General features: G+C 44.8%; 1 long non-coding RNA gene across 1 annotated transcript; it reads left to right on the forward strand.

The window, feature by feature from the left end:
* Window positions 1-64,318: 64,318 nt before the first annotated feature.
* On the forward strand, window positions 64,319-218,700 carry LOC138581945 (uncharacterized). The gene is made up of 3 exons (XR_011304895.1): window positions 64,319-64,509; window positions 117,060-117,105; window positions 218,027-218,700. It is a non-coding gene; the product is annotated as an uncharacterized lncRNA (long non-coding RNA).
* Window positions 218,701-288,358: the final 69,658 nt, after the last annotated feature.

Below are 288,358 nucleotides of genomic sequence, written 5' to 3' on the forward strand. Positions count from 1 at the left end.
CGCCAGCGGCGCCAGGCTCATGCTCGTAAAGGGACCCAGTCCCGGCACTGGAAGCGCCGGGCTCATATAAAAGGGATTGGTGCTTGGGTGGACTTACCTGCTGCAGACCATGCTGCCTTCCTACCTGCAGGATGAACTCTTCATCCAATCCTGCTGGGACTACTTTAACTGCTGGCTGGGTTAGCGATAACTCCATGATATCTGCTTACCTGTGCCACGGTCTCCGCGAGCTCCGTTCTGCGCCATTTGTCCGCACCTGTAAAATACAAGAAGGACATTATTAGAGCTCAGGACTCCATTTCTACTCACGTGCCTCAAGTGGTCCTCCGGCACGATCCTTCGGCATCAGTCTTCATCGCCGGTTGCACCGCGACCTGAAAGAAAAGGGGAAAAAGACATTTAAAAGTGCACTTAACTTCAGATGAACCTTTTGCTTGCCTGCAAAAAAGTCCGGACTTTTCCACTTACCGGATCAACATACCGGACCTGCAAAGAGGCAAGATTCTGAAAGGACAATAAAAGACTCAAATAAGGCACTTACCGTTCGTGCAGCTAACGACGGTCTTGCCTTCTGGACTCTACCTCCGCAATAAAAGGCTGAACTATCGTCCAGTGAAGTAACTGGCTACAGCGCCCCTGCACAGACGCAGGATGGCGAGCGCCGCATTTACTTACCTAAGGTGAGCACGTGCGGCCTAGGGGAGTCGTAGGAGTGTCAGGAAGGGGAAAGGGCCGAAACCCTGTCAGGCAGACGTTAACCCCTGTTTCTTCTCTGCCCGCAGACATCTCACTCTCCAGATTAAGATCACAGTAAGGAGGGGGCCCTTCCAGGGTGGTGCCAAAGACCTGCGAGTGACTCTGGAAGGTTCGGAGAACGCCCAGACCAGACCCGCGCCTCCGAGGGATTCAGGTGAGCGTTACAACCGCCCATCGTACGTCGGGGGCGATCGACCGCAGCTGCCTCCGCATCCCCGGACACCGGCACCGCGACGAGCAGAACCAATCTGCAGAGGTGAGTGCCCATCCCCCCTGAGGTGCTCTGTGGCACCTCGCCTCGACTGGGGCCCACTTCTCCCCGGAACGTGCCCCGCCCGGGGCCCGGATTTGAACAGCCAAGCGGGGGGTGCCATACACCGACTGCGACGCTGGCCCCCGCTCTTCACAGCACTAACCCGATTGGGCGATAAAGTCACCAAAGTGCCGCTTACGCCCCAGCCTCCACTGCTCCTAGCCGGACCTACCCACACAATCCCTCGGGACTCTACCACCCGAGGCCTCTCATCACACGGCAAAGGACTCGACAGTGCAGTGAGGCTAAGCAGAGGGTTGGGCCCCCATTCCTGGGGCGTGTGCCCTCCTCTGGCAAGGCCTCAGCCCACTGCCTGATCAGGACACGGACAAGTGGCCCAGTAACAGAGAGCAGCGGAATACATAGAGGTGTTCACCCCCCCACCTCGTCTGCATCCAAGCCCTCTCCTTGGGGCCTTGCCTCACAGACTCTCCCCGTAGCCCCATTACAGGCCGGCATCGATACTCAGGCCCCCCTGGCACGACATTGGACCTACCGAAGGGAATTGACCGGAACGGAAAGTAGAGCCCCTGGAGACAGGGCATGTGCCTCCTCCCACTGAAGAACTCCCGCCCAGAGGGTCATCGCCTCGATGCCTCCCAACACTACGTGCCTACGTGCCTCTCAACACACCAGGACCGAGGGTAGGGCCCCCGATCCCGGGGCGTGTGCCTCCTCGCATGCAAGTGCCCCATGAACATTCCAAGTAAGCTTGCCAAATACGCCTACACCCTGCTGCCGCAGGCTCCCGACCCAAGGCCAATAATGTCACTAGAAGCCTCCGAAACGGGTGCAGCTGCTACCAAGGGAGACATTGCCGCCCTCCTAAGTGAAATTCGGAACATGGGTGCCAACCGTGGCGGTAAAATGTATAAGATGACACAGAGAGTAGACAACATTGAGGAGAGACTGGAGGAAGTCGAGAACAACCAGGCCTCAATCGACACCCTAGAAGCCCAAATGGAGCTTAGAATACGAAGTATAGAGAAGAAGGAGGACGAGATTCGCCTTAAGATGATTTGGAAAACAGAGAGAGAAGGAATAACCTGCGGTTTTTTGGAATTCCTGAGAGAGAAGGGGAGACAGAGGAAGACCTTAAACAAACGATACACGATATCGTCAAAATCCTGACGGCGGACGAGGACATTGATGAACTCAAGACCGAGAGAATTCATAGAGCTGGCGGCCCCCCAGGTGGCCCGAGATCAGTCCTTGCCAGATTCCACAGATATCAGGACAGAACAAGGATACTTGCTAAAGCCAGGTCCGGAAGCACCCTTACCCTTGGAGGGGCCCAGATTGCCATTTTCCAGGATCTTTCATCGCTGACACTGGCCCTAAGCCGCCTCTGTGGTCCCCTCACAAGATGGCTAAAAGATCAAGGCACAAGATACAGATGGGGATACCCCTTCTCCCTCGCGTTTGAACATGGGAGCAGGAAGTTTTTACTCCGCTCTGAAGAAGAAATCCGAGAATGCATCGCCGACCTCCTCGGATCAACCTCGGGGGAGGGAACTCAGGATACCCCTGCACAAGAAAGACCAGGATGGGAACTTCGGGGCCCGAGAAGGAAACGGGTAAAGGGATCCAGAAAGTACAGGTGACCCAACGACACACCAGACAATAACAAATGACAACGCGTGCCCAAGCTCTATATCCCGGCGGTCTTTGCTTCCGGGGTCTCTGCAGTGGACCTAACTACATCCCGGATCACAGCACTCCTGTATCACTGATTCCATTAGATGCCACGTGAACTGCTTGAACCGCAAACGCGAACTGCCGAAGAATGAAGACTCTGGAAACCGCATGTATCATAATATATACTAGCACACAGTTAAAGTTTCTGTTGTTTGTAATACTCTCGTTTGTTACAGAATTTTATAAGGGGGGGGGGGGGGCTCAAAAATGATATGTTGATGTTATTAGTTGACGGGGCCATGTGGTTACGACCCTTGCTGGTGGTCCGACAGTAGACCGGTTGTTCACATCCAGTCCAACTAGGACGCCATCACAAACAGACACAGACCCTCATCGAAGAACCAAAGAGCACTGTGAGAGAACAGAGGCCAAAGGGTTTGATGTTCACTACCCTACCGGGGCGGGTGGGGGGAGGGAGACAGGGAATGGCACATCCTCAGGTAAAGCCTCTGTCAAATGGAGGCAGCTACTCCATTATCTCCAGCATGGCAATTTCCTGCAATGGGCAGCGTGATGTTGCGACCGATCTCCACAAACATATTAATGTCCCACAGACATAACGAATCAAGCGACAGGCAGGGCACACTTAAAATTGGCACGCTAAATGTTAAGGGACTTAACTCCCCCACCAAGAGATCGCTGGTAAAGAGAGAGTTCAAGAGGGCCAAACTAGATATACTCTTTTTACAAGAAACCCGATACAGCAAGGGAAAAGAGAGTAAGGTCTTATATGCTAAGTTAGGCTCTGAATATTGGGGCTCTGGCCCGCTGAAGAAAGTGGGAGTCGGCATATTAGTCAACAAAATGATTCAATTTGAACTCTTGAAGTCATGGATGGACGTCAGTGGCAGAGCACTAGTCCTAGTGGGCAGGATACAAGGCACCGTCATTACCCTGGCGTCAATATAGGCCCCCAATACAGGACAAACCAGATTCCTGCAGAGGATAATCCCGAAAGTCATGAGCGAAGCAGAAGGCGAGTTAATACTCAGGGGTGATCTGAACACGTGGATGGATCCGGAACAGGATAGACAATCAGGTCGCATCTCTACGCCCCCGCAAGCGGGCGACGGACACCCACCGGCCGCAGATATGATGGATGCCTACAGTCTCACCGATGCATGGAGACATACCAATCTCAACCGTACTGGCTTTACTTTCTTCTCAGCACCGCATACGACCTTTTCCAGAATAGACGATATATACCTAACTGCGGACCTCATCACGGCAATGGCTGATGCCATTATAATCCCTGTCTCATGGTCAGACCACGATATGGTCATGGTTACCCTTGATCAAATGACCCTTCCTTGAAGATGCTCCAAATGGCGGTGCAACAAGACTCTCTTTAAGGACCCAATTTTCCAGGAACAACTAGAGCAGGATATCACCCAATACTTTGAGATTAACAACACGGGCAAAACTTCCATGAACACAATTTGGGAAGCTGGCAAGGCGACCTGGAGAGGGCTACTTATTAAAGAGGGAGCAGCGAAAAAAAGAGAAAGACAACTGATAGAAAATAGGCTCCGAAACGAAATTACTCAGCTTGACCTCATGGCACAGTCAGCTGACCAAGATAGACTACAAAAGATTAAGGAGGCCAATGACAAGAGAGAGGAACTACGACAACTGGAGGCGGGCAGCATTCCGCGCAAGCTTCAATGCCTGAAGCAGAAACACTATGAACATGGGGACAAAGCAGGTGCCTTGCTAGCCGCAAGACTTCGCGGTCAACGCCAAGAGAGGTGGGTGCCCATGATCCAAACAGAAGGGAATTCCTGTGAACCATTTCCCCCCAGTGTCCCGGAAGCCTTTGCCGACTTCTATGAGGAGTTATACACGTCACGCGCTGCTTCGCACCCAGAAGCGATAATTGAGTAAATGGACAAAATACCCTTGCCTACCCTCTGTCCGATATAGCCCATACCTTGGAAGCCCCCATCACAGGAGAAGAAATTGAAGAAGCAATCAAAAGACTTCCAACAGGGAAAACCCCCGGGAACGACGGGTACACGGCGGGGTTCTATAAGACTTTCAAAGATGCTCTCCTCCCATTCATGGTTGACCTATTTAACAACATCCTTCAATCCAGTATGGCACCCCAATCCTTCTCTGAAGCACTGATAACAGTCATCTCCAAGGAGGGTAAGGACCCAAAGCTGTGTGCCTCCTACCGTCCGATATCCCTTCTAAATATCGATGCCAAAATGTATACGAGAATCCTTACTGCAAGGCTGGAGCCACACATGCCATCAATAATCCACAATGACCAGGTGGGTTTCATCCTAGGCAGACAAGGTGCGGACTCCACCCGGAAAACCCTGCACTTAATCCATGAGGCCCAAACATCATTGAGCAAACCAGCGTTACTCTCAATTGATGCCGAGAAGGCGTTCGACAGAGTCGAATGGCATTTCCTGGAGGCCACACTAAAGAAGATAGGCCTAGGCCCCACGCTCCTGTCGAGGGATCAAAACTATCTATACACCCCCAAGAGCATCGGTCGCGATGAACGCCCAATTCTCCCGTTGGTTCCCCCTCAGCAGGGGTACGAGACAGGGTTGCCCCCTCTTGGCAATACTTTTTGCGCTGTCCCTGGAGCCCCTCGCCATAATACTGCAAGCAGATCCTGCAGTGGAAGGGATTCGGGTGAATGGCAAAGAATATAAGCTGGCCTTGTATGCGGACGACATTTTGCTCCATGTGTCAAACCCAACGTCTTCCATTCCACGAGCGATCCATCTGATAGAGGAATACGGCACACTCTCAGGATTCAAGATCAACAAATCCAAATCCATTCTTTTTCCACTGCATGATCCATCTCCAGAACACCAAATCGCTCTCGAGCAACTGATCATCGGAGGCCCAATAATGAGATACTTGGGGATTAACTTAACGCGACACCTCGACAACCTTTACGAAGCCAATTTCCCTCCACTTCTCGAAGCCCTCAAGGCTGATCTCAAGGAATGGAAACTGCTGACAATCTCCTGGATGGGACACCTAAACGCAATCAAAATAGTGGCCCTCCCACGGTTCCTTTATCCCTTTCAAGTCTTGCCCATCACAATCCCAGAGCATTTCTTTAGACAAGTGAGAAAGGCCATACTAGAATTTCTGTGGAATGGGAAGAAATCAAGAATCCCCTACGATGTTTTAATATTACCAAAGGATCTAGGAGGAGTGGACTTACCAGACATAGAACGCTATTATCAAGCCACACAGCTCAGAATTTTAATCCCACACCTGCGAGATAGGAAGGACCTCCAATGGGTCCAACTGGACAACAACATTTTAGCCAACGTAACTCTGGCAGAATGGCTCTGGGTCCCCAGACCGAAATGTACGAGAAGACTGAGCAACCACCCGATACTGGGCACAATGTGGAACATATGGAATAAGGGGAAAGCGATGTTGGGAGTCACCACGTGGCCTTCGCCCCTAAGCCATCTCTGGTCCCCCGGGATCAGAGAAGAAATCCCGGAACACGCTAGATACCAATCATGGTTCGATGCTGGCCTAGAGAGAGTCGGTCAGCTGTGTAGAAAAGGGAAATTCATCTCAATAATGGAACTAGAGGAAGCCCTCCAAATTCACCCAATAGCAGTCTTCCTGTACCTGCGATTGAAAGGCGTTTTATCCAGAAGGCAATGGAAGGCCACCACACAGAGAGAATTAACGCCCTTTGAGACGATCCTAGACACGACTGCCACCTCCAAAGGCCTCATAGTACGAATGTACAAGGCTCTAATTACTAAAGATGACGCGCCAAACAGCCGTCTCAAGGCAAGATGGGAAAGAGACTTCGGCAGAGAGTTCGACCAGCAGGCCTGGAACAATATTTGTGAAACGCCATCCAAAATATCAATTGCAGCCCAGTATAAAGTACATGCTATAAAATTGCTCCACAGATGGCAGTACGATCCATACAGGCTGTCCAAAATGTTCCAGACCTCCAGCCCAGGATGCTGGCGACAATGTGGTATGAATGCCCACTACTGGCACATCTGGCAAGAAGTCCTGGGATGGATCAAACAGCTGGACGGCATAGAGAGGGAACTGTCACCCCTCCTGATTCTTTTTGGCCTCGAGGAAGAAGATGACAAACTGATCAGGGTAAAAGGTCTAATATCTCCCCTGTTACTCGTGGCGAGAGCAGCCCTAGTGATAAAATGGAAATTCTCACACCTACCTGATAAAAAAGACTGGATACAGATCACCACAAACATTTACACAATGGAAAAAATAATGACAATACTACATGACAAAGCCGCACGACAAGAGGAAGCCTGGTGCGACTTCACTGCACAATATATCTCACGCTCAACCACGGATGACTCAACACAGCAAAGAAACTAGCACCCAACCCACGCCAACAATGGCGGAATGCCGAACGACCCATGGCCAACAACCCATGCCTGTCACAGACCATACTGGAGATCGATGACCTAGAGATGATTGAAGATGAAGGTCACGCAGCCTACCACGAATCAAAGTAGCAATGCCTCGAAAGAAGGAGACTCGAGAACCGGGAGGGAGGGTGGGTGGAGGGGGGCGGGGCTCTTATTTTCTTCTTATTGGAACAATGAACGTTAATGTTGTTAAATATTGTTATGGTGGACTGGAACAATTTCGTGAAATAGCTCCTAAAGCATAATATGTATCCACTTGTATGTTCACATCCAATGCCAAAATTAATAAAATTCAAATTGAAAAAAAACAAAACATGACAATCACGTTCAAGGAGAAGGGCATAGTATGTTCCACTCCAGGAATGCACTAATGAAATGTATGTGAAATGATTAGAGCATACTGAGGACACATAGCCATGAGGGCCAGACCATTAGAGCCAGAGATTTTCGCATATGGTATCCGTATGCTTATGGCAGGATTGCCAGGCCTTGCAGAAAAAATCATGAGAACCCCTGATGAGTTCTTATTCAGACCAAGAATAGTGATGCAGGAGGAGAAGGGACAAGTATTTCCCTTGATGATACACATGGCTGCAGTGAAAGGGAGAGTGGCCTTGATTGATGGTTATGACGACGAGGGCCGACAATGGTGCGCAGTAATCACCATTGAAGAAGGATACTGATTGACTGATGTCACCAATGACGATCTGTTTGAAGAGCAAACAAATATAGGAGAAACAATGGTGGAAGTGAGTCTCACCTTTTGGGTAAGAAGATTAAAAAAGAAGTACCTCAGAGAATGATGTTGGCACTAAGTCCTGAATATTTTGATAACGACATAGCCAAGGTGCTTGTCTCAGTATGGACTAAAGGCTCCTATGACGTAGGCCTCTTGAAGGGGGTTGGAGAAGTGAAGATTAAACTGAAACCAGGAGCAATTCTACCAAAAGCCGGACAATATTCCATGTCCAGAGAGGCAGATGAAGGGATTTTTAAGACAATTTCTGCTATGATAGAGCAAGGCATCTTAGTGACGTCAGAGTCGTCATGTAATACATCAGTTTACCCTGTGAAAAAAAATAAAGGGGGTCATGGAAGCTAATTCAAGATCTGAGGCCAATAAACGACATTGTTGAGGCAGAGTTCCCTCTAGTCCCAAACCCGTCTACAATTCTATGTAACATACCCGTTGAGGCAAAATATTTCATGGTGATTGACTTGAAAAATGCATTTTTCTCAATCCCGTTGCACCGTGACTCACAAGATCTGACGTTATTCACGTTCAGACAAATGCGTCTGAAAACCACGAGGCTGCCACAGGGGTACTGTGAGTCTCCTTCTATTTTCAACCGAGTCCTGCAGATGGACTTGAGCAATATTACACTAGAATGTGTCGTCCTGCAATATGTGGATGAGATCTTAATTTGTAGCACCACAGAAGAGCAATGCAGGCACGATTCTGTTCAGCTATTGACTATACTAGCTGAGAAAGGATATAAGGTTGACAAAGAAAAGTTACAATATTGTCAACAAGAAGTGCTGTACATAGGCCAGCTGATCTCACATGAGGGAAAGAAAGTGACCCCAGAAAGGGCTTAAGCCATATTTAACGCGGTTAAGCCACACACGATAAAGCAGATGCAGAGCTTTTTAGGCCTATGCAACTATGTCAGGGCATGGGTTTTCGACTACAGCTCTTACACCAGACCTTTACTTCAGCCTCTAAAGAAGGCCCAAGTGAAGAAAGAAAATATCAAATGGTCTGAGGCCATGGAGAAAGGATTTTCTGAACTCAAAAGAGCCATTTGCACAGCATCAGTTGTAGGGATCCCCAATTATGCAGAGGAATTTTACCTGTTCTCACACACAAATGGCAGCGTTATGACGGAAGTACTCACACAGAGAACCACTTTGGGGTACAATCCCCTGCTGTACTATAGTGGGAACTTGGACCCAGTTATGAGGGGTAATTTCCCGTGCGAACAAAGTTTAGCTGCCACGCGTTCGCCATACAGAAAGCTACAACCATTGTAATGGGATGCTCAATGACGTTGTACGTCGAGCACTCGCTAATTGCCATTCTAGAGAAACCAAAGGGCACATTGACATCTCAGAGAGCTTCTGCTTATGAAGTGATCATATCGAATCCATCAATTAAAATAGTCTGATATAAAATAGTGAACACAGCTATGTTCATAGCAGAGCCAGTCACTGAAGGAGAACCCATACATGAGTGTGCAAATTACGAAGAATTCTATTATGATATCCCCAGGGTGAAAGAAAAGGCCGTGGCAGAAGGAGAGATCGTCTTTATTGATGGGTCTTCGAGGATCGACCAAAATGATGGGCAAAGATACACAGGCATTGCTGTAATGCTGAAACACACAACGAATGGAGAGTTTAGAGTGCTTCTTAGTGCACGAATACCATCTCATTATTCAGCACAGGCTGCAGAATTATTGGCGTTAATACTCACCATTGAGAATCACGCAGACCAGGAAGTAACGGTGTACAGTGACTCTGCCTATGTGACGTCAACAGGGCACGCAGGCTTAGCGTGCTGGAAAAGGAGGGGCTATCTTCGAGCAGATGACACACCAGTGCAGCACGTAGCCTTATTGGACAGGCTGATCAAGGCACTACTGCTCCCAGTGGGCATAGTGGTTGTGAAATGCGCCACCCACACAAAGGGGACAGATTTTATCTCACACGGGAATCAAGCAGCAGACACGGAAGCCAAGCGTATGGCATCCAAAAGTGAAACAATCATGGAAGTGGAAGTTATCCATGCCAACGAGCGAATGATGGTTACATGAACTACACCTGAAAGTTACAGTAATTTGGGGCAAACACAGCTAATGGAACTCCAAGGGGAGGCACCACAGGAAGAGAAGAACCTGTGGAAACGTCAAGGGTGTTCTTTAAACCCCTCTGACAGCTTGTGGCAACAAGACAGCACTGGTAAACCATTAATGCCTGTAGCCCTATTAAAAATAGCACTGGGCAGTTACATTACCTGGCGCACATGACAAAAGAGAACCTAGCAGCAACACTCGCAGAAGAGTGGTACATACCGAATTTAGCGGAGCACGTTGCATTCTTTATGGTAAACTGTATAATTTGTCAACAATTCACAGGGGGCACACATTAAAAGTAATGAGAGGAATCATCCCAAGGCCAAATGGGCCTTTTCAACACTTGTTTTACTCGATTAGGTCGACATGATTCAAGTATGTAACGGGTACAGATACTTAATTGTTGTGGTGCATCCATTCTCTAGATGGATTGAGGCAGGTCCATGTACACACACAGACTCTACCTGTGCAGCCAAATATTTAGTGAGAGAAGTGTTCCCCAGGTGGGGGGTGTGCAAGGTCATGAGGTCAGATAACGGCCCTCATTTTGTCAATGCAGTGTTCGAGCAGATTAGCTTGCTGCTTGGTGTAAAGCACAAGTTCTTGTCGGCGTATCATCCACAAGGTAATGGAATCTGTGAGAAGCTCAATGGCTTGTTAAAGGAAAGGATAGCCAGATTGAGGCTTACTCTAAAGAAGGAATGGTTGCATTGCCTTCCACTGACACTGTATGCACTTCGGAAACAACACGGGTCCGACCATCATCTTACGCCACACGAGATAGTCACAGGAAGAAGAATGAGAACTCCTCTGACACCCTGTGATAGAGCTAGATGTGATGCCCAGTCAACAGGAGAGGTTTTAAGGTCTGAACTGCATGACATCTTGCCTTACTTTAATTTCAGACCAGCTGCAGCGATGACAAAAAGGGTGCAGCGCAGCACAGAACACAGAAGGAGACACTACAACAGGCCAAGTTCAAGGTCTAAGGGTTCCACCCATCTTCCCAGGAGATGCCGTCCTTGTGAAGAATCATACAGGGAAAAGTGGTACGAGCCAAGGTTCAACAGTCCTTTTACAGTAGAAGACTGCCCTCCGCCTGCAGTGAAACTACAAGGCAGGAGAGCTTGGATTTTACCTAAGTCACTAACTTTCTACAAGATCCTGAAAACGAAAAGACAATAAGACAACTCCTCACTGTCATTGCTGAACAATTTATCCTACTCCCAGAGTACAGTGAGAAAGAATCAAATGTTCCCAACACAGGCGGAAATAGATGAGCTCATCAACACACTGTTCTTTCGCATAATCGAAGACTGTCCAACTCTTACAACAGATACACTCACATTCCTCAGAGACTCACCAAATACAGAACTTTTAAGCCATCTTTTAAATAAAATCATAATTTTAGTTGCACTCCATGTGACCGGACCGTGCAGACATTGTTCACATTTAGGAGAAAACATATAATCCTGAACCTCAGCAGGACAGGACGGATGTCCCTGTCACCAGAAGACACCAGGTTGGCCCATAATGTTCTCTTTCGCCTAGTCACTGACTTTCCAGAGCTACTGGGGAGACCAATCGATGTTGACGTCCTCACTTTCATCAGAGACCCAGCTAATATTGCGCAGATGGGAATGCTCTTACACGGAATCGTACTCCAAGTGGAACTTTCTAACCATCAGAGGAGCTATCTGAGGAGATTCTAAGAGCCTTCCGCCGAGGGACAGATTAAGGAAAGCGGTGCCAAGAAGTCCATGTGTCATATTTGTTGTTATTGTTGTCCCTAATCCTTCATACTGATCAACGTACACTATGTCCTCAGGACTGAAGCAAATCCGAGGAGTGGATTGGGAGCTCACATATTTTGAACATGCACAGTAAAGGGACTCACTAAAATGTTATTTTATTTCAGATTTTTCCCATAGTCTAGCAAAGGAACTGTATCCTGACAAAAGAGACAATTTGTAACTCGCGAGAGGGGGGAAACAATAAACACTGACATTTGTTGAATGATCAAGATGGGGGTCCAGAGCAGCAATCTGGTCCTCCCACAAGAAGAGAGGCAACCCCGCTTCTCTGGAAGAAAATGCTGTCACCTGACCTACAGGGGCATAATGTACCTATGCATCATATTCATTATTGTTTTACTGTCATTAACGATCAGAACTGCATTCTTTATTGGTGCACAAAGCGTCCCAGCATGCATAAAACCCACAAAATCACCCAGACCTTATATAGTCATTCTAGTCCCTAGAAGATCTGACAGTGGAGTACTTGAAATGGATTCAATTAGCAACGATACACACACACTACATCACTGACAACTACACGCACACAAACACTGAATTCACACGAAACAGGCCTAGTGTCAATGACTGCAGAACCACAAACCAAAGCAGCAGAGAAGAAGAGACTACCTGCCATAAGAAACTCCACAGCAGATGTTGTGAGAAAACAAGAATTAAAGCAAAAACCAACAGAAGCAGTTATATCAGAAACCCTTAAGAAAACAAGAGCCAACACTGAGAAACTTTCTACACAGACACAACTGATAGTAGACTCATTAGTTCCGCACATAGCCCGAGCAAGGGAACTACAAGAGGAACTGACGAACAAAATCGCAGAGACTGTATTATCAAGCATATACATTCCAACGCAAGGAACAAGTACCAGATCTACAATACAACCATACACCAGACCAGTGTCAGGCTGGTTGGCATGGGCATTTGTAACCAGCAGGAGAAAGATGTATGAGGAGGGGGAAGAGCTACCAGGTTCTTGTCCACTCAAATGGCGCAGATGAGGAGGCCTGCACCATGGAGCAGGATACTTGAAAATCCTCCAGCCAGAAAAAGCCATAACGATGCATTCAGGGATGTAGTCATAGCCAACTACAGGAACACATTAAGAATCAAGAGAAGTATGCATGGGGATGACAATGAATTCAACGAGTACCCGGACATCACAGCACATCTGGGAAACAACATTTGGTACCAGCACATGAAAGAATTTGGCAGACCAAGTTCAGAAGGCGAATGCTTTGTTTGCGCACTCCTACCGTACAGCATGGGGAAGTCCAAGATCTTCGTAGCTGTAGAAATCGATGTCCAGACAGCACACTGTATGTCGCACGTAGCAATGTGCAAGACCAGAGGCCAGTTCATGGGTAGTGATGCCTCTCTGAAATGGGCCACTGAAGCAACTGATCCAAATGAAGACGATTATGTCCAAGACATAAAGACAAGAAACAATGGAAAGACGAAACACATTGTGATCAGATATGAGAAGCCTGGAGTTAAAGGAGCAGAGATCAGAAGAGAAGCAAACCAGAAGCTGATTGTCCAAGGAAAAACTCCAGAAGAGGTTCGGAGATGGAACAATCGAGGTCAAATGCAAATTTGGAGAACAGTGCTTTCACCAGATGGATGGGAGAAAGGAGTAGTGATATGCCGAGCATGGATCGTCTTCGGTCACTATTAGCCAACCATCAACATAGTGCGAAACGGATACAAGCCATTATGGGCAAAACTTGCAAAACTACTCACATGGGTTGAAGACAGAGGAGGACCCTTGCAGACAGTGCCACTAGAAAGCCCAAAGTTCTGTTTCAGAAATAACAGCACAAGGAAGATGGGAGAGAACCAGAACTGTGGGTGAGTTTTCGACGCTTTAGGAACGGTACATGGAACCACAGTGAGTATAGATCATTATTGGGTGTGTGGATCCAACGCATACATCAGACTGCCAAGAGACTGGGGAGGCATATGCACGATAGTGAACATCCAAGTTGCAGCATTGGTGATCCCGAAAAGTGACCTGAATATTGACAGTTTCCCAAAAGCAGATGCTCACCTGAGGAAGAAGAGATCTGTGGAACTGATAACTCGGATGAAGAGAGAGAATTACTTCTCTGCTAAAACAGAAGAAGCTTTTCATGCAATCCCATATGAACACAGGCTGTTCAGCCTCACCTCATCAGTGTTCGCAACAATCTTCATGCCAAGATTCCAAGTTATAGCAAATACTAAATGGTTACAGATAACCAGATGGGAGTTACTGCAGACCATCAACACGACAATAAAAGGATTCAATGCAATAAAGGAAGAGTTAAGAGACATCCGACTGATGACTCTCCAGAACAAATATGTGATTGACATGATCACAGCCATGGATGGAGGAGTTTGTGCCAAAATAGGAGAATCATGTTGCACATTTATACTTTCTCACGACGAGGACAATGGAACCTTGATAGAAGCCATATGTATGCTGACAAAGCTACAGAACCTGATGATAGACAAGACTGACAAAGTTGATGATGACAGTTGGTTTGGATCACTATTCTCTTGGGTCCCACAATGGATGGCAGACATATTCAAGTTCCTAGGAGCCCTGTTAGTGATGATACTGCTAGGATTTTGTGTTATCAAGATAATAATCTCGCAATGGCAGAAAACTGCGAAGAAAGCCATAGGGATGAAGATCATGATTGAGGTCAAGCCAGAATGGAAGCCCAAAGACTTGACTGATGAAGAAATAAGAGAATTTATGAAGGCCAGCAGGCATGTGCCAGAAGGTACAAAGTTTCTCTATCCCAGGAAGCACAGAAACTATGTGGGAAGATGGGTTTACTGTAGCCCAAATGGACAATGCCAACTAATGACATGGAATAAAGACGAACATGTAAGGACAGCAGGAAGCCTGAAAGGAGTAATACAAATATGGACTCCAAAGAGACACTTCTTCAAACCATCATGTATAGATCCAGAAGATGAAGAAGGGATGAACCCAGGCGATGGAGCGAAGATAAACATAGAAGAACCAAGTGAATTGCATCCAAAGAAGGAGGTGAAAGTGGTTGATGAATCGCCCAGAGGGGGGAGTGTAGAGGAGGTCCCAAATAAAGCCTGCACTCCCATCGCCCATTTTGAAGTACCAGGAACAGTCACACCAAAATATGTGACGTATGATGAGGAAATAAACCAGCAGAGAGTCGCAGTAGGGCTCTGTTGGGTGTCTTGACCCACGTGCAAGTAATCATGCTGCAACATTTGGTGCTGTGGGCTTAGAAAATTCAAGATGGCGGAAAACCCACATGTGCGCCGAAATCCAGGAAAGCTGCGCAGTTTGTGCGCCCACCAAAATGGTTGCCTCACTTGCCACCCACCAGTGCGAGAATGAAAGGCCGGGTTGCCATGAGGGAAATGGGTTGCCAAAGGAAAAACAGTAGCGCCGGTTAGCTTCAAAGCGCTTTAAAACCACCATTGGACTACCCGCACAGTAGTCTGAAACCATTGGGAATGGCAATGCTGATTGCCAAATGCAACTTAGAATTGTGGGGAATTCATTTGTTAAATCCCAAAAATGGGTGCAGTACCAGTACTCACCACTATCCAAAAGCCGGCGTTTTAAAACCACCCTGTGTTTCTCTGAAGGCAGGCTCAAAATGCCTATTTTCAAACATTACAATATGTGCAAAATATTCACTGAACACCAGCAGACATTTGGCAGAATGGAGTTTTGTGTGCCTACAAAATCTGGGAAATGAAGAGCCCAGAACAATGCTTATAACAAAACTGGCTGAGCTATGGAGTCAGCAGTTTAAGTTGCACTGGATTTAAAGACACTAAAATCGAAAATGTTTAGATTAAATGAGTGACCTATGTTTGGTGTCACATGCCTTTGTAACTGTTGAAATGTCATAGTACCATCTATCTGATAATTGAATTACCTGTGCTCTGCAGGAGAGTGAACAATGCAACTCCCTTCACCCAGGCAGAGGGTTTATTGAGAGGATCATAAATGGCTTCCTCTTGAACAATGAGCCTTTCAGGACCCAAGCAAATCTTATATTGCAGGGGTCGTAAAAGTGGCTTACTCTTGGCAGAAACTGGGAGGGGGAGAAACTGGAGACAGAAGCTGGCTTGGCAGAACTGGATAAACCAGTATTTCTACCTTGTGCTGAGAGGGAACCACACCCCTTTGGAGCCAGAACATAACTTTAAAAAGATGGATCATTCATAGAGCGGACATGTGAAAATTTTATAAATGATACCATAATTCTTGTGATTTTTCTGCCCACAGTTTAAGAGGTTTTTAGAACCGGTGGTATGTTCAGGGCGGTGTCAGCGGAAAAGTGGATATTACTCTAAATGTATGCATGTTAAAAATCTGAAACTTCATCAGTTAATGTCCATACTCCCTGCGCACATGTATGTAAAGTTGGGTCAATGTCAGAAATTGAAAAATCAGTTAAAAAGTCAATTATGTGCCATTTCTGAATGCAAGCTCTTAGAAACAACAGATTTGGACAGAGACATGGCTAAATTCAGCCACACCATGTATATGTAATTTCAAGCAACTGTGTAACTGTGAAATATGTCTTTTGTTATCAAATATAGAATGTGTGCAATCTGACAGAGGAGTGTCCTATCTGCAAGCCATAAAATGACATCACTCTGACACAATTTAGCTTCGCCAATCAAGTGAGGAATGGAAATTTGACCAATGACAAGTGAGAGGGGCAAGTTTAGTTATGACCAACATACCCACCCACTCTCAAAACACATAAAAGCAGACAGACAGGACAGATAGGGACCTTCAATTCCATTTGCTGCAACGCGCTCTGCCGGACCATACAACATCCAGAGATCCAGACTTCAAATTCATCAACCTCCAGAAAGCCAAACTAGAGACTTCAATCTATCCAGAACTAAGAGACCAGACCAGAGAGCGAGCAGTTCCAGAGACCAGACGCTGTGCCCAGAGAGAGACCAGAGCCCAGTCTAAAACCCTGACCAGATCCGTGATGAGGCCCATTTAATTCAAGAATATAGTGTGAGTACCCAGCAGAACTGTGTAGAACCAATCTCTTAGTTTAAATTCATCTAATTCAATATATTTAACCTAAGTAGAACTGCCTGATAGCTCCAAATCTGTCACCTGTCATTCTAGCTGCAAAATCTGTCACTTGTCATTTTGAGCTTTTAAAATTTCAAATCTGAAAAACGACCTTCACAAAATCGCTCATATCTCCGCGACTGTTTGTCTTAGAGACTTGCAGTAACTTTCATTTGGAAGCTGAGATCCTAGGCTTTCCTAGGACCCCAAAACGATAGAGATAGTCCTTGTGGTTCCTCTGTAATAGCGCTCGGCGCATCCGCGAATTTTGCCGCGATTTGCAAATTTTTCACGTGTAAAAAGACAGCAGTTTTGCTTTTCCTTGCCAAAAACTTCGTTTACCTGCTAGTTACTACTAAAGCATTGTTAAGGTGATCCTGAATTCATAGAGAGTAGCTATCACTCACCCTGAACCTCTGAAAGGGAATTAAAAGCATTTTAGCATATTTTTCAATTCATTGCCAGCACATATAAAGCATTTTGCCTGTGTTTTCAAAACTCCTATCTGTTTTCTGTAGTGTAAGCTTGCTGGGGTGAACTGAATTACAGTTGATTGCATTTCTGAGAACTGTGTGCTTCCTTCCATTTCCTTGCATTGCATCAAGGGGGGGAGGGGATTGCCAGAGAAAAGTGATTACATTGTTTTGTTGAAATCATAGTGAGTATTTTCTATACTGCATTTCATTCATTCAACATTCCATCCATTTGAACTCTATAAAGCATTCTCTATCACATTATTCTTCTTTTGTTCCTATTTACCAGTGTGCTATCTCATCCATTTCATGTCAACTCATTAGTGATTATAAAGAAGTGTGCTAGTGCCAGATTCTCCGCTGTTAATCATTATCATATCAGATTAAGTGTGATATTCAATTATTAATTTATTATAAAGTGTGATATATATATATTTTAAATTATCAAATAAACCTTTTAACTTGCAAAACAGAACTACTTCTTGGCTCAGTGGGGTCAGGAGGGTTCCAAGAGAGGGGTGTTATATAGGGGTAGTCATCCAGAACGCATGAACTGGACATAAAGATATATCAATAAGGGTTTTCATTCAGTATTATAGACTAGGCGTTGACTTAGCTGTAGTGTTGAATTGAATCCTCTTACAAAGTTGGGGCTCGTCCGGGATCCTGGGTTAGAATACCACTTGTGCAGATTAATACAGTGTGCCAGCTGACCAGATACACATATCCGGTCTGATCACCACGCTGTGTTACGCTGTAAAGCATTCCTCAAAAGGGACACTCCAAGAAAAGTTCTGTTCTGCAAAAATAAAATACTAACTTCTGTAAGTCAGGACAGAGACCAATCTCTAGAATGACGACCTTGGTAGATATGAAAATAGCCAGAGAGCACCTCTTGCATAAGCTATTTGTGAGAGGTGAATGGGCCGAACAGGGCCAGGATGCCTGGTTACAGGCCATCACGCGACAGGTCACTGAAACAGGGTCAGACTTATGGAGAGATCAGGGTCCATTACATGTGGCCCTGAGTGAACTATATATGGCTCCTAAGGCCAAAGATGAACACGACAAGATTGTTAGGATAGCGCCATACCTGTACCTATATATGGGAGACATGCAGGATAGATGTGCTGAAAGCCAAAATCTGGCAAATAGGCAACAGATGGCGTTAGAGAAGGTCCAATCTGACCTGGTCTCTTCTGAGCAGAGGCTGCAGAGGAGCCAGGAGTCAGAAGATGATAGTAGGCAGCACATCATTAAAATAAAGAAGGATATGGATGTGCTGCAACAGGAAAAGGTAGAACAGGATACCAGATTTCTGGCCTTGCAGAAGGAATACCAAGAAGGTTTGGACTCCCTACTGCAAAACCAGAAAAAGCTGGAGCAACAACTGGACTTCAACAGGGTATGTGCTGAGCAGGTAGTCACCCTGCAAGGCCACCTAGATAGAGTGAAGGCAGAGAGCAACAAACTAATTCTGAAAGACCTGGATACCCAGGCAGAGTTTGATCAGGAGCGCCAGAATGCTGGTGCCTTCCAAAGGCAAAGGGACGACCTGGCAGCACAGATGCAGGCTCTCAGTCAGGAAAGAGACACCATAGGCCAGGAAGTCTGCCATTTAAAAAGGAAAATGGAAGAAAATCACCTGGCCCTCCAGGGGCTGGGTGACCTCCAAAAAGAAAACCAGAACTTGTTAGAGCACACCAGGAGGGTGGAAGAGGCTCTGGCAAGAAAGGAGCAGGCCAATAGGGACACAGCTCAGGAGGTAAACCTCCTGCAGCAAAGACTGGCCCAGTTCTCCAGGACCAACCAGGAAGCACAGAGGGAAAATGAGGCCCTCTGTCAACACAATGATAGGCTCCAACAACAGGTAGCGATGCAGGAGAGACTGATAGAGTCTAGTAAGGCCTTAACTGAGGAACTGAAGGCACAAATGCAGGCTCTTGCATTGCAACAGGGAGCAGGGGCGGATAGAGATGAGGTTCGCTGGGAAATGGAAACTCCGGAGCATAACCTCAGGAGCCCTAGTACCAGAGGCCCTCATACTTCCCCAGTCCCTGGACTCTACCACCCCCATGTCCCCTGGCGCACATGAGCACAGGGCCACAGGGATGGCAGATTACTATCCAGCTAAGAGTATGGGGCTCATAGGCCAGTACCACTCAGGAATGGAGGGGTGGGCATCCGGGTATGGGCACCCAAGTACAGTACAGTTCAGTGGGGAACCCCAGGAGAGTAGGCCCATTAAGGGCATCCTGAAAACCTCTGCCCAGTTAGGTCAGTGGAGGGGGTACCCATCAAATCCTGGCAGCAAGGAGGAATCTGAAGACTCCTCTGAACTGCGCAGGACACAGGAGACCAGGTCCCCACATTCTGCCAGCCATTCCCAGGCTCGCAGAATCCGGGAAAACCTGGAAGAACAGACGGGAACCTCTGGGAGCAGTGCCTCTGAGTCCGAGGACGAATGGACAAGGGTTACCCGAACCAAAAAGGCCAATAAGGCAAAAAGGGCCTTGCTGAAGGACCCCTTAAAGCAGATTAAGGCGATCAGGAGCGTCATCACGCCTTACCATAAGAACGCTAAGTATTCTGTTTGGGAGCACTTAGAGTTGTTTGAACAAATGATGGAGAATTTCCATTTGAAGGACAGCCAAAGCTGTATTCAATATGTAAAGTGGACCTTCTCCCCGGAATACTCCAGTTTCTTTGCGGGGCTGGAGGACCAAAATCATTTAAGATGGTCCACCTATAAGGCGGCCATCTTGAAACATTTTTCTGTTCACAGAAATCCTCAAGAGGCTCGCAAGGCGGCCTACAATTTGCAATGTGGGGAGGATCAGGCCCCACAAGAATTTGTGCAGGAGTTAAAGCGTGCTTTTGCGCAAACCACCAGAAGGGTGCGCACAGATAGTAGAGAGTTCATTAATACGTTTTTCCATGCCTTGCCCAAATATATCATGACCCAGCTCGTGAGGGATTTTCACGAGAAAAGATCTTTAGACTGGGTCATTGAACAGGCTACCCGGATCTATGAGGTGCAGAAACCGGTAGATAGCAAAAGTAATGCCCAGAAAAACCCCAAAGCCAACAGCACCCCTGCTGCTGCCAAGGTGGCAGAGGTAAAGGTTACCCCCGTTTTGGATTTGGAGATGGGGGGGCCTAAAAACCTACCTGCACCTAATAATGCTAGGCCCAGAAGGTCCTCGGGTCAGTCACAGACAGGGAGCCAAGGAGGCAGCCCCGCAAATGGGGTCCCTCGCTCTCCTGATTATGTAAGTCCCCGTTACAAGGGAAATCGACCCATCCTGGGTTATGTGTGGACTCCTCCAGCCCAAGGGGGGGGATCCAGCCAAGCACCTAACCCAGGGAACTTCCCTCCAAACTTCCCACAGGAGGGCAGAAATTCTCTAAACCCTGGGCAGAACTTTTTCCCCAGATATCCACCCGACTTTCAGCCCCAAAACCATCCATCCTTCTTTCCCCAATTCCCTGAGCCCAGACCACTGAATCCGGGAGAGGGGAGGCCAAGGGTGGAGGGGTACCCAAATCTTCCCAACCCGGGGTATTACCAAAGGAGGGACAGCTACCCTTCCCGGGATCAGCCCAGGGGAGAAAACAGGGCCCCGTATCAGCCTGAGCGGGTTTCCCAGTTAGAGCGCCAGGTTCAAAACATGGCGCGGGATATGGGTCACATACTGAGGGCTCAGCAGAACCCTCAGATGGGCGTGCCAGCACAGAACGCACCCAACTCTGGACCTGGTGCTCCAGAACAATGACGGGGGCAGCACCCCGATAACTCACCGGTTCCCAGGGAGGAGGCACAAAGGGAAGGGGGGTGTAAAGCCTTGGAGGAAGCTTCCTTCCTCAATTGTAAACAGCCCCTGGAAACCCAGGAACCGGAAACAAAATCTCTTGCCCCTGAAAGTCTGCCTCCTAAGGAGCAGAGGGGGGGTAGGAGAAACAAAAGACCCAAACAGACTCAGTTTGAGGAGGAGGTACAGATCTTCCAATTTGAGGGAGAGGGATCCTCAGAGGATCCTGGGAAAAGGATCTTCTCCTTCAGAGAGGGGGGAACTCCTCCCAAAGAAAAATGGGTCCCTAGGAATGCAAATCCAGACTGGGGAGATGTGGAGACTGAGCTACCGCCGCCCACCATCTCATCCCAGAACCAACAGCAAGAAAATCCGCGGGTTCAAACCCATACTGGGGACTGCCTCCAAAAAGGGGGGGGCGGCCCAGAACTGGAACCAGGGGAACCCACAATGGCTCTGATCTCCAGTTGCCAAATTTTTCTTTCAGATTCCCAAGACTCTCCACAGAATTCTGCCCAAATCTCTTCGCTAGCAATGTCCAAAACCAGAAAGTTAGCCCACCAGTTGTCCAAAAATGTACATTACCTGTGCCCCCTTGAGGAGAAGGAGGGAAGATATTATGCCCCGGTACAAGTACAGGGGCAGGGTACAATCTCGGCACTGGTGGACACTGGATCTCAAGCTACCCTTCTGTCCAGAAGGGCCTTTGACGAACTGAATGCAGGAAGGGGAGAGAATTACCAAATTCCTCTCACCTCTCTTCCGGGACAACTACAGAACTTTGACGGGAAGGAAATTCCCGTTGAGGGGACTGCAGACTTGGACATTAAAATTGGGCGACATAAGTTGAAACACCCGGTCATAGTTGTGACTCCAGAGGGCACCCCTTGTTTACTGGGGAATGACCTCCTGAGAAGGTTGTCACCCCTAATAGATTGCGTAAACAAGGTCCTCTGGACCCAGACTAGCCGACCAATAAAATTAAAGCAGAGTGTCAACCATGTTAGTTTAAACGGCACCTGCCACATGGTTGAACAAAAATCTGACCAAGTAGAATTCCACTTCCAGAATAACCAAATTCCAGACGTGACAGTAATAGCAGTAGGACAACAGACTGGTGATGGGGGGTCCTCTCTATTTCTGAAAATCAACCTTCCTTCCAGTTTAAGGTGGTATTCCACACTGGAAGGAAACACCCTGAAATTCTTTACTAATCCACAATCAGAAACTCCCACTCCTATAGTCCAGAAAGATGTGAAATCAGCTCAGAGCCTGGCTGATATTCAGCAAATTGGAGAGCAGTTGTTCATCCCTGTTCAGTTAAATGAGGGGAAGGACTCTGTTCTCGCTCGAGTGTGTGTGAGCAACGGTAAGAGCTTCATCAGCGAAGCCATGTTCCGCCAACTCCCAAAAGATCCAGCCATTCCCACATTCAAACTGATAGACAAATGGGAAATGGACCTGGAAGCACCTAATTCCAAACATCTCCTGCCAAGCAGGTGTATGCTCAAAATCTCCATTGCCAACAAGAGCATAGTCCATAATTGTTGGGTCGTGCGAGACGTCACTGCCGCCTTTTACTTAGGCAGTGACATTCTCAATCGCTTTGCCATTAGTTTGGACCTAATAAACTTCAAAGCTTGGTCCCGATTAGCGGATAATCCCATGGGCTTTGATGATCCAGAAAAAGCATTTAGGTCAGCTCAATTGCTACCTTATGCCGTTGAAATTCAGGTTAAAGAGGAAGTCACCATCCCAGAAAGGACCCGACAATTCTCCCTGGAAGCGAAAGTTAAAAGGGGACAAGAGTTGAAAAACCCTGATGCTTACATACATCTAAATGCTTCTCTCCAACAGCAAGGGTTGGGGGTAAACCCAACACCATTAGTCAACATAGAACATGACACCATTCCAATAGAGGTGGATAACAGCGACTTAAAGAGTATTACTCTAGCCGCAGGCACCATTATTGGAATGGCGGTTGATGACCGACATTTCTCCATTGATCTTAGAAATGAACTGTTAGGACCAATCCCCAAGGACTGTTTTGACAGTGACAGTGAGGACAATACAACACCAGACAGGATTTTTACCCGGCATGGGGGGAACTTCCTGGTGTACACTTCCTGCCCTTATGGTAAGGAAGATGTGACTTGTGAATTCAGGAGGGATGAGGTGATTTTCCAGGTTCATGAAGGCTGCCTTGCCCACCTGAAGCCTCCGGTCCAAATCAGCACTCTGACCAGGGACTTCTCCACCCAGCTGGAGGAGGCCGCGGAGATAGCCAAACCAGAAGTCTTTCCAGGCTTCAGGCAGATGGTGGAAGAGAGAGTCAACCTAGCTGATGCCTGTGTGACTCTGGAACAAAAGCAAAAGTTGAAACAAGTTTTCTTGGATTTCCAAGATCTCTTTGCGGTAGACTCATATGACTGTGGTCGCACTGACATCCACACAACAACAATCCCCACGGACCCTGGCATGACTCCTGTGTTTGTGAAGCAATATCGCTTGCCTCTCGCATCAATGGAGTCCCTTACTGAAATAATTAAGAACCTTGAGTCCCGGGGAATAATCCGTCCCATCCACAGCACCTTCAATAATCCGGTGCTGGGAATATTGAAGCCAAACGGCCAGTGGAGACTCTGCGCCGACCTTAGGGAGCACAACAAACGGGTCCATACTTCCCGATGGCCTCTGCCCTACATTGACCAAGGGCTGGCCCAGATTCAGGGGTCACAGGTATTCACTGCAATAGACCTGACCAATGGATACTGGACCATGCCTGTCAGCAGGGAGGACCAATACAAACTGGCTTTTACCTTTGGGGGCCAGCAGTACACATGGACCCGGACTCCCTTCGGATACCTCAACTCCGGCAATGAATTCAACATTTTCCTACATAAGGCCATGCCCGACCTGGGTGCGAGGGGTAACCTGGCTTATGTAGATGATGTCCTCATCAAAAGTTCATCTGTGGAGGAACACATAGCGGAGATCCGTTATGTTCTGACACAGTTGAGGGCCGCCGGAGCAAAACTTTCCTTTCAGAAAGCACAGTGGTGTAGAACCCGTGTTAATTTCTTGGGGCATGAGATTACTCCTCAGGGCCTCTGTCCCCAGGAAAAGAAAGTGGAAGCACTTCAGAAACTGAAAGACCCCACAACTCTGCGGGAACTAAGGAGCCTCCTTGGACTGACTAATTACAGCAGAAAGTTCATTGAGGGCTACGCAGAGATCACCAGACCCCTGATTCATCTCCTAAAGGGGGGGGTCAAGTGGGAATGGGGTCCAGAACAATCCGAGGCAGTAAGACAACTCAAGAGAAGCCTCTCACAAGTGCCTTGCCTAGCTTACCCTGTCAGAAACAAGGAGTTCTTCCTGGAGACAGGGTTCTCTAATACGTGCTTGACGGCCGTATTATACCAAAAGCATGACAAGGTCAATAAAGTAATCTCCTATGCGAGCAAAACTTTATCCTCTGTGGAGGAAAAATTCAACGATTGTGAGAAGGCACTCCTGGCAACGGTGTGGGCATTGAAGAATTACCGCCCGTTTATCCAGGGGGAACACATCATAGTGGAGACTCCACACCAGCCTCTGTAATATCTCCAAAGTGACAGAATCCGGGCCGGAAATGTGAGTAATTCCCGAATTACTTCCTGGATTCTGTCAATGCAAGGCTTTCCTGTGGAGGTCCGATATGGCCAAAACAAGAAGAGTCCCCTCGCGCAAGGTCTGGCTGACTTGCATGATTGTGCCAGAGAAAACTGTCTCGAGGACGAAAGTCTAAAAATAAAGGACAACATGGAGGCATACCTTAATTCCCCCCACAAAGTCTTTGAAGAGGACAAGTGTGAGGGAATGCCCACTGTCTATGTGGATGGATGCTCTTACCATGTTGACAACGACGGGGAGAAAGAACTGGTGGCCGGCGTAGGGAATGCATGGGTGAATGAGTCCCCAGAACCCTCCGCTGGATACAAAATTGGACCCCGAAGTAGTCAGGTGGCAGAATTGATGGCTGTGCATCAGGCCATCCTCACTGCTGTCCAGCATCAACTCCACGAACTGGTCATAATCACAGATTCGGATTATGTACGGAACGGGTTCGTGGAGCACCTGGTTAATTGGAAAACCAGAGGCATGTTATGTGCTAACAACAAACCCTTGAAACATGGGAAGTTGATCCAAAACATTGATGATCTGGTCACGTCGAATGAGATGACCATCTATTGGAAAAAGATCAAGGGTCATTCCAAAGTAGAGGGACCAGACAAAACTGGAAATGACTTAGCTGATCAGCTGGCCAAAACCGGGGCCATCCAAGGGGATCTAATCGAGATTGAGTCCCTGTTGGGGGAAATCCAGGTCACAGCTATCACTAGGTCCCAGACAAATATGCTCACAACGGCCTTTCAATTGCACAATGGAGTAAGGAGACCCCTGATGCTGATTTGATTACTGCTCAGAAGGGGGATCCAATTATTGGTAAATTTTACCAGCACCTTGAGGACCCTGAGAACTTTCCCCTGACGGATACCGATTACATTGGGAAAGAGGACCTAAGAGTGTTGATGAAATGTCCAAAAATGTTCCGAATCCAAGACGGTTTGTTGGTAAGGAAATCCAAAGCTGGCCACGATCAGTGGGTGGTTCCTACCTCATTCTGAAGCCTGATGTTAAGTCACGCCCATGATGCGGCCACCGCCGGTCATAGGGGGTTTCACACAACATTGGAAATCTTAAGAGAGGTTGCATACTGGCCACACATGGGGCAGGACCTCGACCAATACTTGAAGGGGTGTCTTGTGTGTGCACAATTTCAGCCATCATCCCTTACGCACCGGGCGCCTTTACAAAAGAGGGGAATGACACTGCCATGGTCAGATTTACAAATCGACTTTGTAGGCCCTGTGATTCGCTCGGCTAGGGGGAATAAGTACATGTTGACTGTGACATGCTTGTTTACCAAGTGGGTGGAATGTCTCCCAGCCCCAAACTGCAAGGCAGAAACGGCAGCTGCCTTGATGATTAACCACATCTTTTCCCGTTTTGGTCTACCTCAAAGGATTGAGTCAGACAGAGGTAGCCACTTCACCAGTGAAGTAATGACAAAGATGTGGGAGATACTGGGGGTCAAGAGAAAGCTGCATATTGCTTATAGACCAGCTTCTTCTGGGGCAGTAGAGAGATATAACTGGACAATTGTGAGCATATTAAAGAAGTTTGTGGCAGATTCGGGGCCAAGTTGGGATATCCGATTACCTCTGGTCCTAATGGCTATCAGATCTACCCCTTCATCTGCAACCAAAATGTCACCATTTGAGTTGATGACTGGGCGCAAGATGGTGCTTCCTCAGCATTTGCTCTACAGGACCCAAGAGCAGACACTGATAAATGCCTCCACTACTCATGAGTATGTGGAGAATTTAAAGAAACACCTCCAACATGCTTTTGCTTATGCTCAGCGGAATCTAGAAAGATCAGTTGATAGCATGAAGACCCACTATGACCTGAAAACTTCCAGGAAGGAATATCAGGTGGGGGACCGGGTCTATCTATACAACTTCCAAAGGAACCAGGCCAAGCAGCGCAAATTTTTGCCTACATGGAAGGGACCATTCGAGATCATAGACAAAATCTCCCCTGTGGCCTACAAAATCCACATCCCCAAAGGTCCTTTGGCAGAGGGAGAAGACAAGTGGGTCCACATAAACCAGTTGAAATGTTGCCATCCCAGGCACACTCTGCAACAACTGGAGGAATCCTCTGGAATCCTAGCGGGTACTGTCTCAGACTAATTCAGTTCCAATCATAAAACATACCACATCTAGTCTCTAAAATATTGTGATTTGCATGAAACTGTCTCTTAGTTATACTGTTTTTTTTTTCAAAATAAGAATGTAATGTTTCGTTATGATGAAATGCATATGCTGCCCCACTATCTCAACAGTGGTGGAAAAACGTCTATGAGTAGGTATTGCCGCGCTTCCTTTGTCGTCCTAGGAGAAAGAAAACCTGGAGACGGGCCAAGGAGGGCGATCCGGAGACCAGGAACGAAGATCCAATGGGCCCAGTGGACCGCCCAATACTCCCATCAGGACTGGCGAGGAGAACCCATCGATCCGACCGGATGGAGGAAAAGATGCTGAACTGTGCCATCTACCGGAAGAATATTATGCGGACAGACCGGTGCGTGGGTCAAAACCCTTGTGCACCCGACTCCCCATCGACTCAAATTCAAAGTGCAGTCGCGTGGGGGGGCTTGTTGGGTGTCTTGACCCACGTGCAAGTAATCATGCTGCAACATTTGGTGCTGTGGGCTTAGAAAATTCAAGATGGCGGAAAACCCACATGTGCGCCGAAATCCAGGAAAGCTGCGCAGTTTTTGCGCCCACCAAAATGGTTGCCTCACTTGCCACCCACCAGTGCGAGAATGAAAGGCCGGGTTGCCATGAGGGAAATGGGTTGCCAAAGGAAAAACAGTAGCGCCGGTTAGCTTCAAAGCGCTTTAAAACCACCATTGGACTACCCGCACAGTAGTCTGAAACCATTGGGAATGGCAATGCTGATTGCCAAATGCAACTTAGAATTGTGGGGAATTCATTTGTTAAATCCCAAAAATGGGTGCAGTACCAGTACTCACCACTATCCAAAAGCCGGCGTTTTAAAACCACCCTGTGTTTCTCTGAAGGCAGGCTCAAAATGCCTATTTTCAAACATTACAATATGTGCAAAATATTCACTGAACACCAGCAGACATTTGGCAGAATGGAGTTTTGTGTGCCTACAAAATCTGGGAAATGAAGAGCCCAGAACAATGCTTATAACAAAACTGGCTGAGCTATGGAGTCAGCAGTTTAAGTTGCACTGGATTTAAAGACACTAAAATCGAAAATGTTTAGATTAAATGAGTGACCTATGTTTGGTGTCACATGCCTTTGTAACTGTTGAAATGTCATAGTTTTGCACTTAGAATCAGCATTCTAGCTGCATGTGTAAAATTGCAAGTTAATTTAAAAAGCAACAAAAAACATGACAGTTAGCTGAAAGTCTGGCTTAAGGAACTTGATTTTGCTTGACAACTACCCCCATCAGGAGTGAAACTTGAGTCACAGCTGTGTTCCCAGGACTATCTGCCTTTTTGCTGGCCACACTAAGAATATACCATCTATCTGATAATTGAATTACCTGTGCTCTGCAGGAGAGTGAACAATGCAACTCCCTTCACCCAGGCAGAGGGTTTATTGAGAGGATCATAAATGGCTTCCTCTTGAACAATGAGCCTTTCAGGACCCAAGCAAATCTTATATTGCAGGGGTCGTAAAAGTGGCTTACTCTTGGCAGAAACTGGGAGGGGGAGAAACTGGAGACAGAAGCTGGCTTGGCAGAACTGGATAAACCAGTATTTCTACCTTGTGCTGAGATGGAACCACACCCCTTTGGAGCCAGAACATAACTTTAAAAAGATGGATCATTCATAGAGCGGACATGTGAAAATTTTATAAATGATACCATAATTCTTGTGATTTTTCTGCCCACAGTTTAAGAGGTTTTTAGAACCGGTGGTATGTTCAGGGCGGTGTCAGCGGAAAAGTGGATATTACTCTAAATGTATGCATGTTAAAAATCTGAAACTTCATCAGTTAATGTCCATACTCCCTGCGCACATGTATGTAAAGTTGGGTCAATGTCAGAAATTGAAAAATCAGTTAAAAAGTCAATTATGTGCCATTTCTGAATGCAAGCTCTTAGAAACAACAGATTTGGACAGAGACATGGCTAAATTCAGCCACACCATGTATATGTAATTTCAAGCAACTGTGTAACTGTGAAATATGTCTTTTGTTATCAAATATAGAATGTGTGCAATCTGACAGAGGAGTGTCCTATCTGCAAGCCATAAAATGACATCACTCTGACACAACTTAGCTTCGCCAATCAAGTGAGGAATGGAAATTTGACCAATGACAAGTGAGAGGGGCAAGTTTAGTTATGACCAACATACCCACCCACTCTCAAAACACATAAAAGCAGACAGACAGGACAGATAGGGACCTTCAATTCCATTTGCTGCAACGCGCTCTGCCGGACCATACAACATCCAGAGATCCAGACTTCAAATTCATCAACCTCCAGAAAGCCAAACTAGAGACTTCAATCTATCCAGAACTAAGAGACCAGACCAGAGAGCGTGCAGTTCCAGAGACCAGACGCTGTGCCCAGAGAGAGACCAGAGCCCAGTCTAAAACCCTGACCAGATCCGTGATGAGGCCCATTTAATTCAAGAATATAGTGTGAGTACCCAGCAGAACTGTGTAGAACCAATCTCTTAGTTTAAATTCATCTAATTCAATCTATTTAACCTAAGTAGAACTGCCTGATAGCTCCAAATCTGTCACCTGTCATTCTAGCTGCAAAATCTGTCACTTGTCATTTTGAGCTTTTAAAATTTCAAATCTGAAAAACGACCTTCACAAAATCGCTCATATCTCCGCGACTGTTTGTCTTAGAGACTTGCAGTAACTTTCATTTGGAAGCTGAGATCCTAGGCTTTCCTAGGACCCCAAAACGATAGAGATAGTCCTTGTGGTTCCTCTGTAATAGCGCTCGGCGCATCCGCGAATTTTGCCGCGATTTGCAAATTTCTTCACGTGTAAAAAGACAGCAGTTTTGCTTTTCCTTGCCAAAAACTTCGTTTACCTGCTAGTTACTACTAAAGCATTGTTAAGGTGATCCTGAATTCATAGAGAGTAGCTATCACTCACCCTGAAACTCTGAAAGGGAATTAAAAGCATTTTAGCATATTTTTCAATTCATTGCCAGCACATATAAAGCATTTTGCCTGTGTTTTCAAAACTCCTATCTGTTTTCTGTAGTGTAAGCTTGCTGGGGTGAACTGAATTACAGTTGATTGCATTTCTGAGAACTGTGTGCTTCCTTCCATTTCCTTGCATTGCATCAAGGGGGGGAGGGGATTGCCAGAGAAAAGTGATTACATTGTTTTGTTGAAATCATAGTGAGTATTTTCTATACTGCATTTCATTCATTCAACATTCCATCCATTTGAACTCTATAAAGCATTCTCTATCACATTATTCTTCTTTTGTTCCTATTTACCAGTGTGCTATCTCATCCATTTCATGTCAACTCATTAGTGATTATAAAGAAGTGTGCTAGTGCCAGATTCTCCGTTGTTAATCATTATCATATCAGATTAAGTGTGATATTCAATTATTAATTTATTATAAAGTGTGATATATATATATTTTAAATTATCAAATAAACCTTTTAACTTGCAAAACAGAACTACTTCTTGGCTCAGTGGGGTCAGGAGGGTTCCAAGAGAGGGGTGTTATATAGGGGTAGTCATCCAGAACGCATGAACTGGACATAAAGATATATCAATAAGGGTTTTCATTCAGTATTATTGACTAGGCGTTGACTTAGCTGTAGTGTTGAATTGAATCCTCTTACAGCTCTAACCAGTACCCATCAGAAGAGCAACACCAATTGAAGTACCAATAACCAGACAAGCATGGGCAGTAAGGTATCCATTGAGAAAACCCTACCAACAAATGAGACGAAATGAAGATTTCCTAAGTACCGTCCCGGAAGAAACCAAAAAGGTCTTAATGGAAGACGAATGGATGGACTCACAGATAGAATAAATGATGAACCAAGAATGACACAAGGAGACGAAACACCATGAGTAAAGAGATTGTGAGATTAAAGTGATAGAAAGCTATGAAAGCGTAAGAGAGTTAAGCTGTAAGCAGGATGAAGATATTCAACCAGCTAACGCCTGTACATATGCTTGAAACTGCAAGAAAGCTAAGAAAACAGTGTGGCTTGCCACGCTAAGTAGAAGAATAGCGCGGCAAGTGCCATTGTACATAATCTACCTCAAAACGAAGCACATTATTATAAGTGGGATTCCACTTTACACGAAAAGCAGAATCAACTCAGGTTACTAGAGGCCAAACAAGACAAGATTCATATTCTAGCAAAATGAGAAGAGATGGCTGAATCGAAACTCAGCAGATGCAACTCATGCCAAGAGAGTCAAGTTCATAGCAATAGAAGGAACGAACAGTAGCTACATTTAATTGAAACTTAAGAACAGAATATCCTATCTCTGAAAGGTCAAGATAAGGAAGCGTAGGCAGGTGGCAAGCCGAATAAGAATTAAATGCACGAATTGAGAGAACCTAGGAAAATTCGCGGTGTACGCATCACGTGACCATCCGAGCGAGGAGAAGTACGAGTTCACACCTACGCTTGGCATCCGCCCAGACAGAGATATCAGAACTTTTCCAGACAAAAGATGGAGTTTCGAGGCCAACCACAGTAAAATAATTGACACATTGTTGTTGAAGTGATGATTGATTGTAATCTTAATTGGAGGAAGGCCAGGTAGCCGAGGGGGCACCCTGCACCTGGCTGACCATTCTGCATGCTGCTAAGTAAAGTGGAAATGTATGCATGGGATTGGTGCCAACCGAAGCACAATGGACCAAATAATCTAGGGTCCTATAGTAGTAGAACCAAAGGGACATCGTACTTTTAGTGACGTCTACAGTAGTCATTTTGAAGGAAGGGCGTGGATGCCCACCTGACAGTATTTACCCAATCCCCTCACTCCATTACCATATACAGATATAGCACCTATATTAAAGTTACCTTTTCCTAACCAATGAAATTGCATGTTAACTTTTGAGTGTCACACGTCAATTATGACACGTTTTGAGTATAAAAGTTATGATTTGTATGACGTTTGTTGGAGTTGAAGCGAGACGGACTACCGCATCACTGCTGATTGCCATGACTCCCCGTTTTTCGTACTTATCATTAAACAGATGCCCTTTGCCAAATCATTCAGTTGTCCTTATTGATTGGTGTTGAAGTAATCAATCTGCACCACCATCCATCTCAAGGTGCAGCTATCCCGTCTTAAAGTACTCTCGGAGCAAACCTCGGCTATATGGGCTGGCCGGCGGTCTCATGAGTACACTACATTCTGATGCTTGCATTTGTGAACTCAATACAAGTCACATACTACACATCCCCTCTCTTTATAACAGACACACACACACACCAACAAAAAGCACTGAAACAGGAACTCACATCAGACCACCAACACAAACATTAATCACCCTCACAATTACCAACCACTTTCTCAACCCTCTCGGCGTACATCTACATTCACCTAACTAACATTCCCCTGCCATCATAAAATATCACCAACCAAACCATATATCTAGGACTGCCACTCCTACATCTCGTAACTGCCCCTTATGAGCACAGACCACATATTAAACCACATTCCATCACCTTCCAAGCGTACATACCTTCTACCATGTCTGCCACACACAGTCTCAGGTCTGCCACACCAGCAGCACTAACGCAAAGTCACAGGCAACCAAACGAATACACAAACTAACATTCTATAACCATAGCAATGCATATCAATACCACATACAACACCACCTCTCATTCTCACAACAAAGAACCTGCCAATCGCACCATCACACTCATACTCAACTGCCCAAAGAAACATATAAAAGCAAGAAAAGCAAGAAAAGATACAAACTACACAAAGATCACATAAAAACAGCGTAACTGCACAAGCACAGCACGTGAAAAGAACACTAGGACAGGAAGTTGGCCACACAACCCATCACGTGTAAAGATCTTTCAAACTGGAATGCATTCATAAAATATATGCACAAACATTTTAATAATTTATCTCACTCTCAATTCATACATCTATGTTATTTTATCATCCCAAACGCAACAACATGCGCTACACAATTGCAAATTACCACTTAGCCGGCACATAACCATAGCCTGACTCGTAACCGTTGCCCATACATCATCACACACTCTTCCATTACTCACTTGGGCTTCTCATTCACTCACCTGAAACTCAACATCAACTCATACTTATTCACAGACTAGCATACCGAAAGTTGACCACAAGCGCGCTACCACCCTGTCAACATAAACTTATGCTGTCATCACAATGGCACTACTACATATGCATAAACATTTCACCATTACATATAATATACTCATATTCACAAACATTTCACCATTACATCTAATATACTCATATTCACACACAAATATTCACTTCATAGCTTCATCACACTCATCGGGGCATTCATCACACTCATCAGGGCTTCACATTCATCACACTCATTAGGGATTACACAATACATGACCTCTCACATTTCATTACCTTATGTATGAATATGCAGAGTCACAACCCTTTACTTAATGCCCCTATCAAATTTAAATAATAAACAACTTGCGTAATATCTTACATCTCACTGCAATATCTATCACAATTACCTTTACAGTATTTCATCAATACATATACTGAACACATATTCACTATAAGTCCATATATATATATGTCTTTTATCCTGAAATTCTTCAACTGGTTATACCTAAACATCAGTAAATATATATATTTAAAAACATTTTGCATTGTTTTATAATGAGACTTAAATATCATAATGCACTCCCCAAATGCCCATTTAAAACTAATAGTGCATAATACCTATTGATATTTCCAACTATCTATTTTGCACCCATACTACACCTTTTATAACCACTGTACACTCAACTCCCTCTTTCAACATACATTCTGAACCTCCCCAGCTAGGCCAGACAGCCATACAAACCAAAACTGTCTGCATTACCTGCAGATAAAATATTCCCTGGCACAGTAATTCATTGTAATTATTGACGTTCTTTCTACATCAATGCCCACTATCACAAAAATATTTCCCAATATGAACACACTGTATCATATACCACTTAAATATATTAATACCATACATGTTGCAATTATAACTGTCCATGAATTACACAAAGTCTTCTTTAATAGTTACCCACACTCCAAAGTCTTTTCATGAAAAGAGCAACAAAAGTTTTTTGAGCTACTTCCACGTTTTATAGTTACTCCAGCAATCAACATAAAACAATACCTCTTCTCGGTACAGAACAACCCTGCAGTTCGTCTTGTAGCTTCACTCACAGTTGTTGTTGACATGGAAAGCAATATACATGAACGCTGCAATCACGCTCCATTTAACTAGTTACATTTTCTTTTCCACTGCCATCATCATTCTGCTGCCATCATCATTTTTCTTCATCCGAGAGACGTTTCTGTTGGGATATTACTTCTATTACTTGATTTAAGGTTCAGTTATTCAGAATGTCACATGTGTTCATACAATCAATGGTTTGTACTTTGCTTCATTACCTATCGATGCTATTGCGAGGTAATGCATTCTTTTCAGAGTGTTGTGCTTTGAGAGTGTTCTGTATCAGTCAGTTGGTGCATGCTTCTTGAGGCAGTGCCTGCTGTCACATAGAGTTATACTTAATAAAGTACCAAAGTGTTCATCCTTGGTTTGGCCCCGTATTCTTAACATTGGCGACGAGGATCCATCAGAACCCATTGTGCGACGGCCCCGGCGTACGCGTTCCTGTTGCTGTGTGGATCGCCGATTCCCCTGCGGCCGTGACAGCAGGCAGATGAAGTGAGAGTCCGCGGGAGGATAAGAGAGGCAGACCACGACGCAACGCCTTCAGCTGAGGCAAGTTGGGGGTGCGGTGTGGGCCTGTGTGGAAGGGGTGTCTCCTTCAGTGGAGGGTGCGCGGGCACCGGCTAGTGCTCTGCAACGCATTGGGAGAGCGAGCGGTGGAGCGCGAGCACCAGCTCAGCTTTGTAGCTCGAGCCGTGCAAGGTGTGCGAGCGGCTGGGCAGGTGCTGCAGCCCTCGAGCCCCGAACTGTGCCGTGTGCAAGCTCCGCCCCCTGCACCATTGGCCCCACCTCCTTTTGGATTTGTACTGATATTGCTTCAGGAGAAGCGCTCCGAACAATGCCATTGTGACGTCGTCTCTGCTGCAACATTTTTTCCACGCACTGGGGGCCTCCTGTCTTTACTGTAGAACGTTCATTCTGCTTCACAGCTGAAGCTTCATAAACATTTGTCTTGATAGTTGCATTCTGGAACTGTCCCAGAACCAAGTGGACTGCCATTGTTCCTTGCCTGGAATACTTTGAATGTGACTTAAAAGTGAAGAGCCAGGGCTACAACCACAAAACGAATTGTGCATTAACACTGGAGGATATACTGGCGGCTTCTTTCACTCTATATTCTATTATCTTCCCACAGTGTTACTGTTCACCATGGCTGCGTCCATACCACCCCCTCTCTCTTTTCTGAATGAACCAGGCCGGCCTGCCGTCAGGTGGGATAAATGGAAAGATGCCTTTGAGAACTATTTGGTGGCTATGGGGGAGACAGATTTTCGCCTGCACGCAAGAAGGCTCTTCTGATACATAATTTGGGAGTACAAGGGCGAAGAATTTTTGATGGCCTTACTGCAAATCAAGTGTCAGGATCTGGCGATATGGATGAGTATGAGTTGGCTCTTGGTCGCCTGCGAGATCACTTTGAACCAAAGAAAAATGTCAGTTTTGAGAGGCACAGATTTTTCCACAGGCTACAGGAAAAGTTAGAACCCGTAGAATCGTACATTGCATGCTTGAGGTCCCTGAGCTACTCCTGCGAATTTGGACAGTTGGGTGACTCATTAATCAGAGACCAGTTGATAAGGTGCACCAACAATGTCAGAGTTCAAGAAAAACTTCTTGCCAAGGACATGAGTCTGGATGAGGCGGTGGAGTTGACCAGGAGCATTGAGCAAACGTCACAGTACGTCAAAGAGCTCAGGATGGACAAATCGATTACACCATCAGTGGCTGTGTGCGCTGTAGATGAAAGAAAGAAACCTAATTCCTTCAGTGGAAAAAAGGGAACTGGAATATGAGAAGTTCTTGCCCTCGCTGTAGGAGCTCCAGACACGGCGCAAATTTTCCATCTTGTCCAGCTAAGTTTGGTGAATGTTTCAAATGCAGGGGCAAGGGACATTTTGCCAATGTCTGTAAAGTCTCTGCTGTCAGTTATGTGGAACACAGGGCAGAAGATAACAAAGAAGAAAATGTTAGGAAGGGATATGATATACAAGAAGTGTCGGATGTGAGAGAATCGATCAACAAGTATGTTTTTGAAATATCAGCCTTATCTGTGGAGACGAAGGGCCCGGTGGACACATTTCTTGTTGATGGGTGTGAGCTTGTCATGAAGGTAGACACCTGCTCGCCTTGGACTATTATATCCCGAGATACCCATGTCAGTGTTTTGAAAAAGAGTGAAGCCATAATTCGGCCCACCAGTGTCAGAGCTTGTGGTTATGCAGAATCGGCCATAGACATTCTGGGGGAATTTCTAGCAAAGATACTGTATAAAGAAAGAAGTTGTCAAGCTATTGTACTTGTAGCGAAGAAAGGTACATCCTTGTTGGGTTGGGAGGAGCAGAGGAACTTAGGGGTGCGAGTTCAGGCCAGTGCTCCCAATCCTGTGACCATAGCAGAAGTTGAAGATATTTGGACCAAGGATTTCCCAGAGGTCTTTTCTGAAAGGTTAGGCAAACTGAAGGAATTTGAGCACCATATAAAGCTCAAAAGCAATGCGCAGCCTGTGGTACACAAGGTGCGGCACGTACCATTGAAGGTGAGAGATCAACTTAGGGAAGAGCTTAATAACTTGGTTTGCAAGGGTGTTATTGAGCTGGTTACGGCCACTGAATGGTTGTCGCCCATTGTCTTAGTAGCTAAAGCCAATGGGAAGCTAAGATTGTGTGTTGACCTTCGCAGCTTGAACCAGAACATTATTGTTGAGAGACATCCACTGCCAAACATTTCTGAGACTCTGTCGACTTTGGGTTAGCCGAAGTTGTTTTCTGTCATTGACCTTTCGTCAGCATACCATCAGGTTCCATTATCCAAGGAGTGCCAGTATCTCACCTCTTTCATTACACCCGAGGGTGTGTTTAAGTATAACCGCATGCCTTTTGGATTGGCCTCCGCGGCCTCTGTTTTTCAGAGGGTAATGGAGGAAGTACTCAGAGGTTTAAGGAAAGTCACTGTCTTTCAAGATGACATTCTTATTTTTGCGGAAAATGAACTTGAACATGATGAAACGTTGAGAGCAGTGTTGGTTAGACTCAAAGAAGCTGGTTTGACCGTGCAGAGAGAAAAAGATTGCTGTGAAAGAGGTGGATTATTTGGGCCACAGAATTTCATGTGACGGAATTTCCCCCAAGAAATCTCTGGTGGACAGTATTAAAAGTGCTCCTCAACCACAAGACAAGGAGCAGTTACGCTCTTTCATGGGGTTGGCGGAGTACTACCACAAGTTTGTTGACGGTTTTGCCACAATGTCCTCTCCTCTGAGGGAATTGTTAAAAAAAGGTGCAAAGTATATATGGACTGATGAGTGTCAGCGTGCTTTCCTGTAGATCAAAGATTGTATTGCGAGTGCTCCCTCTTTGGGAGGGTTTGTTGCCAATAGGAAAACTGTGCTAGCAGTGGATGCGAGTACCTTGGGCTTGGGTGCTGCTCTTTCTCAGTTTGATGCTGGCAAGGTGGAACATATCATTGCTTTTGCCTCTCGACCTTTGAGGGGTGCTGAAGAAAATTATTCTGTTGTAGAAAGGGAGGCTTTAGCAGTCTCGTGGGCTGTTGAGCATTTCAAGTTTTATCTCTGGGGTCAACCCTTCACTGTGAGAACGGATCATAAGCCATTAGTTCAATTGTTAGGAAGTGTGGAGTGGGCCAAAGGTTCTCCTAGAATATCCAGATGGATGGTTGATTTACTAGCTTATGATTTTAGGGTTGTGTATATACCTGGGAAAGACAACATAGTGGCAGACTGTTTGTCAAGGTTGCCTGTGCAAGACAAGGACTCTAAGGAAGTGAGTGTTGAACATGGTTTGAGCATTTATGAAGTTGAATATGAAGCCATAGGGAGAGATGAGTGGAAGGATGCTGATGATATGGATGAAATAATAAAACAAGTGAAAATGTGGACCAAAACATGTTGGCCCAGGAAAGATCTCATTGAGAAGAAATATGAGGGTTACTATGGAATAAAAGAAGAATTAAGCTTATCAGAGGATGGCTTTCAGCTCAGGAAGGGAGTAAGGGTAGTTCCCCCTTGTAATGTTAGGTCCAAGTTAGTTAATATTGCACATAAAGGTCATTTAGGCATGGGGGCACGGAAAGACATATCAGACAATCCTTCTGGTGGCCAGGATTCGATGGTGAGGTTGGGAAATGTGTGAGGGGTTGCAGAGAATGCGAGAAGAGTGACAAGAGTAAGGTTATTAGGGAGACTCCCATAAGACCCGTGAGTGTTCCAAGTGAGCCATGGAAAAAAGTTGCAGTAGATTTGATGGGTCCCTTGCAAGATTTGGGAAATGACTTTAAATACTTGATTGTTCTTGTGGATTACCATTCAAAATGGGTTGAGTGGAAGGCGATAAGAGAGGCTACCACTGCTCAAATGATTACATTTTTTGAAGAGGTATTTTATAGGGAGGGATTTCCCACAGAGCTGGTATCAGACAATGGTGTTCAGTTCTGCTCTGACAGAATGGTGGAGTTTTTTAAGAAGTTTGGTATCAGACATTACAGAACGGCCCTCTACCAGCCTAGGGCAAATGGTTTGGTAGAGAGGGCAAACAGATTTATAAAAGGAGGGCTACATTTAGCCATGGTGACAGGTCTAAATTGGCAAACTGTTTTAAGGGAAATGGTGTGGAATTACTGCACTACCCCACATTCGGTTACCAGAGTTTCCCCGTTTATGTCCCTCAAAGGCAGGCAACCAGGGACCAAATTGTGTCCGGGATGGTTGGATTTGGCGAAGAGTACTTATGTGGACAGGACTAGGGTTATGTCACTCATAAGAGAGGCTCAGGATGAGTATATGGAGCGGGTGAATGCTGAAAGGAAGTCCAAAGCCATAGCTTGGAAAAAAGGAGATATGGTGTATATCAAAAACCCCAGAATGGCTCCTAAGTGCATTGAGAGCAAATTCATTGGGCCTAAAAGAATTTCTGTAGTGGGAGGAAATGTAGCCATCATGGAGGGAGGTAAATGCTGGTCCATGTCAAGGTTAGTGAAATGTAACAACAATGGGCCAGTTGAGGATTGTGAAGGTACTGAGGGTGACAACGATGATAATCTGTCATCTAATTCAAATGCAAACAAGAGTGTAAACAATGATGTATTAAAGGATAACAATGTGAATGTGAATTTGGAGAGAGTGAGGAGTAAACCTCTCTAGTTAAGAGATTATTATCTTAAATGAGTTCAACATTGTAGGGGAGGAGATGAGTTGGGATATTACTTTTATTACTTGATTTAAGGTTCAGTTATTCAGAATGTCACATGTGTTCATACAATCAATAGTTTGTACTTTGCTTCATTACCTATCGATGCTATTGTGAGGTAATGCATTCTTTTCAGAGTGTTGTGCTTTGAGAGTGTTCTGTATCAGTCAGTTGGTGCATGCTTCTTGAGGCAGTGCCTGCTGTCACATAGAGTTATACTTAATAAAGTACCAAAGTGTTCATCCTTGGTTTGGCCCCGTATTCTTAACAGTTTCACTTGCAGACATCTCCCCATTAGACCTGCGTCGGGAGACCTTCTTTCCATTGCGGTCCTTCCGCCGCATTTGTATCCGCGTTGGGCCACGTCTCCAGGGCCTTTCCTTTAAGGTCTCATCCACCTTGACTGTGAACGGCAGCAACGAACATCATGGATCCAAAGAGAACGCTCGAACACAGCATTCCAATATTCAGACATCAACACTGCTCGGATTAGCCGCACAAACGAGGATGGCAGATCAGAACACGGCAGAAACAGCATTCCAGGCGGCGCTAGTACGCTTCAACCATCCAATACGTCATCATTGTGATTACAGCCACTGCGCTGTATGGAGCTGGCACACCTTAACCTAATTAACAGTAAGATCCGTAGTTCACCAGCCATTCATGAGATGGCGCGCACTTCTCCCAACTTTATGGCTTCAAACTGAAATTAAAACATGACTCCTTATTATGCCCAGCGATTTCTTCCTTTCAAATGCACTTTGAAGAAAAAGAAATAGACTCTCCCTGATTTAGCAGCGCTCTCCACACAGCTGCCAGCCACAGCTGCCAGCCACAGCATCATTTTACAGCACATTTAGAGATGACCCTTTGACTTGTATATCAATTAAGCTTTCGCTGCCCGCCTCACTGACAGGACTTATACCTCGGTTTACAGTTCACATGGGCTCACTTCACTCACAGGCTGTGAGACTTTACTTTACCACATCACGAGCATTACTGGATTCAATGGCATTTTACTCCTTCATGAAGACCACCACCTCATCTGGGCTAGTTTGCGGATCTCTTATATCAAGGGCACTGAAATAAAGAGGCACAAAGTATGGGAGAAGAGAAGAGCTTTATTTGAGGCCCCCAGGTAGCTGCAGTGGAAGCATCAACTGGCGAGGCACTCTCAAATGGAATCTACATGCACAAGGTTCTAAGGAGACCTGTGCATGTATTACCATAACATCTCCCCCACGTGAGGCAAAAGAAAAAGGAAAAACAGGTGTGGGAAAAGCGGGAAAGTGAAAGGGAAAAAAAAGGGTGTCAAGTGGGAGAGGCAGAGGGAAGATGGGTAAACTGGGGTACATTAGTAATAAACATAGTCATTGTTGAAGTTTTGGATGATTTTGCGGTTCCTTCTGGACATTCTTCCAGTGGGGACTCCTTAATGCATGGAGTGAGGTCTGTCATTGTCCACATGTTCACAGAGGGATTCTCTTGGTGAATGTGAGGTGTGTTGTGATGGTTTGTCAGGACTGTTGTCCTTAGATATGCTGGTCTCTTGGATGTCTTTTGTTACTTTTATGAGATAATCTCCAGACCATCTCTTTCCATCATCGAGGATGACAGACTTCCCATGACAACTCACAACTCTCTGTGGAGGTCTGAAGATGGATTCACCCTTGAGAGTTTTCTTCGGTTCTTTGACACGTACCCAGTCTCCTTCACGAACCATCATCTCTTTTACTCCATGTCTGGAGTCGTATTGTCTTTTGTATTTTGCTTGTTTTTCTCTTACTGTCTTTTGAAGTAGATCCATGTTCACCCTTGCTTCTCCCGTGTATAAGAACATCCACGCCGGTCTAAATCGGTTAGTTGCAACCCTACCTCGCATGAGGGTGAAGGGCTCTATGTTCGTGGTGGTGTGTGGGGTAGTTCTATACGCATGCAAAGCTTCTTGAGGGTTTCTCTCCATGGGAGGTTGTTGGCCGTGGCCAGTTGGACTACGCTCTTCACGAGCCTGTTCATGCGCTCCACAAGTCCGTTGGAAATTGGATGGTACAAAGATGTTGTTATGTGGCTGATGGACCTTTTCTTGAGGAAATCAGCAAATTCCATAGATATGAACTGAGACCCGTTGTCGGAAACCAATTCCTTGGGGTCTCCCTCCCTGCTGAAGATCTCTGTCAGGAAATCTATGACTTTCTTTGAGGTCACATTGTCCTCAGCTATTCCCCATTCTGTCCATTTAGAGGTGTAATCGACAAGTACTATGATATATACTTTGACTGTTTTGAGGTTCTCGAATGGACCCATGATGTCGATTGCCAGTTTAGACCACACATGTTTGGGAGGTTCAATAGGCTGTAAGGGGGGTCTTTCTTAAGATCTTGGACTTGTCACTCTTGGCACACGTGGAGCAATTTTTGACCAGTTCTTCTGCTTCTTTCCACATTCCTGGCCACCAATAGTTGTTTCTCAACTTGTTTTTCGTCAAGCTTCTTCCTAGGTGACCTTCGTGTGCCAGTTGGAGTACTTTTTTTCTGAGTTGGGTGAGTGGGATTACTCGATCGCCTCTGAAGATATGCTCATCGTCCATGGATAATTCTTCCTTGAAGGGAATGAAGGTTGTTAAAGCCTCTCCCGTTTCCACCCAGTCATTAGCTATCGCTTCCCTGATTTCTCGCTGTTCCGGATCAGTATTGGCATTAATTTTCCATTCATCTCTCGAGATGGCAGGGTTTACGACAGCTATGATGTCCTCTTCTGGAGATGCAATCTCAGTGTCGATGTTGGTCGATAATCTGGAAAGACAATCTGCTACTTGGTTTTGTGGACCAGGAGTATAGCATAGTTGGAGGTTGTATTGCATGATGTCGAGGAACCAACGTCTTATTCTCGGTGATATAAGGTGAGGAGTTTTGGACTGAAGGACATTTACTAGAGGTTTATGGTCTGTTTTCAGTATGACGGGTAAGCCCCAAATTAGGTTCCTGAAATGCTGAAGAATCCACCTCAGACCCAGAGCTTCTCTCCCAATGGTGGAATAGTTTAGTTAGGCTCCCCTCAGTACTCTCGATGCGAATGCGATCGTCATGATGTCCTTATCTTGTTGCTGTTCTAGGACACCACCCAGTCCGGTTTTACTTGCATCTACGGATATGATGGTTTTAGCTAAGGCTGGGGCTTGGTTAATTTGAAATTTGATTTCTTCGAATTCGTTCTTGCATTCAGTGGACCGTATGAATTTGGTTGCCTTCTTCAAGATGTTTCTCATGTTTTTGGTCTTATCAGCATAGTTGCTTATAAACTTGGAGTAGTATTCTGTCATCCCGAGGAAACTCCTTAATTGGTCTTTATTTTGAGGCTCGGCGATATTCATTATGGTGTCCATGAGTTTCCTCTTGGGGCTGATGCCGTTGGCGTCAATGGAATGGCCCAGGTATGAAACTCGGTCGCACTTTATGTTGCATTTCTCTAATTTGAGTGTGAGCCCACTTTTTTGTATGACCTGTAGGACACCCACAAGTTTTGCGTTGTGCTCTTCTTCTGTACTGGCTGATATGAGGATATCATCTTGGAAGCAGTGTATGCCATCAAGTCCTCCAAATAGATGTGACATGAGTCTCTGAAAGACTGCTGCGGCTGAAGCGAGTCCGAATGGCATTCTGTTAAACATGAATGCACCGAGAGGTGTGACAAAAGATGTTAGGTTCTTTCAGCTCTCTTCCAAAGCAATCTGGTGATAGGCTGAGGAGAGGTCCAGAGTTGTAAAGTATTTTGCAGGTTTCATGGTCGATAGGAGTTCAGATATTTTGGGAAGTGGGTGTCTGTCAACCCATATGTTTTTGTTTAGGTCTCTCAAGTCGACGCACATTCTTATGGAATCGTCCGGTTTTTTTACTAAGACAATTGGGGCAAGCCATTCTGAACTTTCGATGGGCTGTATGATATTTTCATCGCAGAGGCGCTTAAGTTCTTTCTTCAACGCCTCTTTTGTTCCAAAGGGAATACTGCGGACTCGGTGGGCCACTGGGACAGCACCTCTTTTGAGGATTATTCTGTGTTGGAAACCTTTTAGGAGTCCAATCTTGTCGCAGAACACCTTGGGGAATTGTTTTGCTAGATTAGATTTGATGTCCATATCATTATTGAGCACACTCAGCACGGGGATTTCTTCTCCAGGGTGTATTCTTACTCGAAGAGCGGCTTGTTCTTCCCATCCCACAACGGAGGAGCCATCTTTGGCTACAAAGAGTTTGCAATATGTTTCTCTGTCATGGAACTTGAGGTTCACCCACACATATCCCATTATCTCGATGGGCGTTTTTCCATAACCGGTAGCTCTTACACAAGTGTTTCGCAGGTCATGTATCTTGCCAGAGAGTACACTCAAAAAGGTCTTGAGATCCACGATGGTGTAGGGGGAGCCAGTGTCTACCATTACAGGTAATGATATGCCGTTGATTTGCATTTTGACCCAGGGACCGTTGCTCTGTTGTTGGGATGTTACAGTGAGTATTTGTACCTTTTGTTGCATTGGACTGATAGATAACATGTCATTGTGCTCTTGGTTGCTTTCGATTACTCTCACAGAGGACGGTCTGATGAAAGGTCGCCTGGTGAGATTGCCATATCTGGTTGTCTTTCCCCGTGTGTTCTTGCAGACTTTGGCAAAGTGTCCAATCTGGCTGCACTTATAACACTCCACAGCGATGGCGGGGCATTCTTTGTCAGGATTTGCATGCTTGTACCATCCGCACCTCTGGCAGCGCGTTGGATTCTGGGAGTTGTATGGCCTCGCTCTGCTTGAGCCAAATTTCGAACCCCTTGATGGCGGAGCCTTTCTTACTGCTGCTACTAGAGGCTCGTAAGGCTCGGACTCAGGGCTGACACATTTGATTTCCACACTGGTCGTGTGGTCACGTCTTTCCCTCATGCATCGATCTCCCAATTCCATGCTCCTTGCTATCTCTGTGGCTTGGTCCAGGGTGGGATTTTTGGTTTGCCACAATTTTTGTTGGATGCGTGGATCAGCCACATTCAGCACCAATTGGTCTCTCAAATACTCATCACAGACACCTGTGAAACTGCAGGTTGACATAAGCGCCCTGAGGGACGCTATGTACGAATCAATAGACTAGCCTTTGAGCTGCTTTCTGGAAAAGAACCTGTATCTTTCCAGTACTACGTTGGTCTTGTTGCCAAAATGACTGGTGAGTTTGGCCAATGCTATGTCAAACTTGCGGTTGCCATCTCCTCCTATGTTGCCGGGTTCGGGAAGGGTCCTGAAAAGTCTCAGTGCTTCTGCCCCTATACAGTTCAAGAGGGTCGCCTCCTTGAGGTCATCATTGAATTTGCTGCCCCCAATGGCTCTGAGGTAGACGTGGAATCCATCGATCCATTGTTCCCATGGGCAGGTTGGGCTCCCAGGGCATGGAAGAAACTTGGTGGGAGGCGGAACGCCCTGCATGGTGGTGTGCCTGATTCTAGGTTGTAAGTGGTGAGGAATGGCGTTGAGTGGCACCAGTTGCTGTGGTGTAGGCAGAGGTTTTCAGTACTGTTGGCAGTTAGCAAGGAGGCGCTGAGATACAGTCTTTATAGAATTGCTTGCATGGCAGGGTGGGACCCAATTCAGAGAATGCCCAGGCTTCAGTGTATGGATGGTCCTTAGTACAGATTGTGACCTCACAATGGGCTGGGAGCACAGGTTGGCTGGTTCAGGGAAGACCTGATGGAATGTTCAGTTGTGATGTCACAATGGACCAAGATAGTGAGTGATTAGTCCCGGAAAGTCAGAGTAGCCATTGAGAGAATGAAGACTGCTAATGCTGTGTGTGTGTTGCTGGGCAACAGCTAGCAGCTTTTGAAAATGATGCAGGGTTCTGCTCAGGGCAGCAGTGAGGGTTTTACACAAACAAAATGCCAATAAAAGGAAAGCATACGTTTCATTTTGTCCGTTTTACACATAAAATGCCAAATGAAAGGAAAGTGTAAGTTTCACTTCGTCCTCCCCCCTCCTCTGACCTGATAGATGGACAGCTCCTGCTGTCTGAAGCACTTTTGGAGTAGGGCAGGAGTGCAATGTGCGCCGCTCTAAACTCCCAGCGGGGAGGAGCGGCACCCTTTACAGTGGAGAACTGAAAGGTGATGTCGAGGCCTCTCTTGGCTGTTCCTCTTGGCTGTCCACAGCTGACAGGCAGGCCGCTGCAGGCGCTGGCAGCAGAAGTCGGCGGCAGCGAAAAAAGGGGGGGGGCTGCGCCCAGTCAGGTGACCTAATACGCTCCCGGGGGCCTCGGGGTACAGTGCCTCGTCGCCATATGAAATAAAGAGGCACAAAGTATGGGAGAAGAGAAGAGCTTTATTTGAGGCCCCCAGGTAGCTGCAGTGGAAGCATCAACTGGCGAGGCACTCTCAAATGGAATCTACATGCACAAGGTTCTAAGGAGACCTGTGCATGTATTACCATAACAGGCACTCACTCATTTCTGGCATCTCTGGTCCTCTTCGAAAAGCATCCTGGTTGCCACTTGAAGTATTTGAGTTCTTTATGTATGCATGAACCAGACTGGAGACAGGTATTTATAAAATGAAGTTATTTTATTTAGTTGCAGGGCAAGCTATAGGAGGTAGGTAGGAGCACAAGGTATATACATCTTCTCTAGTCTCTCTTCCATCCTGTCTGTCCCAACTGACACTAATGGAACCTTGGTGTAGTGTAGGATTCCAGGCTACTAGGCTACATTCTGATACTTTGTGCACTCAATACAAGTCACATACTACAGGTGTTCACCGTGGATCCCCCTCAGCCGGGCTCAGATCACTTTCAAAACAAAAGTTCAACGTTGGATCCCCCTCAATCGGGCTCAGATCCCTTTCAAACTATGTTTTGAGAATTCTTTCTTGGGTGACTCACGGATCACCCCGGATGCCCCTCAGTCAGGCTCAGATCCCTTTCATTATATGATATGATATGGCATTTATAACGCACCTCTACACAAGTGTTTAAGGCGCCACGAGGCAAGGGACGGGGGAACAGATGGAGGACAGAGACAACGATTTTACTAGGGCAAGTGGCATTGAGATTGCGCAAGTGCAGAGGACGGGGGAGGGGAAAAGTGCCAGGGCATAGAGGAGGGGGCAGTGCTGAACATGGGATCAAAACAATAACAAGAAGTGCAGCAAGCAGGTGGCAAGTGCAAGGGTAAGTGCAGACAGCAGGTATCCAAAGTGCAGGTAGGGGAACTTTAGGGTTACAGATACAGACCCAAGTGCAAGGGTTGCCGGGAGGCAGTGCAGGTGTGCAACTGGGCGGGTAGGGACCTGGGTCCGAAATCAGAGGGTAGCCAGGTGACCAGTGCAGTATCGAACAAGAATCAGTAGGGGAGAGGAAGGGAGAAGACAGATGCAAAGAGGAAGGTCTTGAGGTGCTTCCGGAATCAGAGATGGTTCTCAAGTTTCAGAGAGGCAGGGAGGCTGTTCCAGAGGGAGGCTCCAGCTGAAGAAAGAGATATACCACCAACGCGTTGCTTGGAGAAGCGACTGACCCTGAGAGAGTTGGAGGTGGAGGAGTGAAGAGCTTGAGTAGGAAGGTATTTAGGAATAGATAGTTGGAGGTATTGAAGACCAGGGTCCCAGAAGGCCTTGTGGACAATGCAGAGGGTCTTGAACTTAATTCTCGCAGCCACTGGGAGCCAATGAAGAGATTTCAGTGCTGGAAAGATACAATCCCTGGGCTTGAGGCCATGGACAAGTCTCTTGGTGCTGTTCTGGATGAGTTGCATAGGGCGGAGAGTAGAAGCAGGCAGATGTAGAAAGAGGCTGTTGCAGTAGTCCAAACTAGAGAGAACCAGAGCTCTAGAGACAATGAGCTTCTGGGGGAAGGAGAGGAAAGGAAGACTACCTCTGAGGAGGTGGAGTTGGTAGTTTGACTTCTTAGAGACATCAGAGATATGAGGAGAAAAGGTGAGTGTGGAGTCGAAGATGACCCTGAGGTTCTTAGCCTCACAAGTGGGAGCAGGAACAGGGCCAAGGGAGCGGTATATATGTGTGCCAATGAGGAGAATCTCCATTCACTTAATTAGTCTCCCTCAGCTGGGCTTGGACCAGTTGCGATGTACTTAAACTATCGAAGACTTTCGAATGTGCATGGGTTTTAGCTTGACCCATTGCATGACCACTTCATCTCAATATTCATTTTTCTCATACTCAGCATCAGTTGGATACCTAACAGAGACTTTCTAATGAGCACCCACATGGCGCCGGACTACTCTGTGCATGCTATTTTTTCTTGGCCTCCCAAAGTTAAATAATAAAGTTCAACTACTCCATTGGTTTCCAATTATATCCACGCTGCTTATCACAAGCACCTCACACACTGTTCTCTTTATACAATGTTGTTGCTTGCAACCTTGGTTCAAAACACAAGCTGGTTTGGTATCAGTCTCTTCGAATCACCGGCTGTGCTGTCTTTTCTGACACCGCTTTGTCGTATGAGCCAAGGACAGTGCCACAGTGGTAATCACTCCTCCCCGCCTTGGTGATCAATGCAGGGGAGCCCCGGGTAGCTCCGGCATACTGTGCAGGTTTGATCAGCTTTAGTCCCTGTTCTTCGGTTTCTTACTTTCCAAGGCTCACGAAAGTAGTGCTCTTTAGAGGTCACGGATACTTATCTACTTGCGACTCTCTCTGGTCTCGCCCGTCTTTCTCCTTGTATTAAACTGCCATATTGGAACTGCTGTTTCCTCATGTGGTTTGCCTCGCTCAGAGTGTACTTTCATGCTCTGCCTTTTATCCTTGTGGGGAAGTGTGATGGAAATCAGGTGTGAGTAATAAGCTGTAATTGCCTGACCTTCCCTGCCCATGGTGTTGGGATATGTCAGGTGTTAGTCTGTTGTCTCTCATGGTGAACTGTCTGTGAGAAAGTGTTTGTATTGGAGAAAGGGGCGGGGGTTTGAATTCCTAGGTATCACTCCTGGTAGGATGGGGAAAAAGTGTTGGGAAGGGGATACCGCGTGTCACTCCAGTGTCCCACTTCCACTTCCCGAGGACTCCTCATCCAGGTGATCCTCACGCACTAGTCCACCCCCAGGAACTGGATCCAAAAGCGATGGCCGTGTCCTGGCCACCTGGATGACAGATCACCGGGGACTAGCGGGTGAGACACCTTCAGGTTTCTCACATATCCTTCGCCTATGCAATGTAGCTGCATCTATTTCACAGGGGAACCGAGAAAGGAAATCCATGTTCCCTTGGACTTAACCTTTTCAGTGCTCCACAGTGAAACAGTAGGGTTGCAGGTCTAAGAACCATCGCATGACTCGAGGGTTAGAGTCTTTTCATTGGCTAATCCAAATTAGTGGAGAATGGTCAATGACGAGTGTGAATTTTCTTCCTAGGGTGTAGTATCTAAAATGGATAAAGGCCCACTTCATGGCAAGGGCCTCTAATTCAAGCAGAGAGTAATTTGTTTCACGTGGGAAAAGTTTGCGACTCGTAAACAAGATGGGATGTTCCAATCCGTTGCAAATTTGTGATAAGACTGCTCTTAGCCCTCTAAGGGAGGCGTCTGTCTGCAGTACAAATTCTTTAGAAAAATCTACTACCATTAGGATCAGGTTTGGGCACAGGGTTTCTTTTAGGTTATTGTTACATCCTCGTCTTTCCAATGCATTTTCTGCGGTTTAGCGTTCTTTAGTTTATCTGTCAGCCTAGCTGTCCTGTCCGAGAAGTTGGGATAAAGCTACAGTAATAACCTATTAACCCTAGAAATGCTCAGAGATCTCTTTTAGTTTTAGGTCTAGGGGTATCTAGTACGGCTTTTACTTTCTTGCGTTGAGGTTCCACGCTACCATTCCCTATAAAGAAGCCAAGGTATTTCACGGCTGATTGGGCCAGTCTGCAATTGGATGGATTGGCAGTTAGGCCAGCTTCTCTTAGAGCTCTCATAATGGTAAAGGGATGGAAAAGGTGGTCTTCCCAGGTTTTACTATAAATGTCGATATCGTCAATATAAGTTCCACAGAAATCAGAGTAGGACTACAATATTGTGTCCATAAACTGTTAAAAAGTGGCTGGAGCCCCCTGTAAGCCAAAAGGGAGGACTTTGAACTGAAACAGTCCCATGGGTGTCGAGAATGCTGTCTTTTCTTTATCAAGTTGAAAGCAAAGGATAATAGGTCGACTACCCCTACCTTAAGACCCTGAGTCACACAGGGTTAAATCCAAGGTAATCTCATGCAATTTTAAGATTACTCATACCACACGTGATTATCAAAAATATTTTTCTTTTTATTGTTCAGACAACACATGCCTAAAATAAAAAGGCATTCGAACGCCTAAATCTATAAAAACAAACTGTGCTAATCACTTACAATCTAACTGGTGTGGACACACCAGACCTTTGAAGATGCCAAATTACATGGAGAAAGGTAACGGGAAAAACAGTGTATATTACTGCAAGCATGGATACATATAATCTCAAGGAAGATTCTTTGCTTTCACCAGTTCGTCACAAGTTAAAAACATGAAAGATACAGTGCATGAAAATAAATTTAATGCGCGGCATCCGTTTTGGAGCCGGATGAAACTGCCGATAAAGTTACCTTATACGTCCCAAAGAAATTGAGAAACACTCAGATGTTCTATTAATGATGAAACTGCCGATAAAGTTTCCATGTGCTTTTACTTACATAGCTCCACGGATATGTTTGGACCATTAGTGCAGGTAGTAGTACAGGAAGAAACTACTATCATAACCGCCCGATCGGAAGAAGTAAACATGTATCTTTTAAAGTGCAAGAATTACTAGGAGCAAAGAAGTTTTCTAGTTAAAACATATTTTTACTCGCTTATAAAATACTTTCATTTGGAATTTTACTTACATTTTCACTCCCTAAAATATAATTTTACTCCCCTCTTTAAAAACTAAGGAGTAAAATACTCCCACTTCCAAATTTTATCTGGAGCACTGCATCTACCTATACCTGACTCCCCTGTAAAAAGGAATAGGGTACATTGCGATACTACTCAAAGTAAGGAGCATAACCGATGACTAAAGCAGCACTGATACATGCACGTTATGCAGTTGATCACCGCCATTGTCTCTGTGACCTTTACTAGCATTTACAAAATAGACATCTTGGCCATCACAGGAAATACTGTGATTCTTTTTTTAGATATCTATCCCCCAGGCTACAAGTTTGAATAGGCTAATTACCTGATTGGAAGGAAGATTGTATTGCCTAATCAACTGATTGGAAACAGAAGAAGATTAGCAGTGATCCAATAGTAACACAGTTGCAGTTAGGACACTTGCATGTAAAGTAATCCCTCTTTGTGAGTGTTATTTCTGACTGCTGTGATGGCTCAACTTTCTATAGACTAAAAATTAATGACAATGTTTAGATGATGTCAACCTCTAGTTGGAAACTACTCATCCAACTGGGCCATAGGTCTTGCCTCTGTTGCTAGAAGAACTACATTCATATGACAAGCGTCCAGTCCCACCCACATAGAGGGCCATAAGGTAGATACCACTTTTAGTCCAAACAATCTGCTTGTGGTCAAAAATCCTGCACTAGTTCTGGTCAGATCGTGATCTAATATTCTTTGCTCTGTATATAGACACAAATGCTAAGCAGCATTAACTTGAAAATTCAAATTTTACAAACTGCCCCAGAAAAATTCACCATTGCCACATCACTGGGTGTAAGACAGTCTGGCTACTGCACCAAACATAGCAAGGAAACAGCACTCCTAGACCTTGAAATACAATTAGACAACATCTATGATGCTGGTAAAATGGCTATACACTTTCTACTTGACCTCTCTGCTGCTTTCGACCTTGTTGACCATGATATGCTATGCCATCACCTTACATGAACTTCCAATTTTCCTCTGAGGCCACCACTTGGATCAAATCCTTCCTGGGTAATCCCTCATCCAGAGTCTTTATTGAGGACTCAGCTCAGCAGCAGATCCTATTGCCATCCCTCTTGGGGTGCCCCAAAGCTCTTGCCTTTATCCAACCTTATACAATATCTATACCAAGCCACTTTTTGACTATTTAGAGACCCTCGACACAATCTACCATAATTTTGCTGATGACACCCAGATCCTCATTGCCATCACTGGAAACTACGCAGATGACACTGCCACCATCAATAGGATCTTTAGCATCATCCAGAGCTAGATGGTCCTTAAAACACTTGTACATAGGTGCATTATAAATAACCTATAAATAAACCCAGAAATCTATGTCTCATTGATGACAAAATGAAGCTACTCATCGTGGGACCCCCCTCCCACCTCAAAAAGCTTGACTTCTTTCCCATAGATGGCATGCACATTCTGGTTGCAAAATACAAACCGCTCGGAATCTACCTAAAGGCGGAACTCACTATGTTCAAACACATCAATGCCTTGTCATCCTCCACAGCGTATTCATCCAAACTATTTCTCTGAGTAGATAATTCCTCACACCGAATAATTGCCTGACACTGGCTCAAGCTATCATTAACAGCAAACTTCATGACTGTAATGTCCTTTTCACGGGTACCTCTCCAAAAAATATCACTAAACTCCAACTTCTTCTCCACGTAGCCTTGGGTCTGAGACGCTAAGACCATATTTCAGTAACCAGGCACAAGGTCCATTGGCTTCCTATTAAAGCCTGTATTGAATTTAAAACGCTGGCCATCACAGACCGATATGTTCACAACAAAGCCCCCTTCTACCTCAATAAGAGCATAATCCCTAAACCCATTGTGCGCCCTTTATGCTCTATTACCAGCCTCACACTGCTCATTTCTTGATTCAGAAGAAAAAGAGCAGGCTGCGCAAGCTTTTGCGTCACAGCGCCCTCCATCTGGAACTCTCTCCTGCCCAACATCAGAAATGAGCGCTCTCACCAGACGTTCAGAAAACCTGTGAAAACGTGGTTGTTTAACAAACATGATTAATGACATTCAATGGGACACAACATATGACTGTGATATTCCTGTTTCTCTCCTCATAACCTCTGTGCAAAGGCTGTGATACCTATGGGTTTGAACATGGGCATCTGGGTGTTACACAAATGCTATCAATAAATAGAAGAGCTTACACACTTCCTCGTTACCGATGCAGATTTTACTTGCCCATTTTCAACCATATCTACATTTAATAGCTGGATTTAAAGCAATAGGACCAATTCATCCGTAGCTTTGGTTTTTCACTTCATCTCTATGCATACATATCTCAGATCCTAGCAACATTTTACATGGCTACTGACTCTACACATCATCGCTTGCCTACTTGTCTATCTCCAATAAAGCCTTGGCTATCCTCTTGCTTTTTCTGTTCAAATCCTAAGGAAAATGAAATTCTTTCTTTCCTCCTTCTATCAAAGTCCTTCCTCCTCCGTTTATATCTTTTCATCACTGCAGATTCCACCTTCAAATCAGGCGTGCAACCTACGCATTCTCTTTTATTCATCCTTTTCTTTCCAGGCTCAGATTGCTACAGTGGTTAAATCGTGTCGCTTTCACTCATATACAATCCGGAACATTCTACATCGTCTCACCTTTTCTGCCACAAAAATGTTACGTAGGTCTACTGTACTATCGTGCTTACACTATTGCTGCTCTATGTCAGGCTTCCTAAATAGACTCTTGTTGCTTTACGATCTGTTCTTCATTCTGCTGTTAGGACTTTTTTTGCATTCCCATTTCTGCTCACATCACTCCTTCCCTTTCTTGTTTACAGTGGCTTCCTATTCAGTATCACCTTGAATATCCGTTTTTTCGTCTTGTTTTTAAATGTATCTATGCTTTAACTCCTCTTTATCGCACATCTCATATCTATATATCAGTCCTCTTGTAATCTTCACTGTGCCTCACTTTTTTGTTGACTGTCCCTCACCCACCATGTGCTTCCTCCCGTTTCGGTTCCTTCCAACTCCTTGTGTCTACGCTTTGGAGCTAACTACCATTGGAGATACGCACTTGTTCTTCTCTTGTCTTATTTAAAAAGCTCATAAAATCTCACTTTTGCATTCTGTCTTTTCTGATACGATCATGTAAATTAGATCTGCCTAGCTGTGGTGTTTTATCATTTATTCACATTTCTGAACCGTTCTTTTACACTATAGTGAAGCGGTTTTAATAAAAGCACTATATAAGCATCAAATACATAAATAAATAAAATCCACACCAAAGTACATAAACAGCAGAGGAATAATAAATACACTCACTGTTGGTTCACTGAGGAGATCAATGAGGAAAAAAAGAAAGAAAAAGGCTAGCGAGAAAAGGGAGGAGGCATTATGATCCTCTTGACAAACCCGGTTCAATTAGCTTCAGGAAACACTGCAAATGAAGGATATGCAACTCAGAAAGAGACATAATTGGCATTTTCCAACAACCACAAAGGATTTTTTCAAAATACTTGAGGAACTTAGAAAGCTAAATCCCAAACTGTGGCTCCTAGACAATCATTGTATGATGATACTGCTAACTATTTCAGGGCTAAGATCAATAACATTCATGTATACATTTAAGACAATACCCTCTTCTGAGATTGCTGAATTTTATGATCTAGAAAAACCTACAAATATTACTCCCCAAGTAATGCAACTCTCTGAAAACCGCCTGGAACTGCGTGAGACCCTCCTTTTTTACCATCTGTTTATTCAGCTTTTTTGGGGTTTTTTGTATCTGCATAGAAGTCGCAATGCTGTATTGACAGTTGCACAACATTTCCATAAAACCAAGGAGGGAGAAAAGAAAAAGAAACATTAGGTCAATAGTAGTACATAACCATTGGTCCCTCCAACAATACTGCAACTACCCATCCTTCCTTTCTCCACTCAAATCCATCCCCTCCAATACCTCTTCTCTTGAACCTTTAAACATCAGCTCTAACCTTCAGGGAGGTTTCAGGTCTGTCGAGGACTGCAGTTCATTTAACAGCTGGCTCCAGTCTACCACCACCCCGTCCTCCAACTCCAGGCCCCGTGTTAGTTGCAGAATGTCGAACTCTGCCATTCCCCACCTACGGATGTCTTCCATCCATTGCACGAGCTCTGGGGTTTCTTCCAGGCAATAGCTATCCTTATTTTCGATAATATCAACATAAACTGAGCCAACCGCTTCTTTATTTTGTGTCGTTTCCCACAAGGTATCAGCCCCCACAGGCACACTCTTGGGCTGCTTTCAAAACTGGAATTCAGTAGTCTGTTAATCTTGGATATTACTGCCTGCCAGTAGCGTATGATCACTGAGCATCCCCACAACATGGACCAGATCCACGCTGGTCCAGACCCACATCTTGGACAATCTTTACTGAAGGTATGATTCATTGCGTGTAATTCAGTGGGGGTCACATATACTCTGTGTAGGACATTAAACTGGATAAGTTGAAATCTAGCATTCCTTGACACTTTCTGGACCTGCTCCCACATGTTTTTTTTTATTTTAAATAGTTTTTTTTAAATTGTATATTTAGTTTATTACAAAACCTTTCACAATGTTACATTTCCCATTACTTTCTCTGAACATTTTCCCGCCAGGCAGTGTGCTTCCTGGTACATCAGTATTCCAGACCATTACCTCATTACAGCACCAGTAACCTTTCCACTCCAAGTGATATGTTAAATTGAATTATTCTTCCCGGACCAGCCCGTTTACCGGCAGTCTTCCTTGATTAGCAAATCATTTTAGTTGGACAAGCCCACTTAAGTCGGATAAGCCCCTCTCCAGTATTTGATAGTTATTGCAGCTCGTTATTTGAATTTAGACACTTCTCAAAACAATCAGTCATAGAGATGGTAAGGCTTACACGTTGCCCTTTAATAGCCATTGACCGCCATTCGCCCGACGATAGAGATTCTGCGTTTTTTATTAATTTAGCTACGTTCTTAGATCTTACTTCTGTTAGAGCCACACAAGTCGTCCCAAGATGTTGCAGGGTTTCTCGGATTGCTGCCTGAGCACAAAACCTACTCATTGGAGAGGTGGAGTGGGCTTTAGATCTGGTTGCTATAATCTCCATTGTTGGTAGCAGATTAAATCTCACTTTAATCAGCTGGGTTCTGTATTTGGAGTCCAGACATTTCTTTAAGTAGGATTGTGGCTGACCGAATTATTTTTCCTCGAGCCCCAGCTGCTTGTGGAGCTTACATTTGTTTGCCTCATTACCAGTCCTAATCCAGTCATTTTCCCAAAGTTTTTTTTAACTTTACCTGGGTTTGACACCAGCTCTTCCGGTGAAGTTTTGTTGTTAATTGGAGTTTGCGGTACCTTGCTTCCCAGCTTAAGCCCATGATGTTATCGAATTTCATTATCTATCCTTGTATTAAATTAAGGCATTTTACTGGGTTCAGCATTATATACTTTCTAAAGACGCAGAGAGATTTCCAGTCCGCACAAGCCCTCAGAGAGATCGGGCCCAGATCTCGTCTCACAATTTGAATCTGTATTGATTTCAGCAATGCCAGCACGTGCTTCAAAAATGTTCCTTCGAGCAACGACCATAGCTGGCAAGCAGCGTTCACCGTGGTTTCTGAACCGTAAGTTAGTCTTGGTACTATTTTAGACTTGTAAAAGTCTATAACCGGTTGCATGAAGAAAGCACAGAATCTTTTCTTCAAGATTAGCGCTTGATTTGTCATAGCTTCCACTTTCCAGATAAGATTGGCCCTGTTCTCTTTCTCTGCTAGACTTGCAGAAATTACCAAGCCCAGGTAATGGATGACATAACCTCAAGTTTTCTTCCGTCGATCGTCCAGACGAAGGATCTTTTACCCTTGGTAGACTTCTGGAATTGCATCACTTTAGTTTTCTCACGGTTTATTGAGAGGTTGTTGAGCTCATTATACGCTTCTAGGTGTTTTAGTTGTCTCTCGATTCCTAGTGGAGTCCTGTCCATCAGTACCCGATCATCAGCATATAGCAAATGAGTGAGCTCTTGACCCCCTATTTTTGGGAGGAGGAACCTTTTGCATCTTTTCATGAAGTCTCACAGGTTTGAGATGTACAAGTTGTAAATATAGGGGGCTAGTGGGCAGTCCTGTTTTACAACTCTTTTGGTTCTGATTTTGGCCAACAACAGCCCATCCCGATTCTGTTTTATTCTCAACGATGTGAGTGCAAGGCTTTAATCTGGACTACCAAGGCCGGCATAATGCTCCAATTCATTCGTTTTTCTCAGAGTCTTCGGCGGCTGGTGCTGTCGAACCGTTTTGGAAAAGTAAATGAATGCCAAATAGCATTTCTGTTTGGATTTCAGGATTTTGTTTTTCAGAAACAATGGATTAGTTGTTCCAGCTCCCTTTGTGAACCCCAATTGCAAAGGATCTTGATGACCTGAGTACTTAGCCCATTTTTTCAGCCACTGGAGAAGTAATGTTGCATGTAACTTTGCTAGGACATCTAAAAGCGCTAATGGCCGGGAATTCCCTGGTTCAGTACGATCTCTGGTTTTGTAGATCGGGATCACCATTGCCTCCATTCAGGACTCTGGAATAGATCTTGTTTCCAGAACTGATTTCATGATGAGGTCCAGCGTGACTGCCTATTCTTTTGGGTTCTACTTTAACATCATGTTTGTTAGCTCGTCTGGGCCAGGTGCTCGTTAGGCTTTTGAATGGATGATTAATGAGATTATGTCATCTCGGCTGTACTCGAAGTTCCACAGTGTCTCCACGATCCTACAGGCTGGTACAGCCTGGGGTCAAGCATATAAGTCCTCATAGAACCTTATCCAGTTTCTCTCAGAGACTCCATTAAGGCATGGTTTTGTGAACCAGTTGCAGATCTTATGATCGCCCACGTTTCTATTGCATTATTCTTTTTCAACAAGGCTTCCAGCACCAGCTGCACATCTTTTATCATCATTTCCCATTTCTTTGATTTCACCCAGTTCTTGTATGTGTTATTCAGAATGATGACTTTTTTTGCTCTTACAGACACATCAGTATCAATTGTTAGTTTCATGTCCCATTTTAACTTTAGTTTTGTTTTGCTATGTCCAAGTCATATGAGCTGTTTGCATGGTCTGCTTGGCGAGCTTCGGTTTATGATGTGTCAAGAGCAGTGGTCTATAGTCAAAGGTCGTGCCAGTGCTCAGTTGGGCTCCTACTTCTAGCTGTTTATGTGGGTTTCGGGCCAGAACCATGATGTGTTGTTTAACGAGCCTTACCCCAATCACTCCATTTACCACCTGGAATTGGGCTTTACATACATGAGAATATGGTGTGATGTCTTCGAACCACTGAGCCCTTAGTATGTTATGATCGCTCTGAATCGTGTTGATTACTTCCAGGGATGTTATCGCCCCCATCATACTTCTAGACACAAAGATGTAGTCAATTACAGACGACCGGTTGCCGGAATACCAAGTGGGTTTGCAGGTTTTTTCCTTTTCAAAAGCTCCATTGAGCATGTGCATATCGCTGGATTTCATCAGCTGTGCCCACATCACACCTCTTTTTTTATGGCAAGTGGTATTTGACAGTGTTAGGCCTCCCGCTAATCCACCGGATCCACAAACCAGGATTAGGTCGCCACAGACAATAATGGAAGCATTGGAGAAGTTATATGCTTCATCTACGAGCTTTGCAGCGTCCTGCAGCATTTGATCCTGGGACCTTTTTTTTATTCCAGTATGTATTGATCAGTATTAGTGATCAGTATTTTGGTCCCTTCATTTGAGTAGCTGATATAGGGGATCTTTGTTTTAGTATTGCCATTTGCAAATATGGGCTGTGGTTAGTTAAAGTGACTGGTTCGAAGGCTGCCCAGTTTTTACTAACGTCAATAACCCTGCAGCAGGTCGGCCCCTCAAAAATGTTATTGCAGGGTTAATGATGGAGACGTATGGTTCCAAAATAGGGTTTTTTGAGAGGCAGGTTTACTGCAGGCAGAAATGTTCTGCGGTATTCCAGTCCTGCACAGCCTGTTTTGCCAAATGTGTGTGGCCCCTTGTATTCCATGAGACAGAGGACATAGTAGGGGGTCCGTCTATCCCTTTGCTTAGCTGCTAGATTTCATTTTCTCTTGTCTTTGCGGCCTGAGCGCCCTGCCGCTGTGCCTCAATTGTCACAAGTCTTTTGTCCGCAATTTCTCCTGATGCTTCGATTCTTAGGACCAGCATTCCTGGCTCCTTCATGGCTAACAGAGCCACTAGACCCGGACCTTTTAGGGGCCTTTCAGCCTTTGGTGTAGGCGATGGATTGTGGTGTGGCTGGGCTCTTTGGTCGGGGCTCGGGTCTCGCCTCTGGATGTTGTTTCTGTAAGTGTCAGCCTTAGTGTCCGGTCCGCTCAGTGAGGTTACATCAAAGCCCAGAGCGAGCAGGCTGGCTGATGCGCCCAGCAGTAGGTCTTTGATAATTAGGGAGCAGAGATGTAGCAGGACCTCATCTGTCCCCTTCTCATTCGGGAACCCCACCATGCGTACGTCGTCTGGTATGATTTGCCTTATGTGAGGAATACATTTGTTTCATAAAATTCTGTCGGTTAAGAATGCACTCTTGCCCTTTGTCCAAGACTCTTTCCAATCTTAAACAGCTATCCCACAGTCGTGGTGTCTCCCTCTGATGGTTCCCTGCTTTGAAACCCCTTTTAGGTTTGTAATCTCTGCTTCTGTCTTTCCATTGAGGGGACAATGATTTAAAGAATTACATTGGTTTTGTGGAAGCCCAGAAGTTTCGTTTAGTAGTCCTCTAGTTGCCCTTGCATGAGTCTCAGTGCGTGTTATTAGTTTCCTGTCCTGCCCAAATTGCAATGTTGCTCGCTTCCTTCTTTGATCAAGAGTTCGAAAGGGACTGTTCTTCCTTATAATTGGCTGTACGGCTCACATAGAAATTTCTGATCTCAGTGTGGATTTATCGAGAGTCCAATATAGCTTTGATCATTTCTTTCATCTCTTCATCAGTGGAGTATGAGGAGATCTTCACAACAGATAGGCGTTCATCTTTATCGTTGGTTAGTAAGCAGGAATCCTGGTTGACTATGTCAGGGACCTGCCTGCTTCGGGGATCCGCTTCCGCGAGATCCGCAGTCTGTCCACCTTCTATCACCTCAGTTGTTAGGTCATAGATGCAAGCTACTGGCATTCTTTTTCTTTTGTTGGTTGTCCTGGGTGTTAGGTTTATATTTAATTCATGTCTTCCCTATGTTTCTCTTTTTAGTTTTTAGTACCGCCATCTTTTGTTTTGGTAAACAACGGGAAGTCAGTTGGGTGCAGAGGATGGGACGGCTTACTCTTCCCTTTCGTCGGATGATTTCCCTCTAGACATGTTGGCAGTTCTGTAACGAAGTGGCCCCCCCTGAGGCAGGCACCCTATCTCTTCCTGGCTGCTCTCGGATTGCATATGCTCCACCGTACTAGCATGAAATATTTGTGCGTGGCTTTGTGGCTGCTGAGTAACCAGTCGATCCATTTCTCCCCCTGCTTGGCTTTCATTAGGCTGTATGCCCATTTTGCCGTGTGAAGGGCCATTTAATGATGAAGTATCCCTAGTGAGTGAACTATTGTTGTTGCCCGGAATGTTGTACAGGGCCGTCCTGTCCCCCGGCTGCTCCCCTGCTTTCACGTACCCCTCCATGAAAATCAGCTTTGAATGTATCATTGCCAAGTAGAGTAGTGTGGTCTTTCAACGTCTCGTTTAAGGCTTCATATAGTTTTGTGAAAGGCGCCACTGCTATGGTCACCACTGACATTTGTGACAAGAGATCGCTTTTTCCTCTGTCAGATGGTCTCTTTGTTTTCCCACAGCAGATCGCCTGCCCGGCAGGCAATTCTTCACAAGGGCCCTGTGAGGGCTTTATTGCACTCATTTGGCTTTAATGACTCTTTATCACTGGTCTCGGACAAACAATAAATGTGCTCCTCTCCACTTTTTCTTCGTTGCGCGGTATTCTGAATATAGCTTTCCTCAGTATCAGGCCAGTGGGTCGACCAAGGCTTTTGGAGATGGTACAGAGGACAGTCTCCTTTTCTGTGCGTCAAGACCAACCACTTCCCCCAGTATTAATGAGTCCCTGCTGCTCAAAGAGTACCGCCCTTCATCATAGTCTACTAAACCCGCTAGGAATTCCCCATCGGTTGGTTCCATTTCATTGCTCCTGTCTTGCTCAGTGTGCCAAATCAAGCTGTGGGGCGGCTTAGGCTTTACCCTGGTCAGTGCAGGTATCTTCCCAACAAGATCTAATGTAGGTTTCCATGTCCGGTATGAGCCCTTAGATGGGTGTACCCTCACTAAACAACTCTCAACGGCCCTAAAGACCCCAGGAACAAGGCCCTTTACATTACAGGTTGTGGTGAAGGAGGCCATCTCCATTGGGTGGCAACAACTCCCTTCTCCTCCATTCTCATTCCCCTCAAGCTCATTACAGTGTACGGATTTCCCTTCTTGCCTTGTGTGGACATGACTGACCAGTATGGTGCTCGTGGGACCTGTGGAAATGGAGGTTTGGTTATAGTTCGGGGCCAGCCTGCCCCGCCCGCTGTCTTTTGCTATTGTTGGCAACGACCGAAACCTGCTAATGAGATTCCAGCTAAATGTCTTGCAAAATAGAACTACCTTAAAAAGATATAAAAAAGAGGAGTCGGATAGGTGTAGATTTCGCGACAAATCCAATGAAACTTTGAATCACCTTTGTCTTCTATGTCCGAACCTGAAGGATTTAAGAACTATTCATCTGTTGAACGCAGTATATAATTAAGTTGGACTAGATGCAGAAAAATTGTGGGATTTGATATACGGAATGGATGATCATAAAGTGAATTATGCTACCACTAACTTTTTTTCAATCACTCTTCCAAATCTTGGAGACCAAAAAGGATCATCAGCAGTAGCGAACACAAAAATACAATACAGATGCATTAATGGAATACTGCATGATAAGATGACTGATCCCCACCACTGCTGAAATTTCATTTCTAATCCACTTCATGCTGTTGTAATTTGTACGAGTTGTAAGGATAAATGTTTTTAATGAAGAGGAAAAATGAAGGAAAAATTGTTTGTAAAAGTTTGAAATAAACTATATACAATACAAAAAAAAAGAATGTTCCCATTATTATTATTATTTATTATTATTATTATTATTATAATATTAATATTATACATTGCTTTTCCTTCCCTCATATTGCATCTTTGGTAATAAGTAAAAATAAAATGATTTTGCAGCTTGAATCCCTTTTTCCAAAGAGTGCATTTGATCTAAATCCCAAAACAATTTTCCCACTGTGTTCCCACTCTCTGCCACTGGCCTTCAATTCAAATAGGTCAAGTCTAATTGATGTTTGGACGGCGGTGCGGGTTGCTGGGAGAAAGGTATTATAACCAAATCAGCAATCACTGTGTGTTTTAATTGTTCTTTTTCTGCATTGGTGAGGGATTTGAAAAGAAAGCTGCAGGAAATTGTACATGCATATGTATTATCTCTGTGTTGGTGCCATTACGGAAGACATTTTTGTTCTTGTTTTGCCACAGCGTTGGTGGCTGATGTTAGTCTATTTGTCGAATTTGGTTAAAATAAATTAAGAATTCTATGTTCTTACTACACACCGGCCTGATTCCTAGACTATTGTGGCACTGGGTATTTGTTGGGGTTGGGTGTGAGACCGGTTGATGCCTTACCAAAGTGAACCTTAACAAACTAATAGTGCTTTGATGTGCGCCACATTCATTGGGGGTAAAGGAACTCCCTGAGATGAGTGTTACCATGTAATAAACCACAACAATGGCATTGATGTTCAGAGAGCCTGATCAATCTTCCTACGACATGGGTCACATAGAATGCTTGCTTCACAAAATGCTTACTGCATTTAAGGTCAGACATAAACTGAATGCCTTGGTAGTCAAACCCTTTAACAATAGTCAAAGCCTTCCCTTCTGCATAGTAGTTTCTAATCTGTGTGCTGTGCTGCTCAGCCAGTCATTAAAACTGAGGATTAGGCAGCGTTAACCTTCATGATATTTTCTGCATAAAAAAAGACTATTAATGAATAATCAGTTGTAGTTTCCATTAAGTGTTCGTGAACGTAGCACCATGTTGTCTTCAGAGGACAACAAGGAGGGACCTCGTCATCCTATATGCGGTACATCAAGGGTTACGTTCTTCAAGGCTACCTGAAATCCATTGGTGTAAAGATGAAACAAGGGGGCAAGCAAAGACTGCTAGAGGTACCGGATGCCAATCATGATCTCGGCTCAAATGCCTTGTCGTTGATAGTGTGAAGACAGAGGTCATGTCAGCCTGATTCTACAATCCACAAGCCCATCCCAACCTGCCCCCAACCAGTAAACAATTCCTTGAGAATCTTCCACATGCACACACAACTATGCACAAGCAAAACTGTGAGCCCACTGTCCCCAAAGCATCTCATAAACAGGAGCTTATTATTGCTACTTGTGCAGTTTCAGTTCTAAAGTTCTTTATTTTGGGTATTTAATATGTAAATCATTCAAAATGCAGATTGCCTTGTGATCTGCAAAAAGCACACAGTCCGACAGAAAAAGTGCACCCGGTACACAACCAAGGAATTACTTCATTTATGTTGGCTACTCCCCATTACTCAGAGCCTCCACCCTCGCCAACTTACCCATCCGTCATCAGGTATCTCCTAACTCACGCCATACAATTTCTGAGGCTTCATCTGCCCATCCCTACCGCGCAGCCCCTCCTACCACATCTGCACCTTCTACCTTGACCAATGCGGGAAGGAGTCCAGAAGAGAATTTTTGAAATATATGTCGACCATGCACCACTCTTGCAAAACCCTGGTATGAAGGCCAGGTTGTGAGTACGGTGGTAAGGGAGGACACTCAGAAACGCCAGGCTAACCCAATGAAATCATAGCATTTCTTCCTCTTCGCCTCCCTCATCATCTTCCCCACCAAGACCATACACAAAACCAAACCAGTCACAACAGGTAGACACCTAATACTTATCAGGTAAGACTCAAAGAAAATCGCCACCTGTGACTATTCATCATGACAGTGCAAACCACTCACATACTAGATACTCAGCTCACAAAACTGAAGCTCACCCAGGATTCCCCAACACAGTCAAGATCAACCTTATGACGAGAACGTTTAATGTGGCTGTCCTGCAGACAACAAGTGTATCTCCATGAACATTGATCTGCTCTGATCCAATGGTGGTGGGACAGAACACTCACATGCTCTAGTTATCACCAGAGATGGTCTCAAACCCTTCCTGGCCTTCCCAAAGGAAACGAAAAGAGTCGCCTAGATTTACGAAATTGCCCTGTATGGACCAAATAAACAAAAACTGCGTGGCTAACATCGGAAACAAGTAAGAGCACATCCTCCTCTGAGTTAGGATTGGTACAGACGAAAGAGAGCAGGACATCCTGATCTACATAGAAAGAAATGGCACAGGCCCAGGATAAGGATGTAAAGCCAAGGCAACTTGGCAGCACCTTTAAAATATGGGCGATGGCAACACATAGCAGCTACCCAACCAATGGATGGTACTGTGGTGGCCGGTTGCTTAGGGCGGAGGGGCAATGCCCCCCTTTGAGCACATAGCAAACTGAAGAGAGGCAAGCTGTGTTCAGGAACATGCACTGAGCCGCCACAGTCAGGGATTCAGCATGTGGCAGGAATAATAAATAATGAATTCTGTGCCGGAACCAGGCAGCTGGGTGTGGTGATGGTGCACAGTGGCACGTCCCTGTGTTCTGCATGGAGCCCTTTGGCTCCCCGGAGATGACGTAAGTGTTCGATTCGTGGGATTGTGTGACGCACGCCAGAGGTGTGGCCCTAATAGTATGATTTATTTTCTGCGCCATTAGCACAGTAAGACACCTGGCTTTCACTCACAGAAAGAAAGCTTCATTGACCTTTTGACAGCCAATGGAATTTGATATGGTCACGAGGTGGCGGGTGGCCAGGTGAGTTTCTGCGGGTTCAGTGCAGACTGACACAGGGTGAAGTCAAACCAGTGACTCGTGAAAAGGACTCCAAGAGGAGCCGCCGCACCAGCAACAGAACCACAGGCGGTGAGCAGCCTCAATGAGTAAGTTCAGAACAAACTTGTCCAAATGTGTGCTAAATCATTTTTTGTGTTGTAAAACTTGTCTGTGATGGTTTCCTTACGGTCACTAACTTTATCGTAACTAGGGGATTAACACAAATGTAACCCCCCTAATCCATTGTGCTCCAACACCTTAAGTGTGTGAACACAATCTTGATTCAGAAATAATGAACTTCACACTAATCGTCATCCCATGAGCTAAGTTTGTTTCTGTACTGACGTGATAAAGCACAATCTCTGGAAGTGGCTTGCAGGTAGGGGTGGGCCACATTTCCTCCCGTGAAGCGGAAAGTGCGCAATTCGACCTGGATTCCATTTCCGCCCATTCTGCGAAATCAGCATCACGGGTCCACCGCCACTGAAATGTCGCCCAGTTTTGTGAGGTTTTGCGTGGTGTTTCGTGTCCATGTTGGTTTCGTGTAGCGAGAAGAGAAAGTTTGCACAGGTCTTTTTTCGATCCATGCTAGCAGGGCCAGCCTTAAGGACAGCAGCGCCCTGGGCGAACTGACGCCCAATCGCCCCCCCCATACCCCCACATACCCCCGCCCCTTAACAGGGGGCGGGGCCAGGATGGGCAACTTTTTTTTTTGTAACCTCCTCGTTCTGGCAAGGAGGTTAAATAGGTACCGTTAGCACCCCATTGTCATTGAATGAGCCCGCCATCTAGGGTTCATTCAATGACAATGAGGCGGAGGCGCCTGCCACACCTTTACCACCATGCCAGCTCGGGGGAGCACTTGAAAGACTCCCCGCAGCTGGCGGGGTGGGCGGCTAATGGCGCCTTTTCTTGTGAAAAGTGTCCACGGCGAAGGGGCGCATTAAATGCACCCACCACCACGGGCACCTTTTACAGTAAAAGGCCGCCTGCTGCGCCTTGTCCCACAACGCTAGCTCGGGGAAGCCCTTGAAAGACTCCCCCGAGCTGGCGTGGCAGGGGCAAAAGGCGCCCTGGTGTGGCGTGGCGCCCCAGTCAGTCGCCCGGCTTGCCCCCCCTTAAGGCCGGCTCTGCATGCTAGTTGAGTGCAGTGCCGCGAGAAACTTTGCGCAAGGTTTCAATTCTTGTTAGTTCATGCAGCGACACAAGGATATCTGGGCGGATCTTTTGTGATACAAGTTAGATTCGCTCAGTGAGATGAGAAACTTTGTGCGGTTCTTTACCTGTGCCAGTTTTGAGCACCGACATGAGAAACTTTGTGTGTTTTTTTATGATTCAATGCTAGTTTTGCATAGCGACAACAGAAACTCCACACTGGCCTTTTTTCAACCCGTGCTAGTTTTGCTTCGGCACATGAAACTTTGCACAGGTTTTTGGATCTGCACTAGGTTCGCGCAGCGCGCAAAACGTGAAGTTTTTGTTTCGATGCTTACTAGGTTTACGCTGTGCTGCTCCTTTCGATTCGTGCAGCAGCATGAGAAACTTTGCCTCGCTCTTTTCAATTCATGCTATGTTCCACGTAGCGGCATATGAAACTTTGCCTCGCTCTTTTCAATTCATGCTATGTTCCACGTAGCGGCATATGAAACTTTGCCTCGCTCTTTTCAATTCATGCTATGTTTCACGTAGCGGCATATGAAACTTTGCCTCGCTCTTTTCAATTCATGCTATGTTCCACGTAGCGGCATATGAAACTTTGCCTCGCTCTTTTCAATTCATGCTATGTTCCACGTAGCGGCATATGAAACTTTGCCTCGCTCTTTTCAATTCATGCTATGTTCCACGTAGCGGCATATGAAACTTTGCCTCGCTCTTTTCAATTCATGCTATGTTCCACGTAGCGGCATATGAAACTTTGCCTCGCTCTTTTCGATTTGTGTGGGTTTTGCGCATAGGCAAGAAAAACTTTGCACAACGCTGTTTGGTTCCCACAAAGCCACGGGAAACTTTGCACAACGCTTTCAGTTCACCCAGCGGCACGAGAAACTTTGCACTGCTCTTTTCGATACATGGCGGTGGCAGAACAGGGAAGCGGAGTGAAACCGGAGAGATTTCACTTCTGCGGCTGGCAGAACGGATTTAGCAATTTCACCCAGCCCTACTTGCAGGCACCAAACCTGTGTCGGATCTAGTCCCTTCCTCAAAAAGCAAACACCACAGGTAAGATGTTTGTGTCAGACATGGGAAATCCTTAGTTATCTTCTGCCCATTTTGGAGTAGAGCTTCAACCCTGGGCTACCAGGGCCTGGAACGATTTTGCTATCCGTGGGAATTGCTTGATACTGAATCGAAGTGACACATATTTTAATGATAACTGAATAAAGCTTCTAAAGTAATCAGAGAAAATTCAGCGATCCAGCATTATGTACATTATTATAACGAGGCTTCACTACAATAAGCTTTTCAAAAACAATGCACTTCTCCAAGGCGCAGAGCACCTACTTGCTCGTTGGCATCACTCAGTCTTTGGATGCAGGCGCTTGCCTTGCCATAGGGACCATGCACTCCTGTACTATTCAATTGCTCTACTTTTTAAACCGTGACAATATTATAGCACAGCAATCGATTCTCGCTATTTAGAGCGTTGTGTTTTTGAATCTGAAATTTTCAAATCAATTTTGGGGCAGCAGCTTGAGTACCTCAATCTGTGAACAGCTGCAGTACAATACAATGACATTGAATAAAATCAACTCTGCTGAGCTGTGTACGCTCTCGATTTCATAGTTTTGCCAATTTCCCTATTCCCCTCCCATTTGTTTTTGCAACCTAGGGCTACCATCATCGTCTATGCACAGCCTTCAGGTATAAAAAGTGAATATTTTGATAATGCAGTTCTTTCATAACTTGTTTTTTCTCAATATAAAAACATACTACACTAATCATTGATTAAACATCCATTAGTGTTTCTTTCAATAATTAGCACAATCGTTTTGCCTTGAGTGCCTAGGGGCAGTGGCTTATGCATGTCTCGCACAATATGACAAAGACAGGCAACTAAAAGCTTGGCAGCGATTAACAACTAACCTTTCTTTTCCATTATCTGATGATGACCCATCTCCCCATAACTTTATTGACAAAGCGCCGAAAACTTAGCGTTGTGGACCGCGTTCTACTCGAGAAACAGCTGCAAGACGGAACATGATTTCTGCAAGCAGCTGGTGGTCCACAGCAAAGCAACTAAATGTTGATTCTGAGCCTTAGTCACAACTTTGATCTGGTCAGACTGAATGTCTCCTTAAAACAATTTTGAGTTGAAATCGTTCCAGCATTTGATTATTGGGTCTGTGTCAGTAGTGGCCAAAACATCTGTAGCCATTCCTAAAGCAGCAGAAAGGTCTTGCAGCGAGCAAAGAAGACAATCCTGAAGAAGGTGGCATTAATCATATAGACCACCGAAACCGGTTCACACACTCGTGGAGAGGGCAGGAAGATTCCTGCTGCACACCACGCTATAGCCACAGGGAGACAAAGACATCTCACTGTCTACCCCTCTGGCTCAGTCTTCAAAACATGTAGTTTGTAGCTCTCAAGCTAGAGTAGATTTTTTAGGTGGGATATATTCCCCTTAAGTATTGGCTAATAAAGCAATCTTTGCCATAATACTGTCTGTGAATTAGCTTGATCCCACATTTTAGTTGCTCAAAATAGGGAGGTTTCATGTGCTGACCACCCCGTCGCAATTACAACTGTCCATATGCAATATATCACTTGGGCTGCCAAAGAGTCACCATCCAATAAGACAACAAATCATTAAAAGAACAGAGTCATCTAACTCTTCTTATACTAGCCACCTCCAGACAAGCGGGACTACAGCGCAGACCAGGGATAGACATGAGGGCAGCGAGGGACTGATAGAACCTTCTCTGTCCTTTGACCCCCCTTTGGTCTGGACAGGCCCAGGTAATTCAGTCTAAAATACATAGACTACTTTGGAAGTGAAGATTGTCTTCCAGACACATGACAGGTCATCACCGGCCGCCTTTCCTCCTTTGCACCATTTGAGACATCCTAAATTATAGGATTCCTCTCAGCATGATTCATGCTCAGCTGAGCAAATGATCCACTGGGTTTGACTGCCCTTTTCTGTTCATGTTATAAAGAAGTGGAAGGCAGGCCAACATGGGGAAGGCCATGCGGGAGACCCCAGGCAAAGCCATAGTTTTGAGCCAGGCAATTAACAGACCCTAGTGAGGTGTGCGTTCTGTATGCAGACTGGGTCCTGTAATGAAGTGACCTCCAGCCTTCTTAGGATTACTTGTAAGGTTTATTACCAAGTTCTCAAGTACCTTTACAAGCAAGTTGCATACAAATAAATAAGTTACATAGAGTAGGGGGAAGCACTGGCTCCCATCACCCAGGCAGGAGGCTTACTAACTGCCTGGGTTAGAACCCTCACCCATACATTCTATCATTCATCAGTCGACCCTCCACATGACATCACAGTCTTCCTTCATACCTGAGGAAGCAATACAGAACACATCTCCCTCCTTTACATTGACACAACACACACATAGGAACACCTCACAACACATCTCCCCTCACACTAAACATATACACTGACTTGGATCACCAGGGGGTGCACAGCAGCCTGTGCTCTTCCTATCACCAAAACACACAATGTGCTGGCCAGGCACATCGAAACCATCACCCAGAGAAATTGTACCATTACTGCACCCTAATGAAGATGGACTGGAGTCATAACGGCACACAGTACAGCTACCAGGAGAAGTTGTATATGCAAAGGAAAAAAAAATAGCCGTGGTAAAAACCACTAAATACAAACATACATTCTTTGACCCTGCGTGACTCACAACCACAGTCAGGCCCAAACTCAAACTGGGTGGCGCTACCTCTCGGAAAACCGGCCGTTAACCCCATGTGACCTGCGCACAAAACACACATCAAACGACGGCTGGGGGCGCTACCACCCAGCAACACAGTTAACCAAGCAACACAGTTAACCTACCATTGACCTTGCGTGACTCACAACCACAGTCACACCCAGACAGCACAAAACTGCCTTAACCAAACTACCATTATGAGGCTTGACCTAAACATGCCTTACATGCTGACCTGGCAACTCACATACCATCAGCGCAACCAAACTGTAAATCTGATATGTCACATACACACCATACACACTGCTGATGTGGTAACTCACATATCGTCAGCGCAACAAACTGTCAATCTGGTATGTCACAGACACACCTACACATGAGTTACATGCTGACCTGGTAACTTGCATACCATCAGCGCAACCAAAATATAAATCTGGTATGTCACAAACACCATAAACACTGCTGACCTGGCAACTCACAGCGCAACCACACTTATACTTCAGGCACAACGCATAAATGCCTCACGTTCTGACCCATGTATCTCACATACCATCAGACCATCCCAAATGTATATCTGGCAAAACACAGACATGCTGTCATGCACCGCATCCACGCCCCCACTAGGATCCCGACATTACCCTCTGTTCCACATAGTTCCCCCGCTAAACCCTCCATCAGTACACCTACACCCACCAGTTTTAGCGTACCGGCAGCGCGGGGTTCGCCTGGACAGTCTGTGACCCGAGGTGGAGGCCGTGTGCTGTCTCGTTGGTTTCCCTTCCTGCACTGGCAACTGCCGTGGCGAGTACGGTCAGGCAAAGTCAGGCTGGCACATCGGTTTTCCTGGTCACGTGACGAAATCCCGGTCACGTGATTCTGCTCTTTTTCACGTGACAAGGAAACGATCAGGATAAAACAGCGTCCTCGCAAGCACTCGTTGCTTCACAGCTGTTTTGCGACTCTGTTTGGCGCTTGGTTATTGATCAGGATCTATTTTGGCTTCAAGAACCATGGACTTCGGACTACAGACTTCTATTGGATATTCCCGTGCATTGGAGCCCTTCTTTGTGATCACCTGGCTCTTCGACCTCGGATCTTCCCAACGGACTTCTTTTGCTTTACCCCTGGACTGCTGAACTTGCTTACGAACTCACCAGAATTCACGTCTTGCATTCGGATTGTACTTTGGTTGTTCTACCATCAAGAACTGATCGGTGTGTCCAATAGCTGGTGTTTCCTCTCCATCATACCAGCAACAGAGAGCACTGTTCACGCGCCCTCCCTGCAGCACTTTCCCAGGTCCCTTGTGGTTAGCAGTGATTCACTACCATATCTAGGTAAGCCTTCTAGCCAATATATCTACACTCTCGCCTGTACATTTATTACTGTGGCTGCTTGTGCTAATCCCTGTTTCCTTTACAGCGGCTTTGGGGTTATCAGTGTCACGTGGTTCCGGCAATCCAACATCCACACCTGTGGCCTCAAGGATCGCACAGGGAGTGCATTTAATTCTCCCTGTGGGGTACTTGGGTAAGGAGGCCCCTTTACTCTTCACGACATATCAAGTCACGACACTTCTCACGTTCTGACCTGGTATCTAATATACCATCAGACCAACCAGCTTCTGTACCCAGCATGACATATGCACACAAGGATTACCGACCAATTTACTGTGTTGCATAACTAGAAGTTCCTACCACAGAAGTCTCTGAGCCTACAAATCCACGGTTGCAAACTTGCAACCATACCCTGCAAATCCTCAAAAATATTACATCTAACAAATATAGGCAGCATAGTCTTTTCCACATCACATACTCCATACCACAATTGACCAAACTGCTAAAAGTCTATGTCGCCTTTTTTGCGACCTAAGTCCTGAAAATCCTCAAAAGGGTTAAATCTAGTTGCCTCACACACTTACCTATCCATAACACACCCATCCATGTCCATACACTTGTCTCAACACCCCATTAGTTTTGCCACATACATCCATGTTCTGACAAGATAATAACCATAGTCCAACTGTTCCTGCCATTACCAAAATGTTGATAATCCCTACAATATTATACGCCAAACATAACCATACCTATCTATATGTTTCGTATTACTCCAACAACATTACACTATTAAGGTCTTGCCCACAGCTCATATTACTCCTTAAGAACTGCTTTAGGATTCACAATCAGGTCCGTTTCACGTCAGATACAAGGTCTCAAATTAATTGAAGGAGCACCTCAAATTGAAAGAGAGCCTCTTACCCTCCTTCCTCACCGAACACCAATCCCAGGTTCAAACCCTGCCACTCATGCATACAGGCGCAGTTCAGTTCACGGCGTAACTTGTTCCACACCCCCGCTTCATTCTGCACATTCCCACTTCAGCCCGACTTCGCTTCAGACGAATACCGCAGCCTTCGGTAAGCTAATCGATGCTTATGCTGTCACGCTGAAAGTACGTTGTGAGGTCCTTTCTTCACAACCCAGCTGCTCCGTCCCTTTATGCTAACACGCACTGCAACTGCCAAACCAATGCGCGGAAAATGAATGCATGTCAGAACGTGGAATACGTTCCATTGAATCGCCAACTACCTTCTCACCCACTGCTATGTCACCATTAGATTCCTGGAGGCAGGGGAGTGAAGAGCTCTCCGTACCCAAACATCAACAGCTGGTAGATAGCATTAAACGGCAACTGCCTGTGTGTTGTCCAGCCCACAATGTTTTCTATGGAACTTGCACACTCGAGTATGTAATTAAATGCGCATCGTAACTCATGAGCACCATGTCCCAGTACACGCCATTCCCACACGTGCCTGCAGGCAATTAAGAAAGTTTCTCCACTTCTCCTTGGAAGGCACTGTATTTTGTCTCCCCCTTCCCTCTTTACCATTGGTATGGCACCTTTCCTTTCACCTTCAGGATGAACTCTCAGTTCTTATGGCACCTTTCCATTCCCCTCCAGGATAAGCTCCTGCCCCTTCACCTTCCCTTACGCTAGGGATAAACTCTTCATCCAGCTTAATATGGTGCACCACAATCCTGAAGTTCCTGAAGCCCTCCCTCTCCCATGCCCTGGGTGATGGGTCTTACTTGCGTCTTGGGGCAGTGTGTTATCTTCCTTTTTCGTTTGGCACCCCCCACAGCAGATTCTCCAGCTTAGTTTCTCCGTTATGCATGCAAGTTCTCTTGTTTCTGACCAGCTCGTCGCCAATGTAATGAAGTGACCTCCAGCCTTCTTAGGATTATTTGTAAGGTTTATTACCAAGTTTTCAAGTACCTTTACAAGCAAGTTGCATACATATAAGTAAGTTACATGGAGTAGGACAAAGCACTGGCTCCCATCACCCAGGCAGGAGGCTTACTTACTGCCTGGGTTAGAACCCTCACCCATTCATTCTATCATTCATCAGTCAATACTCCACATGACATCACAGTCTTCCTTCATGCCTGAGGAAGCAATACACAACAGGTCCCCCCTCTGGCAATAACAGTCAGCGTCTCTCTGTACCTTCGGGGAGCAGATTAAAAGATAACTCGATCCAGGGAAAGCAAGATGGAAAGGAAAACTGGTACAAAATGGCATAGTGCAATAAGGAAAGATGAAAGGCAAGGCTGGTATGCTGGAACAGAAATGTAAAATAAAATACACTCAAAACAAGTGAGCTGTGTACACTGTATCCAAACATCACAACTCACAAAATACCATCTTGCAAAGAGATATCAAATGTCTGAAAAATTCAACAAAATACAAAATGTAAAATAAAAAATATTTAAATAATTGAAATTAAAATACAAATATTAAAATTACAAAATATAAAAACCGAATACAAAAATGAATACTTAAAATATTAAAAAGTAAAATATCAAAATATCAAAATCAAAGTAAACATTTAAAAAAAATTAAACAAATGAACATTTCACAGTGCTGTTTTCCGAACACAGGTCAGTTCCCCACGGTGAGAGAAGATAGCCAGTTCCCATTCAGGCAGGGTTTCTGAGTAGAGTTGGGACATATTTTGGGAAAATTAGTCCATGCTCTGGGGTGCAATGTCCTAGCTCCGTCTCCTGCCCTAAATGTAATCTTTGCTGGCCTGACCTACCTGCAGATCTGTCTTATGACTGAAGTAAGGTGTTTGAAATATGCCAGAACTGAATCATCAGTCGGTACCAAAAGCAACCTGTTCACAGAGGGAGGGTCTGCAGCCGGCATTGGTATTGCCATCATGATCTCAAAGGGAGACAGTCATGCAAAGTGGCTGGGCATACCTTTCATGTAGATGAGGGCAAGGAGCAACACGTCAAGCCAGCTTAATCCTGTCTGTGTGCACACTTTTGCCAGCTTGTAGCTCCCCATTCTTCTTTTCTGTTTTCCCCAAGATTTATGTTATATTTCGTCCCTATGGTGTCTGGCAGTTAGTGTAGCAATGTTGTCAGTTCTGCTACAGGATCTTGAATTGCAGAGAATGGACAAGGGCTGCAGAACTCACAACAGCGCACAGACAAGAGGGTAGGGCAGCAGCAACGGGGTGAAGCGGAGTGCTCTAGTAGGCAAGAGAAAACAGTGCACCACAATGATACCGGCACCTTAGATGGGATGTCCTCTATCCCTACAGCTGTGATTGGCCGGCCAGACAATGAGGCATCCACGACCTCCCACATCCTCAGTGTGCTGGATGTAGCTCCTGTGTCCCCCAGCATCGTGGCATGCTTGTTACTTGTCTGGGCTGTCACGTAGGGGAGGGGGCCACTGAATGGGAAGGGGAATGGCTAGGGCAAGAAGGTAGGGAGCCGTGGTACTTGGTCTGGGTCCAGTTCCAGTCAAGCTTGAGGCAACTGGAATGGACTCTCGTCTGACTACTGGGAACAGGGTTGCAAGGAGATTCCAGAAGAGGCACCATGGCTGTTATTACTACTGGTGGGGGAGGAGAGGTTTTGGTCTGGGATCCAGCCTGGGATTGTCCAGGCTGGGGTGCTGGGCAAGAACCAGCATTCAGATCTGGGGGTCTACGCTGAGTGGAGAGCTGAAAGGGACCAGGCGGCATGGTGCAGGTTGCTACGATTGGCTCTGAGCAGACAGGGCTGTAGCCTTGCTCTGCTGATGCTGAATCCGCGGATGACAGTTGCACTTCCAGTGGCCCCATTCCTTACAATAGGTGCATGGGTCCTGACGTACACAGTGACCTAACTGGGATGGGCACTAGGCTGGGGGTGGATACTGGCTGGGGAGATGCTGAGGCATGTACCTTGGGTTCTGATAAGCCCAATACTGGGGGTTCAGACGGGGCATCTGGGAGTGATGAATGCTTCCTCCTCTTCCACTTCCTCCCCTGCTAAATCCATGCTGTCCTCTAGAAGCCCCATACTGGCCCTCATAGGGTGACAGTATATGGGCTGATGCAGCAGGGACGTACACCCACGGGGCAGGAACTGGGAAGGAAGCAGAATTGCTGCTAGGGGAGCAAGCACAGAAAAATCTAGGACATCCTCTGGGGCAGAAGGGGTCACTGGGGGCACCAATGGGTACAGGTGGGGGTCTCACCCATTACTGTGGTCATTTCTGACATTCTTTAGATTAGGCTGTTCTAGTTTCTTTTCTAGGGTCACTTGTTCCAGCCACTTCTTCCTCTCCACAGACACAATCTGCAGGGACTACAACATGTAGGCCTCCCACTGTCTAACTGCTGAGTTACCTTTCTCTCTTTTAAGAACTGCACACACTGCAGCTAGGTGAGTCTCATCAAAGGAGCCTTATAGGGGCCAGACCAGTAGGTTCTGACAATTGGTCTGTTTATGACATACTGGAGTCCATCTGACAATGTCTGGGCCATGCACTGTAGCAATGAGTGCCATGGGGAAATCAGGGGAAATGCCCACTCCCTGGCTTGCAGAATTTGCCATTCTGGCAGGCAAAAAGATGTTGTACACAAACTAAGATTTCTTGACAAATACTAAATCACTACAGGGCATAGGGCAGCACCACTGAGTCCCGACTATCCAAGTCTTTCAACCAGGGTTACTCTAGCACACTCACAATCACTGACTGAACTACATAATGGGTTGGATGATAAACTGATGCAGGGCAGGGACAAGCTACTGGTCCACTTCCAAAAGTAGTGTCAAGTACAATTCCCAGGCGTCCCTCGAAAACTACTCAGATTCAGGGGTTAGGCAGGCAAACTCTGCACAGAAGATTTCCAAACGAAGATGATCACTAGAGGCCCACTCTTATGCTCCTAAAGAAATACACGGCTCTCACAACCACGATATGGACACAATAAGAATGGGTAAGGGGGGGAGGTTGGCCCCTCTACTAGCTTTGTTCATTCCTAGTGAGTGTCTAGGAGATGAGTTTGGTACAGACTATGTGGCTCCGGTACTAGTACATTGAATTAGACACTTTGGTGAGGGCTTCAGCCCACCAGAGAAGCAAAATGAAGGATATAAAGTCACACTCCACAAAGGTATCTTCAGAACGACTTACTATTAAGATGCCACCTCACCACTTTTTGAACCCAGATTCAGGCAGACCAGTAAACTGAATTAAGCAACATATAGTGCACTCTAAAATGAGGCTCTATCCGGACCGGTCCCTAAGGTCAGCAATGAGCCACAGCCACCCTTGTACTCCCTCCAGTATAGTCCTAGAAGGTGGGTTTGTTACAGGGTAGGTGACTCCCCTCTTCTGAGGAACTCTGAGGGTTAACATTGGATTACATATGGGGTTGAGATCTGGATACTATGACTAGTCGGGTAGATTATCCGGAAAGGTACACCCTGCAATTTGCCAGTACAATTGTGTGATGTTGTATGGGTTTGCAGGTCCTCCCCTGGCAGTGGCAACATGCCAGCGCCTACCACTGTGAGAGTCAGGCCTGGTTTAACTGGATGGGTACACTGACCTACCCTTAGTGTTACCATCCCCTCACAGACTAGGACCCTCCCCACAAGCTACAAGCTGTCAATGTCAGTGCGTGTGACTAATAATTCAGTTCTTAACTTACTACTTGATCTGGCAGCCAGGCAGCCATGCACAGGTACAGCAGGCAGCTATCAGGGCAGCAACTCCTCTTTTCTGGGACTGGTGGGCTCTGGTCCAAAGATTCTGTAAAAGGGGAAAGTTAGAATCCACATGGATGGAAATGGCTGTTGCTGAAGGCAGAAAATGGACAGAGGAGAGGAGCGCAGGCCGCAGAATTAGGGGAGTTTAGTCTGAGAAGTTGCAGATGTTAAGGTGCTCTTCATGTGATCAAGGACCTAGACCCAAGTCATGGCACCAGAAAACTGTGGAATTGGAAGGCAGGCAGAAATGGGGAAGATCGTGTGGGAGACCCCAGGCAGAGCAACAGTTTTGGGCCATGCAATTAACAGACCCCGGTGAGGTGTGCGTTGTGTATGTGCACTGGGTCGCCACTCTGGCAATAACAGGCAAGCTACACAAGAACATGGGAACACAAAAGAAAGCACCAACGTCTTTTCAGAAATCAGGAAACAGATTCATTATAGACAGGGAAGTAGGCTCATTCGCAGCAGAGTATGTTAGGCATACTGGACATGGATGATTGCCTGCACTGGGCTGCAGGCTCGAGGCGGGGCATTGATGGCAGGAATACTGGTTAGGCACACCCAGAGGAAGAGAGAGGAAGAAAGGGGATGAGACAGGGAGAGGGGGAAAGAGAGGTGGAGAGGAAGGGGGAGGGAGATGACAGGTGTGCAAACATCCAGGGACAACAGCAAATGAAGGCGATGGAAGGGCTCACCTCACCAACCCCTCTGGTGACCAGAGCTGTTCTCATGAGTCCAAGGAGGAAGGGGTGGTAATCACAGGGTAGGGGGTGTAGGTTGCACAACCCCCTCCTTCACAGCTGTCCCAAGAAGGGGGATGTAGGGACAAAGGAAGAAGGGGCAGGAGCATGATAGGTGGGCAAACATCACAGGATGGACACAATGGTTCCTGCACAACTATTCCAGAGTGCAGAGGCGCTGGTGACAGCAAAGAAGAGGGAGCAGGTGAGCAAAGATAGTCAGGCTCCCTTGGGAGGGGGCGGAGGAATCTGCTCCCAAGACTCAAGGAAGGTTAGTACAGAAAGGGGCAGTGCCAGCTCCCAGGCTGAAGATTTTACACTGGCTATAAAACTGGCAGTTGTTAGTTGTGGCCTGAGGTGTGAACAGGTTTACACAATGTGAAATACAGTGGGGGATAAAAATTCATGTAATACATTGAAATGCAAGTGCAGTCATATACAGTGTGATATGAAAATACATTTGTACAAATGAAAAACCATGCAATACATAAAAATGCACGAAGTGACATGCCATTCACTAAAATAAATTAAAATGCAACAAGTGACCTATATGGGAAACACAGATATCCTCCCATGGAGAATGATTTTCCACAGCATATGCCACTAATTAGGGAAATGGGAAATGCAGGTTGGTAGCCATAGATCCTGAGCAGAACACTAATACTGTTGGGCTGCCAGATTTGTGCAGTGGCAACTGGGCATTGACAGAACACTGAGTTTGGCTATAGAGAAATCTACCTTAGAAGCGAAACCTGGGTCAGATCATAAACCAAAGCATCTTTTGCAAAATATTACATCCCAACTTCTCTGATAACTACCTGATGGCTGAAGTTATCCATCATGATTTTCCTTGGTGGGAATTGGAAAGGTCAAAGTCTGCAATTCCAGGGAAAGAGGTTTGCAGCAAAAGCCCCCTCCTGCATTTGCATCCTCCTACATTTTATGGCAGCATTCGGGAAGACATGTGAGCTGAGATATGAAGGGAATGCAGGCTGTTGGTGTTTAACAGCTGTTGTAAGGAATTCCAGCAATGTTTTAAGAGCTGTCAGGCTACCATCATTCACCCCTGATCTCTGCCATTTACCATTCACCCTAATCAATATTGTTATTTTGGATGTATTTGTTCTTAGCAAAACCACTGTCCTGAGAAAAAAAGCAATTGTCCTTGTGAAAACTGCTGACGTCTCCGTCAAAGGCTGAGCTATGTTGCATGTAGTGTGATTGTGGGAAATGAGTGCTGGTGCGGGGAGTTTAGTTACTCTGCCCCTTAAAGCGTTCATCAAATCTGCTAGGGAGCAAAAGTATACCTTAAATAGTTATTGGATACCAGAGAGCAAAATCATAGCAGGATGATGCAAGAAAGGTTTGAAGAATTATTGGCCTATTTCATGACAGTTAAATGAAATGTGATGTAAATGTATGCACACTGAAAGCTAAAGCTTTATTGGTACAATATTCAGGGTAAACAAATCCCACTGAGCCCCTACTTGGTTGCACAATATTAGTTGCTTCCAAAGTGAACAATAGATATTACAAAATAAACCCTACACCCAGTTCATTTCCACTTCATCTGCCCTGCCTGCATGTTTCTTCCTTTTTATTTATTTTTTAAAATTGTTTGACTGATTTTCACGGCAATTATACAAACATTACCCTCTCCTAACCCCATCCCACCCCTGTCCGTCCCACCTTTCACAATCACGGGTTCAGAATAATTTGTACCTAGAGTGTTACATATGAATTACTCTCTCTCTAGGTAATGTTCAAAATATTTAGGTTCTGGTGGCACCACTGTTGCACATAATCCCCTCTAAGGAAGTCCAGTACCTTGCCCCAATGGTTCCTGAATTTGTCCCTTTGTTCATGGATTCCGTATGTTACCCCTTCCATGGCAACAATGTTCCATACTTTATGGAGCCACTCAGTGTTCGTTGTGGGGGCCCTCTGTTTCCATTTCCTAGCAATTACAAGCCAGGCTGCTATCACTAGTATCATGAATGCTTTTAGTAGGGGTTTCATGGGGATTTGCAAATCAGCGTCCATTAACCCACACAACCATTCTTTAGGGGTGTACTGTTGAGGGCCCTTGACCATTTGTTGAACCTGGTTGCTCACCCTTCCCCAAAAGGGCTCTAGCACCCGACATTCCCACCAAATATGTCTCCAGTCCCCCTTCCCTGAACACCCTCTCAAACATTCTTGGGTTATGCTGGGGAACATGACCTTGTACCAAATTTCTCTTTTCTGTATAGATCTCGTAAGCTTGGTAATGTTGGCCCAAAAGTGCTCCCAATGTGATCCAGGTATTGCATCCTCCATTGTCTTTTGCCATCTTTTCATGTGTGGCCAAATAGGATCTTGTCCCTCCCCTATCAGGATTGAGTACAAGTGTGAGATTAATTGTTTATCCCCTGAGTGTGTCGTTATAAATTTCTTGAATGGTGTGAGAATTCTCGCGATCGCCATTTTGATATCGGGCTGCATCAGCCAGTGTCATAGTTGGTAATATTCCAGCCTGCCCCTTTCTGTCAGATCCAGGTTGGCCTTACACTCCTCAAATGTCATAACTCCCCCCTCCTCACCATGTCTCCTTTTTTCATACATCCCTTTGCCCTCCATCTGCAGAATGTCGTCTGTTTCTTCCTGGGGGAGAATTGTGGATTATTAAAGAGCAAGGCGAAAGGAGAAGGCAGCAATGAAAGATGCCCTTTCGATAATAGTCGATCCCAAATATTGCACGTTGTCGATAATATCTGACTGTGCCTGACACAGGGGTGGTCGGTCCTGCCTCTCTAGCCATACGAGCCCTGCAAGCGGTGTGGTTGCCACGGTGCGATCCATTTTTGCCCATTGCCTAGTTCTGTCTTTCGTGAGCCATTCCCTTATTACCCTGAATTGGGCTGCCTCATAATATTTTAAGAATTTCGGAAGTCCCAGTCCACCTCGCTGTTTGGGGGCCATCATGGTTTGAATATGTAATTGGTTACTTATAATCAGGTGAGGCAACTAAGCCCTCCCTCTAAAATGACCACTTATGAATGTCACTAAATATATGATGTCCCATTGGCTACACAAACTATAGGACCCTTAGTTACGCGGTCCCCTACAATTTTTGGCACTCCAACCTTCTTCAGTACTTTTCCACCTACGTTAGCAGCACGCAGGATGGCCTTCCAGGTGCTGGTGAGCTCGACTTAATCCCAGTTTCCCACCAATTAGCATATTAATCTGTCATCACCTCAGTGGTCAGTGTAGTCTATTAGGCTTTGAAGCTCGGCCTTGAGTTTTCTCTTTACTGTGGAGAATCAGGGGGGTGAAGGCACGCTCTGCCCTCATGCGTAGGTGTGAGCATCATCCTTCCACGTGACTGAAGACCACGACATTGAGCTTTCAGTATATTAAAACACTATTCTTTAATCAACCTCTGACGTCTAACTGGTTTATCCATGTCTTTTGAACAGGAGCTTTGTTCTTTCCCACGATTTGTATCCAATGTTAGTTAGCTTCAGCCTGATTAGACCATGGCTTCTTTGGCCCATCTCACCTCGCCTTTTCGAGATTCACTTTGTTATTTCAATTTTTGCAAGCTGTGACACACTAGAAGTGAGGCCTTCTTTCCAAAGTCCAGCACTGCTATAATACGCAGTGGAAACAACCATCTTTCACTTATTCATACAATATATATGCGTTGGCGCTTGCCGTAATTTATTCACTATAAAGCTAGCCTCAGGATTGCTTCATCTGCTTGCGTTTCTTTTGCATCTGTACACGAGTAAAATAACTGGAAATCTTCATTGTTTCTGTAGCATAAGCTTCTACACCTTGATCCCATGATGTCACTTATCTTCGATAGTTTCTTGATGCCTTATAGAATATCTGCATTCTCTAGTCTCTGCATCTTTTCTGTGCAAGTCATCTCAGCTCTGTGTGATGTCACCATTCATATTCGCCATTCATTTGCTCTGCTTCTTCCGGAATTTTATTCAAATGGCCATCATAGTTTCTTGTGCAGGTACGGTTTTCTCAATGGGAACCTTGCCTCCAGGATTCTCTTAGGTATCGGGATTCCCACTGGTATTGCACGGTTTTCGCATTTGGGCTCCCAACATATAGGCAATATGGGTGAGGTGGTTGAGGTAGGGGTACTTAGTTCCTCCTCTACACTGTCATCAGCGAAGGCCACTACTTTATGTTCCACCCCCCCGAACCTTATACCGTGAATTGCTTGGTTACTTCTAATTGTAGCCAAAAGTGGTTTTATGTACATAGCATACAGTAGGGGTGACAGCGGGCATCCTTGCCTCTTGCCTGCTTGTGATGGGGATCTTATTTGACAAGCGGGAGTTATTTGAGAGCCTTATTGAGGGGTCTGTGTAATTCGCCTCCACCATCGATATGAACTTAGTTCCCAGACCCATCTTGTGCAAAGCCTCTAACAAGAGTGGCCACTCTACCCGGTCAAAGGCCTTTGTGACATCAAGTGCTAGTAGGTGTGCCCGATCACGCCTTACCCCCACCTTCTCTATCAAGTGTGCCACTCGTCTGGTGTTGTCCCAGGTGTGACATCCCTTTATTAAACCTGATTGGCCCATACCTATCAAATCCACGAGGAGCGGCGCGAATCTAGCTGCTACTACCCCCATATAGATCTTAGCATCCGGGTTCTGGAGGGCTTTAGGGTGGTATGAGCTGCATGCCATCAAATCTTTCTTGGGTTTAGGAAATACCACTACTTTTGCCTCCGTCATTGACCGTGTCACTATTCCCCCCCACTCTATAGAATTGAAGAGTTTTGCCATTCTAGAGTTTCGTTTTTGGGTATATTTCTGATAGAAACTCGCTGGGAATCCATCAGGTCCTGGAGCTTTATTGCAGGGAAGGTATTACTGCCTCTACCCTTCCTTAGTTATAACCTCTTCCAGATGTTAAGAGTTCTCCCGAAGTGGCTAATCTGAGACCTAGTGATATTTGAGTAATTAAGGCAATACCTCCCACTATTGAGGATGTTCCGTCTTGTATGGTGATAACAGTGGTCCAGAGGAACTTTGGAGCCACGCCTTCTTAATGGTTAAGAAGTCTAGGTCGTTAATGGTTATGAGATCGTTTATTTCTAAGGCATGGGCGGTTAACAATCTGGCATTGATGAGTCCCCCATTGATGTGGGAGGTTTTACTCTGTGCGGGGTGTTTATTTGTCTGGGAGTCATTGTGTGGGAGTGCTGATGGCTTGTTAGTTGTGTTGAATGATTTCTGCTCTATTGTTTTGTGAGACCTTATAGTGGGTGAGAGTCTGTCTGCGGTGTGGGTCTAGATGCGTATAATTTTATCCATTGCTCTGGAGTAGGTAATTGGGTGTTAATATAGGTGGGTGAAGTGCAGTTGTTAGGATTGGTGATTGCTTGGATGGTAGGAAGGTGGCAGGCTAAACCTTGTTGGAGTGTGGTAGTCGAGTGGCCATAAATAAGGTGACTATGTTGTTTACTGAGGTGGCCTCATTGGCGGTTGTTAGCATTGCAAAATGCTGAAGTGCAAGACGCTGCCATGATGCATAAAACAGGTACTATCATGCTAAGTATTGAGCGTGTAGTGTGTTCAATAAGTTGGTGCAGGACTAGTTTTAAGGAAGTGTGTGAGTTAGTTAGTCAGAATATTGGTATCGGACCAGGTGGATCAGTAGTTTGCTATTAGAGTTCCTTCTGTTGGCAGTGGTGCCCCTCGGTTACACATGCATAACACTTCTCACTAGCAGATATGTAGTTTACTGCATAGTACGATCAATAATGTAAAAACAATACAATTCAATGCAGAGGCAGTACTGTCACAATACAGTATGTGTTGTCAAGGGTTTTGACCCATGTTGAATCAATAGACTGGGTAGATGTGGGGATGAGCTGTTGCCGCCCATTATTCTATCCCAGAACAAACTAAATCAATAGACTGGGTGGATGTGGGGATGAGCTATCGCTGCCCACATTCACGCCAGAATAGGAGAACTGCGCAGTTGGCACGAGACCACTCCAAAGATACAACCTTCTTGTGGGGGGTTCCACATCACCACTCTACTGTAAGGATGCCATCAAAACAATGTTAAGCAAGGGCCCTATACTATCAAGCAAAAGACCACTCTATTGAAATGCAGTAATTCAAGACAACTCAAAAATGGATGCAGTACCGAAAAATTCCCCAAGGTGGCGCTAGCGGTCTAAACTCTGACAGGGAAACTGTATTTAGGAGTTGCAAGAGGGGCAGGGACTTCAAAGCTTGTTGGTTAATTGAAAATCTTAGCCACCTGCTGTTCCCAGAGGCCAAGAGGCTGGGAAACCTTAACACCTCAGAGATTCCCACACCAGGAGGCAGGATATCACATGACCCTGTTGATTGATTGAGGAGAGACTTCCAGGCAGCCTGCTGGAGCCCACACAAAAGGCTCTTTCTGTTGAATGGGGTATGTTAATTTTGAGTGTTTCCTGTCAACAGCCCTCTGCCAGCAAGGAGAGACATGTGATCACTGACCCACCCAGACTTCTGGAGGCGTACCCAAACACTTTGGGGAGTTTAATTGCAACAAATATATATTTTATAGAAATAGTGATAACTTATTGTAACCCAATGACAGGAATGTACAACTTTGAGAGTCTTAGTTTGAAAAATGCCCTCACGATTTGAGTCCAAACTCCAATTTGTACCATGTTCTGGGGCAAACCCCAGCTAATTATGAATATTGTAGACAATGTATTTCAGCTAGAGACATGCAAAGTTGCTGGGATATATGTGGAAGGGAAATGTACCTTTGTATAATTTTTGATGAAAAACCAAAGTTGCAAAACCCACTAAAATCGAAAATAAGTTGCCATTTTTGAATGCAAGCTCCTAGAAACGCCAGAGTCGGGACAGGGACTATCTTTAGTAATATATGATGTGTGTACGTGATGTCAAACAACTGTGTAACTTGGAAATATGTATTTGAATCAAATATAGATTTGTGGGCAAATTGACCAGGGGAGGATCGTCTGACCCATAAACAGACCTCATCACTCTGACTCACAACCCAATTCCCCCAATCATGGGAGAGGGGAGAATTGGGCCAATGACAAGTAGAGAGGGGCAGGCTCAGTTATGCCACGCACACACCCACTTCCAAAACACATAAAAAGAGACTGCTGGGACAGGTAGGACATTTCAATTCCATTTTCTGCGGGACGCTCTGCCGGGAGACTCCAGACTTCACATCCATCAATCTTCAGAGACCAGAAATTTACTTCAGAACTTAAAGCAAGGGCCTAAACCCACAAACTGAGAACTCTTCTCAGCAGGCCTCAGCATCCTTAAAATCATTTGCAAACTATTTCACAGCCGGGCGAGCTGTTTGAATTCTTTGCCAAGAACAATTGCCAGAGACCAGACCAGAGATCCAGAGAACCACAGGCCGCTGTATCCAGAGAACTGACCCAGACCACTGTGAGCAGAACCAGAGATCCGGATCGCTGTGAGCAGAACCGGTGCCTGATTGACCCGCCGAGCAGAGAGAACCGAAGTCCAGTCCAGTTGACCAGAACCGTGACGAGGCCCATTCATTTCAAAATTAGGAGTGAGTATCCACCAGAACTGTGCAGAACCCAATCTCTTAGTTGAAATAATCTAATCCAAACTATTTTAACCTAAGTAGAACTGACTCCTAGTAATCCTGTCATCTGTCATTCTAAAGTTGCGAGCTGTCATCTGTCATCCTAACGCTGCCAACTGTCACCTGTCATTTTGAGTTTTACTTTAAATCCGAAAATCTACCTTTATTAAATCGTCCGTATCTCTTGAACCGTTTGGGCTAGGAACGAAATTTAACTTTAAAGCTGTGATTCTAGGCTTTCCAACGAACCTAGAACCGACTTCCTACTCCTTATACTTTTTCCGCAATCGCGATTCACGCACTCGCAAAATTTACGCGATTTGCGATTTTGGCTCAATTTCTCCACTTGTCAAAATAGCAGCTCCATTCTTTCCTTTGTTAAAAATCCGTTTGCAACCTGGTAATAACTCGTAGAGCATTGCTAAAGTGAGCCTGAACTAATACCAACAAGCATCTCTCACTCACCCTGAATCTCTAGAGGGAATTAAAATCAGTTAGCACATTTTCCCATCCATTGCCATCACATTTAAAAGCATTTTGGGCCTGTGCTTCAAACTTCTACCTGTTTCCTCTAAGCTTGCTTGCGTATTGTATTTGATTGTATTCCTGAAGACTGTGTGTGTTACTTCCATCTCCTTGCATTGCATGTAGGGGCGGGGGGTGAATTGCCACCTGGGGAAAAGTGAACATATTATCTCTTGTGAAACCATATCAGTTTATTTTCTGTACTGCATTTATTCCACCTTGCATTTCCTTGAAACCATAAAGCATTTCAGCTACCTCATCCTCTATACCACTCCTAAGTAATCAAGTGTACCACTGTAACATTACCCATTGTGGATCCACATAATATGGCTAAGTGTACTATCAGATATTAATTTGTTATAAAAGTGTGACACATATATATTGTTTAATTTTTCAAATAAACCTTTTAATTTGCAAAACAAACCTACTTCTTGGCTCAGTGGGGTCAGAGGGATTCTAAGAGGGGGGTGTTATACAAGGGTTGTCATCCAGAGTACTGAACTGGACATAAAAATACATCAATAAGGGTTTTCCTCAGCATCCCAGACTAGGCATTGACTTAGCTGTAGTGTTGATTGAATATCGCTTATAGAAGTGGGGGCTCGGAGCCGGGATATTCTGGGTTAGATTTACCACTTGTGCAGATTAATACAGTGTGCCAACTGACCAGATACACATATCCGGTTAGATCACCACGCTGTTTTACACTGTGAAAGCATCCCTCAAAGGAACGCTCTAAGGAAACGGTCTGTTTTGCAAAATAAAATACAAACTTCTGTAAGTCAAGAAGGAACTCAAATTCCAGAATGACGACCTTGGTAGATATGAAAATAGCCAGAGAGCACTTCTTACTTAAGCTATTTGTGAGAGGTGAGTGGACTCATCAGGACCAAACGGTCTGGTTGCAGGCAATCGCGCAACAGGTCACTGAAACAGGGTCAGATAAATGGAGAGATCAGGGTCCATTACATGTGGCCCTGAGTGAATTATATATGGCTCCTAAAGCTAAAGATGAACACCACAAGATGGTTAGGATAGCGTCATATTTGTATCTATATATGGGAGCCATGCAGGACAAATGTGCTGAAGGCATCTGGCAAGTAGGCAACAGATGGCGTTAGAAAAGGCTCAATCTGACCTGGTCTCTTCTGAGCAGAGTCTGCAGAGGAGCCAGGAGTCAGAAAACGATAGTAGGCAGTATATCATTAAAATAAAAGAGGACATGGATATACTGCAACAGGACAAGACAGACCAGGATACCAGAATTCTGGCTTTGCAGAAGGAGCACCAAGACAGTTTGGACTCCTTACTGCAGAGCCAGAAAAAACTGGAGCAACAGATCAATTTCAACAGGGCTTGCACAGAGCAGGTAGGCACCCTGCAAATCCAACTAGACAGAGAAAGAGGAAAGCAATAAATTGATTTTGAAAGACCTGGATACCCAGGCAGAGTTTGATGAAGAACGCCAGAAAGCTGGTGCCTTTCAAAGGCAGAGGGACGACCTGGCGTCACAAATGCAGGCTCTTGGTCAGGAAAGGGATACCTTAGGCCAGGAAGTCTGCCATTTAAAAAGAAAAATTGAAGAAAATCACTTGGCCCTCGAGGGGCTGGGTGACCTCCAAAAAGAGCATCAGGGATTGCTAGATCACACCAGGAGGGTGGAGGAGGCTCTGGCAAGAAAGGAGCAGGCCAATAGGGATGGGACTGAGGAGGTAACCCTCCTGCAGCAGAGACTGGCCCAGTACTCCAGGACCAATCAGGAGGTACAGAGAGAAAATGAGGCTCTCTGTCAGCACAATGATAGGCTCCAGCAACAGGTAGCAATGCAGGAGAGACTGATAGAGTCTAGTAAGGCCTTAACTGAGGAACTGAAAGCGCATGCTCTTGCATTTGAACAGGGAACAGGGGCGGATAGAGATGAGGCTCGCTGGGAAAGAGAAACTCCTGAGCATAACCTCAGGAGCCCTAGTGCCAGAGGCCTTCACCTCTACCAGTCCCTGGACTCTGCCAACGCCATGTTCCCTGGCGCACATGAGCACGGGGCCACAGGGATGGCAGATTACTATCCAGCTAAAAGTATGGGGCTCATAGGCCAGTACCACCCAGGAATGGAGGGGCGGGCATCCGGGTATGGGCACCCAAGCACAGTGCAATTTAGTGGGGAACCCCAGGAGAGTAGGCCCACTAAGGGCATCCTGAAAACCTCTGCCCAGTTAGGTCAGTGGGAGGGATACCCAGCAAATCCTGGTAGCAAGGAGGGATCTGAAGACTCCTCTGAGCGTCACAGGACACAGGAGACCAGGTCCCCACATTCTGCCAGCCATTCCCAGGCTCGCAGAATCCGTGAAAACCTGGAAGATCAGACGGGCACCTCTGGGAGCAGCGCTTCTGAGTCAGAGGATGAATGGACCAGGGTTACCCGAACCAAAAAGGCCAATAAGGCAAAAAGGGCCTTGCTTGAGGAGCCATTGAAACAAATAAAGGCAATAAGGAGTGTCATCACGCCTTATCATAAGAACGCCAAGTATTCTGTTTGGGAACACTTGGAGATCTATGAGCAAATGATGGAGACTTTCCATTTGAAGGACAGCCAAAGCTGTATTCAATATGTAAAGTGGACCTTCTCACCAGAATACTCCAGTTTCTTTGCGGGGCTGGAGGATCAAAACCATTCAAGGTGGTCCACATACAGGGCGGCCATCTTGAAACATTTTTCTGTGCACAGAAATCCTCAAGAGCAAGGCAGCCTACAATTTGCAATGTGGGGAGGATCAGGCCCCACAAGAGTTTGTGCAAGAATTAAAGCGGGCTTTTGCGCAGACCACCAGAAGGGTGCGCACGGATAGCAGAGAATTTATCAATACGTTTTTCCATGCCTTACCCAAATACATAATGACCCAGCTCGTGAGAGATTTTCATGAGAAAAGATCTTTAGACTGGGTCATTGAACAGGCTACCCGGATCTATGAGGTGCAGAAGCCCATCGAAAATAAAAAGAATGCGCCGAAAAACCCCAAAACCAACAGCACCCCTGCTGCTGCCAAGGTGGCAGAGGTAAAGGTTGCCCCCGTTTTAGATTTGGAGATGCGGGGGCCTAAAAACCTGCCTGCACCAAATAATTCACAGCCCAGAAGGCCCTCGGGCCAGTCACAGACAGGGAGTCGAGGAGGTAGTCCCACAAATGGGGTCCCCCGCTCCCCTGACTATGTAAGTCCCCGCTACAAGGGAAACCGACCAATCCTGGGTTATGTGTGGACTCCTCCAGCCCAAGGGGGGGGATCCAGCCAAGCACCTGACCCGGGGAACTTCCCTCCTAACTTCCCCCAGGAGGGCTGAAATTCACCAAATCCTGGGCAGAACTTTTTCCCCAGGTATCCACCCAATTTCCAGCCCCAAAATCATCCATCCTTCTTTCCCCAATTCCCTGAGCCCAGACAACCTAATCCGGGAGAGGGGAGGCCAAGGGTAGAGGGGTACCCAAATCTTCCCGATCCGGTGTCTTACCAGAGAAGGGATAGCTACCCTTCCTGGGATCAGCCCAGGGGAGAAAATAGAGCCCCGTATCAGCCTGAGCAGGTTTCACAACTTGAGTGCCAAGTCCAAAATATGGCACGGGATCTGGGTCACATACTGAGGGCTCAACGGAACCCTCAGATGAGCATACCACCGCAGAATGCCCCAAACTCTGGACCTGGTGCTCCAGAACAATGACGGGGGCAGCACCCCGATAACCCACCGGTTCCCAGGGAGGAGGCACAATGGGAAGGGGGGTGTAAAGCCTTGTAGGAAGCTTCCTTCCCAACTTGTAAACAGCCCCTGGAAAACCAGGAACCGGAAACAAAATCTCCTGCCCCTGAAAGCCTGCCTCCCAAGGAGCAGAGGGAGGGTAGGAGAAACAAAGGACCCAAACAGACCCACTTTGTGGAGGAGGTACAGGTCTTCCAATTTGAAGGAGAGGGATCCTCAGACGATCCTGGGAAAAGGATCTTCTCCTTCAGAGATGGGGGAACTCCTCCCAAGGAAGAATGGGTCCCAAGGGATGCCAATTCAGACTGGGGAGATATGGAGACTGAGCTACCGCCACCCATCATCTCATCCCAGAACCCACAATACCGAAATCCCCTGGTTCAAACCCATCCTGGTGACTGCCTCCAAAAAGGGGGGGGGCGGCCCAGAACCGGAACCAGGGGAACCCAGAATGGCTCTGATCTCCAGTTGCCAACTTTTTCTTTCAGATTCCCCAGGCTCTTCACAGAATTCTGCCCAAATCTCTTCGCTAGCAATGTCCAAAACCAGAAGGTAAGCCCACCAGTTGTCCAAAAATGTGCATTATCTGTGCACCCTTGAGGAGAAGGAGGGAAGATATTATGCCCCGGTACAAGTACAGGGTCAGGGTACAATTTCAGTGCTGGTGGACACTGGATCTCAAGCTAGCCTTCTGTCCAGAAGGGCCTTTGATGAACTAAATGCAGGAAGGGGGGAGAATTACCGCATTCCTCACACCTCTCTTCCTGGACAACTGCAGAACTTTGACGGGAAGGAAATTCCTGTCGAGGGGACTGCAGATTTGGACATCAAAATTGGGCGACACAAGGTGAAACACTCGGTCATAGTAGTGACTCCAGAGGGCACCCCTTGTTTACTAGGGAATGACCTCCTGAGAAGGTTGTCACCCATAATAGATTGCGTAAACAAGGTCCTCTGGACCCAGACTAGCCGACCAATAAAATTAAAACAGAGTGTCAACCATGCTAGTTTAAACGGCACCTGCCACATGGTTGAACAAAAATCTGACCAAGTAGAATTTCACTTCCAGAACAACCAAATTCCAGACGTGACAGTAATAGCAGTAGGACAACAGACTGGTGATGGGGGTCCTCTCTATTTCTGAAAATCAACCTTCCTTCCAGTTTAAGGTGGTATTCCACACCGGAAGGAAACACCCTGAAATTCTTTACTAATCCACAATCAGAAACTCCCACTCCTATAGTCCAGAAAGATGTGAAGTCAGCTCAGAGCCTGGCTGATATTCAGCAAATTGGAGAGCAGTTGTTCATCCCTGTTCAGTTAAATGATGGGAAGGACTCTGTTCTCGCTCGAGTGTGTGTGAACAACGGTAAGAGCTTCATCAGCGAAGCCATGTTCAGCCAACTCCCAAAAGATCCAGCCATTCCCACATTTAAACTGATAGACAAATGGGAAATGGACCTGGAAGCACCTAATTCCAAACATCTCCTGCCAAGCAGGTGTATGCTCAAAATCTCCATTGGCAACAAGAGCATAGTCCATAATTGTTGGGTCGTGCGAGCTGTCACTGCCGCCTTTTACTTAGGCAGTGACATTCTCAATCGCTTCGCCATTAGTTTGGACCTAATAAACTTCAAAGCTTGGTCCCGATTAGCGGATAATCCCATGGGCTTTTTATGATCCAGAAAAAGCATTTAGGTCAGCTCAATTGCTACCTTATGCAGTTGAAATTCAGATTAAAGAGGAAGTCACCATCCCAGAAAGGACCCGACAATTCTCCCTGGAAGTGAAAGTTAAAAGAGGACGAAAATTGAAAAACCCTAATGCTTATAGTCATCTAAATGCTTCTCTCCAACAGCAAGGGTTAGGGGTAAACCCAACACCATTAGTCAACATAGAACATGACATCATTCCAATAGAGGTGGATAACAGCGACTTAAAGAGTATTACTCTAGCCACAGGCACCATTATTGGAATGGCGGTTGATGACCGACATTTCTCCATTGATTTAGGAAATGAACTGTTAGGACCGATCCCCAAGGACTGTTTTGACAGTGACAGTGAGGACAATACAACACCAGACAGGATTTTCACCCGGCATGGGGGGAAGTTCCTGGTGTACACTTCTTGCCCTTATGGTAAGGAAGATGTGACTTGTGACTTATGAGTGGATGAGGTGATTTTCCAGGTCCATGAGGGCTGCCTTTCCCACCTGAAGCCTCCAGTCCAAATCAGCACTCTGACCAGGGACTTCTCCACCCAGCTGGAGGAGGCCGCTGAGATAGCAAAACCAGAAGTCTTTCCAGGCTTCAGGCAGATGGTGGAAGAGAGAGTCAACCTAGCTGATGCCTGTGTGACTCTGGAACAGAAGCAAAAGTTGAAACAAGTTTTCTTGGATTTTCAAGATCTCTTTGCGGTAGACTCATATGACTGTGGCCGCACCGACATCCACACCACAACAATTCCCACGGGCCCTGGAATGACTCCAGTGTTTGTGAAGCAATATCGCTTGCCTCTCGCATCCATGGAGTCCCTTACTGAAATAATTAAGAACCTTGAGTCCCGGGGAATAATCCGTCCAGTCCACAGCACTTTCAATAATCCGGTGTTGGGAATATTGAAGCCAAACGGCCAGTGGAGACTCTGTGCCGACCTTAGGGAGCTCAACAAACGGTTCCATACTTCCCGATGGCCTCTGCCCTACATTGACCAAGGGCTGGCCCAGATTCAAGGGTCACAAGTATTCACTGCAATAGACCTGACCAATGGATACTGGACTGTGCCTGTCAGTAGGGAGGACCAATACAAACTGGCTTTTACCTTTGGGGGCCAGCAGTACACCTGGACCCGGACTCCCTTCGGATACCTCAACTCCGGCAATGAATTCAACATTTTCCTACATAAAGCCATGCCCGACCTGGGTGCGAGGGGTAACCTGGCTTATGTAGATGATGTCCTCATCAAAAGTTCATCTTTGGAGGAACACATAGCGGAGATCCGTTATGTTCTGACACAGTTGAGGGCCGCCGGAGCAAAACTTTCCTTTCAGAAAGCACAGTGGTGTAGAACCCGTGTTAATTTCTTGGGGCATGGGATTACTCCTCAGGGTCTCTGTCCCCAGGAAAAGAAAGTGGAAGCACTTCAGAAACTGAAAGACCCCACAACTATGCGGGACTTTAGGAGCCTCCTTGGACTGACTAATTACAGCAGAAAGTTCATTGAAGGCTACGCAGAGATCACTAACCCCTGATTCATCTCTTGAAGGGGGGGTCAAGTGGGAATGGGGTCCAGAACAATCCGAGGCAGTAAGACAACTCAAGAGAAGCCTCTCACAAGCGCCTTGCCTAGCTCACCCTGTCAGAAACAAAGAGTTCTTCCTGTAGACAGGGTTCTCTAATACGTGCTTGACTGCAGTATTATACCAAAAGCATGACAAGGTCAATAAAGTAATCTCCTATGCGAGCAAAACTTTATCCTCTGTGGAGGAAAAATTCAACGATTGTGAAAAGGCACTCCTGGCAACGGTGTGGGCATTGAAGAATTACCGCCCGTTCATCCAGAGGGAACACATCATAGTGGAGACTCCACACCAGCCTCTGCAATATCTCCAGAGTGACAGAATCCGGGCCGGAAATGTGAGTAATTCCCGAATTACTTCCTGGATTCTGTCAATGCAAGGCTTTCCTGTGGAGGTCAGATATGGCCAAAACAAGAAGAGTCCCCTCGCGCAAGGTCTGGCTGACTTACATGATTGTGCCAGAGAAAACTGTCTCGAGGACGAAAGTCTAAAAATCAAGGACAACATGGAGGCATACCTTAATTCCCCACACAAAGTCTTTGAAGAAAACAAGTGTGAGGGAATGACCACTGTCTATGTGGATGGATGCTCTTACCATGTTGACAACAACGAGGAAAAAGAACTGGTGGCCGGCGTAGGGAATGCATGGGTGAAGGAGTTTCCAGAACCCTCAGCTGGATACAAAATTGGTCCCCGAAGTAGTCAGGTGGCAGAATTGATGGCTGTGTATCAGGCCATCCTCACTGCTGTCCAGCACCAACTCCACGAACTGGTCATAATCACAGATTCAGATTATGTACGGAACGGGTTCGTGGAGCACCTGGTCAACTGGAAAACCAGAGGCATGTTATGTGCTAATAACAAACCCCTGAAACATGGGAAGTTAATCCAAAATATTGATGATCTGGTCACATCGAATGGGATGACCACCTACTGGAAAAAGATCAAGGGTCATTCCAAAGTAGAGGGACCAGACAAAACTGGAAATGACTTAGCTGATCAGCTGGCCAAAACCGGGGCCTTCCGCGGGGATCTAATAGAAATAGAGTCCCTGTTGGGGGAAATCCAGGTCACTGCTATCACTAGGTCCCAGACAAATGCTCACAATGATCTTTCAATTGCCCAATGGAGTAAGGCGACCCCTGATGCTGATTTAATTACAGCTCAGAAGGGGGATCCAATTATTGGTAAGTTTTACCAACACCTTGAGGACCCTGAGAACTTTCCCCTGACGGATACCGATTACATTGGGAAAGAGGACCTAAGAGTGTTGATGAAATGTCCAAGAATGTTCCGAATCCAAGACGGTTTGCTGGTAAGGAAATCCAAAGCTGGCCACGATCAGTGGGTGGTTCCTACCTCATTCCGAAGCCTGATGTTAAGTCACGCCCATGATGCGGCCACCGCCGGTCAAAGGGGGTTTCACACAACACTGGAAATCTTAAGAGAGGTTGCATACTGGCCACACATGGGGCAGGACCTCGACCAATACTTGAAGGGGTGTCTTGTGTGTGCACAATTTCAGCCATCATCTCTCACACACCGTGCGCCTCTCCAAAAGAGGGGTATGACACTGCCATGGTCAGATTTGCAAATCGAGTTTGTAGGACCTGTAACCCGCTCGTCTAGAGGAAACAAGTACATGTTGACCGTTACATGCTTGTTTACCAAGTGGGTGGAATGTCTCCCAGCCCCAAATTGCAAGGCAGAAACAGCAGCTGCCTGATGATTAACCACATCTTTTCCCGTTTTGGTCTACATCAAAGGATTGAGTCAGACAGGGGTAGCCACTTCACCAGTGAAGTAATGACAAAAATGTGGGAGATACTGGGGGTCAAAAGGAAGCTACATATTGCTTACAGGCCAGCTTCTTCTGGAGCAGTGGAGAGATACAACCGAACCATTGTGAGCATATTAAAAAAGTTTGTGGCGGATTCTGGGCCAAGTTGGGATATCCGATTACCTCTGGTCCTAATGGCCATCAGATCTACCCCTTCATCTGCAACTAAAATGTCACCATTTGAGTTGATGACCGGACGCAAGATGGTGCTTCCCCAGCATCTGCTCTACAGGACCCAAGAGCAGACACTGATAAATGCCTCCACAACTCATGAGTATGTGGAGAATCTAAGGAAACACCTTCGCAATGCTTTTGCCTATGCTCAGCGGAATCTAGAAAGATCAGCTGATAGCATGAAAACCCACTACGACCTGAAGACCACCAGGAAGGAATATACTGTGGGGGACTGGGTCTATCTATACAATTTCCAAAGGAACCAGGCCAAACAGCAAAAAATGTTGCCTACATGGAAGGGACCCTCTGAAGTTATAGACAAGATCTCCCCTGTAGCCTACAAGATCCGCATCCCCAAAGGCAGTTCGGCAGAGGGGGAAGACAAGTGGGTACATATAAATCAGCTAAAGTGTTGCCATCCCAGGCACACTCTGCAACAACTGGAGGAGTCCTCTGCAATACCAGAGGGGACCGCTCCAGAGTAATTCAATTCCAACCCTAAAATATCCCACATATAGTCTCTAAAATATGATTTGGAAAAAAGAAATGTCTTATAATTGTATCTTGTTTTTTGTTAAAATAAGAACGCAAATGTTTTGACTATAAAATGTATATGCCACCCCACTATATCAATGGTGGGGAAGAAATGTCTGCGAATAGGTATTGCCGCTTTCCTTTGTCGTCCTAGGAGAAAGAAAACCTGGAGACTGGCCGAGGAGGACGATCCGGGGACCGGGAGCAGAGACCCGAGGGGCCCGGGGTACCACCCAATATTCCCATCAGGACCGGCGAAAAGAACCGATCGATCCAACTGGGTGGAGGAAAAGATGCTGAACTGTGCCATCCACAGAATTGGAAGAGGTTAATAGGGACATACCAGCGCAAGGGCTCAAAACCTCCTTTGCACCCGACTTCCCCTCGACTTGAATCAAAGCGCAGTCGGGCGGGGGGATTTGTCAAGGGTTTTGACCCATGTTGAATCAATAGACTGGGTAGATGTGGGCATGAGCTGTCGCCGCCCATTTTTCAATCCCAGAACAAACTAAATCAATAGACTGGGTGGATGTGGGGATGAGCTATCGCTGCCCACATTCACGCCAGAATAGGAGAACTGTGCAGTTGGCACGAGACCACTCCAAAGATGCAACCTTCTTGTGGGGGGTTCCACATCACCACTCTACTGTAAGGATGCCATCAAAACAATGTTAAGCAAGGGCCCTATACTATCAAGCAAAAGACCACTCTATTGAAAGGCAGTAATTCAAGACAACTAAAAAATGGATGCAGTACCGACAAATTCCCCAAGGTGGCGCTAGCGGTCTAAACTCTGACAGGGAAACTGCATTTAGGAGTTGCAAGAGGGGCAGGGACTTCAAAGCTTGTTGGTTAATTGAAAATCTTAGCCACCTGCTGTTCCCAGAGGCCAAGAGGCTGGGAAACCTTAACACCTCAGAGATTCCCACACCAGGAGGCAGAATATCACATGACCCTGTTGATTGATTGAGGAGAGACTTCCAGGCGGCCTGCTGGAGCCCACACAAAAGGCTCTTTCTGTTGAATGGGGTATGTTAATTTTGAGTGTTTCCTGTCAACAGCCCTCTGCCAGCAAGGAGAGACATGTGATCACTGACCCACCCAGACTTCTGGAGGCGGACCCAAACACTTTGGGGAGTTGAATTGCAACAAATATATATTTTATAGAAATAGTGATAACTTATTGTAACCCAATGACAGGAATGTACAACTTTGAGAGTCTTAGTTTCAAAAATGCCCTCACGATTTGAGTCCAAACTCCAATTTGTACCATGTTCTGGGGCAAAACCCTGCTAATTATGAATATTGTAGACAATGTATTTCAGCTGGAGACATGGAAAGTTACTGGGATATATGTGGAAGGGAAATGTACCTTTGTATAATTTTTGATGAAAAACCAATGTTGCAAAACCCACTAAAATCGAAAATAAGTTGCCATTTTTGAATGCAAGCTCCTAGAAACGCCAGAGTCGGGACAGGGACTATCTTTAGTAATATATGATGTGTGTATGTGATGTCAAACAACTGTGTACCTTGGAAATATGTATTTGAATCAAATATAGATTTGTGGGCAAATTGACCAGGGGAGGATCCTCTGACCCATAAACAGACCTCATCACTCTGACTCACAACCCAATTCCCCCAATCATGGGAGAGGGGAGAATTGGGCCAATGACAAGTAGAGAGGGGCAGGCTCAGTTATGCCACGCACACACCCACTTCCAAAACACATAAAAAGAGACTTGCTGGGACAGGTAGGACATTTCAATTCCATTTTCTGCGGGACGCTCTGCCGGGAGACTCCAGACTTCACATCCATCAATCTCCAGAGACCAGAAATTTACTTCAGAACTTAAAGCAAGGGCCTAAACCCACAAACTGAGAACTCTTCTCAGCAGGCCTCAGCATCGTTAAAATCATTTGCAAACTATTCCACAGCCGGGCGAGCTGTTTGAATTCTTTGCCAAGAACAATTGCCAGAGACCAGACCAGAGATCCAGAGAACCACAGGCCGCTGTATCCAGAGAGCTGACCCAGACCGCTGTGAGCAGAACCAGATATCCGGATCGCTGTGAGCAGAACCGGTGCCTGATTGACCCGCCGAGCAGAGAGAACCGAAGTCCAGTCCAGTTGACCAGATCCGTGACGAGGCCCATTCATTTCAAAATTAGGAGTGAGTATCCGCCAGAACTGTGCAGAACCCAATCTCTTAGTTAAAATAATCTAATCCAAACTATTTTAACCTAAGTATAACTGCCTCCTAGTAATCATGTCATCTGTCATTCTTGCGCGTAGTAATCAACAATGGCAGACATGTCATTTGCACCATAGTAGGACCAGCAAAGGGGGATCAATAATGTAGAAGCAATACAATTCAATGCAAGGGCAGTGCAGTCACAATGCACTAGGTGCTTATGTTCATGCAATTGGTGAAAGGCAATTGAGCAATCAGACATATATTGTTAAAACCCCAATGCAGAGCAGTGATGATGGGCGATTTTATAATCTGACAGTATGGCAAATAACGTTATATAGACAAATACAGGACAAATCGTAATGAATTTCCACGGTTCTTAGGCTGAGTTCACAAACAGGAAGGTCTAAGGCAGTGCTTACAGGAGTGCCATTACGTAAGGAATAGACGATAGTGTGCTAAAACATTTTGTGCGAGCACAGCGTTAAGCTAGCCTTTACAAGACGCACCTGTGCCATGGTGCCGCGGCAAGGAATTAGCTGAAGTGAGGTATCATGACTGTTATGGCAATATGACCATGACCATGAAAAGAACTAATGAGGTAGCAAGTAGGCACATTTCTGATGCACTTTGCATGCAGTACAAAGGTCGGAGAAGGGGATAAGGTGTTTAAATAGTGAGTTGGGGTTTGATGGCAAACACCTTAGTAGGACCCTAGGTTTGAGCATCAACATGTGTGCTTACCCGCAGGTGGAGGTTTCCTCTGTTTCACTGGATACGCCTGGAAAGGAACAGATCAGGGTTTTGTAGGTTTCTGTGCGCAGAGAAGTGCTTCAAGATGGCCGCCTTGTAGGTAGACCACCTTGAATGGTTTTGATCCTTCAGCCCAGCAAAGAAGCTGGAGTATTCTGGGGAGAATGTCCATTTGGCAAGCTCCATAGAATTCTGATCATTTTTAATGCCAAATGATGTCATCATCTGGTCATACAGCTCCAGATGCTCCCAGACTGAATACTTGGCATTTTTGTGGTACAGGGTCATGAAACTTCCAATGGCTTTTATCGGTCTAATGGGGTCTTTTACCAAAGTTCTTTTTTGTTTGGCGGCCTTCTTTCTCTGCTGCACCTGAGTCAATTCGCCCACAGACTCAGAGCTGCTGCTATTTGAGGTCCCATCCCTATCCTCTAGGCGCTCTCTGATTCTGGGAGACTGAGAGTCTCTCCCAGGATAATGGATCCTAGTTTCTTCTCCCCTGTTTTATTGTGGGCTCTCTGGGTCACTTCCATTGGACTCCCTCTTTCGCACAGGGGAGTAGTCATCTGACTCCTCCCTTTTTCTGGGGTTGGTGGAGAACCCCCCACCCCACCTCCTTGATTGGGTGGAGGATTTCAACATACTCTGTTTGGGCCTCAACTCAGACTCCTTTTTATCTGCGAAGTGGACCAGGTGGTTCCTTTGTAGCTGATGTTTCTGCCAGTCTAACTCCCTGATTTTCTCTTCACAGGAGTCTTCCTGGTCAGATACATGGGCCACAATATTTTGGAACCTGAACAGGGACGTACGTCCCTCAATCTCTGATGGACGCTGGCCTGCCAGCTCAATCATGCTGGGCCTACTCGAGTCCGGCTGCCTCACGTTTTCTGGTTCTTGTGAACCTGTGGATATGAAGTCAACAGTGCCTTGCGCATAAAGGGTGGTAAGTTGGTTTGAGGCCCTCGGTACAGAGGGCATCAAACTGTGATCAGGGGTTGCCCTATCACTCTCTAACTGTTCAGGGTTCCTCAAGTCCTTATTTAACCTAACACATTCTTTTACTAACTTCTCAGATTTCTGTTTCTCAGCCCCTATTTCTTGATAGTATGCAAAGGCATAAGCCTTGTGCTCTGCTATCAGGGCTTGACTGGCCTCTATGACCGTCCCTTGTGCTACTACCTGGCTCTGGAGTCCCCTGTTTTCATTACCCAGGGCCTCATTTTCTTTCTGGACCTCTTGTATTGTCTGGGAGTACTCAGACCATTTCTGCTGCAAGAGATACATCTCCTCATCCTGAGCATTTTATTTCAGTATGGTCTGCTCTAGATCATGTTCTATTTGCCTTATGTGCACCGTTAACTTTTCATTCTCTACTTTTAGGTCAGTCAGTTCCTGAAGGCCTGACTCACTTCTCTCCAGGTCTGTTTTTAACTTACACACTTCTTGGTATATGGCATCTTTCTCCTGATACAGTGTGCAATTGAGTTCACTAAAGTTATCTCTGTGTTGTTTAAAAGCACATAACTTGTGGCGTTCCTGGTCAAATTCTTTTTGGGAATGAACTTCTTTAATGATTCCTTTATTATTCTCATCTTTTAATTGCTTAAGCTGATCTTGCAAAGCAATCATATCCTCTAAGCAGGTTCTATTGTATATCAGTTGTTGGTTCACAACAAGACTCAAAAATAAAACAATAAACATTCCCTTGGGAATTTCTTTTTTTAAACACATGTAGAATGTTTATTGTTTTATTTTTGAGTCTTGTTGTGTTTTGTGCAATTACGTAAGAAGTTTGTTTAGACGATAGGTCTAGGTATTAGGTTATTTGTTAATATCCTTCCACTGTGTTTGGTGTTTGTGGGTCCATTGATGTTTTAACCATTTGTGGTACATTTTGTAATAAATCAACTTTATTTTTATATTTCATCAGCATACAGTCCAATTTTTTCTAGACTGTGTTGCCGGAACATCATGAAGTTTAGGTAGGTTCTTTGAGGTCCATAATAATTAGTTATTTTCCCTGTCATTTCTCCTTGTTACAAATACATTATTTTCCCTACTGGTGGAGATAGACTTTGTGTTTAGTAGGGTTTTACCCATTTATAACACAGCATCATACTAGCAAGCCAGGTTTCGTGTTTTTGTTCTGCCCATTGCCCTCTAATGAATAACTTGGACAGAAGGTGCTGCCTAGCCATGTTAATTTCCACGGTGCTCATTATTAAGAGTGTTCTTCCTTTAGTTATCTATGCAAGGACAAAATCTCCACCCTGCTCTTGCCTAGTTTAGAGTTACAGTATTTTATTTTTTTAGACACAAGCCTGATACCTAGGGTATAGGTTTTGGGTTGGCGTTTTCTAGCCACTGAAAGTACACTACCTTCAATGGGTTAGTCTGCTGTGTTGTACTGTCACAGGGAGAAAACACTTATCTGAATCACGGCATGAGCCCCCACTTTGTCACGGTTTTATAACACGACACACTCCAGCCAGGGACTCCTTCCCCTGACAACGAACGTGACGCACAATAAAAACGCTTTTTATCTTTAATAAATCATGGGTTCTTTATTTGAGTAGGCCCCAACCTGTCTCGCACCCACCTTTTACAAACACCCCGTGTCACAATGGACTAGGAACCGGGTTGGTGTGTATCAATAAGATATTTATTAATTTATTATTTCATGGGAAAAGGAAAAATAATCAAAATACAATTTTACAGCAGCCACTGGTGTTGTGGCACACAATGCAATGCTTCATACAAAACAATGGGTTCAAAATCTTACACAATTCGCATGAATTTTTAATGGAAAACAGGGACAATAATTTTAAAGTATGTGATTTCATTAAGGTTATGCACTCCCCCTGCAACACTCACCTCCAAACATCAGCTAACTGAATTCCCTTTTCATGGAAGTGGCGAGGAGTAAGGGAAAATGAGAGAAAAATTGAATTTAGCATACCGGCCACCACCCCAAGATGGGAAGTCAGAAAAGAAAAGGAAAAACGATTTTTGAGCAAAACGGCAGAAGCAGATTTGCTTGATTACTTACACAGCAGCTCACAACCACGGTGGGACTGCTAGAAAGGAAATTTGTATTGCTACTTTTAAGGAGATAGGAAACCTTATGGACAACTAATCAGCCCACCAGGGCAACGTGGAAACAAGGTAGGAAAATAGTTTTTGGGGAAGAAAGCAAATGCAAAAGAAAAAGACCCACAGCAATGGAATTTAGTTTTTTTACACGGAATTTGAGATGACTGGCAGCTAAGGAAGGGGCTTAGCTTGCAAAATCGGAAATCGGTTTAAAGGACAAGGACAGAGGTACATAAAAGGCAAGATGCTAGGCAATGGATTGCTCTCAATGGGACTACGGTTTGAGTTTTCAATGGGACAGATGCAAGTTAAGAGTTTGTGGGGTAATGTGCATAGGACACGGGCAAATTTGGTTTCAGTGACAAGGAGGCTACTTCTGAAAAATGATATTTGAAAGACTATATTTAGTAAAAACACTTAACAGAATTTTTGGTTTCGAACGCCAACAATATTCAACGTGAATTTTCAATGGGGAATTGATTTACTTCAAAATGATACTAAGGATTTATACAAACAACTGAAAGATTTATCAAAGAAAGATGTTATGGTTAAGTTGTGCTACAAAAAACCTATCAAATTCAGTAAAAAAAAGTTGTTAAAGGGACGTTATGTTTCCAACTAAAACTGAAAAACCCCAGAAATCCGCCAGTTATGGTAAGCTAAGCAACCATAACTCGCGTCACCACCGTGCACTGCTAAGACTAACACCCAGGACATCAAAGATGACATCACAAATGAGAAATTACTTGGGAATTTAGAAACATGTCCATGACATTCTCAAGTCCTTCTTTCATTGCAAATTGCAAAGAAATTCCAGACACATGTCCTAAACTGTTCCCTCCACAATGAATTATAATTATGTCAGTATGACGCTGTCTGTAAAGTAGCCACTTCATTACACGCACTTCATGCCAGTGCACTTCCACATGAGGGAATCCAAGATCTGCAGATACATCACAACGTTCTGCATGCACCTCCAACCAATATATCCATGTGTTTCCCAAAATCCAGATAATCTGCTTTCGAAAACACACAGCCATAGCTATCGGTTCTTCTCTCAGGAAAAAACGTCCTCACTAAATATCTACTTACACAACACACCCACTAAACTTTACTGACCAATTCCTAGCTCCGCTCATTCTCATTTGCATACCTCTCCACCCCAGAATGGCTGTATGTAATACTCGCTGTCAGCAGACTACCGCCATGTCCGCGGACATGTAGAAGATCTGAGCGTGGTGAATGTACATTTAAATAGTGTTCCCCATTTCCCCTTTAAGGTGGGCTCTGAAAAGAGCCTTTTTTTGGTTTGTTTTGCAGATGCCTGACAGACACCTGTTATTTTGTATTTTTTGGTGTTTTTTTCTTATTATTTTACAACTGAAATCTTCACATAACCTGTTCCAAAGCAACCCTAACATTCCAAAAGAACATGGCATTTCCCAAAAAAGATAAAGAAACACCATCTGCTTCAAAATAAGCAGCATTACTCGAAACAATATTCTCGTTGTTACAGAAAAACATACCAGATCTTAGCATGAAAGCAGGCATGCCTCGATTGATTGCACACCTAGCAATGTTTTGCTGAGGGCAAAACACAGAACTTTTGTTCCATATTACTCTAGGTAGTAATCCAGAAAAAATTATTTTCGCATTTGGAAGGATGTTGATTACTGCTTGAACCAACTGGTCCAAATCTGCCAACAAAGTAGGGGAACTCACGTAGCCCAAATGGAAAGCACCGTAGTGCAAAACTACCACATGGGGACTGTTCATCCTACGCATATCTCTACAAACTTGGAGAATTGCCTCTGCATTGCAGACAGTCACAGCGCTCCACACCACCTCCACTCCTCTAACATCGAAATTGTTTGCCACATGCCTGCAGTGAGAATACTGCTGTAAACCATGGACAAACATATCTCCGAGCACCAACAGGCTGACTTTCTGCACCTCTGCCATCTTCACTACACACACTCTCTTTCTACACAAATCAACAACGTCAACATCGGATTGGCTGATCCCTACAGTCCCCTTTCCATGCTGGATTTTCTGGACAACCCTGTATGTGGCACGCCCTACCTACGGACAGCCGCGGTGTCCGTGTGGCATGTAACTCTTAGCCAGCCCTTCTACCCTTTCCACATCACTCTTGGTTCCATTCCCTCATTGGATACAGCTAAGCAGTCACACAACCATCCACCAATCACATCCAAGACCTCTACATCTAACTCCATCATCAGAGTTCCACACTTCAAATGTACTGTTGATCACTCTGAATACAAGTCTCATATCATTGGAAAGCCCCTACTACAAAAACTAATGTACAAGTCTCGAAGATTTCTACTTACAGCTCCATGCATATCCACATGCATGATTACAAAGTACAGGTATGCATATTTTATTCAGAGTACATGTACAACTCTTATGATTCCATATAAACAAAGTAATGCCACTAAATCTGCATAGCCAATACATACATGCCAACGCTCCCGATTTAAGCGTGAGACTCCTGATTTTTCATTGAAAAATCACACTATTTTTTACTGTCTCCCGCATAACCTATACATACATGCCAACCATCCCGATTTGCGCGCAAGACTCGACTTTTCATTGAAAAAGGTCACAATTTTTTACTGTTGCCCACCTAAATTAATGCTAATCCCAATGCATTCGTATGAGAAAAATAAATGTTCCCGATTGCTGTGGTGAATTCTCCCTCTCAGGTGCTCCCGATTGTTTGCATGTCTAGTTATAATATGAAATTATTCACATTTTTTCCATCTACTATAATGACCTATCACTTCCAAACCTCTCTGCTATCTACAACACAGCTGTAAAAACACAAGTGAATTTCATGAACTTAAAATTCTACTCATTTGCGAAGCATGTTCAACTAACATACTGTAAATAACATATAAAGGCTGCACATAGTGAATGCATCCATACACTGTTCAGATATCAAACAAGAATACTACCACAAAAACATAACAATCAACGTGTACATTAACATCATTGCTATAAACACACAAAATTACTAACTTCTTCCTTTTACAATTGCAGTGAAGACCACTCTCCTGAAAATCAGTAGCATCTAAACTACAAACAACATATCTGAAGAAACCTGCTCATTCCACAAAAAAAGTAAGTACAATACTACCTTTATATGCTTACTGTTCCTCAAAGACACTGTGTGGTTCATTCATGTAATTTGCGCACCAAAAAAAATATCGATTTCTGAACCATTCTGCCCACAAATCCCCATTTATTAAACAGAGATTAGCAGGCAGAATGGCACACAAATCCCCGTTTTTTTGGAACACAAATAACATACTCAACCCTAAGAATGTTAGTACTACAAAACAAAGAACTATTTTAATTTTATACCATTACGTTTACTATTAATGCTTCTCCTCACCACTAGCTCACTTTGTACTCTCATCTGAACCGCAGTATAGTAACATACAAACAGAGGAATAGCCTTCCCAACTCATTGTGACTGCCCAATGCACAATCACACACCACCACATACATCTTTCCCATCAAACGCATACACACATGCACACAGCACACATACATTGCAAAACAGACCAACCCATACCTTCTTTTTTTTCAACAGACCCCAAAGAATGCCTACCAAAAAGCAAGTCCGTAGTAAGCAATGCAAAAATAGAGCAAATTAAAATAAAAGTGTCCAAAATAAGCAACCATCTCTACCAGAGTTTGTACAAAACGTTCAAACAAAACAGCTAATGCAGTCATTTAGCGAAACAAAAGAAGCTTCTAGTACAGAAACTTTGTCTCTTCTATCAAAATGTAAAACGAAAGAGAAAGTGATTAACAAGAATTCAGCTACCACTACTGCTAACACTGCTCCTATAAATCTTGATGTATTGGCAAGTAACCATACCAAAAAAAGTATTTTAGCAAAAATGTGCCGCCACAGATTCCTTCAGAATCTTATAAGAACAGGAGCGAAATCATGCACAACCCTTAAAACCTACCATAGAAAATTAATCATAAAAGTTCTCGTAGATAGTGCAATCCTTCTCAAAAGGAAATGATTTATTTTAGTTTTAAACAGGATGAAACCACTAACAAAACTAAGTACTGAACTACAAAAAAAGTATCAATAAACGCAATCTCAACAAAAATTATTTCTTAAATATCTGTGGAGGTGAATGGAGTCACAGCACAACCACAGAACCATATTTTAATGAAGAAGCATACAAACAAAACCAAACAAACACAATTGCCATCCATAGCAGTGGACGAGGTTATGAAAAAATTAATAATACCATCATGGAACAAGAAACACTGGATACAAAAATATCCCCAGACAACTCAGAATTACCTCTCCATTCGACTGAACCAGAACGTCCAGTATACAAATGGCCATGCACGTCAATGTGTAACATTCCTAACAAATCTTTCAAATCTTTACGCCAGTTCCTCAATCAGTATGTGAAAGGTAAAGACAAAATCAAAATGAAAGTGCTGCAAAATATGGATACCTGTCCAGTGCGCAAATACACAGGACTACAGGGACATTCATTAGCCTGCATTTCAGGACCTATTTGCAAAAGCACCTTCCATGATATCAAAATGATATCAACACATCATTCAACTGTAAGAAATCTAGTCTGTAAACTGTACTATGCTAAAAGTCCTGCTTTAGAACTAGCCAATTTAAATAACACTCTTCTACATGGTACACCCAAAGACGTACAAGAAGAAATCAACCGTAACCAGAGAAAATATTTTGCTAGTGAAAGCCACTTACAAAATGCAATAGCTTTAGAACAGACTAGCAACAATTCTGCACATGGCAACCTCCTATTACACACATACAAAAAAGAAATACTAACATTTAAAAGTACATCCGCTGAAGTACCAAACCATGTGTGTGTGCGTTGCCGCAGAACTTTTTACAAAAGTAACACAAAAACTATAGACGTAACATACAAAATAGAAGACAATGAAGATTCCAAATGGTTTGAATTAGCTCTCTACCTTTTAGCAGAGAACAAATATGAAATAAGTGACCCCTTAATAGTTTGCAGTTACTGCACTACAAAACTTGACAACAACCAAACTCCTTCACAAGCTATCACAAATAACTGGGAATTATTCACACTACCAAAACCCCTGCAACAACTCAATTTGTATGAGAACATCATAATTCAAACAGTGCACCCATTTCAAGCAATAATACGCCTTCAACCAAAAACAGCAAAATTACCTTCCTCTGAATTGGTGAAAGGCATTTGTGGAAAGTAGTTTATTTACCATTAGATCTGACAGAATATGTGCACACTCTTGGAGTGTAACGTCCAATAGAGCAATCTTTAATTGTCTTAGTAAATGGTGTACCAACAAAAGGCAAAAGAATTTGGCAACAACTCGTGGACTTACATAAAGTAAGACAAGCCTTGCAATATATGAAAGACAATAATGAATACTACAAAGAAATAAATATTGAAGAAAACTTAAGGGAAACAACTGAAATAATTCAAGAGTCACCAGAAACTGGTCAATTTGAACTTCTGGATCCTGCTGCAGTATCCAATATTTTAGACCATTATACAATTCATCCATTGCACTCTAAGGACAGCATAGATGACGCACTAGAAACGTACCAAATGTGACAAACCAAAGGTTGTCACACAATGAGCATTTTGGAAAAAAGTATAGAAGCATGTGCTTTCCCTCTACTACTTCCTACTGGCAAAGGAGGAGGGTACGATGATAGACCCACTCAGATAACAGCATCAGAATACCGCTCATTACGAATGTATTCTGAAGATCCCAGATTTAGACAAAATGTGGAATACATATTCCACCTACTCTTTGAAGGTGAACTAGCAACTCTATGTTACGGAGTTGCACACATATCGAAATCGGGAACCTACTTTCACAATATGTCAGCTATGCAATTAATATAATAAAGAGATAAGGCCAACTAGACCAGAGATGACAGCTGACAATTATTCATATCATAATAGTTTTCTGTTTATTGTACAAATGCATGTGTCATATAAAAAAATATATACAATGTTTGTATTCATTAGTCGGCTCCACAGACCAACTGCAATACATCCCTTCAAAAACCAATCATTCACAACTCATTCATACAATCATCATGTTTACAAAGAATTTAGAAAAAAGTGATGTTCTGTTTAGATCACAATAATAGGTCAGACAGTTGTTAAATTAAGCACTCAGTTATTTTACAATGTGCCCCTCTGTTGGTATTCAGGGGGTTTAGAAAACCGTTGTCAACATGTTTCGGTTGAGTCTCTTAACGAGGGTAAAACAGTCCCCTCTTGTCGTGACTTAATATTCAACCTTCTTCAGGACAGGAGGGCAATCACCAATTCCGCGTTGCCTCTTGGTGAAAAACCAAAGGTGGATGGTGTATGTGGCAAGAGAGCCTTAAATCTCCTCTGAAACTTTCAGGGGCTGGCGAACTGGTGGGGTGGAGTAAATCCCGTCGTGAGTGCTCCCAGAAGTGGCGCTTCACGTGATGGATGCCTGTTATTTTAAGGAAGAAAAAGCTTTTTTCTTATTTATCTCTTGTGGCGCAATTAAATGACAGGGCGGATTAAATCATGCGAGCAGCCGCATATTTGAAAACGCTTGTACAACCGTGTGATTCATCACGATTGTGACTCACTGGAAAGAAAAGCCAGTGGTGGAGTTCAGCAAAGTTTCTGGCCGTGGAACGAAATAAACCGCACTGGGCCGTTGGGCTGCCTTGTTTTAGCCACGGATAACTGATGCACAGCAAGTCGAACAGTGACTGCTTAGGCTCCTTCCGTCTCAATAATAATAATAATAATAATAATAATAATAATAATAATAATAGTCAGCTGTCATCTCTGGTCTAGTTGGCCTAATCTCTTTATTATATTGTAGAATTGCCTGGAGGGACATAGACAATAATCAGGCTTTCCTTTCTTAACCCAGCTATGCAATTAATACAAAAAGTGCAAGAAAAAGATGAGGTTTTACAATCAAGCATAACAAATCTGTTTGCAAACATGCGTGGTACGAAAGAATACTGTTCCGACGTCACGGAGATGTACGTTGTATGATCAGAAACCTGGGACCACCCACTTGGTTTGTTACATTATGTTGTGCAGAATGTGCATGGGAAGATTTACATGATTTCCTACGCATATCAAACAAAAACAAAACAAACATATATATACTAACACCTGGAGAACTTTGCTCTCTAGATCCTGTTAATGTTTCAAGATATTTCCACCATCGTTTCATTGCTATGCTACACTTTATTTGTAATAAAACTGTTCCTCCCCTCGGAGAAGTGCAACACTTCTTTTGGAGAAAAGAATATGAAGCCAGAGGAGCACCACATATCCACATGCTTTCATGGATTAAAGATGCTCCTAAATTTGGTCAGGACAGTGATGCCACTGTTTTGCAGTTCATCCAAAAATATGTCACTTGTGAAATCCCTTCACAAACGAGACATAGTGACCTTCATGCACAAATTGTGCAATTTCAAAGACACAAATGTGGCAAATATTGTCATCGCAAATACAAAAGCAAAGGGAAATACTACACCAAATGCTGCTTTGGTTTCCCAGACCAGTTACAGAAACAGCTGAAGTGAATAACTTCATGTCTTCAGTTAGACATAGTGTTAAAGATAAATCACCTAAGAACACATATTACATAAAAAGAACAGAATAATCAAAATATATCAATGATTAGAATGCAATCATTGCCCTCTTATGGAATGCAAACATAGATGTGCAGTATATTGCAGACAATTCCACTGCAGTTGCACGATATGTTACAGCCTACTTAACAAAAGCAGCAAAAACAGAGCTTCAAGACCTCTGGAATGACCTATCATCAGACAAAACACTATCTCAGAAATTGTACAGCTTAGGCACAAAAATGCTCTCTCATAGAGAATGTGGCGCCTACAAAGCTGCAGATCGTTTAACCGGTACTGCTTTGTATGGAAAATCTGAAAATATAGTATGGCTAAGTCTTAGTCCTGCTAAATCTAGAAAAAGAGATCTCAAATCATATGAGGACATAGAAACAATAGCCAAAAATGATCCCAAAAGCCAAGACATTTTGATAAACAATTTACTAGACACATACTACCCGAACAGGAGTACCACTTTGCAAACCATGTGTCTATAGCACATAGCCCAAAACTTTGCATACAAAAATAATATAAAACCCGATGAAAACAAAGGTAGATATAGAGTGACAGATTGTGAAGGCAGCTTAGTGAAACTTACCAAACAAAGCTTATATAATAATATCAAATTGTCATTAAAAACTCCTCAACAGAAAGAACTATATTACATGTCCCTGCTAAAACTTTTTAAACCATGGAGAAAAGAAGAGATACTAGATAACTATGACTGCTATGAAGACAATTTCAAAGCAAATGAAAGCAATATCACCGATGTGAACTTTACGCAGTACAAAACAATGTTGCACAATGAACAGCAACACGAAGAAGAACTCCAGGCGCAACTAGATAAGGACACTTCCGACAGTAGTCAACCTTCTGTAACAGGAAGCCAAGAACCACTGGGACAGCCACTAATAGCAAATGAGGCAGAATTAGCTATGACAGAAGTAGAAAACACCATGTGTCACTATGAAGAAGGTACAGAAGACTTAACTGTACTACAATCAAAACTTAACAAAGACCAGCGCACCATTTTTGAAGAAGTAACAAAAATTGCACATGGTGTACAACACGAAAATAAAGAATGTACCTGCCAAAATTACAAACCTATACTGGTATACATCAGTGGTGAAGCTGGTTCAGGCAAAACATTCTTAATCAAAATCATCAGCAAGTTCCTTTAACAATTGACAAACAACAAACTGTCAGCTGTTGTAACTGCCCCCACAGGTTTAGCTGCCTACAACATAGGCGGCGTCACTTTACATCGATTACTACTCCTTCCAGTAGAACACCAAAACAAATTAGACTATTACAAACTTTCTACAGAAGCTGCAATGGAACTACGCAGAGTATTAAAACAAATAAAAATGCTATTAATAGATGAAGTGAGCATGGTCTCCAACCTAATGTTGGCTTTGATTCACCTCAGATTGCAAGAAGTACTTAAAACAAACTACGAAGAACTCTTTGGAGGAAAACACATTATTGTTTTCGGAGATCTTCTTCAATTGACACCAGTGAAAGGTGAACCTATTTTTAAAACCTTAGGACACAAACTCTGCTGTAAAACTGTTGGCAGCATAGGAAATGTCAACCTTTGGCAACATTTCCAATACAGAGAATTAACAGAAAACATGCGCCAATCTGCAAACCTCACCTACGCCAACATTTTAAAAAGCATTAGAGTTGGTGTACTATCTCAAGAAGCACAAGCAATATTAAAAACCCAGCACATCCATGCACTTTATGGCGATAACTAATGTGCTACTGATGCTATGGAACAAATAGCGCACAAAAATGTCAATTGTATGGCCTTAATGCCAACTCTTGCAAACTATTCCAAATTCAATTAAACAATGTTGAAAAAAGAAATGCAACTAATAATTGAAATTTGCTCCACAGACAAACTGGACGTACATGGTATGACACTACCCATGTGTCAACAAGCCACAAGATTAAATACCTTAGAAAATTACATCTCCAACACAGCTCGGTTGGAGAAAATATTAAAATGATCCTTAAACAGTAGAGTAATGCTTAAACGTAACCTTGACGTGGAGCAAGGACTAGTTAATGGAGCACTGGGTACAGTTGTTGGCTTTCAAACATACCCACGTGACAACAACATTCAGTTTGTCAATATTCTCTTTGACAAACTTTCAGAAGTAAAAAGGATAGGGCGCTCAACAGCTCAATTCCTTCTCTTCAAAGACATGTATGTATGCAGAGAACAATTTTCTCTAACTCTTGCATATGCAGTCACCATTCATAAATCCCAAGGTCTTACCCTAGACAAAGCATTGATAGATATTGGAAACACAGTTTTTAAAGAAGGCATGAGCTACGTAGCACTATCACGCTTATGTACACTTGACGGTCTATTTCTAATCAACTTTAATGCAAGTAAAGTGAACGCTGATATTCCTTGCATTTTAGAATACAATAGACTACGTTCACTATACACCCCCCACCTAAAATCATATCCTGTTCCACAAAAAGGAAAACGTTCTAATAGAAAACTAATTCAAACTGAAATTCAACAGGATCTGACTGCAAATCCTCCAAAGAGAGTAAAAGAATCTAATACTTCATCAATTACCACAACCAAAGAAGAACCTATTATTCAAAGTAACTCGGGTACTTCTTCAAAGAAGCAACACACACTCTGAAAAAATGACTTGGACACAGAACTATCTGGTCCATTCAAATTTTCAAATGTAACTGGTGTAAGTTGCTACGCAAATGTAGCAATGAATATTCTATTTCAATTGCCACCAATTGTTGACAACATTTACTTACACAGTAGAGACCAATTGTGTTTGCAAATGTTAGTCCTTCATAGAAATGCAACAAACAATCCTGACAACACGTATGGTGTTCACGGAATAAGACAAGAATTGGACTACTGTGCTAGAATGGTGAAATTCACTATAAACTCACAAGACGATCCACAAGAATTTCTAATGTACTTAGTACAAGTACTGGAAAACAAAAACATACCTATAAATGAAATCTTCCAGATTTCATACATGCACTCTCTGCAACAATGTGACACAGGAACAAATCCCTAATGAGCGCTTCGTGTATGTATCCATACCTAATTGTGAATCCATTCCATTTCAGCAACTTGTACAAAATGCAAACCATGGCCGATTATGTACTACCTGCAATTCAGATAATCGCTCCACCTTACTAATACAAACACATAGTAACTACGTAATACTAATGCTTCTACGTTACAATGCAGATGGTACCAAAAACAACTGCAAGCTGACTGGATTAACACGGTCAAGTGTCACTTGGTAAGAAAACCTTCACAACAATAGGTATAATCTACCACACAGGAGCCACAACCAATGCAGGTCACTACACTGCATATAGTGAAAAGAAATGTGGATGGTTCGAATGTAATAATAGTACCATTACTTTAAAACAGAGATTACCAGCAAATCTTACAAACGCTTATTTAATCTTCTTAAAACCAAAATTTAATAACTAATCTGTACTTCAACATTAACAAAAATTCAATTAAAAAACTATAAACAGTTAGAATACGCCAACAGGTATCTAACTGGCCCAAGATTCTATAACAACCAAACAGATAAATGAATACCACTAAATTGTAACAAAAAATAGACAGTTAGAATACGCCAACAGGTATTTAACTGCTTCAGAAATCTGCAACAAGCCAACAGATAGAACATTAACCAGAAACAACAAGTGAACACTGAAAGGAAACAAACAAATAGACTGTAGCATAATAAAAAAAGTTTTTTTTAATCCAACAAGGATTTTTTTCCCAACAGACTCAATGATTTGAAAAACAAACACAGAAACTGAGCAAAATGCACAGTACACTGGTTTGTAAACCAAATATGAGGGTCCAAAAAAAGCTGAAATGTATATTATGCAATATAATAAGTCTTTATAGAATACATACACTAACATGCTCTTTTCTTTTATCACAGAAATTGAAAAAAAATATTTCCTCCAGGTACCAAACTCATGTAAAAAATATATTGAATCTCAACAAATCAAACAGTAAGTATAATTTCAGACATTTGATAGATATTCGAATCTATAGGTCTGATATATGACTGTCATATGGTGCGGTGGTTGTGGCCAGGGCCTAGAGTCTTGGGTGTATACCCTACAGCCTACGGCCTACAGCCTCTACGTCCTGGCCACAACCACCACAGTATATCAAACCCATGGTGGCTTATAACTTCACTGCTTATAACTTCGGTCTTGTGTGCATGGCCTTTGGCCATGCACCCAAGACTCTAGGTCCTGGACACAACCACCGCACCAGATCACACCCATGCTGAATATATAACTTCAGTGCTTATAACTTCAGTCTTGGGTGCATGGCCTTTGGCCTTCCAGTGGTTTGGGCTGTAGGCGTGCGCAAAGTTTTCCCCCATTCAGTCTATAGGACAAAAAGACGTTTTGGGACCCCCCTATACCTTTTTCCCCCTGGACCAAACCTCACCAAACTTTGCAAATCAATTCAGAGTGGGCCATATACTTTCTTTGCAAAGTTTGGTGAGGATTCATCCAGGGGGAGCGGAATTATAAGCCGCCCAAAAAGTGCCCTTCCTATGGAAACAGCAACTTAACCATAACTACACAGTAGTATATATATATTTATACAGGCTAAAACAAATTCTTCTATGGAAAGGTGAATGAATTATACTGGCAATTTGGGACTTTCAATGGGATTTATGTTACAAAGAAAGGGATTTTATGCAGTTTGGGACTGGGGTTGGTTGCTACTTACAAAGTACGCCTTGGTCTGGGATTCTGGACAGCCAGGCTGGATCACAGGACTCTCTGGACAGCTGGGCAAGGGATCTGGTCTCTGCACTCTCCTGGATGGGATTCTGGACAGACAGGCTGGATCACAGTACTCTCTGGACAGCTGGGTAAGAGGTCTGGTCTCTGCACTCTCTTCGATGGGATCAGATGCCTCCATCCTCCCTGTAGTCTTGTGTGTGTGTCAGATCTGATCTTGTTGTGTCTAGTACAGTCCCTACTTATATAACCCAAATTACATCATTTATTTTACAATCTGGGGGAAGTACCCTTAGGATTACTCCTACCCTGGGATAGGACAGCCTACCATTCTTCTCTCCGCCCCCTGTCATCATTGGTTCAAGGGGAGAGAGCATCATTTGTTTGTTTTGGTCATTTATGACAGTTCTTGGTTTCTCAGTTCCACTTTTTAGCAAAACAGAGTTATTCTTCATAACTTCAAACCTATATTAGGCATCGCGATAAGAAGTAGATAGACGGTTTCAACGGGCCACAGGGAATTAGACAGTCGGATCGACAACTCTGTGCAAGGTTGCGTGGCTCCCTGGCACCTTTAGGTTTTCATAAAATGCATAACAGTTATCACTCTGCAAATGATCAAGCATATTCATAATGTACATCTCCATCTTCCCACCGCTTGTCATATTTGTGCCATTTTAAAATCAGCCAGAAATGAGTCTTTCAGTTCACAAAGTCCTCTGAAAATCAACTTAAAAATTACATGGAAGAATATCATAAAACGAAATTGCTTCTGATTCTGAGTGCTGGGATAAAATGCCTAAAATGCATCACTATTTTAAAGTCAATTGAGTGGATCTGTGACATATGGGAGGGCAGTGCCTCACTCCTCACAGCAATCTGTCTCTCCTTGGCTCAGCTTGCAACAAAAGACTTTTATTGTCCCTTTGAAGTTTGTCAGTTTGTCCCTCCGAGTGGGTGCAACAAGGAACTCACACTTCTGGGTCAAGCACTAGCCACACTTGCATTCTTTGTCTTTCTGCTAGAGCTGCATTTTAGTTTGGCAGAACCTGAAATTATCACACAAGTGTGACTTCCAGAGTAAGGCCAGGCTTCCAATTGAGCCCAGAACTGGTTTTACTGGTTATTCTGTGCCTCTGCCAAGTTGATTGGAGTCTTGTTAATGTTAATGTTATTTTGTAGGACATTTGTACCGCGCACTATCACCAACGGAGTGGTCCATTGGCGCTCTGGCGGCTCTGAAAAAGGAGGGGAGGTTGAGTTAGTGGGAGGAAGCAGGAAAAGTGCAAGAGAGCTGTGATGTGCTGCTGGCGGCCTCAGCCTAGTGGGTCCGTTGGCTGGGCCTGGGGTGTTTGCGGCTGGTAGTCATCGTGTACTGTTGTGCGAGTCTATGTGTGTTTTTGTTTTGTTGTTGCAATGTAGTGAAGTTTTTGCGGTTTGTTGTGCTGTAGGTTTTGGTTGTGTTTGGTTTGGAGTTTGAGGGGTGTATGCAGAAGGAGAAATTGTTAGTAGGGTTGGTTAGTCTCTATCCTGAATTGAGGCGCTCGGCTTGCGTAGTCTCCCCTGATCTGGGTCCGACTGGCGTACAAGGTTCCTTACTCCTATGGTCCCCACCTCTAACATGCTCTCTCATAGCTCCCTTTATCCTCCCTTCATACTCCTGTGGCTAGTGCACCTGCCAATGCCAACATCTCAGGTAGTGTGGTGATTGCCAATATCTTGACAATTCCACAACACTGTGGTACCTGGCGGTAACTAAGGGGCGGGGGGAAGTGTTGGTGGAATTGTCTGGGGTGGTTGACTCTGTCTCTGTGCGTGTCGCCTGTGTTATAGTCTATCCGGTGTCACCCGTCCAGGTGCCGTGGGAGCTTCCCTGTCTGTTCGAGGTTATCTGTGTCCTTTCCAGTTTAGTCATCCTTTTTCATGTTTTGGTTTTCAGATTTAGTCTGTGGTGTTGAAGAGCCAAGTTGTTAGTGATTTTCTGAATTTTAGGTGATCTTCAGTGTTTCTTATTTCTTTTGAGATGTTCCAGGTTTTTGCGGCTAAGTGGTAGAAGGAGGTGCCTCCACATTTTTTCTTAAGGTATGGTTTGAGTTCCAGGCGTATTTCGTTGCTTGATCGGAGGGGTCTCGTTGGTTTGTAGACTGTTATTTTCTTTTGTAGGAATTCTGCTACTTGTCCGCTGATTGCCCTATGCGTTATGCACATTGTTTTGAAGGTGATGCGATGTTTTATTGGGAGCCAGTGTAGTGTTTTTAGGGCTGGAGTGATTTGGTCTCTTCTGGATAGTTTGAGGAGTAGTCTTGCTGCTGCATTTTGGATCCGTTGCAGTTTCTTCAGGAGGTATTCTGGTATTCCGTGGGAGAGGCTGTTTGCATAGTCGATTTTTGACATGATTAGGGCGATGATAGTGAGTCTTTAGTGCGTGAAGGAGAGGAAAGGTAGAATTCTTCTTGCCGAGTGGAGGAGGAAAAAGCATTTCTTCACTGTTGCATTTATTTGTCGTTCTAGGCTTAGCGTGTTGTCAATTAGGACTCCCAGATCTTTTAATACCTTCGATGGTGTTGGTGCGTTTGTTGTGGGGGAAAAACATAATATACATGGCTTTGTCAGCCCCCCACCCTAACATATTCATTGACAATTCTGTGCAAGCAAAGCTACCCTTTTCACAGTGGCTTTTAAAAGAATAGTTTTTTTTCTTTTTCCTCTTTCACACGTTTGCAAACGTATTTGTTGGAGATGCGGTTCTATGAGTCATAGGATACTTTTAATTGGACCTTCTTAAATAAGTTTGCATTTGTAATTGATCCATAGACTGGGAGGGGAGACCCTCTGCACAGGGTTCTTTGATTTGAAACGGGAGAAAAGAATAAACTAAGCCATTTTCTTTCATTTGCAGTGTTTCAAAGTGCTGCCATTCACATGAAAGGGAAAACAAAAGCCGTGTTGTTTGCAATGTGAAATCCTTGCTCCTCACGGGAATGAACAGTCAGATAATGGTGCTTTCTGATGTATTGCCTAACTTTTTGGCATTCGGGTGGAATAAAGTTAACACAGGGTGGTTTTTCAAGCAGCGCATAACTTTGTGGTATTTCTGATGAAAGAACAGCAAACGCAGGGCTGTCTTGAATGTAGTGCACAACTTTGATCTTCAGATGACAGATTAGCAAATGTAGAGCTGTTCTTCACTGCAGCGCATAACTTTGTGGTTCAGATGAAAGGAAAAACAGAAACGCAGGGCCGTCTTGAATGCAGTGTTCAACTGCTTGCTACACATGTGCCAGGGAACAAAGCACAGCCGTTTTTGGTGAATGGTTCAAATGCTAGCCACACATGTGACAGGTAATCAGAGCACAGTTGTTTTTTGTGGCAATGTTTAAGTGTGGTTTTGAGGTGATGGGGATTTCTGCTTAGGGCCTTAAATGCGCCCCACAGATGCCAAGGACGATTATGCCCGTGATTAATGCATATACTTGCATAATAGCCTGGCAGTTAAGGGGTTAATAAAAACAACCTGTTAATGGTTGTGAACTTGGAATGCAATCAGTATTTATTTAGTATTATTATGAAAACAAAACTTAAATAATGTTGTATTTATCTTGTTATGATGAACAACAGAGGGCCACTGTGGTGGTGATAGTGCACGGTATAAATGGCCTTTAACATTATTATTAAGTACATTTTCTTTTCTTTCAGAGCTGGCAATTTGGATATAAGAGGCGGACATGCATCAAAATATTTGGTAAGACATTTGAGAAATATATATGTGTATTGCATATATGAACAGTTGTATACATTTTTTATAATATTAGTTCTAGCCACGCCTACAGTATTAGCCAATGAATCGCAGGATTTTTCTTGCCCGGCTAAAGTGAGCAATGACTGGAGTACCTTTATTTGTGGCTGAACGGTTTCCCTTGTTAAATGTGGCTTCAGATAATTTGGAATTTTGGCTACTGAAACTGCATAAAATAAATTACAATACATATTGTAATATATTTTAGAAGTCTGTTCAAATGTATCTATTCTTGTAACTTAAAATGTGGCCTTTAAAAGGGCTGCTTTGGGGGATGGAAAGTGGGCAGAGGAAAACACATAAGGATGAAACATATAACAAAGGGAATTAAATAAAAAGAAGCATATATTTTTAAGTATTTTTTTGGGAAAAGGGGGGAAATGGCCACTTAAAAAAAAAACTAATGACGGCAGGTAATCTGGTGTTGAGCGATTAACTTCTGCAATTCGTTATCTTCCTTGACTACCCATTCGCAGCATGTTTTACACATGACTTTCATCATGGTAAGATTGGGTGTCGGTAAGAGAGGGGTTTGTGTAGTGGATACCACTGCTGATGTAGAAGCCTCATTTCCAGTTGGAGTTGTTGATGCTCTGGTGGAGGTAGGTTCTGCGGGTGGTGCTGAATGCCTTCTATGCAAGGAAAGGCCCCCATTAATTTTCCTTTCATGAGGTTTGTGTGCTTTTCGATATTCATCATCCACCTCATCCCAATGCACTCTCACTAGATGGTTGATCATTATTGATGTTCCTAGGCTTTGAGATGGAACATCAGAAGGCCCACGGCATATAGTCTTATTACAGAAGGTGCAGAGTACCTCCTGCACCTCTTTTCTGGAGCAGTGTCCCTTCACTTTGAAGAAGCGCCAACTGCCAGCTGTGTTTTTCATTCCAGTATGCTTCTTCTTGGTGGTGATGGATTGTCGACCCAAATGATGATGTCGTCACTACTTGTGCTGTCATGTTCAGACAAGTTGAAATGTCTTAATAGGATGGAAAATGTAACATTTTCAAAAAAGAGAATGCTGCAAAAAATAAAAGAAAAAAGAAAGAAAAAATATCAAACAAAAAATACACAAACTACACAAACTGAACAAATCACAGTAAAAAGGGAAATAGGATTAGGGGAAAGTTATGTAAAGGGGATCAGGAATGTAAGGGGTAAAGTGCCAAAAGTGCTTGCTGTTACTGAGAAACCCTTTTACAAGCAAGTACAGAAGGCAATGATAAATGTGAACGTCTTTTTCGTGGGTGTAGACGCGGCTAAAAAACCTTTTTATTTAAAAATATACATTACATATATATATATGTGCAATAGTTTTGTACATATTTATTTTAAAATATATTGAGTGTAGTCTTTCTACACAGTTACTGTAATACTTTAATAACTATTCATGAACAGTACATATACATGTAAATACTTTTAAAAGTTAAGTACACATGCAAACACATTTTTGTAACAGGTTTATTTGGAGGGAATGTGGTTGCACAATTGCTTTTTATTTTGACTTGTGTCGAGCATGGCCAATAATCTGTAGTTGTTAAGGTCCCATCTGTCTCCCTTCTTATAACCGGGACAAGTCTAGATTTTCTCCAGCTCAGAGGAACGTTCCTGCTTTTCTCTATTTGTCCATCTAGCTCTAATAGTGTTTTTGCGCAGAATTCTGGGTTTTCTTTCATAATGATATTGGCTATACCATCAGGGCCAGGCGCACACGGTTTCAACTTCTTTATAAGGTAAACAATGTTCTCAACCTCAAAGTCCTCAGTGAATAAGTTATTGGAACAGATATATCTGTCAGTCACACTTTCATCTTGATTATTTGAATAATACAGTTGAGGGATATACTTAACCCATTGGTCTTCAGATGAAACATTGAGCACCATGGGAGCAGGTCCTGCCAAGTATTCCCTAAGACGTGATCAGAATTTGCAATCATTGTGGGTCTTTAATATTTTGAAAAGTAGTTGCCAATTCAAATTATTTAGGGAATGTTTGTGTTGAACTAAACAATGTTTGTACCGTGTATTAAGGACAGTGAGCTGTGCTATTTTTCCCGTAGGCGAAAGGGGGGGGGGTCTTTTCTGACTAAGGCCCTAGATTTGCGATACAGCACTATCCATTGCAAAATTGAAGGATTAAATGTAACAAAGTGGTCCTTATCGGTCGTTCCAATTCCATTAGGTTTCTGAGTACTAAAACTTATGGCAAGATCAGGCATCATGCACTCAATGGGCCTCATTACGACCCTGGCGGAGGACCATGGTGCAATTTGCACCATGGTCCATGGCGCAGAGCTGCCAACTCCGCCATGGGGGTTGGCGGACTCACCGCCCCATTCCGACCTTGGCGGGGCGGTTAGTCCCCAATCCCCATTTACCCTTCCCCATTCCCATTTTTGCCCCATAGGGTATAATGGGAGTGGGGAAGGCGTTAATTACGCCACCGTAGATTACGGTGGCGTAATTAACAAGAGGTCCCGTAGCGCCATAGATTTTTCCGCCCGGAAAATCCGGGCGTAAAAATCACCATGGCGCTACGGAAAGTCGTAATCTGGCGGAGAGGTACGCCATGCATTACGCTGGCGTAAACCCCTCTCAGGGTCGTAATGAGGGTCGTAATGAGGGCCAATGTCCCATTCATGCAGTATCAGTCATTGTCCAAGGTTGATGTATTATGTTTTGTGATCATGTTCCCCATCCAAACTATAAGATTGCCAAATAAGTTGGATAAGTTGGTTTCAATAGCCAGTGAATAGTAGGAACAAACATAATCATAACATGAGCTAGATGTCCAAGCGAGTATTGCATGATCACTTAGCTTATTATTTATAATGTTCAGTCAATTACAACAACTAAACATTTTTGAATTCACAATCACATAATCAAGACAAGATATGGAACGACCGTTGGTCTGGGTAAAAAGTGAGGCATGATTTTCAGGGTTTCCCCTGAACAAATAAATCTAAATCCTGACCCCCAAGAAACCTTTTCAAGCTCTGATCATGGGCACCAGAGGCATACAAAATAAGTTTGATAGGTTTTCTTCATCACCTCATAGTAGGTGTCTACATGTAAATCATGAGCATTGAAATCCCCAGCAATCCAGACCTTATCAATAGAATACTTATTGTACCACATTAAAAGAATGTTATTAATCAAACGCTGGATATTTTTTGTGGCCAAACAGTAGGCAGGTCATAGACATTGATAATCACTATTCTCTCATTAGTCTGTATTTCAAACAAAAAAGCTGCTAATAAATGTGGTAAACTAACTTTGACTTAGAAGAGCTCAAGAATAAATCTAGAAAGAGCTCCAATGGCCAGGCCTCCACTAGGGCACCCTCTGTTGGAACATTTTGCAGGGTTGCATAGAATGCTAAAACCATCAATGTTAAAATTGTCCACAAGCCATGCTTCCTGTAATAAAAATATGTCAGAGGACTTCAGTGAGGAAAGAGGTTAATTGTAGGGTCAGAGGAGATGAAATTGTTGTATAGTACTTGTCTGTGAATGCATGAGCTGAGAGAATGTTGGAGTGCTAATGTGGAATGTTGTCCTGTGAGTGTGTGTCATGGTTCTACTCTGTCAGTTGAAGCTAAGCTAGCCTGGGTGATGGGACCCAGTGGTATTCCTATGTGTTCCTAAGGTGTTCCTATTGTAATAGCTTTCATGTAACTTAGAATACAGCTTAAGTGTTTAACCTACAATGAGTACTAGAGCAACCTTTTAAAATTGGCGATGAGGAAACTAAGAACCTTCAACTAAGAAGAAGAAGAAGGCTGCTGAGGGGGGGGCAGCAGAATAGAAGAGGAACCACTGCCCCCCAAGGAGAAAGATGTAAGTCCCATCACCTAGGGCAATAAGAAGGGGGAAGAGCAAGCCGCCTGTATGTGATAAGAGAATCCCAAGGCAAAAAGAAGGGTTGGAAAGCGAGGGGCAGCACTTTTGTCAGAGAAAAGAAAGTCAGTACCCCATTAAGAGAGTCCCACGCAAACCCCAAAGGATGAGGTAGTGGGGAGTAAAGTAAGGCGCAGTAGTAAAAGGGACCTAAAACCAAGATATACCCACCGCAGCAAGCATGACAGGGAGAAGTTAAGTATTTGCTGAAAACGGAGGCATGATAGACTACAGGAAAAAGAAGTTGGAGCTGTGTGTTTTAGAGAAAAGAGAAGGAAGTATGGTTCTGGAGCAGTTTTCAGGTAGTAACTTGAGTAAGAACTGTGCTGTGGAGTGTACGTACTAAATGCTGGTGCGTTGAGTGGGACGGTTTGTTTGAAATCACTGAGTAGATAAAGGTGACTTCTGTGGTTACAGGCGTGAGAAGCAACGTTTTGCTGTACATTGTGTTGGTGGGTCAAAACAATGACTGTTGGGCAGCGGCAGCTCAGTAATGCTCTGTTGTGGGTTTGTGACGGATGGCGTCACACAGGCGATCGGGGGATTTGGCGAAGCAAAGGAACTGTTCCATTTGAGGTTCTGCAAGCGTAACTTGCGGGAAGTTCTAAAAGCCCCTGAAAGTTGGTTGTTGATGTTACGCAGCAACGTCAAGTAAGACGAAAAGCGGCGCAGCGGTCGAGGAAAGGACCTGTCTGTGAACGTAGAACGTGATGATGTCATGCGATGTTGTACCCGGAAAGGAAATGATGCGAGCAGTGAAAGGAGCCCTAATTCACGATGATGCTGACGGAATAGGAATAAGTGACATTTCTCGGTACGTGGCAGTAGGAGAGTGCAGTGGATAATGTTATATCAGGAAAAGGAAAGATTGACTCTGGCTGCGCGAAATTCTCGTGAAATATGAAGCGGAAATCCAGCAAGTTGGTGAGAGTCAGTAGAGTCATTATGGATAAACGCAGTCTTGGTGACTTTTAGTTGTTACGGGGGGAGAGGCAACAGGAAGCAAAGATCCCAGAGTATGGAAGATGCACTGTTGATGTGCCGAGACAGGGCAGACGAGTGTATCCTTTTTAGTTGGACATGTTTTATCACTTATAAAAGAATGCATTATATAGAGTTAAAATATGAGTTTATGCGGATAAGGCATTATGGAGGATACAAGAAGCAGTATGGGTAGTAAACGACATATATGTCAAGGTTGAATGCACAGTGTAAGATTGAACTGAGGTTCAAGAACTGTTTGAGTATGCTTGGCGTGTGTGATTTGTGCATTTAAAGAATCTCTAAGAGGTTAATAAATAATATTGTAACCTTTTGAGGATTTTCAGGCAAAAATGGACTTCCATGGACAATCTATGTTTAATTTGATGTGAGATGGATTGTAAGCCTGAGCGAGTGAGTTAGTTATAATGATTTTGAGGATTTGCAGGGTTATGTTGTAAAATACAACAAAGACTTGTAGCAATATTGTAACATTATGCTGTTCATGTTGTGTTTGGTTCTAGCAAATCTGAACAGAATTTTTGACAATTCCAACATGTATGTTATCTGTGGTAAATATGTGTAAGGTATACGATCAGATTGAGTGACTGTGGATGTACCAAAGGTAAAAAGGGAATAGTGTAGAGAAATTAGCAAATATAGAAAGTTGTTTACCCTGCAAATAGTAAAGTTGAGGTTGTGCCTACTTTATATGGATAAAGGGGGGGAGGGGTGCCTGCCCCACACAGTGAATCTGTAAGCCAGATTCGAGTTTAGTGGTCAGTAGGAAGGGTCATGCCCTAAAAGGAGATGTGATGCGAGATGTGAGATCATACCTCTGGAAATAAGTTTTGATGGTAAGGTCACGCCTGCAACCATACACATGTTGGGGAAGTTGAGTAGTTTCCCAAATGGTGAGTGAGAGGTCATGCCTTGAACAAGTTTGGATGGATAGGTCGCACCTGTTGCCATCCAATAGTAGAGGGAGTGTTCCCTAGTGGAGAAAGGGGGTCACGCCTCCAAAATGTGATGATGGGAGGTTGTGCATGCCACAATCTTTTAGAGGTGGAATAGTTGTATTCCAAAGCTAGAGTGTGAGGTCACGCCTCGAACACTTTGTGATGGTTGTGTCGAGGCTGTTGCCATTCATTAGTTGAAGGAGTGTTTCCTAGTGTAAAAGGAAAATGGGTTCATACCTCCAGAAAGCTGTGATGGGGAGGTTGTGCCTGCCACCATCTGTCAGAGGCGGAATAGTAATTTCCCAGTTGGAAAAAGGGGCCGCCATGCCCACAAGTTTTACAGAGTAGCACAACCTCTCCAGAGGTGCGATGTTGGTGTGAGAGTGTGCGTGTTGTGTATACATATTAAAGGTAGATGTGTTGCAATGTAATGTACAGTTGTATGTGTGTGTGTGTGTGTGTGTGTTGGTCTGTGTTGTTTGTAAGGGAAGGAGATATGTTGTATAGTGCTTGTAATGTACAGTTTTGTGTGTGGGTGTGTTGTGTATGTTGGTTGAAAGGGAAGGAGATTTGTTGTATAGTGCTTGTCTGTGAATGCATGAGCTGAGAGAATGTTGGAGTGCTAATGTGGAATGTTGTCCTGTGAGTGTGTGTCAAGGTTCTACTCTGTGTCTGTTGAAACTGAGCTAGCCTGGGTGATGGGACCCAGTGGTATTCCTATGTATTCCTAAGGTGTTCCTATTGTAATAGCATAGCTTTCATGTAACTTAGAATAAAGTTTAAGGGTTTAAACTACAATGAGTACTGAAGCAACCTTTCAACAGAAATTATAGAGTGCTGGGCAGTTGGGCCAAAGGGGAGGTTAATTGTTGGGTGTGGGACAGGTGGCTTTCCAGAGCCCACCAACCCCCATGATGGACACAAGTGGAACTAGTTTTGCAGGGATCAAGAAGAGCAGTGCAGGGGTGATCTGGAAATTACAGGTCTCACGAAGGGTTGAAAGAGGTCACTTCCAGGCTATAGCTGAACAACAGGTGCAACCATTTCCTGGAGGGAGTGGAGTCCTGGAGAAAGAGCATGCATGGGACACAGAGCAAGGCAGGGTCTCACACACACTCTAAGGACACAATGTCAATGATGGGTAATGTCCAGTGTGCCAGAAACAAAATACACACACATGGAACATTCAAGCACTTGAGCATAAACAGCGCAGAAACTGTAGTCAGGAGCAAATATACAATCATATGCAATGCAAGGTGTAAAATACATTTGGGAAACATGAAAGGTGAATATACAGGCATATGCAGTACAAGGTGGAAAATACATATGGGAGACATGAAAGGTGAATAAACAGGCATATGCAGTACAAGGTGGAAAATACATTTGGGAAACATGAAATTAACACATAGCCATTTCCACAATAAATAACTGACAGAACCCTAAGTTCCAATGGACAGAGGTGGCTTTTTAACTGTATGCACCTCTGATTCAGAATGTCATACTTGTGTACTTTTAACATGGTGGCTACTCAGATTACACTGTTATACAGCCACAGCAATTTAATGAACTCTCTCTGTTAGCTTCATGGACAGTGGCCTCGTGGGTATCAATCTGTCTGGGTTGGCTGAACCCACACCTTGAGTAAGTGGGTCGCACCCAGGACGCCTTCCCTTTGATCCCTCCAAGAAGGCTTCTCACATACTCCAAGGAACAGGTACACTACCTTGGAGTTCAGCTAGTAACTGGACCTAGGCCGCCCTGTCATTGCAATGCCACCTCTCACCAGGGTGTTGATTACTGGATTCTTTTTGATCTAGGCACACAGAAGTAGGGGAGGAGTTAGAGTAACCAGGGAGAGAGCATCAGTCCTCAGAGGTTAGTGGGGTCCTGCATGCAAAACATTCTGGGTCTGACATTACAAAACAAAGGACACTTGTTACAATACAGCAGTCTGGATTGGACCATTAAAAACAGGCTTGCTCAGGGCAAACCGGTTGTGCTATGTTGCCTACATAGCGGGTGGTTTGTCCTTCTTGTTGATTCATCTTTGGACACTTGAACATAGATACACATGAAAATCTGTTGTGGTACAGTCTGCTCAAACACCCTCTTCTATAGGGTGAAGACAGAGTGCACCAAGAAAAGGGCTACCTTGTTCCCTCAACCATACCATTAGAATGTTTGGGATTACCTGCTGGTTGGGCAAGGCACATTGCAGATGAGACCACTGGTACCCGAGAACCTTTCCACTGGAGGTGACAGAACCCTGCAAGTGCCCTCTGCTAACCTTCTATCCCTTAGTCCCTGCACATCCTGGATAGGGCCTCCTGGCAACCCAGAAATCAAGGATCAGCCCAGGGACCTGGTTCTACCCTCAATTCGCTTGCACGCTATAGTGGCATCATGTGTCTGTCCCAAGCTTTGTGCTCCTTGCAGTTGCTAATTGTTGACCCACTCCGCATGCTGGACCAAATCGGCCAGCTCACCAACCGGAACCTGGTTTGACGCTCTTCGGCCCCATGAACAAGAGTAAGGGGTATTTGAAATGATCCTGTGCCCCAGGCCTGCCTTAAAGGGCCCTAGATACATTTTAAACCCCACTCCGTACCTTTTAAAAGCATCGTCATTGAACTTGAACATGTTCTGCTGACATTATACCTACCTGCATCTGTCTGCAAACTCAGAGTACACGTGTAGTCTAAAGTCTGCACTATCCATGTGTTCTCTCATAGGGGTGGCTCCTTAGTGTTTTTATTAGTTGTGTGCATTTTTAGTTTAAATGAAGTGTTTTGTTTTTATAGGGCCTTAATAACACATTTCTTTTATTTTGGTATCACAGTATTATCACTGATTTGGATTCTTGTGTAGTAGCTCACATCCCTCTTGTAAACTATAACCTGCCCTCATTAACAAAGGAGGCGAATGAAATATACTTATTGGGCTGTGTCTGTAACATGTTTACGACTTCGATGACTATTTGTTTAGTAGTCGCTATTCGTCCATGTACTCCATCAAATCAGGCGCCATTTCATCACAGTAACTATTTTCCCTACAGGATCTACTGCGAGTTGAAGCAGCGATCGTCTAGAAGTAGGAGCGCTGATTTAGTTCATGGCAGATACTCCTTTCTCTGGCCTGCTACTTGAAATTTCAGAACTGAGAAGGAGGACCCCTAATGCAAGCCGCAAAGTCAATAGACCGATTGAGATTTGGCCAGGAAACACTTTCTTCAAAAGCATTGTTTTCAATGCTTTCCTGAACTTTCTACAATTTTCCTCTAAACAAGAGAGGGAAGTTATTCTACAGTTGGGGGATCTATGATGAAAGCACCTTAGAACATATGGACTGTTTTCTTGCGTAGAATGGCTGAATTTTCATTGTTGTGGATGCTCTTCGAGGCAGGTTGGTACGAAGCAATGGCTTTATTTGGCCAGGGCTTTAGGGCACGTATCCTATATGCTTGCCGGGGCAGGGAGAGGCTTTTGAAAGTGATTTAGTCAGGGTTAAAAAGAGAGCAAAGACCAGCAAGAACACTGAAAAGGATAAATAACGATTTGACAGTGGGTACCCATGACCAGCGGTAAATAATTGGTGCAAAGTACCACGTTCATGGCAAGACAGATACTTCTTGGTTGGCAGAGGTAGGTCTCTACCCCCTTTAAACCGAGGGCAGGTTTTTGGATGGAGTCCTGGGTGGTCATTTTGTTTCGGATATTACGTTGTTTCTTCTCATTTCTCTTGATTCATGGCAGTCCAGAACTTTGTTTAGCTCGGATTGTTCCTGGTTCAGCTACTTGGAAAGATTCCCATCGCCACGCCCTTCTAATACAGTCCTTAACCAATGACCATCCTTTATCCGAGTTCTTTTAACAAGATTCAAATGTTACTCTTATCACACCTGTTCCTTTGTTCATGTTCCATCATGCCAAAGCTTTGCTTCACGTATACCGTTATTAATGTTGATAGCAGCTATACTCCTTTTGAATGTATGTTTGTATGCTTGATTGCTTGCATATTGCGCAACACTCCACAGACTGCGGCTTTCATGTGAAACAGGGGAATAAGGAAGTGGGGCTGTCAAAGATGAAGGAGTTAAGAGGAGCGGAAAGGAGGCAATAACATCAGGCCCTTTTTGCAAGGATCGAGTCCTTGCCATTTTTGTACTCAATGGGTAGCATCTCTGCACTTAACTCTGCACATGCAAGCCGCACATAGTGAGGGGGTCCGCTGCTGCATTTACCAGGAGTGCACATCTCTCATGTTATGTCATTTTAAAGGTTATGTACCGCACACTTTCCAAGCTGTGAGTAGCGTCTTTATGGTGTCCCATTTTGGCAGTGCTTCAAGTGGAGTAAGAAATCGAGGGGGGCTCATTTAGGGGTTTGGCCTGCGAGATATGTGTGGCCTAAAAAAAGTACACAAACCATAGTAAGGTACGCAAACAAATATATAAATGCATGTCAGCATTTACATATTTGTATGCGCACCTTACTATGGTTTGTGTACTATGCAAGCCATCATTTATAAACATTGAAATGTGCAATATATTTCTATGTTTATAAACGATGGCTTGCAAAGTACACAAGAAGGAAAGGTAGAGGTGGGCACCCCTTATATATAGCAAATAGTTCAGTTTTTCTACTATGTATCAAGTTCTTTAATGTGTTGGTTAGTACTAGGAGCTATCAGACTGATATGGTCCCGTGACACAAGGACCAAACCAGACAGTACACAAAAGATGACCAGATCACGTACATTCTAAGTTGGGAGACTCATTTACCAAGGTATGATCCAAGCTACTTTAGTGCTGAGAAATGTGAAAAACATGCTCGAATAGTCAGATGATACAATGATGATGAGACGTATGGTGATTTTTGTTTCTTTATTTTCATTTTCTTTTCTCCCTTTTGAATACGGGATACACAATGGTATGTGCATCGCATTATGATTTGTCCGGCCTTGACATGGTGGGACCAGGGGGCCCGGCTCAGCACCACTTTTTGGAGACTGCCGGGGCCCGGCCCACTTGAAGCACTGTATTTAGGACAAATGAAGGAGCCGTTTTAAACGGAGGGCAGCATACAGGAGGAGGGGAGGCACTGTGTAGTTGTAACCCCATGCAGGGGAAAAGAAACAAAAAGAAAGCAAAGGAAAGGTAAACAAATTATGAAGGGTTCCCTGGTGTGTGAAGACGCGAAGGGAACCCTTCATAGAAAGAAAAAACAGTATTTCTCACGATGTGAGCAGAGCACTGTTAAACAGAAAATTCTGGACCCTCGCATCAGAGGATGAGACCTGTGCACCGCTCTTTACTGTGTTTAAAAAAATGATATACCCGGTTGATTCTGTCAGTGATCACTGCCGTGGCCCGGGCTTCAAATGTGGTTCTCCCTGTGACAGAAGGAGAGCGCTCAAAGACATGGCCGCCTCCACAGCGCCTTCCCTCACTGCCACAGCCTGGCCTTCCGGTGCTCCCACACCAGCAGCACGTATCCCCCACCATGAAGAGTGCTGCATGAAGAGTCATGGCCCGCCTCTGACCTTTAGTTGAGGAAGTGGACTGAGGCCCCCACACTGCAATTAAGCTCTGGGCTGCACCGAACATACGCAGCCCAGCTATAAAGAACTTAAGGGACTCGTACTCCGCTGCTGATGCTTCTGTGTTGCGAGGCTAATTCCAACATATGTAGCCCAGTTTACGAGGACTTTTGCACCCCACAAACCCCCACACGCTGCTGCTAACCTGCTTGCCTGTCAGCTGTCCATCTAGAACCCCATGAATTGAGCAGGAGTAAATTGTTTGTATATAGTTACAGTGCACTGTATAAAGACTCTTTTTATATATTTTTGAAACAAGTCAAAATACTTTAATTCGGTTTATACTTTCAAGTTACAGATAAAAAAACACACATTTCTCCTAAAATGTAAATAGATTATAAAATAAAAACAAACAACACGTTACAAACAATCCATAATAAAAGTTATAAAAGAAACAAATAAATACAAGGAGAGCTAGGCTAGCAGCCTTGCAAAACATTGAAGTCACTTATCGGGTTAACAAAATGACTAGATCAAGGAGTTCTTTCTTAACAGTATACCGAGCAGTTGCAAATGTCACATTGTGGTACAGACAATGTATTAAGAAAATAAAAGCAGCATCTAAAGTATGGATCCCTGCATCTCTTAAAATCGCTTTAAGATAAACACGTCTTAGCCCCAGGGTCTCTTTTCATAAATCAATAAAAGGTCGCCCAATGTTTCTCTGGCTGTCCCAAAGATTGGACACATTTCAGATGCTGCTTCCTTCCAGGAATGAGTAAAAATTGCCACTGCCTCAAGGGCGCATGTATAAAGATCTTTCAAACGGGGAGAAGTTGCATCCAGGTATTGCTTACAGCCAGGCTTGTTAAAAGCTAAATAATCATGACCCAGTCGGTGCCCTTTGCATCTGACCATAGTTGTTCACAGGCACTCCATCCTGCTGTTTATTTTGCTTTGCTCAAGGATGAGCAGTTACTATCTCTCGGTTTGACCCATAGCTCCTTCATGCCCAAAACAACAACATTTTCTTTACATGCACAAACCACTTAAGGCTTTTCCCACCGGCTAGAGACATTAAATTTGACAACCCCTCCCTGCACCTTTCCAGTCCTGGTTGATACTAAACTCTTAACCAGAAAAAGCAGGGATAAACATAGCCTGTGTGCCTATAGGAATAATATCACACTCCAGATGAGTAGGGGTTGAAGGGGCACAAATTGGAAGTAACAGTTGCTTTAAAAATCTGTTTTCCTTGATATTCAGTTGTCCAACCTTAACTAGCCCCAGAGCTCTGACCCATACAGAGCAGCTGGCATAACCTGCTGATTGCACAGGTTTAATGCTGGGGACACCGCACGACTACCGTGGCTAACAAAATAAGACTTAACAGCTCCACTTAGCTTTCCCAGAGTTATCCCCACCTTATCAATCTGTGATACCCATCCTGGATAATCCTGTAACCTTACCCCAAGGTAGTCAAAGTAGCCCACTTGTTCAATTAGAACATCTTCAACTTTTAGCCTAATCAATTTATGTTTAGAATGATGGGGACTAAAAACCATCGACCTGGTTTTATTAAGGTTCAACTTCAGTCTGCGATCATTACATTTGGCCAAAAAAGTGGGTAGGGATTACTCAAATGCCTGAGGGGTAGTTGAAATCAAGACCGCATCGTCTGCATAAAAGCGGGTTGGGAATTTACTGACAGCCAGTTTCGGGCAGTCTTGGCACCCATTCGCTAATGCATCAATTATCTCCTGAATGTATATATTAAAAAGGAGCGTGCCAAGACACACCCCTACCTAACTCCCATTGAGACCTCAGACTGGTCAGTTAACTCACCTCCTAACCCGTAGCGAACACATGCACTTGTGTTTGAGTAACGTTGAGCAAGAAAAGGTATCCAATTAGCAGGGGCCCCACAAGCTAATAGTAGCTTCCACAGTAGTGCTCTCGATAAGGAATCAAATGCGGTTTTTAGGTCCAGAAAAACAACATACAGGTTCATTTTCTGTAAGACTGTGTACTTTTGGATTAAGAGGGAGAGTATTGGACACTAATCCAGTGGCATCTATTTTTCTTAAACCCAGTCTGATGGCCACTGATTATGTTGTTTTTATCCACCCAATCTTGCAGACAGATCAGTACAATTTTCCCAAATAACTTGCCAACCCCATCCAACAAAGAGATGGGTAGGTAATTTGAGGGATTGACCCTACCTCCTTTTTTATAAATCGGGACAATCACTGCTTTATGCCAAGAGGCAGAGGTTATCCAAGGGTAAAATAGCATAAAAAACTTCCGAAAGGAACGGAGCACAAGGTTTGACCTTGTTTTTGAACAGATCTATTGGTATAAAGTCAGGACCAGTGGCCTTGCCATTTTTCAAGGAACTCAACGCAACCTCATCCACAGTAGGGTAAAGCGACACATGATCAGAAGCAGTAGCAGTAGGTGAAGCACCAAGCATGGACGGGGGTGGGGGATCACAATATAAACCCACAAAGTGTTGCCTCAAAGATTCGCCATTAATGCAACACAGCGGAGACTGATACCCATTGTGATCCCTACCATAAATCATCTTCCAAAAAAGAGAGCTGTCCCCTAACTTAAGGGCATTATACAGTATCCCCCATTTTTCTTCAATGAACTATTTCTTTTTGGCATTTAGCATGCTCTTATAGTTGGCTCTAAGGTTGCAGAGTTTGATCCTATCCACACCCAAACTTGGGCTAACATAATTTTCTATTGCTCTTTTTGTTAAGCGACACTCCTCCTCATACCAATTAGCCTGCACTATTCTTCCTTTCTTTATTATTTTCGACAGGACAGTTACAAGGGGAACATTTTTTGCTTTCAGTATTTCGACCTCAGACAACTTAGTTACTTCAGAAATATTAACTGCTAATATGTTTTCCAAATTTAATAAAATCGAGTCATGAATACAGGATTTATGGTCACGATCTATTTCATATGTGATCATTTCAGCATTTTATGGGCCTGGCCTTCTACCGTAATCGGTTGACTACTGAAGGAGACATCAGCCATAGATCGATTAATATTAGGCCCTAAAATAGATTCTGAAAGGGGCGAGTGGTCACTATCAGCTCTTTGGTAGATCTCAAATTTACCAACTCTAGACCATTAATTTGCATATATTAAAATATAATAGATAAGTGAGCTCCCATTATGACCATTAAATGGGAATTACCCAGAAAGATCGAGGGCAAAAAGACTGAATTCCAAAAGACCAAACATGGGATGCCCAATTTGACCGCATGTATATATATGTGGGGGATAAAGTCAATAAAAAATGTGGAGGGGTAGAGGGGCTGTGTGGGTCTCACCCTGCATACATATGCTGCCCAATGGGGAGAGAAAGAAATTAGTCTTTTGGGATTCATTTTTTCTTTTCTGACAAATCACCCAAATTCCATTAAATGTATGTTGTTCAGACTGGTCATTCAAAAATCTTCCATTACAGGCCCTTAGATTTAAATTGAAAATGATACAGGCAGATTCTATGGCTAAGCAATGTCTTCTGGAAGGGGGGCAGAATCCAGAGGCGGGATGTCCCACGCTAAGCAGGACAAACCTGGTGTTAATTAGAGCTTGAAGGCACTCCAAGGCTGACACACCATTGGGATTCCAAGGCCTATTGTAGATTGTACATACGCAAAACATTGCCTCCTTACTAAGCCAAATCAACAACATTTGGAGGCCAAGACAGTCAGTATGTACCACCTCAATATCCCATTTTAAAGATATATCAATCCAAATTGATAAACCTCCCGATGGTCCACCTTTAGGAGCCTTAACGGCTTGCACACGAAACACTGAAAACCAAGGAACAGAACTGGGTCAACTGCCCAGGTTTCCTGTAATAAAATAATATGGAACCGAAGAACATAGGAGCACCAGTTCTGGACAACCAACCACTTGCTTATTCCTACGATGTTCCATGGGAATAATTTATACCATTGGGCAGCCTCAGCATTCTAGAAAGGACTACGGTATATTTTTAAATAACTTTTTATATTTTTTAAAGGATCCTTTTTAGTGTTTTGATCTCTTCTTTTTTTAGTTAATCTACTTATGTATGGTGATAGTAGCAGCTTGAGATCAAAAGTTTAAACTGCTGGTGTTCTGCTGAGAAAGGACATTTCTATCAATTAAAGGAACCGTGCACTAGAATTTCATTGACTGCCTTTCCTTGGGGTTGTTTGAAGTTATTATAATCTGGTATTTCTTCATTAGGAGGAATCCTTACCTTTCCCTATTTATCCAGTATCCACAAAGGCACACCAAAGCCATCCCGGATTCAGGTAATCAGGGCGTGTTGGAGACAGGTAAGTGGAGGGTTAAGTGTTTAGAAGTAAGATAAAGTGTACGAAAAGTATATTGATGTGCCCGCCTACACCGGTCTCCCATACAGTGCATTAGGACCAGAGCCGGCCTTAGGGGGGGGGCAAGCCGGGCGACCGCCCAGGGTGCCACGCCCCCCATGGCGCCATTAGCCCCCACCACGCCAGCTCGGGGGAGTCTTTCAAGGGCTCCCCCGAGCTGGCGTTGTGGGAGAAGGTGCAGCAGTCGGCCCTTTACTATAAAATGTGCCCGCGGCGGCGGTTGCATTTAAATGCGCCCCTCCGCCACGGGCACTTTTCATGAGAAAAGGCGCCATTAGCCCCACACCACGCCAGCTCGGGGGAGTCTTTCAAGGGCTCCCTCGAGCTGGCGTAGTGGCAGAAGGCGTGGCAGGCACCTCATTGTCATTGAATGAACCTGCGGTGGCGGGCTCATTCAATGACAATGGGATGCTAACGTGCCCTATTTAACCTCCTCGCCGGAGCGAGGAGGCTAATAAATAAATAAATAAATTAAAAAGTGGCCCATCCTGGCCCTGCCCCCTGTTAACCAGGGGTGCGCGGTGGGTGAGGGGGGCGTCAATTCGCCCAGGGCGCTGCTGTCCTTAAGGCCAGCCCTGATTAGGACCATCCCTCTGCTGGGCACCAAGGAGCATGCGGCTTCAAGACCTGGGATTCAGTGTCACTGAATATGATCAGGGCGGCAGTGCCATTACATGCATTTGTCAGTCAGTGCCAGTGAGTGTGCTCTGGGTGAAATGGTGAAAGAAGACCATAAGAGGGGCTGGGTCATTGGATATAATTAATGGGGCAGTGCAACAGAACGTGATTGGATGGAAGTAATATGGGGGTGTACCAGTGAACGTGATGTGCATGACAGATAGCCCTTAAGTGCCAGGCTATTATGCAACTCTATGCAAAAAGTACGACCATACCGGTCTTTGGCACTTAAGGGGTGTGATTGCATGCTAAACGTCACCGAATGAGGCGTGCAGGGTCACCCAGTTACCTTAGGTGGCAGTGAATAGAATCACATAACTGGTCGCACAAAGTGCACGACCAAAATGCTCACTATCACAGGGATGTCGATAAAAATACGCGATACCGAATCGGGGTGTGCCACTGAATGTGATCAGCCAGCATGAATAGAGGCTCTTATCGAAAAAAAAAAAAAAAACTTTTTGTTTATAAACACCCCTGTTTACATACATTGCAGAGAATATCTGTACTTTTAGAAAATTGCTTGCACGTATACGGCCAATTTTCTGTACCATTATACTATGCGCGTAGACACGCATAGACACTCTGAAACTAGTACGGAGGTGATTCGGCGCTGCATAAAACATTTACAAAGAATTAAGTGCACAATTACAGTGCCTTCTGTACATGATTACAGAGATGTATGCACACTAGGTACTACGTCTGGGCCTTTCGATCTTTTCAGTTGAAAGGGGCTTTGAGCATCAGGGGTGACCCCATGTTGCCAGTCAGCAGTATTATAACAGGCCAATATATTCATTTCGGTTTGGGGCGTTAAATGTGCACTTTGAAGTCCTCCCTTACAAGCTGCGTTTGCAGGAGCCCTTCCGGTTGTCAGTTTCCTCAGAAGTGTTATAGCCATACATGCCAACATTCTCGGGCACCTGGGAGGGAGATCTTGCCACAGAAATTGGGAGAAAGGAATGTAGGATTGTATTGGGGATTACATTATTTAGGCGGGAGAAAGTAAAACATTTCAATATTTTTAACTGGAAAATCGGGAGTCCCCAGCGTAAATGGGGAGGGTTGACATGCATGGTTATATCACCTCGTTGCCTTTTAAAACTGGCACCTCCACATCAGCACTTACCGACAAAGATGGATTTATATCTTTTCAATGAGCATGTAGTATTTAAGCTCCCTGCTGGCTTGCCGTCTTGTGAGAATCAGCTGCGATTAACCCCAGGCTGTGGGTTTTTTTGTGTCCATTATAATGTATGCACCCCACGTGTGCCTAGGATTGTTTTTCGCTCTATGCAAGGTACCCCCCCCCCCAATGATCTTGTTGAAACGGCCGGCACACTTCTTCAACCGGGCCTGATGCACCCTCTTACCGTGCCATGTACAGTCATAATGCTATAATGAATGTTGTGGCCACGTACACATTTGGGGCCTTGCGTTTACGAAGAGCCCGTGCCATCATTTTATATGCCTAATCCTCAAAACTTTGGGTGAAATGTGGCGAGAAACCTGCAGGAGGGTGACAGCCTATTGATGATGTAGTAACGCAGCAAATTGTACGCCATTTATGGATAATGTGTATTATTTTATTACAGAAAAAAATGGTTTCGTCCACATTTGTCTAGTCTAGATAACCAAACCGTTGAGGGATACATCTACAAAGATATGTTCAAACCAATATTTCTAAAAAGGTGGGTGGGGTGCCGGGGCTAGGGGGGGCTCTCTCGTGTCCAGTAGCACACGGAAAGCGATTGGTCCTTGCCAGTCCAGCGCCTACAGCCGCCCCTCCCCACAGCCCGCAGATAGAATACCTTTACCAGTCCTGACGAGCCGTTCTGCCGAGCGCGCGCATTTTCCGGGATTATCCGTGCGGCTGAGCCTGTCAGCAGAATTCTTTGCTTCTGCCCCCCAGGCCCCTAATCCACTCTGCGGGATTAGCAGCGCCGGGTAAAAGCCGTAACGAGAGGGCCAACGCAATCACTCGACGCCGCGAAAAGTTTCGCCTAAAAAAGGGGGCCGCGAAAGGGGACCGCGACTCGTTTTGACACCCAGCCAGCTCCATTTCTGAGCCGCCAAATTGAAAGAAAATAAATTACGCCCTCGGCGGGGCACCCCGAACCCTTAAAGGATTGATTTGCCAAGGCCATCTAGTAGCGCTCATGGGCCTGCGCGCGCGGTCCTTTATACTTTATTAACCACCCCTTCTAAAACTCGAGGGGGCCGCGAGGCCTATTCCAGGGCCTGGTAATCCTGGAATTAAAGCGCTCTGCCTCGTTAGCGCCATCTGACATGAAGGGTTAATCCGCTGCAGGAGCCGCTGCGCCATTGGACTCCTGGTACCGCGAAGGCTCCAGCGCTTTGTGGAGGGGATTAGCCAGGGGCCAACCAGGGCACCGCACCGGACAACGTGTCGACCGTCGGGGCAAGGAAGGGGTCGGTATGGCATCAACCGCCGAGCAGGCTGTTTTGCACCGTGGGCTTGATCCTGGCGCTTGGTGTGTTTCTCCTGTACCCCTTGCCCCGCACTTCTCTGACTTGAGTTCCACAGTTCTGGGCCCGGGTCCAGCTTCCGCCGGTGGCTGAGCCCTGGCGCCGGAAGTCGTTGGTACTTCCCAGTACGGCTCACTGCTAGCATTCCTTCGCCCTAACCGATAATACTGAGACGAGGTTTGAAGCCTGGGTAGGGCTTCGCAAACCCATGGATTGGGACCACAGTGGGGTCAATGTAAGGCTGCGAATGGGTCGCCAGCTTTCTTCTCCACCCACAGGCCACAGTCTGGCAGGTGACAGGTGGTGGTGATGGACAGGGGTGGACTGGGAACCAAAAGAGACCCTGGAAATCATTTTCAAAGTGGTCCCATATTGCACATTCTCAGCAAGTCCAACCCTTTTCGTGCGTGAAATTTTGGAAATACCACACAAAAGAGGCCCAGGGTGCACAGGCCTACTGGGAAATCACCAGAGTTCCATAACGGCCAGTCCACCACTGGTGATGGAGTCACAATATGCTCACACATGGAAAATAATTTGTCACTCTAAAACCACGACTATGGTGACTCGCGCAGTAAAAAAGCCATTTAACATGACATAGTCATTGAGAGTTAAGGTAGCGGGATCACAACACTCCAGTTTGGGTTACAAAAACAGTGCTGTGTCAATAAATACTGGGGAAATCGGTACTACGTGAAATCAGAGAGAGGAAAATGGTAATTTCCGCATTTCAGGAAACGATGACGTCTTCATGTTTTTGCATTATTTTACTACTTACATATTTAGTTTATCTGCCAAAGACACTAAGTAAAACATACATGGCTTGCCATTCTAATCTGGTAAAGTTTCACGCACCGCTTCTTGTTAAGCCGCACGTAAAGTCTCCATATAGAGTAGCACTATTGTTGTGTAAGCCCCTATATCCTCCTTTACCTTAAACCCCATAACTAATCTTCTCCAAACTTGGCAAACATTTCTTATGCCATTTGGCCAACAGTTGCGAAGCAGAGATCAAAGTGATTGGGAACTAAAGGCGACAGCGTTCCTCAACTTTTCTGTAGAATCGGCCCCCCTTCCTCAACTTTTTTTGTCATGAGTACCGTTCATAGATGGCGGACTAAGTACTTTGTGTTGTTGTTGCCCCACCCGTGTCTTTGATATCTAAAATCAGTGGATTTGCTGCACAGTAAATCTGACAAAAATCCCCATGGAGTCCTACTGACTCCAAAAATGGAGAATTACACCATGGGACCAAGTGGCGGCAACGGTAAACAAGTTTGGCAGTAATTAGGCCGATTTACTTCTGAATGACCACCCTCCGGTTTATAGTGATTGCATCGAATGCAATAGCATCGAATGCCATACCAGAGAAAAAAAGCATCGATAAAAAGCATTGAATGCATTTTTTTCCCATGTTTTTTTTTTAATGGTGGCGTCCCCCCGAACCCCACTTTTTTAACCTTTAAAACCTATTTTAATAAAACTAAACCTTTTTAGCATTCAGTGCTTTTTCTTCGATGCTTTTTTTTCTCTGGTATGGCATTCGATGCAATTTCATTCGATGCAATGACCAGATACCCCACCATCCTCAAAATGTGATCGATAGCATACGTTTGGGCCATGTGCTAGTATTTATTTGCATTCAGATTTACCTATAGAAACTTGTTTGTTATCACGTTAGGACAGCAGGGTGATTTGAAGGCGGGGATCGCTATAGCGGTGGGGTAGTTGGTACACCATTCAATGGCTAACAGGTGAAGCTTGAGCCTTAAATAATTCCTCTTGTTGGATTGCTTTGATGCCAGGAACGAGAGAATTTCTCCGATGGTGGCAATATACAGCAGGAGCAAAAGCAGCAGGAGGTGATGGTAAAGGGACAGAGTGGTTGTAGAGCAGAGAGCCCAAATAAGAGATTAGAGCGAGAGGCAGCTTGGTTGCACGGTGGAGTGCTAGCCACGAATAGATTTAAATACAATATGAAGAAACTTGAATAGGGAGCGATTTCGCATTGTGACCCTCCCAGAGCGATAACTGGAGATCGTCTGGGCTGGTAGTAGAGGGTGCATATTATACAGTTGACCACTTTGTTGAGAGAAGTGAAAAAGTGCAAGTAGCATCCCAGGTGCAATTTGGAGCAGTAATCAAGTTTGTTGAATGCTTGGGTGGAGATTGAAGTTTTGGCAGTGTTGTGTTAGGCACAGGTGGCTCTTCCTAATACTTAGTCGATTGATCCTTGGTGGCAGTGAAGGGATGTATCTTATGTTTGCTATCACAGAGGAACCAACTGTTGCAAGCCTTGGGTGATGGAGTGAGGTTGTCTGAAAGTTAGCAATTAAGATCCGGTACAGTGGGGCTAGCATTGAAGGCCAGGAGAACATCACTTCCTTAAGAGGAGTTTAGCATGAGGGAGCACAATGCCATCATTGGACATATGGCAAAAAAGCCGCTGGTGATGTATTCTTAGATGTCAGGATTGAAAGAGGCAAAGCAAATGAGCTGGGTGCCATTGGCAAAGAGGTGGGGGGTGGGGGGGAAGACAAATGAGATGAGTTTCCCCCGGGAGAAGCATGAAGTCAAAAGGAGTGTACGCAGACTGGATCCTTTTGGGATGCCCAAAGGAAAGAGGGTGCAGGGGCAGTAGGTGTTAGAGTTACAGGAGATGAAGAAGGAGCAGCCAAAGATATAAGAGACCACTCAGCTGAGTATGTTTTACTAAGTACTGCAGGAATCAAGGAACCATAATGCTCAGTGTCACACGGAACCACATCCACAATCTTGTGTGTTCCTTTTACAAATTACTTTTCTATGGCATGTTAGTTGCATTGGATTAAATGAAGTGAACCGACACAGGATTTTTCAGAATAAAAATTCTATTGAAAAAAATGGCAATCCTTGGTAGGAATGTTGAATTACCTGGCCACCCTTTACAGGAACAAAAGGTATCAACTTTGCTTACAAAATGCCTCCCCGAGCTCACTTCTCCCCAGTCCTCCTCATCCCCCATCACCACTCATCTTCCTATCTACAGAATGTCTATTGCGAAGCCTGATGGGGACCAGGAAAAGATTCATGGAGTAGGTGCATAAAAAATTAAGAGACATGGATTTTTTATTGCCTATAGCGTAAACCTAGCTCGAGATCAGCAGAGTGCTTTGCAACTGGATTGTGCCAGAAAAGGCTTGGCATTTTAAATAGTAACACTGCTGTTAGTGGAGGGAGAGGGGTATTTTCTTTCGTCGGCAGGTATTGTTGAAAGAGCCACGTTTTTAGTATTTTGCGTAACTGGGGGATGCTAGGGGAAAATCGAGCCTCTACCAGGATTGAACTCCAAATGTCCGGGGGTGGCAGAAGAAGGACTGCTTGCTTGGATACTGCGTCTGTTTATAAAGAGGCACATGAACAATGCATTGCCTCAGTCATTAATGCTTTTCATCAGCTACCACAACAAGTTTGCACATATGGGATGGAAGTAGTTACCTGCCAGGTACAGCACTATATAAATAACATGTATAATCATACGTCCTGTCCCCTTTCCTCCATCCTTGTGGGCGTCCCCCAACATGTGGTTGGTACCAAAACCTTTGGCAGTGATGAATTGAGCTTCCCCTCGAAATTTAGTATAGTGCAAGTCTCTGGCGTGGGAACGCCCCCCCACGCCCCACCCTCCGGTGCCTCACCTCAGTTCCTTTTTCCGCACAGACGATGTGGGACCTGGCAGTTAGGCACAGAGACTTTGTAACTTGCTGCTTGCTCCCCGCTGTTTTTTGTTTCAATCTTATTAACATCTCTTCAGTGCCTCGCCTTCCCCGGCGCATGCCACATGCAGGAGGATTCACGAGATGTGCCTCATGCGATCACTCGTTCCCAGCCTCAGACCCAGATGCACTCTGTCTTGAGTGCCTGGGGCCCGACCACCGCTGGGATGCGTTCGCATCTTGTAGCACTCTTGGACATTGAAAAATATGTTGTCGTATTGGAGGGAGATCTTCCACACTTCTCCTCTGGCACACCTTAAGGACTTCATCTTCAGGACCTCTCGTCAAGACAAGATAGGCCCTCATTTCAGCATTGCTCCTCAGCGAGGTGACTCCTGCCCAGGGATTCCCAGGGTCAAGGGTTCCTTGGATTCAGGTCTGGCAGGCCCAAGCCCCCTAAGGCTATCGGCTCCCAAGGGATTAGTGGGCAGACCTGAGGCCGTCATGGCTACCGGCTCCCAATCCGAGGTGCTCACGGGCCCTATAGGGCTGTCCCCGGAAGGGCGAGCAAGTTCGTTCTCTTCTTCGACCACAAGGGGCAAAGGATCGTCGGGTGCTACCGTCAAGAGTCAGTCCTCGGCACGATCCAGCAGGGCTACTGGTGCAAGGGCCGAGGTCGCACAGCCAACCGGAGCTCGCTCTGAGGTCGTGAGTCAGGGCGTTACAACTACCGGCCAGCTGAGGGCTCATCACCTACCAGAGTGATCTCTGAGGTCTGTGCTTCTGTTTCAGGTATGGTACTCAAGGCGTGTCCTCCCATGTCTGAGCCCGCAAGTGGCTCTGGGCCTTTGTTCCCTCCCGCCCAGGTCATGGTGCAAGGCCCCAAAATGGAGGATAGGCACGCTTCCGGGTGTCCCCACTCACTAGATTGTAAAAGGGGACAATAAATACAAAATAAAAAAGGGACCCTGCGCTGCCAGTACATGCCCACATTAGTGTGAGTGAACTGACGCCACAGGAATGTAGGAGGGACAGCGACTCCGGTTTCTACTCCAGTATTTTCACGGTACTCAAGAACAACCAGGCTTTCATGAGTGTAGTCCTGAACACCTCAAGATGATTACTCCTGCGCACACTGCGGAAAATCCTGTGTGCAGGGGACTGGATGTGTTCCATAGACCTCAAGGATGCATACCTTAATATACCCATTTACCAGCCACATCAGAAGTTTCTGCGGTTACCAATTATGTCGTTCCACTTCCAGTGCAAGGTGCTACCTTTCGGCCTCAATTCTGCCTCTTACGAAACTGATGAATGCAGTGGCTGGTCTCCTCTGCCTGGAGGATCATCGCTTATACCCATATCTGGACAACTGGCTAGTCAGGGTTCGATCCCCCGAGGGTGCGGTGCACACCTGCCAACAACTGGTGGACGTTCTGCAACAGCTGGGGTTTTCCCTCAACCGGCGGAAGTCCCAGCTGACTCCTGCCCAGGATCTGGTATTCCTGGGTGTGTGATGGCACACAGCGTCTCAGCGGGTGTTCCCCACTCCCGAGAGCCTCATCTCCCTCTGCAAGAAGGTGGGGCACTTTGTGGCCATCTCGTCCACCTCGGCATGGTGGTTCAAGCACCTTCTGGGACTGATTGCATCTTGCGTGCTCATGGTGCAGCATGCCCGCTTCAAGATTAGGTGCCTCCAGGTCTACCTGGAGGCCAATAGGGACCAGCAGGCGGGTCTCAGTCAGACAGGATATCAATACCCCGATCATCCTCCCAGATCTTCGCTGGTAGCTGTTGGACTGCAATGAGGCAGTGGGAGCCCCCTTTCGCCGGCCAGAGTGCACCCTGGTGGAGATGACGGATTCCTCTCTTTCGGGTTGGGGGGGCTACTCTGGAGGGCTACTCCATTCATGGTGCATGGTCCAAGGCAGAAGTCCTCCAGAATATCAATCTGCTCGAGCACAGGGCAGTGGACCTGGCGCTCAAAGCTTTTCTGACCGTCATCAGGGACAAGGCAGTTCTGGTCCGGACGGGCAATTCCACAACAATGTTTTATCTGAACAAGAAGGGTGGCACCCACTCCCCCATCATGTGCATGGAGGCGGTTTAGATCTGGGAATGGACCCTGATGAAGGGTATTTAGATTTCAGCGGTCCACCTCCCGGGGGACAGCAATGCAGAAGTGAACCAACTGAGCCGCATGCGGTTCAACACCTACCAGTTACACATCAACTCCTTGTTGACCCTGTTCCAGAGATGGGGGTTTCCGGATCTGGACTTATTCGCATCTTCTCAGAATTCCAAGTGCCCCCGGTCTGCTTGGCTGGTCAGTGTCAGGGGTCTCTGGGAGATGCCTTCCAGATCTGCTGGCACGTCGCAGGTGTCTCTCCTCCCCCATTGTTACAGCAGACCATCTGTAAATTCCAGGCATCGGTAGGCTGCAGTCTTACCCCGATTGTCACCCACTGGCCTCGAGGACCTGGTTCTCGGATCTGCTGTAGTGTTGCTCCCAGGGGCCTCTCCATCTCCCGATCCCCAGTAGGGGCTTCCTGACGCAGCAGGGCTGGTCAGTGGAGCACCCAGACTCAGCCAAGCTGGCCCTACTGGCCTGGTTACTAACCAGCTGAGACTGCAGCATGCTCAATTTTCGGATGACAACTGGGACATCATACAGGATGCCCGTAGGCTATCAACTCGATCCCAGTATAAGAGCCAGTGGACTAGGTTTTGCCAGTGGGCCCCATCTCCGGCTCCCTGGACGACATGCTGGCATTCTCCGCACATCGGATTTGCTCTGGCGTTCAGGTGGATACCTGCCGCACCTATTTGCCAGCCATTGGGACCTACAAGAATTCCTCAGACCATGTTTTTGTCATGATGCCTACCCCCGGGCATCCAGATCAAGTCCATCAACATCGGAAGCAGGCATCATGTTACCTGGAGCAAACCCAGCAACCCCTGTTAGGGGCTATCTGGGTACAGTCCTGGCGCCAGGCTCATATGGGACATCAGTCCTGGCGCCATAGGCGCCAGGCTCATATGTTAAAACTTACCTGATGCAGACCATGCTGCAAGGGATCCAAGCATCCAAGCCCATGTGAGGCTTGAAGCGACAATTTTATCTTAGGGACTATTTTGTTACTCGGGTGCGGCTGTGGAGGAATACTTACCTGGGACTACTTTGAAGGCTATTTAAACCACGCCCGAAGAGCAGCACATGCTTCGCGTTATTCTGCATCCAGCAGCGTAACGCTCACCTTGTCTGCAGTCAGCATCCGACACGCCCGCCTCGAGTCCAGAGCGCCTAGAAAGAAGGGAAAGAAGAAGAAAGGTTAGAACAAGAACTTTACTGGATTTCTTACCTGATTTCGAATTCAGCGCATCTTCGAACCAGAAACAGACTTCATTTTAAACGCGTCGCATTGCCAGCAGCAGCGCCGCGCCATACTCACCGTTCCTCGCAGCATCTCTACGATCCGGTGCTGTCTCCATCACCTGGTTGCTGCATTCCAGCGCCTAAGGGGACAAGAAAACAACAAGGTGAGCCAAGGGAACAAACAAGGACAATCTGTTACCACCATATGCTTACCTGATTTTACCGCAGGAGGTATTATCCACCAGCACTCCAAATCTCCCTACGCTGTACCTGCAAGAAAAGAGAAAGCAGCGAGTTAAACCTTGGCATCATTTACAGTGTTACAAAACACATACTCTTACCTGAACGCTTTCAGCTGCCACAAGACGATCATCTTTTGGGTCTAAGCTGCAAAAGAAACAAGGAATTGGACAAGAGTGATTAATCGGACATTTTGAACTCATTAGAACTATATGCTTACGGCCTTTCGCCCAGAGGTTTGGAGCCAAGATTTGTCCAGAACTCTTCCAATATCCTCAAGCCAGTGAAGTAACTGGCCATCAACGCGCACCTGCATTCTTCGCAGGATGGAAAGCTCATCATACAAAACTATAAGGTGAGCTTTGTGAAAGGGAATGTCAGAAGTGATAAGTGGGGACGCAGTGAGGTGTTAATACTCAAATCCACGGGTGGCTAATTCCCTTTCCCTGTCTTTAGGAGACTACTTCTACGGGTCAAGCAGACGAAGCTAGGTGGGCCAGTCCAGTCAGTCATCTCTGCACTACGCATCACGTTGGTGGAGACCGTGGCTGTCCAGTTCCGCTCGACACCCCTGTGGGAGCCAGGTGAGCGTAACAGTTTTTCCCGCAGATAACCCAGTGGTTAAGACCAGGGATTGTCCATGCTTTTTCCTCCGGTGCATGGGCCACATCCAGTCTGGGACCAATGTGGTTCTGGTGGCCTTACAGCGCAAACCCTGTGAGCCGATGGCCTCGGCGGACATCCGGCTGGTGACGCTGAAGACAGTACTGTTGGTGGCACTCACCTCTGCACGCAGGATCAGCGAGCTACAGGCGTTGTCATCATGTGAGCCCTTCACCACGTTTCATAACAAGGTTATCTTGCACACTCATCCACATTTTGTGCCCAAGATGGTCTCTCCTTTTCATTTGAACCAGGACATCTGGTTGCACATAAATGGAACAGTGACTGATGCAACAGCCAACGAGAGCAATACTCTTGTTGAATCTGACATTTCTGTCAATCCCACTTAATAGAAAAAGTCCTATTGTTTACGAATTGCCCTGCATAATTTTATGTATTTTTTTTAAATACAACTTTGCAAGCACATCTGTCCATCTCTAAGATATTTATCTTGAAATGTCAATAAGGTTTAGTTATGGTTACAATGTATAGCGTTACCTAATACATGAATTTGTTTAAGGGTTGTATAGTAGTTCGTCCTTACACTACATATTAAGATCGAATTTCAGCTACAAAGACATTTGCATTCAGACAAATAGTTGCATATTTACAGTGGGGTTCAAAGGCTGATCTAGGCTTAACATGCATCCTGTGTGGGATTGTTTCTTCCCCAACACAAAATGAAACTGCAGTTTGTTGACGTAAGCCTAAAAGTGCAGAGGATTAAACACATTGTGGACTGGCAGAGAAAAGGACAGCAGTTAATTTTCAAACCCCAAAACATGAAAACATTGTTTCCTTTGATAAAACAGAGAGACCATGGAAATATGTACTTTCTGCATCCTGAAACAAGGAACATGGAAAATGAAACTACAATGCAGAAGTAAATTTAAAGGCATGTTTCAAGGAAAAGTGTAACTTTGCAAAAGCAGAAACATTTACCATGGCAAGGTGTGCATTTTACAGCTTAGACTAATGAACAAATGGGAAACAAATATCCATTGCCAGAGTAATGTTAATATACATCAGGGTGTAGAGGTGACCATTGATGGCATGATGCCGGAGAAATCTACTTATGATTTGAGGCCAAATATTAAATAGGCCACACGCGTAAAAGACATTGCAACATTTAAAAACACCAGTTTTTTGTGCATGAAGAAAAGCTGTGCTAGCCCAAAATGACATTTTACATGAGATTCGAAGGACCAGGCACTGATCACCTTCCCCCATGATAGGCAAAGCTAAAAGCTCTGCTCAGCTCTCTATCTAAAAGTGAATCTCTTTGAAGCCAAAGCAGTGACCAGGAAGTAATGCATGGGGTTGATGTGCTAAACAACTGTGTAAATAAAGGCAGCCCTTAATGGGTTGAACTCTGAATAATCCTTGAAATAAAAATCCAAATTCGTGGTCTCTGCTCGGAGATAATGATAGCAGACCTATCTTTGGGGGGTTTCCCATGAGCATGGGGCGGAGCTATCCTCTCTGCTCTTAAAGATGAGCAACAGATGATCCATTAGCTCTGGCAGAAATAATGTAAATGACTTTTATTGCAACAATTGTGTCAACAAAGGAAGCAGATGGCCAAATCACATGTGAAGTTTGTTGTATTATTCTGTGGATAATATTATACATATCTGACAGTGCCATAGGTTTAGAGGGCCGATCCTATTTTGTAAATTTTCTCAGAAACCAAAATGTCTTACAATAATGGGTCAAGCATCATTAAAAGGCATATGAACAGACCTATCTGTAGTGACAACTCTCCTAAAGATTCGACCTTGGGAACAAGAGTAGTAACCTGAAATGTGATTATGACTTCCCAGAAAATATCACAAAGCGGAGATTCGGGGTGATATAGGCTTAGTGAATCATTTAACTGTATGTGAAAGTTTGTGACACTGACCTTTATTATTTTTCTGTAATTCATGAAAAATAGTCATTTGAACCAACAACCTCATGCCATCATGGGACTCATTTATTTAAGCCGGCATGATCAGACCAAGCCAACAATATATTTAGTAGGATGTTTATTTGTAAATTAAAGTTTTTTTGCCATGTTGTAGTTTTACACTGCATATTTGAAACTGTGAAAATGCTATCCCAGATCGGTGGAGTCATAAATTCACAGGGTTGATGCCTTATAACTGTAGGAACCAATCATTGCAAAAGGAATCACAATAGAGGTCTAATCCAAATCAAGAGCCAGTAAGCTGTGTGAAAAGCCAGAGGGTGTGTCATTGCCTATACCCCAGGGATCGTGCGACAGGATCACCTGGGTGAGCGGTTCTCGGGGAGTGGTGAAGGAAATACCTCCCTTTCCAAATACCCCTGTCTCATCCTATTTTATAGGATATTCCAACTTTCCAGATCACCCCTCTTTCTTACACAAACACTGAGCTGAGGAAGAGGAGGTCATAGGCTGAAAGAAGTACCACCCATGCAATACATTGGGCATATCCCACTAATAAGATTAGGCAGGCTCAAACACTTGACCTTAATTACATACATCTGGTACCTATTAGCTCTCCCCACATGGTTAAAAGGTGGAACACTGAGACGCACTCAGAGCAAGGCGGTGCACGAGAAGGAGCAGTTCTTCCAGGGCGATGGCAAACCAGGCATAGTAGAGTGACAGGCTGAGGGGTGGGACCGAAGCACGGAGAAACCTTGGACAATCAGGGAGAGTTAGTTACCTCCGAAGTGCCTTGAAGGTTGCGCTTGGAAGCCCAGCTATAGAGAAGAGACAACCCTATGTTGTGTTTTAAGTATACCAGCCACCTTCTCAGGTGAACGGCAGAGTTGGGGAGGTGCAACAGCAGTTGTGGAATCACCCTTGACTTTGGGATCAAAGCCACGAAAGAAGAAAATAAATTAACACAGTCGGTGAGTTGATGAAAGCAATGAAAGTCTAGTCTGTTTTAAATGAAACTTGACGGCAACAGTATCCGATGAATGAAAGTTGTGCATGTGATGATAAGACACAAGAGAAAGAACATCATTGTAATGAACTGTAAACTAAAGATATAAAGTAGCAGAGTGGTCTGGAGAAAGAAGATTGATGTCTGATGTTGTAAAAGTGGTAGGAGGAGAAAGAAACTGAGATGGAAGATTTGAACTGTTATTAGGTTTGATCCCGGCAGCGGGAAACCTGAATGTGAGAGATGTCTTTGAACTGTTAGGTTTGATCCTGGAAGAGTGAAACCTGGATGTGAGAGATATCTTTGAACTTTGAAATAAGTACTGTGCTCAAAACTACGTTTACCAAGAGGCCGTGGTGTAGGAGAGAAAAAGTGACATTTTGGGAAAGAAGGTCGAAGTGGTGATGCCGAGGTAGGAGCAAAAGCCTAGCAGTTTTGAAGGTCTTCAACAGCAGAAGGATGGTGAAAGGAGGCCTGCCTCCAACGGAGCGAAGCCTATGAAGATGTGATTGAAGCTTGGGGAAAGGAAGCCCCACAAATTGTGATTGAAAGGTTGGAGCCCGGCGCGGGGAAACCTGTACTGAATTGTAGTAACTAGAAGGAAACAAACTTTTGTTGAACTGTATTACAAGCTAAAAGGTGACATAGGCTGGAGTGAGAAAAAGCAGAGCTGTCCAGTGGATAAACCATTGACTTTTCGTGGAAGGCCAAGTGGGCCCTGGTCCTGAAAACGAACTGCACCCTTGAGTCCGAAGCCCGAGTATGTCGCAAGGTCCAAGTGTGCCACATTACCCCATGCTACAAAACCTGGGGAAGGGAGTTTGCTTAGCAATACTGGCATTTCTTTTGAACACTGATTTTCCTTTTTGCATTACACATTCCCTTTACACATTTATTGCATTAGAAAAGGGCAGGCATTAGGTTTATTAGAATAGGCAATTTTATTGGTCATTTTATTTGGACTAAGGACTGACTAGGAGTGTATTTTCTTTTTGTTTGACGGTCGAGAATACTCCCATCTTAGTTATAGGGTAAGATAGGAGTTTCCAACCCCTTTTAAATGATCAATAAAAGTTTTGAAACGTGCAGCTCTTGCATCAGTATCTACGTGTGATACCATGCCTCCCTCACAGCTGGCACATCCTAATTTTAATAATTTGGGGTGTGGTTATTGGTTTATAAGGAGAGGTACAATGGAAATAGGAGAGAGCTGTATGAAACATCTGAGTTGGACCTGCCAACAGAATTGGTTGAGAAAACCAGAGAAGGACTAACATCTGACTGGGATCCATACACGGAGAGGCAGATAAAGGGATTAATGCTGGATGCCATACTTGAATTAATATGCAGAGGCTGCTAACCAAGCCCTTATGTTTCTCCCGAGTATCCCGAAGCCTTGAGGACTGTTCCTGAGTGCACAAACCAGAGAGTATATGTAAGTAAACATGTCCAACCAAACCAAGACTTGTGGGGATCTATTTGATTTAATAGTGTTCCCAATATTGATTGGGTGGACAGACCAAGTAGATCTGTAGCCTTTTTCTTACCAAACATTAGTACCCAGCATGCGCTGCACACCGGGAATACAATGTGTGGATTGGCTCTTTTTCCAAGCCATACCACACGGTATTCCCGTTTACGTTAATGCGTGCCGGGTACTCTGTTCCTGGCGAGGGGTGTGGCTGCTCCTTAGCCAATGAGAAGGCTCAAAACGGGGTAATCCCTGCTCCGAGCCTCCCCATGGCTGGAGGCTGCCTTCGTCCCTCACCGGGGACTCAGGTAAGTTTTTCTTTTCCTCAATCCCCTTCCCCTGCAAACTTTCCCATCCCCATCCTTCTATACCCACTTACCTTCTTTTTTTCTTCTTTTCTTGGGAGCGAACGCGCTGGAAACACTTATGTTCCCAGCGCATCTGCTCCCGATGGCCGCCATGGAAAGGGAAAACAGACAACGTTTTCCCTTTCCCGGTGGCCATTTTTTCCCAATTTGTTTTCTAAACAGTAAAAAATGCCATAGTACCCCGGTCTAACGGGTCGAGGTACTAATTGCTATAAGACCCTTGGTGGCGGCCCAATACCGCCCACGGTAATGCCCCCCAGGGCTTTGTTAAGGCCCTCGCTATGCTCAGGCCTGTAACTACAGCCCCGGGGGCATTACCTGGGGCGGTATTGGCCCGCCACCAAGGGTCTTATTGCCACAATAATTTACTTAATTCCCCCATAGCCAACTAATACGGGGTGATTTTGTTGAAATTCAAAATCAACATCGCTCCCAGTGTGGATAAAAATATAGTCTGTTAAAGTAATTGGGTAATCCTATTTCTCATTGCCAACCCAAAAAATCCCGAAAGGGAAAGGAGTACTTGTCAAAACAAAATTTCTAACTGTTCTCCATTCATCAGACCATGCCTTAAAGCACAGAGCTGCTGAATGTAAACTGAATATCTGTGTTTTTGTGCAGGGACAGAAAAGTGTCTTGCCAAATTAAATAAAGTGAAGGCCCTGATTGAAAAGCATACTCTCTACTGAGAGTGAGAACGTGACTCCTGGTAGAAGAGAGATTCTCTGTTGCATTCTGGTGAAGAAGGATGGGTTCTATATATATAAAAAGTGTTTTGTTTTTAAAAGCCTGTTGTGCTCCAACACTGCTAGCATTTCCAAGTGCCCAGGGAGTTTAAAAATACAGAGTGCTGCATTTGTGGAACTGCTTTCGCCAATAGGAATGTATTTCATGTTATTTGAATACAATTTCATGTAAAGTGCAAAAGAAGAAAAGGTGCAGGCAAAAACCAACCTATAGGTGAATTGGTTGAATAATCTTTAGTAAATATAGTTGGCAGAAATCATGTCCCTGTATTGTGCCTGCCCAATACGGATCCTCAATCTGGTAAAGCAAAGGTGGGACATATAAGGATTGCGCCAACTATCATCCTTTAAGAATGCAAGTTTGAAACAGTTGATGTAATTGAATCTACTTGGGTATATCATCAATTGATTATGTCATCAAAAAGGAAAGGTGAGACACAATAGTTCCATAGCCTCGGAATTATTACATACCCTCAACACATGTTTTCCACTATCCTTCTAGTGGGTCATCAGGAGGTATTGTCTGACTACTATTTTACATGTATCTAAAGAAAGGAAAAAGAAATAAATAGACACTATTTCAAAAAATGGTTAAAGCATGACCATTAAGAGCACAAGTGTGTGCTCTCATTGTCCTCCAGAGAGATATTTAATATTAGGTGTAGAGATTTCTATAAGTAACACAAATATATACATATTTGTCATTGTAGTATTATGACATTATACAGTCTAGAGACGCATCATCTGTTAACAGGGATTTTCCCCTTTGGTTATCTAAGTATCTGGGAACACAAGGATGCAATTGTCCTGGTGGTTTCTAGAAACGGCAAACCGCTGTAAGGAACCCAAGGTGGCAACAGTAAAGACAGACACAAGTGATCACAGTTCAAGGGTGTTTATTCTAAATGCAGGATGGAAAACCGCCTAACCTAAACCTAATTCTTAGATGGGAGCAAGCGTCGACCATCAAATGAAAATAAGGCAGTCCTAGTAGCGTTGTGTCAAAATAAAAGGGCCTATACTAAAAAAAAACTATTTCCAATTCCATGCAACTAATTACAGACAGAGTGTGGGATAGGGTATCAATAAAGAAAGAAGTGTTCTCCAATCATAAGTCAGGATGTGATTGCCAGGGGTCTCCCTTGCCCACGTTTCCAGCACTGGACAAGGGGCGGACCTTGGAGCACAGCACACCCTCAGGCTTTCTTAGCACGAGCCGACAGTTCCATTCCAGCTGGTACTGGTACAGCACACGCTCGAGCTTTCTCAGCACGAGCCAACAATTCAGTTCTGGCTATCAGGGTCTTCGATGGTAAAGTCTCTTTTCAATAAAAAAGTATCTCGCCTTCGAGGCCTGATTGATTGATTGATTGTTTATTTATATAGCGCCTATACACAATGTGTTTCAACAAACAAACACAAAGGTTTTGTTCTATGAACACTTTGGGTGTTGGCTTCACCTTGAGGTGCCCTTTTTCTGGGTGCAGACCCCTCAAAAATTGCATTCAACAAATTCACAAGACAGTTCCTGACTCAGTGAACATTGGATGATAGCTTTCCACGCCTGGATGTCCCTCGGCCGGGCTCGGATCCCAAATGACAAAGGGGTCACCTCCCTTCCCCTTGTCTTGCAATATTTCTTGCTTTAACAAATCTTAATGTCTTTTTAAACAGGACCTTGGGATTTGCCCCTCGTTATTGGTTTCCCTCTTCCAGGTTCACTCTGGCCACCTTTTGGTTGTCTGCTTCCCTCTGCCGGGTTCACTCTCGCCGATGGTTATAAACAATTCATCACAGGACTTTAGACTTCGCCCCTTCTCATTAGCATTCCTCCTCCGGGTTCACTCTTGCCACTTTTCCCCTTAGCAGGGTTCACTTCCCTTTACGTTCTCAAAGGTTTTTTCTTTTGATGAAAGATTCACTTCCCTTGCTTTCTTAACAGTTTGTCAGTCAAAGACTTTCGATTCTACATGGATTTTGCTAGACCTCCTATATTGCCACTTTGACCTGTCTTGATGGGTCTTCTACGGCCTTCTGGTATCAGTAGTTTTTCAACACGGGAGCGACCAGAGTTTCTCGAGCCAGCACCCACTTGGTGCCAGTCCCCTCTGCAGCTGGCTTTCCTTTTACTATTCACAGTTCTTTTTCTCAAACTGCCACTTTGCAGGTTTCATTCAACAAGTTCAGCTTCTTATTGGTTTCCCCTTCGACTTACCGGCTGTGAGGAACCACTTGGCTTTCCTTGTCTCTGCAGTCAAGCCATGGTAGCAGGAGTTGCCCACACTCTGGCTTATCGGCGTAGGCATGCATCGGGTACCGCTGACATCTGTGAATAATGTCTGTAATATACAACTGTAGCCACGCTCACTGTCCCCATGTAACATTGTAACTTTAGCTAAGTCTGTAACCATGTCTCCATTTGTTTTTGTGATACTCACCCATGCCAAGTAAACTATCTTGTAACAGCGCCACGATGCCCGAGGGCACCTGTGCACTTTAAAAATGCAAATAAATAAATAAAAAATAAATCTGTGGCAACACACTTGGGCTTTTGTTTGCAACCTTAGGTTTCCTCTTACAAAGGCTTCATGGGTCTGGGACGGAAAGGGCAAGGTTGCTTCACTCCTTGTCACCCTCTCGATTCCGACACCTTTCACCTTCTCTTAAACTGCTGGGTCTGGATAGCTGCCTCCTCGTGCGGTCTGCCTTGCTCCACCTGTGCTGTTATGCTCCACCTTTTATCCCTGTGGGGAAGGGAAAGGGCTATCATGTGTGTTTGATTCTTGTCAGTTTCCTGGCTTTGCCTGACCCTTGTATTGGGACATAAACAGCTCTGGTGTTAGTCCATTGTCATTCGTGTTGTGTTAAAGGATTTGTGTCGGAAAAGGGGGGGCAGTGTTTTAGAATACCATACGTGGTAGGATGTCAAAAATGGTTGAAAGAAGGGGGATACCGCGTCCCACCCATCAGTGTCCCACTCCCCAAGGACCCCCAATCCAGGTGATCCTCCCTCACTAGTCCACTCCCAGGAACTGGATCCAATATTGATGACCGTGTCCTGGCCACCTGGCTGACCAATCCCTGGGGACTAGCCAGGGAGGCATCTTCAGGTTTCTCACACCGCGGAAGAAACCAGTGTTTCAAAATGGACGATGTTTTGTTTACCTACACCATTACATCATCGCACACATACACGTGATGATGCCATTGCGTAAAACACTGCTGCGATCCTCCTTAGATGATGTGTTTTACCTTTTATCAATATAGTATTGGAAAACAGAGAGAAAAAGAGCCCCAATTCACGCACATCATCTGGGGATAAAGTCTTAATGATGGTATGTCTTGTTTGACAAAAATCTTGTCAGCAATAGTGTGTGAAGGCAGAGCGTCCTGAATGGCATATGTAAAGGAAATAACATTTAAGGGTTGGGGTGGTGTCTTCAGCTTTCAAGTTAAGTTCAGAAAAAGAGTTTTCAAGAAAACTGGACATTTCACTGTCCTGATTGAGGCCCTCATAAAAAAATCCATGAGGTTTATCCATCTGGCTTCTCTTCTGAGGAGGAGTTGCTCTTGATTAACTTCTCTTGGTGGTAGCTCCAATCTTTCCATTCCAAATTTTTTTATTGCTTCTAATTTGCCAGTTGGACGAACTGTATGAAAATGGATGTCCAAGAGATATTTGAGGTCCCGATTGTTGATGGCTCGAAAATGTTCCATTATTCTTAGTTTCAAAGCACATATTGTGCTTCCTATGTACAGGTTGTTGCATAGGCACTCAATTCCATATATGACAAATGTAGTGTTGCAATTGATTAATTGTTTGATCTTCACATTTCTAACAGTTCGTAGTTGGATCAAGTCTTTTTCACTGATAATTGGCGGGCATATTCTGCAGTTGCCACATTTGTGGCTTCCTTGAATGGGTTTTATATGCCACATGGTTCTAAGATCCTGTGGTTCTTGTTTAGGTTTAAAGAAGCTTGGACTAATTTGATTTCTGATGGTCAGTGCCTTTCGATATGTGATGGCTGGTTTTTCATCTAGATATTTGGTCAGATCTTGGTCTAATTGTAAGATATTCCAATCTTTGCTTAGCGTTGTGCCTATTATTTGTGTGTCTGAACTGTAGGTTGTAATAAATCTGAATTTCTTTGTGCTTTTGTTTGACTAATTAATGTCTTTGTTAACAAGCAAATCCATTCTTGCCTTCTCATTGACCTTGGTCATGGCTTTGTTGAGACCTTTTTGTGTATATCATCTTGATTTGAATTTCTCAATGGTCTCTTCTGCATATCTCAAGAAATCCTCATTGTTGCTACAATTTCTCTTGATTCTAAGTAATTCCCTGTATGGCATATTTTTAATGTTGTGTCTCAGATGATTGCTATTTGTATGAAGTACAGTGTTGCCTGCCGTTGGTTTTATATATAATGTTGTCTGAATAGTATTAATGGAAATTAATCCTCTCAGTGCTTTCATTCATAGTCAACAAAATATTGTAGATGTTGGTGTTCAAAAACTTCACATATTGTTAAAGAGATCCTTTGTCTCCAACCCATATCATTACAATGTCATCTATGTAACGCCCCTAGTGTATAATCTTCAGTGTATAATCTTTTGGTTGTCTGTAAAGACTGAGGGCCTCATTACGACTCTGGCAGTACGGAGTGAACTGCACCGTAAAAGGTGCCAGCGCCGTTCACTCCGTACCGCCGCATTACGAGTTCCCCTCGCGGGACACGGTAAGCACGCCTGGGAAAACCAGGCGTGCTTACCAGGTCCCGCGAGGGGAAGAGGGAGCAAACAACGGGCCATCTCGTAATGGCCCGTTGTTTGCTCCCTCTCCCATTCCCATTCAGCCCTATGCGGGCTGGAATGTGAATGGGGAAGGACCGTGTCCGGGTCCTTGGAGGGAGGAATTACCGGGCCTTCCGAACTCGGAATGGCCCGGTAAGTCCTCATTCCGAGGACCTGGACCCCGACGCCATTTCGGCGGCAGCCATGCCGCCAATGGCGGCATGGTTACCGCTGAACTCTTAATGAGGGCCTGAGTTCTTCAAAGTCTCAAAAGATCCCATGAAAAGGTTTGCATAGGGGGGGGAATTTGGCTCCCATAGCGGTTCCTTATTGCTGTCTGTAGATCCGGTCAATGAAACAGAAAATATTGTTATTGAGTGTGAATTTCAACATTAATATGAGCATATTGTTATGAGTTAGGTACGAGATTGACCTTGATTTTAGAAAAAATTCTGTTGTCTGGATCCCCTGTTGGTGTTCAATTCTTGTGCAGAGGGATGTTACATCTAGTGTAACCACCCTGAAGTTCGTTTCCCAAATTATGTTTTCAGGCTGCTGTATCTTTTATGAATTTGTATTTTATTTATTTGTATAGCGCGCCTGGCACAAAGGCATCTGGGCACACTTCCTGAGGTTACAGTGACAATGTAAACAGCAATACAACAGATCAATCAAAGATATTTACAGGATATTATAGAATATTTACAAAGGAATAAGTCTGAGCGTCAAGGCTTAGCAGCGCAGAGCAACAGACAGGCAGTGTAAATTGTTAAGGTCCCTGAGGCTGGTGGGGGCTTTGACAGTCCTGTGCTATGAGCCATATTTTGGCTTTACTCTTGAATGGGAGAAAACAGGATTGAGATCTGAGAGGATTAGGTAATGATTTCCACAGTTTAGTGGCAAGAACTGGGAAACTGTCTCCCCCTGCTTTCTGAAGCTGAAACCTCGGTATAGAAAGACAATGAGCTTGAGCTGCTCTGTGTGGGCGTGTGGAGGTGTGTGGTGTGAAGCGGTTCACCAGGTATATTGGAGTCTGGTTGGCCACACATTTGTGTGTGAGAGCCAGAGTTTTAAGGGAGATTCTTTGGAGGACCGAAAGCCAATGTAGGCTGTGTCTGGTGTCCGAGATATGCTGGCTCCTAGGGATATTTAGTGCAGCCCTGATGGTGTCATTTTGGGTAACATGTAACTTGCTTAGGTTCCGTTGACTAGTCTCTAGATAAAGCTCATTGCAGTAGTCGAGTTTCGACATAATGAGGGTTCTGGCAAGGATGGTGCAGTTGGCCGTGGTGAGGAATGGGCGACATGCTGTGATAAGTTTTCATGTGTAAGCTGAGGACGAGGTTACGGAGTTTGTTTGTCTAGTGAGAGATAGTGTTGAATCAAGATAAAAACCCAGGGATTTTGTGTCATTGGATACCTTAATGGTATTACCATCAATGATGAAAGATTTGAATGCAGGATTTAATCTATTGAGTCTGTGGTGGGAGCCGAGGATGAGTAGCTCTGTCTTTTCGTCATTCAGACAGAGCCCGTGTTGTGCGATCCATGCCTGGATAACCAGATAGACATCATTTAAGGCTTTGGTGTTGGCAGTGTGGTCACTAGTGATAGGGATGAGTATTTGGGTCTCATCTGCGTAGTTAGTGTAGAGGGCATCCAAATAGTCAGGAATAAGAAAGAGCGGCTTCATAAACACATTGTAAATTGTAAGTGAAACGCACGATCGTTGAGGGACCCCGCATAGGACAGGCGAGGGTTCAACGGAGGCCAATGGGGAGAAGATCCTCATGGATCTATTTTCCAGGAAGGATCTAATCCATGTAGTAGCTTTGTCAGAGAAATGGGCTGCAGATTTGAGATGCTGGCAAAGAATTTGATGGTTGACTAGATCAAATGCTGCCGATAAGTCTAGCAATAGTAAGAGGGTTAGCTTGCCATTATCTTTAAGGTCCTTGATTTGAGTTTCTAAATCGATATGGGTAGTTTCCGTTCCGTGCCTCAGTCGGAAACCTGATTGTCTGAGACCGAGGAGTTTATTTGATTCTAAATACTCCTGGATCTGAAGATAGGCCGCACGATCTAGGATTTTTAGGAGGAAGGGGACGGTGGTGATGGGCCTGTAATTAGTGGGGGTGCTTGGGTCTGGGGTAGGTTTTTTCAGTAGTGGGATGACCCACGCGTCCTTAAGGTTATTCGATTGATGATACCTGTGTTGAGGAGGAGTTTATTAAGGCGGTGATGAAAGGTGCTAATTCATGGGTGTACTCCTTAATGATGGTGGCTGGGCACGTGTGACCGTGGCAATTGGAGGGTTTGAGTTTACTCATGATGTTTTCTACCTCGTCAATAGATAGAGACGAAAAGCTGAAGGGTTGTTGAGTGTGAGGAGGAGTGGCTAATATTCACATGGGAATAGAGTGCTGAAGGTCGGTCAGTAAACTGCTTTTTTGGCATTGATTTTGATTTGTAATGTGGAGATTTTGTCGAGGAGTGCTTTTTGAATATTGGTGCACCGTGTACTGACTTTTTCTACAGGTATTAGGTGGGGCTGAAGGTGTTTCCATTTCTTTAAGTATCTTAAAGAGCTCTTTGGTGTTAGATTCTGCTTGCAGAATTCGCTTGATGAGGCAAGTGGTTGCAGATGTAAATCAATAGGTTGTGAGATTCTTTCGGTGATAGATCCAAATCCATTAATAATCGGTCTGCACAGTGGAAAGGTTTTACATTTCTTGTGTATTTTAAGAATTAAGTATATTGTTGCCATGATTGAGAATTGTATATTCAAATATTGATAATCATCTTCTGTTAGTAGTCTCTTTGCACACCAGGTTTTGCTCATTTGGTGCCATTCTTGGATTAGGTTGGGAAGCGGGTTGTGATTGAGTTTTGTATAGTATTTTGGATCCCTTAAGTGATGTTCTGCTTCCCTTAGGTAGTCGTCTCTTTCCATGATTTCTATTTTGCCTCCTTTGTCAGCCATTTTGATTATTGTGTCCAGGTTCTTACTTAGTTCCTGAAGAACCAATTCATTTTGTTGGTGAGGTTGTACTGTATTTTCACTTTCTTGTTAGATTGATAGTTGTGTCTTAAATCATTAACTGCTTTTTAAAAGAGGTCTATTACATTATCTGTAGGTAGTATAGGAGTAAAACATGAGCAGGGGTTCAGAGTCGTGTCTTCTGAAAGGTCCCTAGTAATTCCTAGTTCTTCTGTGAACAGTTGGATCGTATGCTCTACCTTCCGATCTTGTAAATTCAATAGTGTGATAGTATCTGCAGTTAGATAGATCAGTTGGTAGTGGATGCATTTCTGACCTCGTTGTTTTTTTCTTCAGCATTGTTTCAAAAAATGTTTTGAGAGTCATTCTCCTTCAATATCTGGATATGTCAAAGTTGGTTTCAAAGTAGTCTGAAGTGCAGGAAGGACTGAATGTTAGGCCCTTATTGAGGGCTGTTTTCAGATTTTCATTTATTTGCATCTTGCATCTTAGAAAGGTTAACTATTAAGTTTATTTGTCGTGGCAATTATTTCTATCTTGTTAGCATGCCTATCGTGCTTGTCCCTGGGCTTCTTGATGCCTCCCCTCTTACCTCTCCGGTGGGGTTTCTGGCTGTCATGGTATTTAGTTTTGATGAGTTCCTCATGTTTGTGTCCAAGTTATCTGTATGTTGGTAAGTCATGCGTGTAATTCTTGTGCGTCTCTTTAGTTCTTGTAAAAAGGGACATTCATTGATCTCAGTGGCGGGGGTTGGCACTACTTCTAATTGTATGTAACTGCCACTAGTCGATTCAGCATCAGACAATGCAGACAATGCAGAGACTGATACTGTGGTCGATAGTACTGTTGGTTTGGTTTTGTTCGGTCTTGTTTTTTTCTGAAAGGTAAAGATCTGTTTGTACTTGTAATCATTTTCCTCTCTAATACGTCTTTTCTGTTTCTTTTGTTTTAGTTCCTTGACATAGTTCTGTAAGAGGATTCAATCCAGCACTATAGCTAAGTCAATGCCTAGTCTGGGATACTGAATGGAAACCCTTAGATATATCCTTATGTCCAGTTCATGTGTTCTGGATGACTATCCCTATATAACACCCCTTTCTTGGAACCCCCCTGATCCCACTGAGCCAAGAAGTAGTTCTGTTTTGCAAGTTTAAACGGTTTATTTGAGAATGTAAACAATATATATATATCACACTTTATAATAAATTAATAATTAATATCACACTTCAGAACATGAGCAGTTAACAACAATGGGTAATGTTCTACTAATAGACTGATTTGATTACCCAGGAGTAGTATAAAGGATGAGGTAGCACGCTTGGAAATAGGAACAGAAGAATATTTAATGGCTTGCAGAAAGGACACTCCCCTGTCAAATTACACACAAATCTATATTTGACCTAAAGACATATTTCATAGATACACAGTGGTTTGAAATTACATGCACCCATCACGGATCACATGAGGTATACTCTGTTCAAACTCTGATGTTTCTAAGAGCTCGCATTCAGAACTGGCAACATTTTGCATTTTTTAACTGGTTTTGCAACATTGGTTTTTCATTAAAAATTATACACATATACACGGCCTGTCCATACATACTCCAGTAAATTCCCATGTCTCTAGCTTAAACACAGAGTCTGTGGTGTCAATAAATAGCGGGGTTTTGCCCCAGAACATCACACAAATTCCCAACGCGTCTTAAAACTTGCACCGAAAAATCACAAGAATTATGGTATCATTTAAATAATTTTGACAAGTCCGCACTGTGAGTTATACATCTTTCTTAGAATCATATTCTGGCCAACAGGGGTGTGTCTTTTCAGGTCACATGGTATAGAAACCAGTTTATCCAGTTTCTGCCAAGCTCAGAGACCCGGCCCCTCCCAGCTTCTGCCAAGAGGAAGCTGTTTTACGGTCCCCCCAATAAACCATCTGCCTGAGTCAAGGCAGGGCTTTGTTCAAAAGGAAGCCATTTACGACCACCCTAATAAACCATCTGCCTGGGCCCTTTCTTTAGTTTCTTGCAATCCCCTTGTAATTCAATCAGAGAGTGTGTGACCTCCTTTTGGCAGGAGCAACAGAATGCAGCCAGGCCTGGGAATGCATTTGTTGGGCAAGCCCCCACTCCTGTCGGGGGTAGCTGTCTGGCAGAATTCCAGTTTCCTTAAGCCAGGTTTCAGGTAAAATGTCACTTTTTGTTCCCCAGTTTAAGTCAAAGCAGCTAGAATGCTGATTCTAAGTTCAAAACTATGACATTTTAACAGTTACAAACTATGTGACACTCAAAAGTAGGTCACTCAGTTAATTCAAACATCTCGATTTTGGTGGTTTTAATCCAGTTTCAGTTAGGCGGCTGACATGCATAGCTCAGCCAGTTTTGTTATGAACATTGTTTTGGGCTCTTCATCTTCCCAGATTTAGTATGCACACATACTTCATTCTGCCAGATGTCCGCTGGTGTTCAGTGAGAATTTTGGATGTGTTGCAATGTTTGAAAATAGGCTTTTTGAGCTGGCATTCAGAGAAACAAAAGGTGATTTTAAAGTGCGGTTTTTCCTTTGGCATACATTTCACTCATGGCACCCCGTTCCATCCTGCTCGCACTGGTGGGTGGCAAGTTAGGCAACCCTTTTAGTGTGCACAAACTGCGTGGTTCTCCTGGACTTTGACGCACATGTGGGCTTTTTGGCCATCTTAGATTTTCTAAGCCCATAGCACCAAATGTTGTAGCATGATAGCTCAAACGTGGGTCAGGACACCCAACAGCTCAGTAGGTATTCATCTAGGATTTTATAATTTCTAAAAGTAATTTCTGGGAGATTCAAAGTTTCAACAAGAATTTTGATATCAGCTATTTTTTTGAGTGTCCTGTAATTTACTTTGGCTGACTGGTTAATGATCCGTACCATCATCTCTTTTGAAGTGTTGATCAATAATAGTTCCAAATCATTTAGTGTGAAGTGTATCGCTAAATGTATGATCCGTTCATGTTTCAAAGTGCTACATGTTATAAAGTAAACTCCATGCAAAGTATATTGTGGGGTAAAAGAGTCTGTGATCTGTGTTATCCTAAACCAACTGGTGTTTTCAATTTGTATGAAAAGAGACTTGTTAGGCAAGGAAAGAATTTGGACCACAGAGTGAAGTGGCATGATTTGTGATTACAAATATGAATGTTCCTATTCATTAATAAATATATATTCTTTCTATACACCAGCCCTGTTCTTTACTTACCTATTGCTACAGGGTGAGGGATCTATGTTCTTCTTTATGGTATTCAGTGATGTTACTGGAAAAAAAATACTGAATTAACTTTTACCGAAACAATACTGAAAAATAAATATATTAGGGGTGGGGGAAAGGGGTCAAAAGGGGTGGGGGTTCCCTTGGGGTTTGAAATGTAGGGAAATGGGCACCCCACATATTTGTCATTTTCTTTCTCGATATTTCTTTTTTTTTGGGTAAAAAGTTGATACGGCAAAAACAACTTCGGCAACATCACATGGAACCGTTCTATATGAATCACAGACAAGACTATATTGAACATAAAAATAAACTTTGGCAATAATGTTGAGGAATATATTCTGCCATTTTTCCATGCTTCTGGTCCTTAAAATCTATAGACTTAAGGTCTTTGCCATTTTGACTTGTGGTTCGGATGCTCTGCTACTCCTTCCAAAAACGTTGTGGCATATTCTGGACAAGCGTTTTGATACTTCCAAAATCAATCCCCATTTAGGTGGTATGAAGAGAGTTAGGGCTAATTTCCTTGAGGGTCATGGCCGAGTGGAAAGCCTTGGCCCTTTATAGGAAAAGTGCATTGAAGACACCAGTACTTATCTTCACCTTATTAAAACAAGAAATAGGAGGGGGGGAAGGGAACCCTCTAACAATTTGGGGGTACCATTGTAAAACTTTGTTCGACCAGTCAAATGTTCCATTAGCGGATTTGATTAAAAACCCTGAAAAAGCTAAACGTAGAATGTGGGATTGGATCTTAACTCATGATGAGGCAAATAAATATAAACTATTCTATCACCTCTCTCATGAAAGCAGAGCCTTTGGGGTTAACCTGAATATTTGAGGAAGTTCCTGAACTCCCTTTTTCGATCCCAGTTATTGAGGTTCATGTTTAATTTGCACTGAACTAACAAAGTACTTTCATCTAGAGTATGCAGTAGTCTAAAGAAAGTTTTTTGCCGATACTGTAAGAAAGAGGGGTCTTTGGAAAATGTACATAATTTATTTTTGTATTGCACTGCATTAACGCCAGAGCAATCTTTAAGCACCTTTTAGAAAGCACATGCACTTTCTGGATGGGCTAATGGGGCAGCTTCTGTAAAGGGTGTAAAAATACCTTTAATCATTGCCTCACTGAAATTTCCAAAAACTATATTTGAGAAGAGCTCTTAAAATATAATTTTGTATTTTTTTAAACGTACGGTTATTGTTACGGATTGATGTATTCATCCTTTTTATTGATGTTGTTTTGCTAAAGGTTTGTAATAAACCATAATGCAATAAATAAATAAAACACACATATATATTACACAGCCACGTTAGTGGCCGTGTAGTTATGGTTAAATTGCTAATCCCATAGGAAGAGCACTTTTTGGGCGGCTTATAACTTCGTTCTCCCTAGACGAATCCTCACCAAACTTTGCAAAAAAAGTATATGGCCCACTCTGAATTTTTTTGCAAAGTTTGGTCAGGTTTGGTCCAGGGGGCGGCAAAGTTATAGGGGGGGTCCCAAAATTTATTTTTTTGCCATAGACTGAATGGGGAAAAAAACTTTGCTCACACCTACAGCCCAAACTGCTGGACGGATCTTCACCAAATATGTGGCAGGAGCAGTGGCTTGGTCCCGAAAGCGGGCTTTTTAAATTTGGTGAACATTCGTCCAGTAGTTTTATAAAAAATGACCAAAAAGTAGGTCGCAAAAAATTAGCGATATCTATGCCCGGTACGCGGACACACTTCCCTGTTCAGTCCTTGGACAGTGTCCTGATTGGCTAATTGGCTTGCGTCATGTCCGCGGACATGCAACGTGTCCGCTGATTGGATAGTGAGGAGCGTGAAGTGCGTCAGATTTTTGGAAACGCCCGCCATCTTGGATTCATAGGACAGCGGCCGAACACAGTAAAAACATATGAAAAAACACATCATTCCACTTGTCAAACTTATCAAATAATATCTGGGGAGGTGAGGGGTGATGGGATGGGAAATGGCTGCAAGAAGCAAAAAAAACAGGTGTCCTGATGTTCACAAACAGTCCTGTGAAAGTTCGCGAACACCTTAGCATTGCAGGGTTGGTAAAATGCAGTTCTTGGATGGCTTATAACTTTGGCGCCACTTAATGGAACTGTATGCAATTTTGCATGTATATTCCTGGGCTGATTCTTAGTGAGTATGCAAAGTCTGGTGGGATTCTGTCATGAGGGGACAAAATTAGAGGGGGGGTCTCAAAATAATGTAAAGGCTTATAAATGAGGTGCCATTTGACGAATCTACACTTTATTTGGAAAACTGATAATAGATCAAGATATACATGTTTTTGCAAAGTTTTGTGGGATTCTGTTAAGAGGGAGCAACATTACAGTGGGGGTCCCAAAATATTGTAAAGGCTTATAAATGTGGTGCCATTTGACAAATCTACACAAAGGTTTGCAAAAAGATCATAGATCTAGATTTAGATGTTTTCGTAAAGTCTGAATGGATTTAGTCAAGTGTGGGCTAGGTTATATGACGATTGTATGTGCATACACTTGACATTTTTGAAAAAAATAAAACATGGGTGGATTTACAGCAAACATGCGTAAGGAGCATTGGCAAGGACCTACAAGCATGGTTTTGTGAATGTGCCAGTGTTTTATTATTTGACAAGTGTCATGATGTAGCTACAAAAAATAGTGGTATACTTTTAGTGACTGAGGGGTAGCCTGTGGCCATAAGCAGTGGCCAGATTGTCCGGGTCATGGAATAAGGTCATGATCCGGACAATCTGGCTACTGGCCATGACCACAAGGGACAAAACATAGGATTAAAGTGGCCATGTCCACCTGGGACTGGCTTTTTGGTAAAGTTATTTGAAATTAGGATAGATTTGAAAGGGAATAAAAATGTGCTTGTGGTAATATGGTCATATGGTTCTCTTTTTGCCTTCTGCAGGCTGCTATGGAAAGCGAAGAGGGGCCCTGTATGGAACCCTCACCTTCCCTTGCCATGGTGGCCATCCTGGAAAAGGATTTTCCTTCCTACACCGGGACGCCTGCAGCCTGCGGCGTCCCGGTGTTGGAAGAAAAATCCTATTTTGAAGCACCCCGGGTTCCCGCTTTGGGAACCTAGGGTGCTAATTGCCTGCATGTCCCATTTCAGGGGCTGGAATGGGGGATAATGGTCCGGAGACCTCGTTATCCACCCTCGCTTCGCTTGGGCTGATAACTTGGGCTTCTGGGCAGGTATCCACCGTTCCAGTCCCTGGAACAGAGGATGAACGCCACAATATTCCCATTAGCATAACACAAAATGCAAATGCAAATGTTGGAAAATCTTATTTAGTCTATGTACTTTACTGAGAAATATAAAGTAGATGGAGTCTATACATTATTTTTAGTTCTATTTTTTAACTGTGAAAAGTGGTTCCTAAAGGAATATGTCATTTGTTGTTTTTGGATGTATTTTTGTTGGCAGGAGAGCTGAGAACGAAAGGTGGGGAGGGAAATGAGGGCAGAGCAACCAAACACTAATATGGAGCGGTAGATGGACAAGGGAAAATGTTGCGCATGTGTTATTTCTAAGTTAGGGGGCACTGTTTCTCATGCTCCTTGATTACAGCAGTGGTGGTGGCTCTTGGGGAGGAGGGATGGCATTAGCTGATGCCATATTAAGATAAATAGCAGTTTTGCTAAAAGTATGTACTGTGTACTAGATTGTTAATGGATAATGAGTAGGAATAGGTGTTGGAGCTGTGCAAGGGAAATATTGAAGTTGGAAGTGCCTAGATCAGTAGAAAATGCAGTTCCGAACTGTCCGCCAAGCAGAGATTTTATCGTGAAGTGCGGACGGGTTCTCAAACATGTCATCATGCCGCGCGCCAGCGTATGGTCATGTGGCACTGTCCGGAAGGCCCGCTATGAAGTCAGATGTTCGTAGACGTCTACGGATGCAAAACTAGTTGAAATAGTTGCAAGAAGTGTGTAGAAGTGTTAAAAACTATTCCAGATGGTGGGAAATGGCAGAGTTTTAAGGTGAAACTTTGGAAATTGGACACAAATAGTGCTATATTGGGTAAGTATGATATTAGTAAGTTGTAGGAAAATAGTATGCACTGGTAAAAAACTATGAAATTCAATAAAAAACTTTGTTAAAGGGATGTTATGGTTAAGTTGCACTAATAAACACCTATGAAATTCAATGAAAAAACGTTGTTAAATGGACGTTATGGTTCCAAGTAAAACCGAAAACCCCCTGAAATTCGCCAGTTATATTAAGCTAAGCAACCATAACTCGCACCACCACTGTGCACTGCTAAGACTAACACCCAGGACATCAAATATGACATCACAAATGTCATTGATGACATCACACATGAAATACATTTTGATGAAGTCTCTACAAGGAGTTGTGTTTATATTGTTGGTAACAAGATGTCAGGAGTGAACGGGAGACCTATCATGAATTACTTCATCTATTAAAGAATGTACTCATCTAATATCATTGTATTGGAGTGTTGTTGTTAATACAGAAACCTAATCGTATATAAACATAGGCAATGACTGCAGCATGCACCATAGAAGTAAAATATTTATAATATTGTAATTTTGGATAGTACAATAATGAATGCTCCCTTATCAGTGTTTTGAGTAATGTTAAACAGGTAATAACTAGCTAACAATTCAAGACTTACAGCACTTGTGCTGGTACAAACAATACATATGAAGCACCAAAATGTATACAAATCAGAGGCACATACAGGGAAACTAAAGTAAGGAAGAAAGAAACTGCATCATCAGAAAATGTTAATGGCATTAAAGTTTATCTTCATGTATACAAATGAATTTTGTGTTTGAGGCCTGCTCATTTCCCCATGTATGTGCACCATGAGCTGAAACCAAACCCTAAGGAAAGTACTTAAAGAACATATGACAAGGTTAACGTGTAGATATATAGCATCTTTTTAAATTGTATTATTCTGACTGCCAGTGAACAAAGCCACCTGGCCTATATATGTCAAGGAACAAAAACAAGTGGCCCAGAGATGTAATGTCATCAGTGATGTCATCAATGACATTTGTGATGTCATCTTTGATGTCCTGGGTGTTAGTCTTAGCAGTGCATGGCGGTGGCTCGAGTTATGGTTGCTTAGCTTACCATAACTGGTGAATTTCAGGGGGTTTTCGGTTTTACTTGGAACCATAACGTCTGTTTAACAAAGTTTTTTCTTTGATTTTCATAGGTTTTTATTAGTCCAACATAACCATAACATCTCTTTAACAAAGTTCTTTTAGTGAATATATATACAAACACAATGCTGTGTTGTAAATGTGTGACTCAGATGTCTGACACACAACACTATCACAGCCCAAAAACACAAGCACTTGATCCCAAATTAGTAGTGCTAAAACATAACTTTATTATTGATTAAAATTCATCAAGTAAAACATTAAACTCAGCACAGACTTACAAACTTGTTGCTGGGTGTTACAACCGCTGATGTTGTGCCAAGCACTCCATCCCTACTCAGGGACTTCCTCAAGCTTTTCTTTACAGCCTCAAGCTGGCGGGCTACCTTTATTTCTAAACACGGGATATTCCTACTGGTCATGTGACTAACTAAAACACCATTCAATACGGCTCAAAGAGGGCGGCCTTCTTAGTCTAGTATATCCTGTCCATTTAATGCACTGTTTACCTTTAAAATATTCTTAAACCTTCTTTATAAACAATCATTTATATATCGGTGTTCTCTTATTCATTGCTCAATTTATATTGTAAATCTGCCCATTGGATAAAATGCCCTCAATTGAATTCAGTTATCATTGCAGTGAATCCTCCACGGCCTCAGGTTAACGAAGGCAACTTTCTGAGGCCAAGAATTAAACAGCAGCAATCATATCATTTGTCACATTACATCAAATGAACAATACATTTTTCTCATGTCATTCTCATTTCTGCAGTATATAACGTAATACAATAGCAGCATGAGAGCAATTATACTGAGCAGCGCTTGTGATTTAATGGTCAGTGTCATTATGTTTTAAAATGCAGATAGCATGGGCAGATCATAAACCTCCAAGTGGGCTATGCATTCAGCTAACGCTACCTGCAGGTGATAGATAATAAATTACCACTTGGTAAAGTGACTATGTGTAGTGTACTTAGGTTTTAAAGTGACAGTGTGCAAATTTGTTCAAATAGGCAAACTTACTCTCAGACTCACTACTAAGTGGATGTCTATCATTGAACTGATAAGTAGCCAATAACATATAGCGTTTATGTGGAATCTCGGTACCACCCAAGTGGAATATCTCTCAATAGTGATCTTTGCAGACACTATACTATGTGACGATATCTCTGGATCTTACGACCTCAATCTGTCAGACTTTTAACATAATGGCTCTGCAGTCCAATTATGCGTATAAGAGGTACATATTAAAGGTCATCATACTAATATTCTGACACTTTTACCTTCTAATATTTACTACACATACCATAATTCACAGTTGTCTCACCTATGACTGCACACAAACAACTAAATTAGCTCAGGTCGGGAAGAATTGCTAGTTCTTCACCGGCATTATGTCCTTTTGGCTTTTTGGTATTGAAAGAAAGTGATAATGAGTCCCGGGTCATATTTTCTCAACTTCCATACACTATTTCCACGCCTTTTATGTATGGGAACATGTGCTAATGCAAAGAACCTCATCCCATTGCCATCATGTGCGTGTTTTTCAGAGAAATGTACAGCCAAAGGGTAATTGGTGTCCTGATTAAAAATAGCTCTATAGTGTTGCAATATTCTTAGTTTTAGTTGACAAATGGTAGAGCCTATGTACATCAAATTACATGGACAAACAACTGCATATACTACAAATTTCGTAAGACAATTGATTCTCTGTTTGATCTTCCAAATTGTTCGAAATTATACCCATACTTGACTGTTTCTCTCTTCTCTGCATATTTACACATTTTGCAACTGTTGCATTTACCAAAAACCTTTCTTTTGATTATTGATATCTAGCCAGTTCTCTGTCATACTTCTAGTGTCTACCATACCAGGCCTTTAAATGACTTGGCTTTGTCAAATGTCATAGAAGGCCTATCACCAATTATCCCACACAGATCTTCATCTGCACTCAGAATGGACCAATGTTTCTGTAAAATGTGTCTTATGTCCTTAGCTTGCCTACTAAAAGGTAGAAATTAATCTGATTTGCTCTGTTTCATTACTCTTAGTTGTTTATCTCTAAGGAGTTCTTTCCCTAGGGACTGTCTGATTGTATGCCTTTATTATGTTGTTTTTGGTATAGCCTCTCTCAACAAAACATGCACCCATTTTGTTAGGTTCTGCCTGAAAATCTAGGTCACAGGAGCAATTACGTTTAGCTCTAATCCTTTCTCCATATGGTATACTAGCATTCAGCTTGTTAGTGTGATGGCTTTTACCATGAAGAATAGAATTGGTGGAAACTGATTTCCTATAGAATCTACTCTCAATTTTGTTCTCTCTAATTAACAGTTCCAAGTCTAGGAATATTAGTTGTTCCTTACTACTCACACAGGTCAGTCTCAGGTTCATGTTGTTTGTATTAAAGATTCTTGACTCCCATTCCACACAAGGAACAGGGAGTCAATATATATATATACCAGCATACTACCCGATTCACAAATGTATCATTATGTTCAGACCAGGCTATAGTTTGTTCCAACCGCCCCATACATAGGTTGGCATATGTGGGGGCTATACATGAGCCCATAGCTGTTCCATATTTTTTCTGAACAATTTGTTCTCAAATAGAAACACATTATGTTCTAAACAAAACTCTAATAACGTCATGATCATTTCATTCTGCTGTTTGAAACTAACTGACCTTGTGTTGATAAAGAATTGGAAAGCTAACAAACCATTCTTATGTTGAGTGGATGTGTATAACGAGATGACATCTAATGATACTAACCAATAATTAGTATTTCATTGCATATCCTGTATGTTGACAAGTAAATCCGTAGTGTCCCTCACAAATGAATTGAGATCTCTAAGAAATGGTTGCAGAAACACATCTCAGTATTTAGACACATTTTTTAATAATGAACATTTAGATGAAACAATCAGCCTCCCTGGTGGTGCCAGCATATCCTTGTGAATCTTAGGAATAAAGTACATGATTGAAGTAGTGGGGTAATCCTTCTTCAGGAATAATACTTCTTCACTCTCCAACACTTTCTTATTCTTGAAGAAATCTAATGTGCCATCCAATTCTATTTTGATTTCTTTCATGTATTTCATTTCTTTACTCTCATAACAGTCTCCGTCTTGAAGTTGCTGGTAGGCTTCAACCATATATTTGTTTTTCTACTAATTCTAGAACCTCTTGTTCTTTCACTGTTATAATTCTGTCCGAAATATTGAACAATCTTGCTCTTAATTCTGCACCTGTACTCTCCGTCCTCTGGTCTTTTGCCCTCTCCCAGAACGTGTTGCCCAATTCTGTATACTTCCATCTCCCACATTTCCTCCCCCTCTGAGTTTTCTTTTTACTCATCCTCTTCCTCCTCCTGGGTGTTGTTCTCTGGGTTCCATGTTGTGCCTGCTTTCTAAGTGTAGCAGTTGGAAGTCCTCTAAATAATTGAGTCTGACAGGTCTCAAATCAGGATCTGAGGATTCTAGTTCTGAGGAGGATGGCTCGGCTACCACATTGGTACTAATAGTAGATGTTTTCTTATTTTTCAATAGTTGCTCCTTAATAGGTTCATCATACTTGCATGCAAAAGTGTAGATAGTTGCTGACAGTCTTTTTTGTCCCTCAGGAATTTCTGCTGTTTCTTTAATCTCATCTCTCCTTCAAGACGCTCCAAATTTTCTTCCATACAGGATACTTTTCTTTTGCATTCGTCTGCATCTTTTGATTTAAACAGTTCTTCCTCCAGCTGTTCTATTTCACTACTACATTTTTCACAATCTTTCTTTGCAAATTTGATGAGCGGCTGTATCATACCAAAGAAGCAACTATTCGTATGATTAGTCCATTCTTCTATCAACTGTGGGCCCATATCTTCATATGTGCGGATAGTGAAAATTCTCAGACCTCTCGATATCCGTTTTTCTTCTAGATACATTGTGAGTGTCATGGCTTCCCACCATTTGCTGATCTCTTTTTTCTTGATATGCTCCAATTTGTCCATTCTTTGCATCACAGTGAGTGCCTCTGAGCTAACTGTATCTTGTGTAATCACACTGTCTTTATTTGTAGGTTGAAATAGATCCATATTAGTTTAAAGTCCTTAGTTCAATTCACTAAGTTTTTGGGGTTTAAAAAGTCCTTGTGGGTTGAGAAGTCCTTAGTTCGATTCACTAGGTCTTGTTGTAGATTGAAATAGATCCTTGTTGGTTTTAAGTCCTTAGTTCAATTCACTAGGTCTTTTGGGTTTAAGAAGTCCTTGTGGGTTGAGAAGGCCTTAGTTGGAATTTTGGGTTTAAGAAGTCCTTGTGGGTTTAGAAGTCCTTAGTTGGATTCACTAGGTCTTATTGTAGATTGAGATAGATCCTTGTTGGTTGTAAGTCTTTAGTTCAATTCACTAGGTATTTTGGGTTTGAGAAGAAAGGTTTTTCTGTTTAATTGAAATATTTCCTTGAGATCTGGTGGTGTAGAAAGCACATACCTCAATTTAGAGGTGTATAAAGTGTCGGTTCCTCAACACGTGTTTCCCCGCCGCACGGTCGCGGCGGTTCTTCAGGAGGAGTGTAGGATGAAGTAGCAGGATTAGTCTGAGAGGAAGAGGAAAAGGAAGGTTTAAATTCACGTGAGCGTTAAGTCTTGTGCTGTGGAGCTTATGGGTAACACTGGGTATGAATGAGTAAATGCATCGAGCATGGTACTTACACATTTCGGTCAAGTCAATATGATGAATATTGTTGGTTCGCTTCAGTCTATATGACATGAGTAAATTCCATATGGTCTGGTCTGAAATAGTAAGAGGCACTCAGTTATGGGTGCTCTCGTTTGGAGGTGCTCAAAATCACAATGCTTCATACAGGGTAGTCATGGATTTATTATTATATTTGTTAAAGGTGCAGCAATGATAGACATAATAAGAGACTAATGAGGGTGTCATTCCGAATAATTAAAAGCCAGAAGCTGTAGGTCAAGACTAGTCATGACTAGCGGTCAGTTTATAATGTGATATGGTTAGAGAGACATTAGGTGAAAAACGTGGCTGATTAGCAGAAAAAAAGGCATGAATATAGTTAGAAATCCTACTGGGCATTTAAATTTAAGGAAAACATAGTGTTGAAAGCGTGGCTGATTGGCAGAAAATAAATGCATGAATATAGTTAAAAATCCTACTGGACAAAAGGATAGCATAGTGTTGCAATACTTTCAGCTTAGCGCTAGAGTTAGAGGTGTCCTTCTCGTTCGTGGATGTCTACCGTTCTGGTGTGGAACGGTATGTTTAGAACGTTTGGATTCGCGTGGTAGCGCATGCGCGATGATGTCACACGCATGCACGTTGCCGCGTGATGACGTCATCACGTCCATGCATCCTCAATGATGTCGTGGTGCGGCTGAGAGACCTACGTGATAAAAAAGAATATAAGCACCTAATTTCGGATGGAAAAAAATGAAAGAAAGGTTTAAAAAAGAGGTAATGGTAAAGATTTGTATTAATCAACAGTGTCTCGAACGCTGAGAGAAAAAATGTAGGGCAAGTGTTTAAAAGAGGCTAGGGTTGACAGTCTGGTGTTGACTGCAACTGAACAGTATTAAACTTCCACATAACATCAGGGGAAAAAAAACGGAAGCAATGTTTCACAATCTGGTTGAAAGTAAGATTAAAGTAGGTGGAGGTTTCCAGTCATAAAATTGCATAAGAAAACATAGTATATCGGCACAAGACATGCTCTATATTTGCATGAGAGAACAGCTGTGACATAGAGTATATAGTGGTCTAGAAAGGAGAGCGAATTGATTGTGAAGAACTGTTCGGCAGAAAAGCGATATAATATGCGTGGTGTGGCAGCAGAAAAAGGGGATAAGGATGTTGTTTGAGTAGAAAAGGCACGAATTATGTTAGAAAGTTGGATGTTGCTTGTAATTAGATGATGGGTGTTGAGTAAATGAGGTTATGGATGATTCTTGATGGTGGTGAACTTTAAAGGAAATGACATAGCTCCTGGTCTGTGTTCAGACCAGTGTAGCAGGTGTCCAATAGACAGATCCAGCGTGCTTCTTGTTGTCTTAGTTTTTGTTCCAAATTGCCTCCTCTTGGGGCAGGTTTAAGTTTGTCGATTCCGTAAAATTTGATTTGACTGATCTGGGTTGGTGGATGTGATTCCAGGAAGTGGTTAGCTATCGGTGATCTTGTGTCTTGGTTGGTGATTGCCCGAATGTGTTCACTGATTCTGATTTTGAGTTTTCTGATGGTACTTCCGATGTATAGTTTATTGCAGAGACAACTGATAATGTATATGACGAATTTGCTGTTGCAATTGATAAACTGTTTGATAGTGTAGATGGTGCCATTTGGTTTGATTATAGTGGTTTTTGCGTTGTCTGCATATTTGCACATGGAACACTGGCCGCATTTGTAGCTTCCTTTAAGTTGTTTATGTAGCCACATGGTCTGTAGATTAGAAGATTCTATTTCCCACCAGCAGGTTAGTTCTTGTTTGAGAAGCTTTTCTTGGGTTTGAAATAGTTGCCCCAATGAAAGGTTATTACTGTCAGGCTTGGCTGTGGGATTTTCTGATAATCCTGAGATTCAGCTTCTTCCTCTCTTTGTTCAAAGTTCCTAAGTATAGTAACTAGGCAATTGTAGATATTTGAAGAGTAGTAGAATGAAAGATGGCAAATTATGAGCAGCCACTGGAAAGACTTAGAGCTACTAAATGAAGAAGAATACCAATATATGATCACAACACATCCCATAACCCTGAAAATTTACTTTCTACCCAAAATCCACAAAAAATTCACCAACCTACCACCAAGCAGGCCAATCATCATTGGCATTGGATCCATTACAGAACATATCTCAGAGTACATAGACCATCAACTTCAACCACTGGCAAACTCATTGGCATCTTACATCAGAGACACCACTCACATCATTCAACTCACCGACAACATACCTTGGAACAAAGACTACTGGCTGATAACCATGGATGTAACATCACTATATACCAGCATTCTGCACGACAAAGGACTCACAACCACAGAACACGTTTTGAAAACCTGATCCATTTCTTTCAACGATCAAAATAACATGATTCTAGAAATGTTACAATTCACATTACAGAACAACATCTTCATTTTCAACAAAAGTCTTTACCGGCAGATACAAGGCACAGCCATGGGTGTTAAATATGCCCCTGCCTATGCTAATCTCTACATGGCAACACCATTCATTTACTCACCTCAACAATATAATTTTTTGGGCCAGATACATCAATGATATTTTTCTGATTTGGAACGGGTCACTGTCAGCATTCAAAGAATACTTCAACTATCTCAACCTCAATACCTACAACTTAAAACTAACTACAGAACACAGTCCAACAACCATCAATTTTCTGGACATCACCTTCTACATTGAAAACGACACCATCTGCACAACGCTTTACACCAAACCAACAGCCGTCAACAGTATATTTCATGCCTCAAGCAGTCACCCCAAACACATAATCCGTAATATACCCTATGGTGAAATACTGAGAGTCAAAAGGAACTGTACTAAAATTGATGACTTCACACAAAAAGCAACAACAACAGTGAACACATTTATCACAAGAGGATATCCTACTAAACTTGTCAAAAACAGCTATCGGAAATCCTTAACCAGCACCAGACAATTATTGCTTGTTGTCGCGCCCTGATGCTTGCGAGCTTCAGCGCCTAATAAATAAATAAATAAAATAAATAAAATAAAATAAATTGCTACAAGCAAAATCAAAAACCAATACCACCACAGCAAATTCTAACACAAAAATCAATTTCATCACAAACTACAGTTGGAATAACTCAACCATTCGGAAAACCCTCAGCAAATATTGGAACATTCTCAAATCAGACTCCGAACTCACGACCATATTGGAAGTAAAACCAACTATCACTTTCAAGAAAGCTAAAAACCTCAAAGACGGATTAAGTCCATTTTGAGCTTAACACCTCCATTGGAACTTCTAATCTATAGACCATGTGGCTACATAAACCACTTAAAGGAAGCTACAAATGCGGCCAGTGTTCCATGTGCAAATATGCAGACAACGCAAAAACCACTATCATCAAACCAAATGGCACCATCTGCACTATCAAACAGTTTATCAATTGCAACAGCAAATTCATCATATACATTATCAGTTGTCTCTGCAATAAACTATACATCGGAGGTACCATCAGAAAACTCAAAATCAGAATCAGTGAACACATTCGGGCAATCACCAACCAAGACACAAGATCACCGATAGCTAACCACTTCCTGGAATCACATCTACCAACCCAGATCAGTCCAATCGAATTTTACGGAATCGACAAACTTAAACCTGCCCCAAGAGGAGGCAATTTGGAACAAAAACTAAGACAACAAGAAGCACGCTGGATCTGTCTAATGGACACCTGCTACACTGGTCTGAACACAGACCAGGAGCTAATTCATTTCCTTTAAAGTTCACCACCATCAAGAATCATCCATAACTTAATTTAATCAACACCCATCATCTAATTACCCCCACTACAAGCAACATCCATCTTTCTAACATCATTTGTGCCTTTTCTACTCAAACAACATCATTATCCCCTTTTTCTGCTGCCACACCACGCATATTATATCAGCTTTTCTGCTGAACAGTTCTTCACAATCAATTCCATCTCCTTTCTAGACCACTATATACTCTATGTCACAGCTGTTCTCTCATGCAAATATAGAGCATGTTTTGTGCCAATATACTATGTTTTCTTATGCAATTCTATGACTGGAAACGTCCACCTACTTTAATCTTACTTTCAACCAGATTGTGAAACATTGCTTCCGTTTTTTTTCCCCTGATGTTATGTGGAAGTTTAATACTGTTCAGTTGCAGTCAACACCAGACTGTCAACCCTAGCCTCTTTTAAACACTTGCCCTACATTTTTTCTCTCAGCGTTCAAGACACTGTTCATTAATAGAAATCTTTACCATTACCTCTTTTTTCAACCTTTCTCTCATTTTTTTCCATCCAAATTAGGTGCTTATATTCTTTTTTATCACGTAGGTCTCTCAGCCGCACCACGACATCATTGAGGATGCGTGGACGTGATGACGTAATCATGCGGCAACGTGCGTGCGTGTGACGTCATTGCGCACACGCTACCGCGCAAAGCCAAACGTTCTAAACATACCGTTCCACACCAGAACGGTAGACATCCACGAATGAGAAGGACACCTGTAACTCTAGCGGTAAGCTGAAAGTATTGCAACACTATGCTATCCTTTTGCCCAGTAGGATTTTTAACTATATTCATGCATTTATTTTCTGCCAAGCAGCCACGCTTTCAACACTATGTTTTCCTTAAATTTAAATGCCCAGTAGGATCTCTAACTATATTCATGCCTTTTTTTTCTGCTAATCAGCCACGTTTTTCACCTACTGTCTCTCTAACCATATCACATTATAAACTGACCGCTAGTCATGACTAGTCTTGACCTACACCTTCTGGCTTTTAATTATTCGGAATGACACCCTCATTCATCTCTTATTATGTCTATCATTGCTGCACCTTTAACAAATATAATAATAAATCCATGACCACCCTGCATGAAGCATTGTGATTTTGAGCACCTCCAAACAAGAGCACCCATAACTGAGTGCCTCTTACTATTTCAGACCAGACCATATGGAATTTACTCATGTCATATAGACTGAAGCGAACCAACAATATTCATCATATTGACTTGACCGAAATGTGTAAGTACCATGCTCGATGAATTGACTCATTCATACCCAGTGTTACCCATAAGCTCCACGGCACAAGACTTAACGCTCACGTGAATTTAAACATTCCTTTTCCTCTTCCTCTCAGACTAATCCTGCTACTTCATCCTGCACTCCTCCTGAAGAACCGCCGCGACCGTGCGGCGGGGAAACACGTGTTGAGGAACCGACACTTTATACACCTCTAGGTTGAGGTATGTGTTTTCTACCCCACCAGATCTCAAGGAAATATTTCAATTAAACAGAAAAAACTTTTCTTCTCAAACCCAAAAGACCTAGTGAATTGAACAAAAGACTTACAACCAACAAGGATCTATCTCAATCTACAATAAGACCTAGTGAATCCAAATAAGGACTTCTCAACCCACAAGGACTTCTTAAACCCACAAATCCAACTAAGGACTTCTCAACCCACAAGGACTTCTTAAACCCAAGAGACCTAGTGAATTGAACTAAGGACTTAAAACCAACAAGGATCTATTTCAATCTACAACAAGACCTAGTGAATTGAACTAAGGACTTCTCAACCCACAAGGACTTTCTAAACCCAAAAAACCTAGTGCACTGAACTAAGGACCTTAAACTAATAAGGATCTATTTCAACCTACAAACAAGACGTTTTCCCAAAAAACCTTTTTTCTTGGTTTACATGTGCTAATCTGTGCTAATTTGAAATTAAAACTAACTATACTTTGAAATCTATCAGCTGTGTAATTATTTCAATCTTGAGAAGCGCCACAGGAGGGCATATTTTCTTCAAGTTTGTCCAAGCCCAGGTCAGCCTCAGTGGCATCCCTCAACTGCAGCATCTCAACCACCACCATCTCACACCTCCCTAACATTCTCCACTTAGAGCACCTACACTGTTTCTAAGGCTGATTTTTCTTTTTCTTATCACACTGTCTTTATCCAGTTCAAATAAAACTGCTGCAAATCTCTTGGCCTCAATCAGTTCTGTCATGCAGGTATCCTTAAAATAAAGTTAGAGTACTCAGTTGTGCACCGTGCAATCAGACTCTAAAATCTCTAGACAATGGTTGCACCCCTTTAGGTTGGTGGCCAAAGCCAAGTCATTGAAAGACCTGATAGCCCCCAGTATGGCAGACTCTAAAGGTATGACAGAACTGGCTAGATATCAATAATCAATGGAAAGAAAATTCAAAAGAAAGGTTTTGGTAAATGCAACAGTTGCAAAATGTGTAATTATGCAGAGAAGAGAGAAACAGTGAAGTATGGGTATAATTTGGAAAAAATGTGGAAGATCAAACAGAGAATCAATTGTCTTACAAATTTTTTATTATATGCAGTTGTTTGTCCATGTAATTTGATGTCCAAAGACTCTACCATTTGTCAACTAAAACTAAGAATATTGAAAGACTATATAGCTATTTTGAATCAGGACACCAATTACCCTTTGTCTGTACGTTTCTCTGAAAAACACGCGCGTGATGCCAATGGGATGAGGTTCTTTGCATTAGTACATGTTCCCATGCATAAAAAGGAGTGGTACTAGAGAACGGAAGTTGAGAAAATTAGAGTCGAGAATCATTATCACTTTCAATACCAAAAAACTAAAAAACCAAAAGGACATAATGCTGGTGAAGAATTAGCAATTCACCTTATGGAAGACTGAATCTGGATAGTTGTTTCTTATAAGAGATGTAGATATTATGCTATGTAAGGTTCCAGACCTGAGCTAGTAGTCATTTGTGTGCAGTCATAGGTGAAACAACTGTTAATTATGGTATGTGTAGTAACTATTAGAAGGTAAAAGTGCCAGAATATTAGTATGATGACCGTTAATATGTACCTCCTATATGCATAATTGGACTGTAGAGCCACAATGTTAAAAGTCTGACAGATTGATGTTGTAAGAGCGAGAGATATCTGGGCCTCATTATGAGACCGGCTGTAGCCGAGCTGGTAAAACCGGTATGGCTGCCGTCGGTATAATTTATTTCCGTCGCCCGTGAATGGGCAATTAAGAGGTCAATACGGCCCCACCGGACCTGGTAATTGTAATCGCCAGAAAAAAATGCTCCCAATTCCCATTGAGCCCACAGGGCTCAATGGAAATGGGGAGGTCGGATGCACCGGCACCATTCGTGAGGTGCTGGTGCATCCGACATGCTCTGCTTGCGGGTGCCAGTACGCCCGCCAGGTCAGACCTGGTGGGCGGGAAGGCACCCGCGAGCAGAACTCATAGTTTGATGGTCCGGTAACAACGGTACCGGCAAGCATACCGGCACCGTTGTTACTGGACCAGAAAACAGTAAGTGAAAGTTGGGATTGAACTTGCGTGGAGATTACCTTGAATTTCATATTGATACGCGCACTGCATTAATGCGAGTGAGGCGCTATATGCGCGTAGCCCCCAGGGACACAGGATACCCCTCGTGGACTAGCACATTATCCATAGTTATTACGGTATAATTGATTAACCTGTCCAGGACAGATGGAGTGTAACTCCTTGATACATATGAGGCATGGCTGTATATCTCAATTAGATACAGACCATTTTGGCTTGATAGCTTGACACTGAGACCACTTTATCTTTCCTATCCCGAGCTCACTGACCGAGGCTTGAGTCCCTTCTCTACTCTGACGTGGTGCGGATGATCAACAATCCCTGCTGCGGCGCCCTCCATATTTTGCCACCACCGCTTCTGGCGACGAAGGGAACCTTTAAGATTTATATACAGTAGGTTATCTGCTTTATTGGTACCTTATACCTCCAGTATGAATTTTAGTATAATGTACTTTACATTCTCGAAATTTGAATTTATGTATTATTCACAGATCCTTATTGGAAATCTGTAACACGATACACTGCTTGGCAGTACTAGCTCTGAAGAAGGATTATTCCGAAATGCGTCAGCACCACTTGATAACAATTGTGAACACTGCCCCGACTGAGTATTGACTGTTAGGCAGGAATGCAGAAGAAATAAGACTGGTGACATCTAAACCTAACAACAGCACATTTTGCTTCAACCACAAATCGGTTACCCTGCACAAATCACCTACTAGCGCTGAACTTAAACTTCCGTTGCACAAAATTATTGTGTTGATGTATTGGACTACTGGAATTGCTGTTAAAGTCATAAGACCTGGCATTATGACATGTATAAAAAGTAAATTGCTGTTGTGTTATTAACAGCCACCAAATTGGTTCACCATTGTATAAAGTATTCAGTTGATATAATCAAAAACAAACATTTTTTCATTTATTTCTTGATCTATTTATCTTTAGAATGTATGGACCCGTGTAGCCTTAGTGACCTATATAGGCTGAAATGTGATTGACGAACAAGGTTTATGAGTTTTTCTTGTTAAATGTCTGAATATGTGTCAAAAATCAAATTGATGGTATAGATTTAACTTGATGGGACATAGATCCCCTAGGAGTGCAATTCGGGACTGTCTGTCAGCACATGATAGACTCTGTTTCTTTTGCTTTACCGAATAGTCTCTGGTGGTCTTGAGACTTGTTGTAGTCCTGTTGCACCTGAAATATGTGAACATTACACTCACGAGAATTGAGAATAGTTATAAACACCACTGGAAATCACCCATACAAGGTTGTGCCCCTTAATTTCCCCTTTGCTTGCAGTAGACATTTTTGTGTTTGACCACACCTAAAGGGAGCACACTCAGAATTCATAATACGCATCTTTTATTTGTGATAGGAGGCCATGTCCTTCTCACAAATTGAACAAACCACTAAAAATAGGGCTGAAACTTTAGGCTTCAGCGAGGAAGAAGCAAAACGCATTCTTAACTTGATCAATGTAACAGGGGAAGAACTACATACAACTGACAATCCAGAATCATTAATTAAACAATTGGAGTGGAAAATCCGTAGAACCATTAACTTGAAGCTACACGCCTCAACACTTGCCCAATATCACAAAGCTCCGCGCATACCCCGTGGCCTTCGAGTTAATCTCAAACTGACACTCTGTAAAGAAAATCCAACCTTTGTTAAAAGATGGAGACAAATCTTGAATAAATGCAGTTTAGATCTAATTCTCCTAACAATTGAAGAATTGGCAAAGAATTTGACAATCTTGGAAGAGGATATAACCAGCATTAAAGCAAACCTGAATAAAAACCTCTCAGAGGAGCAACTGAAACAATTATTGGAAGATACCAACAACAAATTAACACGTTATCGACAAGAATTGGAAACAAAGAAAATTTGAAAATTTTGGAGAGATACCCAAGATTACAAACTTGATATTGCCTATACGTGGCAATAATATTATGGACAAAAACCAGACAGATCTGTAACATCAAGACCTAAAAAAACAGCAAGAACAAACCAAGAAACTACATCCTCTGAAGAATCCAGCACAGAGCTGGAAGGAGCTGGAGAATCTGCAACTGGGAATACTCCAAATCCCAATCTAGACACTGAAACAGAAGCACATTCAAGTGATTTTTTAGGTAGGTCCGACAAGAAGGGGAAAATAGAAAAAATCCACCACACAAAAGGTTGAGCAACAAAAAGACTTACAGGCCGATTCATGGAATTAATGTGCACCGATAATTTCGGCGCAAGCGTGCGAAAACGTGCGATTCGCAGTGAAAGAGCGAAAATCGCAGTGCAAGTGCGATTATCGCACAGAAAACAGCGCACATCTATTCATGGAAGTCCGTGCACGCGCAAAATGTGGGATGTGCGCTGAAAAAGTGCGCGGCGCACACTGGCGCACAGGTCATCGAACGCCGTGCGATAAGGCCACCGCGAATTCGCACATAGCGCGGCGCACATAACAAAAGTAGGCGTAACACGGGGCATTACATGCAGAATGGGGAACAACTTGTGAAAATGTGGGCGTCACGGGGGAAGTACAGGAGGCAAGTGCGCGGAACGCCCACACGCTCCCCTACAACACGTATTCATGGAATGGAATAGGGAAAAACAGCGCACGGCCAAAGACGCGCACAGGCCCATACATGTCCGCCACACGAAAGCAGGCAGTAGCGTCCCTGCGCAGGCAAAAAATGTGCGCCAAAGTTCTACACACGCGAGAAGTTCCACACGCGATCGGGCCTGGGGGAGCGTGTGCGTGTATTTCAGGGGTGCGCAAGAAGTACCACACGCGATCGGGCCTGGGGGAGCGTGTGCGTGTATTTCAGACGTGCGCGAGAAGTTCCACACGCGATTGGCCTGTGCGCGTGTATTTCAGGGGTGCGCGAGAAGTTCCACACGCGATTGGCCTGGGCGTGTGTATTTCAGGGGTGCGCGAGAAGTTCCACACGCGATCGGGCCTGGGGGAGCGTGTGCGTGTATATCAGAGGTGCGCGAGAAGTTCCAGATGCGATCGGGCCTGGGGGAGCGTGTATTTCAGAGGTGCGCGAGAAGTTCCACACCCGATTGGCCTGTGCGCGAGTATTTCAGGGGTGCGCGAGAAGTTCCACACGCGATCGGGCCTGGGGGAGCGTGTACGTGTATATCAGAGGTGCGCGAGAAGTTCCACATGCGATCGAGCCTGGAGGAGCGTGTGCGTGTATTTCAGAGGTGCGCGAGAAGTTCCACACGCGATTGGCCTGTGCGCGTGTATGTCAGGGGTGCGCGAGAAGTTCCACACGCGCACAGGCCTGGGGGAGCGTGTGCATGTATTTCAGAGGTGCGCGAGAAGTTCCACACGCGATTGGCCTGGGCGCGTGTATTTCAGGGGTTCGCGAGAAGTTCCACAAGCGATCGGGCCTGGTGGAGCGTGTGCGTGTATTTCATAGGTGCGCGAGATGTTCCACACGCGATTGGCCTGGGCGCGTGTATTTCAGGGGCTCGCGGGTGTTTTTACACGCGATCGGGCCTGGGGGAGCGGGGTACGTGTATTTCAGGGGCTCGCGGGTGGTTTTACACGCGATCGGGCCTGGGGGAGCAGGGTACCACTCACCGTCTGCCTTGCGTGTACAAGAACGCGTAGCCAACACCCACCCGCTGTGAAGTAATAGCGTGTGAACCCCAACGCCTGCAAAACACACGCACCGCACCCCACGAAAAGCAATGCCCGTGCGCGATACGTCACAGGCGCGCACACGCGCTAAGGGCCTTTGGTCCAATGGAATCGCGTATGCGTGCTGACGCGCTTATGCGCTAAGGGCCTTTCCTTGATTTACACGCGGACGTGCAGAATTTTCACGTGCCAAATCACTCCGTATCAAGCTGGCCACGTGTAAACACACAGAAGACCACGCTCCTGCCCAAAAGGCCGAATTACTGCCCCACAGAGCCCCGAGCAGCCTCCCACGAGCCATCTGCTGCTGCCTGCCTGCCGCCACCATGCCCTGCCATTTGGTGCCTGCACATCAGCCATCTGCAGGGGTCCAGTTGCTGTGTCCACCCCTGCTGGAACAGAACACTCCTGACTGGGATACCATCGCTCCACAGCCCAGCCCCAGGACCCAGTTGCCCACCCACGTCTGCCTCGGGGGTCACCATGTCGGGGCAAACACCATCCGAGACCACTGGCGACCCCCTGCCAGAGGGGCAGAGGGCCACCAGCTTCAGTCAGAAGGAAGTTGGTGTCCTGGTGGAGCTTGTCCTGGGGCATTATGATGCCCTCTTTGGATCACCACGCACCGACAAGGAAGGACGGGACAGGATCTGGGACGACTTTGTGGTTGCCATCAACGCGGAGGGGGTGGCAACCCACAACATCAAGCAAGTCAAGAAGCGCTGGGAGGACTTCAGGTCCAGGACCCTCATAAAGGCCCGGCGCCTCGTGGAGGGGGGCCGGGGCAGCATGAGTACCATCCAGCTGAGGGTCCTGGAACGCGTACGCCCAGCGCTCCATGCCCAGATCCTTGAGAGGCAGACCCGTCTGGAGTCGAGCGGTAAGTGGCCAAGCATTGCTGTGTGAGACAGGTTGTCTGATACTTGCCAGTATGTGTGACATAGGCCATGTACATGTGTGTGTGTGCAGGGACATCATGGTCAAGCATGTGAGACCAGTAATGTGTGAAGCACACGGTTGGTGTATGTGTTTAAATGCAACATGGGGAGCCCTATGCGGAATGGACACATGAGAGCATGCCAGTCTCTGTTCCTGGACATGGGTGGGGGTGAGGGATGGGTGCTGATGCCATGTACATGTATGGTGTCCATGTCTGTGTTTCTGACCTGCGTGTCTGTGACTTGTGAATGCCATGGATGCATGACACATGTCTGTGACAATGTTCAGAATCACTGATTCAGCCTAGTTATCCTTGCATCCACTGTGTCTGGGGTGTACGAGTCCAGATGGATGAAAGTATGTTGAAGTGTGTGCATGTGATAGGCATGACCCATGATGCATGTGAGTCCAAAAACAACATTGTATGCTTCAAGAGTCCCTTGGACATGTTTGCTTATGTCCATAGCATGCGCCATGCCTGTTACTGCATGTGTTTTGCCTGCACTGACCCATGTGTTGTGGAGGGACATGATGGAAGTGATCTTTGACAGTGCCACTCATCTGCTGTTGCTTCCTGTCTAGGGGACCATTGTACAGTACCCTGATGCTTGTGTTCTATGTCTCCCTCTACACAGCGCAAAGTGAAGAAGAGGGCAGAGACGGCGCTGTGGAGCTAAGCGGCGGGGATGCCCCCACGGCTGCAGCGGAAGGGGTGGGTGAGCCCCCACAGGGGCTTGCAACGGCGGAAGACGGTGTGGAGCCATCCAGGTTGGTGGTTTCCACAGAGGAGGAGGAGGCCGCTACTGAGCCGCACATGGGGCCTGGTGGGGGCATCCCTGCTGGTGCAAGTGGTGCAGTCCAGGGGCAGGGGCAGGAGGCAGCACAGGTCGCCGTGGAGGTGCCTGTGCATGTCACTGTCCCTGACACTGTGACTGCACCACCATGCACCAGCAGGGATGCCCCATCCCAGGCCCGTCTGCATGTAGGGGGGATGTCCATGTCATCTGACTCCCCTCCACCTGCGGACGAGGGGACCCTTGGCCGTGTAAAGAAGGTCCTGATTGGTGTCGCGTTGCGCACGGCTGTCATTCGTGATGAGGTGCGTGCTTCCCGGGGGGAGCACACACGTCATCACGAAGAGCACCGTGGCAACGTGGCCCAGTTGGGAGCGGTCATGGTCGTGGGTCTCGTACATGTGTCGGGCACTCTGGCGACCCTCTCCTCCACTGTGGAGGCTATGCGCCAGTCGTACTCCATGCCGTCTTCCGGCCCAGATGCCACCAGGGCCCCCTGTGGACCTGCCCCGACCAATGCAGCCACCTCGGTGGGGATCCCATCCCTGCCACAGTCGGGAGTCGGAGGTCCAGCAGGGGTGGACACACCAGCAACTGGACCCCAGCAGATGGAGGATGTGACGGCATCATCGGGCAGGGCACGGGCACGACGGCGTCGGTGGATTCCATCAGCCTGGATGCCGTCGTGCTGGCACAGGCAGTTGCGTCGGAGGCAGCGGCAGGCTCGACGTGGGAGGCATCATGGCTCGGGGCCATCAACATCAGGGGTGCAGGCATCGGCCGGAGGGCAGGAGAACCCTGGAATGGGAGTGGCTTCCGTGTAGGAGCGGTTGGGCCAGCAGATAGGTGCGGAGCGGCAGCGGGCAGAGGAGGAACGGCTCACAATGGTCAGGGCAGAGAACTCCATGCGGAGGGCGCTGAGGCGGGCTGAGTGCCTCGAGGGTCTTCGCAGGGAGTTGGAGCTGGACACTGCATTATCCCTGCGGGACCTCGGGGCCAGGGAACATGCCCGCCTCCAAGCCATTGAACAGGAGTTCGATGATGCCCTGGCCCATGACAACAACCAGTGAGCCGTCGGACTAGCCCGCTGCCCTTGTACATAGTTATGTAGTTAGTGTTAGGTTTCCTTTGCTTTTTTATTTATTTTGGACCTTTTGGACAATGGGCCACATTTTTGTATATAGTTTTTTTTAATTAGGTAGTGTTGTTAGATAGGTTTCATTTCTTTTGTTGGGATCATGGGCCCTGGCTTGTTCCTCTGTACATAGTTCACTGTTGGATTTTCTTTTTATTTTACAATTTACCCATGGAGCAATGGCTTTCGATTATTATTTTCCATAGGATTTTCTTTTGTGGACTGTGACTTTGGACACCATTCCTTTGGATTATGATTTTTGTTTTTGCATTTTTTCACGGACATGCTTCTTTTTTATTTATTCACATTCCCATTTCTGTTTGTTTATTTTTGATTCAATTTATGTTTCCTTTAATACATATTTCTTGATCAAACTTCAATGTGTAGTATCATCTCATTGGTTTCATGTGTATCATGATATGGGTTTTGAGATTCACTGACACCCATTGGGTGTATGTGAGGGACATGTGTTCGTTTCCAAACTTGCAATTGGTGTTCTATCATGTTATTGCCATTTCTAAGTGGGTGGATGCAATACTCAGGTGGGTGTTCTGCATTTGGAGGCTGACCATAGGGACCAGGGATCTAGATTGTGATGACATGTTGGCTGGGGAACATGAGTTGGGGCCTGCTGGCAGGTGCCCCACAGTGCTGGGGGGTGGGGGTGCAGGGGAACAGGAGTTGGGGCCTGGTGGAGGGTGCACCACAGTGCTGGGGGGTGGGGGTGATGGGGGACATGAGTGGGACATGAGTGGGGGCCTGCTGGCAGGTGCCCCGCAATGCTGGGGTGTGGGGGTGCAGGGGGACATGAGTGGGACATGAGTGGGGGCCTGCTGGCAGGTGCCCCGCATTGCTGGGGGTGGGGGTGCAGGGGGACATGAGTGGGACATGAGTGGGGGCCTGCTGGCAGGTGCCCCGCAATGCTGGGGGGTGGGGGTGCAGGGGGACATGAGTGGGACATGAGTGGGGGCCTGCTGGCAGGTGCCCCGCAATGCTGGGGTGGGGGTACAAGGGGACATGAGTTGGTGATCAGTAGTGCAAGGAGACATGTGCCTTTGCTGGGGGTCATGCCCATGTTGGGTGGGCTGCCTGCGGGACATGACCAGGGATGCAGGGTAGTCCCCTGTGGTGTGGGCTGCCTGCAGGGGCCGTGGAGGGTGTACAGGGAACACTTGGGAGGACCCACACTGCCAAATCACATGTAGGACTCCCCGGCACCCCTGAAATACACGTACCCTGCTGAAATCGCGTGTGACAATTCTCGCGCACCCCTGAAATACACGCACACGCTCCCCCAGGCCCGTTCGCGTGTCAAACTTCTTGGGCACCTCTGAAATACACGCGCCCAGGCCAATCGCGTGTGGAACTTCTCGCGCACCTCTGGAATACACGCGCCCAGGCCAATCGCGTGTGGAACTTCTCGCGCACCTCTGGAATACACGCGCCCAGGCCAATCGCGTGTGGAACTTCTCGCGCACCCCTGAAATACACGCACACGCTCCCCCAGGCCCGATCGCGTGTGAAACTTCTCGCGCACCTCTGAAATACACGCGCCCAGGCCAATCGCGTGTGGAACTTCTCGCGCACCTCTGGAATACACGCGCCCAGGCCAATCGCGTGTGGAACTTCTCGCGCACCCCTGAAATACACGCACACGCTCCCCCAGGCCCGATCGCGTGTGAAACTTCTCGCGCACCTCTGAAATACACACGCCCAGAACAATCGCGTGTGAGACTTCTCGCGCACCCCTGAAATACACGCACACGCTCCCCCAGGTCCGTTCGCGTGTGAAACTTCTCGCGCACCTCTGGAATACACGCGCCCAGGCCAATCGCGTGTGGAACTTCTCGCGCACCCCTGAAATACACACACCCAGGCCATTCGCGTGTAAAACTTCTCGCGCACCCCTGAAATACACGCACACGCTCCCCCAGGCCCGATCGCGTGTGGAACTTCTCGCGCACCTCTGAAATACATGCGCCCAGGCCAATTGCGTGTGGTACTTCTCCCGCACCCCTGAAATACACGCACCCAGCCCGTTCGCGTGTGAAACTTCTTGCGCACCTCTGAAATACACGCACACGCTGCCCCAGGCCAGATCGCGTGTGAAACTTCTCGCGCACGCGTGTTCCCGACACCCATAATACACGTTCCCCGCTTTGCGTTTGCTGTTTGCCAGTCCGGTAAACTGGTACAGGGTTGGCGCAGCCCTTTGCGATGGTTTTGCGATCTTGATGGCTTTTCCTTGCGCGAGGGCGTTCTTGGGGGCGTAACTGGCGCTGCTGCAGGGTCGCTGCACCACTCTGCGCCACGTCTGCTTTTGGAGGCGAGAATCCATGAATACGCTGCGTGCGGAAATTGATTTTATCGCACGCGGCTGGCGCAGACGTTCGCACGGGCACGCTGTGCGCCAGCCGCGTGCAACACTTTTGTGCGAATTTCCATGAATTACCCGGTTAGTTGTTAGTAGGTCTATCTTTTGTTCTGCAATACAGCAGCAATCTTCTCAAAGAAAAAATAGATTTCTTCAGATTAATTAGGAAATTAAAACTTAAAGTGTTCTTTAACAATCTTGAGGAGGAGTCAAGCGGGCGTGATCCACAGTCTGAATATTTGGAAATGTACTTTCAATCCTCCAATCCAAAACCATATACTGTCTGTTTTTGAAAAATCAGTCTTAGAAGATTTTAAAAAACGGTGTTTTGTCTCTAAGAAGTCTTGGAATTTCTCTAAAAGAGAAGGACAAGTACTGAACAACTTATTAAACAACCAAGATATCATCTTTAAACCTGCCGATAAAGGGGGATCCCTGGTTCTTATGAACAAGAGTGACTATGTAGAGGAGATTGAACATCAGTTGGCAGACCAAGAGACATATAAAGAAATACAATTCAGCCCGACTGAAAACATCAGAACACTGATTGCTGAAGTATTGGATGAAGCCATGAACAGGGAAGTGATCACTGAGAAGACCCGTACATTTCTGGAGAAAAAACATCCAATTACACCGGTGATGTACATTCTTCCTAAAATTCATAAAAGATTAGAAAAACCTCCAGGACGTCCCATTATCGCGGCAACGGACAGCCTATTGGAACCCTTAGCAAAATATTGCGATAGGATCCTGCAACCACTAGTACAACAAACAGCCACATATGTCAAGGATACCATGCATTTTCTTAACTTAATAAAAGACGTGCCCTTCGTGGAAAATAGGGACATACTCTTCACGATGGATGTCACCTCATTATACACCATCATTGCACATGAGGCAGGTATCGCGGCTGTTGAATGGCTTTTACTTCATTCACCAGAGTGCCAGGGAGATCGTCTATTTGTGCCTACTCTACTAAAAATCGTCCTTATGAATAACTTTTTCCGATTCAGCAACACATACTATCCCCAACTTTCAGGAACTAGCATGGGGGTGGCTATGGTCCCCGCTTATGCAAACATCTATATGTTTTACCTGGAACATGAGCACATCTTGTCATTGCCAAGATGGACCCAACATCTACCTGTCTTTGTCTGTTACATAGATGATGTGTTTGGCATCTGGTCGGGACCTGGGGATGAATTACACCAATTGTTTGACACCATGAACACCATGCATCCCAGAATTAAATTCACAACTATGACAAGCAGATCCCGGATTCACTACTTAGATGTTGAAATCTATGTTCAAGCCAAATAACTAGCTACAAGCATTTACACCAAAACAACGGACCGCAATAGCCTCCTATTAGCGACCAGTTTTCATCCCAAACGGACCATAGAGCGTGTACCCCTCAGCTAATTTCTACGTTATAGGCGGAACATATCGGAGCCGGAGGAATACAGAGTGCAATCTGCGTCTTTGAGCAAGAAGTTTGAAGAACGGGGATACAACCAAGCATTGATCACAGAAATCGCGAGGAAAGTGGAATCCACAGACAGGCAAACACTTCTCACTTCGAAACCGCCTGAAGATGTCCAATCCTTGGTTTATGTTACCACCCACTCTCTACAAAGTAGAAAAATCAAAGGCATAATCAAGAAAAACTTGCCCATGTTGCAAATGGACACGACACTGCAACACCTATTCCGTGAACCACCTCTATTCGCATATAGAAACAGCAGTTCTCTATGGAACAGCCTTATCAGAGTGGAAATGCCAAACACTGATACTAACAAAATAAAGGTACTATATCATGTTATAATTGTCAACATTGTGGAAATATCATGAAAGGTAATACCATCACACACCCACACACGGGCAAAACAATTTCCCTTCAACATTCATGTACTTGTGATTCCAAGAATGTGGTTTATGCGCTGAAATGTCCTTGTGGACTGTATTATGTTGGGATTACAACTAGGAAAGCAAAGCTCCGTTGGACAGAGCACAAGTCCAATATAAGAACCCGTAATTTGAAATCTCCTGTTACATCTCATTTTCTCGAAGCAAGGCACACAATAGCGCAGATAAAATGTGTTTTCCTTTCCCCCCCTCCCATGCAAATCTGGTATGAACCACAACTTATGTTACAGTACAACCTATTGATCTTTTCATATTTGTCACTCTATGTTCTATTTGCGTGTATCTGCACAAGTTATTGGTTCTCTTTTAAACATGTTAATTTCCATTGTATTAATTGAATGATTTTAAGTGATTGCACTGACATGTTACACTGGTAGGTGGTTTTGGAGTTAACACTTCCATCTCATTGAAGCACTACTAGCAGCTTTAACTTCAGGAACAGTATTATATGACTAATTACTGCTTGACACACACCCCTGCAACCATGACTTCTGTAGCTCGATTATGAGCACTTCACTATATCTAAATAGTAGTAAGCAGGATTGCAGAGGGGGCATTCATTTTTCCCCCATGCTTGATGCCTGAACTACATTGACCACACACGGGAGGAGGGACACCGCATCCATTCTTTATGCGATGCATTGCCCTCTTGCCTGTTTGAACAATGCGAGCCTCACCTGACAATTGGTAATTGCACCAATGTAGCTTGAGGGATGGTAGGCAGTGGTACTGTCTCAGATGCACAGTATCTAATATCAAGTATAGTGGTATATACTTTTGTAAGTACCTTCGCTCGAATTCATGAACAGGACAACTGAACAGATTAATTGAGCATTTCTGCTCCTGCTCAGACAATCCCCACGTATTTTTGTGAAGTCTCTTTGAGACACACCAGTACTCAGTTAAAGATTAAGGGCCTCATTACGATTTTGGCAGTAGCCATGTCGCTATTGGCGGCATGGCTGCCGCCAAAATCGGATCTGGGTTCCCAGAATGGGGAATTACCGGGCCATTTTGAGTTCGGAGGGCCCAGTAATTCCTCCCTCCAGGAACCCGGGCCTGGATCTTCCCCATTCCCATTTCAGCCCCCATGGGGCTGAATGGGAATGGGGGAGGGAGCAAACAATGGGCCGATTACGAGCGGCCCGTTGTTTGCTCCCTCTTTCCCTCGCGGGACCCAGTAAGCACACCTGGTTTGACCAGGCTTACTTACCGGGTCCCGCGAGGGGAGCTTGGAATAAGGCGGAACAGGTTTAACGGGTCCGCCTCCTTTAGCGGGTCCCGTTAACCTGTTCCGCCTCACTTGTAATGAGGCCCCAAGCCTTTCCCAGTCACGAGTTTCTTGGACATTTTACTTAATAATCCCTGCAATATCATTTGTTTGAAGTGCGATTTATATTGCATAGACTTGGTACGTCGCTATGGCAACTGACACTTTCCCACACTAACATGGCGCACCTGCGACGCTCTACGCATGTGCGCTCCTCGTTATGACAACCACATATACAAACCCTCAAGCTTCACTCGGTTGCGAGAGCTGAGGGACGGACGGCGTCTACGTGATTGTCCAGAAAACAATAAGTGAAAGTTGGGATTGAACTCGCGTGGCGAGAACCTTGAATTTCATATGGATACGCACTCCGCATTAGTGCAAGTGCGGCGCTATATACGCATAGCCCCCCGGGACACAGGATACCCCTAGTGGACTAGCACATTATCCATAGTTATTACAGTATAATTGATTAACTCCTTGATACATATGAGGCATGGCGTGTATATCTCAATTAGATAAAGACCATTTTGGCTTGACACTGAGACCACTTTATCTTTCCTATCCCCAGAGCTCACTGACCGAGGCTTGAGTCCCTTCTCTACTCTGACGTGGTGCGGATGATCAACAATCCCTGCTGTGGCGCCCTCCATATTTTGCCACCACTGCTTCTGGCGACGAAGGCAACCTTTGAGATTTACATACAGTAGGTTATCTGCTTTATTGGTACCTTATACCCCGAGTGTGAATTTTAGTACGATGTACTTTACATTCTCTAAATTTTAATGTATGTATTATTCACAGATCCGTATTGGAAATCTGTAACACGATACACTGCTCGGCAGTACCAGCCCTAAAGAAGGATTATTCCGAAACGCGTCGGCACCACTTGATAACAATTGTGAACAATGCCCCGACTTTGAGTATTGACTGACTGTTAGGCAGGAATGCAGAAGAAATAAGACTGGTGACATCTAAACCTAACAGGACATTTTGCTTCAACCATAAATCGGTTACCCTGCACAAATCACCTACTAGCACTGAACTTGAACTTCCTTTGCACAAAAGTATTGTGTTGATGTATTGGACTACTGGAATTGCTGTTAAAGTCATAAGACCTGGTATTATGACATGTATATAAAGTGAATTGCGTTTGTGTTATTAACAGCCACCAAATTGGTTCACCATTGTATAAAGTATTCAGTTGATATATTCAAAAACAAACGTTTTTTCATTTATTTCTTGATCTATTTATCTTTAGAATGTATGCACCTGTATAGGTTTAGTGACCTATATAGGCTGAAATCTGATTGACAAACAAGGTTTATGAGTTTTTCTTGCTAAAAACCTCGGGGTCATCTTCGACTCTGCACTCTCCTTCTCCCCTCACATCTCTGACGTCTCTAAGAAGTCACACTACCAGCTGCACCTCCTTAGAGGTATTCTTCCTTTCCTCTCCTTCCCCCAGAAGCTCACTGTCTCCAGAGCCCTGGTCCTCTCTAAGCTGGACTACTGTAACAGCCTCTATCTAAGTCTGCCTGCCTCCACTCTCTGCCCTCTGCAACTTATCCAGAACAGGACTGCAAGACTTGTCCTTGGCCTCAAGCCCAGGGATCGTATCTCTCCAGGACTGAAATCTCTGCTCTGGCTCCCAGTGGCTGCGAGGATTAAGTTCAAAACCCTCTGCATTGTACACAAGGCCTTCTGGGGTCTGGGGCCGCAATACCTTCAACTCTCTCTTCCTAAATATCTTACTTCTCGAGCTCTTCGCTCATCTGCCTCCAACTCCCTCAGGGTCAGTCGCTTCTTCAAGCAACAAGTTGGTGGCAGATCACTCTCTTCGACAGGGGCCTCTCTCTGGAACAACCATCCTGTCTCTCTGAAACTCGAGGAGAACCATCTCCGGTTCCGGAAACACCTCAAAACCTTCCTCTTTGCTTCTGCTTTCTCTCCTACCCTACCCTGCTGAATTCCTGACTGAAATTGCACTGGTTACCTGGCCACCCTTTCTGATCTCTGGCCCAGGCCCCGTCAATTGCCCACCTGTACTGCCTCCCTGGCAACCCCTGCACCTCGGGACCGTTTTCTGTATCCCTACAGTCCCCCCACCAGCACTTATGTCTGCACTTCCTTGCACTTGCCACTAGCTGGCTGTTTTGTTTGTCTTATTTATCTTATTTATTCCACTTTCCCATGTACTGCACTTTCCCCTCTCCCTTCCCCCGCGCACTTTTCCTTTCCCCCCCTCCCATGCACTTGCGCGATCTGAATGACACCTGGCCTAGTAGGATAATTGTTTGTCCTCCCTTTGTCACCCCCCTTGCCTCGTCGCGCCTTGAAAACTTGTGTATAGGCGCGTTATAAATGCCATATCATATCGTATCATATCATAAATGTCTGAATATGTGTCAAAAATCGAATTGATGGTATAGATTTAACTTGATGTGACAGAGATCCCCTAGGAGTGCAATTCGGGACTGTCTGTCAGCACATGATAGACTCTGTTTCTTTTGCTTTACCGAATAGTCTCTGGTGGTCTTGAGACTTGTTGTAGTCCTCCTGCACCTGAAATAGGTGAACATTACACTCACGAGAATTGTGAATCGTTAGAAACACCACTGGAAATCACCCATACGGGGTTGTGCACCTTAATTTCCCCTTTGCTTGCAGTAAATGAGGCCCATTGTCACATAGTATAGTGTCTGGAAAGATCACTATTGGGAGATAGCCCACTTGGGCGGTACCGAGATTCCATATAGACTCTATACGTGATAGGATACTTATCAGTTCAATGAGAGACCTCCACTTAGTAGTGAGTCTGAGAGTAAGTTTGCTTATTTGCACAACTTTGCACACTGTCACTTTAAAACATAAGTACACTACACATAGTCACTTTACCAAGAGGTAATTATTTATCTATTACCTGCAGGTAGCGTTAGTTGAATGGATAGCCCACTTGGAGGTTTATGAGACTGCCCATGCTATCTGCTATGTAGCAGTTCCATGATAGATCTTCACTTAGATGTGAGTCTGGGAGCTAGATTGCTTATTTGCACAGCTTTGCACTCAGTCACTTTAAAACATAAGGACACGGCCACTAAATTGCGAGTGCCGCTCAGTATGATTGCTCTCATGCTGCTGTTGTATTACGTTATGTACTGCAGAAATGGGATTGACAAGAGAAAAATGTATTGTGCATTTGATGCAACGCGACAATTGATACGATAGCTGCTGTTTAATTCTTGGCCTCAGAAGGTTGCCGTGTTTAAACTGCGGCCACTGCAATGATAACTGAATTCAATTGAGGGTATCTTATCCAATGGGCAGATTTACAATGTAAATTGAGTAATGAATAAGGGACCATCTATACATAAATGATTGTTTATAATGAAGGTGTAAGAATATTTTAAAGGTAAACAGTGCATTAAATGACCAGGATATACTAGACTGAGATGGCCGCCTGGATTGAGCTGTATTGAATGGTGTTTTTCGTTAGAGTCATGTGACAGGAGATAAGGAATATTCTGTGTTTAGAAATAAATGTAGTCCTCCAGCTTGGAGGTGTAAAAAAAATCCTGAGGACGTCCCCATGTAGGGATAGAACGCGTGGCACAACATCAGCAGTTGTAACACACAGCAACCAGTTTGTAAGTCCGTGCTGATTTGAATGTTGTACTTGATGACATTTTATCAATAACACAAGTTATGTTTTAGCACTACTAATTTGGAATCGAGTGCTTGTGTTTTTGGGCTGTGATAGTATTGTGTGTCTGAGTGATAAATTTACAACACAGCATTGTGTGTATTTATAAACAGTTTTGTTTGAGTAGGTGTGAGGGCCACCACGAGGGAAAGTTTTTTTTAGAGAATATATATATATATATATATATATATATATATATATATATATATATATATATATATATATATATAAATTCTTTCTGTATGCCGGCCTGGTTCTTGGCTTACCTATTGCTAAAGGGTGAGGGATCTATGTGGTTCTAAGTGAATCACAGACAGGACTAGATTGAACATAAAAGGAATATTGGTGGGGTGCTTTTGATTGGGGAGGGAAAGGATTCCCTGCATTGATTGTTGCTGCATAAATATCTCCAACATAAATGTGTGCTTGTGGCTGGGACCTAGCTTTCTGTTTTTGATTCATGACAATTGCATTGTAAGCAGGCCAGGCATTTTAGTGCAATGTCGTTAAGGTGCATAGGTGCATGGCAGATTGTTGATGCTTTGGTAAAATACCACTGTTGGCTTGACACCTGAGAATCAAGGAGGTGTACAGAGGAATACAAGAGTCTAGAGTAATGCATAATTAATCTGATTTGATGGTAATTCATCATAAAAATCTAGCAGGAATAAAGTGCAAGGTTTTTGTTCCTGTGTAGGGAGAGTGCAAAAGGTTGCAAAAAGCCACTTTTAAAATGAGTGCCATTGAAACAGAAGCGGGTTGTAAACATCTCCTAGCCAAGGTATTTATTTGTGGCCAGTGGCCAGAAGTTGAGGCTGGGTGCTGGCAGGCTAGAATGGTAAAAGATGTTACATCAGTAGATACTGACAACTGGCATGAAGGTGGGATTTTGCATAAAGCTTTAAAGGGGCTTTACATGACTTAAAATGTCCATTTGAAGCAGGGTTTGCCCAAATTGATCGACTATATTTGATCGCATGGAAGTTTTGACCTACTTTTACATGTACTATTTGACCTACTATACATTTTGACCAACTATATAACTATATAACATAAACACATTTGAAAAATAAACATTAGCTGTAATATTATATTTGTCCATTGGGTGTCGCCAGCGTCTATGTTTTTTTTTTCTTCATTGTGACGTAAATGGAAGATCTTATCTGCCATTTTCTTCAGTTCTTTTGGATGCGAATGGTTGTGCAGGAGGACTTTCTTGGATTTGCTTCTTTTTTCGGATACCAAAGGATCGTTTTTTGGGGGGGTTTTAGGGCTTTTTCATGGATTATTTGGTTTTAAAGTATTTATCTGGATGCCGAAGAATCATTTTTGGGGGATTTGTAGGGTGTTTTTCATGGATTTATCTTGGTGGACTCTATATTTTTTTAATGGATTTTGTGTTTTTCTCTCCTGGATTATTTGGTTTTAGTGGATTTCCCTGGATGCTGAAGGATTGTTTTTTTGGGATTTGTGAGGCTTTTTTCAGGGATTTATCTTGGTGGTATCTCTTCCTGGAATATCTTTGTAAGGGATTTGTGTGCTTCTCTCAAATAGTACTTGTTTTTAACGATTGTCATTGCCTAACTATTTACACTGGATTTGTACAGCGATGAAGACTACATTGGAAAGTTATATCCCTTTAGTTAATTTTTTCATTCATCATTTCATTTTCAATTTAATCACAATGTACTCACAAGTTGTTGAGATTTACTGTCAAATGCACGCAAAGGGTATTTATTGAATCGCTTTGACAATTTTATCAATTGATTGGTGGCAATGGGTCAACTTTTATTAATGTTTTACTAAACAATTCATCAGTTAATTTCATGTATTTGTTCCAGGTTATGCTCGGTTTTGTCTCTATTAATTATATGCATGGTAATGTTTTTAGTAATTCTTATAATGTTACAAAGTTCATTTGTTCCAGGTTATGGGTTGTTTTGTCTCTAATAACTGTGTACATGGCAATGTTTTTAAAATTTCCAATAAGGTTACAAAGTTCATATTGAACAACATACTCATCAATTAATCCCTTAAACCAAGGGAATCAAAATCTTTTAGCAATTTCTTTTAGCTTTTGAATGTTTACAAAACTTTTTGCTGTTTTTTTATGTAAATTCTTTCCACTTATTTGCAGAATTATAGAACTCTCTTGCATCCCCTGCTCAGTTTTTAGTACACTTATTAACTTCCACAGAGAGGGCTTTGAGTGGCTCATCGCTACTTTCAGTCCATTATACACCCCCTCCAAATTGTTGTTTGTCTTGGGTGAGCCAGTTAATATTGCGTTGTAACAATTCCATAGTTCAGTTTTAATTTTTGGAGCCTTACAACCAAAACGTGTTTGCTGTCCAACCCACGTATCATCATAATAGCTCAGAAAATTGTCCATTTCCTTCTCATTTTGTTGATAGTAACTACTGTTTACAATTGTTACGTATGCTTAAACAACATGTACCCTAGGAATTAATGCTAGTGAGCACAGATTTTGTATATGTGGTGCTGGAATTCACTGTCCATGCTATACTTCTTTTGCATACCATTTTTTTGCATGTTACGCCACAATGCTTGTGAACAATGGAAATAGCACCTTTGTATTTCATATGTTCCATCCAACATCCAGTTCTTAATCAATGCTAGTGTTGACATATTTTGCTCTGTTGCATAAATAATATCTCGGTTTTCTTCAGTCTCTATCAAAATACATACATTTTTCTTCTTGCAATGTTACCTGTAGACTCTCTGGAATTTTAATTTCTCCAACCTTTTGGGAATTTTTGGTACCTTATTTTCTTTATTTCTTTGATGCATTACTTGCCTTTTCAGTAATTTACAGCAAGGCATGTCACCCCCAAATGTGGTGGCCGTTCTCCTAGCATTTGCCTTACCATTCCTCCACTCATACCTGCTTCGGTTCTTGCTTTTCTTTTCAAACAATGTATCTTTTCTTTCACCTCGATTTTTGCTATTTCGGGTTCATAATTATGCTTTCTAGTGTAATCCACATAGTCCTCCGTTGTGCTTGCTCGTCCTCTACAGTCTTTTTTTTATACTTCACACATTTCTGAAAATCTTTTTTCACTTTGCATTCTTTCCAAATTGTAAATATATCCATTGTTTCATCTGTTCTTTCCCCTTTATTGACAATATATAAATCGCCTCTTCCATTGTTCACAGTTTTCAACCCTCCTATGCAAATACAATACAAAATCCACCAGTTAGTCTTTTAAAATAAATCATAAAGTCCATATATTTAAATGTTGCCATTCTTTCTATTAAACCATACAATCCCTACCTCACGAAATTAATTTCCTCATTAATCACACCGCTTTATCTAGATGTTTTGTGGCTCACCGGTCACACTGTCATCAAAATTCACCTATGAATACCAACATTTCGGCTCTTCTTCTTTCACTGTTAGAAATGACCGTTACTGGACGTTTTCTTTGTTTCAGTCAGTGCAACCCTTTTCTCATAGGCTGCCTTACCATTATACGTGCATTGCGTGATTACATGCCATATCATTGTACTTCCTGAATCGGGTTTTCTCTGTGAAGGACGACTGTTTATTTAATCTATTCAGGTATCATATATATATATATATATATATATATATATATATATATATATATATATATATCAGTCATGTACATGTAAATACATTTTTAATGGAACTGAATTCCACGTGATCAAATTGTATATACAGACATTTATCCTTCGGTCATTTCCCTTGTGGCCAATGTCGTGGTGGTAAAATCATACTAATCCGAGGAGTAGACTAAAATGGCTCAACTCACGGCTCTGTTATATTTTCATTTGCAATTAATCGAAGAGAGATCATAGTATAAGGGTGCTCGTCTATTACAAGCCCAGAAAACACTCACACAGCTAGAAGATATATCACAACAGAGACAAATCCTTGGATTAAAACAAGAAAACCTCATTGCGCAACTTCAAAATGAGGCAAAAATGCATCAACAAGAGAGTGCAGAGCGAGAAAAGGAGTTTGCTGCACTACAAGATACATATAAAGAGAGTACAGAAACCATAAGCCACCTTGGCCCACCTATTCACCATAGATTCTTGGTGAATTAGATTGTGGCCTTTAAACAGCCCATAAAGTAGCTTAAACAAGAAAACAGTTCATAATAAAAGGGGTTAAGTCCCAAAATCACTTTGATCAGATGCACCAAGATTGAAATATTCTGAAACAGCAGAAAATGCAACTGATTAAGGAAAAAATAATTTTATACCAGAATGACAATGTCCTGTTACAAAAGTTAATCAGATGAAAATGAATGTAGAAAAGGGTTAACCTGATTCTCAGGAACTGACCAGAATCAGGGACGAAAATATGTATTTTATGGAGCATGTGAGACAAGCAGAAGCTGACCTATTACAGACAGTGAAAATTAGAGACGATCAGGAGAGAGAACTTGTCATTTAAAAAAAGACGCACCATCAACATATTTGCGCATAGTGCAAGAGTTTCAGAAATAATATGAAATCATTCAAGATGAAGTACGGAAAATAAACGATTGATTGTGGCTCAGAGTAGCGTACTTGAAGCCAATCAAGCCTCTGTGTCAGAGTTAAGAGCTCAACTTTCTGAACATAAGCAAGAAATCCTGGCAGTGAGAAATAAGAATGAGAAATGAAATAATGAAATCCAAAAATATAAACAGTCATTGAGACACCCTACCCAATCAGGGTATGGGATAGGGCCATATGACCAATGAGAGATGCCCCTCTGATCAAGGACCTCATTCCAGTTACCTACAAACTTCCAGGTACAGACTGGAACTGACCTCATATTCATACCACTTACAGAGAACAGGGAAACATGAGGCAAGTGGTCTCACCTATATATAGCCAGCATGGTTAGAAAGGCCATTCCTTATGTGACATTGATAAATATTCACCTCTACTAAACAGGGTGGCTCGACCAGTGTGTCACGGGAGACCAAAAAGAGTCCTGTGAGCACTTCTGACCCTGAAAACTGTTACGCTCACCTGGTTCCACGGGGACGCCACCCAGCAGTTGGGACTCGGGTATCCTTCTCTGCGGTTCCCAGGTGTGACCAGCGGGAGGGTTCTGCCTGGAATACAGGTGGGCAATGTTCAAGACAAGGCAACTGTGGTAAACAGTCTCCCACCACCCCGTATACCCGCGGTCTCACTGGACCTCTCCTCACCTTGTTTTTAATGCAGGTGTGTTCTCCGTCCTGCCTTCTTGGCCGGGGCGCGTTGTGCCTGGTGGGCGTTTGTGATCGAGTTACTTCACTGATGCCGGCCCGCTTTTAGTCTTTCAGGTAGGTCTTAATGCTGTGCTATATTATTGTCCTTGCATGCCTTTTTTGGTTTAACTAATGTCTTTTCTCTTCCTTAGGTGCGCGGAAGCCCAATATGGCATAGACTGAATTGGGTCTTGCCGTTTTTAGAGCGCCTTGATGCGGTGAGTAGGCGCTAAGCGCAGCGCTATGATGCCTTGCCTCTTGCTAACCTGTGGTCTTGTCGTCCCACAGGTCACGGTGCTCACCCGGTGCATGGAATTCCTGAGGCGATGCTGGTCGAGGAGCGGCTTGCGAGGTAAGCTTTTTGGCACCGTTCATTAAATTGTAAAAATGTCTAATTCCTTATTTGTTTCTTTTTTGCAGATCCGTCGGTTCGGGAGGAGCACTGGTTCCAGGATACTGATCTCAAGAGCCGTGGACAGCTAACGAAGAAGGTACAGGTAAGCTGCTGCTGCTAACGATGTCCTTTTTCTCCTTTACAGATGCTGTTCTTCGAAGGTTCGCGGGTGCAGCTGAACACAGTGAGCGTTACGTTGCAGAATTGCAAAGTAATGCGAAGCAGGTTATCCCAGTCGGGTGTGGTTTAAATAGCTTCAAGAAAGTAGTCCAGGTAAAATAGTTCCTATGTTACCACACCCAAAAATACTATACTGCATAGCTTGGTTCCAAGGAGCCAAGACATGTGGATGCCTCCATGTTGATTGACACTGAAATAAAGTAGTTCCCAATACAAGTCCTTTATCAAGTATGAGCCTGGTGCCAAAGGCGCCAGGACTGGCCCCAAGAAGGCCTAGGCCAAGGATGCCTGGTTTTAGTGGAGACCCTTCCTGGCCCATGGGCTGACCAGGGGGTCTTCTGGATGGGGGTCGTGACAGCACTCCCCCCCAAGGCCCCTCTCAAGGTGTTCCTCCTCTCCGACCTGGGTTTAGTTGGGAAGTTTCGATGATAGTTTTTGATCAGACGTGGCGCACAAACGTTTTCACAGGGTTCCCAGGATCTATCTTGGGGTCCAAATCCTTTCTAATCAATTAGATAGTATAGCTTCCCCATTGAATACTTAAGAGTCCAGTATGCCTTTAACTTCGAATTCTGATTCTCCGTCAACAAGAATGGGTTTTGGTGGTGTTCCAATCCGTGTACCAGGCTGCATTGGTTTTAAAAGGGACACATGAAATACCGGGTGGATATGTAGGTTGGATGGTAAATCTAATTTGACGGCCGCTGAATAAATAATCGCCTTGATGGTGTAGGGTCCTAAGTACCTGGGTTGAAAGGTTTGGGTTCCTTTGATGGGTATAAACCTGGCAGCCAGCCAAACCTTGTCCCCTACTTGATAGTCTGGGGCCTTTTTCCTGTGTTGGTCGGCAAATTGTTTTTGCTTGTTTGTGGCGTGAATTAGATGTTCTTGGGCCTTTTTGAAAGCCTGAGTGATGTTGGTGTGAAGGGTTTTTACTGCTGGCATTTCCAAGCTTGTTGGGAGATCCAGTTCTGAGGTACGTGGGTGTCTACCATATAGGGTGTAAAAGGGTGTTTGTCCGGTACTGGAATGCAAGGAGTTGTTATATGAGTATTCGGCTATCCATAGTAAGTCCTTCCAGTCTCTTAATTCATGGTGCAACATGCATCGTAGGTATTGCTCAAGGGTCTGGTTGGTTCTCTCGGTCTGACCGTCCGTTTGGGGGTGATGGCTAGTGGATAGCCGCACGTCAATTTGCGCCATTGCACAACACTTTCTCCAAAGGTTAGAGACAAACTGGCTACCTCAATCAGAGATCAGGACTGATGGGAAGCCATGTAGTTCAACAATACCGTCCAGAAATACCTTGGCTAGAGTGGATGCGTCAGGGAGGCCTTTGAGCGGAATAAAGTGCGCCATCTTTGAGAATAGGTCTACGACTACTAGAATGGTGTTAAACCCTTCACTGGAAGGTAGGTCAGTGATGAAGTCGAGGGAAAGAGTGTGCCATGGTGCAGGAAGAATGTCCAAAGGTTTTAGAAGGCCAGATGGTTTTTGTTTTTGTGACTTGTTTTGTGCGCAGACTCCACAAGACTGAATGTATTGGATGACATCTCTACGCCAGGTAGGCCACCAGAAGTTCTGTTTTACCTTGGCTAAAGTCTTGGTAATTCCAGGGTGTCCTTCGATCAAAGAATCGTTATAACCTGAAATTATTTGTTGCTGTAAGTCCTTGGTGGGTATGTACAGACGACCCTTAAAAAAGGGTAAGTGATCTTTGATGGAAAATTGTTCCCCCTGCGTTTGCCATGCAAGGAGGGCATCCGGATTCATGGTTTGTTGAATTTCTTTTCCCAGTTCCACTTGGGTCAAGGCCGTAGTGAGGCCTATGAGTTTGTCTTCGGGTATGCTGGGGACTGGTTCTGGAGCCGTATAAACTATGTCATTAGTGCTAGTACGAGAGAGTGCATCAGCTTTTCCATTCAGCTTTTCCATTCTTCGAAATGTAATGAAATAATCATATTCGGCAAAGAAAAGAGCCCACCGCAACTGGCGTGAAGACTGGGCTTTAGCTGTTTTAAGATATTGCAGATTGCGGTGGTCCGTGATAACTGTAATGGTGTGTCTGGCCCCCAGAAGGTTGTGTCGCCAAGCTTTAAAGGCAGATTTGATTGCCAAGAGTTCTTTGTCCGTAATGGCATAGTTTACTTCTGGAGGTGAGAACTTCTTCGACCAGAAGGCTGCTGGATGTAGCTGGCCAGTGTCAGGATCTCTTTGTGAGAGGACAGCTCCCATTGCTATACTGGAAGCGTCCGTTTCCATGATATAAGGAAGATCTGTACGTGGATGTCGCAGGATTGGCGCTGAGGTGAACCTTTTCTTAAGTTCCTGAAAAGCTTTTTCTGCTTCTTCGGTCCAGGCACATTTTTTGTTATTTTTTGTAGTAATATGGTGATCGGATGTACAACTTGGGAGAAGTCTGGTATGAACCGGCGATAGAAGTTCGCAAAGCCCAACATACTTTGCACTCCTTTTACTGACGTTGGTGATGGCCACTTCAGAACGGCGTCAACTTTGTGCAGGTCCATCCTGATGCCTCCGGGAGTAAGGATAAAGCCTAGAAACTCTACTTCGGTTACGTGAAAGAAACACTTTTCAAGCTTTGCATATAAACGATGTTCACAGAGCTTGGCGAGGACTGAGTGGACGTGCTTGATATGATCCTGTTTTGAGGTTGAGTACACTAGGATATCATCTATGTACACAAGGGCGCAGACATCATTTAACTCTCTCAAGACGTCATTCATGAAATATTGGAATGCTGCTGGAGCGTTGCATAATCCAAAGGGCATGACTTGATATTCGAATAAACCATACTTGGTACAGCAAGCAGTTTTCCATTCGTCTCCGCTTCTGACCCGGACCAGGTGGTACGCTCCCCAAAGATCCATCTTGGTGTAAATCTGAGCATCTTTGACCTGGTACAGCATTTCTGGGATAAGTGGCAAGGGGTAACGGTTCTTTACAGTGATCTAGTTTAATGTGCGGTCGTCAATACAGGTCCTTAAGTCCCCTTCTTTTTTCGGCACGAGGAACAAAAGATTGGCTGCAGGGGACTTCGATGGACGGATGAATCCGTTTGCAAGGTATTGGTCTAAGTAAGACTTCAGATGAAGATTTTCAGGTTCCGTAAGAGCATAGATTCTACCACAAGGGACTTGTGCACCAGGAACAAGGTCGATTTGACAGTCATAAGGCCTGTGCGGCGGCAGGGTGTTTGCTTGGTCCTTCTGGAATACATCCTGGGAATCGCGGTATTCCTCCGGCAAGGTATTAGTTACATCCAGGGTTGATGTTGTCGCTCCGGGAGTTGCAGAAATATTGAAAGCTGGTTTCTGTTCTTGATAATAACAGGTTGGAGAGCAGTCACTGGGGAAGGTTAATTTCCTGGCCCGCCAGTCGATCAAAGGGTTGTGAGCGGCTAACCATGGCATCCCTAGTATAAGCCGGAATTGAGGTGCCTTAATGAGATCGAACTAAATGAGTTCCCGATGCCCGTCCTGGCACAGCAAGGTTATCTCGGTTGTGCATTGGGTTACAGGACCGGAAGCAATTTCTGTCCCATCTACCGTAGTCACCTTGTCTGTAGTCGGCTTAGAACATAAGGGAAGCCCCATCTCTGCAGCCAGGTCTTGATCTATATAATTCCCGAATGCTCTGCTGTCGATGTATGCCTCAACGGCATGCATTCTTGATGACCGTTGGTTATTGATTAAGATCACTGGTACTGCAAAGTGTGAGGTCGGTGGCTCGTTCCTCTCACTCGACAAACTGACCTCTACGTTTGCCGAGCTGAGTAGTTTTCCGATTTAGATTCTTTCTCTTCATCTTTTTCCGTGGCCCTGACGATCTTCCTTGGATGTTTCACCGGGCAGTCCTTCAGGAAATGCCCAGGTTTTCCACAATACAGACATAACTGTTGTTGCCTTCTTTTATCTCGCTCTTGTTTTGTTAATGGAGGTCACACCCCCCCCCCCCAATTTGCATGGGCTCCACAGTGCTTTCTTGTACTTGGGTTACATTGTCTCTAGACCGAACATACATAGCCCGAGGATCCATTTTGGAACAATCTGCTTTTTGGCCTTGCAACCGGTGGGCTAGTTGTACGACCAGATTTATGAACTCAGAACAGTCTCGAGGAGGATCAACTACTTGAGCTAGAACGTCTTTTATTTTTTGCCTCGTAAGCCCCGATGAAACAACATGGTTCTTTTGTTTTCAGGCCACCTGGCTTTGGCAACCAATCTGTTGAAAGTAGCAATGTACGTTAACAAGTCCTGATTCCCCTGTCAGAGGGAAAGGAGTTCATTGTCCACTGCTTGCTCTCGGGTATGGCGAGCAAAAAGTTTCTCCATTTCCCTCTGAAATCCCCCAAAGTCATGTAATAAAGCATCATCATGGGTCACCAATGGTACAGACCAATCTGCTGTGCTACCGCTCAGGTATGATAAAACAAAGGCTACCCGAGCTTGGTCATTTGGGAATGCTCCTGGCCTGCAAAGAAAGTGAAGGCGACACTGATTCATGAAAGCTGCATATTTCCATGGATCACCTGTAAACCGCTCCGGCGGTGCCAAAGGAACTGTTCCTGGTAGCATCATTTGTACCGGAGTAGAGGAAGTGGATGGCAGGGTAGGATTCTGCATCGTCGGGTTGCTTTCAGGCAGAGGTGTCTGTCCTGCTTGTGATTGCAAGTATTGTCTGCTAATGTCTTCTGTGCGCTCCTTAGTCACTATTAAATCTCTTCGGAGAGCGTTCGTCTCCTGTCGGGCAGAATGAACGTCGGCGCGCAGTTCTCCTATTAATTGGGCCAATTGGTCTAATTCCGAGGACTCCATGGTGCCCAGGTGGATTGGTTTGGCAGGCTTCGCGTTCTGTTACGCTCACTTGGTTCCACTGGGACGCCACCCAGCAGTTGGGACTCAGCTATCCTTCTCTGCGGTTCCCAGGTGTGACCAGCGGGAGGGTTCTGCCTGGAATACAGGTGGGCAATGTTCAAGACTGGGCAACTGGGGTAAACAGTCTCCCACCACCCCGTATACCCGTAGCCTCACACCCCTCTCGTCACCTTGTTTTTAATGCAGGTGTGTTCTCCGTCCTGCCTTCTTGGCCGGGGCGCGTTGTGCTTGGTGGGCGTTTGCGATCGAGTTACTTCACTGATGCCAACACGCTTTGAGTCTTTCAGGTAGGTCTTATTGCTGTGCTATATTATTGTCCTTGCATGCCTTTTTGGTTTAACTAATGTCTTTTCTATTCCTTAGGTGCGCGGAAGCCCAATATGTGGCATAGACTGAATTGGGTCTCGCCGGTAAGTAATGGCGTTTTTAGAGCGCCTTGATGCGGTGAGTAGGCGCTAAGCGCAGCGCTATGATGCCTTGCCTCTTGCTAACCTGTTGTCTTGTCTTCCCACAGGTCGCGGTGCTCACCCGGTGCATGAAATTCCTGAGGCGATGCTGGCCGAGGAGCGGCTTGCGAGGTAAGCTTTTCGGCACTGTTCATTAAATTGTAAAAATGTCTAATGCCTTGTTTTTTTAAAAAACAATTTTTATTGGTTTATTCAACAAACAAACAATACAAACCAAACTTGCAGTGTGCATATCAACAGCTCAGTTATACATCGCTTAATTCCCTTCACTGCTCCCCTTATCCCACCCCCCATACCGAGCCTATTACTGTCCTCATTCCGTTCCTGCATCTTATGGTAGGGTCTCCCCTTCCATAGGTTCTTCCGGGCCTTGTATTGGCCCAAACAACTCCGCTATCAATAATTTCCAGGCCATCAGGGTCTCCCCCTCCTCCTCTCCTCCTACATTGCTTGCTTCTTGCCATACCATGGCTTCTGCATCTGCCCATTTCTGTAGCTCTTTCCACACCTGGTCTGTGGCATGTCTTCCACCTCATGGCAATTCCTTTTTTCGCGAGCACATATGCTAGATCTTTCAATTTACTCACATGCTTGAGTTTCTGCGATCTGGGGAATCCGCCCAACAAACAGGCCCATACTGTACACACCACAATCTTGACCCCCCTCTCCTCTAGTTTCTGTGCTACTTCACCCCAGAAATGCTCAATGACCGGGCATGACCAAAACATGTGTACCATGCCAGCCTTTTCCTTATCGCATTTAGGCCATGCTTGTTGTCCTGCATTCTCAAACCTAGATATCCTCTGGGGTGTCATGTATACCCTATGAGTAATATACAATGGTATCTGTTTCAATCTCGCATTTCTCGACACCTTTTTATGGTATCCCTGGGCACGTTCCCACATCCCGTCCTCCATCTGGGCTCACACTTCCACTTCCCAGTCTAATCTCAGTTGTGTTCATTCATTCCCCACCTTTGACATCATCATCTCATATAATCTAGAGATCTCGTGCCCCCCCTCCGTTATATCATAAATTGTATCTATGGTATCGTCTGGTTCTTCTTCCAATGCTGTTTCGGGCCATGTTCTCCTAATTCTCTGCACCATTCTGTGATACGTAATATACTGGCCCGTATGCAATCCCGTTTCCTCCCCCAGCGCTGCAAAATATATGATGGTCCCCTCTCGCCATATATCCCCCATTGTTACTAGCCCAACCGGTTCCCTGTGGTTCCTGATTGTCATCCTAAGCTGCTCTTCTCCCCCCGCTAGTGCCACTAGTGGCACCTGCGGGGAGCATGGGAATGGGTTCTCCATCATCTGGCATGCCCGGCGCCACATCTTCCACCCAAGCATCATCATCTTAGGGTGCTTTTCCATTTCTGTCTTGGGCAGCCAGATCATCTCTTTTAAGTAAAATGGGGCACAATCATGTCCAAACAACCTGGATTTGGGGGTCACTTCATCTGAGAGCCATTTGGCGATATACTGCAGTTGGCTCGCTACATAATAGACCTCATAATTAGGCAATTTTATCCCCCTTTTCTCATAAAAGTTCTGCAGCTTCCATAGAGCCACCCTATTCCGGGTACCATGCCACAGGAAATCTCTACACATGCTGTTCAGTTTAGTGAAGAACTTCTTGGGTATCAGATATGGAATATTCCGAAAATAGTGCAGGAGCCTACGTAGTACCACCATCTTAAGCATTGCCCCTTGTCCCATCATTGCTAGGGGCAACTTCACCCAGAATTTCCTGCACTTCTCGATTTTCTCAATGGCTACCTCAGTATTGTGCCTATGCTCCTCTTCCACTGTGTGGTACACATCTATCCCAAGATACCGGAAGGTAGTAACCGCCCATGGTATTTGTAACACCGGTAACTGTCCCACAGGGATTCCCCTATAACTGCCTAACGGGAAGATACTAGATTTTTGAGGATTCACCGCTATTCCAGACAGCCCCGCATATCTCTCCATTACTTCCAGGATGTACTGGAGATTTTCCTCCAGGTGCCTCAAGTTCAGCAGCAAGTCATCCGCATATAAGGAGATCAAGTGATGTTCTCCTCCCACCTCGATACCTATAGTGTCATATTGTTGTCTGAGGTATATTGCGAGAGGCTCCAGGGGTAATATATAGAGCATTGGGGACCATGGGCATCCCTGTCTGGTGGCTCTACTAAGTTGCCATCTTTCGGATATCACTGATCCTGTTTTGACCCTGTCCAGCAGTTCACTATATAGCATCTTCTCCCACCTTATGTATCCAGGCCCCAATCCATAGCCCGCCAGGGCCGCCAGCAGCCACTGCCACTTGACCGAATCAAAAGCTTTTAGCGCGTCCAAAGACACAATTGCCATTTCGCCCTCAATCCTGCTCCCCAATTCAACAACCCGTTGGAATCGTCTATGATTATGAGTTATATTCCTATTCAGTCGGGGTGTATTAGTTTGCCAATCACTCTCTGCAGTCTGTTCGCCAAGACAGCCGTCAATATCTTGCTGTCTTGGTTCAACATCGACAGAGGTCTGTAGTAGCCACAGCTATGCACAGGCTTGTTGGGTTTGGGAAGCCGTATTATTATCGCTTCTATAGGTGACTCAGGTCATTTTCCCACCTCAAAGGCTTCATTTAACATTTCTGACTGTCTAATGCCTTGTTTCTTTCTTTTTTGCAGATCCATCGGTTCGGGAGGAGCGCTGGTTCCAGGATGCTGATCTCAAGAGCCGTGGACAGCTAACGAAGAAAGTACAGTTAAGCTGCTGCTGCTAACAATGTCCTTTTTCTCCTTTACAGATGCTGTTCTTCCGAGGTTCGCGGGTGCAGCTGAACACGGTGAGCATCACGTTGCAGAATTGCAAAGTAACGCGAAGCGTGTTATCCCAGTCGGGTGTGGTTTAAATTGCTTCAAGAAAGTAGTCCAGGTAAAATAGTTCCTATGGTACCACACCCAAAAAATACTATACCGCATGTGGATGCCTCCTTGTTGATTGATACTGAAATAAAGTAGTTCCCAATACAAGTCCTTTATCAAGTATGAGCCTGGCGCCAAAGGCGCCAGGACTGGCCCCAAGAAGGCCTAGGCCAAGTATGCCTGGTTTTAGTGGAGACCCTTCCAGGCCCATGGGCTTGCCAGGGGGTCTTCTGGATGGGAGTCGTGACAAAAACTCATATGATGAGAACATCAGAGAGTTAGAGTTACAGAAAATTATGTTGCAAAAAGAACACCTACTCGTGTCGCTGAAAGAGAAAAGCAAAACCTTCAGCATAGGAAGGGCATTTTAAAAACCTCCATGTATTCGGGTGAATGAGTGGATTTCCCCAGACTACCTGGAAGGAGGGATAGTACCCATTGGCAACAGTCTGAAGAAGAGACTGTGTTCGATCCTGCACCAAAAGCTCACAACAGGGAAAGGGACCTTGAGAGTTCATGGCAGCACAGGCGAAACAAGGAGTCCATATTCCTTGAGCAAACAGGGACTGGAGGGCCACTACCAGCACTGATTCCGAGTGTGAATGAACTCAGGTTCAGGGGTTAAAAAAAATACCAAACAAGGAAAGGGTTATGTTAAAGACCCAATCAGGCAGAGTAAGGCCATAAAGAGCTTCATGACCCCATACCACAATAATGCCAAGTATTCCATGTGGGAACATTCTGACCTTTATGAACAAATTATGTCATCATTTGAAATAAAAAGAATTGATGTTTGCCCCGGGTATGCCAGTTTCTTTGCGGGACTGGAAGATCAGATCATAGCAAATGGTCCACCTGTAAGGCAGCCATTTTAAAATACTTCTCCACTCACAGGAACCCACAAGAGGCACGCAAGGCTGCGTATAACTTACAATGTGGGGGAAGATCAGGCACCTAGGGAGTTTGCACAAGTATTAAAACATGTATATATGAGGTGAAAACGACCCTTCCTTTGGACTTGGAGATGGGATGTGGGGGCTAAAAACACTCCTCCAGCTGATAAGCAGAATGAGAGGCAGAGGAGACCCTCCGCCCAGGTCCAATCAAATGGTAGCCAGGCAGGGTATCAGTAAAATGACCCCTCTGACACTGCCACTGATGTATGTCCTTGATATAAGGGTACACACACGATCCCGGGTTATGTGTACACTCCCCTGGCACAAAGGGAGGGGGGCAATCAGGTGAGTACTTCCCTGGGAAATTTCCCTCCAAATTTCCCACCATAGAGAAGTACCGATTCAGCTTCCAACCTACATTTTTCAAACATGTACCCTCAAAATCCCAACTTCCAAAACAATTTTCCTCCTACTCCCTGAACCAAGGACAAGGGAGAATCAGGACTGAAAATTATGGGGGAAATTACCCAAGCTACTTCACTAGAAGGGACAGTTACCCTTTTAAGGAGCAGCAGAGGTATGAGCAGAGACCTCCCTGAAACCAAGAGAAAGTTACCCAACTGGGGGGACAGGTTCAACAATTGACTGATGACCTGGGGCACATGCTGAGGACTCAGTCAAACCCTCAACCTAACCATGCTTCCTAGAATCCCCCAACACCTGGGTCTGATGCACTGGTGGGGGGGCCATGACTGAAGGAAAGCTCCGACAACCAACAGGTTTCTGAGGATGGGGCCCTGGTCAAATGGAGATGCCAAGCCTTTGAGGAAGCTTCCTTTCCTACAAGAACAGAGCCCCTGGAAACCTCAAAGCCTAATAGGGACTCTTCCACCCCCTGGAAGTTAGAATCCAAAGAGCAGAGGGTAAGAAGGACAAGTCAAAGAAACCCCCACTTTGTGGGAATGAAAACAAGATAATTCCCTTTGAGAGAGAAGACACTCAGAGGATTTTTCTCTTTCAGGAATGGGGGGATTTCTCCCAAAGAAAAATGGGTTCTAAGAGACTGTGAATCAGACACGGGAGGTAGAGAGACCAACCTACATCGAGAGATTCCTTGACCCCAACCGTGCGAGCCAGCTCATACATAGACTATAGAGGTATCTTCTCCACAAACAGGTTGCCAGACCAAGGAGGACAGCAAAGAATTTGGGGAGAAAGAGGATCCCTCAACTAGGCAAATTGCCAGATGTAAATTTCTTCCTACAGGTCTCCGATCTCCAACCCGGAAAATCATCCAAGATCATACCGTGGCGGAGTTCAATATTAAGAAAATGTCCTCCAAGCTGGCAAATAACTCACACATTCTTTTTACATTCTTTTTACTCTTGAGGGCAGATTCTATGCCCCACTCAAGGTACAGGGCCTGTGTGAATTATTAGCTCTGGTCGATATTGGATCCCAAGATACTCACCTGTCCAAAAAGGCTTTCAACCAACTGAATTTAGGAAGGGGGAGAGTCACCAGATTCCCCTCATGCCTCTTTCGGGACAACTCCAAAGTTTTGATTGGAATGATATTTCCTTGGAAGGGACTGCGGATCTAGATATATAAATTGGGCAACATTGTTTAAAACACCCGGTGATAGTCAGAGGGGATGATTTCCTTCATAGGTTATCACCTCTGATCGATTGCGTGAACCAGGTCCTCTGAATCCAGACTAACCAGCCCATCAGACTAAAGAGAAATACAAATCATGCGAGTCTGAATGGCACCTGTCATCTTATTCACCGGCATGCCGATCAATTGGAATTTCACTTTCAGAACAATCAAATCCCAGAAATCCACATCATCTCTGTTGGAGAACAAACTGCTGATGGGAACTCTTCTCAACTCTTGAAAATCAACCTTTCTCCCAGTTGCACGTGGTATTCCACACTGGAAGGGAACACTTTGAAATGTTATACCAGTCAAAAATTAGAAGAACCACTGAATCCCTTAAAAGAGGATGATGAAAAACCAGCTCAAAGTCTCACCGGCATTCAGGAAAAGGGTGAACACTTACTTATTTTTACCAATTCAGATAAACGAGGAAGAGGAGCCAGTGCTCAGCAGAGTATGCCTGAATAATGGAAAAAGCTTCATCAGAGAAGGATTATTCAGGAAAGTCCCAAATGACCAGACCATTCCCACATTGAAGTTGACAGATAAATGGGAAGTGTATGCTAAAGGTTTCCATTGGAAATAAAACTATAGAACACAATTCTTGGGTCGTTAGAGATATCCCTTCTGACCTTTATTTGGGAAATTAAATTCTAAATCGATTCGAAATTAGTCTAGATTCGATCAACAAAGTATGGTTACGACATGGTGTAACCCAATGGGCTTTGACAACGCAGAAAGAACATTCCAGTCAGCTCAATTACTGCATTATGTGGTTGAAGTTCAGGTGGGAGAATCCCAGGACAGAGGCAACAATTCACCATTCCCCTCAAAATTAAGTGAGGACAGAACCTCAAACATAAGGACGCCTATGTAGACGTCAACACTTACCTCCAAAAACAAGGTTTATATTTACATCCAACCCCTTTAGTGGATCTAGAACATGACACCATTCGAATATTGGTGGATAACAGTGACCCTCAAGGTATTACTTTGGGCACGTACACATATATTGGACTGGTGGTTGATGCCCAACACTATTCTGTTGATTTGGGTAATGAAATAATTAGACCAATTCCTCACTACTGTTTCGATGTCATTGACAGTATTACTCCAGAATTTTTTTATACCCGTCATGTGGGGAATTTCTTGGTGTACTCTTCATGCCTTTATGGGGTTTAAAGAGGTAACCTCTGACATCATGAAGGACGAGGTGGTATTTAGAGTAAACAACAACTACCTCGAATCTAAGGAACCTCATGTCCAGGTAGAAACCATCAAAAGAGATCTCTCCACACAACTGGAGAATACCGTTCAAAGATACAAGCCTGGGGTCTTTCGAGGTTTCAGGCAGATGGTCGAGAAACAGATCAATCTCTCTGACACCTGTGAGAATGAGGAGCAGAGACAGAACCTGAAACATGTGTTTCAGTAGATTCATATGAATTTGGACATACATCTATCCATTCAAACACCATACCCACGGATCCAGAGATGGCTCCAGTATTTGTTAAACAATACCGGTTTCCTCTCAAGTCCATGGATTCACTCACAGAGAATATCAAGAACTTGGAATCCCATGGGATAATTTATCCGATCCACTGTACCTTTAACAAAATGGTACTGGGGATACTAAAACCAAATGGGAAATGGTGACTATGTGCAGACATGAGGGAGTTGAACAAACGGTTACTGGATATTACCTGTGAGTAGGGAAAACCAATACAAGCTTGTCTTTACCTTTGAGGGGAAGCGATATACACAGACTCAAACATCCTTTGGATTTATAAACAATGGAAATTAGTTCAGTATCTTTCAGCATAAAACCATGCCTGATTTGGGAAAAAGGGGAAACATGGCCTATGTAGATGATGCATTGATCAAGAGCTCAAGCCTGGAAGAACATATTGAAGAGATTTGCTACATTCTGGGCCAGTTGAAGAAAGCCAGACCAAAACTGTCCTTTCAGAAGGCACAGTGGTGTAAGACTGGAGTGACAAGTTTGGGGCACAAAGTCACCCCTGAGGGTCTCAACCCCCAGGCAAAGAAGGTGGTAGCCTTATTGAAATTAAAAGACCCTATTACTCTGTGAGAATTGAGCAGCCTTCTTGGACTCACTAATTATAGTCAAAAGTTAATTGAAGACTACACAGAGATCACTCGATCCTTGGTACATTTATTAAAAGCCAGAGTTAAGTGGGAGTGGGGTCTGAAGCAATCTCAGGCAATTAAACAACTGAAAATAAGCCTTTCCTAAGCTCCTTGTTTGGCTAACCCCATCAAGAATAAGGAGTTATTTTGGAGATGGGGTGCTTAGATACCTGCCCAACAGCACTGTTGTACCAAAAGCATGACAAGGTCAACAGTTATCACTTATGCGAGCAAAACTTTGTCCTCTGTGGAGGAAAGATTCAATGACTGCAAAAAGGCACTCCTGGGAATGGTATGGGCATTACAAAACTTCTGTCCATTTATCCAGGGGGAGCACATCATCGTAGAATGGTTTAGTTTTAAAATAATAGTGTAGGAAGCAGTTGAAACTTGAACTTCAGTGCAATGCACGATCCCTTAAACAGCAGGCACACTTGTTTGGGGGTTTGCATTGTGTGTGGGAGGGGACATGGCAACAGGGTTTGTGGGGAGTGTGCAACAGGCCAGCAGGGAACATGATTTCACTACTTCTTTTCATACACTTCAACCACTGGAATCTTCTAACTCAAGGATTCGGGAACTTGCATAATTGTGTTCAAGAAAACTGCCTTGAGGTCGAAAGTATGATGGCCAAAGACAATTTGGAAAAGTACCTAACTTCCCTACACAAAGTCTATGAAGAAGATACTTGCCTGGGGATGCCCACATTTTATGTGGATGTGTGCTCTTACCATGCTGGCAATAATGGGGGAAAAGTGCTAGTGGCTGGCATTAGGAATGCCTGGGTGAATGATACCGTGGAGCCCTCTGCTGGCTACAGAATAGGACCCCAAAGTAATCAGGTGGCAGAGTTGATGACCATTCACTAAGCCATGCTCAGTGCAGTACACCACCAACTCAAAGAACTGGTGATCATCACCTACTCTGACTATGTGACAAATGGGTTAGTGGGACACCTGATAAACTGGAAGAATAGAGGCATTCTTTGTGCTAACAATAAACCATTAAAACATGGAAAACTGATCCAGTCTATTGATGACCTGATGGTCTCCAATGGGATGACCATACATTGAAAAAAGATAAGCGGTTTTTCCAAAATAGAGGGCCCGGAAAAGACTGGGAATGACCTGGCAAACCAGTTGGCTAAAACTAGAGCCCAGCAGAGAGATTTCATAGATTCAGAATCCCTTCTGGGTAAAATCCAAGTCACTAATGTAACAAGGTCTCAAACTTGTGCCAACAGTGAACTCTCACCTGCTCAGTGGAGTAAAGACACCCCAATACAGATTTGATCACTGCACAAAAAGAGGACCCTATTATTGGAAAATTCTATCAATACATTGAAGACCCAGTGAGTTATCCTCTAACAGAATTGGATTACACCAGTAAAGAGGATCTCCAGGTGTGGAGGACATTTTGCAAAATGTTTTGAATCCAAGGCGGTTTGTTGATAAGAAGATCCCTATCTGGATGTGACGAGTGGGTGGTACGTACCTCATTCCGAAGATGGATGTTGAATAACGCCAATGACACGGCCACTGCTGATCATAGGGGTTTTTACACAACATTGGAAATCTTGCGAGAGGTTGTATACTGACCATACATGGGCCAGGAACTCAACATATATTTAAAGGTGTGTCTTGTGGGTGCATAATGTCATCCAAATTCCCCCACACACTGAGATCCCCTACAGAAAAGAGGAATGACACTGCTTTGGTTAGATTTGCAAGTCAATTTCATCGGGCCAGTGATGTGCTCCTCTAAAGGAAACAAGTACATGTTGATCATAACATGCTTGTTTACAAAGTGGGTAGGATGTCCCCCTGCCCCGAATTGTACGGCAGAAACAGCTGCTGTGCTATGTTCAACCACTTCTTCTCTTATTTTGGCCTACCACAAAGGATTGAGTCGGACCGAGGAAGGATGACCAAGATGTGGGAGATTCTAGGGGTAAAAAGAAAATTCTACATCGCCTACCGCACAGCATTGAGCAGAGGGGTTGAGAGATATAATAAGACTGTTGTAAGTATACTGAAGACGTTTGTGGCTGTCTCTGGACCCAGTTAGGACATTCGATAACCACTTGTCCTGATGGCTATTAGGTCTATACCATCTTCTGCAACTAAAATGCCTCCATTTGAGATGATGACCGGATGTAAAAAATTGTGTTACCTCAGCATTTGCTCTATAGAATCCAGGATCAGATGCTGATAAATGCAGTACATTTAGAACCTAAGGGACCACCTCCAGCATGCTCTTTCTTATGCGCAGCGCAGAGTAGAGAAGTTGGCTGAAGGGATGAAATCATACTACAACTTGAAGACCAGGAACAAGGAGTATGAGATAGGTGACAAGGTTTAACCTGGGGCATGCTCCATCAACTAATTTGACAGCCTCAAGACAAAAGGAAACTGCATTTGGCTGACTGAGGATTAAAGGTGCAGCGTATTGAACACATTGTGGACTGGCAGAGAAAAGGACAGAGGTTCATTTTCAAAATGCAAAACATGAAAACGGTGTTTCCTTTGATAAAAAAGAGAGACCATGGATAAGTGTGCCTTCTGAAGTCTGAAACCAGTAACATGGAAACTGAAACTACACTGCAGAAGTAGATTTAATGGAACTTTTTTTTAGAAAAAGGGTAAGTTTGCAAAATCAGAAACAGTTACCATGGAAAGGTGTGCATTTTGCAGTTTAGAACAATGAACACATAGAAAACAAATCTCCATTTCCAGAGTAATATGAATATATATCAGTCTGTAAAGATGAACATTGATGGCATGATACAAGAGAAATCTACATATGACTTGAGGGCAAATATTAAAGTAGGCCACATGTGTAAAACGAATTGCAACTTTCAAAAACACCAGTTTTCTGTGTCTGAAGAAAAGCTGGGCTAGCCCAAAATAACATTTCTCATGAGTTTCGAAGGCACAGGCACTGATCACCTTCCCCCCATCACAGGCAACGCTTAAAGCTCTGCTCAGCTCTCTATCTGAAAGCCAATGGGCCTCATTACAAGTCTGGCGGTAACCATACCAGTAAAACCGGCGGTTGCTGCTGGACTTGTAAACAGTTACCGCCACCTAGCTTCCCGGTAACACCGGGACATTACAAGTCCCGGCGGACCGGGAGCTAAGTGCTGGTAATATGTTCTTCTCCATTCCCATAGATTCCTAATAGAATGGGGACCACAGAAACACTGCCACTGGTAATAACGGTGCCAGTGCTTTTGTGAAAGTCTTTGGGTGGGTGCAGGTCCACCCAGCAAGTCAGACATGCCGGGCGGGAGGGCACCCGCCCACCAGACTTGTACTTTGCCGGTCCAAAACAACAGTCCTGGTGAGCTTACCGGTACCGTTGTTTCTGGACCGGCAAAGTTGTAATGAGGGCCAATCTCTTTGAAGCCACAGCAGTGGCTAGGAAGGAATGTATGGGATTGAGGTGCTAAACAACTGTGTAAATAAAGGTGGGCCTTAATAGGTTATACTCCGAGTAATTCCTGGTCTCTGCTTGGAGATAATGATAGCAGACCTTTCCCTGAGGGATTTCCCATGAGCATAGGGGTGGAGCTGTCCTCGCTCCTCTTAAAGATAAGTAACAGATGGTCCATTAGCTCTGGGAGAAAGACTGTAAATCATTTTTTTGCAACAACTGTGTCAACAAAATAAGCAGATGGCCAAGTCAGATGTGAAATTTGTTGTATTATTCGGTGGATAATATTATGCATATCAGAGCGTGCCATAGGTTTAGTGGGACGATCAAATTTTGTTAATTTTCTCAGGAAGCATAAGTCATGTAATAATGGTTCAAATATCATTAATACGATTATGCACAGATCTATCTGTAGTGACAACCTTCCTAAAACTCGACTTTTGGAACAAGAGTTGCCACCAGAACTGTGATTATGACTTCCCAGAAAATGTCACAAAGCTGTGATTTGGGGAGATAGTAGCCTGGTGAATTATTTAACTGCATGTAACATTTTGTGACACTGACTTTTATCATTTTTGATTAGTTCATGAAAAATGGACATTCAAACTTGGAATCTCGTGCTGTCACGGGACTCATTTCATTAAGTCTGGCATGATCAGACAAAGCCAAAAATATATTTGATAGGCTGTTTATTTGTAAGTTAACGTTTTTTTGCCATGTTGTAGTTTTTCACTACATATTTGAGACTGGCAAAATGCTATCCCAGATGGGTGGAGTCATACATTCACAGGAATGATGCCTTATAACTACAGGAACCAATAATTGCTATGGGAGTCACAATAGAGGTCCATCCCAAATCAAGAGCCAATAAGATGGCACATCCTAATTTTAATAATTTGGGTTGTGATTATGAGTTTATAATGACGCCCACCATGGAAATATGAGAGCGCTGTCTGAGTTGTAATTACTGGCAAAATTGCAGGCGGAAACCAGGGAAGGACTAAAATCTGTCTGGGATCTATACAAGGATAGGAAGATAAAGGGATTAATGCTGGAAACAATTCTTGACTGAACCTGGAGAGGCTTCTAACCAAGTCTTGATGTTTCCCCCGAGTATCCAGAGGTCTTGGGGGCTTTTCCTGAGTGCAAACCCCAGAGATTCTATGTAAGTAAACTTGTCCAACCAACCCAAATATTGTGGGGATATGTTTGATTTAATAGTGTTCCCAATATTGATTGGGTGGGCAGACTAAGTAGCTCCCTAGCCTAGCATTTTCATACCAAATAATAATTTGATTAATTCCCCCATAGCGAACTAAGGCTAGGGGGATTTTATTGAAATTCAAAATCAGCATTGCTCCCAGAGTGGATAAAAATAAAGTCTTTTAAAGTAATTGGGTACTCCTATTTCTCATTGCTAACTCCAAAATTCCCCATGGGGAAAGTGGTAATTGTCAAAATGAAATTCCTAACTGTTCGCCATTCATCAGACCCCGCCTTAAAGAAGAGGGCTGCTGAATGTAAACTGAATAGGTGGGTGTTTGTGCTGGGGCAGAAAAGTGTCTTGCCAAATTAAATAAAGTGAAGTTTCTGACTGAAAAGCATACTCTCTACTGAGAGTGGGAAAGTGACTCCTTGTAAAAGTGGGATTCTTCATGGCATGTGGTGAAGGAAGAAGGTTTCTATATGTATGAAAATGGTTTTGTTTTTAAAAGTCTGTTGTGCTCCAACACTGCTAGCATTTCCAAGTGCGCATGGAGATTACAAATAAAGAGCGCTGCATGCGTGAAACTGCTTTTGCATGTTATTTAAATTCAATTGCATGTAAAGTGTATTGCTATGGGTATGACCCAGTCATGTTTCAAAGTGCACTTTGTTATAAAGTAAAATCCATGCAAAGTATATTGTGGGGTTAAAGAGTCTGATCTGTGATCTATGTAAAGAAGCACAGTACAGTCTTAGTATTGAATGTATACGATGTGCACGCAAATAAAATGAGAGGTTGACAGCATTGTTTCACCCATGGCTTAAGATAAATGCTAGAGAAAATGGAGTGGTTGGCCAACTTAACATTCATATGTATGTCTCTGGTTTTTTATAGATATGTGGAGATAATTTTGCAATAACACTGGTACACTCCGTAAGATACAGGGTTGATGTGTCCTGAAGAACGCCTTGCACAATCGGCTCAAATATCCAAGAATAACGAATAGTCTATTTGTGTGTCTACGAAGAAGGCTGGAAACAGATTCACTCATGTCGACACAATGTATATGGGGACCCTGCAAATAGTCGGATATAAACTGCACCTTGCAAAGTCACCCATGTGTTACTAACATCACTTGAAATTCAATGTATTCAAGCAGTGAACATTAGGACAAAAAAGTGTTAAATGAATTGTTTGCCTATTAATTTTGTTTTATGTTGTCTAAATTTGCAAACGTGACCTGTTGCTCTTGTTTTAATGCATGAGTAATTACTAAATAAAATAAGAATATATTTTTTGGAACCACCTTTCTCCCCATCTTTTTACATTTGTTGATAAAGATGTGGCTATAAGCACATTAAAGTTGTTACATAGTTCTGTCACCTCCAGTGCCTACATCTTGAGGTAGCTCGGTGGGACCCCTCCTGGTCTCTTTCCTGTGATCTATGTTATCCTAAACCAACTGGTGTTTTCAATTTGTGTGATAAGAGAATTGTTAGGAAAGATAAGCATTCGGGCCATGAAGTGAGGTGGCGTGATTTGTGATTTTGTACAAATATAAATGTTCTTCTTCGTTAATAAACACATATTCTTCCTATACACTGGCCTGGTTCTTGGCTTATTTATTGCTAAAGTGTGAGGGATCTCTGTGGTTCTTTATGAATCACTACTGAACTATATTGAACATAAAGGGAATATTGCTGTGGCGCTTTTGATTGTGGAGGGAAAGAATTCCCTGCCTTGATTGTTGCCACATAAGTATCTCCAAAACCTGAACAAAAAGTAAAACAGTGTTCACCAAGGCATTTAAAATATGAGGTACAGTTGTAGCATTTTATTATGTGGCTGCCCTGGCCTCGGATACAGGAGATTGTTGCATTTCAATGCATTGATATGATATGATATGTTATATGATATGATATGGCATTTGTACACAAGTGTTTCAAGGCGTGACGAGGCAAGGGAGGGGGAACAGAGGGAAGACAGACAACGATCTTACTAGGCCAGGTGTCATTCAGATTGCCAAGTGCAAGCGAAGGGGGAAAGAAGAAAAATGCGGGGGCGGGGGAGGGAAAGTGCAGTACATGGGATAATAAAATAACGATAAATAAAAGAACGGCCAGCTGGGGGCAAGTGCAGGGTGAGTGCAGACATGTGTGCTGGTGGGGGGACTGTAGGGATACAGAAAACAGTCCCCGGGTGCCAGGGAGGCAGTGCAGATGTGCAACTGGCAGGGCTTGGGCCCTAGATCAGATGGGTGGCCAGGTAACCAGTATAGTCTGAGTATCAGCCAGGACTTCAGCAGGGGAAAAGGGGGAGAAAGCAGAAGCAAAGAGGAAGGTTTTAAGGTGCTTCCGGAACCATCACTTTCACCCCCCACTGTATTTCTCATCTTGTACATGTGTTCCCACCTCAGCGATAGCTAACAGCTGTCAGTTTTACAGTGAGTGTTCAGCCTGGGAGCTGACCCTGCCCCGTTCCTGCCCCTTTCCTGTACTAAGCTTACTTGACTCCTGGGAACACCGCCCTCCCCTCTCAAGGGGGTCTGCCTATGTTTGCTCGCCTGCCCCTTTTTTCCTGTCACCAGCCACTCTGCACCCTGGAACAGTTGGGTGGTAACCTTTGTGTCCATCCTGGATGTTTGCCACCCTTTCATGTCCCTGCCCCCTTCTTTCTTGTTCCCTTCATCCCCGTTCCTAGACAGCTGTGGAGAAGGAGGCTGTACATCCACCATTGTGACCATCCTGAGATGTTTGCCCACCTGCCACCTTCATGCCTTTGCCTCTACTTTCTCTGCCCCTGCTATTCCTGCAGCTGACTCACACCCTGACACAGCCCTTTCTAATCTGCATCTTTCTATTTCCAACACCATGGACATCCTGAAGCCTACCTTCAAGTGCAATTCTTGGTATGATTCTGACCTCGCCATCCTGGAACGCAAGTGCAGGGTGTCTGAGAGGAAGTGGAGGGCTTCGGGCACATCCTCTGACAAACTGGCCTGCTGCCTGCTCCAAAGGCAATACAGAGTCTCTGTCCTGTCCAAGAAGAGAGCACACATTCAATTCTGCCTCTCTGTGGTTTCCGACAACATGAATTCTTTAAAACCTCCAAGGAATGGTCCAATCCTGTTGAAGGGTCTACCTCTCCTGTTCCCTCCCAATCCCTCTGTACAGCTCTGGCCTCTCACTTCTTTGCTAAAACTCAGGACATGCAGTCTTCTATCTCCTCTTCCTCGCCCTCTTCCTCTCTCTGCCCTCATTTGGCCCTCTCTCCCTCTCCTCCTCCTTTCTCCACTTTCATGCTGACAACGGTCAAGTGGCACAGCGAGTAGAGCGCTCGCTTTGACATCTGTGCAGAGCTTGCTAACGCAGGTTCGAATCCCGGCAGGGCCAAACTCAGCCTTTCATCCTTCCGAGGTCGATAAATGAGCACCACACACCGTGGGTAATAATAAGCAGCGCTCAGATACCTGAGGGTTCGTAGCGCTATATAAATGCCAAATTATTATTATTTATTATTATTTTTTATTAACGCCTGATAAGGTTTCTAAACAAGTCTGATCTATGAAAGTGGCATCCAAACAGGCACTCCCCAGCTCCTCCAGAACCATCAACAACCATATTGACACCCTTGCTACAGCCTTCGCCAATTTCTGTAATCACTCTTTCACCACTGGAATGTGCCCATCTCCAATTATGCATTCCCTTCTACACCCCTCCTCAAGAAGCCATTTGCCGATCCTACCTACCCGGCAAACTATCCCCCAATCTCCATAATCCCTTTTCCCTTGAAAACTCTTGGAAAAGCTGGCCATCTCCCAGCTTACTCTCCACACTGAATCTGTTGGTTGTCTCCATGACCATCAGTCTGGCTTCAGAGCCGCCAGAGGCATGGAAACTGCTCTCCTGAACATCCGAGAAGCTCTGCTCTATAACCCTGATTCCAGCATTCCTTCTGTCCTCAAACCTCCTTGATCTTTCCTCTGCTTTCAACATGGTCAACCACGCCATCCTGATCATTCGACTCTGTGAGAACCTCTGCATCACGGATCAGGCCCTGGAGTGGCTAACCTCCTTCCTCTTGGAACGCCCCTCCCAGGTCCAACTTGGTGCCTTTCTCTCCAACACCTCTCTCTCTCTGCCTGTGGAATTCCCCATAGCTCTATCCTCTCACCCTGGTTTTTCAGACTCTACTTGGCCCCTTTCCCAACCTGATCTCTGGCTTCTCCTCTAACTTTCAGTGTTATGCAGATGACAATCAGCTTTCCTTCAGGCACACCTCAGCCTCCTCTCTCGCTCATTCCTGACTATCTATCCATGATTCAGGATTAGTGCGCCTCCAACGATCTCTGCCTTAATGCCAGTAAGACAGAGCTCCTTCTAATACGGGCCCCTGCTTTCCCTCCCTCACTCTGGCTTCCCACTTAGGGCCCTCTACATTCGCCTTCCTGTGAGGCATAAAACCTTGGTGTCATCTTTGACTCCCCTCTCTCTTTCTCTCCTCACATCTTGGATGTCGCCAAGAAGGCCGACTACCAGCTGCACCTCAACAAAGGGACTCTTCCCGGTCTCACTTTCCCCCAGATGCTCACTGTCTCCAGAGCCCTGGTACTCTCTAGGCTGGACTACTGCAATAGCCTTCTTCTACTTTCTGCCCTCTGCAACTAATCCAGAACAGGAATGCAAGACTTATCCTTGGCTTCAAGCCCAGGGACCATATCTCTCCAGCCCTGAAATCTCTCCATTGGCTCCCGGTGGCTGCAGGAATCAAGTTCAAGATCCGTTGAATTGTCCACAAGACTTTCTTGGGCTGGGGCCCACACTACATCCAACGCTCTCTTCCCAAATGCCTTCCTTCTCGAGCCCTTTGCTCAACTACCTCCAACTCTCTAAGGATTAGCCGCTTCTCCAGACAGAGAGTGAGGGGTAGATCTCTCTCCTCTGCAGGTGCGTCCCTCTCCTCTAGAATGGCCTCCCTGCCCCAGTCAAACTTGATCTGGGCCACCTGATGTTCTGAAAGCAGCTCAGGATTTTCCTCTTCTCCTCCGCTTTCTCTCTCTCCCTCCCCTGCTGACCTACCTGACCTACCTATCTGCTGTACTGACTAGTTGCTTGGCTTCCCTCAGAGTCTCACTGGGTAACAGGCTCTTTCTTGATCAGTCACCCTTGCACTGCCTCCAGGCTTACCACGGGATGTAAATGTAAACTTACAGTCCTTTGTTCTCCTTGCACTACGCAGAGCAGCGTTGTCCTGGCTGCACTTACACAGAGCATTGCTGCCCTGTTTTCCCCTCCTCTCTCCCTTGCACCCCCCCTCCCTTTCCCTTGCACGTCTCGTTCTTGCACTGGCATGATCTGAATGACACGAGGCCTAGTAAGATCATTTGTCTTGTCTTCCCTCTGTCTTCCCTCCCTTGTCTTGTCGTGCCTAGAAACACTTGTGTACAGGCGTGTTATAAATGTCTTATCATATCATATATCCTATCGTTGGTAACTCCACCCCCTTCCTGGGACAGCTTTGGAGGAGGGGGAGGCGTTCCTGTATGTGGCAGCCTACCCCCTGCCCCTTGAACCCCACCCTTTTTCCTGTCACTTGAACCCTGGGAACTAGCATAACCTCCTTTCCCTTTCTATCACTTGGACAGCTGTGGTCATCATGGCCCTGCCCTCTTCCTCCTGGGACCATGTGGGTGGGCTCTGCAGGAGTGGAACAACAGCCTTATAAGTATACAGAGAACCAGTACTAGCTGCAGTGCTGGATGTGTGGCAGGATGCCGGGGAACTACAGAGACCCAAACAGGTAAACTGTGGGGTGCATTTACAGGCCCTAGGCAGAAATCCCTGTCACCTCAAAAAAACGCATTTAAACATTGCCACGAAAAACGGCTGTGCTATGCTTTCCCTGGCACGTGTGTGGCAAGCATTAGAACATTTCACCAAGCACAGCTATGCGTTTGCTTTTCTTTCATCTGAACAATAAGAAGTTATGGCCTACATTCAAAAACAGCCCTACGTTTGTTGTTCTTGCATCTAAATAACAAGAAGTTACGCACTGCATTCAAAACGGCCCTCATTCATCTGAATACCAAAATGTTATGCACTACATCAAAGTTATGCACTACATCCAAAACTGACTTGTTTTACTGTTAAATCACATGAGGGGCAAGGATTCCAACATTGCAACCCGACACCACTTTTTTTTTCCCTTTCATGTGAACAGCAGCGCTCTAAAACACTGCAAATGAAAAGAAATGGCTTGGCTTTTGTTTTTATTCTGTGTAAAATCAAAGAACCCTGTGCAGGGGACCTACCCCTCCGTGTCAATGGACCAACAGCAGATGCAAACTCACTCAAAAGGGACAAATGAAAGAACTTCATGACCTTCAGAACAGCATTTCAAACAGAGGAAAAACGGCTTGCACATGTGTGAAATAAAGAAAAACTACTTTAAAAGCCACTGTGAAAAGATAGCTATGCTCGTACAGAAAATGTCAGTGAAATATGATGTGGGTGGGGTGTTGACTAAAGCTGTGTACATTATGTTTTCCCCCACAAGACTTCATCACCTTGGAAGAGGCTCAGAATACCAGAAAAACAGTTTTTGGGCACAGGCACAAAACTCAATTGAAAGCCTTGCTTCCCATTGGAAGTCGCATCTATAAGTGAACTATTCCACAATAACATGTGATGTGACTGAGGGCGTCATAATTCCCTGCTCTACCAGACTGGACGGCAGTACTAGCAGGCAGGATAAAGAAAGCAAGTGTGGAGAGAGCATGACCAGGAAGTGTGAGTTCCTCCTTCACCCACTACCAAGGACAAACTGACAAATGTCAATGGGTGTAATATAATTCTTTGGTCACCAGCTGTGGGGGATGAAGCACCACCCTCCCATATGTGACAGGTCCTCCAATTTGACATTAAAGGATTGATTCATTTTAGGCATTTTTCGCAGCACTCAGAATGAGAAGTAATTTCGTTTTCTGCCATTTTTCCATGTGATTTCCAGCCAGTTGTTTAGAGACTGAGTGCATGTTCCTAGGACTTTGTGGACTGTAACGCTAGTAAAGACTAGTTTCTGGCTAATTTAAAAATGTGACAAGCATGTAATTTGATGGAAAGTTGGAAAATTAGATTATGAACATGCTCAATCATTTGCAGAGTTATAACTGTTATATATTTTATGAAAAGGACAAGACTGCGCCAAAGGGCCATGCTACCTTGCACAGAGTTGGCGACTGGCTTACCCAATTCCCTACGACTAACTGAAACCGAATATCTATTTCTTTATGGTGGTGTCTAGTATAAGTATGAAGTTAGGAAACATTTTTTGCTAAAAAAGTTAACAAGAAACAAAGAACTGTAATAAATGCCAGCAAACAGACAGATGGTGCTCCCTCCCCTCAAACCGACGATGCCAGGGGGCAGGGAGGTGAAGGGAAGATTGTTCTATCAGAGGGTAGGGGAAATCTTAGAATACTCCCCCTAGATTGTAAAGTGAATGATGTAATTTGGGCTGTATAAGGGGGGACTGTACTAGACACAGACACACAGAGACACACACAAGAATTCCGGGGAGACAGGAGAAGGAGAACGGAGAGGAGGTAGCTAAAACATACCAAGGAGAGTGCAGAGACCAAACCCCTTGCCTAGCAGCCCAGAGTGTCCTGAGATCCAGGTGGCTGTCCAGAATCCCTTCTAGGAGAGTGCAATGACCAGACCCCTTGCCTAACAGTCCAGAGTTTCCTGGGATCCAACTGGATGTCCAGAATCCCATCCAGAAGAGTGCAGAGACCAGACCCCTTGCCCAGCAGTCCAGAGTGTCCTGAGATCCAGCTTGTTTTCCTGGATCCTAAACCAAGGCTAAGTAGCAAATAACACCAGCCCCTAATTGCATAATCTTTTCCTTTTTGCAACATAACCTCATTGAAAATCCCACTGAAAATCCTATTAGAAGTCCTAAATTGCCAGTATAATTCATTCACTTTCCAAAGAAGAATCTGAATTCACCTTCGTCTCTATATGTCCTTAGTATCATTTTGAAATAAATCAATTAATTCCCCATTGAAATTCACATTCAAAATTGTTGCCATTCGAAATCAACAATCTTGTTGACTGTTTTTATTAACTATAGCCATTAAAGTATAGCCTCAATAGAATTAGTCTCTGTGCACTGAAAATCGAATTTGCCTGTGTATTGTGTGCATTACCCCACAAACTCCTAATTTGCTCTGTCCTATTGAAAACCCCAAACCATAGTCCCATTGAGAGCATTCCCTTTTGCCTAGAATCCTATCAGTTATGTGCCTCTGTCCTTGTCTTTGAGAACTAATTTCCAATTTTGAAAGCTAAACCCTTTCCTTAGCTACATGTCATTGTAAAACCCATTTAAAATGAATTTCCATTTGCCGTTTGTATTTTTTTCCTTTCGCATTTGCTTTCTCCCCAGAATCGATTTTCCTACCTCATTTCCACGTTGTTCTGTGTACTGATTAGTAGTCTCTAAGCTTCCCTATCTCCCCAAAGGTAGCAACTCGGATTTCCTTTTGTTCTTTCCTCTAGCAGTTGTGAGTAGCCGTGTGAGTAATAAGCAAAATCCGATTCTGCTGTTTTGCTCCAAAAAATTTCTTTCGGACTTCCCATCTTGGAGTGGTGGGCTTTATTCCAAATGCGACTTTTCTCTCTTTATCCTTACTCTTTGACACTGCCTTCCATTCAAAGGAATTAAGTTAGCTGATGTTTGGGGGTGCGTGTTGCAGGGGGTGGAGTGCAAGTGCTAAACCTTGATTCTATCACCTGATTAAAAACTCTTCTTTTTCCTGTTATGACATTAAAGATCAGTGTAAACTGTGCTAGGATATCAGAAACTAACTGGTTGGTAGGAATCATTGCATTTGTGTTGCCACATATTAGTAGCTGTTGTATTTTGAATATTTTTTCTTTTTCATTAAATAATGAATTGATAAATATCTTATTAATACACACCGGCCTGGTTCCTAGTCCATTGTGACAGAGGGTGTTTGTGAAGGTTGGGTGTGAGACAGGTTAGAGGCCTACTCAAATAAAAGAACCTGTGGTTTATTAAAAATAAAACGCGTTATATTGTGCGCCACATTCATTGTCGGGGAAGGAGTCCCTGGCTGGAGTGTGTTGTGTAATAAAACCGTGACAAAGTGGGGGCTTGTGCCAGGATTGAGGTTAGAGTTTTCGCCTGTGACAGTCCAACACAGCAGACTAACCCATTGAAGGTAGTGTTACTTTTAGAGGCTAGAAAGCTGTGTTACACTGTGAAGGTGCCATCCAAAAACATGCACCCTAGGTACAAGGCCTGTGTATCAAAATACAATAGTGTAACCATAAACTAGGCAAGAGCAGAGTAGAGATTATGGGCCTCATTATGGCCATAGCGCTCCCATAATGAAGGGTGCCGGTACGGGACCGGCACCCTTCATTACGGGATGCCCTATTACGAGATTCCCTTGCGGGACCCGGTAAGGACGCCTCGTAAAACCAGGCGTCCTTAGCGGGTCCCGCGAGGGGACCAGGGAGCTAATAACGGGCCCATTATTAACGGGCCCGTTATTAGCTCCCTCTCCTTTCCCAATGAGCCCTATGGGGGCTCAAATGGGAATGGGGATGGGTTTTTTCCAATGAGGACTTACCGGGTCCTCAATGGTTGGAATAGCCCGGTAAGTCCTCATTGGAGAAACCCGGTACTGGAACCTGGTATGGAGCCAGCCATGCCCTTATTAAGGGCATGGCTGCCTCTATACTCGTAATGAGGCCCTGTGTCCTTGCACAGACAACCAAAGGAAGAACACTCTTCATAATGAGCACCGTGGAAATTAATATGGCTAGGCAGCATTTTCTGTCCAAATTGTTCATTAGAGGGGAATGGGCAGAACAAAAACAGGAGGCCTGGCTATCTAGTATGATGCAGCAGGTAACCTCTATAAGTATGGACGTGTGGCAGGACAGTGGCCTGTTACATCAAGCCCTGACAGGGTTCTACGTGATGCAAAACATGCAATTAAAATTGTCCAACTCACTGCCTACATGTACTTCCACATGATAGTCATGGAAGAAAGGTACCAACAAAGTATAACCTCTGTGGAAAATCAGTCTGAGCTTTTAAATCAAACACAGAGTGAATTAAGGCAGGTAGAGGAGAAAATGCGAGAGAGACACAATTCTGAGTTAGAATTAGGAAACCTCATCAAGCAGCTCATTGAGGAGTTGGCAGTACAACAACTAACTAATTCAGACCAGAGGGCCCAATTGTCTGCACCAAAAGAGGAGTACCAGGAAAAGGTTGATTCCCTGAGAGTCAACTGAAAGTGAACCAGCTAGTGACATACGATAGAGCCTGCTCATAGGAGATAAACACTTTACAAAATCAGATCAAGCAATTGGAAAAGGAGAATAATAAGTTAATCATTAAAGAAGTCCATTCCCAAACAGAATTTGACCAGAAATGCCAGGTGTTGGGCGCTATAAAACAACAGAGAGATAACCTGACTGTACAGATTGGCACACTGTATCAGGATAAAATTGCCCTACGCCAGGAAGCGTACAAATTAAAAACAGACCTGGAGAAAAGTGAGTCATGTTTTCAGCAACTGACCAACATAAAATTAGAAAATGAAAAATGAATGGGGCACATAAGGCAAATAGAACATGATCTAGAGCAGACAATACAGAAAGAAAATGCTCAGAGTGAAGAGATGTATCTCCTGCAACAGAAATGGTCTGAGTATTCCCAGACAATACAGGAAGCACAGAAAGAAAATGAGGCCCTTGCTGATGAGAACAGGGGACCCCAGAGCCAAGTAGTAGCACAAGGGAAGGACATAGAAGCCAGTCAAGCCCTGATAGCAAAGCACAAGTCTGAGGCCTTTGCATACTATTAAGAAATAGGGGCTGAGAAAGAGACATTTTCAAGGCTAGAAAAAGAGTGTGCTAGATTTAATAAAGACTTAAGTAACCCCAAACTGTTAGAGAGTGGCAGGGCAACCCCTGATCACAGTGTGATGCCCTCTGTAACAGGGACCTCAGGCCAACTTACCACCCTGTATGTGCAAAGCACTGCTAACGTCACGTCCACAGGTTCACAAGAACAAGGAATCATGAGGCAGCCAGACTCATTTAGGCATAGCATGATTGAGCCAGCAGGCCAGCGTACATCAGAGATTGATGGACGTGCATCCCTGCTTAGGTTCAAAGATATTGTGGCCAATGTATCGGACCAGGAAGACTCCTATGTATAGAAAATCAGGGAGTTAGACTGGCAGAAACATCAGCTACAAAGGAACCACCTGGTCCACTTTGCAGATAAAAAGGAGTCTGGATTTAGGCCCCAAAATAGTTTTCTGAAAACCTCCACCCAATCAGGGAGGTGGGGGGAATTCTTCGCCAACCCCGGAAGAAGGGAGGAGTCCAATGAGTACACCCATGTGCGAAAGAGGGAGTCCAAGCGAAGTGACCCAGAGAGCCCACACTACAACAGGGGAGAAGAGACTAGGCCCCATCACTTTTGGGAGAGGCTCCCAGGCTCAAAGAATCCGGAAGCACCTAGAGGATAGGGATGGGACCTCAAATAGTAGCAGCTCTGATTCTGAGGGCGAATGGACTCAGGTGCAGCGGAAAAAGAAGGCTGCCAAAACAAAAAAGAACTTTGGTAAAAGACCCCATTAGACAGATAAAAGCCATTACAAACATCATGACCTTGTAACATAAGAATGCCAAGTACTCAGTCTGGGAGCATCTGGAGCTGTATGATCAGATGATGACATCATTTGGCTTCTTTGCTGGGATGGAGGATCAGAACCATTCAAGGTGGTCTACCTATAAGGCGGCCATCTTGAAGCACTTCTGTGTGCACCAAAACCCCCAGCAGGCTCGCAAATCAGCCTACAACCTGCAGTGCAGAAGGGATCAGGCCCGAGAGAATTTTCCAGAAATTCAAGCAGGCATTTGCACAAACCATTAGGTGGGTACGCACAAACAGTAGGGAGTTCATCAATATCTATTTCCATGCATTCCCTAAGTACATTATGACACAATTGGTTAGGGACTTCCATGACGAAAGGACCCTGGACTGGGTAATAGAGCAAGCTACCCGGATCTATGAGGTCCAAAAGCCAGTAAAAAATAAGAATTCCCCCAAAAAACCCAAACAAGCCAACACCCCCGCTGCCGTCAAGGTGGCGGAGGTGAATTATGGACCTAGAAATGGAGCGGCCTAAAAATACACCTCCCACTAACCAACCAAACCAGAGGCAAAGAAGTCCCTCTGACCAGTCCCAAGCAGGTGGTTACCAGGAAGGGTACCCCCAAAAATTGGTCACCTGACGCTGCCACCTACATCAGCCCATGGTACAAGGGTAATAGGCCCATCTTGGGGTATGTATGGGCTCCCCCGGCTCAGGGGGGCATCCAATCAGGTACGTACGGCCCCAGGAAACTTCCCTACAAACTTCCCTCCCAACTTCCCTCAGGAGGGCAGTAATCCTTCATCCTCTAGTTTAAGTTTCTTCCCCAGGTACCCTCAAAACCCCAACATTCAGAGCGACCCTCCTTACTCTCCCCGCTTTCAGGAGTCTAGACCACCAATTCAGGGAGAAGGGAGACCAAGAATGGAGGGCTACCAGGGAACCCTTCCATATCAAGGCTACTCGGGGAGAAGGGACAGTTACCCTTACCGAGGGCAGCAACGAGTTGACTCAAGACCCCTGTATCAGCCCGAGAGGGTGTCACAACTGGAGCGCCAGGTCCAGGACTTGACCCAAGACCTGAGTCGCGTGTTGAGGGCTCAGCAGAACCCTGAGATGAACATGGCCACTCAGAACAACTCGAACCAAGGGTCTGGCACCCAGGAACAATGACGGGCAGAGAACCCTGACAACCAGCAGGTTCCAGAGGAGGAGGCTCGGGTGGAAGGGGGATGCAAAGCCCTAGAAGAAGCTTCCTTCCTCACACATGAAAAGCCCCTCGAAACCTCTAAACCTAAACCCAAATCTCCTACCCCCGAAAAGCTGCAACCTATGGAACAGAGGCTAAGTAGGAGAAACAAAGGGACAAAGAAGACCCATTTTGTGGAGGAAGTCGGCGTCCTCCAGTTTGAAGGGGAAGAATCCTTGGAGGATTCTGGGAAGAAAGTCTTCTCTTTCAAGGATGAGGGATTCCTCCCAAAGAAAAATGGGTCCCAATAGGTCATAACTCAGACTGGGTAGGTATGGGGAATGACTTAGAACCGCCTATCCCTGAACCCCAGAAATGTCATCCTGAGAACTCAGAAATGAATGAGGGATCCTCACCCCCAAGCCAGCTCAACTGACTGTCTCCAGTAAGGGGGGAAAGCACATTTTCAGAGGAAAATGGGGATTCCCAAATCCCCCAAATCAATTCAAGTGACTGCTCCAGGAAAAGGGGGACAGTACAGAATCAACAGATAAAGGGGATTCCAAAACTCCCCAAATCTCAGAATGCCAAATTTTATTCACAGATTCCCAAACTCTGACACAGAAAGCTGCCCAAGACCCCACAGTGTCGGAGTCCAAAATAAAGAATTTCACTGACCAGTTTGCCCAAAATGTCCATTTCCTTTGCCCCCTAGGGGAGAAAGAAGGTAGGTTTTATGCCCCTGTCAGGGTGCAAGGGCAGTGTGCAATTTCAGCGCTGGTGGACAACGGATCCCAAGCCACTCTTCTGTCCAAAAGGGCATTTGGCAATTTAATTCAGGAAGGGGGTAGAGTCCCCAAATTACCCTCACACCTCTTTCTGGACAACTCCAGAACTTCAACGGGAATGAGATTCCCATTGAGGGGACTGCGGATCTGGAGATCAAAATTGGGCGACACAAGGTGAAACACCCAGTTATAGTTGTTACTCCAGAGGGGATCCTCTGTCTCTTAGGGAATGACCTCCTTTGGAGGTTGTTCCCACTAATAGACTGCATGAACAAGGTCCTCTGGACTCAGGCTAACCGGCCAATAAAATTAAAACAGAGCGCCAACTATGTGAGCCTAAATGACACATGCCAGCAGCAGTCTGACAAAACTGAGTTCCATTTTCAGAACAATCAAGTCCCTGACATTTACCTTCCTTCCAGTTCCAGGTGGCATTCCACACTGTAACGAAATACCCTCAAATTGTATACTGTTCCACAATTTGAAAACCCAAATCCCATGATAAAAAGTGACGAGACACCAGCTCAAAGCTTGGCTGAAATTCAGAAAAAAGGGTGAACAGCTGTTCCTCTCCAATCAGGTAAATGAGAGGGAGGGGAGAATGTCCTTACCAGAGTATGCTGGAATAATGAAAGCAACTTCATCAGTGAAGCGTTATTAAGGAAACTCCCAAAAGATCAGACCATTCCCTCATTTAAGTTGAATGATAAAAGGGAAATGGGCCCGGAAACTCTCGAGTCTAAAGTCTCGTGTTCATAATTTCCATTGGTAAGAGAAGCATAGAGCATAATTGTGGGGTTGTACGAGATGTCCCTTCTGCCTTCTACGTAGGCAGTGACATTCTCAATCAATTCGTAATTAATTTAGACTCAACTTACTCCCAAGTCTGGTCCCAACGGGGCTTTGACAATCCTAAAAAAGCATCTCGGTTTGCTCAATTGCTACCAGATGCAGTTGAAATTCAAACTAGAGAAGAGGTCTCCACCCCAAGACTGGCCCGACCATTCACCATCCTCATAAAAATAAGAGAGCAGGACTTGTGGCTGATTGAAGGACCCAGCGAGGGAAGTGCCTAGGAATTCGTCAAAGGATACAGGTAAGGAACTGGAACCTGGATGGAAGAAAATCATATTCATATAATTTACTTGGTGTTATTGTAAAAATGGAAAATAAATGTCATGAAAATTGCAAGTTGTTGTTGTTGGTCCATTGGTGTAAATCTGTTTGTAAAAAGTACTAAAACTTGTTTTTGTCTCTCTTCTATTAGAAAATGTACATCCTTAAATTCCAGCCTGGAGAGGAACACCCCGGGGACCTGGAAGGGAAGAAGGTGTCACCCCACACTCTCCAACCCAAAGACAGAAGGGGATCCTGGAGTGCCAGCACCTCATGAAGGAAAATTACATCGAAGGAAACCTCCCTCTGCCCTATTCTTCTCCAATAAAAAGTCACGGAAAAGCAGGGGTGGGGGCGATCTGTTGGGTGCATTTACAGTCCCTAAGCAGAAATCCCTTTCACCTAAAAAAAACACATTTAAACATTGCCATAAAAATCAGCTGTCCTATGTCTTCCCTGGCACGTGTGTGGCAAGCATTTCAACAACAGCTGGGGTTTGCTTTCCCTGGTACATGCGTGGCAAGCATTTGAACATTTCACCAAGAACAGCTCTGCGTTTGCTTTTCTTTCATCTGAATAATAAGAGTTATGCCCTACATTCAAAAATGGCCCTGCGTTTGTTTTTCATGCATCTGAATAACATGAAGTTACACACTGCATTCAAAACAGCCCTGCATTTGCTTTTCTTTCATCTGAATCCCAAAATGTTATGCACTACATCAATGTTATGCACTACATCCAAAAAGGCCTTGTTTTACTTTTAAATCACATGAGGGGCAAAGATTTCAACATTGCAACCCGACACAGCTTTTGTTTTTCTTTTCATGTGAACAGCAGCGCTCTAAAACACTACAAATGAAAAAATGGCTTGGCTTTTGCTTTTATTCTGTGTCAAATCAAAGAACCCTGTGCAGGGGGCTTACCCCTCTGTGTCAATGGACCAACAGCAGATGCAAACTCACTCAAAAGGGACAAATTGAAGAACTTCATGACCTGCAGAACAGCATTTCAAACGTTAGAGGAAAAACGTCTTGCACACGTGTGAAATAAAGAAAAAGTACTTTAAAAGCCACTGTGAAAGGATGGCTTTGTTCGTACAGAAAATGTCAGTGAAATATGTTGTTGGAGGGGTTGACTAAAGCCATGTACATTATGTTTTCCCCCACAAGACTTCATCACCTTGGAAGAAGCTCAGATTACCAGACAAAACTGTTTTTGGGCTCAGGCACAAAACTCATTTGAAAGCCTTGCCTCCCACTGGAAGTTGTACCTAAAGTGAACTATTCCACAATAACACGTGATGTGACTGAGGGCGTCATAATTCCCTGCTCTGCCAGACTGGAAGGCTATATTAGCAGGGAAGACAACAAAAGTAAGTGTGGAGAGAGCTGGACCAGGAAGTGCGAGTTGCTCCTGCACCCGCTACCAAGGACAAACTGAGAAACTTCAAAGGGTTAATAAAAATCTTTGGTCACCAGCTGTGGGGGATGAAGCACCACCCTCCCATATGTGACAGATCCTCCAAATTGGCATTAAAGGATTGATTCATTTTAGGCATTTTTCACAGCACTCAGAATAAAATGGTATTTCATTTTCTGCCATTTTTCCATGTGATTTCCAGGTGGTTGTTTAGACACTAGGTGCATGTTCCTGGGACTTTGTGGACTGAAATAGCCAATAAAGACTTGTTTCTGGCTGATTTAAAAATGTGACAAGCATGAGATTTGATGGAAAGATGGAAAATGAGATTATGAACATGCTTAATCAATTGCAGAGTTATAACTGTTATATATTTTATGAAAAGGACGAAAATGCGTCAAAGGGCCATGCTACCTCAAACAGGGTTGGCGATCGGCTTTCCTAATTCCCTATGACTAACTGAAGCCGCATATCTTTTTCTTATGGCGCTGGCTAGCATAAATATGAAGTGAGGAAACATAACTCAGTTTTGCTAAAAAATTGACTTGAGAAACAAAGAACTGTAATAAATGCCAAACAGACAGATGGTGCTCCCTCCCTTTGACCCAATGATGCCGGGGGCAGAGAGAGGAAGGGTAGATTTTCCTATCAGAGGATAGGGGTAATCATAGAATACTCCACCTAGATTGTAATGTGAATGATGTCATTCGGGCTATATAAAGGGGGACTGTACTAGACACAGACACACAGAGACACACACAGGAATCCGGCGAGACAGGAGAAGGGGGATGGAGAGGAGGCATCTGAATCATACCAAGGAGAGTGCAGAGACCAGACCCCTTGCCTAGCAGCCCACAGTGTCCTGAGATCCAGCTGGCTTTCCAATATCCCAAACCAAGACTTACTTTGTAAGTAGCAAATAATCCCAGCTCTAAATAGCATAATCTTTTACTTTTTGCAACATAACCCCATTAAAAATCCCATTGAAAATCCCATCGAAAGTCCCATATTGCCAATATAATTCATTCACCTTTCCATAGAAGAATCTGTATTAGCCTGTGTATGTCAGAGTATTCCTTTGATAAATCTTTCAGTTGTCTGTATAAGTCCCTAGTATCATTTTGAAATAAATCAATTAATTCCCCATTGAAATTCACATTCGAAATTGTTGCCATTCGAAATCAACAATCTTGTCAAATGTTTTTATTAACGATAGTCATTAAAGTATAGCCTCAAAAGAATTAGTCTCTGTGTACTGAAAACCGAATGTGCCCGTATATTGTGGGCATTACCCCAGGAACTCCTAATTTGCTCTGTCCTATTGAAAACCCCAAAACGTAGTCCCATTGAGAGCAATCCGTTTTGCCTAGAATCCTATCTGTTATGTGCCTCTGTCCTTGTCTTTGAAAACCGATTTCCGATTTTGAAAGATAAACCTTTTCCTTAGCTACCTGTAATTGTAAAACCTGTGTAAAATGAATTTCCATTTGCCGTTTATATTTTTTTCCTTTCGCATTTGCTTTCTCCGCAGAATCGATTTTCCTACCTCATTTCCACGTTGTTCTGTGTATTGATTCGTAGTCTCTAAGCTTCCCTATTTCCATAAGGGTAGCAACTCGAATTTCCTTTTGTTCTGTCTGCTAGCAGTTGTGAGTAGCCGTGCGACTAATAAGCAAAATCTGATTCTGCTGTTTTGCTCCAAAAACGGGTTTTCATTTTCTTTTCTGACTTCCCATCTTGGGGTGGTGGGCTTTATTCCAAATCCGACTTTTCTCTCTCTATCCTTACTCCTCGACACTGCCTTCAATTCAAAGTAATTAAGTTAGCTGATGTTTGGGGTGCATGTTGCAGGGGGGAGTGCTAAACCTTGATGCTATCACTTGATTAAAAACTGTTCTTTTTCCTGTTTTGCCATTAAAGTTCAGTGTAAACTGTGCTAGGATATCTGAAACTAATTGTTCTGTAGGAATAATTGCATTTGTGTTGCCACATATTAGTGGCTGTTGTATTTTGAATATTTTTCCTTTTTCATTAAGTAATAAATTAATAAATATCTTATTAATACACACCAGCCTGGTTCCTAGTCCATTGTGCCACAGCGTGTTTGTGAAGATTGGGTGTCGAGACGGGTTGGGGGCTACTCAAATAAAAGAACATGTGGTTTATTAAAAATAAAAAGCATTTTTATTGTGCGCCACATTCATTGTCGGGGAAGGAGTCCCTGGCAGGAGTTTGCCGTGTAATAAAACCGTGACAACACGTCTCCCTATCTGGCCTACTTCCTTTTCACCCCGTTGTGCTCCTTCGTCCCTAAACTGCTTTCCTCTGCCCCTGCCGCCATTTCGGTTTCTCACTCTGTTTCTTTCTCTGTTTCACTCTGTGAGCCCCTCACACTCTCTTTGTGCCCCTCACTCTCCCACTCTGTCACTATGTGTGCCTCCCACTTTCTGTGCCCCTCAGTTGCCCTCAGTCTCCCTCTGGGTGCGTCTAGCCAGTATTCCTCTCATCAATGCCCCTCCTTGTGCCTGAAGACCTGTGCAGACCATCATCCATGTCTAGTGCGCCTAACCTACTCTGCTGGCAATGAGCCTACTTCCCTGTCTGTAATAAATGTGTTTCCTTATTTCTGGAAATACGTCTGTGCCTTCTTTTGTGTTCTCATTTTCTTGAGTAGCCTGCTTGTTATTGCCAGACTGCAATAACACAACGCCACCACCCTGGGGTCTCTTAATTCCCTGATGCAAAACTGTGGCTCTGTCTGGAGTCTCCCACACAGCCTTCCCCATTTTGGCCTGCCTTCCACTACCACATGTTTCCTAACCGGGCAATCCCAGTATGCTCCCACTTTGCAAATTCCTAGCATACAACCAGTTTGCAAATCCCATTATATTCACCGTTTGGTATTCCCAGTTTGAAAAAATGTCAGGATAATCACACCTTGAACATCTCTGCCGTTTAATTGTGTGTCCAACCACTGTATGAACCTAGTTTGCAAATCTACTCCAGGTTTTACTTTTCCAGTGGGCATAGTACCATTATATTCCTAGTTTGGTCATCACAGTCTATTTCCAGTTTTTCCAACCGCACTACACCCCCTCTTTGTCAAAATAGGTCTGAAAATGGATGGTCAACCATAGTATGCCAGAAGTTTGACAATATCAATACATTCCTACTTAATGATCCCAGTTTAAAAATATCCGTGCACTCCAGGTTTCCACACGCTCAATATATGCAGAGGTTGCAAATCCTGAAAGAATGTAATTTTTTGCAACCGGAAATATCCCCAGGTGGACAACCACAGTATACACCCAGTTGGCACTAGGAGTACTTTGTGTATGCATGTTTCCAGTTTTACCAATCCCAGTGTATTGAGAGTCTGACAATGCCATAATTGTCTTATACCTGCATATTTCCAGTTTGAACACAAACAGCATATCTACATTTTGATATTGCAAGGTTTGGCATACCCCTACTATTCTATTACGAAACTACATTGTACACCTAGTTAAATATATCCATTACACACCCAGTTTACTGTTGCACAATCCCACCATGTCCTCATTTTACGCAATACTAGTACATGTCCAGTATACCCCCAGTTTTACATTCTAAGTTTAACAATCCCTTTATATTCTCAGTTTCACAATCCTAGTATAGTCTCAGTTTGACAAACCTAGTGTACTCTTAGTTTGATAATCCCAGTATACTTCCAGTTTTTATAAACCCAGTATATCCTCCTTTTTAATAATCCCAGTATATTGCCAGCCTGACTATAACTCAATGAACCCAGTTTGCAAAATATCAGTTGGGCAATCTCAGTGCTTGGCAAAATAAATACACTCGCAGTTGAACACCACCAGAATAATCTATGTTGGCACAATCCGTTTATATTTCCAGTTCGCAATGGCCAGTACAATCCCTGATTGCATATTCCCAATATACTCCCACTGTTTGGATGGACAATCCCAGTATATGAGGAGATTGCCAATCCCAATAATTTCCAGTTTGACAATCCCATTAAACTACCAGTTTGCAACCCTCGGTATCCCATTACTTTGCACTATTCTATTATATTCTAAATCCCAGCACATTTCCAATTTGACAATTCCAAAATGTTTGTATTTTTGCACATTATCACACAATACAGTGTTCACAATACAAATATATTGCAATTTTATAGCTTCAATACGTTCACTGTGAGAATTCCAGTATTATTATAGTCGTGTGGCTAACTGCAGTATAATCCAAGTTTGACATCCCAGAAAACCCTCAATTTGACAACCCAATTAAATTCTCCGTCTGCGCAAACCCAGCATACTCCTAGATTAACAATGCGAGTGTGGTCCAAGTGTGACAGTCCCAATGTTTACCATGCGAACGGTTTCCCAATCTAACCATCTTAATTGATTAGGGTTAGGCCCCTCTTTGAATGCTGATGGTAAAATCATTGCCCGCGGTATTCCCCTTTACCCTGCTATGCAAGTGGGCAAGGCGGAGGGGTTTAGATGGCGGCGAGGGGTAAGGGTACAGGATACCTTATAGGGCTCATCAAAAAAGCATCTCTATTCCCCAAACAGGGACTGTGGGATAGAACTGCATTTACATCCCTGTTTGGGGGATACTAGTGCAAGTGGGGCGGCAGCAGTCCATAACCATGATTTCCCAATGAAATAAAAATACATGAAAGGCAGGGACGTCATTTAGAAATCGCCTTGCTACCCCTGTGGTCTCCCTTGCTACCCCTAAAAACAACTCTTTTTTTTTTGTTTCACATATTGATGCTCCTGGGCTGTGGCCAAGGTCATGTGCCTCTTTGTTTCTAGAGTGGCTGGCTTTCTTGTTGAGGCTTCTTTAAAAAGAACGGGGGTTCCACAAGTGTAACACTTTGAGTGCTGACCCTAAATAAGAAAGAATAGGAATAACACATAATTTGTCTTTCTGGAATTATAAACAATAATTGCTAATTATAGGTTTATTTCAGGCACACTTCAGGGGGTGAGTCCCTGATTTAGTCTGTTCTTAAACACCTCAAATTCAAAATGCAGACAAAGGGGGACATTACGAGTTTGGAGGTAGTCATGGCGCTACATAATGTTAGCTTCCGGTTCGTTTTGATTCACTTATAAATTCCAGGAAATGATTCCAGGAAATCTGCTCCTATAATGCCGACCAGATATTGACAGTGTAGCAAATGTGGACAACAGGTTTATTTCTGCCTCAATCTTTTTCCCCTATCTCTACACTGGGAGGAGGTAAAAATGGTCCTTTGATATTCACGCACATTGCGACTAAAATCCGAGACATGCCGACTGATGTCTCGTGTGAACTCTACTCTCAATCAATCGGTCTTGTGGTCCCTGGGTTGCCTCGCCCAGACATCTCTTACCGCACATGCATTTCATATAAAGGACGTGATCTGTTAAGCACGGGGTGTATCAACTCAAGCTAACCTTGCTCCCCCTATAATGATGAGGAAAAATGCGCCGTTTATGATATCTCTGCAACAACAGCCACCAAGGCAGGACAAGTTCCTTTATTCTGGGCCAGTGGCAGATTTAAGGCAAACGGCCAGGGACGCACTTCACTAAAATGCCAGGAGTAGCGGAAGTGACATCACACAACCCTTGACCTCTGATGACATCACCGGCAGTGATGGTACTTGACCCCACCCTAAAGTGACCTCACAGGAAGGGATGGAACACAACCTTTCACCCCATGAAAAAACAGCAAGTGCCATGTTTCTAAGTACACTACGATAAATATGATTACAATATTACTGGAATGTGATATACATTTCATACTGTCATGAATCGGCGATTCCGACCCTTCTGGTCAGCCTGGTCCCTTAGTCAATGACTACTTCGATCCGACCCTTCCTAACATGGCCGATGCCAGGGAACTGTGCGGTCTAGTCTTCCTGAGTCACTCTCATGCTTCCTTGAAAATAGACACGCCCCCGCGGCTCAGCGCTTCCTAACGCTACGCTTGTCTGTACTCCTCGTCCCGGCAAGTTGTGTACCCTTTTTTTCTCTATCCCTGTTATTGCCTTTCTGTCCAGCAAAGTATCATTATCATATTCTCTTCCTGGTATCCCTTCCTGAGCGGTCCCTCTACCTCTGCCCTTTGGAGCTGCGCGTGCCGCTTTACTGTCTTTCCCGGTTTGGTCGTCTCTTGTCCCAGACACTTCCCGGATCCTTCCTGGAACTCTGAACGTACTCCGAATCCTCAGAGCCTCTGCAGGCTGGAGCCTCGGACTTCAGCGCTCGTTTCCTGCCAGCAGACTGGATTCAGCAGAAACAAGACCATACCTCTACAAGGCCCGCTCCTCCAAGAAAAAGAAGCCTGTGAACACTACAAAAAGGACAACAAGTAACAAACAGGTGAGTCACGAATCCGAAGACTCGGATTCTGACAGTTTGAGACGCAAGCAAACTAATACTGTTTCCACAATGGATGCTGCCGTACAAGACCTCATGAGAGGAATGCAGGAACTGTCTACAGATGTGCAGAACTTTAAGGCTGAAAACGCGGCCTTAAAATAACTTGTTCGGTCCAGGGATTCGGCATATCAAGAAAGTGCATCAGTAGGAGGCATAGTGGATAAATATGATGGTAACCCAAAAGCATTACGCTCCTTCCTTGATTCATGCCTGGTTAATTTTACCTTTAAACCCTACTTTTTTTCCACTCCCAGGGCTAAGGTGGAGTTTATGATCTCTCATCTATCCGGCAATGCATTGGCCTGGGCGACCCTTTTGGTATCCGCAGGGGATTCGTTACTTGACAACTATGATGGATTTGTTACCGCTCTTAAAGGCCACGTTCGACCGCCCATAACAGGTATATACCGGCCAGGAAAAACTGCTGGAATTTCAGCAGGGCACCCAGGATATGTTGACATACGTGGCCCGCTTCAAACAATTGGCTAAAGACGCTGACTGGACCCCTGAAGCTTGCTTTACTTTGTTCCGACGCAGGTCAAATGAAGAGGTTAAGGATGAATTGGCCAGGGTAGCTCGTCCCGGATCCTTCCAGGCCCTCTTAGATCTGTCTCTACAGATCGACTTCAGGATACAGGAAAGAAAGGTTGACAAGAGGAAGACACAGAGTCCTCTACAAAAACCCCTACCTGAATACACCAGCCCTAAGGAAAAAGAAACACCTAAACTAAGCCCGGCAGAGCCAGCGTCCATGCAGATGGGTTCCTTGAAGGGACCCATCACTTCCCAGGAAAGGACCCGGCGGATCAACAGTGGTCTCTGTATGTATTGTGCTTCAGACAAACATTTAGTAAGAAATGCCCGATAGCTCCTCCAAGACGTTCGGGAAACGCCAGCTCCCGGTCCTGAACGGAGCTCAGCTTTGGGAGAAAGGTTTGTGCTCTGAAGTTCCTCTAACCCTGGACTCCTTCCTAAAGAGTTCCTTGGTGCTACTCCAAGTGTCCCTATCTACACCCAACAAGGAAATATCTTCCATCCTGGCCTTGGTGGATTGTGGGGCCATGGGCATCTTTCTAGATGACGAATGGGCACAGAAACATCACATTCCACGAGAAACCAAGAATGTCTTCCAGGAGGTCGAAGGAATAGACAGAAAAACCCCTATCCTCCGGACTCATAACTCAACAAACCTCAGAGCTATTACTTTCTATTCACAACCATCAAGAACTATTGCGCTTTGACATAATTAGGGCTGCTCATTACCCCATGAACATGCCTTAGTTACAAAAATATAATCCATACATCAACTGGACTGCAGGGTCCTTGTTCTTGGGTTCCGAGTTTTGTCTCACTCATTGCCTTGCCGGAAAATCCCAACAGTCCATAGGAGAAAGGTTCCCGGACTCGCAACACATCACTGTTTCCAGTATCACACAGGTACCTGAGGTATACCATCAGTTTTCAGATGTATTTTCCTCCGCCATTGTACAGTCACTTCCTCCTCATCGCCCTGAAGACTGTGCTGTTGATACTGAAGAGGATGCAGTCATTCCCTTTGGGAGGATGTTCATTCTGTCTGAGCCCGAGAAATCGGCCCTCCGTGAATACTTAGACACCAATCTGACCAACTGAACTATTCATCCATCTAAATCCCCTGCTGGAGCCTCCTTGTTCTTCGTTCCTAAAAAGTATACTAAGGAACTCCGTCCATGCTTGGATTACCGGGGACTAAATAAATGTACCCTAAAAGACCGATACCCCTTACCACTCATCTCGGTCATACTGGAGGCGTTACGTGGAGCGGTGATCTTCACTAAACTGGATTTGCGAGGAGCTTACCATCTGATTTGCATTAAGGAAGGCGATGAACGGAAGACGGCCTTTCGAACCCCTTTCGCCCACTACGAATACCTAGTGATGCCATTTGGCCTAGCCAATGCTCCTGCAGTATTCCAACGTTTTATGGACAGAGTCTTCTCTGACATGTTGTTCCTTTTTGTTATAGTCTACTTAGACGACATATTGACATCTATACGTCACCCTGGTCTTACAACGGTTACGAGATCACCATTTGTTGGCCAAACCCGAGAAGTGTATCTTCCATGTGTCCACAGTTAAGTACTTATGATTCGTACTGAGCCCTCAAGGGATGGCTATGGACCCAACCAAGGTTGAAGCCATCCTCTCCTGGCCTGCACCAGCCTCAGTTAAACAAGTAAAGTGATTCTTAGGATTTGCTAATTCCTATAGGAAATGTATCCCTACATTCTCATCTATCGTGCAACCCATTGTCAGTCTACTGAAGAAAAACACGCCCTTTCGCTGGACAGCAATCCAAGAAGCTGCCTTTGAGAAACTTAAACATCAGTTTACTAGTGGGCCCATCCTGGCTCAACCAGACATCACCAAACCCTTCCTGGTAGAGATTGATGCGTCGGAATACGCAATTGGGGCAGTCCTCAAACAGGAAGCAGAAGATGGACATGAGCACCCCATTGCCTATTTGTCACGGACCCTGCATCCTAGTGAGACTCATTACTCAGTCCTGGAAAAGGAACTGCTTGCCATCAGACAAGCCTTCACAGAATGGCGCCACCTCCTTTTGGGCGCTAAATATCCCGTGCTTGTAAGGACTGATCATCGAAACCTCCAAGTTTTACAGTCTATGGAATGCAGAAATGGCCACCAAGCACGTTGGGCCTTTTTCTTCACCCAATATCAGTTCTGCATTCAACATGTTCCTGGTTCTTCCAACGTAATTGCTGATGCTCTCTCCAGAAGACTGGATTACATGACAGAAGAAGCACTCCCCTTTCCTAAGATGTTTCTTGACATGATGTTCATAGCTCAGGCCAACTCGCTTTTAGATATCATACGCTCAGAGACTGCGACTTCGGACATTTGGAAGGATTACACTAAGGATAACCACTGGGCACTTTCAACCAAGGATGGATATCTTTTCAAGGACAAGAATCTGGTTATTCCTTCTCACAAAACTAAGACTAAGATCATGAATCTTTGCCATGATACATTCCATTCCGGGCACCGAGGAATCAAAGCCACTTATCAAACAATCTGGAGGAACTGCTGGTGGCCTAAAATGCTCTCAGACATAAATGCATATATACAAGCCTGTACAGGTTGTAACCAGAACAAGACCGACAACAGGAAACCAGTAGGATTGCTTCATCAACCTGACCTCCCAGCTCGACCCTGGGAAATGACTGCCACTGATTTTATTGTGGATCTTCCTCCATCCAAGGGATATACCACCATAATGGTTACTATAGACCTATTTTCTCACATGGCCCATTTTACTCCTCTAATCAAGCTACCTTCGGCACATGAAATACTCACATCTTTCGATTACACGGCATGCCCTCCAAGATCATCTCCGACCGTGGACCCCAATACATCTCCAAGTTCTGGAAATACCTTTGTCAGCAGTTAGGCATTCAACGTGCCTTGTCTTCGGGATATCATCCTCAGACAAATAGTATCACTGAGAGAGTAAATCAAACCCTTGAACAGTATCTACAGTGCTTTGCTTCTGATGCCAGTAGCTGAATTTGCTTACAACAACTCTGATCACTCCACAACCAAGACCAGTCCTTTTTTCTGCACTCGGGGGTTCCATCCGTCTGTGTTACCCACGCTCTTACCTCAGACCACATTAACTCCACAGTGGATTCCTGGATTGCCCAGCTGGTTTCAGTACACAAACAAGTTAAGGAACACCTAGAAAAGGCCAGGATGGACATAAAGAAATTTGCTGATGCCAAAAGGCAACCTAGGCCTTCCTATACTATTGGAGATAAAGTTTGGCTCTCTTCTCGATACTTACCCAGGCAGCTGAGACCCAACAAACTGGCACCTCGTTTTTACGGACCTTTCACTGTGACTGAAATCATCAACCCTGTGGCCTTCTGACTCCGATTACCGGTATCCTGGAGAAGAATTCACCCTGTTTTTCATTCATCCTTACTAAAACCATTTCACTAATCAACCAAGTCAGCACCTCGCCCCCCCTACTCCTTGTCAACAACCAAGTCGAATTTGAGGTTTCCAGGATCCGTGATTCCAGGTACAGAAGAGGTTGTCTCCAATACCTGGTGGAATGGAAAGGCTATCTGCCAAGCAAACGGACTTGGGAGCCAGTCACCAACATGAATGCTCCCCGCATGTTACAGCATTTTCATCGGACTCAGCTGGGCAAGCCCGGTGGATTGGAGTTTAGGAGGGGGCATGCTGTCATGAATTGGCGATTCCAACCCTTCTGGTCAGCCTGGACGCTTAGTCAATGGCTACTTCGATCCTACCCTTCCTAACATGGCCGACGCCAGGGAACTGTGCGGTCTAGTCTTCCTCTCATGCGTCCTTGAAAATAGACACACCCCGCGGCTCGGCGCGTCTCAACGCTACGCTTGTCTGTACTCCTCGTCCCGGCAAGTTGTGAACCCTTTCTTCTCTATCCCTGTTATTGCCTTCGTGTCCAGCAAAGTACCGTTATCATATTCCCTTCCTGGTATCCCTTGCTGAGCTGCGTGTGCCGCTTTACTGCCTTTCCCGGTTAGGTCCTCTCTTGTTTCAGACCCTTCCCGGACTTCAGCACTCGTTACCTGCCAGCACCTGCCAGCAGACTGGATTCAGCGGAAACAAGACCATACCTCTACAAGACCCGCTCCTCCAAGAAAAAGAAGCCTGTGAACACTAGAAAAAGGACAACAAGTAACAAACAGGTGAGTCACGAATCCGAAGACTCGGATTCTGACACATACTAGAATACAAGAATGAATCACCATATGTATCATTAATATCAGTGTGTATAGGTTCATATTACCAAATTACTGTGAATGCAAGCAGGCGTCCAAGGCCAAATGATAATGATGTGTTATTGTATAGCACTTACACTTAAGTGCTTTATAAAGAACACATATACATACAATATCCCCCAACCTGCATTGGTACTCATTTATAGACCTCAGAAGGATGAAAGGCTGAGTTGGTCGTGCCAGGATTCAAACCTGCAACCTGTAGATCACACAAACATCGCAGCAGCAAGTGCTCAAGCCACTGAGCTATCTTATCAGCTATAACTATATTGCTGGCTATAGTAAAATGAGCCATAACATGTCTGAATGTTCTCAAAGTCAGAAAGCAAATTACACTCTATAGTGGATACCAATAAACTGGTAACTGAGATTTAACAGCAGGCCAGTTCATCTGCAGTTCTGGTGCAAAGTTGGCCATATGTGAAGCCTGCATGGATCTACTTTTCAGGCTTCAGAGGTTGGCAAAATACATACCAACTGTGTATTAAAGAATTTAGAGTAGTGCAGGGAAACCAGTGCACTCACACAGCATCCCGTACTATGGGCACTCGTTACCTCATACATGTAAACAAACATCCCATGCCAGGGAGATAGGAAAGATAGACACATTACAACAAAGCATTAATTGTGGCACAATTAAATCATGGGCCACTTGATGTGCTATGGTCAAACATTTCTACACTGTGCACAAGCTATTAGGCACAAGGATTTTGTCAAGTGACTGAGGACACCGAGATGGAATGTCTTGTGATGATCGTAACAGAGACAATGGCAGGAATAAATATACTATAATTGCAACTTGCGGAACGCAAAAAACATCATTTTTGACTGCACTGTGAATTTGAGGTGTTTAAGAACAGACTAAATCAGACTAAATCAGTGACTCTCCCCCTGCAGTGTGCCCAACATAAACCTTTAATGAGTCTAGCAATTATTGTATAGAATTTCAGAAAGACTATTTGTTATTCCGATTCCTTCTTATTTGGGGTTACTGCTCAAAGTGTTACATTTGTGGAACCCTGTGTTTTTTTTTACTCCAGAAACAAAGAGCCACAAATGGCGTTGGCCACAGCCCAGAAGCTCCCATTTGTAAAAAAAAAACAGAATTTAAAAAACTTTTTTTTTTAGGTGTAGCAAGGGAGACCTCAGTGGTCGCAGTTGCGACCCCTGGTGGCCCCCAAATGACATCCCTGCAAAGGGCCCCATGGGAAGCACCTGACACAGCAGGCTTTGCTATCAATGGTAATATTGGAGGATCAAGCCTGCAACTAATGTTGGAAATGGATATGTTTCAAGGCTAAAGGCGAAAGCGTTACAGCTTATGAAGACCACACAATTTCCTAGAAAAATGGCTCTAAGAAAACTAGTTGGATCCAATGTTTGTTATTACAACTGTGAAAATGTTTCACAAAAGTACGTCTTGTCGAAATACGTCTTTAATAAGTACACATGTCGCAGTACAATGAATTCAGTATTGTGCAAAAAATAAAAACAGTTCCTTTATAGACATTCTTGTGCAATAAGTGAAATAAAAACACAATTGTTAGCTAAGCTTCATAAAATAATGCAGCGAGAAGACGTCAATAATAAAGTGTCCATTAATATATTGCACACCAAAAAATTCTCTTGGTTTACACAGGAAAACCTGACATCCAGGATGGGGAAAACAAATGTATAATCACATTCTTTTGCTTGACCTGTTTCTATAATCTATATAAATTGTCATGTGTATTTATTATGTGATTTGTGCACTTTTCAAGGCATCGCTAGACAAATAATGATTCACTATTTTGATTACCAAGCCTTAAAAATACTGATATGAAGTATACCTGGGAAGATATGAGGTGAAGTTCCTACATCTCCACATGGGGCAGAATCCTGGTTTCGCTACTTAAACAAAGTGTTTAATCCTGGGCAAATCATGCAATCTCATCGTGCCTGATCTACCAACATTGGGAGCCCATGAAAGCAATTCAGTTTTCAACTTTTGTTATGCACTCTCAAGAGTCACTAAACTCGAGTTAATGATAATTATTGGTTATGTAAATAGCACTTCGCGAGCCCATTATACATAGAACATGTTTACATACAATAATCAACCAACTAAAGTTGGCACTGATTTATTGACCTTGGAAGGATGAAAGGCCGAGTTGGCCTTGCCAGTATTAGAATCTTCGACCTGCAGATCACACACATCACAGAAACAAGTGCTTAACCCACTGAGCTACATTGTTACATAATAATATACTGTCCATTCATTTAGCACACAACATAAACTTTGCTTGGCATATATGTGAAAACCTTGATTCAGGATGAGCAAAATAAATATCTCACATTCTTTTTCCTTGACCCATTTCAATAATGTTTATACATTGGGAGCCCATAAAAGCAATACAGTTTGCAACTTTTCTGATTGGTCACCCCAGGCGCCATCCCAATATCCTAAACTATGGTCATTATGTGTGTGTGCGCTCGTACTTCATGCCACCCCTGCATAAGTCAGTGCCCCACTTGGGCCACCCCAGCCAAAAGATCATGTACAGCCACTGCAAAGCACACTTCAAGCATTTGTGTTTCACATTTGTTGTTTGGGGACCACACTGGGAGGAAAGTCAGCTGTCAAGACTGCCAAGTGGTCTGTGGACCAAGTGAAGCGACATTTGCCCTCGAGGTGCCTCAATGATCCTACTGACCCCCTCTGCTGTGGGTTTAAGTCAGTGGTCGAAGTGTACGAAAAGAAGTAGTGGAACTATGTTCCCTGCTGACCTGCACCCACTCCCCACAAACCCCATCGCCACGCCCTCTCCCACACACAATACAAACCCACAAACACATGCACCTGCTGCTTAAGGGAACGTTCAGTGCTATGCAGTGAAAGTGCAAGCTGCAATGTCTTCCTACACTTCTGTTTTAAAACGAAACCATTCCGGAATGGCTTTGTTTTAAAATAAAAGTATAGGAGCTGTAAAACGTAATTTAAAAAAGTAGAGGAGCACCACTCCCGACCGCTTCCGCTCACATCGACCACTGGTTTAAGTAAATGATGTAGCGCCATGCAGCGCCAACTTGTTACTTTTCTCTGCCAATGAAGCTGTTTTGTTAACGGATTGTGTGTGGAAATCCTGAAAAACAGTTTCAAAACAACAGCTAGAATGTTTCCCAACGCAAAAGCAGGAGCCCCACTGTAACATGTGTCAAGATTATCTCAAACAAAAAAGTTAGAAGCTGTTCCATGCTATTTAAATGCCATGGGCGGGAGATGAGGGGGGGAGAACGGATTTCCTTACCTTCCCTTTACAGGTATGTGTCGTAGGCGGGATCCGAACATGGGACTCCCATGACCTAATGAATGCACTTAACCACTACAACAATGCGGTTCTTTTAACAAAGTGAATTATGGGAATGGATGCCACTGGCTAGAGACACAGTATAAAGGGCCTTGTGGCTTGTTTCTCAGGGACTGGGAATGAAAGGGGTGGCGCAGGGCAAAGGGGCCCGCTCGCAGATTGTCCAACTGGCGACTGTTAAATCCGCCTCTTTTCTGGGCACCCAACCAACCATTAAAATCTCCCGTGAGGGTCGGGTCTGATGGCATCACTATGTTGGCAATATTATTCCTTCTTCTAAGAGCAGACTATTAGCACCCCTTCATAATTATGTACGTGGTCATGAGTTTAGCGCAGTACACACACGTTAACATAACAAAGCATTTGAGTACCTTGCATAAGTAATGCTATGTTGTTGGGATGCAGGACACGCCTGCACTGCCATTTACATGGTCAATGGGAGCTCGGCCAGAATATGTGAGAGAAGAAATGTTTTTAGCCTCGTTGTGAATGGGTTTGGTAGTCACCCAGTAGTTATTCCCCAGCTCTATTGGACTCCATTGCGGGCACGCAGGGTTACCGCGTGCGGTAATGCTGGGCACTGCTGCACCCGCTGAAGCGTGTCTGTGGAGGGTATTAACCCCGCACAAAGGCATTCGGTTTTATAGGGTTTCAGTAATGAAAAACCATAATGGAGACAAGAGCCAGTATTCGGGAATGCAGTTTGTGTTCGTGTTATTGCACTGCTCATGATGAGGCCCTCTGCTTCATTGCCTGGATTCTGTGACTTCGTAAGAGTACTTCCTGACCAACGGATTGCCTTTTTGTTAAACCAGATTGTATGTGTGTGACTGTTAAGCGGAAAACCTTTGCAGTTCCCTCTGGGACCACTGCAAAAGATTTAGGCTTACAGTTGTTGGCAGTAAACCCACTTGGTAGCTGTCTGTACCACACAGATTCACCTGGTAGCTGTAGCTGAGCAGTCAGACTTCTCTCAAGAAGAGTTAGGCAGTATGTGGAGTATACAAAATAGGGCAATTTACACAGTAGAACAAGCAAACACGGAACAGAGCTTGGGTGTAAAGATATATAGGTATTTATTTATAACAACACATCTATGAAAAACACTCTGGCACTAATACGGCAAACAACTTCAATTACAATTACTATAAGTAAATCAATCCCCCTAACAATAGTTCAACAAGTCTAGGTTCAACGGCACCACTTATTTGCAGACAGAGGTGAATGCTTTAACCTAGATGGCACTCTAGTATTCGTTAGGATGGGAGAGAAAAGGCAGGGTATGAAATCAACTCGGTACCAACACTTTTACGAACAAATGCAAGGCAAGTAAGGCAGGGTCTACTGTAGATCGCAAAGTTCAGAGGCCAGGCCCACTCGGAGAGAGGCAAGGCGATATGTCCCAAAAAGTATCACAGTGGAAATGCACTTTGAGTCTTTGTCGCAAATTGTTAAAGATTGGACCAGTTCAGAACAGAAAGTTAAGAAAGCTTGGAGGCGACCCAATGGAGAGGCAAGAATTAAGACACCTCACGTTAACCGTCACAAGGGAAGCCAGGCGGACACGGTACCTTGTATGTGGAGAGACAGCTCCGGCGGGGGCAGTTGTTCCTGGTGGTGGATGCAAGTCGGGGCTTTGCCAAGAGAAGAGATGATCTCGTCGTCGAAGGAAAGTTGAAGATCGTTGCACCACCAGGGAAGAAACCAGCCGTGGAGTGCTCCGTCACAAGGCACCACCTTTTGGTCGCAGTATGGGCTAGTGGCTATCCGGTTGCCGGGGTGCTCAGCACGGGCAATTCGACCACTACGCCCTGGAAGCGAAGAAAAAGCAAAGGGGACTGGTTGTGCCCACCAGTCAGGGGAAGAAGACTCTCCGGCGGGGAGATCTCCTCTGTCGTCAGGAAGTGGTGAGTCGGTTCAGCAGGGCTCCACCGGAGGTGCCGTTGTTGCAGGTCGGCTCAGCTTTACCCTCGTCGGATTCTTAGGTCCTGTGGCGACTTCTGAAGATCCAGTCCCAAAAGCCCTGCTTTTATGCAGAAAACCCCCACTCATTCAGCCTAGCTGTCAATCAAAACACGCTAAGTGGTGAGCGGGGTGGCTCACCACTTGGGCCAATCACACCAGAGTGCGACTTGAGTTGGCAAGGCAACTTAGTCCAGGGTGCCTAAACCCCCTCCCACACCCCCTGTGGTACCCAGACAGAATGGCACCACTTTGGAGGGCCTCTGTACAGAAGCCCGCCAAAAGTGGAACAAAGGGCTCAACCTTTGGTTTAGGAGTTACAGAGACGAACACAGACGCCATTTTAAAAACCGAGTTCTGGCAGAAAATACCAACCGATAGATTTGTTTAAGACAAATAAACCGGTGGTATGTTAGAGACTAACGAGAAAAAGTATTAACCTCCAACAATGGGAAGAATCCCATAGAGTTATATTCGGGGTCGAATATAACAAGTAGTTTCCACTGCCACCAGCCAAAACTCGACGAGGGGGGACGGGACAGTGCCCCCTCGAATAACAGACCCCGGGGTAATCGAATTACCCCTACCAGTACGTCCACAATAGGATGGTTTGTACTAGTTCTGTTAGTAAATTTAGGTCTAGTAAAGCCAATGGTGACTTTACATGCCCTGGGAGACAGTAGTCAGTCCCAGGGTATGGAGTCTATAGTGGGGGTCCTCTAGGACGCACCAGTGTTACGGCATGGAGGGTGCGGTGTAACACACATAGCAAAACATATGAGACCCTATGGAGTAAAAGACCCCATAGCCCATAGAACACATTGACATTCAAAGGAATTAACCACATTCATGTCCAAGAGTGGGAGAAAAGAGTCTCACTCTTGGCAGGATGGAAAAAAACAAACTCCAGAAATCCAGCAAAGCTGCTGGGGGACTCACTAGGTTAGGAAATTCAGCCTAAACAGAGAATTCTCCCTAACACTCGCACCCCCCCAGACTAAGGGACAGGAGGATTTAATCCACTCCTGGATGAATCTCATACCTCTAGTCGATGACATACATCCTAGAGAGAACATCAGCATTTTGGTGGTGACACCCCGACCTGTGCTCAATGGTAAAATCAAACCCTTGCAGACCATCTCAGTAGTTTTGGGTTTTTCCCTTTCATTTGCATTAACCATCTCAATGGTTGGTGGTCAGTCTGAATGACAAAAGTAGAACCATACAAGTATGGCCTAAACTTCTTCAGAGCCCACACGATAGCAAAGCATTCTCTTTCAATTGTTGCCCACCTTGTTTCAGGATCCTTCAGCTTGCGGCTGATGAAGCAAACGGAGTGCTCCTACCTTTCCCATCCAGTTGACTGAGTACGGCACCTATTCCTACATTTGAAGCATCTGTCTGCACAATGAAAGTTTGGCGGTAATCAGGAGATCTGAGTACTGGGGCTTGGCAAAGAGGCTTTTTCAGGTTTTCAAAAGCCTGATTGCACTCCTTGTTCCATCTAACCTTTTTAGGAAATTTGGGCGAGGAGATGACATTCAGTGGAGAAGCTATGGTCCCATAGTTCTCAATGAAATTCCTGTAATACAGCCTAAGAAGGCGCTCACCTGGGTCTGAGTAGTAGGTGTTGTCCAATTTTGCACAGCTTCAATCTTACTGAGCAAAGGCCTTATTTCTCCACCTCCTACCTCATGTCCAAGATAGACTACCTTACTCTGTCCAATTTGGCATTTACTCGCCTTTATGGTCAGATTGGCTCGTCCAAGAGCCTGCAAAACATCTCTTAGGTGGGTTACATGTTCTTCCCAGGAATTGCTGAACACTGCTATGTCATCCAAGTATGCCATGCAGAAGTCCTCCATCCCATTCAGAACCTGGTTTACCATCCGTTGAAATGTAGCAGGTGCATTCTTCAATCCGAAAGGCATTACCTTAAACTGGTATAAGCCAACGGGGGTAGAAAATGCAGTTTTCTCCTTGGCATGGTCTGTCAGGGCTATTTGCCAATAGCCTGACGTCTTGGCAAAGGGTGGGCATCAGTCTTGGTGACTGCATTAAGAGCTCTATAATCCACGCAGAATCTAAGTTCTTTAGATCCGGCCTTTGGCACTAACACAACTGAGCTAGACCATGGATTAGTAGAGGGCTCCATTACCCCGAGATGAAGCATCTTGCTGACCTCACCTTTGTGGGTTCGTACATTTTCTGACATTCGGTATCCTCTGCTTTTGACTGGCAGACAGTCACCAGTGAGTATGTCATGCTGGCCCCAAGGGGTCAAGCCTGGTGAAAGTGAGAACAGAGAGGCAAACTGATTCAACATAGATTTGCACTCTTCTTGTTGCTCAGGTGTCAGATTTGAAGAGAGATTTACTCCTTCCATTTTTTCGTCTAAAGGTAAGCCTCTGAGGAGATCCGGAAGAGCTTCACTCTCTTCTTCTTCCTCAGATGATGCTAGGAGCAACGCTCGTACATCAGGTCTCGAGACATACGCTTTGAGTCGGTTGGTGTGGAAGACTGTCGGAGCCTCCTTGGGATTGCCCAAGTCCACCAGATAGTTGACCTCTCCGAGTTTACCCACAACTCTGAAGGGTCCCATCCATTTGTCTTGCAAGGCCCTCTGCCTTGTTGGGATCATAACGAGAACTAGCTGGTCTTGAGTGAACTCAACCATGTTAGCCTTTTGATCATGCCAGTGCTTGACCAATGCTTGTCCAGCTTTCAAGTTATCGCTTGCTTCTGTCATCATGTGCGACATTCTCCTCCGGAGACCTATCACATAGTCAGTCACTCTGACTGGCTTGGGGGAAGGAGCACTCTCCAACCCCTCCTTAATCAGGGCCAATGGACCTCTGACGGGATGACCATAGAGGAGCTCAAAGGGAGAATAACCTACTCCCTCCTGAGGGACTTCTCTATAAGCAAAGAGAAGGCATGGCAGTAGAAGGTACCACTTTCGTTTAAGGGGTTCTTCTAAAGCACCTATCATGCTCTTCATGGTTCGGTTGAACCGTTCTACCAGCCCATTGGTTTGGGGGTGGTAGGCTGTTGAGTACTTGTAAGTAACTCCACAGGTTTTCCACATGACTTTCATGTAGTGGAAATTAACAAGGGGGGTCCTGGGAGTCCCTCTGCCAGACATTAGTCCTGGTTACGAGAGACTTACCCAGAGTCTTTAGCTCACTATCTTTCACAGAGAAGAAATATCCCAAACATATCAGTCTTTGTCCTGCCCGGGGGCACTCCAGCACCAAAATGCTAGGCAATTCTCCTCTGAACAAGAGTACCAACAGAAACCCCAGACACGTGTTTTGGTCTGGTTGGACCTCATCAGTAGGGTGGATCTGTGCCTCTCTAAGAATAGTGAGCAAGGGGTCCACGTCTGGATTCCCCTAGTAATTTAGGGTGAGACCCAAAGTTACTTAAATATGCAAATTAACAAGGGGGGTCCTGGGAGTCCCTCTGCCAGACATTAGTCCTGGTTACGAGAGACTTACCCAGAGTCTTTAGCTCACTATCTTTCACAGAGAAGAAATATCCCAAACATATCAGTCTTTGTCCTGCCCGGGGGCAGTCCAGCACCGAAATGCTAGGCAATTCTCCTCTGAACAAGAGTACCAACAGAAACCCCAGACACGTGTTTCGGTCTGGTTGGACCTCATCAGTAGGGTGGATCTGTGCCTCTCTAAGAATAGTGACAAGGGGTCCACGTCTGGATTCCCCTAGTAACTTAGGGTGAGACCCAAAGTTACTTAAATATGCAAATTAAGAAGGGGGGTCCTGATGAGGTCCAACCAGACCGAAACACGTGTCTGGGGATGCTGTTGGTACTCTTGTTCAGAGGAGAATTGCCTAGCATTTCGGTGCTGGACTGCCCCCGGGCAGGACAAAGACTGATATGTTTGGGATATTTCTTCTCTGTGAAAGATAGTGAGCTAAAGACTCTGGGTAAGTCTCTCGTAACCAGGACTAATGTCTGGCAGAGAGACTCCCAGGACCCCCTTTGTCAATTTGCATATTCAAGTAACTTTGGGTCTCACCCTAAGTTACTAGGGGAATCCAGACGTGGACCCCTTGCTCACTATTCTTAGAGAGGCACAGCTCCTCCCTACTGATGAGGTCCAACCAGACCGAAACACGTGTCTGGGGATGCTGTTGGTACTCTTGTTCAGAGGAGAATTGCCTAGCATTTCGGTGCTGGACTGCCCCAGGGCAGGACAAAGACTGATATGTTTGGGATATTTCTTCTCTGTGAAAGATAGTGAGCTAAAGACTCTGGGTAAGTCTCTCGTAACCAGGACTAATGTCTGGCAGAGAGACTCCCAGGACCCCCTTTGTCAATTTTCATGTAGTGGGACATAAAGTTTGACCCCCTGTCAGAGATTACTTCCTTAGGAAACCCAACCCTGGTAAAAATACCAAGGAGGGCCTTAGCCACAGCCGGAGCTGTAACAGTCCTCATAGGAATTGCCTCAGGATACCTAGTAGCATGGTCTACTACAAGTATAAACCTGTTCCCTCAGGAGGTTGGAGGATCACGGGGACCTACAATGTCAATCCCTACTCTCTCAAATGGGACTCCCACAACTGGGAGAGGCACTAAAGGTGCCACATTCTTGGCGCCAACCTAACCAGAGGTCTGGCAGGTGTGGCAGCTCCTGCAGTGTTTTTCTACTTCAGCCCCCATCTTTGGCCAATAAAAGTAGAGAGATAGCCTTTAGTCTTCTTCAAACTCAAGTGACCAGCCAAAGGAATCTCCTGGCCTAACTGCAAGAACTGTGGTCTGTTCTCTTGGGGTACTACAAGTTGTTTGTAGTCTCCAGGTGCAGACTTGGTTGGTTCACTGTAGAAGAGGCCATCTTCCCAGTGCAACCTGTATTTCCCAGGCTCTTGCCCTTCAGCCTGAGCTTCTGCCTGGTGGCGAAGACCTTCCAGAGTTGGACATTCCCTCTGTCCCTTACTGAAGTCTGCCCTGTTGAGTCCACCTTCTGCCAGTAACGACTGCAGCTCAGGATGGTCAACAGGATCCAGATCTCCAATGAGTTCCTGGCCTTCCATTAGCTCTTCTTCAGAGTCTAATTCTACCACACAGGGTTGTACCTCCCTCTCAGCCGCAGCTGGAGGGGGAGTTACGGGTGTAACTTTGGACAACCGCGGGGAAGTCCTTGTTGGCTACACTGAAATGCTGGCTGCTGGTTTCGGTATAGAAGTCTTAGGTTTCCCTTTCGCTTCCGATTTCTTGGAGACAGCGGCCGACAATTCCAGTGGAGCAGGAGTGATTTCTTTCTTCATCATCTCCTGGAGAGCACCTCGCATGGTTCTCTCCCTTGCAGGTCTGGTTAGCTCCTGTAACCATTTACTAAGAGGTCTGGGGGTATGCGACACAACTCCGAGAGTTTTTAAATCGTTACCCAACAGAACGTGTCCTGGTACCTCACTCTGTATGCTGACAGGTATCTTCACAGTCATGTCGTTACACTGGATGAGAACTGGTAATTGGGGAAGCATCTGCACAGGCCCTCCAGCTAACTTGGTGAGGCGTTTGGGTGCCTTAGCAACATCCTCAGCCTGAACAAATGATTTATCCACCACAGTTATGCTGGCCCCAGTGTCCCTAATGGCAGGAGTCTCCTGACCATTCACCTGGACACTGTCCTTATAATACTCTTTAGTATTATCGGGGATAGAATTATAGACATCTAAATTCTGTTGTTCCCACAACCCCAGAGATTCTAAAGAAACACTGGCTGAGACTCCAATGGGTTCATCAGCCAGCAGTAGAAAGTTTCCACTTGCCATTTGGACTTCCTCCTCTGGAGCGAAGCTGGACCCCTGAAGGTTTACCCTTACATCTGGGATCTCCTTTCACGTGGTCAGTCGAGCCACAAACAAAGCATTTACCAAATGCTTTCTGGAATGGTGGCTTGTTCTGGCCTCCTTCCGGTTTGGCACCAGAAGGCACACTATTCTGCTGCGGTTTTCCTTGTGGCTTACCCTTCTGGTTTTGTTTGGGGCCCTCTTTGGAATTTGAGTTATTAGAATTCTCTTTTGAGTCTTTTTTAGGCTGTTTTCCCTCATCCTTTTTCTGAGTTGCCCCAGAATCCTTATGAGTAGCCCGGTTGGCAACCCACAAGTCAGCAGCCTTAGCTAGCTCCCTGGAATCCAATTCCTTCGAATCAGCCAAGTGCTGCCTGAGCTCAGGAGAACAGGCATCATAAATAGACTCCAACATAAAAAGATTCTTCATACCCTCATAAGTGTTCACTTTGTAACCCTTAATCCATCCCTCTAAGTGTTTCAATCCTTCACTCACCCAGGTAGCCCAAGGGGTACCATCATGCTTTTTGAGGGTTCTAAACCTCTTAAGATACTGGGAAGGGGTCTTCCCGAATCTAGCTAGCAAAGCCAGTTTCACACTTTCGTAATCCTTCTTATCCGCCTCCCCCAACTCCATTACCACATCAGTCGCAACAGGGGGGAGCCTAGAGAACAACCAGGGAAGTAACTCATTCCCGGCGATGTCCTGGAGCCCATGATTGTACTCAAACAGTTTTATCCAATCCAAAACATCCATTCTCGGTTCATACATACCCACTAATTCCTTCGGCATCCTGGGTCTTTTGGGACTGAAGCTTCTAGAGGAACCAGAGGAGAGAGAAGAATTTTCACACACAACTTTTTCATCTCTAACTCGTGATTAAGTTCTATTTCTCTGAGCCTTAACTCAGCTTGCTTCTGCTCAGCCTGGGCATTCATCCGTCTGAACTCTAGCTCTTGGTTTCTTTCAGATTGAGGCAAAAACCGTTTGTATTCTAATTCGAGCTTCATTTTTTCAAGTTCAAAATAAGCAGGGTTACATGTGGGACCTGGTATGGGCCCCGTAGGTACAGTAGGTAAGGCAGACAGAGGCTCAGCGTGGCTAACCTCATTAGGTTCACTTTCCTCTTCTGACTCATTATCAAGACTTTGATTCAGATCAATACCATCACTGTTTTCTACATTCGCTGGAGAAGTTGGTTCCTCTGAACCGGTACCCAGACTTTGGTTTTCCAGCAATCTCGCTATCAGTTCTACTTTCATGCCTCTTACAGAAAGATTCTCTTGTCTACAGAGAGCTCTCAGACTCTCGGTATTTTCGCCTGACAAGGACTCTTGACTGTAAACTTCCATAGTAGACATGTTTTTTGAAAGTTGCTTTTTAGTGCTAAGCTTTGTGGTTAGTTATCCTAAAGTGTTGAAAAGCACTCTAAACTGTATACTCGATACAAATCCCACCGCTGTACACCAGTGTTAAGCGGAAAACCTGTGCAGTTCCCTCTGGGACCACTGCAAAAGATTTAGGCTTACAGGTGTTGGCAGTAAACCCACTTGGTAGCTGTCTGTACCACACAGATTTACCTGGTAGCTGTGGCTGAGCAGTCAGACCACTCTCAAGAAAAGTTAGGCAGTATGTGGAGTATACAAAATAGGGCAATTTACACAGTAGAACAAGCAAACACGGAACAGAGCTTGGGTGTAAAGATATATAGGTATTTATTTATAACAACACATCAATGAAAAACACTCTGGCACTAATACGGCAAACAACTTCAATTACAATTACTATAAGTAAATCAATCTCCCTTACAATAGTTCGACAAGTCTAGGTTCAACGGCACCACTTATTTGCAGACAGAGGTGAATGCTTTAACCTAGATGGCACTCTAGTATTCGTTAGGATGGGAGAGAAAAGGCAGGGTATGAAATCAACTCGGTACCAACACTTTTACGAACAAATGCAAGGCAAGTAAGGCAGGGTCTACTGTAGATCGCAAAGTTCAGAGGCCTGGCCCACTCAGAGAGAGGCAAGGCGATATGTCCCAAAAAGTATCACAGTGGAAATGCACTTCGAGTCTTTGTCGCAAATTGTTATCGAAAGATTGGACCAGTTCAGAACAGAAAGTTAAGAAAGCTTGGAGGCGACCCAATGGAGAGGCAAGAATTAAGACACCTCACGCTAACCATCACAAGGGAAGCCAGGTGGATACGGTGCCTTGTATGTGGAGTGACAGCTCCGGCGGGGGCAGTTGTTCCTGGTGGTGGATGCAAGTCGGGGCTTTGCCAAGAGAAGAGATGATCTCGTCGTCGAAGGAAAGTTGAAGATTGTTGCACCACCAGGGAAGAGACCAGCCGCGGAGTGCTCCGTCACAAGGCACCACCTTTTGGTCGTGGTATGGGCTAGTGGCTATCCGGTTGCCGGGGTGCTCAGCACGGGCAATTCGACCACTACGCCCTGGAAGCGAAGAAAAACCAAAGGGGACTGGTTGTGCCCACCAGTCAGGGGAAGAAGACTCTCTGGCGGGGAGATCTCCTCTGTCGTCGGGAAGTGGTGAGTCGGTTCAGCAGGGCTCCACCGGAGGTGCCGTCGTTGCAGGTCGGCTCAGCTTTACCCTCGTCGGATTCTTAGGTCCTGTGGCGACTTCTGAAGATCCAGTCCCAAAAGCCCTGCTTTTATGCAGAAAACCCCCATTCATTCAGCCTAGCTAACCCCGCTCACACGCTAAGTGGTGAGCGGGGTGGCTCACCCCTTGGGCCAATCACACCAGAGTGCGACTTGAGTTGGCAAGGCAACTCAGTCCAGGGTGCCTAAACACCCTCCCACACCCCCTGTGGTACCCAGACAGAATGGCACCACTTTGGAGGGCCTCTGTGCAGAAGCCCGCCAAAAGTGGAACAAAGGGCTCAACCTTTGGTTTAGGAGTTACAGAGACGAACACAGACGTCATTTTAAAAACCAAGTTCTGGCAGAAAATACCAACCGATAGATTTGTTTAAGAAAAATAAACCGGTGGTATGTTAGAGACTAACGAGAAAAAGTATTAACCTCCAACAATGGGAAGAATCCCATAGAGTTATATTCGGGGTCGAATATAAAAAGTAGTTTCCACTGCCACCAGCCAAAACTCGACGAGGGGGGACGGGACAGTGCCCCCTCGAATAACAGACCGAGGGGTAATCGAATTACCCCTACCAGTACGTCCACAATAGGGTGGTTTGTACTAGTTCTGTTAGTAAATTTAGGTCTAGTAAAGCCAATGGTGACTTTACATGCCCTGGGAGACAGTAGTTAGTCCCAGGGTATGGAGTCTATGGTGGGGGTCCTCTAGGATGCCCCGGTGTTACGGCACGGAGGGTGTGGTGTAACACACATAGCAAAACATATGAGACCCTATGGAGTAAAAGACCCCATAGCCCATAGAACACATTGACATTCAAAGGAATTAACCACATTCATGTCCAAGAGTGGGAGAAAAGGGTCTCACTCTTGGCAGGATGGAAAAAAACAAACTCCAGAAATCCAGCAAAGCTGCTGGGGGACTCACTAGGTTAGGGAATTCAGCCTAAACAGAGAATTCTCCCTGACAGTGACAAAATGACTGCTGCTCCACAGGAGCTCCTACTCAGCCCCACCCTACCACTAAACCAACAGTGATCTCAATCTTAAAGTTTAACAAGCAGTGGTCGAAGTGTACACAAAGAAATAATGGAACTATCTATGTTCCCTGCTGGCATGCCCCACGCTCCACAAACCCGATTGGCCACGGTCGTTCCCGCGCGCAATCCAAACCCCCAAACACACCTGCTGTTCAAAGGACTGTAATTGCAAGTTTTAACTTCCTCCTACACTTTTATTTTAAAACTAAACCATTCTGGAACGGTTTCTTTTTAAAATAAAAAGTATAGGAAAAGTAAAACTTAAAAAATAAAAGAAGAGGAGCACCGCTCCCGCCCACTGTGAACAAGGCTCTACCTGAACGCTATACCTCCATTGCCTCTTTTGGCAATGTGGGCCGAGGACAGGCTATACTCCACAAAAAGGAATGTGACCTGGCAACAGTATCCACCCATACAGCATTAGAAAAAGTATTTGAAAGAAGTCCAAAGTTCTATAAAAATAGAATAGGAAGCTTTAATCACAGTCAAAATGCATTTAACTCATTAAAACACTAAACACCTACCTCTGTAAAGGAAACAGAGAGAATGCAGACTTGAAGAGCAAAGGGGTCACTTGGGGTAAGACAGTGGCACAGGTTAGGCAAAGTTCAACAACAGTATCATTAAAAAGAAAATATCTTCTCAAAAAGCTACAAAGTGGGGACTTGGCAATCACTAGGACCCTCGAGGATGGGGTGAGTGGACAGAACCACTCACAGTACCTTTAAATCTTGTCTTTATAGCTCGACAGCAACAAGCCCAGGTTATTGGTGCTTTTATTGGGCCATGTCAGCTTTGAGGCATTTCGAATCAGTAGTTCCCAGTTAATGACAGGTGTCGAGACAGGTTGAGCCAGCCCAAAGAGGTCCAACAGTGTGGTGCGGTCTCTGCAGTGATAATCGGCTCCATCGGGCAAAGCGCTGTTAAGCGATGGATCGAGTCGGTATAGTCCAGTGGCGAGTTGCAGTATTTCAGCAGCAACCGACTTGAAGGTGCTGGAGCGCAGGTAGGCGATGGGTTAAGTCAGTGGTGCAATGGCTCAATAGCATATCAGAAAGGGGCAAGTGTGAAAAGCAGGTCATGTTGCTCGCAGCATCTCGAAAGGCGTCTCAAAGGGGTCGAGCCAACTTGAAAATGGAACAACGTGAGAACAGAGGTCCTGCAGCTGTTCCTTGACTTATTGGTGCTGGTGAGATCCAATCGTGGATCCCCACAGGCCAGGTGAGGCCTTTTTTCTGCACCTCCCAGCCAGGAGAGTTGTAGAGCCCACTTGTAAGACTCAGACACCTCCAGGGACTAGGTTCGTGGGTAACAGTGACTCACTGCTGCAGGCCTGGTCCAGACAGCTGGTCACCCCAGATGTGGCATTGGGAGAAGAAGGGAGCAGAGCTTGCCTCCGCCTTGGAGCCTTCGTTCTCCACCTCTATGGCTGAGGACTTTGGAAATGGCTAAATTCCCAACAGAGTTTCTTCTCTTGAAGTCCAAAGATGAATACACTAAGCAAAGGTTTTCTTATAAAGGCAAAATACCACAGCAGATTAGCACATAGCAAGCCTGCAGTCAGAGGTCCAATCCAGGCTGCAGTAAAAAGTGAAGGTTGCCTTCTGGCATTATACCCAGCGTGCTCGTTCAGCAGGAAATAGGGAGGGAGCGGGAGGTTTGAGATGCTCCAGCAAGAACCAAGATGGTGGAACCCCTCAGTGGACTGAACCCTGGCCCAGGCTACTCTAACTCTGCCCCTCCCTCTGTCTGCTTAACATGAGTTTCTGGCCATCTGAACCCTAGTGCGACTACCTCCCTCTTCTGCTTAACATGAGTTTTTGGCTATCTGCACCCTGGTGTGATTACCTATTGTATCCTTTCAGGCATGTCTTTGAAGTGGGGCCTCAGCCCATGGGGATTTCCGGTACTGGGAAAGATATTACAACTATTGAAAGAATCATCAAAAGATGGAACCTTCCTGGCCTCCGTCCGGGGAGGGTAATGCCTGTGTGAGACCTGGGATTCAGGCATGACAAGCTTTTTCCACATAACCCTGCCATGGATGAGGCTCTGGACCAGGATGACAACTAGATGACACCAAATGTGTGGCTGTATAACTGTGTGACCTCAAGAGCCACCCTGCCAAACCAGGCTGGAACATGTCTGGAGATGCTTGTGGTCTTGTGCAGAGGGGATGTGACCAGGCAGTTTAGGCTGGACGGCCCCATTTGTGGTGGGACCAAACTTGATTTGCATTAGTCCATCTTTTGCAATGGCTTGGCGGGCAAAGAACGATGGTCTGGGGGGTTGCCCAGAGCAATGCCAGAGGTTAGAATTAAATCGAAACCTTACAGCCATCACTTTTGTTTTGCTATACTCACCCTGGCAAACCAGGCAGGAATTATCTTGATGGTTTATCCTGCCACCAGACCCTTTTGAGACACAGTTATTCTTTTGTGGAAAGGGGATTCTTTGACTACAACAGCCACCCTACTCCCCCCCCCCCCCCCACCTGCTTGGGATTTGGCAACAGCAGGCTGTACTCAGGAATGTACATGTGACCCTTGAATCTGCTCTGCCACCACAGCAAGGGGAGCTGAGGAAGTCAGCAAACAGTCCCAGCTGAGGAACACGGTTGCACTATGCTTTTAGCAGGGAGCACTTTAAGAAAGGAGGTTAGACCAGCAAAGCCCCCATTAAGAGGTAAAATTACTAGCATCATTTTATGGAATAGTACATTTATGGCCGTTCTGTCACATGGTGGTTTTGGAAGATTCACAATTCAATGTGTTCAAAAATGGTTGGATACTTTCCGGCTCTTAAAGTGTGTGAATAATGTAATCATAAAATAGTAGATTTAGGGTGTTGGGAATGAGCATGCAAAAAATAGATTCCTTTTACATTTTTAAAATGTATGTTGAGTCATTAAATATAACAAATGTAAATATGACATGTAAAAATGTCATTTGTGAAGTCCCCCTTGAAAAGTGAATTTAATAATGGGTGAAGGTCCTCAAGGGATATGAAAAAGTGATACGGTGTCTGCTCACAGCCTTTCCACATTAAGAAGGCAAAAACTGTGAAGCGGAGCCAGAGTCCAATGTACTCAATACAATTAACTTGGTGCGAAAGATTATTTTCAAAAGATGCCACGGAAAGATCAGCAAAGTTCGGAGCAGATTGGCTCCACCATATTGGCACGTTATAGTACACATTTTTACAATAGGCATATCTCCCAACTCTGTCAATCACACAATACACTCAATTTGACTTTTCAAAATCCCTTTTGGCAATCGCAGTATGCTCCCAGTTTTCAGAGTCCCACTTGGCTCCTAGTTTCACATTCACTGTTTGCACAATCCAATGCACAATGCACAAGCCCTGACATGTTATCTCAGCAGATTTCAAGTTTGCGCAGTAACATTATATGTACAGTTCATTACCACAGTACACTTCAATATGTGCAGTACAATTATATTCCCAGTTTGCTCACTCCCATCATACCCCCAGTACACTGTCAGTTTCCAAACCCAGTACATGTCCAGTCTTGGCAATCCCCTGTATATAACCTGTTCGGCATTTTCAGCATAAAACAGGTTCTAAAAACCCTGTTTTCTTCCAGTTTGTCAGTCCCTCTATATGTTTGTATATAGTGTGTTAAAGCTAAAAAATAAACGTTTCACACAATGCCAGTATACTTTCAGTTTACAATCACACAATGCCAGGAAGCTCCTATCACAATGTGTTGGAATTTCAGTTCTGCCCCAGTGTGCAAAATAGCAGTATATTTTCTGTCTTAGAAAAGGAAAGCGTGAACCTGTGGGTTAGATGCAAACTGTTCACACACAGCATACATGCTGTGAATTTACCGAGCTTGCAACACGATAACCAAGCCAAGATCAATGGAAGTCTTGGACCTGCTCTGCACCGGATTCCGTCTCTGGTGGGTAGCAATCATGTGTGGGCATTCTGGGTGTAGCTAGAAGAGTACTGGGATTACTCTGTGAGTGCCCCAGTGCCTGTATTCCTTGTGCTGGCTGATGCTCTAGTGTCACTACTGCCACCTGGTTGGAGGGATGGACTGGGAACCAAAAGTAGCGCTAGACATTTGTTTTTCAAAGTGGACCCTTACAATGTGGAAACAAGCCAAATAGGCCCATTGGGACATTTCCAGAGTGGCCTGTAGACCAGTCTGGCAGTGCCTCATTGGTAATTTTCCTCTATCATTCAGAGAGGCAGGTTAGCTCAGGGGCAACGCAGATGGCCAACGTTTTTGAAATCCTTTGTTAAATTTGCACATGGGGTAATAAGATGGCCAAAATGCAATTGCCTTAATGATGACGTTGCTGGGAATCTTTAAGGCGTGTTGTTGAAAGGAGTTAACTTCCCTTTAGTGTTCGTATTTTTAAGTCTTAACTCCTTAGTTGTCTGTGGCCATGTGAATCACATTGTGCCAGGATTATTATGAATGCAGGAGTCCATTTTTGTATTTAATCATTTGATATATTTATCATCAAATTGTGAATACAATTTTTTGAGCATGTCTTCAATGTGATTTAATTTGAATGTTTTTATGTCAACTGAGATTTATCATTTTTAGAGTTTTCTAAGTCTATCATGTGTGTATTATTAAATAGGCCCTTTCCCTTCTGCGAGGGCCACTTTAGGTTTAAATGATAACGAAATATTAATAGTAGCCTACATATGTTCAGAAATAATGATGTGCAATTGATCCTGAGAAAAATATTGACCTTATTAGTATGAAATGCCTCCTTTGCGCTTCGAGCTATGGGATCTCGCATATTTTCTTGGAAAGTAGATTTCCAGTTAGAACCAACCCCAGTGTTGATCCTTTTGGTAATACAAACGTATTCCCATTTAGAAAATGCAAGTATGACATTACCAGTTGGGCCCACTCCATCACTTTACAAGTTTGCACCGTTCCGTCATATTCCCACTTTTTGAAACTAGTGTATGGAATATTAGTAAACCTGCAAGTGTGCTGTAATGCAATACCAGTACCCCCTCAGTTTGCAAACCCCAGGGCATGTGAAGTCCTACAATCCCAGTACACCAAGCGTATGACAATGCCAGTGCACATCTAGTCTGCGCAATCCTGGGGGAAGCCCCCCCGACGGGTATGGGGGCCATTATAGGAAAAGGCAGGGTTATGGTGATGCCCCACCGGGGATAAAATAAACAGCCTATGTGTCACAGCCTCTAAGGGTTGAAAGTATTAAGTGTACAAGGGCTGGCAATCCAAGTCTTCCGTGCCCTGTGGGGAGACAGCGCCAAGGCAGCAAAACAATTCGACAGATTTCCGTCAGCAAGGCTCCCTCACTGGGATTTCCCCTTAGTTTTGAAGGTGTTACAACGCGTTCCATTTGAACCTTTGACAGAAGTTGCCCTAAACTCGTTAACATATAATCCTGTTTTTGGTTGTCATCACATCCTCCCGCAGGTTGGAATTGTTTTTATTAAAGTTCCCATATTTTATAGAACCTTGATGGGACATTCCTTTATTTTGGGACTGGTGTACTTGGGTTGTTTGGGTTGCTGCTGCTATCTCCTCACACCCCTGCCGAAGATGTAGCCTGACCTCGGCTGGACCAACCGAAATTGGCGAAAGAGGTATACCTTTCAGGCCCTGCTTGTTTCACCTTTATGATTGCGATCACTGGCGTCTAGTGGTAGTGTGAGGCTGACTAGGCGGTTTAGCCACTACTCATTACCCGTACTCCTGCAGAACAGTAGCCATTTCATCACACACATGCCTTTCTGGTATGTGGTAAGGCCCATTGCTCCAAACCCTACTCTTTCTCGTGACATTACGTACAATGTGAAAGATGGCCGCATATTGGGTTTCTTTCAGGAAAAAGAATGCCTCCGCTACAATAGGCTCCTTCAAACCATGGGTCCCCATGACCATACCCAAGTCTCGGCATGGTGGATTAAGCCATGTGCAGTGAGAGCGCAGGGTTGCGAGTAATGTGATGAAGAAGAGTAGGACTTGGAGTAGTGGGGAAGAACACCCCTAATCAAGGCATTACCACCTTGCCCTTCTTTTTCCTCCCCTAATTTACTACACGAAGGAGTACCATAGTGCTGCCATCCTCTACCCGCCTCATCAAAAGAGCAACAAATGAAAGAGACAGAATAAACTGCAAAGTATTATTTCATAAATGTGCCATGTTCATCAATTCCGTGTATATTAATGAAACATGTAACAGTTTCATAGCCACATAGTTGAGTGAAAGGTAAGGATAGCTCGGTGGCAACATACTCGCCTTGGAAGCAAGAGGACACAAGCACACAGGTTCGATCCCGGGTCGCTCTTAAAAAACTCTGGGTATTTAAGCATTATAAATATGCAACTAAGACAACAACAAAACAACACAAATTCTGTGACAGCGCCTGGGTGCCCAAATAAATAAAAAATAAATCAAGCTCAACACGGTTCTTCACAGTACCTTTAATTATTGTATTTAGAGCGTGACAGCATTCAGCCAGGCTTCATGGCACTACTGTGGTGGCTATGCAATGTTGGGTTTGTCAGCTGGGTGATAGGGATCAAGGTTCACAAGCAGCAACAACATTTGGCTTGAAGAATCTTGGGACAGGCTGGCAATGTCTGCCTTGGTATAGTTCAGAAGATATGATGTGTGAATAGGCCCCAGAACTGTTCCTTGACTTCTGGGTTGCTGGCGGGCCCAATTCTGAGTCTCCAAAACAAGGGTAGTCTCTCATTTCTGCACTTCCTCTCCAGGAAGTTGTGCAGCACCTACAGGAGGTCCTTCACCTCAATTCAGGATCCTGGTTTCATTGCCACAGCCAACAGAGAGGCAGGCCTTGGTCCATAGCAGTTCACTCCCACTGTTCCCTGGGATGGTTAGTGGACAGTGAGGAATTTTCTTTTACAACAGAAGGTATGTATTCAACTTGAAAATTCAACAAAATAATAAACAGCAAAGCCTGCAAATGCTGTTCACAGATTATCTAACCAAATGTACCACCGTTGGCTAAAGTGAATATAACAGGCACTCTCATTACTATTAGAGTCATGCTAGAAGTGTCCACCAGAGGGCAGTGATGCACCATTTCTATGTGTGCCCTAGCACTTTGTCCCGAGTGGTAATCTCTGACTTCACAGGATGTTTTCCTTTATATTGACACGCGACCGCTCCGAAAGCTCAGTGGGTTGTGCAGCCAGCAAGTCAGAGCTTCGTATCCCAGTAGACCGTCTTCCTCCTTTCATGCTTTGTAGGTCAATAAAATAAGTACGATTACGTTTGCAAATGGTAATAGCACAGTAAATAGACACACGAAGCAATTCTACGTGTGCACAGTGCTACATTAACGGTCAACATGTTAATTAGCACTCAGTGTGATTACTTTCATTGGAACCACACCGAAAGTAGCTAATATTTTGGAATACTTCAGCGTAGCCTTATTATAGGACCATACTATACATTCAGGTATTTTTTATATTACATGTACATAATCATTTCTCATTATTCCAAGGGTCAGTGGTTGCACCCAATTCCAGGAATTATGTAATGTCCGTGAACAATGGATTTCCAAGAACAGAAAGCCTCAAACGTTTAAGGTACAACCCGTTTCCGGCACAGCAGCCTAGCAGATCCTGCACGGTGTCCATTCGGCGCCTAGAAGCACTTGTGTACAGGCACGTTATAAATGCCATATCATGTCTATTTCTGCTTTGAAAGAAAAAGGGGTGGATCTCAAGCTTCCTCCTGTTCCTAGTACTCTTATGACTAATGATAGTCGAGTCCCAATCACCACAACCCTAAAGAGTGACTCATAAATGCCACTCTATAACTGACCACTATGTAAAAGACACTACCTTGTTTCTTAATCAAAAACACATGTTTATCGTGTAAACATATAGGTAAAGACTCTGGTTGCCTATACATCCTAAATCATACAAACATTCTAACAAATTCAAATCACCATCATACATATTAACATTCAAGATGGGTTAATAAATGTTTGGCCTATGTTGCTATGCCATCACATTTTTCATAATCTTCTATCTATTGTTCTACACAAGGTCCGATAAGTATGTGAACCTCAAATTTGGAGCGGTGTCTTGCCACAATGTACCACAAAAAACACAAAATGGAATCACAAATGTTCTTATTGCCCAAAATTAACTGGACTAAAGATATTTAGAATAGTCACACTTAACAGTTGTGTAGTTGTATTTTCGGAGAGTTATCTCATGTCTCTGTGTTCCTTCACTGTTTATTGTCTTTCGGTACCCTGCACCGTCCCCTTCGGGTGCTGATTGATTATCACCCTCCCCTTCACTATAAGTGAACAAATTATCCTGAAAAACACGCAAGGCCAGCTGGAAACTACACTATATCGCAAACCGACTGACAAGAACACATTATTACATTTTGGCAGCTACCACCCCAGCAATCTAAAAAATAACCTGCCTTTTGGTCAGTTTTTGCATATAAGAAGAAACTGTTCCACTGTGGAAAAATTTGAAAAACAAGCTGAAGATTTGTCAAAACGACTCCTGCAGCGGGAATACCCCCGGAAGTCTATAAAGAATGCAAAAAAAGAACCCGGAATCCCCCAAGAGAGATTACTCTGACAAAACAAGTGAAACTGAAGCAAGATAAGATGACCTGCGTCAAAACCTACAGCCCGATTAGCAATGCACTAAAGAAGACACTCTTGAAACAATGGTCGTTAATTTGTACTTCCGACTTTCAGCCACACAAACCAAGGTTTCCGTTTAAACAAACTAGCAAGCTTAGACAAATGCTGGGTCCACATTTTTGAGGAGAACGGCACAAAGAATGCTAAGCAATAAACACTTTGGGCAGTTCCTCCCGTCATCGGACACTTCAAGTGTGGTCTATGCTCTGTGTGCTCACTTACCACCAATATGAAGAGTGTGCTCTTAAACAAAGTGGAACGAGTCTTCACCGAATTCACTAACTGTAAAACCACCTGGGCAATCCACGGTATAAAATGCCCTTGCGATTTGGTGTACATAGGGAAGACGAAATGAGTGGTACAACAGCGCATATGTGAACACCGTTCTTGCGTAAAAAGCATGGTTGCTGACAAGCCACTTGTGGAACACTTTCAAATGAAAAAACATACACACCTGGACATCAGATGGTTTGTGATTCAAACAGTACAGGCAAAAAAACACGTGGGGGCGATAGAGACCTAGCCCTCAGGCGACCTGAACAAAAATGGATCAAAAAAGTAGACTGTGTTAAGAAGGGTCTAAATAACAGTATCGAATGGAGTCTTTTCTTTTGAAACACCATTTGTCTATTTGCCCGCTCTCTACTTGAACACTATTTCATTTCGAAATGGACCAAGACTATATTCAGCTAATATTTTGTGTGTGTTGATGTTAGCCCGTAGTCGGGCGCATTACATGTACTTTGTGTGATGGAAAATGGTTTGGTCCACTCTGTAAATAAGCGAACAGATGCAAGGAGAAGTCATCACACCAATGTGGTGTAGAACATATCTCTGGTTCAGCATCACCCATAAGGTTATGCTAGCAATTTTCAGTGTATTCCCCAGCACTGCATTCTTTTAGGTTTGACAAAATGTGATTTTGTTGTTAACAATGAATGTTCATTTAGTGTGAAGCTGGATCCATAGAAGCAATTTAAAGCTCTGCCATGTTTGAGCATATGATGAGTGTAAAAAATGTTCAACATGAATAACAGATATGTGATCTTATGTATTGTCACATTTTGTACTGTGATTGGTCAGATGAAGTTTCTTGCTTATCTCCCTCCTGTATATTCACATTGTTTACTGGTAAACACTAACGAGAGAGTAAATGTATATAATTTATATGTACATAATATACATGTGTTTATTTGACATTGCTCAAATCGTGAATAAACTGATTCACCTCTTGCTGCAGAGGGTTAAATATCAGAATGAGATGGGGTCATTTAATTTCTTTAATTTCAGTAATTCTAGCTAGTCATCAACACTGTGACACGTGGTCCGGAGACAGTGTAGAACATTAGTAAATAGCCCTCTTTCTTTTTCCGTTCGTTCGACTTGGTACTCAGTCCCCTTTCTATAGTCATGGATCCGGACGCGTGGTATCTATAATGCACCATAGCCGGCGTCCGCGGCAGTATGACTGTTTGAGACATGACCGTCGGTTTTTAAAGCAACATCAGGAGAGTTTTGCCGTCTGTTTGGATTAAGGTATGATTTTGACTTCTCTCTCTTCTTTCGCCGCGAATATGGCATGCACCGTTATCAGCCTCGTTACCATAGTAACATCCGGAGTAACGGCTTTCCTTTAGGATCACTACCTGTAACCCATGAACAGCTGTTCCACTAACCACAAAGCCAGGACATGGGTCACAGTGTGAGCACATTATTGTTATATTCCATCAGAACCTTCGTGCCATTTATAGTCGTGTCTGCCTACGTACGGGTGCGGTCTGTATCACCTGGTGCATCACTGAATTATGACGCATATGGGATGTGGAGTACTGCTGCTGAGTTCCCCTCACCACACATGGCCGATCTAACTTGTTGAGTCACCTTATCCATACAGGTATATGTGTTGTAGGCAGTCTTACCCAGGATGCCTGGCACTTCTTTGAATTGCTTTTTTCGCGCATCAACAATTGTGGACTGTATTTGCAGTAGCAGTGCCTTTGAAGTCATTTTGCCCGCACGGGTGGATGAGAACCCTTGTCTGGACGCCATCCGTGTCTACAGTGGCGTGTCGTTTTCCTTGTTGCCAAGGTAAGGGACGGGCCTCGGACCCATATGATAAATTTATAGCAATTTCTCTGCTTAAGTGTAAAGTACACACACACACCAAATATCTTAATTGTTGGAGTTAATAAGGTTTCGCTCTCCCACAGGAAATTATGTTTCCATAATGTGCTATTTCTGATGCACTCCTCATTGAAGTTCTGTCCTATTTGGGTTCATCTAATCAGGTTAGTGACTTATGTCCCAATTTCACGTCCCACTGTCTCTAGTCACTTAGAGCATACTGACCACTTCTTTTAATACGGTTGCTCTCTCTTTTTAATTGTAGATCATGGTTGTTTTGGGGTTAGAAGATTTATATCAGCCAAAATATTTTTTCTGTCCTGACGACGGCCTCTTTCACCATCAAACGAAGACCACTGCATGGATGTGGACTATATCATTTTTTAAGGCGAAACGCAGTGCGTCGACACCACTTTTGTTTATCCATTTAGAGTGATAGCAGGGTTGTGGTGATTGGGACTCGACTATCATTAGTCATAAGATTAATAGGAACAGGAGGAAGCTTGTGGGCCACCCCTTTTTCTTCCATTGTTATACACCTTATTTTGACCACAGGCCCCTCGGAAATCAAAAATTCTAAGGTACGACCTATTTATATACTTCTGCTTTGAGCCATGGTATCACCTGGTGAACCGTAGTGAACAGCGCGACCATGCAGTGAACAGCGCTGCGTCCACTGGACTGCTCTGCCATCCATTGAACAGCGCTGCCATCCAGTGAACAGCCCTGCCACTCAGTGGGCTGCGCTGCCATCCAGTGAACAGTGCTGCCATCCAGTTGACTGCGGTGCCATTCTGTGGACTGTGCTCCCATCTTGTGGACTGCGCTGCGATCCAGTGAACAGCCCTGCCACCCAGTGGACTGCGGTGCCATCTTGTGGACTGGGCTACCATCCAGTGAACAGACCTGCCACCCAGTGGGCTGCGCTGCCATCCAGTGACCAGCGCTGCCGTCCAGTGAACAGTGCTGCCATCCGGAAGTAAACGTGTTTGCTTGCAGGCTATTTCCACAGACATCCTCGCCTTTGATATGTGGGTGGATGGCTATTTAGTGTGTCCAAGGTGCATTTTGTTCCTATAATGACTTCCCATGACTCTGGCTACTAATTAAATCTTCTCGGCCTTTGGCCACGTGGATTATAAAGTACCCTTCTTGACATGGCTACTCTGGGTGCTGACGGATCTTGTCAGTCAGGTAGCCCAAACTCGCCCTTACAAGTTTGCAGGAGTGGTTTCTCAAACCATGGAGGGGAACGCCTCCACATTACGGCTGAGCAGATCTCAGGTCCACGCAGCGCTTTCCTAGCTCCGGACCGCTCTCGGCCTAGACATTGCCGCTCTCGTAAAAGCTCTATTTTACACTACACTTCACACTCGTTGTAGTTGCCTTCACGCTGTTTTATAAGTAAGCACAGGCTGTAGACACACATCTATACTGCCACAAGCTTTTTTATTAGCACCACCCCCTGTTAAACTGCGTGTGCATCGTGTAACTAACCCGTCTCTGTGCGTTCTCTATGTTTCCACCTCCGCTTCTATGTTGTCCTCCTCACTGCCAGCAGACTATGGCCTGGACACACTCTGGTGGGGTCTTTATAAGTTGTTACCCAGAACGGCAATGCGCCATAAGACCACTACGGTGACCATGGGCGCAGGACAAATATATTTTGAGATAACCTGAACTCCTCAATCCCGGTATTAGACCTTATCCGGGTTGAGTGACGTCCGCTGGTGGAAATCACTGGGAGGTGGTGAAATCTGGGGTAATTATGTGTTTCACCATTCACTCACCACCTGTAATTTAAATGGACCTTTTTATGTTTGGATAACTCCGTTACTACAGCATTACCACGCAGCCACACTACAACGTTCGTGGTAACGATGAGCAAAAAGCTCCAGCAAAATGCTGGCGGTAATTTCGCCACCTTACTGCCAAAATTCAGGAAATCCGCCAGAATTACCTTCTGACTAAATTCCCTAAGGAGTCCTAGGGACTCCATAAATGGGCACTAATGCTGCCATAGCAACTTGTAATCCGACGGTAATTCCATGTGGCGGTACCAGTACTTCCGTTTGGCAGCATTAAGGCGGATTTGCCATCGGGATACCGCCAAACGTGTAATGAGGCCCACAATGTTCTTTTTGAATGCACTGAATGAAGAAACGAACACCTGTCACGGAATGAGAACATCTAGTGAGATGCGACATCTCTGCGGCATTCGCAGAAACCCTCTGAGTGTTTGGATGTGGGGGAGGGGGGGGTGCTAGTTTGTCCTCCCCGTGACTGTGTGTTTGGAAGTTGCAACTGTTACTTTCTGCCGTTGGCAGGCAACAGAGCATTGTGCGAGCAGAAGCCGTTTGTGGTGCCACAGCTGCTGCTGCCCCCTCCTGCAGCTGCAGCTGTCTGACTCACAAAGTCACTGTGTTCACGGAAGTTGGGTTTATTTTGAACTGTCTTCGTGCCTTCCATCGACGGCACTGAATGCACTCTCCCATTCCGATGACGTGGCCGGGTAGAAGATATCGTCATGATTATTTCATTGGCTTTGCGGTACCCTCTTCACGGGTTACAAACATCTGACCACGTTTTCTGTCATTGCGACGCACAGTGCCACTCCAGGCAAAACGGACCCGTTGTCAGTAAAAATAATTTCAGTGTCCAAAGTCTGTTTGGAAAACGTATAAATGGGTCGTTTAAACGGCTGGCAGAGACCTTTCTGCCCATTGGTCAGAGGTGGAGGAGGAGGGGCTTCTAAGACCACCACCAGCCGTTCATACGTCACAACGGATGTGCGTGGGGGCCGAGCCAATCATAGGTCCTCCCGAGTCATTGCTGCAGGTGCTGGAGAGGCGGGCGCGAGATGAGTCGAGAGCCAATCACCTGCCACGCAGACGCTGGGATGCTCTTGCTGAGAGGAGAGGCTGTGCGGGGCGAGCCAATCACGGGTCTCGCATTCATTTAAGTGCAGGTGTTGGAGGAGGAGGGTGTAGGGGATCATTGTGACGCCAGGGACAGCCAACCACAGATATTACCTTAACATTCAAAGCAGCCCTGTGTGGTCCCCTCCCGCAGAACAGCACCGACTCTGGTTGGTGTGTGTTTGTGGGGGATGGGATGGGGGGATGGGGGGGCACTATGAAGCCGCGCAAAGCCAATCACTGATGCCGACCACACAGTAATGCAGGTGCTCGGTTTTGATGTCGAATGCGCCTGGGATGGGTTTTTCAGGCAACACGACCCTTTAGGCATACGTATGCAGGCGAGAGGGAGGAAAGGAAGGAGGGCTATTGTATTGTCACGTGTATGCAGGTGCAACAATAGTTGCACCTGCATACACGTGACACTAGAGCCCGTTCTTGGCTCAAGTGCAGTAATGTGTTTCTGAGTGGAGAGCGATTTTCTAGTTCTCGCGGGTGTTGGCATTCGGGGGATGGTGAGAGAAGTAGTAGTTGATGAAATCTCTGACAGTCACATTAATGCAGGTAGTGCTTTATGGGAGGTTAGGGCATACCTCTCAACCTTTTTTGATACCAAGACGGGTGAAAACCCAGAAAGGCCATAAACATAAAAGTAGGACTGCTGTAAAAACATGAAATGGCAGTCCTACTTCTATGTCGCTGACCTTTTACGGGAGGGGGGTGGGGAGGAATGCTCCCAGGCACAATCCTCTCATTGGAGGAGAGCGCCAGGGAGGGGAAGGGGGAGGAAATGGGGGCGTGAAAAGCATGACACTTGCTTTTCACGCCTGCATTCGCGCAGGAAGAGTCGCGCCGGGACCCGATTTCGGGATCTCGAAATCGGGTCCCGGCAAAAATATGAATCGTAGCTCCCACCTTTGCCAAGGCGGGTGAAACAGATAAGTGGGCTGGTGTGTAGATGCTTTGGCGGGTGACACCCGCCAAAAGCGGGTGAGTTGAGAGCTATGGGTTAGGGAGTGGGGATAGAATAACGACGGATCCAGCACATCACTGCAGACAGTGGAGAACAAATACAAGTCCAGCAGACACATCAATGCAGGTGCTGGGAGGAGTGGAGCCAATCACAGGTCCAGAAGGCAAATAAATGTAGACTCTGGGGCGAGTGGAGCCAATCACCGGTCCTGCAGACCCATCAATGCAGGTGATGTGGGGTGTGGAGGCTATCACAGGTCCAGCAGACCCACTAGTGCAGGTGCTGTGGGGTGGGGGCAGTGGAGGCTGTCACAGCTCCAGCAGACACATCGGTTCAGGTGCTGTGGAGGCGGGGGGAGTGGAGGCTATCACAGGTCCAGCAGACACATCGGTTCAGGTGCTGTGGGGGTGGAAGCTATCACAGGTCCAGCAGACACATCGATAGAGGTGCTGGGGGAGGTGTAGCCAATCACAGGTCGAGCACACACATCAGCGCAGATGCTGGGGGGATTGGAGCCAATCACAGGTCCAGCAGGCAGGTCAATGCAGATGCTGGGGAATGCAGAGACATTCAAAAATCCAGCAGACACATCAACGTGGGTAATTTGGGGAGCTGACACAACCGCGGGTCCTGTCGACCACGATGATGGTGCTGTGCCCACCATACCCTGGCCCAATCATGGGTCTTGCATTTACAACAGTCCATGTTTCGGTGACAGGGAAGAGGGCTGATCTTTTTGCAGGTACTGCAGACAAATGAATGCAGGTGCCAGGGGAGCGGACTCCTTCACAGGGCCTGCACACAGATGAAGTTGCTGAGGGAGCAGGGTCAATCATACATAGGTCCTGCAGTTATATCAATGCAGGTGCTTGTGGAGCTGGGGCAGTCACAGATCCTGCAGACGCACCACTGCAGGTGCTGGGGGGAGCTTGTACAATCACAGGTCCAGCATACACGTGAATGTAGGTGTCTGGGGGCGCCAAGTTAATCTCAGATACTGCAGACGCCTCACTGTAGTTGCAGAGTGAGATGGGCCAATCACAGGCCCGCGGACACATCAGTGCAGGGGCTTGGAAAGCGGAGCCAAACGCAGGTCCTGAAAAAATAACAGTGTTGATTTATTTTATTTATTTATTGTGGTTTTATTAGGCGCTTATACAACAAGTACATTGTGTTTCAAATCGCCCACAGGGAAATAGGGAGGGAACATGGGAATGAAAACAATGAATACACTGGAGGATAAAGACGACCTACTATGCCTTGTGAGCATTAAGAGCGTGCAAATGCAGAGAGAGGAGGAGGGAGTGGCGGTAAGTGCTGGAGTGCCCATGCTCGTGAGTGAGCAGCAGATGTAAGTGCCCAATGTAGGAAGTGCTATGGAGCATTCAGCTGCAAAAATAGGTAAGTGCGGCCCTACTGTTGCGCAGGCCAGTTGGTGCCAAGGCAAGTGCTTTGGGCAGGCAGAGGGAGTCTGAAGGCGATTGGGTGTGGGAGGCCAGGGCCCCGAAGGACACATAAGGGCCCTGGTCACCAATTTCACAACTGTGGGGTTAGCAAAGGAGGGAAGAACGAGGAGGAGGTGAAAAGGAAAGTCTTGAGGAACTTCCGGAATCTGAGGAAATACGGCTCAAGAGGAAGGGGGATGCTGTTCTATTAGAGGGAGCCAGCTGAGGAAAGAGATCTGCCAATGGCCCTCTTTTTAGCGAAGCGCGTGACACACAGAGTACCAGAGGAACACAGTGGTGTAGAGGGAGCGTATTTAGTAAGCAAGTTGCAGATAGCGTGGTCCCCAGATGCTGGTTGAGGTTGAGATCCACCAATCAACAAGTCCCGGAAGACCAATCACTGCAGGTGCTGAGAAAGCTGAGGCAAACACATATGCTGCATACACAGCAATGCAAGTTCTGGGGGAACTGAGCCAAACACAGGTCCTGCAGGCACATCAATGCCGGTAATGGGGAACTGAGCCAAACAGCTCCATTGCAGTAGAGGAGGGCAATAAGGTATCATTCTTTGGGCCTCATCAGGGGATGGACGGAGAAGTACAAATTTGGTGGTAACGCTATTACCGATGCGCCCAATCCTGAGTTTGCGCAGAAAGTGGGAGGTTTATCTCCAGCTTTTTGCTGGAGGTAAAAATCTCCCCTTACAGCCAATTTTCGGCACTGTTACCACCGGGCTATAGCCACATAGCGTCCTTTGGACTCAGAATAAATGGGGATTAACAGCGCCACCGCAACTTGGGATCCAGCACAAAACGTGCCAGACCGAGTTGCAGTAATGTTAATAGCGCTGGGCGGTATGCTAGTGCATTTACTGCCACAATACCGCCCAACTTGTGATGAGGCACTTTGTCTTTTTTGGTTTTATTCAGTTACCAGTCTCCAGTAGGCTATAAAGAACAATGTCACATAGGAAGAGAAATTCTTTACAGCATAACATGCAATTCCAAACCATACAATACATTTCCATGCTGTGTCGTGCCATAGCACACCATACCAGAAGTGCCATAGTATATTGATCATATTATATGCTGCTATACTGTGCAATATCTTACTGTGCCATATCAAAGCAGACTGTGCATTGTAATATGCAGGAGGCTAGTTCTGGGTCAACCTCGTTGTCTTGGAAGCAAGACAATATGGTGCAGCACAGGTTCGAAACCCGGTCATGTGCTTAGAACCGTGATATAATTTTTAAAATCATACCATATAATGACAAGCTCTAGTACACCATACCCCAACATACTACAATATTCCATGCCATACCATATGCCATAGTACATCATACTGCACTATACCATATTGTGTTATGCCAAAGCAGAGTGTCCAATGCAATTTTATACCAAACAATGCCATTACTATCCAATTCCATATCAGCGTGTGTACCAATAATATGTGAATCATATCAAATGGTACTTTACCATGTAATACTGTACTGCACTGTGCCATACTATACTATGCAACAATGTACCATATGATATTACGCATAAGCTATTATGCCATATTACACTGTGCCATGCCAAAACAGAATGTGCATTGCAATAATATAGCATACAATGTCATGTAGTACACAATACGTGAACACACGAACAAGTCCCAAATGGCTACCCTTCGATGTTACAACAGTTGGGGACTTATGATTGACCAGTCCTTTGACCACGCCTAAACCAGCACAGGAAGACAAATTCCAATGCAGTCCGCCGGATTTCTATACCAGCGCAGTCAGCTCCCAAGATGTGACTAGACCGTAAACATTCATGAATTCTGTATGCAGTAAATGCGAATCAAGATACAATATTACTCTATCCCAAGGAGTCCGTGTGTGTCCTGAAGAAAGCCTTGCATCACCACCTATTGGTTGTACTACTAACAATAAGGTTGTGTTTCTGTGTTCAAACTGCAAGGCGGGAAACAGATCTAGAGAAAGTGAGGAAACCTGGATACCTTGCACAGAACAATCAAAACCAAACCAGAACCCCACAGGGGGCACCGGACTGCAAATCATAGCCTTGAGAAGGACCTACGGGTCTAAACACGTGTCAGCTGACCGCATTGGGACCTCAGAACCCCAACTGTACCCACAAAGGGTGTTTATAATTTACGAAAATAAACTAACCCTGACACAGTGAAGCACTAAAAGCGCAAAATCTGTGTGGAAAATACCATTTTTCTTATATTCAACAAGGCAAGGTGTCCAGGTTTCCTCCCTTTCTCTACTCAACACACGAGGTGTGGGCTGCACCTCAACTCTAACCTGTGATCTTGCCACAGCAATAGAACCAAAGAGAAACTCCAATACTAGAGCTCATCAATGTTAATGTTAAAGGACATTTGTCCCACGCACTATTACCACTGAAGTGGTCTCCTGGCGCTCTGAAAGAGGGAGGGAGGGGGGAGTTAGTGGGAGGAAGCTGGAAAAGTGCAATAAAGCAGTGATGTGCTGTTGGCGGCCTCAGCCCGGTGGGTCCGTTGGCTGGGCCTTGGGTGTTTGCGGCTGGTAGTCGTCGTGTACTGTTGTGTGAGTCTATGTGTGTTTTTGTTTTGTTGTTGCAATGTAGTGAAGTTTTTGTGGTTTGTTGTGCTGTAGGTTTGTGGTTGTGTTTGGTTTGGAGTTTGAGAGGTGCATGCAGAGGGGGAAATTGTTAGTGCAATTGGTTAGTTGGCATCTCTTATCCTGAATTGAGGCGCTGGGCTTGTGTAATCTCCCCAGTTGGGGTTCGGGAGCACCCCTGTGCCTCAGTCCTGATCTGGGTCCATCCGGCCTTCAAGGTCCCTTTCACATCTGGCCCCCTCCTCCACCAGCCTCCCTCACAGGCCTACCTGTCTTCCCTTCCCACTCATACGGCCAGTGCACCTACCAATGTCCACAGCTCAGCTAGTGTGGCGATTGCCAATATCCCAACAATTCCACTATACTGTGGTACCTGAAGGGGTGAGAGCGGGTGATGGGTGGGATTAGTTGGTTGTTGATTCTGTCTCCATGGGTATCGACTATGTTCCATTCTGCCCGGCGTCACCCGTCCAGGTGCCGTGGGAGCTTCCCAGTCGGTTCTGGAAGCTGTCCGTGTTCACTCCAGTTTAGTCATCCCTTTCCTTTCTGTTGTTTCGGTTTTCAGTTTCAGTCTGTGGTGTTGAAGAGCCAGGTTTTAAGTAATTTTCAAAATTTTAGGTGATCTTTGGTGTTTCTTATTTCTTTTGGGATGTTGTTCCAGGTTTTTGTGGCTAAATGGTAGAAGGAGGTGTCTCCAAGTTTTTTCTTGAGGTATGGTTTTGGTTCCAGGCGGATTTCGTTGCTTGACCTGAGGAGTCTTGTTGGCTTGTCGATTGTTATTTTCTTTTGTAGGAATTCTGCTCCTTGTCCACTGGTTGCCCTATGCGTTATGCACATTGTTTTGAAGGTGATGCAATGTTTTACTGGGAGCCAGTGTAGTGTTTTTAGGGCAGGGGTGATGTGTTCTCTTCTTGATAGTTTGAGGAGTAGTCTGGCTGCTGTATTTTGGATCTGTTGTAGTTTCTTCAGGAGGTGTTCTGGTATTCAGAGGTAGAGGCTGTTTGCATAGTCGATTCTTGACACGATTAGGGCGACTATAGTGAGTGTTTTGTGCGTGAAGGAGAGAAAAGGTAGGATTCTTCTTGCCATGTACAGGAGGAAAAAGCATTTTTTGACTGTTGCATTTATTTGTGGTTCTAAGGTTAGGGTGTTGTCCATTAGGACTCCCAGATTTACCACCTTAGATGTTTATGGTGCGGTTCCCATTTTCGTTGGCCACGGGATGGCGGTTTCGTTCTCTTGATCTTTGGATATGATCATGATTTCTGTCTTTCCTGGGTTGATTTCCAGGTTGTTGGCCTTCATCCAGTTGAAGACTTCTTTTAGACATTCGATTAGGGCTGAATGATCGGCTTGGGCGTCTTTGATTTTGTAGATGATTTGAGTATCATCTTTGTAGTTCTAGCATGTAATGTTTTTTTTGTGGAAATTTTGATAACCGGAGTCTGGTAGATGTTGAAGTACAGTGGTGATAGTGAGGATCTTTGTGGCACTCCACTGTCGTTAACTCATGGAGTGGATTTGAAGGGTTTCATCCATACAGTTTCTGTTCTGTCTGCTAGGAATGATTTAGTCCAGAGTAGTGCTGTGTCTGTTATGCCTATGTCTTCTAGTCTTTTGGTTAGGGTGACATGACTGAAGGCTGCGGAGAGGTCGAGCAGAATAAGGGCTGAGGTTGTGTTTGAGTCAGCGTTAGTTTTTAGGTCATTCCAGATGGATAGTAGTGCTGTTTCTGTTCCTCTTGCGGGTCTGAAACCGACTTGAGCTTGGTCTAGGAGGTGGTGTTTTTCTATGTGTTCTTGGGTTAGTTTGTATACATAGGTTTCCAAAAATTTTGCCGGGTAGGGAATGTTTGAAATTGGCCTGTAGTTGGAGAGGTCTTCTACGTTGCCACTTGTGTTTTTCAGAAGTGGTTTGATATATGCTGATTTGAAGGTCCTCGGCACAGTTCCTGTTGCTAATGATAGATTCAGAAGGTTTCTGTAGTATTCTGCTGGCGTTCCTTGTGCGAGGATTGATTTGTAGATGTCCAGGGGACAGGGATCCATGGGTGATCCAGCTTTCTTGCTCTGTTTTACCAGCATTGCGAATGCCTCGGCTGATATATTTCAGGAAAGTTTTTGAGCTTGTGATGAGGTTCTGTGAAAGGTTTGCTTGGTAGTATGTTATGGTCGGTTGGTATGTTTTGTATGGCTGTCGGATGTCATTGATTTTTTTTTTGAAGCGGTCTGCCAGGTCGTTACATAGTTTCTCTGAGGGGGTTGAGGTGTTGTCGTAGCCTGTTGGGTTTCTCATCTCTTTAATGATGTTAAACATTTCATTATGTGTGTTGGTGGTATTGGTGATTCTGTCATCATAATGCCTTCTCTTCGCATTTTGAATTTCTTTCTTATATGCGCGGATTTGTCTTTGGAACAGTGTTTTTTTGTTTGGGTTGTATTCTTTCCTCCATTCCAGTTCCATCTTTTTGTTTACCTTTTTCATTGTGCTCAATAGTGGTGTGAACCATTTTGCCATTGATCTTTTTTTTGAAGGGGTGAATGGTTTTTCTGGAGCGATCTTGTCAATTGTATCTGCAATCCATTTGTGTAGTAGTTCCGCTTTTCCGTCTAGGTCAGCTAGCTCTAGTTCTATAGTTGAGGGTTTGGTTAACTCCAGTTGTTCGAGTAGGTTTCTTTCTTTGACGTGTTTCCAGTTTCTTTTTGTGGTGGTTGTAAGTTTAGGGGTTTGGATGCAGACTTGAGTAGGCATCGTGATCACGAATGGGATGATGAGATGGTCGCTCCACGATATTTGTATCGGCGGTGCCATTGTGATGAGTTTTTCCTTGGTGAAAATTGCATCAAGGGTGTGTCCTGCCGAGTGTGTTGTCCCTTTGACTAGTTGTCGTGGTTTCATGGTAGTGAGCTGTTCAATCAGTGAGTTTTGGGAGTTGGCGCGACTGTCTTCAAACCAGATGTTGAAGTCTCCCAGGATGATTAGGTGTTTGTGGTTGGTGATGGCTTCTATGAAGTTGTCGACGAAGGTTGCATCATATGTCGGTGGTCTGTACATCAGGATGAATGTGACGTTGGTTTTTGGGATTGCTGTTAGGTGTATTATCATGGTTTCGCAGTTGTGTAGGTTGAGCGGTTCGTTTGTTTTTATTTTCAGGTGTCCTTTGAATGCAATTGTGATGCCTCCTCCTTATTTTGTTCTTCCTGTTTATTTGCAGGCATTTGAAGTTGGTTGGAAGGCAGCTTTGGAGTATGATTTTATAGTTGTCATCCAGCCATGTTTCTGTGATGAACAGGATGTCAATGCAGTTGTCATCAAGTAGGTCGAAGATCTCTGTTGAGTATTTTGACATGGATCTTGCCGTCTTTGTTGGAGCCGTCCCCGTGGTCCCTAGCCACAGGGCTGGCCTGGAGGGTTTGTTTAAGACAGGGGAGGAGCCACTCGCCAGAGTAGGAGGGTTAGGAAGGGGGGAATAAGGAAGGCTGGCAAGTGGAAGGGGAGCAGAGTACACAGGTGTGGGGGGGCCCACAGAGGTACAAATATAATGCAAAGGCCCGGAGGGTCTTCAAGGGCCTTTAGTCACCTGCCTTGCACAATGTGAAGTGCAGGCAGGGGGAGCGACACGGCTGTAGTGCCTATGAGGCTCTGAAGCAGGAGCCAATCACCGGAGGGGGAGGGCTAGGGAGGCAGGAATAAGGAAATATCAAGAGGGGTTAGAGGGGACAACAACGGCGCTGCAAGCGCAAAGACTACCCTGTGTAATGCTCACCTGGTATCCACAGGGACCCCATCCAATCTGGCTGGACTGCTTCCGACCTGGACCCACTCCCTCTGGTTCTTGTTCTGCTGAGGACCTAGTCTGGAATACAGGAGTTCTGATATTAGCTTATAGTCTCTTTCTCTGAGCCCACCTCCCTTGTGGACCCAACAACCCCCTTAGTGTTTTTTCCTCACCTTGGTTTTCTATATGGTGCACTCTCCGTCCTGCTGTTCTGTGCAGGGGAGCGTCGTGGATGGGCGCGTCGCAACCGAGTTGCTTCATTGATGAAGGCCCTGTGAGTCCAGTCCTGCTGCGACTCAGTTCCTCAGGTAAGTCTGCTGTTTTGACAGCTTGTCCTTAATTGCAATTGCCCCTGTTAATGTCTTTCCTTTCCTCTTAGGTGCGGAAGGAGTTCTGAAGATGCCGTGCTGGCTGGGGCTGTGCTTGAGATGGTAGGTGAAAGCGCGGAGCGCAGCACTATGTGCTTTTCTTGCGGTGTGCTAACCTGTGTTGTCCCTCTCTTGCAGGCCGTCGTGATGTTCCGGATGATAAGTTGCTGAGAGGATGCGGAGCAGTGAGTAGGTGTAGTTCGAATTGCCTCTGAGTAATTATGCGAGTTAATCAGTCTTGCCTTTTCTCTTGCAGGTTGTCGGAAGACCGGAATGGCCTTGAACCAGAAGCAAGTTCAACTCAGGTAAGCATGAGACTGCCGATTGTTGTTTGAATGTGAAGAATAAACGCTTACTAATGCTGCCTCTCTACGTTTTCCTTCCAGGTTGTGGCTTCCAAGAGGGAGAGCGAGCGTTCACCAAGATGCTGGATGTTCTGGACACGACACTGGAGCGGATGACAGGAACTGGACTCGTTAACAGGTAAGAGTACCAATGGTGTTCTTCTGCTTCTTCTTGCAGGTGTCGGCCTGGAATGCTGAAGAAGATCCGACAGGTCGTGGTGAACGTCATGCTGCGAGAGCAGAGCAACGTGAAGCGTGTTCTCTAGTTTGGGCGTGGCTTATATAGCCTGCAGGTATCCCAGGTGCCTTCAGGCCAGACCACACCCTAAATGCTATACCACATGGTTCAGTTCTGGAACTGAACCATGTGGGGGCATCCATGTTGTGACACTGCCATTGTGAGCTCCAGCTCTCCCTTCTGCCATATGCCAGGACTGACTCCAAGAGAGTCTTGGGGGACATGAGTGGGCCCTTGGGGCCATGATGAGACACAGTGGTGCGGCCCAGGGGTCTGACTGCCAGGGCGTGCGGTAGTGGTCATGACACCCCGCAAATATCCAAAATAGGGGCCAGGGGGCTCCTAAGCAGCAACACGCACTCACCTGCCTCGGATGGTAAGAGGCGTGCGGCGAGGGCTGCAGGTCTCTAGGCCTGGAAGCACCGGCGATATCCACCAATCAGGGGAGGTGGGAGGGTCGGGAGGAGGGAGGAATCAGGCAAATGGATGCCGGAGGGGTGGAATGGAGGGGACAACAACGGCACTGCAAGCGCAAAGACTACCCTGCAAATATCCAAAAATAAGGGCCCAGGGGGCTCCTCAGCAGCAACACGCACTCACCTGCCTCGGATGGTAAGAGGCATGCGGCGAGGGCAGCAGGTCTCTAGGCCTGGAAGCACCGGCGATATCTGCCAATCAGGGGAGGTTGGAGGGTCGGGAGGCTGGAGGAATCAGGGAAATGGATGCCAGAGGGGTGGGATGGAGGAGACAACAACGGCACTGCAAGCGCAAAGACTACCCTGCAAATATCCACATTAAGGGCCCAGGGGGCTCCTCAGCAGCAACACGCACTCACCTGCCTCGTATGGTAAGAGGCGTGCGGCGAGGGCAGCAGGTCTCTAGGCCTGGGAGCACTGGCGATATCTGCCAATCAGGGGAGGTGGGAGGGGCAGGAGGAATCAGGGAAATGGATGCCGCAGGGGTTGGATGGAGGGGTCTTTATTTTGGATATTTGCAGGGTAGTCTTTGCGCTTGGAGCGCCGTTGTTTTCCCCTCCATCCCACACCTCCTGCATCCATTTCCCGGATTCCTCCCACCTCCCAACCCTGTTGTTGCTGCTGTAACATCGAAGGGTAGCCATTTGGGACTTGTTTGTGTGTTCAGTTATACTTACGTCCTCTCCCAAATAGGCCCCCCAAAAAAGAGGACTTTCTTTTGTGTGCTTGTTGAGCAGTTAACCCATAGAACACAATACTACAACTTGCATCCACACTACAATATAACATGCTACACCATATTAATCATACCATACCGTGCTGTATCGTTCAATGCCATACTGTACCATGCCAAACCACACAATTGTCCATATCATGCCATCCATGTATTGCTGTGCCATGACATACTATATGAATCATGCTATACTCTACCTTGCCATGCAATTCCATCCCTTATCATACCATACCAATAACCTTGTTACTGCCTCAACCTGTTAACCTGTACCTCAAACCAATGTTGCCTCTTTTGCTAGTTTACACTCCGGAAGTAGCCCCCTCAACCCCCATCACCATGAGTGAAGGCTTTTCCAGAATGGGTACTCACACCAACTGTGTCTCTTGGTCACAGGAGGATAGCTCCAGGGCAACGTGCTCGCCTTGGAAGCACAGAGCAACACAGGTTCGATCCCCGGGTCCGCACTTAGAAACCTCTGGGTAATAAGCCTGTTGTAAATAACCTGTCATATGTATCTTGTGCTATGAGGCCAGGCTTTATAAAGTGTGCCGCCCCAGCCATTATGCTGAAACAAATGTGTTCTTGCACTTTAATGCAAAAATATAGCCTTGGACTCCAACACATACCGCTCTATACAATAACACTCGTCACATAAAACAGCATACAGCATGAGGGATCGGTTTGATAACAGCAACGCGGCTTCACGTTACGGTCTCTATAAGGCAATTAACGACCAGCAGGGGCATTAGTGGGCGTGTTCCGCCTCTGCCCTATTAAACGTATTGCTTAATCTGCGCACATTTCAATGAATTCAGTTAATGTCTATGTTTGTGGGAAGGTGGTGAGGGGTAGACCAGAGGGCGTGACCAGGAAGAATGATGACAAGCCGTGGAGAGAAGGCATTCATTTAGCTATTCGCCCCCTCCCCCAACGCCGCGCCGATCCCCTCCCCTACCCCCCCCCCCCCCCTGGCGGTTCTCTCTGAAAGCCGCTCATCCTTCTCCCAGAGCTACTCGGCAAATTGAGTGCGGCCCCCCCGCCGGAGAAAGTGATTTCGGAATGTTTGGTCTCTCTGCATTAGACCTTCTCCGCGGGGCTGCAGTTTAATGCAAATAGGACGCGTTCCCTCCTCGTTAATGGGCAGAGGCCGGCCTGCCTGTGGGGACACTGCAAGGATTCATGGCAGACTGCTGGCTCGGAAAGGCCGCTAGGGCTGGGGCAGGATCCGACCTCGCAGAAGACCTGATGATACTGAGAGGGAGGGGGTAAATGAAACCGGGTCCAGGCGCTTGAGCTGTGGGGGAAACAGGGAGTCCAGCTCTGGTGGAGAACAGGTCGGTCTGATGTGGACTTGCGGGCGCAGGTGATCCCAGCGGCCTGTCCTGCAAGGGAACCAGTGGGCATGCTGGTTGCCTGGGGCTTGTCCTCTAGGGGAAGCCATGGAGCTGAGCAGGACCCCCTGAAGTGTAACAGGTGGGTATGATGTGAACCCAGGGGACTGGGGTCTTGGGAAATTTGGCATCCTGTTCCGTCGCACAACACAGCGTCAGACGTCTTGGAGAATCCGAGCAGGGTCGGACTGGCGCATAACATTTTCTCGGGCACCAGCGAAAAAGTGTTTCACTTTGGCAAATGGCAATTCATTCCTTTTATGACAGTCTGTTAGAGTAGTACCCAAGCGGGACTGTTTTGATAAAATGTGATGAAGATTGTGCATTTTAAAGAATATTTATTCAGCAACACTGGTCAAAACTATTAGCCACATATTAAAGTAACTCATCAAACTGGCTCACATTGGCCAAAAAAGTGGCTCACTTTGACCCAAAAAAAAGCCAGTTCTTCATTTCAGTTGGGCACCATGCCCAGTAAGAATATGGAGTCTTATGTGACTGACTAGCACCCAGCCCTACCGGCCTTTCAGAGACATAGGTTACCAGTAGCCCAGAACTATCTCAACATCCTTTCCCTGCATGATGCAATGCGTTACTGGGATTTTCATGATCTCCAGGCGCTCTGGTGTAAATGAAAGAGTGGGACGAGTTGGGTTACTAGTAGGGGAAGAGGAAAGATGCTTTGCTGTTGTGTTCATACTCTATGTGGGGGCCGGTCTGCTTCTGTGTGTCCTTTGTCAACAGCATAGAGGCCTTTGTGTCCAGGGGGGCGCAGGGGCTCGTGTGCCTGCGGTGCTATAGTGCTTTGGTCGAGACTGATGTGTAAATTGAGTGTACAGTTAAGAGTGTTCTTTTTGCTGTCTCGTGGGAGCGGAATTCAACTTCCGTTATTCTCATGCAGCAACTGCAAACCAAAAAACACTTGATAACGCAAGAAGAGAGGAAGAAAGGAAGCAGATAGACGAAACGGAGCAACCAAGGAGTGGGTTAAAATGGCCGCCTGATAGACGAAAAATGTCGGCACCATTCGGCGCGAGGGAAAGGAGAAGCACACTGCGATTGAAAGGCCACTCACAGTGAACACCGAGATGACGTTTTAGCATCCTCGGTTAGACATGACATTTCTGTTAAAATTATTCAATTTTAAAGCTTTGTGATTCCTTGAAGAGAGCAGTTGAGCAATGCGCAGAGGAAACCAACATTAGGTGCAGAAGGGCCAAGTTAAAAGCGGATGGTTCAGCTGTGTAATATAGGTCAATCGCTATACGTCAAATCACCCTGCTTTACACCCACAAGGCACCAAGTTCCGGTCACAGACCCATGCACAATCCTAAGGTTCTCCCACTTACACCACTGTTGGATGTATCCAAGCATCCTGATCCGTTCGCCAGGATGTTTGGACACAGTGGCTATTACCCAGAGGTCAAAGTGGGCGGGAGCTAAAGGGTACGACGTTCCCTTACTTTTCGGGGGAAATCCTTCATCGTTCCCTTACTTCATGCGACCCAGAATACCGTTCCTGGACGGCAACTTAAAACAAAATACGTTTTGCTTTGAAGTTCACCCCCACTGGGCACTCGAACATGCCCCCTTGCTGATATCAACCCTGTGTAACATGCCATGCGCTTTTTCGCAGGTGCTGTACGTGGGTTATTTATTTCAATAGACTGCTGGGGGATATAAAACCCATTCCCAAGCAGCCAAAAAGCCTAGTTTGGTAGCGATCTGTGTATGACCAGTGGCCGAGGGTGCGGCGGGGGAGCTTGCACTCCCCACCCTCAAGAGCACGACCAGGACATTTGGCAGCAGAACACCTCTGGACAATGTCCCAAAATGACAGGTCCGTCCCGTGATCTGCAGACCCCCCCATCCCCGCTTTTGCTTCAGGCTGCCTGTGGGGGAAGGGGGGAGTCTGCAGGGCAGGGTACACACCCTGTCGTTTCAGCCTTTCCAGGGCTCACACTTTCGTGTGTAAAGTCGCGCTCTGGGCAGCAGAGCGGCTCTCTCAGTGACCTGACACGTTGCTCTGTGTGAACAGAGCAGATCACCGAAAGCCACTGGCCTGATTCACAGAACGTTTTCTTATGGGATTTCGCGATTATAAAACACTTCCATGATTCAGGCCCTTTATACATTGATGGGAGGGAGGCTATTACGAGGGACTTTTGTCCTAAGGAATGTGAGTATGGGGGATCATGATGCTTTGGTGACTTTGCATGCAGATGGAGAGGATAGAACTAAAGCCACACTCTCATTGCTCACCATAGTTCTGTAGCAATGTATACAGTGTAAAGTTAGTTTACTATGAAAGGCTAGTTTATTGTGCAATGTGGTTTTCTTCCAAGGCATTGCTATAAATACAGTATCATTTAAGAACATGAAATGCAAAGCAAAACCTTAATACACACATATATATATATATATATCAACTAAACCTAGGAAGTTGTGCTCAGTCGCTTATATTGTCCACATCCCGGTTTCACCATTTAACCAACTTGTCTGATCCTTGTGTGATTATTTAATCACACTGTGTCTTATATGCAGTTCCATAAGTGGTTCACTTCATAGCTTATGTTAAAATATCATGCTGGATTAAAAACAGCCCAATGCCTATAGATATACTCCATGTATTATAATAGAGCAATTTACATATTATTATTTGCCACTTGGCTTACTTATGGCAACTCATTCTAAAGTCACTTCCATGGTGCCTCCAAGTATCCAAAGACTGACGCTGCTCCTTGCAATGACCTTTTCTGGGAAGTCCCTTCTGTTGGCGCAACCCATATGTACATTTGGCGGTTTGCATGTATATTGCCCAGAGCGCTTGGACAGAGCTGTAATAGACGAGTTTCCTGCATCTGTAATGGTCCT

This window comes from Ambystoma mexicanum, chromosome 3q (genome assembly GCF_040938575.1).
Source record: "Ambystoma mexicanum isolate Mex_15411 chromosome 3q, UKY_AmexF1_1, whole genome shotgun sequence".
Classification (NCBI taxonomy): Eukaryota; Metazoa; Chordata; class Amphibia; order Caudata; family Ambystomatidae; genus Ambystoma; species Ambystoma mexicanum.